Source organism: Falco biarmicus, chromosome 14, assembly GCF_023638135.1.
Source record: "Falco biarmicus isolate bFalBia1 chromosome 14, bFalBia1.pri, whole genome shotgun sequence".
Taxonomy (NCBI): Eukaryota; Metazoa; Chordata; class Aves; order Falconiformes; family Falconidae; genus Falco; species Falco biarmicus.
The window spans coordinates 21548063-21821955 of NC_079301.1; the positions used below are offsets into that span (position 1 = coordinate 21548063).

The 273893-nt window shown below is 41.5% G+C and overlaps 3 protein-coding genes across 4 annotated transcripts; all 3 read right to left on the minus strand.

Annotated features, from left to right (window-relative positions):
- Positions 1-9220: 9220 nt before the first annotated feature.
- LOC130158853 (homeobox protein CDX-4-like) lies at positions 9221-17870 on the minus strand. The gene is made up of 3 exons (XM_056359933.1): positions 17353-17870; positions 12239-12384; positions 9221-9517 (listed from the first exon to the last, which is right to left on the minus strand). Exons 1-3 carry the CDS (start codon positions 17780-17782, stop codon positions 9311-9313), a joined length of 783 nt encoding a protein of 260 aa, XP_056215908.1. The 5' UTR covers positions 17783-17870; the 3' UTR covers positions 9221-9310.
- Positions 17871-27068: 9198 nt separating this feature from the next.
- LOC130158875 (homeobox protein CDX-1-like) lies at positions 27069-41796 on the minus strand. The gene is made up of 3 exons (XM_056359975.1): positions 41216-41796; positions 31078-31223; positions 27069-27323 (listed from the first exon to the last, which is right to left on the minus strand). Exons 1-3 carry the CDS (start codon positions 41646-41648, stop codon positions 27069-27071), a joined length of 834 nt encoding a protein of 277 aa, XP_056215950.1. The 5' UTR covers positions 41649-41796.
- Positions 41797-97667: 55871 nt separating this feature from the next.
- LOC130158601 (vascular endothelial growth factor receptor kdr-like) lies at positions 97668-239644 on the minus strand. Of its 2 annotated transcripts, none has more exons than XM_056359320.1 (30): positions 238783-239644; positions 201557-201653; positions 197466-197677; positions 183285-183412; positions 178867-179026; positions 177134-177270; positions 175475-175634; positions 174775-174892; positions 172853-173028; positions 160891-161041; positions 157824-157929; positions 148698-148806; positions 141384-141677; positions 139112-139258; positions 137319-137444; positions 137101-137207; positions 135736-135871; positions 134323-134427; positions 131790-131903; positions 128382-128470; positions 126939-127104; positions 126290-126387; positions 125212-125334; positions 124992-125103; positions 119517-119616; positions 118814-118919; positions 116310-116434; positions 115973-116051; positions 112629-112723; positions 97668-103293 (listed from the first exon to the last, which is right to left on the minus strand). In XM_056359320.1, the coding sequence occupies exons 1-30, from the start codon at positions 238844-238846 to the stop codon at positions 103083-103085; spliced, it is 3951 nt and encodes a 1316-aa protein (XP_056215295.1). In that variant the 5' UTR covers positions 238847-239644; the 3' UTR covers positions 97668-103082. The 2 variants fall into 2 exon arrangements, with proteins under 2 accessions (XP_056215295.1, XP_056215294.1); XM_056359319.1 differs by having other exon boundaries at positions 131790-131906.
- Between the last annotated feature and the right edge of the window lie 34249 nt (positions 239645-273893).

Below are 273893 nucleotides of genomic sequence, written 5' to 3' on the forward strand. Positions count from 1 at the left end.
TTGGGATAGGAAGGTGACCAGAGGTGTCACACTGTCTTTTGGCAAAACTGGCTTCACGCTGCACAGAGCTGGAAAGGACGAGGAAGTTAAACCTATTTCAGTGTTGTGTGCTGATTTATGCATATTGCTCTGCATGAGACACAAGGGAGAAAGGTAAACCATGGGAACAGTTACAGGTGGCTAAGGAGCAGTCCACAGCCTGCTTCTGTGAATAACTGAGAGCAAGAATGGCAACTTGTCAGGGTTGTAGTCAGAGTTTTCACATGGTCATGACGCTGTGTCCTACTGGCGTGATCCAGCTTTCACTGGCATAAGCGTTTCTGCGCTGACTTGGGATGTGGATCAAGCCCCTTAAGATTTGTGCTAGATTTTTTTTTTTTTTTAGAGCGCATAGGACCCTGCTTGAGTGCTCTGAAGCCAAGCCTGCTTCCTGTTCCTTGCATGTGTTCAATTTTGTTCAAATAAAAAACTGTTGAAAATTTTAGAAGAATGAAACAAAATGGGAGACAAGCAGAGTGTGTACTATAAAATGAAACAAGGAAACCATGTACTTGTGTGCAAGGATTTAAAACTTTAACATTGGATATGACAATGATGAGATGCAGGTGGTAAGGAAAGGTGTGGTAAACAGTGAGAGATCCAGCAGCAGTATCATGCACGTTTAATTGAAAAGCCTACATTTCAATCAAAAAACTAATGTTACAGACATTTAAATGGACATTGTGACAGAGGTGAGCATTTGGTGGAATCAAGGCATGAATTGTCAGGTGATGAAACAGGTGGTAAAATAATTTGCAGAACTGAAGCATAAAATGAGGAAGTGCAGCGTTCTGGTGTAATACACTGTGTGACCTCTTTATAATGAGTGCCTGAGGTATTAGCGAACCAAGAAAGGAAGTCTCTCTAATTGAAAAAGATACTTTGCCATACTGGCTTCATATTTAATGCCTTATGCTTTTTAATTAATAGGTTGAAGTCAAAGTTCAGCTGAAACTTCAGTAGACTTTTTTTTTGTGTGTGTGTGTTCTTTCCTAGCAAGAATGATGACTATTTGGGTAAGAACAGACCATTTTAGAAAAACACCTTCTGTAACGCATAGCTGTATTTGAAGAGTGCTTGCTTAGTATTGAGTTCCAGATGTAAATACTGAAGGAAACTTTTTCAGTTTGATTTATCAAACTTTGTGGCTTCACAGGTAGAAGTATTTAGATGCCTCGCTTTCAATACTTTTTTCAGGATGCTGTTTATTAGATGAAACAATTATGTCCTAAAAACTGAATGATTTGTGGAGAGGTGATGGTCTCTGGCAATGTTTATGCACCCAAACCACTGCCTTTCTTGGAACAGAACGTGTTCTTATGTAGAGCTTGAAAAACAAAGAGAGTGCAGGAAAGACAGGAGCTAAACCAAAGCAGAGTATTAAATAAAAATACTACTGAGAAAACATGAAAAGGGAATGTTTATGTGGGCCTGACATATGGAGTCTTCTTCCGATACATTTTTTTCCTGCGTTGTTCCATGTAAATCTCCAGTCATTATTCAGAAGGAAGAATATGCAAGTTCAGATACATTTTTCAACAAAGGAAGATGATGTTGGATAATAGCAATATATTCTTGGAGTTTGGAGAACTTACTTTAAGGCTGGTGGACAAACCATCATGTGTCTTAACATTGGCTCAAGAAGTGGAGGGGATTCAGAACTTCAGAGCCTCACTGGAGATGTGAATGTCTGTTTTCATACAGCAGAATTATTCTCTTTTCATGAAGAGTGAACAGAATAAATGGTATTGGACTTCACCTGTAAGGGACCCCCTTCCTGATTTGGTTTATGTCAGCTGAGACTATTGATTCCTTTTCAAGACAGAGTTCAGAATAGAAGCTCTTGAGAATTTTTTTTTGTTGGTGGGGGGTGTTTGTTTTTTTGCCTGGTTAGCCTGTGCCTTCAGTTTTTAATGTGAAAAGTTCTGGAAAGATTGAATAGAAGAAATCAACTGGTAGGATGTGGTGGTTAGTAATGAGGTGTCTCTTGGTACAAATTATTTCCATTGATGTGAAATCATTGCATGATGTAAGAAGAGCAGCTTTCGTAAGAGCTGTTTCCACCTGACACATGAGTAGCTTTGGAGAATTTACATCGGTTAGAATCACAATTAACTTGACACAGGAGCAAGTTAAGCTGTGGTAATGTCAGAACATCTGTGTTTATGCTTTGTAGTGTTTTGGCGAACAACAACTTGCAGTGCTGCTTTCAAACCTGTTAAGTTTTCTGTTTGCTTGGCTGCTTTGCATGTGCTAGGCTGCTGATGACTTGCACTGCCTTCCAAACTGATTTTTGCACTTTCTCTTTCCCCAAGAGGAAGATGCAGTGAATGGGCCTGTCTGAGCACAGAACTCAGGTCACATTGGAAGAATTTGCTATGGCAGTGGGCAGTAGCTCTGTAGCAGAATGTGTACAGAACTGCATGAAGACAAAGCTTGAAAATGGTTTGCAAGTGTATTAGATATAAAGCTGGCAGTCTAGCTGTGCTTCAGCCATCGCTCTGTGGTATGAGGGACTGAATAGGATTTTTATGTGACTAAAAATAAAGGTGTGTTTTGTGTCGGATGTGAATGATGAACTAAATGTTAAGACGACTGAAGACAGTGAATACGTACAGGTTTATGACAAAAAGCCAGAGACTGTTTTGTTTTGCTGGAGGCTGTTTTGTTTTGCTCGAGGCTGAGCACCCTTAAAAGCCAAACTGAATGCTGTATGATAGTGTCGCATTGTCAGGCAGCCTTCCGGCCCTTCGAGCTGCCAGCTGCCCTGTGAGCGTATGGTCTTGTTCTTTCCTTCAGTACAAAGGATCACTACTAGAATGCTTACCCAGTGGCAGTTGTGTATTTTTCACTCCATAACACTTCTGCCTGGGTACTTAGATTATAAGTTCTGAATTGTTTTCTTGTATGTTTCAGTTTTTCCTTGCATACTCAGTTTTGAAAATGTCCTCTTTCACATCCAACATCTTTCACATCCAGCTGCTTCTAACTCTGCCAGTGCATAGTGTGTAAGCCTTACTGCAAACTACAATTTTGCTAGCTTGCCCTTCAGACCTAGGGCAGGTTTATTGCTGAACATAGTGATGTGTGCTTAACTGCTGAGGTTTTTAACATGGAAATAAGTTTACCAATAACTGACCTTAGGATGGTTCTAATTACATACATGATAGCTCATATCAGAGGTTGAATTTTTTTTCTTAATCGATTCTGAGCCTTTGCAGGAAGGGTATGATGCCATGACTTTTGCTAATGGAGTTGGGAGAGCTGTGCTTCTGAGCTGATAAAGTAATACTCATGTTGATGAACCGGCTCACCAGTACTGAAAACCTCTGCCCAGATCTCAGTGAAAATGTTTCTAGCCATTTTGGAATATTGCTGAAATATTATTTCCCACTAATACAAGCTCATTTCCCAAGTCAAGAAATTAATCTGATTGAAGTTATTCCATGAAAAACAGGCAAGGGTTTAGCAGGAAGAAACCTTGTGAAGCTGGATTGTTCCCTTTAATAGCATCTGATGCATGATGAAATTTAGGAGGCCTTCATGGCTGCATCACTCAGGTTGGAATTGTGCCTAACACTGAAAATTCAAGACTCTTGTGAGGTGTGTGTCAATTTGTTTTTGTCCCTCTCATCCTCACTATGTTCTTACTGCCTGTTAGTTCAGCCATACAGGGAGGTGGGGAAGATGTGGCTCTTGCTGCACTGGTTTCTGTAGCCAGCTTCATTAGATGCTGTGGTGTTTGACTTTCAGAGCTACAGCTGGCAGTATGGCAAATGCATGCTGCTAAATCCTGTGTGTTCTTGTCAGTGTCTTGAGACAGAACTATGCCTCATTCAGAGGAAGTTGCACCGGCTGCTTGAAAACTGGTATTGATAAGGGGGTTGAGCGAAGAATCGTGCAAGCTGTAGAAAACAACCATGTTAAATGTTGAGATTTTTACTGGCCTGTTGTTCTATATCCTGTCTCTTTTTGAGGTATCCATAGGCAATGTTCTAAGTTTTCACTAATTTTAATGTTTCGTATTTTATTTGCTCTGCTTTTGCTACCTGGGGTGATAGGAAGACTATCAGGCTCTAGGAAGTTTCAGTTAATAGATCAAAGTATTAAGCTGACAGGAGTTGGTAGACATTTCAAAAATTTTAAGCCTCAATTGCACATGGGAAGCAGCAGCTAATAATGGGTTTCAGATCCATGGTTACAACTTGGCCGTCTAGTATTTAGCCCTCTGCTGAGCCATTCACCTGTGATAGTGTTTTTTGTTCTCAGATTGAAACATTTACCCAGACGATGTGATACCATATGCTGCAGATAATTTCAGTAGACTCATTAGTTTTTAGCGCATCTATGGAATAATAAAAATTGTTCCTTCAATGTAAATAATCTTTTCTATTAAAAAGAATATTAACCACACCTTTAAATATCATTTGATCAAGTGCCTGAGGCTTTTTTGAAATAACTCCCAAAATGTTAGCGTACTAGTTTCCTCTTTGGGAAATAAAGGCACAACTTTTGACTGGGAACTGTAACCAATGTGCAGGCGATCCTCTTTAATGTGGGATTTATTATGAGGAAAAGACCCTGGTAATTTCTGTGGGTTTGGCTGTTACATTTAGCAGAATGCTTTTTCCCTTTCCAGATGCATCCAGCATCTCATTGCGGGTGCATATTCTTTTGTTTAGAAATAGAAACATATAACTCATTAGGCAAATTTGGATTTGTAAATGTGTTGAAGTGCTAAGGCAAGACGAGTGATGTGAGAAGTTTAAGGAAACTATTTTTGTGATATATATAATTTGTGATGTCTAGAAGGTTTTTGGCTCTGTGCTGCTTATACTGAAAATGCCTAGTGTAAAGGTAGATCAATTTTCAAAACTAATCTTAATTTCAGGAGGTTGTCAAGTTTCTGATCCAGGTTTTTATTTGACCTGTATTACTACTACAAGCAGCCAATTAGGGTGTTAAGTTATACACTTTTCTCTGCAAATAATGATTTATTATTTTTAAAATATCATTTAATAAGGTTCTTTCCAAGTTTTAGTCTAAACCATCTGTCATTACTGTAACTACAGATAAATCTGTAATTGTCTTTATTTTCTCCCACAGATTAAATATTTAGAAGTTGGTTGATGAAGCCACATCACTGTGCTGCTACATTGAGTCTCAGCATGAACAGTTCTGGTAAAGTGTTCGTCTTGATTAAGTATTTATATTTAGTGGGACTGAGAAATACAATTGTTCCCAGAGCTTTGGCACCTCTACAGTATTCTCATAAGAATAAAGATGATTCAAATAAATGTCAGAAAGGATTTGCTGACTCCTGGAATTAGGCAGTTGTGTGATGCAGAATATTCTTTTGATATCAGCGTGGTGTTAAAGTGGCTCACTAATTTGCAGACTTGAAATACCAATCAAACAGCTGAACTTAAACAGTGTGATGGTTTTCTCTTTACATAAAGTGAAAAAGACAGGAAACTGAGATAGTTTGTGGAAGATACCTACTGGGTGAGAATGATTGTGTTTGATTTATTATTATTTTAATTGCCTAATGATGCTAAGGGACAGTCTAATTAAAGTCCCTGGAGAAGTCTTCAGAGGAAGAAGGATAAATATTGGAAAATATTATTTATAGCCTTTAGTGTTTCCACTCACTGAAATAAATACAAAAATGAAATTGAAGGGCTGGATCACATCTTCTGAAGCTTGTCCTTTAGGTGAGCAATGTAGAAGAGTCAAACACATCTGCACAGATAATAATAGTGATGTTGGGACTTTAGTAATGACTTATGTTGCCTCCACCTAATCACAGATCCTCATCCTTGTGTTCTGATTTTGGCAGAACATAGGATGGACTCCTGTCAGGCTGTCATGTAGCCTTTAATGGCCATGAAAATATGCCAGCATATAGTTCTGAGTTGTATTTCAATTTGGGATGGCGTTTTCTGGCAAAAAAAAAAAAAAATGGCATCAGATAACAATGTCCCTACCCTCTCAGAGACAGAGTAAGAGTTTTCTTTAAGTGGCTTGCTATTTTCCCCTCTTTATGGCTTACCATCCTCCTGGTCTGGTAATGTTACTGCATAGTTAATTGCTCTGTAATCACGCAGTTAATCTAAAATAATATAATAATGGGGTTTTTCCTTAGAATATTTTGAGAAACAGCTGTGCCACTACGCTTACATTTAAAGGGACATTCTGATCTATATGGGGGGTGGTTATGCACTGTACAAGATAGGGGGCATAGCTTCTTATTTGACTTAGCTGTAGCCAGGGAAGATAATCCGATACGATTTTTAGGCTTAGAGATGATTATCTAGTGCATGAAAGAGATTGTCTCCCCCAAACATTTATTAATCTATGCTTTGAATACATTTAAAGTAGACCTGATAGAAGAAATTCAGGGAGAAGATCATGAAAAAAGAAAACACCTTTTATTGACAAGACCAATTTTAATCATGTCATAGGAGCTGCTTTGCCTCCCATTCAAACTCCCATTTGACATCTAAAGTAGTCTCATTTAAAAAGTTTTCTTTACAAACAGTGGTTGTTCTGAAGTACAGTCAAGGGCTTTGGTGGCTCTTCTGCCCAGTTGTGAAAACAGCATAGTGAGTCCTGACTGCCTGGCAATTCAAAAAAGATAAGACTGGAGCATGCTTAGAAACTGCAAGATGATGATTTTGAATGTGTTGAATGTGAACCTGGTAAATAACCCTGTTAAGATTTTTTTATTTCAATTTTGACATAAATTAGAAGGAAGGATAAATTTTAAGTTAAGCCATGCATTTCTTGTATACAAATATAGTGAATGATGTGTTGTAGCTCTTTACTTGCCATTCTTCCATGTTGCTTTGAAAACTGATCATGGGGAAAAAAACATCTGGAAACCAGAAAAAAAGGTTTCTCTTGCTCTCTATTTCTGTGTCACCAATAACCTTCACAAAAGCTGTTGCCTGCTCTTCCATAGAGGTAGGCCTTCTGATGATTTGAGATTTGGGTAGGAAGGTGAGGTCCTCTTCCCTTTTTTCTTGTATGTCTAAAGTATTATGGCTTCTTTCTTCATGAGTTTCTTGTGAAATTATTTTGTCTTCTACATCCTTTATGTATAGAAGGACAGCACAGGTAGAGGGACTGGTGGAACTGGGAAAACGTCCTCTCCCAAACCTGTCATAAGGCAAATGTATTGATTTCTCTGAATGAAAAGCAGAGCAGCATGTATGTGTCTCACTGTCTGCTAGCATGCATACTTCTATTAATATAAACAGAACTAGATCTGTTCGTGTGCATGTTTTATGACATGCTGCTCTGTCTTCCAAAATGTCCATGCAATCACATAACATTATATCAGTGAGCAGCTTATAGAAGATCTGAATGAAAGCCATGCAGATGTAGTCTCATGGCTTTCTCGTAGGGCTGAGTTTTGTAAGTATTTATGTACACAAGATTTTCTGTTTACAGTTTGCATTAAAGACACGCCCATTTCTTTTAACTATACGAATAGGAGATTGTTAGAAATATATTTTTGGAGAACCACCCACAAAATGCTTACACTCTGTAAGATCTTATTCTGTGTTACAGATTTTCTTCCTAGTTTAGCTTGGGACATTCTACAATTATATGATTTAGTATTTATTTTTGAAGAGTGTTATTCTTGTAAATCCTATTAGAATTACTTTTATGGAGCTACTGTAACAGAGCTGTTTTTAAGTAATTGGGAAACAGTGAGGCACATCTTCAAATTTGAAGTGACCTGATTTATTGAATCCAGATAATGAGTGCTTTCATAAGTTCTGTCCACATTTTTTAGTCCATTATCAAGGCTAATAGACAAGACATTAAGAAAAGCAGATTTTGATCTGCTGTTTCTGAGACCAAGAGTTTGATGTTGTTGAAATAAGTGGTGCACCATTTACTTCATATACCAGGTAATGGTGTTTTCTGTTTGTTTTCTTCTGTTTTCCCTTTTTATTCCCTTTGCTCCTGATGACATTTTCAGTAATATTAAATTTTTCCAATAGATCATTTACTTATATACTATCAAAAAGTTCATATTGTGAAATGTCAATGAGTAGTACTGCTGAAGGGTTTGGGGATTTTAGTGCTTTGGGTTTTATTTCTGCTTTTTCAGACTCCTCAGTTGTATTCTATATACCATTGCTACTTTCTCACCTGCCAACATGGACCAATAATTAAAGCTAACCACAACATGAGCATGTTTATCCTTAATTTGTGCCTTTTCAGGAGTGCAGGGGGAGTGGACACTTCTTTAATTACACACTTGCTTTGATGTCATGAATGCTAAGCTGCTTGAGAACAGTTTTGAAATATAGTGTCAGCTACTTTGGGATATTTCTTGCCTTTAGCCCAAAATAAGTGTCACATATAAAAGCAGTGGCCCAAAAAAGCTACTGTTTCACTTCAAAGGTTTAGAGAAATTAAACAAATTCTTTATTTGCTTTTTGGTGGTTTGCTGGTAGTAACAGTTCTGTTTCCATTACATTTGTGCTCATATTTTTAGGCAATATTCTGTGCGTTCATTGAAGATTGAAGTAATACTTACATCTTCCCAGCTATTTGGCACTTACTACTGTGCATGACAAATCACTGCATTTCTCACAGTTGAACAAATTTTGGCAACTTTGGGATGATAACTATGTATCTGTAAGGATTGCTTAGGAGATTGGTATGCTTGAATACAATTACATGGTGCAAAGAAGATTTGTTTTATTTAATGAAATGCAATATGTTGGTATAGCAATATTGTTATGCTTCTTGTGTTTAAAAGTGTTTTAAATGTTCTTGTTTTCAAAAAGTAGCATTCTTATCAGTACACTTAAGTGTAAAAATTTATTAACATCTACAGTTTAATTATATAAAATGTAACAAACCAAATACACCCAACATCTTAGATTTTCTGCAATAGTACTCTATTTTATAATCAGTTCACTTGGTTTTCTGCATATATATATGATCAGACTAGAACTACATTTACTTGACTTTTCAGTTGTATCATTCTTTGTGTCAGCGTCTGAAGCAAATTGCCTTCTACTCAAAGATTTTGAGCAATGAAACTTAGCAGTACAAGTTCCCTGAGATTTCTGCGATAATTAAAACATTTTGATATTAGTCCCAGATTCTGTACTTAGAAATCAGCACTCTGAAGACAGTTAAATGAGAATGGACCTTTGCAGAGTTGAGATTTTCTTGGGGGAGGAGGGGGCGGTTGCAGGGGAAATCCATTCTTGCTTTTTCTTTTTGCTCCCCCGCCCCCCATTCATTCTGAAACTATGACTTGATGAATATCATTAGGCTGTAATCCATTTATTCCATGTGGTGATTGGAAAAGAGAACTGGATATTTCATTTGGACTCAGTGAACCAGTGTCACTCTGAGCTGAGCCCCCACTGCCATCAAACTGAGATATTTTCTTCTTGATAATTTTTCTTTCTTTTGCTCGGCGATTCTGGAACCAGATTTTCACCTTCGGTGTTACAAAGGATATCTGATTAATTCAAAGTACTGCTCAAGTTTTTACAGTAATAATAACAATGAAAATATAAATATTTTTAAAAAAGCTATAAAACCCCAACCTAAGAAACCCCACAAAAAACCCACACAAAACCCGTAAAACCCAGCCCCATCCAAAAAAACCCCACAAACCAACCACTACCACCAAAACCACCCACCCACACACCCCCCAAATAAAAAAAACACAAAACAAAACACTGGATCTGTGCAGTGAAAAATTTTTGTTCTCTGTATTCTTTTTCTGCATCATAATCAATAGAAAATGGCTTTCTTTTTTTAGACCTGCTGTAAAGTGAGCTTGCTGTGTTATATTTAAGAATGTAGGAATCAACTTACTCATTCAGATTCAGGGGTCTGCCTAGTTCATCATCTAAGCTTTGACAGTGGAGTGTGTCATACTTTAGGAAGATGCAATTATGAATAATTTGAAGGTTGCAGATTAATTCAAATCCAAGTAGTGAGGGTTCTTTTTCTTAATTTATATTGTGATTAATTTTTGTGTGTACATATATATTGATGTGTTTTTAAAGTTTTGAATTTTTTTTTTTACTGGACTTTATATATGTATATTTTATTTTATATGTTTATATATATATTTATATATTTTTTCTAATACATACTTTTATATATGTATTTTACAGGTACAAATGTACTGTGTCACATGTATGAATATATCGACATTACTTAATGATAGTGAATTTTCCAGGCTAGGTATGCATATGTAAAGACTCCTATCTGTTTGAAATTTACTTTTAGTTTAACTATATTTTCTTATGTGAAAGTGTGAATAGGTAGATACACTGTTTGTTTTCCTTATCATTAAGGTTTTGTGTTCTTATTTTGCAGGTTTTGTTACATCCTTTAAGGTGTGTTGAATACGATATAGAAAGTTGTACCATTGCTTTGTATTAAAAAATCTCATTATTATTTTCTAGTTATTTTTTTTTTTACCTTTACTGGTAATAAGAGTAAGAAGTATTTAGCTTTGTCATGACTCCTGTGGAAATGCAGATAAATTATGTATTTTGTCAAGTTACACTTGAAGGAAATTTACATAGCTGTTGCTCTTAAAGCCATACCAGTCAAAAATTGGAAAAGGAAAACGTTGATTTTGTACGGTATCACTGGTTACTCCAGGCATGTCTGTGTTCTAGATCAGCCAGCTTGCATAATGTTAAGGTGGAGGTTTTTAATCTTTCATAATTGCAGTTCTCTGAAAATTTCCAATGCAGTTATATCCTAATGTATAACAAACTTCAGTCTGTTGATGACAGGCTTGTTTGTCATAATTTCTGGGGCCACTTAACAGTCTGCAGAGTGTTATCTATGTACTATTTGGGTCTGGGATTGAACATCATTACACTACAGTATGTTCAGTGCTTGATCCTAGAATACTATTGCTTATCTATGGATCCTTACACTTCCAGCCTCAATAAGTCCCTCTCTATTCCATGTTCTTGCACAGACTGAATGCAGAATCAGAAGAGGCCACTGAAAGAGGAGAGTAGTTTAGACAACTGAATGTGCTTATTCAGAAAGAACAAAAGTTTGTAAAATTCTAAAAAGAAAGATCTCTTGTTTAAATTTACCTGGGGGCAATAAATCTGGTTGCTAAGGTATGAGATGCCTTATTCGGTATCACCAAATCTTCCCTTATCCTCCAACTGTAGCAGAACCATTGTGATTCTCTTGCGTAAGGAGGCTTGGATTCAGCAGTTACTGTATTTGCAGACTGCAGAGCTGTGCTTCCTAAGTGTGCTCTCCAGCTCAGTGATTTTAGGAAATTCTTTATCCTGAATTCCTCTCATCTTTGTATGAACACAGCTAAAATACCTGGGCCCCTGCTCAGGAGACTATTCAGGACAGAGCTAAAGTATGTACTTAATATGAATGAATGCAGAACTGCTTTCCAAGAAGCAATGCATCTAAGTATGCACTTGAAAATTTCCTGAACGTATAGTCTTGGCTACATGTATGTGTACAATAGGCATAGAGATTTGGCACCAAATTTTACAGGCTAAAGTACCCAGTGTGTAATGGGTATGAACTACTGCTGTAGGTGAAGTACCTGTGAATATAATAGCAAAAAGAGATCCTGACTTGAAAAATCAAAGGGTGTAAAAAAATCCTGAAAGTGTTTTGAAAACTGAGGAAAAATGTGGCCTGTGGAAATAGTGGCAATAACTTTGTAACAAAAATACATAGCTATCTGGTTTGATTGCTCTTAGAATATTGAGTTTTTGTCTTCCTGGCTTATACCTGAAATATAGCCAATGCTTCAGATTTTTTCTGGCCACTGTTTTGTGTGATTGCAAGAAGAAATAAAATAGTGAATGTCTTGACTGTTGAGAACATAGCTGAGATAATGTTTAGCTGAACTGTTTGAATTCTGGCTGTCTAGCAAGCTATTATGCATGTAAGAATAAGTACTTTTTGTAGTATAAATGAATTCCTAATATGTAGTTACCCATAACTGCAGATTTCTGTCAGATTAGTCTATTTATTTATTTGTGTTTGCCTAGTGTATTTTCTGTGTGTTGAATATACTCGGAAACTGTGTCATGGCTGCCTTCACAGTACTCTGGGATACAGAAGGTGAATGTTGCTCATGTCCCCTGGCAGTAACAGTGTCTGGTGAATGGGTGCATATGAATGATGGATATTCTCTGTGTACCTGTCTTTCAGATAGTCCCAGGTTTGCTGCAAGTTCTGACTTTCTCCTTATTGTAATGTATCTGTTGCAGTGAAATTCCTTCTCTAATTCTAGTCTCTGATGATCTGTGTAAACAACTCGGTACTTTTCTTTTGTTCTTGTTTTACCTGTTTAGGAAAGAAATATTATTAGTATGTTGAATTTTATTTTCTATAGCATCTTTCTTTCAAACATCTCAAATATTTTAGAGACATTAATTAAACTACAGAGTACTTGTATGCGATTCTTTTCTGTGTTACAGAGAAGGAATATGAGGTGCAGGGTGAATAAGTCAGTGAGTATTGGTTATCATAACTGTCTTTCCCTCTTTATCTCACTCTGGAAACATAAATTTAAATGTAAAGCTCTTAGGTGAAAAACACCCTGAAGCATCTTAAATAATTCATAGCAGTACATAATTGGTGCTGGCTATATTTGATCTCAGAGGGGTTTCATTTCAGTGCTCATTGAAGTGACTTCCATGTATATGTGGGCATACACAGGATTTCAAGACTGAAACTCAGTCACAATTTGTTTAGTTGTACCACGTCCTAATTCTTTATCTGAGTTTTTAAAAATCACCCCTCTAACACAAAGAAATGTCCTACTAGAAATGCTTTCACTTTCTTGTGTGGCCATCGGCCATGCTTATAAGTTCCATAATAATTTGAATTATTTTTTTTGAAAGATCCAGTCTTGCAAGATGCTGAGTGCCTGTAAGGGGTATTACTGGGGGTACTCCATGCTGAGCTTTGCTTTTGATTTGAAGGCACTTGGCAATTTGTAAGATGGGGCAATAAAATACTTGTAAAAGGATTTCAGTATCATCTAATGTGTAAAAGAAATATTCCTAGATATGTTGGATAAATACTATTAAGAGAAGCATTACTTCATGTTTAGAAGATATCTCTCATTTCATAGACTTTTTTTAAAACAATTTGTCGTGTAATAATTATACTGGGAGATCACTTTTCAACTTATTTGTTCTCCTTTGCACTTTCAACAGCCAGCTAGATAGTTTTCCTTTTTCTTCTGATCTTCCCAGTTTTTTTTTGATGTGAGTTTTCTGGGACAAACTGTAGGACAAAGACTTCTTTAAAGTGGTTCCCTAAAATCCATTGAGGTGTTAAGATGAAGCACACGCCACACAAAGGAGCGACAAGGAGATCTTATCAAGAACCCCTTTCACATTCAGAAACACAAGCCAATTGGTTTGGAATTTACAAGCCCTAAACAAATGTCAGACTCTTTCATCTTAGCAGAGAAAAAAAAGGACAGAAATAGATGAAGGAATAATTTTTCCTCAGTTCTCTTTAATTTTGGACCAACACTGAGGATAGGGTGCAGTATTTTTATCATAAGCCTAGAGGCAGACACAGCTTAAGACATTTTGAAATACGCATAATTAAGGATGTTTTCCCAAATCCTATGCCACTTTGACTTCTAGTGTACAAGGTTTTCCTGCCTAAATTTGCAGGACTAAAACAGTCATCAAAGTGAGTTTACTTTTTCCCAAGGTACAAATTGTTGGCTTTGAAATATTTTCTCTAAGTGATAGTTACAATGTTAACAATAGTATAGATATTCAGGTTCCTTGTAAACTGAAGGCTTAGAAGGTAATCTTTGAAAACAAGTTAAAATTCAACAGGGTTATTCCGGCTTCACTATAATCAGCAAATATAACCATTATTTGAGGGGGTGGAGAAAAGGAGTAGTTTTCCCCATTCCCCTTGGTCATAAAATTCACAGAGCATTTCTTCTGAAGACAATAAAGCTAGGAGAAGGCCTCTTTATTTGCTGTGAAAATCATCACCCTTTCCGGCAATATAACTCCTGAAGAAAAGAGGGAGAAGGAAGAGACAAGACTGCATATCAAAGCAAAGTGAAGTGTTAAAAGGGTCTGTTGCCTCAATATGACAGATAGGCCTCAAAACCTCAGACAATGTGGGCCAGTGGAAAATAGATGTCACAACTAGTTTACAAAGAAAAATAAATTAGCATTAGAGCAGAGGCATGGCCTTTTTCCCTGCTTTTCTATTTTGCTTTCTGGCTGTGTTTCTGCTGTGATGTAATCTGAATTACTTGTACATCATTGCTTGTTTAAACAAAGGCATAAAGTGTGTTGACTATAGTTTAAAAAAAAAAAGCTGAGACTGATCTGGCAAAATATAAAAACACTGTTTTCCTGTTGTTTAGTCCCCTTAAAGTCTGTTCTCTTTCTGAGAAGGATCACTCCCAGATGAAGTTTCATACAAAGTTTTGAAAGATATAACAGCTGTTTTCTAGTCCCTTGTTTAGATGCCTTCTTTTCAATAAGTTTCGTGCTTTGAATGCTCACTCGTTCTCATAAAATACACATTTTATACTGTTGATTACACAGATTTTAGAAATTAATTGTTCTGAAGTTCTGCTCTTATGTAACTGAAGCTAATTAGGCATATTGTCATTGATTTTTAGCAAAACGGCATCAGACTGTAAGGAATTCTGTAGACCATGTTCTTATTTTGATAGCCTGGCTGGGAAGTTATCTTTACCAAGATAACCCACTCTTAATTTTTGGTTTTTAAAAATTCCTTACTGCCTCATATGTTTGCAATGTCTGTGTATTTGAAATAAGAACAGGTTTGGTTATGAATATATGGGTAGGTCTTTTAGTAAGAAGATATATGATTTCAAATAAAATTTTATCTTTGATAGTCTGTTGAAAGGACGTAGTATTTCTGTCTTTGTGATGTTGTTTCATCCTGAGAATTGACTTGGTCAGGTAAATTTCCATCTCACTTTTTCTGCAATTTATTTTTTTGTATAAAATGCTGAACACAAATATTGAATCAGAATGTAGTGTATTTAGTAGAGTCTAAATAGAGGAGAAAAAAATTCACATTAACATCCCCTCCCCAAAAATAATTCTTACTGTCTTTAGGACAGTATTTCAGTAGGCTTCCTCATTTAAATAGAGGTGTTTTGATTTCTGTTATTCCATGCTGCTCATAGACACTGACATGTGTACATGCCGCTAGTGAAGTTAAGAACATACACATATTTATGTTTATAAATACATTTGTAAAGTTTAGGGCTACGATTCTGAAATTGAAGAGCAATGAACTGTATTAAGCAGTGGTAATATTGAAGGGGAGGAGCCAACAGCTACTTTGATAGCATGAATAATATTATGGCAATAAGGAAAAGCAGCAAATCTGTTTCAAAGAGAGGTTATAATGGCATCAAGTAAGTTTTCTTGCATTGTCTTCTAGAGTAAGCACTCATAGATTAGTATGTAGCTGTTACATGCCTCATTCCAGACTTGTCATTATTTGTTTGAATTTCCTTTCATTTTTCACAACTTTTTACATCGGTATTAAAATTTTCCAGTTTTGCAGTTAATGTTGTTTTAAGAACACCAATGAAAAGCTAAATCTAGTTGGTACTTCTCTTGTTTTGCAAAATACCACATTTGTGCTCTACTCTCCCTAACCCTTTTTTAAGCTGGGTTGATGTCTTGAGCCCAATTCTGTGAATTCAGTTTTTAACACTTCAAAGGACTGGGCTGTAGGAATGTACAGCCTCAGGTCATGTATCTATTGACAGGCCCTGTTTCACCTGTCCAGCGTTGTTCATAAAGTATTTTGGCATCTGTAAGTTCTGTGTAAGTACTTTTCAGACTAGAGATAATTTAAGCACGTGACTGCTTTTCTGAATTGCATATATATTTTATGAAGTTGAGCAAGTGTGTGGGAAACCTTTCAGGGTCTTCCATGTCTGTGCAATAAGTGTAAAACTGGATTTTAGATTTTTGAGTATTCTTTAAGAATGCTAACACGTATAAAATTCAGTGATGGGACAGAGAATGGGTTGCCTCATTGACATTCAGTAGTTTCAACTGAATTTGGTCTGCACCGAAATCTTGCATCACTTTTACACTTGGAAATCCCCAATGATGTTAATGAAGTTACTGCTGATTTACATGAGTATACATAAGGGGGAAAAAACAGACTATGAATCTGCCTGGCTTTGAAGACCTTTGTAGAGGCTCCAAGTGGAAGGATGGCATTGTGATATCTTAGTGTTCACTAGGCGTTTTGTGTTTAGTAACAGTGGCAAAACTGTGTCTATCTGCTTTATAACTAAGAAACAATTACCAGACTAATCTGAAGGAGCATTGTGTCTCAAGCAGCAGTACTGATTTTCTGTCTTCTAAGATTGCTCCAATTGTAATTGCTGCTCTTGCTTTAGAGCATTTTCTTTGATGCTTTCTAACACACACTTACTACTTCTAACCTTAACAATAGATTTAGCAAACCTTGCTACACCTAATTTACACCTTGGGAATATACACAGAAGGGTTCATCTGGCGTGCAGTTTGTGACAAAACCAGGCGCATCAATGAGTGACACTTGCAAGAAAGTGATTTTTAATTGTGTAATTGTGGCAAGCTGCAAAATTCTGGCACATGAGAAAAATATGTAAAACCAATTTGAAAATAAGATTTATGGATGACATATGTCTGCAAACAAAATATGCTGATCATTTGAGTCAGATTACTTCTCTAGGAATATGTCTTCTCACCTAATATAGGGAGAAAAATAAGACCCAGGAACAACAGCAGAAAATTGCATAATCAATACCATTGGAACAAAGCACATAATTTTCTTTAAATGTATTGAAAAGTCTGTGAAGATTTTACAGATCAACCTGATTTTATATTGATATTTACCTTGTGGCACAAAATAATTCTGTAGTATTTTTGCCTGTAACTGTTAAATGTTCCTGCATTCATTGTTCCGTAACAGTCTCAAGAATATAAAGTTTTTCATCCAAAATGCTTTACAGAATGTTACAACAAAGATTCCTGCACTTGAGTGAGATGCAGCCATATCTAAGCACAACAGCCATCCCACTATAGTAACCACAGAAAGCTTTTATGGGGTGAAAGTGAAACTAGTGCAAATTTAGTTGAAACTGCATTAAACAGCAGTAGGCTAAATAAATGTCATAAATGGCCCACCAACCTATGTGCTTCAAGTAAAGTTAATTATTTATAAGATCGGTGGTAGCAGAAGATGCTTTCTCGGGCTGGAAGTTGAATTTGTGCTTACCAGTAGTGTTAGCTTGCACCGTTTTCCTCATCCATTCGTAAGAGCTGTGCCTTTGGCTGTTGGGAGAGATTTGCTGTGCATTAATGGTATCTACAGGAGGTAATCCCCCGGATCCAGCGGGATGGAGGGAGCTATAATCAGCAGAACTGTAGGAGACCTGTCCAGGAGACGAGCCATTGATCTGTGCAGCAGCAACTGTGCTGGAAGGTCCTGGGCCGTAAGCGTTCCAGTCCTCCCGCTGTGGGCCATAGTGAGATCCCCAGGTTCCCGCAGGCTGTCCATGGGTGTCCAGAGTTGGCACATGATGATATCCCATGTAATCTGAATAGGGTGGAGTAGACACAAAGTTTTGCACTGGCAGGTTGTTATTAGCCCTTGCAGATCCTGGGTACATGCTGTTCTCTTTATCCAAGAGAGAGTTCACATGCATGATTGTCACTGATTGTAAATACGTTGTCACAACATCTTGTTCTTCAGTATTCTCTTTTGCTGCTTAAAAAATAATTGTGTTTGGTTTTCTGTAATAATGCCACTGCTTGGAATCTTCTACTTCATCCTCTTTTATTATCAACTGTGTTACCAGGTGCTGGTGGTAATGGTTTACCAAGATCTTGTCTGACGTCAGCCTAACTGCCTGCCTTATAATTACATTTACATTCAAATGAAGGGCTGACCAACCCCACCTTTCTGCTGGTTCTGGTGCTTTCTTTTTTAGAGAACTTTTATCTATCCTATTACCATTCCTTGATATTCAACAGCAATTGCAGTACTGTAAGATGATGCAACAGTTGCTTATATTTGTAGCTTAATAAATAGATCTTTTATTAAAGAAAGGACAGTGGTAACTGTAACAGTGATGTTTAGCATTCCAAGTATTCTTGTGTGAAAACTTCATTTTGTGATGTGTTATCAATCAACAAGTAAATCTGTTACTCTCAATTTCTGAGATACTAAAAAAAATATCTCATTTTTACTTCTTCAGTAAAGGGACATAGTTTGAATAATTGTTAGTCAATTACCTCAGCATGCAGAGCACCTTCTAAACACCATATCTTGAATATAACTGTCTCAAAATTTTCCCCCTCATTATTGCTGTTTCTAAGTGGTTTTCTATCATGGGAGAAATCCAGGCTCTAAATATAATGCACATGTTCACATTCTCCCCATACAAAGTGATTTAAAGAGATCCCTTCATCTGGTGGCCATTGCAAGCTGATACATTTTAACAAGCTGACAATAAATCTTCCTCGCAAAGATGGTGCCAGAAGTACAAAGAATATGACTGTAAAAAGTAGCAAAAAAAGTCTTTGATTAGACCCAGTAATATTGTTGGCTTCTGTTTCAAAATGAAGACAACCTTAATCTGCCTGAAAGGCTGGGTTCCCTCCTCTGAAACTGCGGTATAGGAGTTTGTTTTCCATGGTGGCAGCTTAGGTAAGGGAATCAGCAGGGAGAAATATCTGGGTTATCAAGTTAGTGGATCAGAACTGCCTTGATGCTTTTCTCTAAAGCGCCTGACACATGGGTACTCTATAGGTCAATATAAGTGCTCCCACTGAGAAAAATTATTCTGAAAGTGGTTTTACATGTCATTATTAAGAGCTTGATATTAATATGGAAGAACTAAACCCTACCTTACGACTTGAGAATTGCCTCTGTATGGTTGTCTAGCTGCAATTTGTAGAGTGAATTTAATATATTTTTTTCATGGATGGATTTCTTTGCAATGAGCTGTTTGTCAAGGGGTATGCTTGCAAAAGAGGTGCAAATTACAATGAGTTGTTTCCCTTTACAAAGGTGTGGTTTTTCATTCAGTATCCTTTGTATTTTGACACTACTTGTATTCACACATCCCTTCTAATTCCAGCACTAAATGAGTCTAAGTGTGTACTTGAAGACAGGAAAGATATTCCTCTTCTGGGTTTTGTTCTTTTTGGTTTTTTTTTTTTAGGAAATAATTTTTACTGAGAAGTGGAGTAAAATATTTATAATTAATTTTGCTATATTTACAGGCTTTATTAATCCTTAAGATCCTGAGAATGTTGAGGAAAGTTGCATTGTGACTTAGAACATGGAAAAAGTAAGGCCCTCTGTAATTGGCGTACCCTCATAAAAATAGACATTAGAAAAAAAAAGTCAGAAGAGACTCTTGTTCCCTTCATCTTGAAAGAAAAGGGATTGTAATATAGTTCCTGAGAGCCCACAGACGACTTAGTACTGTCGTGTACTGAAAAGAACAAAGAACTCCACTGAGCATCATCCAAATTAAAATGTTTCCTATACTGGAAGTATCCTTGAACTCTTTGGCCTATTTGTGATCATTATGCCAGCAGTTAAATTCCAGTTGTGCAGTTAAATTGCTAAATGTTATGCAGAGCTGTCAGTCATAGGCAGGGCCATAGGATGGTGAAGTTCTGTCTCCATTGACTATATCAGAAATCCGTTGGCATAGTACAAGTGAACATTGATTGCTCATAGATTCCAGATCAGACATGTTTGAGTTCTACTCCTAACCATTTTCATATCTCAGTGAATGACATTTAATTTCATAGAATGCATTAGATGGTGGTAACATTTTCAGTCCCTGGTGTTTCTCTTTCTTTATGGGAAGCCTCTGCACATACCCCCCACAATTTCAGTATCACCTCATCCTATTTTTTGTATCTCAGAGCTTTATCCTTTATTCTCTGTTCTTCTTTTATCTTTTGTTTATGCTCCTCCTTTCCCTTTCTTGTTTTGCCTGTTTCATTATCTGAATTTTCTTTAGATCTATTTCGATTCTTTCCAGAACGTAATTAGATCAAGATACGCTGATGGCAAATCACTACACTGATTTGATATCTGCTAACAATAGTAAGCTTTGAATAAGGCATTTTGTTTAAAAAGATTTACATAGTAGGATAAGATTGCTGGGTAGGACTGCAGATTTTTAACACCAGTGTGAGAATAAGATAACTAAAATGGCAACATTCAAATGATCCTTCTGCACCCTGACTCTTATGCCTCCCATTTTGTGTAGCAGAACCATGTGGATGTATTGAAAAGGAACAGTACCTTTGCATGTAGTCTAGTAGTTTGAGGCTACCAGAATTTTGGGATTTGTTTTTTTTTGAGGGCTAATTGTCTATTAATCTGAGTCTGCTTTTCCAAGAATCGTTTTTTGGCCATGCATAGGACCTTACCGCTTCAGATGAAGCGAGTCAGTAGCTTCATTGCCACAGAACCACTGCATTTTCAGCATACAGCAGTAACTTACGCTGTACTTCCAGGAACTCTTTTAGTGAGCATTGCTGTCAGAAAACCAAAAAAATGATTAAAAGAAAGAAAAAAGCAAACTTCTCTTTCCTTGTCTGTATTTGCACTGTGAGGGGATGACAATGACTTGCTGGCGGTAGAGGGAGGGCTGCCTGTGCTGTGTAAAATGCTTGTGGAACTGTCGTGTTACAGCGGGCCCTATCCTGACTTTCTGGAGTGGTGGGAAAGTGAAAGCCATTCTGAGGTAATAGGCTTAGACATCTAGAAATATCATCCACGAAGGTTTGTTTGTATTTATACCATTTTCTGCAGTGGGTGGTAAAAGACAAAACAGGAAGGATCTGTGTGGTATTGGCAGCAAGAATGCTGTGCTCTTTGGCATATGTCGGAGAGATGAATTGCCAGAGTAACTGAACTCCAAGGTTATAATATTCCATTTTTTTATCTCCACCTGTTAAAATGCTATGTATAATTTACTTAGCCAGTACCCATGGGAGTTGCCTCGGTGTTTGTTGAAATGACATTGTATGTGTGTGGAATTAAATGTACTTTGAGATCTCTGGGGAAGAAAATTTTCTAGTTTTCTAACACGCTGTTGATGAAAAACTAGCAATAATAACAAGCATGGTGATAACCATTGGAACTATTACAGTTTTGTTTGTACGGGCAATGTAGAGATGGTATACTGTGGTATGTGTGCTGTTCTAAAGAGCATTTCCAAACTGGGTAATAATAATATAACCACAAACGTGCAATTCAATTTTTTAATGACAGCTATTATAACTGCAATTTCAGGGACTACTGGTAGATTAAAACTGTCTTGTACAGCAATAACTTACATTAAAGGTGTTTATATCTGTGATACTTTATTAGGAACCCTTACTCATACATTTACTCAAGATGACACACATCTGTCTGTCTTTGAAGTTTGAAAATTATATGAAATCTTTCTGGGATTTTGTTTCTGAGGCACAAAAAAGCAGGTGGGTTTAGCGTGTCGCATTCTGGCTAAGGTGATAGGAATAGATGTTTGTTTTCTTGCCTCCAGATGATCACTCGAATAAACATCAGGCTTAGGAATGCTTCTTGCCCATACCTTTATAACTGCATGCTTGGAATTTCAATGGAATGGCTAGCTAAGGACACTGTTAGTGAACTACGTATTGCTGATAGTTCTAATGCGGTATTTCAGAGGTATTACTGACCCTTTATTCAGACTGGGCTTTGCATGCACACCCATTCCTCCTAAAATTCATAGTCATCTGTATAAATCTTGAGGAAAGCTCAGTTAGTATGTGCCATGCTGTCAACTGAGGTCAGTTCTGTTGGAAATAAAATTGAGTAGTCATCAAGGAAAGCAGTTGGTTTTAAAAGACAGCTAAAGAGACTGCTCTTGCTTTTGCTGAAGCTTCTACAAACACAAAGCTTCTCAAAATTATTTACCCTTTTTAATCGGGCTGGTTTAATATGCAGCACCCTAGTTAGGTCCCATTTTCAGGGCCTGAAATGCAAGCACATGCCAAATTGTATCTGTATTGACAGATGTGGCACAGCCTAGAGAGCTGAATGGGCAATGCTAGCGGAACTATTTTCACTTGCTGAACTGAGCTTTTCTGGAGAAAAAGGGATATATTGCAAGTTTCAGTTCTGTACTGTGGTTTCTCATCCCTAATGTGTATGTAGGTTTTTCATAAGAGAACAATAGTAGAAATAAAAATGTCAGTTATCTGTGAAGCCTTCTTCAATGGTTTCATTTTTAATACCATGCCCTGAAATTTTGCTTGTTAAAAAATCCTTTTGAAAAATGATGAAAAATGACTTGTTGGGAGCATAGTGATAGTATTTACCATTCTATCTATTCCACTACTGTTTTCCTAACTGCTTCTAACAATTACTTATCTTTCATTTTTTAATGTTAAATTTTGCATTTTATTATAAGTAGTGACAACGTATTTCATGTATGATCTCTGTGTCAGTATTGCATTTGCCAGGAAAGAAACATCTGGAGCTAAAGGAGGGTCTTACTGTTCTGAAATCTAAATGATCTAAAATCTGCTACAAAATCAATACTGACAGTAATAAGAGTATATTTTACTGCTTAACAAGCATAGTATGGCAGGAGTTACGGAGCCTGCATGTGAATGCCAGGTTAAATCGATTCTTTTTAGCAGAACCATGAAAATTAACAGCACATCCTCTATTGATATTTTTTTGGTTTCCTTCCTAAATCACGTACTGTAGGGCTCCCACTTAGTGTAACTAGTTTATGCTGGCCAGAGTATAGCTAGATGGGATTGTTGAGTGCTCACTACTGAGTCATTGAGATGTTCTTTGGTGTGATCTGTCTTTCATGAGGTAACAAAGGAACTGATTGCCTTCACTGTCTGCCATTCTTGCCATAGGCATGTTTTATATTCCTGGTATACTGGCATTTCTGTTGCACAAATGTACTGTTCTTTCATACTCTCAAATAAGAGAGATTGTCTATATAAAGTCTGTCCTGCCTTGGAGTGACAATATTTTATTGTGGCTTAGAAGACCAAGAACATGCAGGGTGTACCTTAATTAAGCTTCTCCATTTATTGTGATACCTTTTGGAACAGAGTTTATTGCAAAATGAACAAGAAAGTATTTGTGCTCTTTGAGTATGAAAACAGTTGGCAAACATTTTCACCATAAAACCTGTGCCTATTCCTTTACCTAGTGGGGTCTGCACAAATTGTGTCCAACTAGTAACTGTGTCCAGTGCTGTTCCTAAAGGTGACTGGCTGTGTAAGTCATTTGCAGGGACGTGTCATTTCAGCGTATGCTCTGGGTGTAAAAGCTTAGGTTGGGGTAAGCCGGTACTGCACCAGCAAACCGAATAAGGGTGTTAAAGGTGGAGTATGCCTTTTTAATTGTTATGGTAGCATCCAAAATGAATATATTGTTAAATCTGCCCCTTGGGTAGAAGTTAGCACATACTTGATGCTGTCTCTTATGTACATTAATGATTGCATAACCCCTAAGCAATTGCAGATGCTGCGTATTTGAATTTTTTTGTTTTAGAAATGTCACTTTGAATTGTATAACTTGCTTAGTTGCATGAAGTTTTTGTAGAAAGTTCTGTTTGCTATGCTTTTCTTGATCTTTTTGTACCATATAGATCACAATTCTCACTGTGTAACAGGGTTTAAAGGTTAATGAATTCCTCTGAAAATTGGTTATACCTTGATCATTCTTTTAATCACAATTAGGATTAAGGGCTTAGATATTCTTGTGATGTAGTCTAAGGTATGCTTTTCTTCTTCAAGGCACTTTGCTAACAACCAATCCATCTTCACAGAAACTCTGCTTTAGTGTCCCTAGTTTTTAGATGTGATAAAAGTGACAGGTTATATGACATACCCAAAGTCAGGAAGAAAGTATTGTTCTGAGGACTGGCACCAGTATTTCATGACTCACAGTGCTGGGCCAAAATTATTTCAGGTGATTTGGCTCCAATTTTATGCGTCTCATTTTTAGTTATACACAATACACATCTAAGCAAACACTACACAAGCTTCTTAGAGAAAAATAGCTTTCTTTTGCTTTTGGTGGGCAACCATTTAAAGGATTAAAGCACATTGAAAATACTTAGTTGAATAGATTACTGGTAAATTATTATTTTTTTTAAATGAACTACTTAAAACAACCACTGACATAACTAGAAGGTTAATAATCTCTAAGGTATTGCCCTGGTTTATAGATACTGCTTTTGGAGCAATAAATTTTAACCTTTGAACATGTGCTTCTGCAAATAAAATCCAGCCTTATTTTGTGTACTTAACAACTTCTGATTGGAAACACATAGCAACCTGTAGAAAGCATGCTTTCAGCAAACTGGAACAGAAATGAGGCAGATCTTCAAAGTGGTCACTTATCTTCCTCAATAACTCTTCTACATGTAAACAAGATAAAACAGGTCATTTTGCCAGATCCCACTCTTTGAATGATGTTTAAATAATTTTAAAGAGAAAGAAGTTGTGTTCGGATAGATTTCTTTTCTTAAAGTTCTTTCTTGAAGGACTCTTTCCTTTTCCTTTTTGAAATTCTAATACAAAATTGAACTATGTCGTGGAAATGTGATTAAAATAAGTAGCTATGAACCTGATCCTGCAAAACCATGGGGCCAGGGTTAGCTAGAACTAGGTCCTAAATTATTGTGTATCAGTACAAAACACAAAGTTTCCCCTCTGTATTCTTACCTTTTGAAAGTCTAAATCTGGAATTCTTTATTGTTTTTTTTCTGCAATATGCAAGCGTAATTCTGTTTAGTTGGCCAATGTGAGAATACTTTTCTTGCTGAACTTTTTTCAGTCTCTTTTTAAAAATATCTGTGTGTATGAGCCATATGTAAAATCTCTCTAGCATTTTCCTCTATAGACAGAATGGCTGTTCTGTGTATTTCCAATGGATTCCTCTTTTGGGCATAGCCAATGGGTATCTCTTTTAGTAGACCAGTGTTTTGGTTTGGTTGCCATGCTCATCAATATGGATAGTTAAATCACTTTTGTTCCCACGTACTGTTTGTCAAGTTCTGCTTTTCATAATATGTGGAAATCAGTAGGAGTCTTTCTGTTGCTGAACTTTGAATTGCAGTTTCTTCATCTCATCTGTATTACCTATGCAAAGCCTCAAACTGCTGTTGCCAGTGAATGGAGCAGCATTGTGAAAGGAAAAAAGTCGGAATTTTACAATGTAGATATATGTCCATTTAAAGTTGAAATTTACTCTTATTTAGTGCTGTCCTCACAACCATAAAGTGATAAATAAAATTAAGAAATAGTAAAACCAGCCAGCTCCCTGAACCATCCTGGTCTTGCCATTCTCGTCTACTTTTTGTAAGCTTTTTTACCATCACCCTGCTTTTAAACTTGATATTATAATTCAATGAAAATCTTAATGTTCACTTGCTATAGTAGCTGATACCACATTGAAAAATTATTATGAAAAAAGTCATTTATTTTAATGATTTTTATATACAAAGTAATTTCACATTACCAACATTTTGATGATCTAATAGTACTATTTGTTATAATTAAGGAAAAAAACCCAAGAATGTAGTGCCTAAATGACTTAATGCTCCTAAGTCTTATTTGCAACAGTGACAGATTTAGGAGGACACCTTGATGAAAATTAGAGAGGATAGGCATCCTAAATTTCTAAACTGCTTTTGACAATGAGAGTATAAATTCCCAAATCACTTGCATGCTTTAAAAATTTTCCCTTTGCAGTCAAAATTATGCACGTGCAATTGGTAGTCATATTAGTAAGTATCCAGATTATTCTTAAGTACTGATTACCTACAAATTCTGCTTAGTATGGAAGAGATCAGCACTTCAGGAATTGAGACTCACTTTAAAAATGCTGAGAGCTTACATTTAAGTGAAATGTTTGTTTACTTTGTCTTCCATTAATTTGTCTTCTCAGATTTTTTTAGTGTCACAATAGCTCTGAAAACTGGACCAAATTTAAAATTAGTTGAATGCAATTATTTAATCTTTATCCATGAGCTATACTGTCTCATGAAATGCAGTCACTTTTTAAAAAAACCTACACTTTTTAAAAGGATTCCCCCCTCCTTTGCTCTTTATTTTAGGATACAAAACGAGTCTGTCATGACTTTTCTTGTATCAAAAATGAACTTGGGCCAAGATTCTCAATTCCAGAATGCTTTTGAAACATTTATGGTAAGATTGAAGAGTGCATGTTTATATCAGTGTATGGAGCATTGGTAATCATACCTGTCAAAACCCAAAAATCCCACAAAGGTCATCCCTGACGTTTGCCCTTAACATGTAGTGAGTGCAACCATCATGACCCAGGCTTTCTATCAATTAGGTCAAAACTTATAAGCCAGGTTTTCATTTATCAAGATGGATGTGTAAAGTCTGTGAAAGTGAGATTAGTACATGGAACCTGTGTGAACATCAAAGGAGAAGGAATATGCTTTTGACCTAGGGGCGAGGGACAGACAGAGCACTTGCCTACAGCTGCCGTTACTGCCTCAGCAATGTGGTATTGCCTGTGGCCCATTTTGTGCCTTTTTTTTTTTTTTTTTTTGTCTGCAGCGTACTGTAAACAAATGGACATATCTGGTCCTCAGCTCTCCTCCCTCCCAGTGTCTACCCACCTGCCGCATGGCTGGAGGGATTCTTGCCCTTGTGGCACAGACTCAGCATGGCATCCTCTTGCAGAGGGTCCCTGCAACTAGGACTCCTGGCACGCAGCAGTTCCATTGCCCTTGGGAACTTGCACTATCCTGCAGACCTGGCAAGTGGCTCTTGGTTTACTGTACTTGAAACTCATGTGCACAAAACTGTGTCATGCTGGGGACTCCTGCAAAACAGCTACAGCTGTCCTCTGTCTTTCATACTGTAGTGCTCCATGTACTGCTGCTAGTTTATAGTGTTCGTTACGCAGTAGCTCTTCAGGCAGCCTTACTGAGAGGCTACTACCTGCTGCAGGTTCCCGTTGTGCTGCAAACCATTCATGGGAAGTGGGGGTGGAGGAGGTGGAGGTGGGAATAAGGAACTGGGCATTTCTGAATGAGTCTGTTGGTCAGGAACTGGCATTGGGCTCACTGAGCCAGAGTCACTCTGCATAGAGCCAAGATTGCTGCCATCAAAATGAGTCATTTTCTTCTTCATTAATTTTCTTTCTTTGGCTCTGCGATTCTGGAACCAGATTTTCACCTGCAGAAGAGTAGAGGAAATTGTTTTTCAGTTGTTAATAGAATGCATTGTGGTCCTTTTATGTATATAGTCTAGGGTCACAGGTGAAAAAACTGCATGAGGACCAGTGAGAAAGGCAATGGCAAACTAAGGCAACAGAGCTGTTGGCTTGTTTTTCATACAGGTAATCTTTCCTATCTGGTAATAAAATATTTATTCATAGCTTGATAAAGGGCTTTATAATTTTTTTATTATTATTTTTTAGGACTTCTTTCTTTATGGAATGAGCTTTGCTTTGTATTTTTGTACAAAATCTAACAGAACAGTGTCTCATGTCGTGGTGATGGCCAAAAGAATCTAAGAGTATCTTTACATTGAAAACTATATGCCCTAGTCAGAGCAAGTCAAAACCTGTTACTGGCCTATACACTGAGGCACAAAAGCTTTCCTGTTCGGATGCTGCACATTAATTGGTTAGCTCCAATGTGTATGCCAGTGGAAATACACTGGTGCAGAATTTCACCAGTGCACTACTCTTGGTACACAACATTACTTCAAGATATTGTATAAGCAGTGCCTTAATAGCTATGTGCCTTTAAGTGCATTCATAGATGGAGCCAGAATCTGCTGTTGCCTCCCACACAGTCCACTGCTTTACACCATAGTCATTGCTCTGTCACAAATGTGCAGTCATCTTTGAGAAGAAATGAAGCAACTATTGAAGAGTATATGGTTTTTAATTAGGATGGAACCAGTGAGGACATGAAGTTGATGAGTAATGGTCAATTGAAAATACAGCACAACCTGTTGAGGTGTGAAAGGGTGAATGTTCTGTGGCACCTGAAATGTCTTTGGACGTCAATCCCCATTGTTGGATTTAAGGCAGTGCATACCAGCTATTTATCCTTGGAAGTGTCTCTGTATTATATCTAGTCAGTGTAATAATTAAGCTACCTTATTCAGATACGTTGTGTTTTCTTGTTGGTGTTCATATGGCAAAGGAAACATTTTTGTCACCATTTTCTATTATAACCCAAAGAAAAATCAGTGGTTTGCTGAGAAAAACTGATTTGTTTGGTTATCCTTTGCTAGGAGGTAGAAAAGGAAAGAGGATGATGATCAGAAAGGAGGTAAAACAGTAAGAGGTGATAACATCTGTGGCTACTAGGTTGTGTTTTAAAAGAAAACCACTGGTGAATTCCTACAAAACATCTCAAGGAGTCTATGTGACTGTCTCTGTGTACTTATCCTTGAGGCATTATTATTCCCATTTTACAACTGAAGAATTCTGATACGCGCAAAGCTTGTGGAAATTTGAACTCAGTCTCTTAAGTCCCTGAGACACTTGACAGTTCATTTTGTTGCCAGTTGGTGGAATATCGTTTCAGTACCAAATTATATGTTCCATTAAACCAGTCTCAAATACTCTCCTATCGCTTGCATTCTAGTTGTGCTGAGGTAATCTAGTTTCACCCGTGCATTTGCCAAAATGAATAAAAAGATGAAACACTAAAAACCAAACTAACATCTGTTTCAGAATTACCCTCTGGCTTTGGTGTTCTTATCTGCCTTTGAATTTAGTTTTTAGTTCTGGTTTGTTATTAAACTGGGGGTGCAGATTTGCAGCAGTGATCCAGAGAGAATTTTAGTATGCAATTCAAGGTCATATGCCAATTATCAAATAACTACAAGCAAATAAAGAACTGTAATGTTATACTAAAAGCTAATGTGGTCAATTGCATCTGTCTGACTTGTTCTTCCCCTGTTGACTGCCTTTAAATATTTTTCCCCACTGTTCAGTTGTTGTGCGAGTAACTGTTCCCCTGAAGTCTAATTTTCTCTCTTCTTTCTTGTCCTTGTCAACTTCTTTATTTCTGTATCCTTCCTATATTAGCAGTGCTTTGTTTTGCTTTTCTTTTTCTTCATTAGATCTTACATCTTTCCTTCCTTGTTTAAACCATTTTTCTTTGTCCTGTTGTCTTCAGATAATCCAGATCCAGTGTCCTGGATGGGATTTTGGCATAGCTAGGAAAAAAGCTTTTCCAGTAAATCATTTCACGTTTTAGGCTGAATGCAGTGGAACTTGGGATAGAACAGTGTGTGTTCAGATGTATTTATTCAATGGGGTTATTTAATTTGTATGAAAGGGTAGTAGTGGAAGTATAGATCAGGTATTTCTTTCTTAATCTTACATTTTCAAAAGTGTCTTCAGAGATGGAGGCTTTATGCACTAGAATTAATTTTCTTTATGACATATATTGATGATGAAGAGCAGTAAATTCTTGCCATGTTTCCCCAATATATGTCAAAGAAATTTATTGTGTCTTGCTTTGTATCACCAATTCAGATATACTAACAAAAAGGTTTACTGGGTTTTATCACTGAACAGGAAGCTGCAAGTAAATGTTGTTGGTTGTTTACAGAAGAAGAGTCATAATTTTTAATTTTTGCATAATTAAGTTATTAAGCTTTTAAGAGCCAGCAAAAAGGCACATAGTGTATTTTTTTATATACAGTTGAAATAATTCTAATTTTCAAGTGACTTGCATTCAACAGCAGATTGAGAAATATTTGCAAAATGGGTATTTGCTTCTCCGTTTCTATAAGCTCTTCCAGTGTGTGCTGTGTAAGACAAGTTCAAATTGGATGAACAATGAATCTATCAGATTAACAGCAGAACTACCCCTGCTCAGTAAGCCCATAACCCGATGGTGAATCAGGCATAATCTTCAATGAATGATACTGTATCATAACTGACTGAGAAAACAGTGCTGTGATGGTTTGCAAATGGAAAAGGCAGCAAATGAACGCATTGTCTCCTGAAATCTATTCAGGGAAATCGTTCAGTAAAGTTTTTAATTTTCTGTTTTGCTGCTTGCTTCAGAGTACTGCATGAAGAAACTCCCAAGTAAAATGGGACGGAACATATGCCCAGCCCATGTTATGAATGTCTTTGTGGGAGGTCTGGCTTGGCATCCTGTCTTGGTTTGCATGACCCGGCTGAAGTGCTTGAGAGCCAGAGGCCACGTACCTGCTTTGCTTTGGTGTAGGGGGTGGCACAGGCGTTGCAATTACATGACTGAGGAACTGAAGAACGTGGGACAGAGTGGTTCCAGAGCAAATTGTATATACCTTCTGAGCAGAAACGATTGTGTTTTGGTTTACGTTGTGGAAACAGAAGTGGAATTTGTAGAGGGTGGGGGGAAATAAGAGCAGGAGAAAGGAGTAAGAAGTATGTAGGAAATCTTTAACAAGAGGTAAAAGGCAGCCAAAGAAACAAATACCTTCAGGTGTCCTGAAAATACTTGAGCTCATCACTTTCATTCTCTGCTAAGACTGACCTTGTTGAAATTTGTTATAGAATTCCCATTGACTTCAGCAAACCAGAACTTCCACTTCAGAAATTTTGGCAAAAGCTTCTCCCTGCTACCACTACCCAAGTAAAATGGAGAGAAATCTGGGCAGGATTTTGTTGATATTTTTAAACTCTTGTTTCTCAGAACAGGACTGTAAGTAAGACTGGTGTTTGATTTTTCAACATTGGTGTGTTGTTGCACAGCTGAAGTAATGCTGATGGGATATCTAGAAGTGAACGCAAAGAAGGCTGTCAGGCCATTCAGTGGATAGTTTGAGTTCCTACGCTGCAAAGGGAACCCAGTTGCATTGTTTGGTTATTAGAGGCAGTAGCATTTCTGTGTTCTTAACCAGTATGGTTATCTCCTCATCAGCAATAATAAATTCAAAGGCAATCCTGAATGGGTGATCCATACTCTACCTGTCTCTCGGAAAGTCTTAGGTTTGCAGCAAGTTCAGACTTCCTCCTGATTGTAATGTATCTGTTGTAATGAAATTCCTTCTCTAATTCTAATCTCTGATGATCTGTGTAAACCACTCGGTACTTCTCTCTTGTTCTTGTTTTACCTGTTTTGAAAGAAGAACACATTGCTTCAAGCTAGAATTTTTTTAACTTTAGTAACACAAAATATCTGGCTTTACATTTGAAAATAAGTTTGTGGGTATTTTAGGCCTGATTCTCTATGCACTTACCCAGAGTTAACTCCCTTGACTCAGTCTTAATTTACAACACAAGAGGTTCATACCATCAGATTTTGGGTTTGCTCCTTAAAAGATAAACCACTTCTCATTATTTTTTATCACCCTTGTGTTATCATTTGGGAAAAGGAAGGTGTTCTTGTTAAGAACAAGGAGCCGGGAAACCTGGGTTGTGTTCTCAACTCTGATGCAATCTTCCTGCCTGGAGCTGAATTGCTCTTGTTCCTCTGTCCCTAAAGCTGATGCACTACTACCTGCTTCAGAGGGAAATTGTGGAGGATATCGTACTGCATAGAAAACACTGAGAGCTTTCAAGGTTCCTCACTTCTTGTTGCTAGAAAAATTAATACAATGTTGTGATTGTTACTGCAGTTTGGAGGTTGTGTTTTTCCTTCAAGTCTGGCAGTCTATCCATGACTTGACAATAGCACAGGGAATAGTAATGTGGATTCTCAGATGACAGTTAGTAAAAAAGAGAAAAAGAAAGCAATAATACTTTACAAAGGACATTGAACAACGATAGAACTAGAGCATCTGTTCTTTTGCAAGCAGTACTGATGCATCCTTTCAGCTGTGGGTACAGCTGACTGAAGCAGACATGGCTCAGCCGTATCCAGATCGTTAAAAGGTAATGGCAAATTACATGAGCCAGTGAACGCAGATGTAAGGAGCTGAAATTTAATGGATTCCATACAGGATCATTTTTGAGGACAGAATGTGTTGACAGCAGTAAAAGAGAATTGAGAATGGTAAAGGCTGCTGATGCTTCCTTTCTCACCCACCTTTCCTCTGTTAATGTTCATGTTAGGCAATCAATATATTGGAGATCAATATCTGCTTAAAACCAAGGCCCTGAGCCCTAGCCTAAGGTCTTCCTACATTTTTGAAAGATTGGATCATTTTTGTGTTGAGACCACTGTTAACATGTTTGCTAACCACAGTCTTATTTTTTTTTGTGTGCTTCCATGTCTGTCTATATTTATATGGACATTTCTTCAGTTGTATATATTTAGACTGTAAGTTTCCTAGGACAGGGAATGTATCCTTAGTTGGTTTTTTTCCCAGTGTGTTCCACTGTGGTACTATAAGCTGTGAATCTTTGTGTCCTTAGCAGTCACTATGGTAGAACAGCCCCCTTAGATTCAGGTTCTCTCAGATAATGCATAAAACTCGAGCCATATTGTGACTTGCTGCCTGTAACAGTCTGCTGTTGCTGCAGATGTAGCTAAGCTTCATAGAACAGCTCATGTTTGCTCACAGATCTTTTCCTGAGAAGATTGTGTTGATGCCTAACTCTTTGAAGAGTTTGACAACTTCATAACAGCAGTTAATTTTTAATGGAGAGGACTGAAGCAGATTTTCAGGCACTGAGTTGGTAAAATTTGTCTCAGAGTAGATCACCACAGCATACCACCCCACAGCAAGCAGCTTCCCCCTTGCAGGAGAGAATAGCGGGAGGTTTCATGTATCAGTGGTGTAAAAGGTCTGATTTCTCCTCAGCCCCTCCTTCCAGCTCCCTTTGTTTTTGAAGTTTAAGTAGTACCCAAAGATCAGAATTCAGGGTACGGAACTATAGCAGAATCTTGAAGTAATTAATCTCTTAATTCATTATTAGGTTTCACGGGTTAATATTTTTTCCCCCATCTGTGGAGGGAGATGTGATGTCTCTGTTTTAATAGCCTTCCACTTGCTGTATGCACTATATGGTAATGGTTTGACAGCCGTATCGCCTTTTTTTCTTCCAGCCTTTGACAGTCAGTACTTTGCTACGTTTAAGAATTTTTGGTTTGCTTTAGAATGTTCTTCAGGCTCTGATCCTTTTTGTGCTGTTTGTATAGATCCTAGATACAGAGTTGTTTAGTGCTGGAAGGCCTGGTCAGTGCAATGCTGTAAACAAATACTGTTACATCTTTGGTTGTGGATAGTAACTGGTTTGCCCTACGTGACAGAGTTTCTCTAGGACCGTTCCCAGGCTTGTAGAACAAGGTTTACATCAGAATTTGATCTTTCAGCTTCAGTGCTCCATGGTGTTCAACCCTGGGAAAGCACTATGCATTAATAGTGTGTTTACAATGCTAAGGGCATTTTCTAACTGTCTTGAGGCCATCAGCCTGTTTACTTAGAACATTTCAATAGGGAAGATGGGTATGTGCATGCTTGTGTTTGTTCCTTGTGCAATTCCTGTTCAATCCATGCAGCCAAACCCACTTTGACTCAAATCTGTTAGCTTTCCTGTGAATGTTGGGCTGTGCTGGGCTTGGCTGGGGTAGGTACATAGGACATGCTCATTTCAGTAGAATTTTTATCATTGTGAAACTGTAGTGAAAGCAGAATTAGCCCAATTATGTTTACACTGATAATCAAGTGAAAAGTGCTGTTAATTTTACAACATTATGGTAAGAATCTTAGAGTCTCCAAAGAACAGCAGTTATTCAGTTCAGTCCACATAAATACTAGGGCATTTGTTTTCATTCATTCAAAGTGTAAATTGTTTGTTTAACATATGGTCACCTGTGGTGCTTTAATGCCTCATTTGATATTTTTTAACTTTTGATCTCTCTAGCTGGTGGCTTGGTTAGGTTTTTCTTTCTTTTAAATGAGAATTTGGGGTCATTCTATGGGATAAAATCTTTAAAATGTCTTCTTAGTCTTCTTTGTGTTGTTAAGATGGAGCACTCAAAAGAGCAACAAGGTGATCTTATCTTGGACTCTATTCTCATTCAGAAGCCATAGACAATTTTCTATTGCCAAAACAGGGCAGTAAACGTCAAGATAAACCTTCCTGTTTCTGGTTTTAAGTGCTTAAACACTTATTATCTGAGTAGGAGAGTGCTGGGGTTTTTGCTTTTTAAACTCAAGAAGAAATTAAATGTATGTGGAAACCAGAATTTTCTTCCATAAAATCTTTTCTCTATATATGAGTAGCTTTCAGTTTATTTTTAGTAGGAATGATACTATCTGGCTTCTTTTTGAAGGAAGATTGGGAGCTTTCACATCTGATTTCTTTCTTTAAAGTAAGTTAAGAGAATAATTTAAAAAGTAGAAAAGCAGAAGGAGAACATTTCTTTCCTAAAAGTGAACAGTGATCTGAGAAAAATTCTCTTATGAATTGTCACATAAATCTTGCCTTTAATAATTTGATATTTTTGTGTAGAGTAATACCCTCTGTGAGAACCAACAGACAATGAGAGCTGAGATCTGCCAGGGTCTTCTGAGAGGATACTTGTAGTTCTGGCATAGTCATGACTTAGTCTTAGGCCTTTTCCTAGACGCTCGTTGATGTCAGTGAGAGTCTTCCTAATGCCTTTGTTGGATGCTGGCTTGGAATTAGTCTGCATATGGCATTTCCTTTCAAAGGCAAAGTACACTTTTATTTGCTAAAGTTAACAAACAGCAGCAGCAAAACTTATTGCTAAAGTTTGAGACTTTAGCCTCTAGATTCCATCTGTTAGATGGAATAGATTCACTCTACTGCATGCTGAGCCAAATCTTGCAGACCTTCTACTGGTTTTATTTACAGTGATGCATTCTATTGCAAGGAGAAGTATTACCTGAGTGAAAGTGGCAGTAGGACTAATGGATTCACCCCAGAGACTGCAGAAGGATGCTCTTCACTTCTCAGACTTCTTTAGGAGATAATGGCAGAATTTAATGAAGCACTCGTTAATATTTTAATCCAATTCTTCAGTCGAACCCTACATATTTTACTCACTTAGGTGAGTGAAATTACCAACATTTAACTTTCTACAATCTTAATTAATCTTTTGTTAGTGACAGATTATAATTTTAATCAGCAATATAGTGTCAATTTTATTGGAAATGTGTTCTGTCGTGGACAGTTATATTATGGAATTGTAAGTGGTTGGAGAGCCTATTTGTAGTTGGGTGGAAGAAAAATGAAACAAAAGAGCTTTGAAGCAACTACCTTTGCAGTATGACTGCCTTTGTGTTCAGGGAGTGGATTTCCTGGGTTTAATGAGCTCCTTAAGAACAGCAAGTTTTGTCAAAAATCTGTTTTGCAAATAGTGCCTATTGAAGACTGCCTTTGGAGTAACAAGAAATAAGACATTTCAGACTTGGAAAACTTTGCATGAGCTATAGTTTAACAATCCTGTTCCATCACTCCCACTCTAGCAATTTTTTGTGACTGGCCAAGTTTTGAGTTGGGGGAAGGGAACAGCTTTCCCATTGGTCATAAAATTCACAGAGCATTTCTTCTGAAGACAATAAAGCTAGGAGAAGGCCTCTTTATTTGCTGTGAAAATCATCACCCTTTCCGGCAATATAACTCCTGAAGAAAAGAGGGAGAAGGAAGAGACAAGACTGCATATCAAAGCAAAGTGAAGTGTTAAAAGGGTCTGTTGCCTCAATATGACAGATAGGCCTCAAAACCTCAGACAATGTAGGCCAGGAAAGCAAAAAAAAAAAACCCCACCATCGGACCTCACAACTAGTTTACAAAGCAAAATTAGCATTAGAACTAGCCCTGGCCCCTTTTTCAGTGCCTCCTGTCTTAACTTTTCAGGAATATTCTTCATCTACTGAAACTGGCATTATCCGTAAAATCGAGAAGCTACCTAATTTAGACAGAAGCTGTCATAATAGAGAACAGTGTTGGATTACTGTCGGATTACTTACAAAGCATTGTAATCTGGATTCCATGGTTTAACATTGTCTCAGAGGAAGTTAATGTCTGTACTTGATAACTGGAGATCAGCTTGAGTCAGCTCGAAGTTTAAAATGGCTTTCTGGCCTGAAGAAATGCTCAGTTCAAATTTGCATCTTTATGTTAGCTTAATATTAAGAGATTAGTGTTAATTTTAGAGTTTATAAAGATATGGACTGTCAGAGATCAGGCCCTGGAGGGTTTTTTCTTTGGCACTATCTCTAAATATTTATGCACTTTCAAAGTGTAGAAAAAGAGAGGGACAAATTCTCCCTAGTGTAATTTCACTGACTTAATTGAATTTCTGAAGCAAAAGTAATTTTAAATAAGTCTTGAAGATCAACATTGTGCTGCACATGATGTTCTGTGAAGCTAAATTAAAAAAAAAACCAAACACCAAAAAACCAAACAAACCACACACTGCCATTATATTATAAAATGTTACATGGATCCAATCCTGTATAGTCACAGTAATAATATCCCTGCCAGAGTCGTGGTGTGATGAGGAGGGCTATTCATTATTGCAAAGCTGGATGTATAAAGGTTTGTGAAACGTGGTGAAATCCTGTGTTTATATTTTCTGCTGGGTCTTGATCATTTGTTCTTGTTATACACATTCAGATGACTCGTGGAAAAGAACAGAATAGGGTCATAAAACTGGAACTTTTCAACAGACTTGAAGATTGTTCCCTTCTGTTGACTTCTATTTAAAATGCTAGTATTTTCAATTGTGAGTATCTTTCTGCTATTTTCTGCATTATTTTTATTATAATAAAGCTCATTGGCCAAATTCTGTCCTTCACTTTGCTAATGTAAACTTTTCTATTCAACTTCATCATACAGAAGTAATTGAATACAAAGCAGAGTAATTTTTATCACCTTTAAACAACGATTGGACAAGCTGCCCTGTGTGGATTTTGTTTGGCAGACGAACCCAACCTGCAGGAAATGTAGGTGGGTTTCTAAATGGCAAGATCCGGGGAAATCCCATTGCCAATTACTATATAAACTAAAAAGCAAGTGATTAACTGATTTTTTTTTTTTCCAAGTATTGTACGTTCTTTAGGCATTCAGCATTCTGCAGGAATGGCTTATTAAGAGGCTTGTTTCTCTTCCCTAGATTTGAAGGAATATAACTGCTTTCCTTCAAAGACTGGATGTTACACATTTATAGTGCATTTGTTAATGATGATATCAGCACCTATCATCATGATCAGAAAAACTGTCTTTATGTATTCAGAGTAAATTTTTATTGAACAAGAATGATAGGAGAGTTGTCATTTACAGAAAGAGTCTCTGCTTATAATTAGTTTACCTCTCGTTCAAAACTTGTTCTCTCCCTTTTTTATGTAACGTAAGTGCAGATCTTAAGATGTATTTTCAACTTTGCGAGCAGATTCTCATTGCTGCTGGAACTGCCTGGTAGTTAACTGTTCAAACTCATTGTTTTGGGCACAGTTTTACCACAGGTGAATGTTGGCAAAACATCTTCATGAAGGCAAAAAGTAAAGTCTGCTCCTGTGTGAGTGATTGCATACCTCCATAAAAATATTGAAATAATCAGGAGAAGGTTTGTAACTTGTTCTAAAGTGGTTATATTCTACTTTTCATCAAAGAATTTGCCTGTAATTATGCTTTGTGTGTGTGTGGAATGGCTGCCTCAAATCTGTAGTTTTTGTGGCATTGTTCCATTACAATTGCTAGTTGTTTTGGCTGTGCTTGCCCTTTCAAAGTGGGGGTTTAGAAGAGGGAACAGGAGCAGTACAAGGGTTAGAGAAGGAGTTTTTTCTATTGGTATTCTTGGTTGAAAATACTTAGTGTTTCCTCCTTCAAGTGTTCTAAGTCTAAACATGTTTGCTTTCTCCTGTATCCTGAACGCCCCCAAGAATGCAGTGTCTAGGCTTGGATCCTATGTGCACGGCATTTAGGATCAAGTCCCAATTCCTCCAGTTCCAAAACTGCAGGGAGAGACCTTCAGCCAGAGAGAGGATGATGGATGAAAGCTTCAGTGAGTCTTCTGTGGGAAGTACATTCCTGTAACACTAAACCAGGATGATAGTCTTGCATTAAATACTGAGATCTTCTGGTGGTTTCAAGTAGCATAACCTCATAAACTTCACAACACCAGCTGAAGACGTGATTTTATATTGGATGTTGTTTTTAAAGTTACAGAGTAACACTTGACATAATTTCTTCTTTTGTTCCAGGTTAGTTGTGCAGATAACAGTATTAAAAGACCTGTAGGGCATGACGCAGTGGCAGAAATTTCAATAAGGTGGTTTGTTTGTCATCTGTCAGGTCATGAGGCCACAAAGCACCAATAAGAAAAGCTAACCATGAAATCTCTGGAGATGGAAATGTCATTGATTCTGGGCCTTGTTTCTGTAGCTGTTACAAGTCAGACTACTCAATGTAAGTAAACCTTAGGAAAGAATCCTGATCTTAGAGCTATACGGTTACAAGAACATTTCTTACATACTTTCAAGAATAGCTTGCAAAAATCACTTGCCTTAATGTTTCCATAGTAAATAATATTATGATTGATAACTAGTATTTTGCAACGAGTAATGAACAAATAATAACATTGATTTGTCTGATTTCTGTTCCGATTTTTTTCCATCTTTTTTCTGAGGTTTTCCATCTTAAAGAATAGTGGCTCATATCTATTTCACGGGGAATAAGGAAAACTAATAAGTGTGATTAGATTACTCTTGCCTGTACAAAATATCTACTGAAATTTGTAAAGGTTTTGCAAAGAGACAAGAAGGGTAATGCTGAACGTATGCGTACAGCTTTAAGGATGTAAAAAGCAATGGATTCCATCTAAGAGAATGCTGAGGATTTTGATCATGACCCAGCAAACAGTGTTGGTGCTTGCAGTTATCCTAGTCATGCATTTGAAGCCACCTGCAACACTTCCATGCTCAGAACCAAACTCACTTAAGTGTGTTGCTAGATCTGACAGTGCTGTTAGGGCAAATTTTTTAAAGTTATTTTAATTTTAGGAAAGTGGGGAAAAACAAAAGTGCCCTTGCTTTTAAACAGAGAAAAAGATGAAAGAAGAAAAAGGAACCAAGTCCAATGAAGCAGATCTATTGGCATTGAGCGTTCCTGGCCTAGCAAAAAAAAACCCCAAAAAACCCAAACAAACATAGGAGGGGAAGAAGGAGCAGGAAAATTATTTCTTTGGATTTTTCCCTAAAGCGCAACCCAGTAACCTGTTAAGTGAATGGCTAGGCTCCCCATAACTTCAGAGGGCCTTATGCTGGCCTATGGGTATTTGGGAAGATAGGCTCCTAAGACATGCTGATTTCTTCAATTCTTCTTGAGATGAAGGTGCTCTGTACCTTGTTGCACCATTCCAGAATGGAGAGGCTCCCAGCACCTCCTATGAGTGCTCTGACCCTTGCAGGCTTGACATTTGGTAAGTTAGAAAGCCCTAAGCGTGCTTCTTAAGCAGGCAGTTAGAATGTGGTATTGTTTACTATGTATGTGTCTCTCACTGTCCCCACTATAAAAGGAACAGCCGAGACCCATCAGATCAGGTCTTTCTCTCAGAGAGACTGCAATTTAAATCCACAGGAGCTAAAGGCAGGTAGGTAAAGAAGAGAGAAGTAGTGTTTTTTTGAGCAAGTATTCTGCCATCTGTAAATCATATAGTTTGTGAGCACTTTCATTGCCCTTGTAAGGACTACTCAAAAGTAAGCTGTGGGTTTTTTCAAGACTCTCCTCTTTGTTTTTTTTTTTCTTGGATGGTATTCAGTGAAGAACAAATATTATTTTAAAAACATGAACTACTTTCCCCGCCGCCTCCCCCCCCCCCCCCTGCACCACACACACACCCCCCCTTGCCTAAAAAAAAAAATCTTATTCACCCAGTGTCAATCTACTCTGATTGTCCTATTGAATTCTATGGACTCTCTATGAATTAATGTTGTGTTTAGCAGGAGTGAGGATGACTTGGTCTGTCCATATAAATTAGGTGCATTATTTTAATACAGACAATTTTTCTATATAGCTGCTTTCACTTTCCTAAACTATGTTTTAAGTAATTACTTTTCCATCAGAGATTGATTCAGTACTTGCTTTGAAAACTATTATTTACAGGCATGTGTGGAACAGAGCTGGGCTGGGAGGAAGGGCTGAAAGGAAAGGAGTCTTCCTGGGATGCAACATTGAAATACTGTGAGCATCTCTTTAGGGGAGGTATTGAGCATCCTTAATTTCTACTGATCTCAGTGCATGTCAAAGCTGCTCAGCACCTCAGAGAATCAAATGCTTTTATATAGTGGATTAGGCCTCAGTTCTTTTCAGGTGCTTTCCCCTCTTTTTCTTCTCCTCCTCCCCTTGTTTCATAACTTCTTTTCTATTCATAAAAGGTACAGATTTTTGTTCTAGGGATGCTCAATATTTATATTTTTTCTCATAACAATCAAAAAGAACCTTTTCCTCATGCTTCGTGACTTATTTTTACTGGTTAAATACGACTGAAGAATTGTTTTGTACTCATCAACTATTATGCATCAGACTGACCTGTTGCTGTATTAACTGATGGTGTTACCGTGGAACTTTGTATTCCTGTGTATTCTGAGAGATACTACTACAAAGTGAAGCAAGCCTTTCCTTATCATTCCTGTTTTTAAAGCATTGACTCATTGTTTGATCATGCAGATCTCATTTCATTTCAGTGTTCTGAGGTTTAGAGAGGTTGTTTCTAAAACAAAGCCTTATTTCCAAGTCCCTGCTATATATACTATACTTGAACTTTTCATATGTACTCTAAAACTTGAGGAAAACAAGCAAAGTATAGGTGGTGGCGATACAATACTTTCATCATAATTTCTGCAGACTTGCCGCCTAAATCCAATCTATAGGACTTCTATTAAAAGCAACTCTGACATCACAAATTTTTTTAACATAACAGAAAAGAAAGTACTTCACTGTCAAAGGACACTGCTTTTCATTTGCCTCAGCATTAGAGGTCAAGAAAGAAGTATAAGACATAGCTGATCAAAACCAGCATCCAATAATCAAACCAATATTTAACTGCTAGCAAGAGAATCCTTCAGAACAATTGGGATCTTTCTTTGTTAAACTGCATGCTTTCCTCTAAGCAAAGAACCTGGTAAAACCCCCCCAACAATGCAAAAAAAGCAAAATCTCTTCTCAGCATAAAACCTCAGTGCCCTCCTACCTGTAGAAGTGGATTGCACCGTTTTCCTCATCCATTCATAAGAGCTGTGCCTTTGGCTGTTGGGAGAGATTTGCTGTGCATTAATGGTATCTACAGGAGGTAATCCCCCGGATCCAGCGGGATGGAGGGAGCTATAATCAGCAGAACTGTAGGAGACCTGTCCAGGAGACGAGCCATTGATCTGTGCAGCAGCAACTGTGCTGGAAGGTCCTGGGCCGTAAGCGTTCCAGTCCTCCCGCTGTGGGCCATAGTGAGATCCCCAGGTTCCCGCAGGCTGTCCATGGGTGTCCAGAGTTGGCACATGATGATATCCCATGTAATCTGAATAGGGTGGAGTAGACACAAAGTTTTGCACTGGCAGGTTGTTGCTGCTGCACCTTGCAGATCCTGGATACATGCTGCTTTCTTTATCCAAAAGATAACTCACATACATGATGCTCACAGCCTGGCTTTGTCTTGCTGGGACATCCTGCTCTTCACAGTGTTTGTTTGATCTCTCTTCCCCTCCTCTTTCTTTCTCTCTCTTTTCTAGCCCTGACTGGCTCTATAAATGACTCATGCTAGCCCTGATGTCCCTTTACTACACATGATTAACAATGGTTTTACCAGGTGCTGGTGGTAACAGTTTACTAAGGTCCTGCCTGATGTCACAGATAACTGCCTGCCCCAAAATTACATTTGCATTCAAATGAAGGGCTGATCATGCAGGCAACTCCACCTTGCTGCTAGTTCTAGTGCTTCCTTTCTCACAGATCCTTTATGTATTACTATCCCAGTTCTATACTTTTAAAATGTAGTTTGAAATCGCGTGGTCTTCAAGCAGAGTTGCATATGTAGTTAACCGGTAACTGTTCAGACAGTAGAATTAGTATTTTTCTTGAGTGAAACACATCAGAGTCATAAATTCAAGCACTAGGTTATGGTTAGCTAAAGCCTGGTATCTGCTAGTCCACTAGTTCTTTTGTTAGAATGTGCTATGTTATTTTTTTAAAGTGAGAACAAAGGATCAGTTCAGTCTTTAACTGCAGTTCTTACATAGTTTCTCAAATGAGCAGTCTTCTTGACTTCAGCTCGTAGTCCATGTGGGAGAGCACTTAGAAACCACAGCAATCCTACTGATTTTAACATTACAAAGGATATACAAGAAGTCTCATAGTCATTTTGAGCATTTGTTCATACGAATAGTCTTGTTGATGTTTGCAAGCCTATTCATGAGCTGGCTGCTTGCCATGGTGATTGAAGTTTCTCCATTCTAACTTAAAATGTTAACAGAAAGAGAATCTGTTATTGGGAGAATGCAAAATTTGGCACTTTCCCTATGCTTATGTCTTGTTTGTGATATTGAAATGAGTAGTAGTTTTCCCTAAAGGTTTTTCTGTTCTCATTGCTGTGCTTGCTCATAATAACACCTTTTCTTAGAAATATGGGAACAAATTCTAGCTTTTTAGCTCAAAAAAGCAGTTTCCTAAATTTCAGGAGCAATCTTATGTAAGTAACAAATTCCTATGAGATTATCTATATCCAGGAGCGAGGAGAGAAAGTGTTGATTTTTTTTTTTTTAATGAGATAGATACCTTAGTATTGTCTCTTAATGAGAATTTACTGTTTTCATTCCTGTTCCTTTAATGATGTGATACTTAATTGCACCTTTATTAATGAACCGATTTGTTAAAAGGATTTTTTTCTTAAACAGGTGCAAAGTATAATGAGTTTTTTCTTTGTTCAGAGGTGTATTTTTTCTTTGAGAGTCTTTTGCACTTTAACACCATTTAAACTCACAGGTTCCTCCTGGTTCTCAGGAGGAAAGAATCACTTTGCACACCTGACAACACTGTTGTTTCCTTTTGTGAGAGGATGGTGTCCTTAGGCTGCATTCACAAGATGGGTTGTGGCTGTAGTGGAAAAACCTTTCTTGTCTGTGAATTTCAGGGCTAGATGGAGAAGCACAGGCTACCTTCTCTGAGCATTTGCTAAGATTTTCCTACCGTGCACTTGGGTAAAACTTGTGCTTTTTTACTTTTTGCTTCTTGTGGGGTTTTGGAGGATATTTTGCTGGCATAATTGTTGAAAGGTATTTTAAAAACCATTAGGTGGGGGAAGTTGGCAGAAACTGTTTCTTCTGCTTGCATATGTGAGCTTATTCAGTTGCAATTTACACATCTGTGACAGCTGGCCATTCAAAATGACCAAGTATAGCTGCTGGTATAGACTCTTCAAATCTAGGGAAGTCAATAATCACGTATCTGAACAGCTTAATTTTCCCATATTAGCAAAGTAAATCATATTTGTCTACTTACAAATTAGAGACTTACTTAGAGACACCAAATTAGGTGTCTCTAGACAGCATGTGTCTAGTTACCAATGCAATGGAATTTCAATGTAGCATGTTCTATATATACTGGTTGGTTGGCTGTTTTTTTTACTAGAGTGTTTCACTCCCTTTCTCAATCATTTAGAGCAGTGTGATTGCTTGGTAGCTCTGAAGCTCAGACTGTATTGAAATAGTTACAAAGAAAGATTCTTTATGGCTTTTTGTTGTAACTTGATTTCAATTTCCTTTCCTCCTCTTCGAAATTGTTGTGGTCTTGTCCTTTTAAGCATTTCTATACCTCTCATGAATGCAGGTGTACCAATAAATCAGCCAGAGGAAGAAACAGCATTTGCTCATTTACTGTAGCATTAGTTGTAGCCCTCCAGCTGTCTGGAGAATGTTCTAATTACACTCATTCAACAAAACTTTTCCTGCAGGCCTTAGCTATCTAATATACCAACAGCACAAAATGCTGCAGAAGGGCTGGGTCTCATTGCTTGGTTTTAATCTTGATCCGCCCTTCTGCAGTGGTCAGGAATGTCGGATACACCAGGCTATAGTCATGCATTCCTTCTCTGCCCTACTGCAATGTTGTTACATGGGAAATGTTTTGAGCATTTTTTTCATAATGGTATAATTTGGCGCAGGAAGCTACTGAAAGTAGTAAAACAGTGTTTCTCCATGTTTATTAGAAAAAAGTAATTATGACATAAAAAGATCTTTTAATGCTTTCAACTAGTATGTGTATACATTGACATGGAAGGAGACTGTTCCTTATTCCGTACTGCTTAAAGAAGTTATTTTACAAGGTAAGATTGTTAAACAGACAATACTTTACTCCTCTGGCCACATGCTGTGACCACTAAGCGGGAAACTGCTTCCTTTGGATTCCCAAGCACCCTAAGTTGGTCTGATTTCAACAAGCTGTATTTTGCTTTTGGTTAGTCCAAGTTTTTTTTAATTTGTATAATTTGAATCTGACTTACCAGTTGAACCACAGTCCTTCAATGTACATGTGTTTTAACTGCCAGGGGTATGTGAATAATCACATGCTGATATAGTTAATATAAACCTAAATATTTTTGTATGTTCTCAAACACATATTAGAAAGGGACTTGGATTTGAGTTACTTTTCATACTTTCTAGCAAGAATATGTATTATTAACAGGTGTTGTATTGGGAAGATCAGTCTATATGTACACCCAATCCTTTATAAATATGCTATTCTTCAGTCAAAGCTGCTCCTGGAAAAAGAATTCAGCAGCTTCTCTAGTCAGTCACTACATCTGTGCAGTGTTTGTACACAGTACTGTATGTATACAATATTTGGAGGTACCTATTTTGGTAAATAAATCTTGAAGTCTGTTAGAATCCACTAATACAGTGTATTCATATGTGAAAAAAATACACTTCACACAGGCATTCAATAGGTAACTAGTGGCACATCAGATCCCCAACACTTTTGTGTACATTGACCATACATACAGCAAAGTTCAGAATTTGGACCTAAACTGTAGATTTCAAGCTGAAAAGAGTTTTGATTCAGGATTTTTATCCATTTTAAAGAAAATTGCTAATATATTTTGAATTCTGAGCTCTTCTTCTCCAACTGGGTGAAATTTAGAACTTACATTTTTCTTATATTTTGCTAGTAATCCTGCACTGACAATTCTGAATTTCATTTTGCTGTTCTGAATAAAACTGTCTGCAAATATTTTGGTTTGTGCATTATGCTTTGATGTGCAGGAATGGTAGTGGCCAAGTAGGAGAGGTCCCACCAGACAAGCTTGGAGTAACAAAGCAGGAGCCTGTCCGTCTTCCCTGAGTATGTTTTCCCTGTAATTGTATTTTGAAGGATACAGTAACGTCAACATTTACTACCCAACTCATCTTCATTTGATTGTAGTGTAGCAAAGAAAAAGGTTAGATTCTGATCTAAATAGCTGACTTGAGTGACAGCTGCCCTTGTATGAAGTGTTATTAGTTTCACTGGCTAGAAGGGTGTACTGGAGGCTGGGGACATTAGAAATGACATTGCCTTGTATTTGATATTTATGTGCAAGTATTATAGAGCAGGTAATGGGTCTGATTTACACAGGCTGAACAAAAAGCAATAAATAGCATCCAAATTCATAACATAAATTTTATTAAGGATATACAGTCTTTCATCATTCTTTTGTGAGTAGCAACATTAAGGCTAAAAAGAAAAGCAATTAAGGTGGAACTAATTGCTTTGTAAAATATTATTCTGCCTTCTAATAGCATCTATTATGTGATAATAAATCCCAACCATTATCAATATGAAATGAGATTTCTCCACGTTGATTTGTGAAGAGACCAAATCCAAAATCTTGTAGATCTAATGAATAAAGTGACTATTCTGGGTTCTGGGCTCACACTGAGAAGCCAAAAGATGAATGGAAATGAGAAATTCTTCTGAATTCTCAAAAGAGGAAAAAACTTTGTGGTTTTGAGATGAGCCTAAAGCACCTTCACCCTATGGCTTCTCTTGAAATACATTTTTCCAGTTCTAAATTTGAATAGTTTCTATATTCTGAGGTTAGGAAGTAGCATCCACCATAGATACTGGTTGAGAAAACATCTCTTAAGGTGATTTTATCAGATACTGCAGATGGTGATGTGATGGCTGTGGTCACAGACTAGGCAGGAACATTGGAATGCTCTAGTCCACTTTGATTATTCCTATTCTGCTACATTAATGGGTCTCCAGGGATTTCCTCTGTCGTGTCATAAAGCCATAGATCTGCTAAGATTGTACCCTAACCTTTCCATGCTGATCTGTCTCAGACTGTAGTCCCGTTGCTGTCCTGGGATGTAGGCCCTCACCTACGCATCCATTTTCTTATCTACAGACTTAAAGAACTGTAATAGCTCATTTTAATTTTTCTGAGTTTTTTTTTTTCCCCCGTAAGTGTAGCAGCAATTTTTGGAACCATGTTTCGTCCCAGTTCCAACACTGGTCTTTGCTCTTGTGAAGCAATGGGGACAGCTAGTGGTCAGCTGGCTGAATGGCAAGGAGATGTATTGGATACATTTTTCAGTGGCAATGACCTTATTCAGATTTCAAAGTTCTCGGTCTGTTCTGTTCTATGCGGAATAGAAGTGCCTCGAGTGATGTGAATCATGTCTGTCACATGCCCAGATACAGGAAGCGGCAAAGCTAGTGAAGAGTCCTGGCTTAGAATTTTGGTTATGTTGCAGAGGTTTTTGCTACACTATTTAATTGTAACATCTCTTTTATGAAACCTGAAGGCGTATGATTCCATATGGAATATGCCATGATTCTTAAAGTTCACTTTTACAAGTGATTTTCTGTTTAACAAAGTGCTTAAAGGTCTAAAATGTGCTACAATACAGAGCTGGATTACTGAGCTGCCACAAGCAGCTGGGTGTGTGAGTGTGCAGGGCTGGTCTTGCACTATACCTTTGCCTCTCATGTAATCTAATACAGCACCTAGTCAGAATGTGGGTATTTCACACCTGCTTCACACTGGTAGAAATGTCTTATGAGACAATGACAGTGAAGAAGGAAGAGCATGACTGCAGTATTTTAATCTTGTATTCTTTAAGGAGTAGCTGTGTTTTTAATATATTTTCTTTGTTAATCGCTATATACGCTTTTAAAAGAATGATGCCAACTTCCAGGATGACACTAGTTAGCTCTCGGTTGTGTAAAGAGAGAACTGACATATCTGAGTAGATAGTAAGAAGTAAAACTGAGGTAGAATGAATGCTGGGATGGATGATTCTCAGTGCCACTGGTTTGTTCAGTTACCTTGGGCTAACCAGGTAATGTGTGTTCCATATTAAGCTGTAAAATGAAATTAACACTCATGGCCTCGTGATATGATAGAATTTAATAAATACCACAAAAGAGGGTTCTGTATGAGGCGTGCAAACCACAAAGTCTTTCATCACTTGTGAAATGAATTAGCTAAAATATGTTGATGTGTTTATCCCAGGCTAAAGTAAATGGCTGTCTCATAAGAACACCGATAATGTTGCTAGTTCTGAAAAAGAATATCTATTTTCCTGACTGTTATTTTCAGGATGCTCTGTGCTTTGAATTTTTAACACCTTGCAATGGCTGGATCTCCTTGGGCTGTGTGAGTCATGCCACTTATGCAATGAGCTTGAAAGCGGTCAAATTCTTGCAGCCTAACCTGATAATTCACTACCAAACCTTGGAAGAAACCAAAGGAGTCTGCTCAATAAGCTTTCCAGAACTAAGTACAAACAGATCTGAAGCCCGTGTTCGCTGCCTCTGCTTGCACATTGCCATTGTTGCAGGACCTCAGCTCGCCATTTGACTGCCCACAGGAACAGGAGGGAAAACTTGACCCATAGGCAAGAAGTCCCTACTTTGGTCAGTTCCTACCCGACATAGCAGCAGACCTGATGCGTAACAGGAGGTTTTCATTCCCTGTCAAATACTCCACAAACTGTGAGATGAATGCTTGGTATGAACTGAGTGGCTAGCTAAGTTAAGAAAATGTAATCTGGTAGTCCAGTACTCTTGATTTTTGTGTGTTTGCATATATATGTTTAACACTCTTCCACTGGTGGAAGCTTACATGTCTGCAGGTCTTCAAAATTTAGAGGACACCTGATGGCTGCTAAATCCTGTCTGGTGAAATTGTTTTATTTTAGATAATGGTTTTGAGAGCTCTGTGAACACAGGTCTCAAAAAGAACATTCTGTTCTTTGTGCTATAGGTACTATTAGGCAGTTAGCTGTGACCACAGTCTGTACGTGGATTATTTTAATCAGATTCTTAACTAGCATCAAAGATTATTTTTTTTTATATTGCTGCTGGAACTAGTGTGCTCTTTCTCCCTCTGCCCCTCCTCCCCCAACCCCACTCCCCCTTCCTCTAGTAGGGAAGCTATCTCTGGATATGACAGAATATCTCAGGATAGGTGACTGAGTGATCCACAGCTACATTTCATATAGCTGTACAAGCACTCGTGAATTAAAAATAGTCACAGAAATAGACTCTCATTAAAGTGGTATTTTCCACTAGGTGGCACTTTCAATACATAGCATGGACAAAACCTACATGGCTGATTAAGTACCCCTATTAACTGCTATTCAAATTTGTAGTTAGTAATTGACCAAGCTAAAAAAGGATCAGAGTAGTTCTTCCTGCAGCAAGTTTCTCGGCTCCTTTTAATACTTATATTGATTAAATCCCCACTCCCAACTCGGTGTAAAAGAGAATGAGCTCAGAAATTACCTCCTCTCCAAATCTCTGCATGCAGCCTTCTCCACTGTTGTCATGTCATCGTGTCCCGCCACCCCCACCCCCACCTAATGTTTTATTTCCCTGGATATTAAATCTAATAGTGTTGTTCAAAAACAAAACCACACAAACAAATTTTATTTTAAATTGTCAGATACACCTAAAATGAAGTGTTTCCTCACTGCCAATAAACATGAGCAGGCATCAAACATCATCGCTTTGCTCCGTGCTTCTTCCTAGCCAACTCGCCAAGCTTCATTCTCATTGCTGTTCAAGGCTTTGCTCAGAGTAGTGCAGAGGGTTGGAGTATGCAGAAATAAAATAGGCCAATAAGCAAGGACATAAGTGACAGTGGAAGTAAAGGGAAAAAAAATAAGTTACTTGGAGTAAAATGGGAGTTGCAAAGGGAAAACTGCATAGAGAGGTGAGTAGTATTAGTTTTATATTTAGAGAGTAATTGTTTGAACTTCCCTAATGTTTCACTTCTGGTTTTGGAGCACTTTACAGAAAAGGATCTACCTAATGCCCTTTCTATACATGAGACACATGACTAAAAAAAAAAATTAATCATGCAGTGTAGAATTTAGTTATACGAAAGCTCCGTTCTCTAGCTCTTGCTTCCAGTACTGTTGGAACTGCCCAGGAGATTCATAATAAAAATTGAAGGAAACACAATAATTCTTGCTCTGTTTGTTTTGAGGTGAGTGAGTTGTAATCTATTCAGGATGGAAAATAGGCAAGACCTAAGAATGAGAAGATCCTTAGTAAAGTTATGTGATGTTCACTGCCCAGACTGAAAGCTGTTGGGGAATGGATAGAGGCACTGAAAAGGTTTTAAACATACATGCCCATAACATTCGTATTGACCAATATGGGCTCTCGGTGGTCATTACACAGCTTTCTACAGTAAATACACTACTCACTGTTACTGATCATGGTTATTATCCTAAATTTTTGAGTGTACAGCTGTTTGGCGAGTGCAGAAATGATAAACATACCGAACAGTAGCTGAGAAAACCTAGATGTAGTTTTCAGCTCAGATCATCAAGTTCAGTTTTGCTGTTGGCACATTATTTGATCTATTTACTTTATGGCAGCACAATGAATCGTGAACTATCCAGGGGTACAACGATGAATCCTGTTCTTCACAATAAGTTATAAACAGTTGAGCTCAAGTCACTGAAAGAACTGAACTGAATTGCATCGCTTCCAGTGGCTATTGTTAAGGACACAAGTACATTCTCACCAGTAAAACCATCTGTAAGTGTTTTTGAGTATTAAGCTTGCACATGGTCTTCTGAATGGCTTATAGGGTTCAAAATTATTCAGTAAGTTCAAAAAGAGCCTTTAAGCTATTTATGTTGACTGTGCCCTTTTGAGGAAGCTACTCTAAGTCGTAGGCTTGCAATTAGCATTGTTAAAAAGACGTTATGAACCAGAAGAGATTATTTAAAATAAATCACATACTTTTGGTTCACTTGTACTGGTTAGCTGAATGTATTTCTGCAAATCCCAGTATAAACTCATGAGTTGGAAACAATTGAGTTTAGTGTTAAAAGCAAAGCTTCCAACGTCACCCTGAAAGAAGCTCTGAAGTTTCTTACGTGGGAAGTTTGTAACTGTACAGCTGTGCTTAAAGTTCACAGCATGTGCAATGTGGAAGCAAAAGATGGGTTTAAAAATAGAAATGTGTGGGCACTGAATCTGTTTATTTGGGAAGCTACCATACCTGTTGTTGTCCAGTGAGTGACCTTTTTGATTGTAGCTGTAATGTACTAAAGAATCTGTAGCTGGGAGGCTGTTACTCAGATGTGTACCTCCAGACTGGAGGGGAGTTACACAAGCAAGCATATAATGGCAAATATTCTCTGAAAGGGAAAATGCATAATGCTCCTCTCTGCTTTTCTTCAGAAGATGCTAAGTGGGAGTGGCTCTAGCTTTTATACAAGGACAAATGGCATGTGCGATTTACTGCTTCAAGATACTATTCAGAACAAAGAGCTCAGAAGAATTTGTATGAAGATGTGATTATTACATGAGTCATAGAAAATACAGTGTTTAAAGAATCTCATTCCTTGTGCTTCAAGGTACATATTGTCAGGGCTAGTTTTCCAGAATTGTGTAGTGTGTGCTTTACCGAAGTTTTCTCTAAAGTATCTGACTTTTAAGTTCTGATTATTTGAAAGACAGTACACTTGAATAAATGCATCATTGCATTCATTTTGCATAACAATCCTTGTTCCCGCTATTACAGCTGTATAATAGTATTTAATACGTTTTACGGGGCCTTATATTTATGAAGATCAAAGTATTTTGCAGATATTTTCTATCTTTATACTTCTAGCAACCAGATAAGTATTTTTGCTCAAATCTAATCTGTTACACTGTGTCTTCTATGGCTGCTAAACTAAGCATGAGATAGTTTGGGGGTAGATGATTATCTGCATAGGTACTTCTATGAACTATTTATAAGTCACTTGGCATAGTTATATGGAGTAAGGACATTTTGAGAAGAGTAATGGGTAACATTGTTTATTTGCATGTTTGCTGAGCTTAATATCCTACATACACTCTTCCTGACTATCTGGTTATTTACATAGCTACCACTATGAAACACAGGGTTATCTCAAACCATTAACTAGGTTAGCCTCGTAATACTACCTGTAGGTACAAAAATAATATTAATTCTCTATAGATTGAGAAATGAGGCAGAGACTATTAATCTGGCAAGAAGTCAACAGTACAGCAAGAGCTGTACAGCTGGAGTATATCTCTTAAAGCACAATGCAGTGTCTAACCTAGTGTGCCATGTCTTCTTCTTTATACTTGTTAAATTACCACTGAACCTGTGACCCCATAGGAACGATGCGTTGAAGCAGTGAAACTCTGGCTATGAAGTCAGTGGCAATGTCAGAACTGGGGCAGGGAGGAAAACACGTCAGAACTCTTCCACCATTTCCCAATTTCATTTTGGAAATAATCCTTTTGAAGACACACACACACAGTTCTAGTATATGGATTCTGGAAAAATAAGTAAGGTATACTTTTCTGATTAAAAAAAATATGTTAATTACTCCTTGGATTGCACAAGTGGTGAGCCTCCAAAAGATACAGGTAGTAAAATAAGAAGCAAATCTGAAGTGGTATAAATCTTTCTTCAGGTCTGTTTAGGTCTTTCAACACCTACATGCAGACCTGTGGAGAGAAAGGCAGTATTCAATTCAGCTCACTGGACTGAACTTTGATGAAAGAGTCTCAGCTGGCATAATTTACATGTAGAAATGCTAAATGAAAGTGCAAATTGCATCAGTTTATGCTCTTATTTCAATCTCTGTAGCTGTTGACTGACACCTGAGTTTAGGTTTTGGAAGATGCTGCTTGTATATTAATGAGATAGCATAATATAACTTTGTAGTAGGTTCATTCCTTTCTAGTGTCTCTGAAGTAATTCTTCCTTGCCTCAAAAGGCTTTAAAATGAACATTACGTCTCCAGCCACGCAAGGTCCTGTGCCAAGTAAGGCACAGGAGATACCTTTCAGTTTTGAAACAGCACGACAGGGCTATTGCCAATGTGGCAGGAGGTGAAAAGGTCCTGTGTAACTATGCAGTGCTTGATGTTGCTATTGCAATTGCAGACATTTCTCAGTAGCCATCAATCATACAGAGAAAATCTCATAAATACAGAGTAAACGGGATTATTGTACCAGTACTGTTAGTTCTACGCAGGCTTTAGGACTGAAGAAATTACTGGGAGTGCTTGGCTGTCTTAGGTCTCTGGTTGTCCTTAACTGAGTCCTCTGAGCAGTTATCTGTATATGTGGGGATTCATAAAGGGATGGAATGAAAAATCCCATGGGGGTTGGAGAGGAGGGATACATCAGGGTTTAAAATTGAGGTGATGTTTAAAGGTGATTATAGCTACACTAGCAAAACTTTTCTAAAAACAAGCTTGGAGGCCACAGTGAAGACCCCTGAGTATCCCACTGACTTATTTTCCACTCATTCTTATGTGCTTCTTGTTCTTAGCTTTGGCTGACTGACAGAAAGAGGAAGATGCATGCATCTAGTTGTTGTATGGTTGCTACACAAATTCATAGATCCTTTTTCATGTTTTTCTAGTATGAGGCATTGGTAGTCTGCCTACCAAAGAATATGTACTACCTTTGGAGATTAAAAAAACCTATTGACGCAGTTAATAATTCTGTTAACTGATTTAGAGAACTGCTGAAGTAGCAATGTAAGTCCAAGTACTTCTCACCCCTTCATGGATACATAAAGGGTGATATTTATCTCCAAAGTCTTAAACACACACTGCATTGTATCCAAGAGCTTCTAAAGAACTTTTGAATAAGCATCGTAAGTCTAATATGACATAAGTGTTAGCTTCATTTTTCATATGAGAAAATGGGATGCTCAGATTTGCCTGTGGTCACACCATGGCTCTGGAATAGAACCAAGAATTTTCCCAGGAGTTTTAACTCTGCTCTGTAGTCTGACTATATTTTTTTCCAGTATCATTTGCCTTCTGCAGTTTTTCAGATTCACACAATTCTCGAATGTTCACCCATCTCCCTCTGAGTCATGTCCTAGTTGTTCTTGTTAGAATTTCTCAGGACCCAGCTGTGAATATCACTGAGTAGCCTTATTTTGCATTTCTCAGAAAGCTAGTAGCTAGAATGGTTTTAGTTGTATATGATGTGTCAAAATGTTATTCTCATTCTTGCAGCAGCACTCTGAATCTTCACAGCTAGTCAGACTGGTGTAGGGTCCTACTTAGCGCGTGTTTTATGACTTAAATAGCCTGGATAGATTGACCCTGTGGCACAGGTCATGCTTACAAAATTCTTTTTCCTTTCACATTATAAATAACCATATGGAGTTTTTTATTTTCTTTATATCTCAGGGTACAGGTAATAAAGAATAGCAGTATTAGTGTTCTCATGTTCTCATCTTTTGCAAGCAATCTGTGTGTTTTCAGTTACTGTAAAGATTTGAGGGGGAGATTGTGGTTATTGAAAAAAAAGTTATTTTTTTTCCTATGGGGATGAGAATTTCTTCCAGTCCCACATAAACCCTTGCAGCAGGTGGTTGCTTAGAAGAATATTAGAACAAATGGATAATGATTATCCTAACTTTGTGCTGAAGTTCAGCTGGTCTCTTTTATTTACATGTCTTTTTTTTTAATTGGCTAAATTTAAAAACCTCTTTCATTAACATCAAGGGTTCTGTCATGCATTCTTAATTCCCATATTCTCATATACTGCGTGTTCTTGAATTTTTAAGCTGTAAACCTAATGTGACTAGCAACTTTTTTAAAAGAGTGAGGTATTAAGGTGCAGCCTTAGCAATTATAATGCATTGATTTGATTAAATCTAATAATAGAAGCTCCAGTTCATAGAATTCTATAATAATGCTGATTGTTTCAGTGACAATAATTTTTATCTTGTCTCTGTTTTTGATGTGTGAATATCTCTTCCTAACTGTCATGTCCTGTCCCCCTTTTGACCTCAAGCTTTGGGAGCAGAAATTGCCTCCTGTTTTATACAGTTTTACTTAGCACTTAATATTTGTGGACTCCTAAGTCTGACCAGGAAACTGTTGTAATGTAATTTCCATTCTGAAAAACAGAGATAAATTCTGATACTTAAGTTGTGATGAGCCCAGCTGTGGCAGATTAAGATACAGCTGCAGTTGCCTTCTGCCCACCTGCTCTATCCCAGTAAAGGAGATTTCTGCCTTCCTTGGTTAGCTGACTGGAACTGGGAGTGTACTGAAAAGGGAACGAACCATCCCCTTTAAATGGCATTAAGGAGCAGGGAGTGTATTTTCTTTTCTTGGCTGTCCAGAGTCCCTGCAGTAGTGTACGGAGTGTGTTGTGGTTTGCCAGAGTGAGATGTTATGACCGAAAGCTGGGAGTGTGTGCTTCATGCTCTGTATGTGACGTGAGTGCATATGGAGTGACCCGAAGGTACAGCACCTGCTGGGACAGTGTGGCAGACTTGGGCAGTGTGGAGGCAGCTAAACTTGACCTAGTCTCATCCCTACAGCCCACAGAAGGAATATACTGAACTGTCCTTAGAGCCACATTAGGATGCGTTTCAGAGTGACCAGATTGGTTCACTCCAAAGAAGCTTGGGATGAACTAACATCTATAGAAGGTGGTGTGTAATCAGGGTACAAAACACACGGGGTGAAGCAGGAAACAAAAACAAATACCTGATGCTGTAGATGTACCCTTAAGGCTATCCAAAAGAACTTTATGGGGCTGGCAGACAGGACACAATCTACAAAAGGCCACCTTCCTCAAGAATTGTAGCTGGAGGCTGAAGAGGGTTCCCCACAGTGTCAGAGATGGCAGTAGAGGCACATGTTCAGGCAGCTGGGTGTCACTCATAAAGACACAAGCAAAACCTCACAATTTCATTGTTACTGTCATTATTTTTTCTGTCCATTACCATCTTGCTATGTAAGGCTAATGCAGAAATTGACTGTTAAAAGCATGGAAAAATACTACTGGAATAAAAATAAAGAACGCTGTGTAGGAGATGACTATACAGAGGGCTATCTGGAGCAAGCCCACTTACATTTAATGAAGATTCAAAAATTTTATAGCTGCTTTAGCAAAAGGGCCCTCTGTTTGTTCTGCTTCTGCTAAAGAGCAATACAGTAGAGTCCATGAATGGGGCTCATATGTGTTCCTGTCAAACTGTTTTACTCCAAGTTTACAATATTGAAAGGGGGCTTTACATGCAGTATGTAGGAACTTCCATGAAGAAATAATGATTTATGTAATTATAATTATTTCTGTTCTATTTATTCCTCAAGTATTGCTCTGACTGTACTCCCAAGTGTTTTTTCCTGCTGTTTTTTTTTTTTCTTTTTTTTACTAGAACTATTTCTTTATTTCTTTTAAGGTACAGGAAGGAGTACTTGAGGTCCCAGGCTCAGTATGTTCTTTCTTTTTTTCTCAAAGCCTTCCAACCGGATATCCCATTTTCAAAATAAATACAGCATTTTGTTTTTGGAAAACAGGAAGGGCAGGCCATGGAATGGATAGCAATAAAGATTGTTGCAGAAGGTGTACAGAACAAAAACACAAACCTTCCTCTTCAAGGTTTTTAAGGAAAAGAAATTTTTGCAGGAAATACTAGATGGAATCTGTTTTCAGTCTTTTGTATGCAGATATATCTTACCCCCAAACAATGTCCCTTTAAATAGAGACTAGCTTGTAAACATGAGGAGAATTCTTTCGTAAACTAGGTTTAGATATTAAATCTTCTGATCTGTACATGAATAAAACCTAACATTTTTTGTTACACAGCAAGCAGCCAATGCATCTTATTCCTATGTTTGTGGTATGGGTTTTTATTTTTTTTTCTTCTCCTACTACAACCATGGTGCAAAAATTTAATGAGCCATCTGCTGAAATACAGTTTTCCTCTGTAAATCAACAGGGAAAAATTGCAGCCTCTTTCTCAGAAGAGCTATTCCTTAAACATGTTCAAAGTGATAACTTCTCATTTTAGTGACAAACCTTTTCTTTTTTAAATTCCTTTTAGATTTGTAGAGTCCAAGAAACAGCTCTTGAAAGATCTATATTCTTTACAAATGAAACTGTTAGGCATCCTTTTACACAGACAAATTTTGTCTTCAGCCATACCTGTGAGAAACCCTGTCAAGATTATGTATCTGGCCAGCTCCCATGCGGAACAGCCTAGTGCTCTGCAGATTTCTCAGAGGAAATTTGTGGTAGTGGCAGTGCTCCAATGTTAATGGTGATTTTGTTTAATGACATTTTAATAACATCACTTGTTATAATGCAGCAACTGTTTTAACATTTAAAAGCAATTGAAAATATCAGTCTAGGTTAAGCCCTTGTTTGATTATAGGAGTTTTTCTACAACAGAATACTAGGTGTGGCATTACAGGGACATATTTTCAAAGTCTTTTATGAGATTTGAGAAATTTCTTTGTGGCTGAATGTTTCCAGTCTGATCAAATCAGAGGCAAAGGATGACATTTGATAAGTTAGTTGCTTTTTCATTAACATAGATATATTATGCTTATGCCATACCTGCAGGCTGCATTAGAAACATCCTTTCCTTGCAGTCTGCACAGAAATATATCTCAGTATAGCTATATGGATCTTGGTACATCCTCAGTTGTATATGCTTGGGTGTTTCCTTGCCTTGCAGTAATGATAGTCTTTACCAGCAGCCTTGTTTCTCAGGAATTTATGAGGATATTGCTACTTATCACAGTGCCTCCATTTGGGTTATCGTTTGTAATCCCAAACCTCATCTTGTGAACAAATCTTGCATGTAAAAAATTTTAAAAGTTTACTACAACTAGGATTTTCTCCTATCTCAGCCAAAATGTTTCATTTTTTAAAATCTGGGCTTAGATAAAAAAAAAACAACCAACAAACAAACCCAAACCAACCACAAAACCAAACAAACAGGGTCTGATATGGAAATACCTCTACAAGCCTGCCTGTGCTTGTGATTACCCTTTTGTTTGTTTGTTTGTTTTTTGTTACTTTTAGATATATGTGTTTCTTAAAGTAGGTTTCAGGGAAAACCTGCAAGTTTTGTTTGCTGGACAGAATTCCTTAAGTCCAGTATGGTGAGGTCTTCCTTGCTCCAGAAATTGTTGGGAAACAAACAGTAGAGGTGTTTGATAGGTTTAGGTGGTCCTGAGAAAGACGAATGAAGAACTGCAGCTTCTACTTCTGAATCAGTGTAATGAATACTGCTAATTATATTACTGATATTACTATTGTAAAGGAGAAAAGAATTGCTTCTTTCTCCTGTTTGTAACTGCTAACTGATTTATGAACACATTAACTATTTGGGGATGTAATTTGGTTTCAAGGCATGTCAAAATGATATTCTAGATCCACTGAATGCATCTGATTTTGCCTAATGAATAAATGACAACAAAAAAATGCTCCAGCTGGTGATCAATGCTGCTTTTTCAGCAACTGCTCCTGTTGCAATGAGACAGCAGGGAATCTCAGCTAGCTGCTGTGGCGTGGTTTGATCCAAACCCAGTGCAGGAGGTTTGTTCATGTCAGATGATGCAGTCTGAGTGAGTCTGAGTATCTACAGAACCTGCTGAAGACTTGTTAATATTATATTTCTTCTATTGAGATGTCACCAGAAATAGAAAGAACCAGACTTGTGATGTGGATTTACAAAGAATAATGGCAAATTAAGGATTGCCTTTAAAAGGAAAAGATTACAGATGGGAGAGAATCCCTGAGGTTTTGCATATCCTGAGTGCCTCATGCATCAGGGAAGAGAACCTTGTGCACAAAGATCTAGTGAAACATCAAAGGGAGAGGCTTTTATTTATAAATTTGTCTATAAAATATCTTATGCAATAGGAGGAGATCAAGGCGATGCTCTGTTTGCATCCATGCGTAGGCATTAGGCCAGAAAATACTATAAGAGGTCTAGGAGTCTTTGAGCCCAGTGTACCCTGAATCTCTGGGTAGCACTAAATGCTTTGAAGATAATTATAAAACCGGCATATATATCAAGCTATGATGTCTTTAAATGAGGAAGTTGGAAATGTATTGTAGTTTTGTTAGCTTCATTAGAACTAGAGTATTTCTTCCTGCTGTTTCCAGTTCCATCAACTGAAGATCTAAGCAAACACTGTTTTGTGATATGAGCTTTGAGCTTGTAATAAAGAATTTTGGAGCTGTTGCATCTTTATTCTAGAGTACTCAGCATGAGCTTCTTCATGTGCATCTTTGGCCATGACTTTGTGTGCTGAAATCATAAAACAAAGTTGTGTATAAATGTGATGAGAGGTATTCTGCACAAACAGTTACTGGGTGGTATTCATGTCAAATGAAGATATTTTATAGCTTTGAAACACAACTTCAGTGCACAAGTCAGGAAATGGCTCTCTTGTGCTTCTCTATTGTTGAACTGAAATTTGAATGTAGAAAAGGTTGATTTAATATAATTATTTTCAGCCTATACATCTATAGGTTTTACAGTATCAACAGAAATGCTATTGTAAATAAGTCTGTGACAGAGAGCTTTCTAAAAAGATGTGACTGTTATCCTCATTCTCTCCGTAGTATCTCTAGCCCAAAATCACCTGCACATTGCAACTGCTGCAGAAACAGACTGGGAATGTGGGAGGAAGAACTATTTCAAGATGCTGCTTAGGGTATATGAGAGAGAAAAGGAAACCTTTGCAGACTGCTTTTTTGTTTGGTGATTGTTGGTTTTTATTTGTGTGTGGTTTTTTTTTTTTCTTCCTTTTTCTTTCTACTCTGTCCTTTTCTTTCAGGGATGGTTTGAATATTAACAAAGAAAAAAAGGCACATTATTTTGAACTGATCTTTATTTGACAGTAATTAGCAATGTCTTTAGCAAACTCTAATGCCCTTTTGGAAAAAAACCCAACCCAATACCTTTCCATTCTGTGTGATTAGAGGAGCTGAATAGCAGTATGAAGAGAGAACAGAATTGTTTTCCTTTCACATTTGCTATATCATGGAGGAGAGGGGAGCTATTTTTTCTCCTTTCTGGTGACACTGTGAAGAAACTAACAGAAGAAAGTGGCTCTTGCTGGTCCCATAAATGCAACAGAATATATAGAAAATACAGCTTCTAGCTCAGAGTTTAGTAATCCTTAAAAGGTCAGTCAAGATTGCTATAGTCTATACTAAGCTACCAGTAGCCTACTGGAAATTCAGCTTATAGAGAGTGTTATATTTTGGTATAATGTAAACCAGTGCTCAAAATAGTCCTGCTGTACTGGCAAAAAATGATTTGCTATTATATTTCAACTCATGCTATGTTTGTGGGGTTTTTTTTGGGGTCACTTTCCTGAAAATTAGGTAGTTCAGAAAAATCTTAAGTGTAAGCCTAAGCCTCAGAGATTTTTATTGCAGCTCCCATTGCACTGCTATTGAGATCAGGTCCTGTTTTGTAGCACCATGTGATGGGAGGGAGTGTGCTAATTTCACATGATTGCTTTGCAGTAACACGGCAGTCAGTATGAAATGTGTACAAGGAGATCTGGTACCTTTCCAGGTCAGAGGATGGCTGGTTATTTGGTCCGAGTCATGACATCTTCCAAGTCAGTAATGAGGGCTGCAGTTCACAGCAGTGTGTGGGAAGGCCTGATGGAAAGGAGTAGAGTAGCCAGCAAAGCCCAAGAAATGGGGTTAGGACCGGTGTTATCTGTAACAAATATTTGCCAAAGCAAGTCTCCTGGGTTGTAGTTTCACATCATGGGAACAGTCCCTTAAAAAACACGGTGACTGTTCCAAGCTCAGTAGGATTTCAGCCTCAGCTGAGCTACTTGCTCTTCTCAGCTGAGTCACCTCCACATCCACCCCCTCCTTTTGCTGCAACTAGAGGGCAGATGGTTGTTGCTGGAATTAGCTAGGCACTGTACCACCTGCTGCAAGCTTCTGTATGTTCATTATCTTTGCAGCCATCTTTTCACAAATGAGGGGGAGGAAGGGCTAGAGACTTCTTTCATGCTGTGTTGCACTATGTAGTATCTCTGAAGAATGGGGTTCCCTCCCCTGGTCTCAACAGGTATCATGCTGCTTCGCCCACTGAAGAATGGACCAGAAAGCAACAATGTGAGAACAGAGGGCTGCCTTTAACCCCATATAGGAACACGATGGAACAGAATTCCACAGTAGCATCAATTTAGTGGAAAATAAAAGTGCTCCAGACCATCAGGCATTGCTGTGACATCAGCTCCTTTTGCAGCATCACTTTCTGTTACTAACTGGCAGTTTTAGGGGACTCACTGTGTGGAAGCATGGTGTCCCATTCTTGTCATTAAATGTTATGTAGCGAGCAGAGATCCTGGTGATCATCAGACAGAAGTGGCAGCAATACTTACCTAATATCTGGAAGTTTTATGCTTGTGTAACACCATGACATTTTAATCCTTATCCTCCTGGACTTGCAGGAGTAGTTTCTAGATGGTTGTTTATAGAGCAAATATATTAAGCTAACTTGTTTTTTTAATGTACTGAGTTGTTGTTTGCCACTCTTTACAGCAAACTCAGCTTTTCTGATCTTCACATGTTCCTTATCATTTACATTTTATTCCCATTTTTCAAATAGAAATTTAGGCACAGAAAAGCCAGTTGCCTTTTTGGGAATTTAGGAACTACAGTCTTGCAGGTCAGCTCTGAATCCACAAGATTTCATTGCCTGATTACAGAGCTAGATGGGAGCAGTGCTAATTGTAGGCGAGGTTTCCTTGAAATGAAAGTATTAAGATGTTGCAGTTCCTTCCCTCCCTCATTGCACCTTTATGGATGGTATGTGTCTTAGCTGAAAGCAATTGCTACTTTATCAAACTGTACAGATTTATCTTTGAGCAACTGCCATCACTATTCCAAAAACATACTTGACTTTCTAATTGCAGATTGTTAAGGAATAATGTACAAACTATGTTACGACCAGTAGCCCCTGCTTCTGATCCCTGGACTGAGCTCAGAAAAGTAATAGTTAATCTGTATTATTATTCTCATCTTCTGTTCTGGTGACTTGTTTGGGACACGCAAAAAAGAATGAAACTGCCTACCATCTGAATCTCTGCAGCAATTTCTTGGTAGTCAAATGTCTTATTCTGTATTAGCGGTGTGCAGAAATGCTTAGTAACATGCTTACACTGACAGACAGCAGGAGACACAGCTTGTATTATATATATTGTAGCTTTTAATATTTTATCCAGTGCTCCTGTGTAACTGGAACTCTTACATTTGTGGTTTGTGGCTTTGGAGTTACAAATTACATGGCTTAAGCTTGCTATAGGTTGCCAAGAAGTGTTTGTAGCTTTGGTTGTATGGAGTAGAGGTTCTGCTAAACATTCATTATGTAATTATGGAGGTTTATTGGCTACAATGATTCAAGTGAAACATCTCAGTTGCACCTTTGTGTCTCTCAGCCTTTCCACAGAGCAACCAGCTTTTCTCACAGTCCTTAGCCCTTACAGTGAGAGGTTAACAAATTTACAGTTGCAGCTCAAACAGTTGGCAGTTTCAAGTAAGGTCCCTGGTAATTCAGTGGGGGTTTTATAGTATGTCTGACAAAAGAAGAATTCAAAGCTGGGACAGGTTTAGTAATCCCTGATTTCTGTGTTTTCTGCCTTAACATTAATTGATCTTTGTAGCTATCACAAGCTTTTTTTTTCTCTTTTTATATCTCGGAATGCTGCTTACTGCACAGGCAGATGGTAACTTTCATTCCTCTTGCCAAAGAGCTTATAGTCTAATAGATAATGCAGCCAAAAGGTGTGAGAAAAAGCAAAGGGTAAGAACATTATTTACGGAGTATCACTTATCAGGATAGCAGCAGAGCTAGAACAGAAGCACTACCTAAGAGCTGGGTGGGAAGGGCATCACCAGCTTCGGGATATACAGAGAATGTGCCAGCCCAGGGCAGAACTCGGGCCTTCAAAGCTTTCAAATTAAATCCTCTCATATCTCCAAAGAAAATCAAAGGAAAAACAATAATTTGCTGAAGGTTAAGGATACTCAGCCTTTTCAACAGAAAATCAAATACAACCAGCCTCCCTTTGGAATAAGGTGGACTGCTGAGTTCCTGACCTCTTGTGGTCAGTTATGACACTGGTATTTTAATTTATGGGTGGATATTGCTATCTTAAAATTTGAATTCCTGGCCCAAATTCAAGAGTAGATAACATAGGCTTTTATTTACCTGTATTCGATCTCAAGAGGGAAAGTTATTCTTAAAAAGTTTTTGAGTGCTGTGAGCTGTTTTATGTGGTTTCCCTCCGCTGTTGCCTACCTGTGCCATAAACCTTGTAAAATACTGGAACCACTCCTATAAATGCTTATACCTAACCTTCCTTTGGATTAAAAGTTTTCTTTTTCCACCGAGACAGTAGATAATAGCCCCACTGAGTTCTCTTAAGTTTGTATGTGATGAGATGGGTGTTCGTCTACATGAGGAATATTATGTTTTATTCCCAGAGAGTATGGGAACATAGTTGCAGTCATCTTCTTTCTAGCAGGATAGATGTGGTCATGAACTATTTTCAGTTTCTAGTAAAACAAATTCTGGTTGCAATACAAGGAACCTTCTGTTTTGCACAGTCTTCTGCAGTTTGATACGTTCTTCCTATGGTCTGAACTTGGTGAACGTAAGGAGGCACTGATCCCAAAGTGTTGCAATCAGGAGGAATCACTGAATCTGAACAGTCTTTAGACTGATACTCACCTACATCAGGCTGTCTTGGAGTTCAGGTAAAGAGAAATCAAACTGTAGAAAGGACTGCCTGAACATTGATTTCCAGTACAAAGTAAGTTTATTTGGAGACTTTATAAACATACAACTAAAACTGAAGGTCTGACTAAGTACTTTTAAATTTTACTTTTATTGGATAATTTTAATAGTTGAGATGATCTCTAACAAAGAAACAATGATTAAGCAAAGTCCGTTACTACTTTTGATGAATATCTTCTTTTTTTCTAGAGCAAGATGCTTTCTTCTTGCATACTGAAACACCTTCCCACTTTGCATCTGTTATTCTTAACACCAGTACTGTTGATATAAAAAATAATGTGAAAATAATCATAAGATTAAAAAAAATCCCTAGATTTTCAGACTTGAAATAATTAAAAATCCTTGGTTTAAAATCTTTAAGTATTTGAATAAATTGGTACAAATTAATAAAGAACATCCATGAAAAACAAATTTTCATGCAAAATTGTTCCGATCAATTCTGAGTCTTCAGGGCAAAAAGAAAAGTTTTCTACTAGATGCTTCATGTTTGTTACCTTCTGGCACCATTACCCACCAAAGATCTGATGTCATTCCCCAAAACCATCTGCTGTCATACATCTCCCCTTAGCCTGGAAAGCTCTGCAGAGAACAGCAAGAAATGGTGTAGTATAGCCGCATGATATCTACTCAGCGTACAGATATGTTTGTACTATTCAGTGTAGAGATCTGTTCATCTGAAATGATGGAGATGGAAATAAAGAGGATCAGGAAACAAGACCTGCAGCTGTTTTTTCCATTAAGACAAGTGGAAACAATACCAATTTTCCTGCATTGCTCATAGGACTTGTCTGCTATGCAGAACAGCCTCAGTATTCAGCTGTTCACAGAGGCGGACAATGAGCTACATCTTGTGTTGAACTCAGGAACGGGGCTCCAGGACAGACATTCAGTAGGAGCAGCAAAGGCAATCACTATACCTAGTCTTAAATGAAAGCTTGATTAACTTGTTAACAGGATTATGTACAGGGGACTGCACTCAGTGAACCAATGACGTCCTTTTCAATCCTGTGTCCCCAAATCATGGAGCATGTGTCACCAGTAATTGCCAAGTGCTTACAGAGGTCACAAAAATGCTTGTTAAAAATAAACTTGTGATGGCACACAGATTACATAATGACTATGTCCATGTCAGGGGCTGTAAAGACCTGTGTCACTCATGACTCTGCCACTTCAAATCAGATGCCATAGCAGTATAACAGCACTTAGAGAGTCTCTGGGAGAGATGAAACAGGAATTGCCAAGAATATTGTGCTTGAAGAATTCATGGTTTGTATCTTTACACAGTTTGACAAGGCCCAGACTCCCTTTTTTGGGTGTTTCCCCAGTGAGTTGCCTTTCTTCTCCCTTGTGTAGTATTGAAAGCAAGGACCTGCTTTCCCACAGCCACTCGCCACGTTCACAAGGTACTTCATTTCAAGTTTAGGAAGATGTTTTGAGGGGAGTGAATGGGGGAATTCTGGCTGTGCTGCAGCTATTTTCTGGCAGTGGAGCTGACCTAATGTGGCAGCAAAGCTGCTGAAAAGTTCCCAAGGGGAATACTGTGGCTTGAGGAACATCATAGTGGGTGTATGTCAGATTGATGTCTGCAGGAGACATGCCGATGGCACATCGTACACGGAAAAGCACATTAGACATTGTCATACCTGATTTGTTCCCCAGTACTACAGTGGTGTATAGGATCAGCTGTAAACTCAGTGCTCATCTCCCAATAGGCTGCTTGATGGAAAAGCTTGGTTTACACAGTGATATTTACTTAATTTTGATACCTTTGGAAATGAAATGAAGGTGTTAGGAAACAAAGGTAAAGTCCTCCAACAAGGATTGGGCCTTATTGTGTGTGTAGATTTCATAGTGCTACAGAAGCGCCAGAGGCTTTCCAGGACTGGCACACTGTATTGCCTCATACTTGCAAAGCAATATGCAAACGCTAGAACTGTTAAAAAGCCACTTGACTCACAGCTGCTCCTCCACTTGACATTTCAGTTGAAGACCAAGATTAGGAGCAGCATATCAGAATACCTGTATTTAAAATCAGGTGACGCTCTACTGGTGCCACTTACAGATGGCTGAATAACTGTCAGCTGAGTAGAGAAGTCTGACCATCAAAATCTGTTTTCAGCAGAGGTACATAGAAGTACCTTCATGAAACTATTCCTTGCAGTCATATTCACAGTGGATCTATGTGACATTGCTGTGGCTTATGCATGTTGACCGAGTTCTGTGACAGGAGAAAGGCTTTATGGTTGTGAGGAATTCCAATAGCTCTATGGAAGAAACTTCTTTACTACTTCCTCGGTCAAAAAAAACCAAACAAACCCAACCAACCACTAACCAACCAACAAAAAATGCCACAAAAAACCCCACACAAACCCATCTAGCTTCTGGGAATATGAAAGTACATCAGAGTACATTTTGAGTAATTCTTCTCTATTCTAGCTAGATATTAAGGAACAGGGAGAAAATAAGTTACAGATTTTCAAAATTACATTATTTTGCATTATTTAGCTTATGGCTTGCCTCATTTTGTTGGCACTGTTTGTGGAGGGAGATAGCAAATTAAAATCATAGAACAGTGACATTAGACAGATTCTGTCCTCTGAAGAACATGGACAGCCCAAGACAAACATACAGGAATCATTGACTTGCCAGTGTTTTGGTTTGAACCCCTATCAATAAACAGTGTAGTAATTAAATTACAGTGGAGACTTCTGAGATTTTTACTAGTTTTTTGGTTCATTGTTCATCTTACGTAAGTGCATGTCAGCTGACAGTTACAGCGTAGACTCCTGTGGTATTCCCCTCTACTCTGATCGTCCGATCCATCTTCTCAGCATAATTTTATTCCATGTAATCATCCTTCCATGCTTTTCACTGCAGAACTCTTTGAGTCATACTCCTTCTAAAGACTTCTGCTTCCACATAGTTTGCCAGCTCTAAGCCATCTTGGCCAGCAAGCCTTTGTGCTTCTTCCAATCTCTAACTATGCTGCTGTAGAGATGAGACAGCATACTAGATTTGAGACATTGTGTTCCTCCCAGGGAAGCTCTTTTTCATATTCCTTGTTTCTTAGTTTTTCTTGACCATTCAAAAGACAGAGCTGCTCTTTGTACACAGCACAGAGAACAGCCACCTACTTGCTTCTGTTCTGTGTTTGGCTTCAGTAGATGAGGAACCCCAGTGACTGACAGTGCAGAAGTCCATGCATTCAAGTCCTTTGGTAAAACCACCTGTTCCCTTTCTGCTCTTCAAAGTCCTAATGTGGTAATTCCAGTTATTAAATTGTTTGGTCTTTACAGAGTTCAGAACTCATTCACAGCCTGAACCATGCTTAAACATTCTGAGGAGGTCTCACTAAAGACAACCACAACTCTGAAAGTCACAGCTAACATCTGAGACAAAAAGGAAGGTGTTTTATTTCAGTACGTTCAATGCATTTTTAAAGCAAGCCCAAAATTTCATCTATTTTTAGCTGAAAAACATCAGTACTGCAGAAGCATCAGAACTGCTCATGCCACGTCTAACACCAGGTACATCTTAATTACAAGACTAAATCATACACTTTACATCTGGAGAAGTTTTTCTTATGGTGACTGACAGGTAGTATTTTTCATTCAGGTCTGTACCCGTTTGCTTCCCTGAGCTGAATGCATCTGGCAGATGGACCTAATGATTGTATGAGAAATAGCAGATCTATTGTGGGAAGTACAGGACAAAAATATTGCTAGATGTATCTGTGCACACAACAAAAGCTCTGAGCTAGTTTATTTTCCAGTGTTTACTTATTCCTAGTAAAATGAGTTGCTTAAGGTTATTTTGAACTAGGTCTGATCAAATGCTGACCCTGCTTGCAAGAAATATTTTTCTCTGTCAGCTACCTGAGCATTTTTAACCTAATTTTGGTCACTAATTTATGCATCTCTATGCACGATGATATACACATAATGACTTCTGGAGAAACGTTTGTTAAGGCTGACACTAGTAACTGCCAGATATGCTGTAGGTGGAGTTGTTTGGAGTGTTTGACATCCTCTGTAGGGAAAATAAATTATGTACTTCTCCAGACTAAGAACTTCATTAATGACTTTCATTTAGAAGCTACATAGCAGGGACAGGAATACAGCAGAGAACAGAATTCCCAAGGCACAAAATCCTAATCCATTGGCCCAGCCAGCAAATCGCCTTAGCAGAACGGGGTCAGTAGAGGTCTAGAACAGTGCTTACTCTTCTGAGTAGAAAAGTAAACAAAAACACTAGGCAGTACGCTGGATCATTTTAGAGGTGAGAGGACTGAATATTTGCATGACTCTTTTATCTGCTTCCTGAGTAAATTCTGTTAAATTTTGACATTTCATCCTCTCTTCCATCCTCAGTTCTTGCATTTTGTTTATCAACCTTGCCATGGTGAAATTTGTGTCCACGGATCTAATACTTTCCCTTGCCTGTCACAGAATGCCAAGATTTTTTTCTGTATTAAAAATATAAACTTTTCCTTTAGAGCAGTTTACAAACTTGGTACCTGGATATTGCTTGTTTATTAGGACATTAATTTGATAACTACTTTCCTTTTGCTTTGACAGAATGCACAATGATGGGTAGTTTTATAAGGTGGCCTGTCTGTTTCAGCAGGCAAGGGCCCCTGCCTCACCTCTATTTTATCAGCTGCCTTCTGGTTGAGGCTAATCAGGCAATACAAAAGCCAGCAGGCTGCTCTGATTGAGAGAGAAATGCCAGGAAAACTCTGAATCAAAGACTCTCAGAAACAAGTGATTACCCACAGTTGGCACTGCAGCAAGGCACAGACCTTTCAAGACAGGTTAGCAGAAAAGGCTGTAATAAGGATCACTTGTTTACCTTTTTCTGTGTTTAAGTAAGAAATGAAGTCCTGAGGTTAAAGGACTTAAAGTCAGCCTTTCCTGGGGCAGAGGTCCTGGCAGCTGTACTCCTATGATTTGAAGACCTAGCCTCAAAACCACTGGCTTACTTTATACAGGCTGAACTGCCACCCCCACTTTTGACTTAGTCACTACTGAGCTGAGGGTGCACTGCTCCAGTGAAACAAGCTGTTGGCCAAAAAGCTGCTGAAGACAGTTTGGACTCCTGGATGAGGGAGTTTTATGTTGGAGATTAAGAAAAATTTCATCACCAAAAGCATTGTTAAGCACTGAAACAGGCTGCCCGGGGACGTAGTGGAGCCACCATCCTGTGAGGTATTAAAAAGCCATGTAGATGTGGTGCTTAGGGACATGGTTAGTGGTGGCCTTGGCAGTGCTGGGTTAACGGTTGAACTTGGTGATCTTAAAGGTCTAACAACCTAAATGATTCTATAGGAAGTAAGGGGCTGCAGGCATTTTTTAAATTCCTGTTCCACTCTTCAGCTTCAAATCCTTTATCATTCCTCTGTAGCTGAATGAGGAATGAAGCTGAACCCAGCCCTGTTTACAAATACCAAAGGAAGGGTGCAGAGGCAAAGCTTATCTGACTGTTAGACATACCACATAGGTAACATGCATCCGCATGTGTGACCAAATGACGTCAACTTGCACTAAATATAGTGCTTCAGGAGCTGGTCTCCTGTACTAGTGATGCTGAGTGAACAAAGGAAAAGATTGTAATATCTCCCAGGGTTATCTAAACTGCTGTGTCTAATTTTGGCCTCCCCAGGTTTCTGAAGGTTGCTGTTAGCACAAGGCAGCAGCACAGTGGCGGGTGGAGCAGTTCCCTGCTCGGCAGGTCGGCCAGCACAGCCTGCTCCAGTGCACATCATCCCCCACAGCTAGGGCTGCCCTGCAGGTGAGCAGGTGAACCAGCTGGATGCCATTCAGGAGGAAATTCCCGCAACTTTTGCTAGAGAGAACCTTTAAATAACTTTCCCTTTTCCTGTTATGCCTTCAGTGTTTAGATAAGGCAAGGACAAATCCTACTAATCCTGAGGGTCTTCAGGTGCCATTTGGAAATCTCTCAGCAGCCTTATCCCCAGATGACCTTTACCTTGCACAGCACTGTGCACTTGCTGAGTGGTAAGAGAGAAGTGAAGCTTCAACTATTCCATATCTGGCCCTGCAAGGGAAATGTGAACCATCGAGCCTGCTTAGCCCTAAGAAGTTCATCTCTATGTCCTCTCATTTTCTTCCCTCCTAGCTTGTGGAGGCAGGGAAAATGGGTAGGAGGGCAGAACTATTAGAGCTGGAGAGAGAAGGGGGTCATGCTTAAAGGGGTAGGTACATACAGGTCTGTGTTGATGCACTTTAAGAGTTTATTGTATCCATTGAACTGGTTTAATAGTAAATGTGATTTTGGTCTCAAAGGCTGTCAACTTCATACATTTTTAAAGTTGTTTCTTACTTCCAAAAGTTTCATCATCCAGATAAACAGATTCTCCCCTTTTGTTTCAAAGGGGAAGCCAAGGGCTGCCTTAGAATTGTCAAGTAAGTGGTGATTTCTGGTAATTTAAGATCCAGAATAGTTTTAAAAGTTCATAAAACACTTTTTTTTTTTTTTAATGTTACAAACTTTAAAGAACTGTTGCCAATCTTGTCGAGTATTAAAATGGTAGTACTGTGCTGGGACTGTCAGAAAGACTATGAAAATAAGAATGACATCAAATAGTATTCCTTTAAAATCAGTTTACTTTTTACATCTTACACTGTGGTCACACAGGATTTAGTTGTGTTAAAGTTGTGTTGTTAATAAACATGATTGTAATGACTTAGCATATGTCTTAAGTTTAAACTGATGCAGTTAGTTCCATGGATAATATTTTAAATGATTTAAAATTATTTAAAAACACATTTTCCCTTTCTTCAGGGAAAGTAATCCCTTTTAGGAAACTGAAGTTGGAGCAGTAGGAGGATAAGCACATACATAGTCACAGAGTTTCTTTATGTCCTGATACAGAACAACAATATATTTCGAAACCTCAAAAGGGATTTGTGAATCAGGTTACTGTTCAAGCAGCTCTGTCATGGTCCTTTGGTCAGTATTATTTGTAAAGACTCTTATTTTCACGGGGCATCCCTTCAACCGTGTACTGGAATATCAATGGGGCCAAACTAGAGTGATTTAAATCTCTATTTTGGTAGAAATTACCCATGTCCTCTGCTTTAGTATCTCCTAGAACCTTTCTGGGTATCTGCACTTGAGAAGATTGGTTTTGTCCTTCCATCTCTCTTTGAGACCTGAATCAAAAATTCATAGAGCACAATTCAGAGACTTGATAAACAATCATTCTTGCTTATCAGCTTAGCAACATGAGGCACAAACAAAGCACCCCAAAGATGTTTTCATAGCCCAGCATGACTCAGTGCATTGCTAAATTCTCTACTACGTCAGACCCTCAAGCTAACCCATGAAAAACAAACTATATCTTAGAAGGAGGTTCATTTCAGAAGCTGATGGGAGTCTGGGAGCATTCCAGAATTGCTTTAGTTTGCCTCTGGGAAGGCTTGAGTACCAGCAGCTAGGGAACAATTCAGTGACAGCAACAGCTTGTTTCTCAAAGATTTAACTCTGTATTTGTGGTGCTTGCAGGGATAAGGAAATAGCTTCTCCTGATCACTTTGAATAAATGTTTCATGAACACATAAATAGCTAATGTAAGAGGAATTTGAATGTGTTATCCAGAAACAATTCACTCTTACTGAGTCTGAAACAGTAAGTGAGAAGGCACCAAAGCCACCCTACAGTTAAAAGCAAGCAATGCTGTGCCTCTTTGCACAGAACCTACTACAGGTGATGGCCCTGGCCAAGCACAAACATCCACGCATTAACTTTTTGTGCCATGAGCTGGCATTGGCTAATCAAAGTTAAGTTTCCTTTTAAAATTACACTGTTAATATTGGACTTCTGATTTATTCTCTCCTATTCACATTTTTCAGCTTCAGATAAATGATACTGCTCATGATTTAGGCCTCTTTCTCTCCAGGATTCAAAGTACCACACCTGCTTAGGCCAGTAATACAGAGGGAAGAAACCCAAGATAAATACACTGATAATCTGTTAGTATATGAAGGGTGGGGCTTTTTGAGAAGGCATTTAGGACTTAAACTTAGTAATTGTGTAAGCAGGTGAAATAACCACTGTTGCTTGCTGTCTCCAAGGAGGAATTTGATCTCTTACCTGGCACTGCATCTTCTAATGGAGACTTTAAGCATATTCAGTGGAGAAGAGGACCTTTTTGATTTCTATTAAATTTTATTATATATGCCAGCATGTATTTAATTTTGAACTATATGGTAGGGTCAGGACCCCTTCGCACTTACAAAGACAGTCACTATTCTGAAGTGCTGATAACTAAGAGGATAGTGGACAGAAGGGGGCTCAAAATTAACAGTACAGCTAAGTGATGCTAGTCCAGTCAATTAGTTTATTCTGTGATCTTGGGTAGAAATTGACACCCCAAATGTAAGTCTTGTAACAGAAGACCATTCTTTCTTTGTGAACATAACCAAGAAAAGAACAGTATCTGTACCCAGTATATAACAACTGCTTTTGCACCTTGCTGAATCTGAACTAAAAATGATCTGAAGTAAAAACGGGTAGGATGTTAAATCTGCCAGGTCACTTAAAATACACAGCTTTTTAACTGGGGAAGTAATTCAGATCGTTAATGGGAGTAATAGTAAAAACCCTTCAGATAAAGAAACTTTTCTCAGGAACACATTTATCTTGAAATAGGGAAGCTGTAGAATTGGATGCATTATAACATTCACAAAGACCTTGTTGAACTCCATGCCTGGAAACGTTTGGGAATTACACAAGTGACCTAATTTGATTTCACCAGAGGATGAAGTAGCTACCTGGTCAGTTACCTTTGTACAGAGGTTATCTTGATTAACAGACATCACAATGAGAGCAGCTGGAACTACCACTAAACTTACTGCATACTAGTGGAACTTCTTTTTCAATGGCAGCATTTGCATTTAAATGATGAAGTCAGACACATTTAAGTGCAGCAGCGGCTGCAAAGTACAAAGACAGCATAAATCACTGAAAAAAGAAAACATCAATGCCTACCCAATTCCACAGCCACATCTAGAATATTAACCTGTAAGAGATACACCATCTTATTACTTGAACTGTAACCCATAGATCCTTAAAATACAACTCAATTCCTATACAAGAGACCTTGCCTGCCTACTCAAGCAACAAAATTTTAAGCTACCCTTCCTAATTTTGTTGATTTTTAAATGACAGGAGGCCCATTTCAGAGAGAAAATCTTCAACATCCCAAAGCTTTCATGAAACTAATTTGTTCAGAGCCACAGAGGGTTTAAGCACAGGCAATCATCCTCCATTTTCACCAAAAGACATTGAAATAGTCTGAGGTATTTTGATGAAAGACGTGATTTCTTCTTAATTTCATCCCTGCTTTGTTGAAAGATTGTAATTGTTCTAATGGCAGTTACAAATTGTAAAGAAAAAGCAAACGAAGAAAAAGCTTTCCAAAACACTACTCAGTTACTCAGTACTGAAAGATACAGTGCTTGATGTTATTTTTTCGGGTTTTGCCAGCCAATGAATCCAATTTGAATTCTCACAGCCAAGTTGCAATTTTTCATGAACTACCAAGGTACCAAAAAATGCTTTGTGGACCGGTTTGTATGCATTGGTAAATGCATTTCTACTTTTTACCAAAAGAGATCAGAATCAATGTTTTCAGGTTCTATACAGCTAAGTTCATGAAAGTCCTTGTTTATCTTATCTATTTGGAGTGAGATTACATCAAGTTCTGGGAGGGCACAGTGTGAAGCAGTGACAAACATGATGTCCCAATTAGGGAACGAGTTACAACATGGCCAGAAGGCAAAATTTTCCCAGAAAGGCAACTTAAAAAACCCCATCCAGATTATTTTTAAAAAATAAATAAGCAAGTGCTCATAAGTAATCAAGTAATCAAACAGTAACCATTTAAACTGGATATACCAGAGCATTTCCAAGTTTACCATCTGACACATAAGGTCTGTGGGAGCGCTAGTGTCTCTTGGTCTGTTTATTTGCGTGCCTTCACCACGTGGAGATTGCTTGACTTTAAATGTTCCGAAGAGCTCAGCATCAAGGTATTAAAGCACCGGTGCCACACATGCTATTTATGCATACTTAAACCCTTTGACTTCTCCCTTAGGGACAAATGATGCGTAATATACTTGCATACTTAGAGATGAAAGGCTAACCAGTGATTTATTTAACAGTCCAGATAGTACAATGAACCCAACTGTTGGGGTTTTTTTACCTCTAAGAATTTGGCTCTGATCTAACTCCACATCACAGTAATAGAAGTTACTCTAAGGTAATCCACAGCAGCTTTTCTAAGTAGATTAGGGATAAACTTGACAAGCATTCTCTAGTTTGTGATCAAGAAAGCTAAATTACAAAGCCAGGAATATTATTTAATCTACGTTTGCACCTAGATACAGTATTATCTATAAAGTATTTTTGAACTCTAAGGGGGGAGTGGGGGGGAGGGGGGAGGAGGCTCTGAAGGGAAGAGGGCTGAGATGGCACCCATCCATTTCCCGTGACTTCACGTATGTGCTCTTAACACTAAGTCCACGTTCTCCAGCTGTTTTAAGGACTCTTTTTTTTTTCTAATGGCTTGTGGTATTCCATATAAATTCTGTCTTTGAAGAGCATCAAATCTGGGTTCTGCTGCAGAAGTAGTACACTCAATACTAAAATAGCACCTGCCATCTGGATGGTGCAGGTATATGCAATACAAGGTTTGGATGAAAATTACAGTGTTCGATTCTATGCCAAAGTAAAAACTGTGCTCAATCAGCAGGCAGGCATGTCTGAAGGAACACAGGCTAAAAACTATAGTGTTCAAATCTAAACCCAGAGGAAATCAGATAGCATCAGCTTTCATGTATTCAATGGGGCTTCATGTAATTAACTGTTCCAGAAAGGAATGGAAAAACTGATTGTTTGCAGAAGTAATTTAACACATCTTGGACTGCATTGATTTGTCCCAGAGATTAAAAGAAATCTCTGCAACTTCAGTAAGGAGTCACTCCGGGCAGATATCTTTAACACTAAGTCAGGAATAGCTGAGGCTACAATACGCATTGTCCTCTCTAGAGTGAGGAAGTTAACTTCCAGCCTCTGAGGCCCATCAGAACACAAACTTCCAGATGGCCTGTATTTATCTCAGTCAACTTCAGCTTCCCTGCTTTGCTCAAAAACTATTTTAAGTCATTCCGTCTTTGAGGAAAAATTTCCTCTGGAGTTTCACAAAGATTAGACCCAATGAACTTCCATTAGAACAAACCTACCTGTGCATGACTGGATTCCCTAGGATTTTAAAATCTTGTAACTTGTTACAAGGACACAAAATACAAAGAGATATCATACATACTACCAATACAGATCTTATCTAGGCTAGGTGGTGATGACTGGAGAAAATATTAGAATAACAGCTAAAAGAAATCAACAACTCTTCCATAAAGAGAGGCACTGATTATTAGTCATATCCTGCAGGCCATTTTAGTCGAATTACATTTCATTTTACTGTCTAACATCTTGAGAAAGTAAATTTAGAGACTTTTAAAATGTTTTTTCAAAACCCCTAGAACTCAATTAACAGGCTTTGTCAAGACTCGGACTCAAAGTCCTGGACAGAGTAGTTCAGAAACTTAAAGAAGCCCATTGTAAACTATAGAAAGCTGCAGTTTCCACCTGAAGTTTAACTCAGCCAGTTTAGCTGCTGTTAGGATGTGATTTTCATTGCTTGGACTATGCTTGTATTAAATTGTATTAGTTTAAGTTAAGAGTGCTGTTTTAAATCCCATCACAGAACACGAAAATAAAATTATACGTCAGTTTTCCTCAATTCGGAAAGCAGTTTTGAAAAAAAGACCCAATAAAACTCACCAAATTTACGTCCCCTGTGAATTCAGGGCCTGAATAATTATTTATTTGTCATTTCAGGTAAGTTTTTGCATTCAGCCCATTTTTGACCTCACAGTTCACAGTGGTGATGCAGCTCCAAGAGCTATCGCATCAACTTATCATTTCTCTTTGAAGCTGCAGATTTCTTTTAATTTGACCTAACATTTTAAATTTAACTAATAAAAATTATTTCCTCAATTATTAGATATCAAAGTAGGTCCCAGATCACAGTCACCTGGTTTTCATAAAATATAGTCACTATTTCAAGAGTTAAGCATTTTATAATACTTTACAACAAAAAACAGACTTCCAAACACAAAGACCTTCCAAATCAAAAAATTATTTCTTACAAGCTTGAACTTTTCCTTCCACTCTAATGCCTCCACAGTGAAGTCTTAGAGGTTAACAAAAGTTCAGGGATGAGCTTGCCTTTTAAAATTTTTTGTCCATAGTAACATAAGCACCTGCAATCTTGAAGAAGGGCATCTAGTCATAGATAGAAAGGAATGATTAAAGTTACTGACCTGGGTAACACAGTGTTTTGTCACACCCAAAGGCTAGCTCTGTAGGAGAAAGGGAAAGCAAGGCCCCTGGCCCTGGGGAAACGGGGTTGTTGGCTTTCCCCTCCTAAAGCCATTGTCCCGGAGCATGCTCATGAAGCAAGGGAGCTGGGCTTTCTAACTAATTCACCAAGAAATGACAAAGGTGGTATTTCTAAACCTATAATTTCATTCCTACTTGCTTTCACAAAAGTTTTAAAAGAAACAGGCACAAAGCTCCTTCAGCAATTAAATCTCCAGTGCCAGTTTGTGCTGCCCAGAGCTGTGGGAGGAGCAGGCTATAAAGTTTCTGTACCAGGTGGGTGGAATTTGTTTGAATGAGGGCTAAGGAACTGAAGGGACAGGGCTCAAGCTTGGGCTGCTTCATATCAGGCTAAAATTCCTAATTCTACTTTTCCTTTTTTAAATTTTATTTTTACTTTTTCCATTTAGAAATAGGTATCATAAATAGGTCAGTACTAGTAGGGAAAGTAGAATGAGTAACCTGTTAGGTTTCTTGTCTTTCTCCGGTTTCTCAGCTTTTTTTCTTTGCTTATTTAAAACATTTCTGTCTATCAAGAAGGGCTATCATCTGTCACCTCTTTCTTTTGAACTGCCAGACACTAATCTCAAGTCTGGATCACAATGACTCACGAAGAGAGATAAAATTATCACCTTTGAATCAGTTGACTGAGTAGTGACCTAGTGGAATGGGAATACAACTCTAAAAGGGTGCTGAAGTACCAGTTGTTAGGAAGACTACATGGGGTGATGCAAACCGTGTAAGTTAAATTAAACATGCCAATCTAGCCCCAACATTTGGACAGTAGTAATTCTGGTGGGTATGGGACATTCCTGGGTGTTTGTTCAGGCTGTGCAAAACACCTGGAAATCTATTAGAGAAAATGCTTCTGTGCTTTTAATTTTGTTTTTTTTGGCCCATGTGATGCTCCCATAAACTGTACCGGTTTGCAGTACTCGGACTGCCATGTCAAACCTGCAAAGCGAGTCCTAGTCCTGTATCTGAAGATCCCCGCTCTGACACTCTCCTCCTTTTATCTTCAAGTGAGAGCTCTGCCAAGGATGCAGAAATACTTTCACTTCACTAATTTCACCATTAGATGTCTCTGACCGATCATCATTACTCCAGCCAGGCTGGTGTCAGGATGGCAGCTCTGGAGAGCCTCAGGGAGGTTTGGTGGGGCTTTGGGAGGCAGCAAGGCAAAGAGGAGTGCTGATTGCCTTCCCTGCTGGGCAGGTGGGAAGCAAGGGGGCAGTTCAGGAAAGCAGCAAACTTGTTTGCCAGTCCCAAATGTTACCAAAATATTATCCGAGGTGTATAGCATTTGGTCCTCTCTTTAATAAATGCTTCTTTGCTTAATGTTTGTCTACTTTGTGCCCTGAACATAAGAAGTGCTAGGTCTGATTATTTTTAAAATAGTACCCAACCACCTTTTGCATATGAGGTTGAGTATACCTGGATTAAGTGTATTGCGTATAGTGATTGCCCTGAGTGCAGGAGGAAGCAGAATTTGCTTATCAGGGAGGAAAGAAAAACGGGTTGTGGGCAGGATTACAGATTACGGTTTGCAGTTTTTTTGCTTTGTTATCTAGAGATGGGAGCTAATGTGGGGCTGCTTCTTCCATGTCTTGTGCCTCTGTGGGGGGCAACACTGTGTTGCTGGGGGACAAGGCCTCTGGTTGTTCTTGCTGTTTGTGAGTTGAAGGCTGCTGGATGCCATTCTGGATGACTGTACGTGCAAAGGACTTTTCAGAAAATTAGATATTCCCTTTAAACTTGTAAACACATGAACCTTTACCTTTCACTGTTGAGACTGTGGCTTCTCAAAATTGCTGAAGCCCTAACAGAGTCCTGTCAGGTAAATACTGTTACTGCAGTGGCAGATTTTGCAATACAGCTTCGCATCCCTGAATTGCATTCATTAAATCTGGTTTAACTGTTTATGTTATGAATCTGTCTGCATTTGTTTCTGTAATGATCTGTTAGCTGTGTAGTGGTATGCCATTAATATGCTTAATAATAAGCCATTGGTTGCAGGTCAGTGTTCATTTCAATAATGACATCAGTTATTTTCTAGAGGGCTAACAGGGTGAGTGACAATTCCGACAAATTTTTATTCTATGAGCAAACAGAGAAAAAATTAAAATTCAGCTTTTTAAATGAAAGAAAAGTGTGTGCGTGGGGAATACCTATTAAAAAGAGTTAATATAAATGGACATTCTGAGTGAATGTTGCCCTTATGGTAATGTTGCTGTTTGTAATCAGGACTATTTTTATACAACCCACTTAATTTCCTTGCTTTTTGGTTTTTCAATATTGTTCTCCCTGTTTAAATTTGTATATATGAGACTATGTATATGGCTACATACATAGTAATGTGGAATAAAGAATAGAAAGATCTGCTGTCCAGAAGATAAGAGTTTTGCTATTATTCATCTGTTAAAGTAAGATGATAAAATAGTCCTAAAGAAGGCAAATTCATTTTATTTCATATGCCTGTGTGCCATTCACCTTGGGGAAAATGAAATAGAATGCTTCTGTGATTATAAAAATAGCACAGAAGTAGGATTACTGGGTAGAACTTAAATTTACGTCACTGTAATTCGAACCTATTCTTTCCCTTTTTTATCTAGTATTTCTAATTTACAGTCCAAGTAGGCTATGAATACTTGGAATTGTTTATCAGTGAAGTTATCACCGGGCTGACCACCTCATGGAATTAGTTCCTAATGAGATTATTAGGCCTATGTTTATTTTGTGGGCTCTGAATAGCCGACATAAACTTAGACGTTGTTATTTTGCTGTCAAGATTGTGTCTGAAGCCCATTTTCTTTTCCAAGACTTTAAATCTAATATAGCAGAGCTCCCAGAAAGTAACAGGACTGTTTGTGTTGTAGAAATCTTTGTTGTGCACCATGGAAAAAAATGATCTTGACCAAGTTGTCAGCCAACTGCTTTATGCTAATCAGACAAATAAAATGCAACACAACATTCAAGAAGAGAAGTGGGTTTTCTCACTTTTGATGCATTTTCATACAACCTTGTTCTAAATGTGCTGATTTTACCTAGAAGAATAACTTTTCATCAGTGAAGTCTTCTATGTAATGAACAGTGTTATGCAAGAATTGTGCATTATGATGACAATGGTAAAGTGGAGCACGGTCATGTTTGAAAATATCACAATGACACTATTCAGCAGTTTGGATGAGGAAGTGATGAAAGATTCCATCTCCATATAAAATGACATGGGAAATTTTGCAAAAGCAGTGTATAATTATGCTAGTAACAATTTTCAGTGCTGTTTCTCTTTAATACGTTTGGCTTGTCTATGGATTTTTTTTTAAATGCAGTTGATCAGAACACTGTTTAGGCTACTCTGAAAGCTTGTACACAGCACTGTGTTATACGACACTGGGACATTGCAGTCTGGCTGCAATAGGAATTGCCCGGCTGCATGAGACCTCTGGGTCTCACTACCATTAAAGTGTCTCTGACAGATCGGAACTAGATACCTCAGAAAACTATGCAAGAAGTTCTTTGAACTACAAAATCATAATTGAACAGAGAGGTCATTTTATCAAATCAACCACCAACTGTCTCTGATTATGTTCCAGAGATTGAATATTTAGTTATCTTTTATCTTTATCCTTATTAATACAATAGTTCTTGATTCCTAAGAAAGTTTGGCCCTTGATATTGTTGCGAGACATGGAGTTCTGCAGGCTTCAGTGTGAAGCTTTTTCTTGGAGCTAAATTTACTTTGTGCAGCTCCACTGAATTGTAGAAGAGCAAGTAAATATTGATGCCAGTTCTTTTACATACTTGCTACCCCGTTCCTATCTCATACACCTCCTTAAATCATGCAGTGCACTTTAATAAAATATTCTGGTAACGAACCATGCTTCAGATTGTGCTAATTTTTGGAGGATGCTGTTCCAGAATTATTTCAGTTCCTATCAGCACTGTTGTGTGCTGGGTCATAGCAGATGCATGGTATCATCCTTACACTCAGGTGGAGCTTTAACCAGGGTTGATGTGGTCCATCAGGTTTTCATTTGGTTTGCAGAGCATTTCCTTTAGCAAGGTGTCTTTGAAGGAGGTCTCACTGACAATGCAGGATAAGCAGAGATTTTTGCTTAACCAAAAATTCCCATCGTTATTTTGTTCTGTTTTGAGGTGTGAAAGCTCTTTGAACTTGAACTTTTTCACAGTAGAGCTGAGTTACTGGAGAATCAAATTCACATCAACAGAAAGCCATAGATTACTTATGTTCCAGGTTTTCTAGGATCTATTCCACTTACCTTGGCCTTGGGTATACAAAGAGCAAAGTGTGTGATTGTCAAGTAATTTACTCAAAATGGGATTACATCTCTTTCCAGATACAGGTTAATGTTTAGACTTTGTAACGCCACATCCTCCAGTGAGTTTATATTGTTGTAAAATGAGCACCTTGTTTTCAGAAGCATGCTCTTGCTACCACTTGTTGATTGGCTTTGTATCATTTTGTATTCTTGTTTCCTTTAAGAATGAAATTGGGAATAATTATTGCCTTTCAGCATGGAGTTTCCTAGTAGCCTTTTTTTTTTTTTTTTAGAAAAAGAAGCATTTAGTTTAATTGTCATGAGATTAATAGGCAGGAAAAGGAGATACAATGAGAGATAACATGTTCATATTTATAAAATCTTTAGCCAAGCCTGAGTGAGTTATCTAATTAACCACAGGAAGACTATATGTCTGTTGAATAAATCAGCAGAAAAAATAGAAACTATAGTTGATTAGAATGCCTAAAACCAGTTAATAATATATAGTTGGTCTTGCAAAAAGTGTTCATATTGGACAAATGGTCAGGAGGACCTAAAATGAAGGTCTGATTCCTTTTTCCTTGTGTAAACATACTATCAGGTTGAGTTACGCTGTGATTTACAGTGATGTAAGAGGAAATCAGGTCTACACATTTTGCAGACTTAAGACAGTCCATTAACTCTGTTTTAGCTCAGTAAATTTGTTCTATTTAATGGTATTTTAAGTCAGTTTTATAAATAAAAAAAAACCAACAGGGAGTCACTTTTTGATGAAGGCAGCATGAAAATTTTTGGTGACTGAATTACCATACTGTGTGTGCTATGTAAACAGAACACTATCTGAAAAGCAACCATATTCCCATTAAACAGAACACTATCTGAAAAGCAACCATATTCCCATTTATGGTATAGAGATTCGTTGAATGACATTTATTCACCCCTTCCTCAAAGTGCAGCGTACAAGACATTATAGATAAAGCAGTTTCTTTAACGGCTTCTTTTCCCCTGGAAAAAAAATTAAAACTTGAAACCCATCAAGAAGTTGATTTGTAGTGGAGTTCGTGAGCATCAGTATATTGCAGTTTTATCATGCACAATTGTGGTAATTACTGCATCAAGTGTTCCTGGAAAGCTGCCAGAATGAATTCTCAGCTTCTTGGAAGAACTTACAAAATGGCTGCTTTAGACAAATGTCTCAAGAGACCGGTGGCCTTTGGATGCAGAAAACAACTTGTACTAAGCAAATCCCTCATGAGGAAGCCCCAGTTTCTAGGACAGGCACGCACATATTGAAAGAGCAGGACTGTCTGTCTGCATTGCCTACCTGTAGTTTGAGAGCAAATCTGACCTGTACAGTAGAGGAATACTCCTGATTTGGAACTAAGCCTGAGAAATGCCACAGAGTAGATGATATTAAAATGGCTTTGTGAAGCTGAGTCTTTTACTGTGTAGATGAGATTTTTCTCATCACAGCATAACTCTTCCATTTGTATGCTTGATTTCAACAGAAGGGAAGAAAGAAGTGAACCACAGAAACATACTGTCATTACAGGTGGGATACATATCATCAAGGATGCCTATCATCATACCCTGTGCTCTGCTTCTTCCACAATCAATAAAGTGGCCACCAGTTTTAAGAACTGTTTGTGAAGGGACTTTGAGGCATCACGCTTAAGAAACTGTGTGTGTCTCTGTGCAGTAACAGGGAAAATGGAGTACATAAAGCTGGACTTCTGAAAATGCACTTTCAGCATTACAGATTAGTGGGACTGGGATGTATCTGGATTATTACATGCTTTACAGAAACTTCCCAGATACTGTACCAAGTGGAGCGCTCAGAGTTGGTCCGGATAAAGTTATTTCTTTGCAATCAGTATGTATAGATGAGGATCTCTTCGTTCTTTTCTCACAATGAATGTTTCTGAAATTGCTTGTTACATGAGAACACAGGGTGCCATCTCATACCCAGCTGCTGCTAGTACCAGAGGCTTCTGAGAAAGGTGAGAAATGTTTCAGAGAGTATAAAAATGTAATAAGCAACTTTTGGGAAAGTTTCTTTCATGTATTCTGACTCTGAATCCCAAGGGGTTTCTATTTCTCCTCTAATATTTTATTTCTTTGACCCCTTCTAAATATGGATGTTCTAATTATCCACACAAACATTCAGTTCTTTTTTGGCTCTTACTGAATTCCTGCAGGTCACCAGCTCTGGCTCATAATTTCATGAGTCATTGCTGAATATGCACGAATGTTGGTAGTTAGGGCAGCCTGACCCTTAGCTTCCAGCACAACAATATTCCACTCACTCTTCTAAGAGATTACTTCAAAAAAACCCTTTCTGTTGGATATCTCATGCAGTTTTGTCATTATTTGAAATTATAAATGTATTTACCTTTCAAAAATGGTTTGGTGAAGCAGGGGGTTTACTCTTGGAGCAATAGGAAGTGCAATTCACTGAACAGGCTTGCTCAGTAGCAACAGCAACAAGCGATGCATCTGTATCACTTATTGCCCTGCCAGTTTTCCTTTCCCCAGAGGAGCGCCTGTAAAGCTGCAGGTGTAGCTAATGCACAGTCATTACCTTCCACAGGATCTCTGAAAAGGAGGGGTTGGCTTCAAATTACTCTTTAAACACGATCAGACTGTTCTGCTCAGGTGTGTAGTAAAATTATTAATATGTATTAACATTATTGATACTATTCGTGATGGGGCAGCAAGAAGCTTATAATTTTATCTATATCATGTAGGGTTGTAGATAGAGGATGTAAAGCTTGCTGAATGACCATTTACACTCCTTGATCATTCTTAGCTTCCACTAGAATCTTCTCACTTAATTTCAAAACATCTAAAACACTGATTAAGAGATGCTCTTGGTTATTTAGGGACACAGAGTTTTATTTGGACAGGTTTGGATCCTGTGCCCTAATCAAAGGGCTGTCTGACCTCAGACTCTTTTAATTTATCTTTCTTTTGTTTATGACAACCAATTCCCAAAGGCAAAGCCATTCTTTATATTATTTTGCTGAGTAGTTCTGGGAGACATGTAACCAAGCTGATATACCAGAAGCAGCTGTATATATTTCGTGTTTTGCTAAAAGGTTTCAGCCAAATTGGACTCACTTGCTGAGCAGCAATTGGGAGTGTTTCTAGCCTGTGATCTTGTAGGTGTTGGAGGTATGTGGAATGAAGGTGACAGTGAATCAGGTATTGCCCTTCCAGAGTAGTTTCAATTAAATCTTTGAAAAAAAAAATATCTATTTTTCCAGTGCTTTTCAGACTGAAGCACTCTTCTCTACAAAACTCCTTATAGAAAAATGAGTAATTTGCAGTGCTCTGGAATGAAACCTCTTCTAGAGTGCAATGTGGCTTGAATTACTACATGGCAGTTGTTAGAGGAGAGCAAGTTTTAACTAGAAATACAGGAGGAAGGAAGGCGAAATAATCCCTTATGATATAATCCTGCAAAGGGCAAAAGGAAGTTCTTTGAAGTCACTCAAGGCCTACTTGCTTATTTGCAGGTCTACAAGGCCAGGAGGGACCATTAGATCATCTAGACTGACTTGGTGTATTACAGACCCTACAATATGCAGGTGCAGTGATTTGCCATGTGGAGTTAATTGGACAAGCTGGGCTTTAGCGAGAAATGGCCAGGACTCAAGATGAGTTATGATATTTAGGTAAGCAGTGTGCAAAGCAACGGCCTGAGGCAGATCCAGTCACTGTTGTTCCTCAGCAGAAGATTTGCTGTGTGAAACTGAACACCTATCTTTCCTTCTTAGTCCCAGTCAGTGATAATGAACTTTGTTGAGAACATGCTGCCATTCTCTGTAGTCACTGTGAATCTTGGTAAAAGCAAATGCACCTGGGTACGGATGGTTTGGTGGAGCATTTTAATCCCCTCCTGTATTGTGATGGGAATGCAGCTGGGAGGACTGTTTTGAAATTCAGTAGAGAGCTCGTTTTACTCTGCATTTTATGAGCTTATAACCTTACAAATCCATAGGAGCCATTTACTGTCAGAAAGAGATAAAATTACCATTCACAGACTTAATAGTTCAAAAAAGTGCTGGTTTTGGTCCCCTTTGCTACCTTTTTATAGCTCATAAAGAATGATTTGGTTTTCCTCCTTTGTTTCTGTTGTAGTTTATGAACCTGCCAGCTAATAAAATTTCAGGAAAATCTGATTCTATTGAAAAGTTCAAATCTTTTTTTTTAATAGGAATTTTATTTGAACACCTTTGTTTTAACATAGCTGCCAGCAACATGAGCAGTTTTAGGGTTTGCTGGAGAACACATTTCATTTCTCATCCAAAAGATGTGCTGGATTTTAATAATTTCCAAGGGCAGGAGTTGATACTAAAATGACATACCGCTGTTGCCTGCACAAAAGCCTCTAGGCACCTTAACAAAAGCATTGCCAGCAATAAGACTGCAAGCAAGGACGTTGTGCTTTTGAGTCCATGGAAGTGAAGAAAAAGAATGGAATTCCCTTAAACCCGTTCCTGCTCAGTGTACACCAGCCTTCTGAGTTTTTGAATAACAAGTATTTTTCCATTGCACAAAGACCCTTATAAAAACCAAGAATCCCCCAACACTGACTCATGTCAACATCTACTGTCATTTTGGGTGTACTGAGGAAGCCCAAAATGCATTGCCTGTTTCATGCCAGCCATTCTTGGGGATTATCTACTGCTGGCCTCTGTGTTCAGAGTGAAGTTGCAAGAACCCTGTGACTGCTGGCCCCAAGTAAATCTTCTGTCACTGATTTGCCTGAACTGATGGGCAGTGCAAAGGTGGATTACAGTTATTTTTGCCTTCCCTTTCCCCATTTTAACTGCAATCTTGAACTGATGGGTGCTTTTTGTCAAAGTTTTTCAGAGAATACTCAGCTGAACGTTTTACAAAAATATTTTTGGTTTGGTATTTATGTGCTGTGGGTGGTATCCTAAGACACCTGGCAGAGTATTGCACATTTCAACAGAGGATCAGAAATGATGATATAATTAACAAAATACTGCAAATTTTCACTCAAGTGCCTCCTATTTCCAAATGCTTAAAAGAAATCAATAGTTTTAAAATACTTTGCACTTTTAGAATGTTACCCATATATAGACTAATTAGGGTTTTTTTACTCTTTTACCCTAGCAGTCTCTACCTCCAGTTTCTTTTACACATATCTCTTGGCTTTCTAGAGTAGTCTGAATGGCTAGACAAGCTGATTACTCAATGCTTTAATACCAAAGTTTGCATTTTGCATAAAACTTTTTGTTGTTATAGTTGATGGGTAACAAAATTTGCCTTGTCCAGGGGTTGGTGGAAAAATAAACATATATCATGTGTCACTGATGATTTCTACAGCATCAGTGTAAGAAGTTCAGAGAGTACTTTCTTGTCAGACACTGGGGAGTCGAGGTGTGCAGATTCTTGTGTGGAAAGGTTATGGAAAAGGTTAATCTTTTTGGATTAACCTCTGCCTTAGGAATAAAGCACAGTCAAATGGTGCTTTCTCTAGTGTTGGGTGAAAAAAAGAGTTCTTTTTACCCCCTACCCTCAATAAACATAGAAGCCCCAAAACCCTGCAGGCTGTCCCCCAGAATCCTGTCTGGTTCTTGTGTTCACTCTTGTGCGTAAGCTGTGCCCGAGTTGTTAGTGACTGTTGTTTGTGTTCCCGGCCACTGTATATGGCTGGTATAATTTGTGCTGTTCCTTGCAGGGCCACAGTGCTGCAGGCATGCATACCAACCTGGTGTCATGCGTTGTTTTGTACAGCACCCTGTGCACATGAAGTAGGAAAGGGAAATTTCTTGTTTCTCTTTTAGCATCCTGATCACCTTTTTCCACCTCATAAATCACTGAAGCTTTCAACAATCACTCCTGTATTGACTCCTGGCACAATGTCAGCGTGTTCCCACAGCTGGCTGTATTGCTTTCTGGTTTCCTTAACAGTTGTGCTAGATGTGCAGACATCAATCTGTGGGGGCTTCTTGGAGGGGGACTGAAATGAACCTTAGCATTGACTGCCTTGTATCCTGGAGAATGTTACAGCATCTTAACGCCACATCAATGAGATGCTGCCTCTTAGCTGTTGCTGCCAATACTTTCACATCTGGGATCAGGGAATTAAGAGCTGTCAGTGAACCACTGAACCTGTGCTATCTGCCAAGGTCCTTGTTCTATGCAGTCCCACAATTTGAGGCTGACGTTGCACTTTCTAGGCTGCAGTGTCTGCTGTGCTGTCTTGCAATCTTAAACAGTATTTAACGCCCTTTAAATAAATCTCTCCAAAAGCTTTGGATCAGCTCCTCCTTTGTGGTCTGTGTCACTTGCGTGTTCACAGTATAAGATCTGAAAGTATGTTCTTTGTCTTGGTATGTCACAGATTACTGGAAGCTCCTTAAATTCAAGCCCCAAACTACAGTGCAGCATGTATTTCTGAGCAGTATTACCTGTGTTTGTACAACAGGGATACAGTGCAGCACTGGTCAAACTTCCAGCATCCTGTTTTAATAGTGTCAAAGCTAGGAATAATTTGTTGGAGGGTGAATTTCTTCTTTGGCTTTTGCATGTTGTATATAAGGGGATGAATTTTGGCATGTCTACTTATGGATACTTATGATACTCCATCTCATTTTCTTAAGGAGTGACAATGAGAACAATGTGTTTCTTTTATTCCTCAAGTGTGTGGTTTTTTGGTTTCTTTGTGTGTGTGCGTGGTTGATTTTTTTTAAATAATAATACATTGAGAATCAGCCTGGGCAAATATCCTGATCAGTGCAGCAGCTTACATATGTGCCCCAAAAAATATTTTGGGGCACAGATGTAAGCTGCATAATTTTCTGAATAAAACCCCTTGCCATAGAGTCAGCTGGGAGTGACAGTGTTGTGCCAGCAAACATGCTTCCTCTTCGCAGGAGTGTCCCATATTTTTGTTCAATTTTCTATATGACTAGTGAAGCAGCAGCAGTAGATTCAGGCCATGAAAGGTGTGTAGGTTCAGTCAAGCCAACTGTTGAAATTATGGCTGTTTCTCAAAATACCTGTTCAACACACCTTGTACATGCTATCAGGAAATTCTTGGAGCTGAACAAATTTATGCTGAGAACCTGACCTAATGCCACCTTTCCCTGTTTTGGCAACAAACCCGATGGGGTTCAGCTGCTGAGCTACACTCTTCTGTAGTCTCATGTTAGCAGGGTTTGTATGTCAGATCTTCACATCACATGTAGGGAAGTGAATGGAATCCAATGTAAAATCTATAGCTCCTTGTGTGTAGGAACTAGAAAGATATATTCACTTGAGAATAAATTTGTAATGTTTTTAAGAGAAAAAAAAGAATATCCGTTTTGTTTTGTTTCCTGGTTATATAAACATTCAGCAATCTTTGCCTAAAAGAATAGAAGTAAAAGTTACATGGGATGAATGTCCCATGCTGCTTCATTATGGGAACAAGTATTACTAGTGAAATGTCTGAAACTACAGTGACACGTAGTTCTTTGCTATAATTAATACAAAATAATTGTAATCAGAATGTTATGGTGATGGTTTATTGGAGTTTTGAAACATTCTTTTACATTGTGATTGGCTCTTGGATTCCTCTTTGCCGTGACCTTGTTGCAAAGCTCAGTCAGCAATAAGTGTTTATAAATTACCTAAGTCTGTTCAAATACTAAAAATCCAAGATAATAGATCTGAGGAAAATCTGTTTTAAGGAAGCAACTTCCAGAATGGTGGCATGTCCTGAATCAATAGCATTATATAGAGAGTCGAATGAATTTACCCCAGTCTGAATTGACTTCTTTAGTTCCAACTGTAAATCCGGGGAGTAATTGTCAACATCTGTGGCAGAAGCTGTGGGCAAGAAGACTAATACAAGATCACAGAGTTCTTTAATGCCTTAAAATCTTTACATCAACACTCAAATGAGTCTAACAGAAACGGAATTGTATTTCAGCATTTCTCATGGTTTACATCTCTGTTAGTATAGCTTCTCAGCTGTTTTAAATGAAGTGGTCCAAACTACTGTGTGGCAGATTTTTGAGTCTGTCTTGTCAGAAACGAGATAGTTTGACTGAAGTGTATACAAAGGGACTATTTTTCCCTTTAGATGTGCATTGAAGTGGTTGAGATGAAACCTTACACATATTTAAAAAAAAATAATCGGTTATTTAAGTTCTCCTTATGGATTTACAGTCCTAAAGCCTTCAAGATTCTAACATCTTTTTCTCAAAAAATTCAGCATATTTTTATTTGTCTTCTGCAAATCTTTTTTGAAGGACTTTCTCTTTTACAGACATCAGCTAACACAAAAAACAAACTGTCCCATCCACAGACTCTAAAAAGTCATAGCAAACTCAACAACGAAAGTCTTAGCAATGTAATAAATCCATAACCAAAAAAATTTTCCACTAAAGAACTATGGTCATTTTTCTGTCTTGTGGAGATGAGTGCCTCATCTTTACAAGTAGTGTCTACTCTAAATTGATGAAACTTGATGTTTTACTAGTTTTCATGGTTTCAACAAATTTTCTCAGCTCTGTAAAATGCATGAGCCAGTGATGATAGATTGAAATGATTTTGCAAATTTATCCACTTTTTTATCTGTGTGGCAATATGTAAATGTAAAATATTGAAATATGAAGTGTCATTATTACATTTTCAGTCTTTCTGCAAGAAAATTATGTTCACCAGTGAATGTAAATATTGAAGCTGTTTTAAAATTTCATTGACAAGCTTTGCAATCCCTTTCATCCCTCATTAAAATAGCGTCGTAATAAGCATTCTTTGCAGGCATGTGTGACAAACTTTTTAGATGTTTTTCTTTCAATTTTGTCCTAGAAATATTTCATATGATGCTTCATGTAACTTTTTGGGACTTAGATTTAAAAAAAAAGGTACAATACTAAGGAGTTCTTCTTTTTATGGGAGTTTTTCTTTATCTGGAATGTATCTTATGCTTATTTTCTCCTAAGTAGGTAACCATGCTGGAATAAGAACACTTTCCTTTATGGCTCTGTCATCTCTCGTCAAAATTATAGTTTAGAGCATTTACTTTCTATATATAAGAAATTAGTTTTGTCAACCTGTTTCCAATTGTCTTCTTGCAATATTATTTTCATAATTTTGTTCTGGTATGACTTCATAACGACATCTTGATGATGGTGAAAAGAATTAACCAGCTGGAAAAATGCCCAAGACTTTGCTAGAAGCCTGCTAATAGCCTATTGTGGCTTCAGAAAAAAACATGGAGGGAGATGAGAACCTGGATGGCTCTGCTATGGCTCTTTGTCCTGCTTGTCTTGCTTTGAAACAGTAGCACTGCTCAAGTGTGATTTCACCTTCTGTCTCTTCAACTTGGGGCTCTTTTAGACTAAAAGGTTTTTTTGGTGGTTCATTGCTTTTGTGGTAGCCCTCAGGCATTTTAACTTCCTTGCACATCAGAAGTGACAGTATTTTGAAAGCTTAGTTTGTACCTGTTCCAAAGGCCACCTGTGCCGTGGATGGACTGTCCTTGGTCTATGCCTTCCCTAACTTCCTAAACTTTTCTGTGCTGTTTTGTTTTTTTTTTGGTGAATACAGATTATGTATTAAACATAGTCTACTTGCTTGAAATTTAAGCACAGTTTGGGAGAGAATCTTTTAGCTATTAGTTATAACCAAAAATACGCCTGATGCCTCCAGAGCAACAGCTAAGACCTAACCCAGCCCAAATGGAGAAACTGGGAATAGTGAGATGGTATTTGAAGTGTGGGAATATAAACTCCAGTAAAGACACTCCCATGAAATGCAGCCTATGCAGTATTTCTGCCCAGATTTCAGGCTCCCATTAAAGAGTCTTCAAAAACAAAGGGAGGGTCTTGAATCCATCCTGGGATTTACGCTGTCCTTTGCTGGACATTTTTCACATACTTTGGCATAACTTTTACTGTGCCTACAAATGATTTGCAGCCTTTGTCTGCCTTTAAAGCAAATAAAGTATGCTCCCTATGTAGTCATTCGGTTTGAATTTCCTAACTCCCCCAAAACATGGCAGGGAAGTAGTGTCATGAAATGGTATAATGATCTGCTTTGTTTTGATGTCTTTAGTCTTCCTCCAGTTGTGATCTTTGCCATATACTTTAGAGAAAGTGGTAACCTCCCCAGAACCAGTAACAACACTAGCAAGAAATCTAGGAACTGATTTACAGACTGGCCTCAGCTTGCATTTTCCATGTTTATGCTGGCAGTTTCAAAGACAAAAATAAATGCAGAGATAGTTTTGTATTCACTTTTTGGAGGTAGAGATCAGCTTAATGGGTGCTGATCAGATATTTGCCATCAGGTACTTGGTCTTCCATTATCTGAATTTACAAAATATAGAGAGGCAGAGATGGAGTTCAAGTTTCTTTTTTATTAAGTATTATGCTGCATAACAGGGATACTATTTACTTTGGGGATAATAGGGTCCATCCCTACCAAAGCTTTATAAATCTCACATAAACCTTTCTTTGTTGTTTTGTCTTAGTAGTGGCATGCTCTGCTGGTATAATTCAGTTTTTGGGAGAACAATATTCTATACAACAAAACAAAATGTAGTGATTCATTATCAAGACAAGAATAAGTGTTAGATGTTGGAAAACAGAAAAAATAGTAATTACCTTGTAAAGGACTCTGTAATCTTCCCCTATGTGTCTCCCGTTACACTCAGTCTGCATTGGCACATGCCTGAGAACACTGTCAAGTGTTTAGATGTTGTTTAAAGACATGAGCAACAAAATCTTATGGAAACCCGATACAGTCCACGACAAACTGCAGTGCGGAATGATGCACCAGCAAGTATCACTTAGCAGGGATTTCACCGACCATCCCTAAGCTTATGGAGATGGGACTGGGAGGACTTGGATTGAGAATGGAACAGGGACTCTAGAGAAAATTACAAGGCCATTTATGAGCTAATAGGATTTTTTTCTTGTTTTCTGATGTTATGACAGGCTAAATATTCTCATCTTGTTAATGTCTCGATATTGAATACTCTATACTGTTCTGGTTTTGTACAGTGTACCTTAAACCTCTATCGTGCTACACATTCACAGACACGCACAAGTCTACCAGAGTTTTCCATAGAGATCCCCCCAAACTAAAAAGCTTTAGTCACCACTTGCTCATAAATTTTTTCCCATGAATGTGTTTTTTGTTTTTTTGGCTTGTTTTTTTTTGTTTATTTCTTTTGGAGTTTAGTTGTTGGTCTTTTACTTTCCACAGTCCAACAGAAATGTTACTCTGGTTCCATTTATGCCTTATCTCTTCTGAACCACTTTTTAAGTACTGTTCACTGTCCTTGGCAAGCACTGAGAAACTTCGGCCATCAGTTTAAGTTGAAGCCCTTGCTATTGGAAAAGGAGGACCAAACCATAAAGGAATACTCAGCTGAGTAAAGAGTTGGGATATGTTTCTGGTTTTCACTTTAGATGACATCTCTTCTGTAACATCATTGCTGAGCTCTTTGCATGGAAACAGAAAAGCGGTGAATGTTCTGAAGGGCAAATTGTGGACTCTGAGACAATCAAGTGGTCTGACTATACACTAATCCAGATATCAGTGCAGCTTGGGCTGTTAGGTGTCAGGGGAACTTAACTAAATCCTTGATGCAAACAAGATTTATTAGTGTCACAGTACCAAGATTCTTCTGCCTTTGCATAGATTTTCAAGCTACTTACTTCCCCTTTTCAGATCTTTTCCCACTATATTAGATTGGAATAGGGCAGCATGAACAGAGCTTGCATATGCTGTTCCATTTCTTTTTACGTACAGACTACTCTGTTAGTAGTTAGTATTTAAGCCTATTAAAAATATTGCTCTTTACCGAGTGGGACTGAAACAGAAAAAAAGATGGGTGTTAGAAAAAAAGAAAGGCACTACTCCCTTACACCTAAATACTGACTGAAGTCTTAGAAAATAGATTATTGTTAATTGTACCACTCTTGAGATAATGTTAGGAGAGAGCTACTTATCATGATTTAGGGCAGCGTTACATCACTTTTTTTGCTTAAAGAGCTGTGGCTTGCTCAAGTCCAGACAAAATTTCTGACTGTACTTTGAATAAGTAGAATTTGTTCTTGGGTACATCTGGAATCTAATTTTCTGTCTTTATCAACCAGGGATATTCTTTCTTCTCTGGACTGAAATGTATATAGGCTCACAGAGCAGAGGACTGCAAAGTCAGTGCTTCTCTGTGTTTGAGTGGAAGTTCCCTTAAGGAAGTTTGATGCAGCAGTGCAGGACCTGGCACCAGTAAGAAGCAGGTACTTTACTCACAAAATGGAGAGAAGCAATGCATCATGGCCAGCTCCAAACCTGTCCTTTAGCACCATTTGAAGAAGAGCCTGTATTTTCTTCTCAGTTCCTAGCTTTTCCTTTCTGTAAGGAAATCATGGTACAAAGGGAAGGAATGAAGATGAAGACAACTTCAGTGTTTCTTTACAGTCTGTTGGCATGTCCCATTTATTACTAAATCCTGAAGGCATCTGGGATCTCACAAATTCAGAGATTAGCGTCAAGGCAAAACAGTGTCGCATCAGCACAGACAAAATTACCATTCATCAGTGGTGGGATGCTGGGTCAATAGGTGTCAATGGAATGGTCTTATCCATTTATGAATCATGACAAAAGGAGGAATTATTGATGTAATCTCCAGTTCAGCTTGGACTTCAGAAACAATCCATTAGATATACAAGAAGTCATTTGTGATGTTCAGATTTTGATCTAACTATTTTAATGCTTGGAGAGGTAATGTTTTGTCGTCAGTCCACCATCCTTTCGTTTCATGGGGTTGTAAAGTCACGTTATACTGCTGTCTTGACATCATATCATGAGAGTTGCTTGTTGCTTGTTTCAGAAGCTTTGGGGAAAGAGATGAAAGTAATTCTGTACATCCCAGATGTTTCAGTAGGTGTATTTAAGGAAGCCCACTACCTTGATCCACCACATTCATGATTCTCACCCCCTTCCACCTGCTCTCCTTGCCTTACCCCTGCTTGTCTTTGTAGTTCTGCTCTGTGCTAAGATGGCTTGTGACATTCTAGCTTGGGGCATAAACAGTGGAAGACAGGATTTGAAAAATATACATGAATAAAAGGTCAAAACTCTCCCAGGAAAGAATGAAGTTCTTGGGTTTTTTTTTGTTTGCTTTCGTGTTTTTTTTTGTTTTTTTGTGTTTTTTTTTTAAATTGCATAGTTATGAAAAGCAGATTAACCTTTGGATTTTTGAGGAATTCACTGTGACAATGGTCCAGCTTAAAAATACACAACTGCTACTTGAAGTAGAGTGTCCAGAGATGCCCAGGTTTATTCTGTTGGCCCTGAGGATCATCTAGCGTGTAGTCCTAGTTTTAAAAAGTCATGCTAATATTGCTCATCCACAGCAGGCTGGAAGGGCAGAAGGCACAGGCCTACATGTAGGAGTTGCAAGGCCAATTTTTTTTAGTTCAACAGCAAAACAAAGACTTCATTATGCTGTTGGTCTCTTTGATCTTACCTGCTGTCAGGTTTGAATTTTTCTTTAGCAATGCTACAGTGAAGGAAAGAAACACAAAAGAGAAAAGCTACAAATCACAGAGTTCTCACTGTAACAACTGTGAAAAGAAAAGTTTGTGAAAAAAGGAGAAACGCTCTTCTTGTATCTGACTCAGTCAAACAACAGTGTATTATTGACAGATGCATGATCCTCTTTCCCCCACATGACTTGGAGGAAATAAAATTCCTGCTTCATTTGCAAATGAGAAGGCTGTCTCCTTAGGTTTTTAAAAACTTTCTATAATGATTTTAGAAATTTGATTTGATTGTGGACACTTGTCCTTCCAGATGATTATGGTAAGAATGTGACCCTGAAAGAAGTTCAGGGAAATGGGGAATTCACAATTAATATAGTGGACATGATTAGCTAATGACTAGTATCACTATTTAGGTGTGATAAACGGATAAATTATGGTCTGAGTAAAGAGTGAGTACTATTTCTTATCTGACAAGTGAAGTAAAGTAGCATTAAGAAAAAACAAAAGGCAGAAGTGTATATTTGAAGCCATAGGATAAAATTGCCTGTAAGTTTTCTTAGAGTAGCCAACCTAAACGTACTTTTACGCAAGAACAATGTCATTTGTTCCACTTCTGTATATGGTATCAGTGTTACCTCATCTTCTGTTTTGATGCAGACAAAAAAGTTATTAATTATTTGCAGATGCCACTTTACACGTGATTCTCAGAACTCTGCTGAGGCTTAAGGTGAGTCACTAATTAATCACTGATATTTTGAAAGACTAAACCTGTGTGACATGGGGGTTTTATGCTGGTAATTTGACTGCACAGACAAACATTAGGATGAAACAATGAGTCAGACTTCATTGTAGGATAATTCAGGTTGGAAGGGACCTCAAGAGGTCTGCGGTCAACTCTCCTGCACAGGGCAGGGCTTGGACCTCTCTGAGCAACCTGCTCCACACATCTTGACTGTTGTCATGGAGAAAAAAGTTCCTCTGTATGTCCACATCTGCACCTCTCTTGTTGCAATTTGTCTCTCATTTCTCTTTCTCCTGCCGTGTACCACAGTGAAGAGTCTGGCTTCTCCTTCTTGACAGCCTCATCATAGGCATGTGGGGGCTGCTGTTAGGTCCTTTCTCCAGGTTGGACAAGCCCAGCTTCCTCAGTCCCTACTCACAGAGCAAGTACTCTGAGTCCTCACTGTCTTGGTGGCCTTCTGCTGAACTCAGTCCAGTTATCAGTGTCTTGCTTGTGCTGGTGGGGGATGCGGTATTCTGGATGTTGTGTAATAAGTGCTAAGTAGAAAGGGATAATCACTTCCTCTGGCCGTGCTCCCATTACTGCAGCCCAGGATGCTGCTGGCCGCCTGTGCTGCCAGAGCACATGGCTGGCTCGTGCTCAGCTCATGTCTACCAAGACCCACAGGGCCCTTTCAAGCAGAGCTGTTACCCAGCCAGACAGTCCCCAGCATGTATTACTTCAAGGGTTTAGTCCTTCCCCAGTACAGGCTTTGTCCTTATTGAAATTCATAAGGTTCCTAATGTTGCTCTTCATATGTGAAATAGTTTGGGTTTTCTTCCCTTTGTTTGGATGGGTCATATCCTCCTCTGAGTGAAATCACTGAACTGAGTAAACCACCTGCATAGCTACAGTTTGCCCTAGAATGTATGCAAGGGATAGATTTAATCCTTTGGTATCATTACCATGTATTTAAAGAAGAGCACCCAGTAGACATATATTCCTACCGTTTCCAGAACAGGTAGAATCATGCTTTAATCGCCTGCCATTAAAGGAAGACAAACAGCTGAGTTTGCCTGCGTTGGGTTACATGCATTGCTTATTTTTCACAGCATGTTTTAAGTTCTCATTTCAACTAAAGCTACTTACATATGCTCACTGGCCAGTGAAAGGCTGACAGACTAACTCCACCTCTTTCTCCTCTGAGGTCAACCCACACTGAAGAAAGATCTCTGGACCTAGATGGTGCACAGCTTAAACCAGAGAGGAAGTATTTCTTCTTTACTGGGTATTACTTCTTCTCCGTGAAGTATAGCCTAGATTCAGACCCAAAGGATTCTGTGTAGATCACGTACTCAGACTAAGTATCATCAGTGACAAACGCACAGGAAGAGTATGGGAGGCTCTCCTCATTAATTTTGTTACCTTGACATTTAGCATTTGATATTATGACAGCTTATATTTTGAAATACCTTTCAGTCTCATTACTACCTGGGAGCAACAGCTCTGTCTTAAAGGCCACTTAAAGAAATACAGAATAGGAATATTTAGGAGCCATATTACTCTGCCCTTGTCGTTTGTGCAGATACGGAGCAAGTATTCACTGACTGCAGTGAGTGAAGGAACAGACAGGTCTCACTTTGTGCATCAGTGCGGATGAGGAAAGATGAAGTGAACTGTCAGAACTAGGATTTCCTGCATTCTGTTTCCTAAGTCCCTGGAGAAGGAAGTAGTTCAAAAAGAATAGCTTCACCTCGCTAAGTTTTAATGAGGTCCTGTGAAAGTCAGGGACGGCTTCATAGGTTTTGAGACAAAATTATTATCTGCTGCTTATGGGCCTCACTGTGTACAAAGCATATAAAATTAACAGTATTTTCCTTCAAAGCCTTTGCTTTTTGCAAACCATCGTAAGTCTCATTATGGGAGGAAGGAAAAATGGCCTGACTGGAAATCAGTTGGATTCTCTTCTCAGCTCTCTAATATGACGACCACAAAATCTGTTTATCTTACTCCTTAATTTTCTCTTGCTAGTCCCTATTTTCTTCTTGGATTTTTTATGACCTCAAACCACCAAGTTTCAATACTTTAGACAGAGATTTTCTGCACTTGCATCTCTACATGCTGCTGCTGTAAAAACAAAAATCTCTTACGTCATATATGTCAAAAGTAAGGGTCAGAGGAATTACATACCTTGGCCAAGACCTAAGAGAAAAGCTTAAGTTTCTTGATCTCTAGTGTTGTACTTTTTTCCCCAAATTTCATTTCCAAGGCATGCCATAGCTGAGTACCTTCCACAAGTGAACTCAAGCTGTATGTGATTAATAATTCACATTTTGTGCTAAAAGCAAATCAGAGTTAATTTTGTATATTTTCCTTCCACCATTTAATACATTAGTTTCCCCATAAAGGAGACTCTATATTGCTTCGCATGCCATGACTCATGCGTTATATAAGTAACTAAAATATTTTACAGTTTACAGAGAAGAGTGTTCTTACTCATTATGTGGATGAAAGGAGATTGCTGCATTTCAAATGACATGTATAATTTAGACACTTATTTCTAGGACTGTTTGGAACAGGGAATGAAGAGAAACTAAAATGTTTGAAGTGACTTGAGTGCTTCATAGTTTTTAATATGACTAGCAAAATACACAACCAGTAACTTTTAAGACTGTACTAATGGAAAAATGGCTCTGAAACTCTAACATACCTTTTCCCCCCTAATAACAGTATTTATTTTAAGACATGAGGAGAAACTAGTATTTCTCAGTCTGTAAGAATCTGCAAAAGTCTCATTTTTTCTGCCAGTAGTTACCTGCTGTTCCACCAAAATGCAAAGAGGAATGGGAAATAGTATTTCAGAAAGATTAGCCAGCTGGTAAGGAAAATGGTATGCCTGCTGTACTTGACTATTGTTGGGAGATATTCTTCCTCAGCTTTCTAAATGTTAGATCTTGAATACAGAATAAAAGCATGGAATATTCTATATTTCAGCAATGCAGAGTTTATTCAGCTGAGAATTCAATAGCATCATTGTGGCTATGTATTGGGAAATATTAATTTAATTGTGTTCTTTTTAGAATATTCTATGAGCTAAATGAAACACAACCTCTGAAATTTTGAATCTGAAGAACCCCCAAATGCTACCATGATCTGCAGATTATCTTCACAGACTTACGTACTCACATGCTTTGATGAACATGGGTCTTATTTAGAATGCAGAACTCTGATTCTATCTTCTGTCTTGGTCCCACGTATTTATTTATTTTACATTTAACAAGACAGCAGTCTCTGTGTTTCATGGGCTGTTCTTGGCAGCATCTAGATCTGTGTATTTCTCCAGTGAATTGGCCCACCATTTTCAGAGATCTGTGAATCTTTTAAGCAAAAGTAGTGGTTAGATACCTCTGAGCAGTGACAGTGTGGCAGGCTTATGTCCTAAGCTTTGAACCCTCTGCAGAAATTAATATGAGACCTGTGCTTGTAAAAATCTCTCAAAACTGTTGCATTATTTATTTATATTCTGCTTCAAGGACAACACTTTTCAAGCCAAGAGATGACACGAAGGAGCCCTGGGCTGTATAAATATAGAATCTTTTTATTTTTTTGGTTAATAGATACAGTACAATTTTGACTACATAAGAAAGCATTGTTTTCAGTGCATACATTCTTCAGACAGACAGGAACATGGCAGACAAACATTCCTTAGTTTATTTTCTTTAAGTCCCAAGTTACTGGGTTTGCCCAGTTATTAGCTGCTTTGACAACTCAAGGTCTAAGGAAAAATGAATTGAGTAATAAGGATGTGCTGGCTCTTGTGGCACAGGATTATTAGGCAGGACAATGGGACACTGCTCAGTGCATACCACGCTAGTCTTCCTGTAACCACAGCCCTTATGCCATTGTATGTCCTTGGGGTCCCAAATCCAGTCCAGCAAGTTTTCTTTTCTATGTTAATGTAATATGGAAACAACACATGTGTCAAACATGCTTGAGCTCAACACTTATACAGTGACTATATATAAGTGAACAAACCATACAGTGACTGACTCTTTACAGGGTCAAATCCAGAAGTCCTGCCTGAATTTTACTTGCATAAGATTGTGCTGGTGTCATTACTTTGGCAAAATTCTTTCTGGTTTTTTTTTTTTTTGTGATGCAGTATAATAACAAGGAAGTGAATCCCAGGGTTTGGCCATTACTATTGGCAGGGAGGGACAAAAGAATTATTGCTACCTTCTGTATTTTCCATTCACCTTATGGTAAGAAAAAACCCTATAGGCTGATCTCTGAGTATGATACTGATCCTGGCTAACTCCTGAGCTCAGGAAAATCCGATGCTGCTTTATTTTGTTATGTAGCTATTTGCTAGTGATGTTTCCCTGCAAACATTTCCTGGTGTTGTCCAGTTGGTGCTGATGGGAGCTAGAGACATTGACCCAAGACCACACCCTTACAGCTGGAAGAGGGCCAGATCAAATTTGTAAAGCAAGATAAGACACGACAAGGCAGTGCCGACGCTCAGCCTGAAGGATTGTTGGGAAGGTAAGTCATAAACTGTTGACTGGCCAGTTACAGGTTTACATGCCGTCTAATGTTCCTGCAGTATACAAGAGAGTAAATACAAAGAGAGAAGTGCGAGGACACGCTAGGTTATCCTAGGTGTTTGCCAAGCAGGCTAACTGGAGCGTAGTTTGTATTAGGGGGATGTCTTAAGCAGAGCAGTTGATGCCTGCAGGCAGCCCTAAATGCATACGTTGTTAGTGTTCGGTGGGTTCAGATTTCAGTGGTTGTGTTTGAGTCTGTTACGCAGACTTTAGGTTTTTATCTGACCTTCCTTGATATCCTGAGTAGATGGTGTGGGCCCAGCATCCTTGTTAGGACCCCCCTTCTTGTGAGGATAACTTGGAAGAACCGAAGAGAAACTACATTGTCTGAGGAAAGGACTAGGAGAAAGATGAGATTCACATAGATAGTTGCCAACCTTCATTTTGCTCCAGATACCAATATTGAAAAATCAATAGAATAAAAAGCTTGTGTCATTCAGGGAAGGATACAGAGTGGCTTCCAGACAATATAAACTAGTTTTCCTTGTCTATATTGGAAAAAAATTTAATGTGGAAAAAACTTGCTTTAGATGATCTAGTTCATCCTCTGCAAGCACAGAATATACAGGAAATAGTAGAGTGGAATGAGTCCTATACCTGATCTTATTCAAACAGCAATGGAAAGCAATCCAAAGGGACTGTGAAGAACAAATATCAAGAAATAGATGAAAAGTAGAGAAAAGAGGAGATAGGAAACCAGACTGTTAAAAACACCAGCCTGAATAATAACATGCAGGTGAAGGCACTTATCCTTGGACTCCTACATGGCGGGGGATTGCTGGAGAGAACACAACACATTTCTGTGGTGATCTCTCAGTTCCTTTGCCCTAATTCTCTGGGATTACAAGAGGACAAAAATGGTAGGAGTAAGCACCATTCAAGAAAACAAAGGTATGTGTTAATACCAGATACCATTGAGCTCAGTCCGGTTAGATAAAGCAGGTGGTTACAGGAGTCGAGTAAGAATCCCTGAGAAGTCTGAAAAAATAATAAAACATCACATCATTTAAACAATTTGCCCCCTTCTGATCCTCTAGCCAATAGACCAACCTTCAATTAAAATGGAGGCAGTGGAAATTCCTCCCCTTTACCATGAGCTGCATGGTGACACTTCCAGGAATGAAATAAACCTGCCAGATTCCTCCAGATCCCTGTTTCCTAACTGAAACTAAATAACATGGAGAATAAGTGAGAGCTAGAGATACTCGCAGCCAAGAGGAGGACTGCTATGAAAATGGCACTAGTAGGGTACTGTAAACTGGAGCCTGGCCTGCAAGCATTAGTGAAATGTTTAGTAACAATACTTAACTCTGTTATGTCTGGGTATCTCTCTTTTGACTAAAATGTTACAAATTTTATCATATAAATGAATCACTATATTTGTTTCTACTGAGTAAACTATATACATCATTGTAAGAAGAGAACAATAATTAAATTAAGGGAGGAGAGAAAAGGACAAACAAAATATTAGTAAATAAAATAGAAGACAGATGTTCAATAATACTTTTCAGGCAATACTTTTGCTTGTTACATTTACTATAAGGAGGAAAATATCTTCCACTCAAAATAAACACTGGAAACAGCTGCCCAAACATCTGTCACTTGCCATTTCCAGAATCCTCGGAGGCCGTTATCAGGGTTCGGAGGGTAGCTCTGCTCTCTCAAGAAGTGGCCATTGATACTGCTCGAGATGGCTGTTGACTTTGTCACTGCAGAGGACCTCGCAGTTTTCAGGGGGCTATCAATGCAACCAGCATTTTCCAACGTGTCCTGAGCACTTGAGCCTGCCCTCTGTTTTCACATCATCTCATGCGATGCAGAAAGGCTGATAGATGTCACTGAGAGCGAGGAAGGGACCTGCCTACCCACGCTCTGTTAGAGTGTCCGCGTGGGTCCCACTCGGGAAATGTGCTTCATGTTCCTCTGGTCTCAGAAACCTCTCCTGTTCATCCTTGATAAAGTGGAAAGATTATATACTCGGTTCTCTTAGAGCAGACAGTCCACCCAGCAGTGTTCCCCCTTCTTTTTCAATATAGAGAGCATACTTGCAGGTTTTTTCCCTATAGGTACTTATTTTAAAGTTTATAAGCAAAGTTTTTTAAACATTGTCATTTTCTGACCCTGCAGAACAAGGCACAATAACAAACCATCTCACACTGATGCCATTGACAGTAGAGCCAGACTAACTGTCTGCAGCTTTTTTTCTTTTTGCCACATGAATAAGTTACTTCCAAAAGAAGTGCTTGATTTTTTGATCAGACCTATAGATAGTTAATTTACTGTTTGATGAAAAAAAAAAGATCCAATGAGCTTTCTGGGGCTCATCAGATAAATTCTTTCCCAGTAGTTTTTTCTGTTATATGACCAGTTCTACTTAATACATAGGTACTAAAATACAAAGAAGTGCAAAAATGACACAAAGCAACTACAGACCACACCTATCTAGCAGGTCCACTATGAACAAGAGACTCATCAGTTACTGCAGGTGATTTCCTTAATACGTTGAATCTGAAGTCAAGGAGAAGGAGAAGTGCAGTTCATACTTCAGATGCTTTAGCATTCACAGTTAACATTGCATGGGGTCTGGAGACTTGTTTCCCCCTTTGATAATACCTGAGGCTTGTTTGTGTTTACTTCAATGTAACCAGCTGTAACTGATCATCCAGAAAGGTTTTCTTCACTGCTGTGAGGGTGTTTAGGCTGCCTTCAACAAGGTAATGTAATTGGCTTGCAAGTGTTGGATTTTTTTTTTTCTGTTAGTTTATAATCATGAAGAAAAATGCTTTGAAGAAATCAAATCAGTGTCAAGCTGAAGAAGGAGGTTGTGCAGACTTGGAAGAAACTGCACAGAGTCACTTACAGATCTCGGTTATAACTTTGAAGGCTATAGCCTAGACTGCCAGTGAACATCTTTTCCATCCTTGCTTTTCTACTTGCAACTTAGATCCTTTTTCCCTTCTTAGATTTCTGAAGGCAATTCTGATGGTTACATAGCACATTAAATTAGAAGGATCATTTGCTTATTTTTGAAGTTGTTGTGTGTATGGGGTATGTGTGGGACCTGGGCATACATACTTGCAGACCAACAGTCCCTGACACACACAGCTTTTGGGCAGGGGGCAACACACTGTGAATTTTTCAAAAGTGAGAACTTGTGGTCTGCTCAGTCCTGCAGGCTTAGGCTGCAAAAAAAGCTTTGAATTACCATGAACCCATGAAGGGTTTAGATGCAGAGGGCATTGCATATCATACCAATATTTACCTTGGCAAGACAGTCAGAGATAAATGTGTCACATATGCTTACAGTTTAGCATGGACTAGCATTCCCAGGATCAGACTGTTTGGCATCTGCCACAGAATGCAAAATAAATGCTATTTTTCTTTTTTGTTTTTAGGAAATAGCTTGTGTACAGAAGGGAAACATAAAAATGCTGCTACCCTGATGGTGCCTCAAGGGTGTATGTGCATTTATGTGTAACTCTCATGCTGTTAATATGATTCTATGCACATTCACACAAACATGTACATGCGTGCTGGGAAATTCTGTCTATTTAAGCTTAAGGTTCTTATTTAAGGCAGTGATTTTGCCTTGCAATCATTACAGATGCATCTCCATCAAAGTTCTCTATTGCCTGTATGCTAAATAAATTGCTGTTTGAACAAGGAGAGAACACGGGGAAATAATTTAACCACATTGTGTGCCCTGATGACCCAAAAGACCAGCCTGCCTCTTGATACATGAGTACTATCTGCTTTCTCTGTGCCATATAATTTTTAGAACTGTATCCTATAGGCAGTAGAAATTATTAAATCACAGATTGTAACCAAAATATTTTGGATTTCAAAATATTTCTGAAATATTTAGTTAAGAATGATGTTTCAATTTTGGATTTTCTTCCAAGTGTCAGTATGTATGGCTGTTGTTTTCAGCTGATCCTGTACAGCATCATCCTAAACAATCCTTGCAGCATGCATGCAGAACCAGTAGCATGAATCTTGTTTTCACAACTAGCTTGACGTGACTTTTGGTGACTCTTATAGAGGAAGATATGAATGAAGGAACTTGTAAATCTGCAAATGCCAATGAACAGTCCCAGCTAGGGGAGGAAGGAGTGGAAGCAGTTCCAGGTTACAGCTTCTACTTAGGATTCTGATAGACAGAGTTTTAATTTACTGCATACGTTGCAATAGGCCTTTAAAGGTAGCAAAGAAGATGCTCTTAAAATATTTCTGTTCACATCAGAGATGTGCCAGAAGAAACACAGGAACCATTGCCCTGTCAGATTTCCCTTCTGTTGTTAGCCAGCCTCTTTATCCAGGTATGGAGACATGTAAGAATCTAGCATGGCTGAGAGGTGCCAGATGCCCTGCGTCAGGCTGGGCTGATTACACTGGAGGGGCCGAGTAGTGAATGACGGAGTTGTAGTCTGGAGGTGGGCTGTGGCATTCCAGGTTTGGATCCATAGGAAGGAGAACAGAGTCTTCCAGTGTGAAGTCCATAGTGTCCTCTTCTACCTGTACTGCTGGCTGGTACTTGACAGCCTCACGCTCGTGATCAGATAATATGGATTCTTTGCTCTTGCTAACAGCTCTGCGCCTGTTGAGAACAAACAATATAATATATTGACCCTGTCTCCATAACGTTTTGTTTCTATGTGTAATTAATGGTAGAATGATTTTGTAAAAAAATAAATATATAAGGCATTTTGATTAACTTTTGAAGCATCTGGTAAAACAGTGACATTTTACAGATTGGATAAGGAACTGAATTAGATATTTCAAACAACTCAGTGTTTTAAAAGTAGATTTAGGAGTAAATCCAGGAGTCCTGTTGCCCTGTCTTTTTAGTTTACCACATTTCAGTGCACACTATATAGATATATGTGTATATATATATATATCTTGGTTATAAACGCACCTGTCCTATATGTACAATAATATTCTCTCTCATTGTTCTGACACAGGTCAGTAAAAATTTGACTTTTCTGAAAGCAGAACTGAAGGCTATGGCTTTTCTTGAAGTATAATAAAGGATGAAGTAATGAGTAATCTATGACAGACTGTAATTTAAAATGATGCTGAAATCAAGAGTCTGTGTTGAACACACTCTTGCAGTGTAAGGCAAAATCTCTCATGTATTCTCTAGCCCTTTAAAATGACTGAGCAGTACGCTAGTGAAGGGCAGCGCTTTTCAACGTTACAACTGCTGGCCTGTAACTGATGCTATTAAAGAGAGCCAGCTTTCATTTTCTGCTGTCTTCCCTTATTATAGGTGATGAAGGTGGTGAGAGAGAAGCAACTTATATCACATGGAGCAACCTCAACGTTAAAAGTAGGAGAACCCTGGAGAGGATTTATATTACAAGGTGACCTTCAGGAACAGCAAGTGTGGAGAAAAAAAAAAGGTATTTTCTGTCATAGGCTGCCTTAAAAATAATGTTCTGTTAAGCTTGGTTTCTTCCCTTTGAGGAATTCATTGGAAGAGATCCGAGTAGTTTAGGTTTGGTTCTCAAAACGATCCCAATGTGAGAATGGCTTTTGAGCTTCTCCACTTTGCTTAGGACCCTTTAACATGCATCTCTTTGGAATAAACTTCACTGACAACTGATTATGGTGTTGCTCATGTCTCAGTGCAGAATGACTTATCAATGTGCTTGGCAGAATATAAAATCAGGCAGTACTCAAGCACTTTGTGTCTATATTTCGTATATGTTTAAAGTAGCATAAAGCTACATTCTAATGACCCTAAACCAAATCTGAATAATCAACAGTTCATCAGATAATTGTGTAATTCATTATACACTTATTTTATTTGTACTGCTGCAGTGCTTACAGTCCCCAACAGTTGATCATGGATTCAGAGCGTGGTGCTTTAAAAAGAAAGCAAAGCATGCTCGTGCTCCAGGAAACAAAATAATAACTAAGAGACAGATACAGTAATTGGAGGAAGGGGAACAAAAATCATGAGTGGGAAAAGCAGCAGATCCAAGACACCAGCTGTGTGCTCTGTCCTGTTTTTGTGATGGTACAGCAGAGAGAACCACTGCAGGCTTAAGAGCAGGTTGATGCTCGGCATGACAGAATTGTAACATACAGTAGGTCCAGCTTCTTTCAGTGTGAAAGGCTAAATATGTCCTGCTAGGTTATGCTACTATGACTTTAGAAGTTATATTATCTTGCTTCTGAATATGGAACCTGTCAAAAGCTTCAGTTTTCCCCCAAGCGGCAGATATTCTCACACTGGCTGACAGAACTAGTGTCAGTATCTTCACTTAAAAGTTTTGCTAATTCTGGAAAGGTCACAAGTGTGCAGTGCATTGGCTAGAGCAGAACGCTGGTTTGTGATCTGTGCACAACCACACTCAACAGCCTGTAAGGTCCATCTGCAAATTACCTATTCCAGTAGCTCTCTTCTTGTGGGAGTGTGTGGAGTAGGTGGTATTCTGGGTATTATGGTCTGTGAAGCCAGTCATTCTAAGCCAGCAGCTGATTACGTTCAGACATAACAAACAGCTGCAGCTCTAATCAGTTGCAATGGGAAACCGGCTGCTGCATAGTGGGCCTGATTTTAGCATGCTGTGGTGGCTTTCAACAGCACTTTTGGCTCTCCAGCTTTGTCTCTAGGAAGTGAACCCAGGACCCCTGAGTTGTTAGAACCAGCCCAATGCGTCTTGCACATCTAGAATAAATGGGTTGTGTGACTTCTAAAATGCAAAGGCAGAGATTACAGATTAAAGCTAATGTTACTGTGCTTTTAGACCTGCACAAGGCATCAAAACCAAACCTGTTGAGTGGCAAAGCAGAAATCCTAAAATAAACAGTAACCCTGAGAACTTCAACAAAAATGTAGCACACACTGCTTTCAGAATCCAAGTTTTTCGTCTTTGTCCAGAGAAAAATGTGAGTGGAAACTTCTTCTGTATACTATGCATTTGGCAGCTCTCCCTTTCCATACACACACACTTTCTTGGGTAGATAAATTCTTCCCTGGCACAAGCAATAGAACCACAACTCCGCTTCACTGTTTATTTATGTGTTTTTCTTTTTGTTGCTCAGTTCTACTGACTCGTGTCAGACAATTCCATGGATGCTCTGGCTTCTAATTTGCCAGGTATTAAAGTTGTCAGTGGAGACAGAGAGAAGCTTGAAAGTATCTGTATAACTTGGCCCCCAGCCTGCATATCTCAGAGTGCTGGAGAAAAAGAAATGTTATTAGGGTTTAGTTTGGCCACACAATGGGAAATTTTCAGACCCATGTAGACTCCCAGCAAGTGTTCTCGTTAGGTTTCTGCCCCTGTAGGTCAAGAGACTGGATATCTGGGAGTAACTCTGCCTAGCGCTGAAATCAGGCTGGTGTTTGAAGAAGGGCTCTTAAATGCTGACATCGAATGTTTGTTCCAAAGACAGAAAGCTGATGAGTTAGGTCAGAAGCAAGTTTTGTCATTAGCTGTCTTATGGCAGACCAAAATGCAATTAACTTTCAAGACTACTCCTTTCATCTAAATGCATTTCCTAAATTAAAGCAACCCAAGGGTCTTTGCATTTTTCCCTTTAATGCTCTGTATTACTGACACTTTAATCTACTCTGTTCATGCTCAGCAACAGAGAAATGTACATATGCTAGGACTGTATATTTGAAAACAAGACTGCAGCATCCCTTTTCTGCCTGTCCTTGAAATCTCATTTGCTACATAGAAACTGCCACAGTGAATCAGACATCAGCCTTGCCTCCGGCAGTGGTCAGCACTTGATGCTTCAGAGAAAAGCAAAAACCCCTTTATGCTCTGAACCGATTGTACTACCCTGTATGAGACAGGAAAATTCTCCCTGAGCCCCACCGATAAACATTTTCTGACTGAAGGCATTAGATTTGATTAATCACACAATTATGCAGCTATGGAAGTTAATAATGGTTATGTAATTAAATAATTTCATTAAAAGCTAGCCATCACTTGCTTCAGTGCTTCTCCTGGGTTGGCATTACACTGCCCCAAAAGGTATTTCCTTACTGATTTTGCCTCTGCCTGACTTCTGAGCGCTGCAGCTGCAGGAGGCGATAAAAGAGTTGTTTGGTTTTGATAAATCTGCTCATAACTGTGAATGTCTCAGCGCGGTCCCACCTGACTGTTGGTATTCTCACCATGGCACAGCACTGAAGATTAGGCGTGTGAATTCCATGACATTCAACTGAAATGCATTTGCTCACTGACCCAAGCTAGTCACATTTTACACAATGACCAACCTGAAAACTTGTTTGTCCTTGCAAGAATGTGTGCTGTTTGGGGCAGGGTAAGGGGAAAGATGAGAATCTGAACACTGACGTTTCCTGACCTCAGGCAGATTTTGTAACCTAAAGGACCCTCTTTCATGATGTGCACATTTCTGTGGAGTGCTGGTCAAGGAAACATGTTTTGCAGAATGTGGTGATGTGGCTTCGTCCCTGTTTCATAGGCTGACTCGAGTTAGCCAAGGCACAGCACTGGACTCCTCTTTCAGAAAGATGTCTACAAGCTGGGGAGGTTTATGAAGGGAAGTACAAAAGTGGTGAAAGCACTGGAGGAACAAATACTAGATGGTTCAAAGAATGTGAATCGGTAGCAATGAATCAGCCAAGAGTGGCATTCATAATTAACAGCAAATCCTGCTACTCTTCAGGCTGTATTGCTATAGTGTCCCTGGGCCTGGTGCCAGTTTCAAGTCTGTTAGATGTAAACCCAAATGAGGTGGAGGAACCTACTGGTGTGGGTGCACTGCTGGTAATGGAAAGCCTGCCAGGTCTGTAAATAGGACTGTATCAAGGAGCCTGATTATCACAGAGCCTGGGCTCTGTGCTATTGCTTGCATGTGTTGTGTCTGCGTGGAACCACAAGATAGTGAGTAGGTCTGATGACCCAGACACCAGCTTGGACAAGTGCATTTTAGTGTGGTGCTGTGGGTAATGAGAGCTGTTAACAGTTCCCATTTTTACTGTGCTGTGTCAGATTTCCTGGTACAGATGAAGCTGAAAAGTCTAGGAATTAAACTAGATGAAGAAAAAGTTAGCCTGAATATTAAGTAATCTTTCTTAAGTTTTCTAGAGAGGTGTCAAAGTTGTTTAGAAGATACCCCAGAGGATAATCCTGTAATAGCTAGAAAGCCTAAATGACCTATGGGACTTTTCATCCTACTATGGTAAACCAGAGATTTTGGTTAGAGGTAGAAAAATACTGAAATCCTCAAAGAGCTGGGGAATCATTACCAGAGCTGTTTATTTTATGTGAGAGGGAGCCAGCTTCTATTAGCCTAAATCTCAGGGTCAATGACTTGAAGAGGAATGTGGAGGAAGAGAGATGACTATAAGAAAATCGCTGTATGCAGTGAAGGACTGCAGTGCCAAGTGTAGCACTTATTCCCAGTGCTGTGGAGCAGCTCTTATTGCTTTGCAGTAAGGTGCCCAAGTATCTTGCCCTCAGTAGGAAAAACTAAAAGACTATTGTGTCCACATAGAAATCCTGGCCTTGTTCAGGAGCTGTGTTTAGGGACAGATGAGAAATTGAGCTGAGCGTTGCCAAGTAGAGCAGTTTGTCTCATGACCACATCTCATAATAACATGTAGGAGCTTCAGGGCTTTATAACAGCTTTCATAGGTGTTTAATGAGGCACAGAGTAAGAGTGATTAATTTTTTTTAATTTTTCTGCAATGAAAGAAATAAAAAGGTTATTTTTCTTCTGATAGTTATGACTGATTCACAGTTTGCTTTAATACATTTTAGATGGGGTGCTGTGCAGTAAGAATTTAATCCTGGGTTCCCCTCTGGCAGTATCAGTGCATCACTAGTCTACTGGCATGGAGAACTCAAGGGGTTAGGATCAAGAATTCATTGTTTTGAAACACTTCTAAATACAAAGTGCAGTGAACATAGAGTTTTAACAGGCCAAAACCACCCACTCCTTAAGTACGCATCCCCTTGCATGTGTGGCAGAGTTGGTCAGCTGTCCCTGACTCTAGCTCCAGCACTCAAGATGCAGTGAGATGAAAAGCACTGCAGTCAAAATCAAGCTGGTGACTACAGCCTTTCAAAATTCTCTTTTAGTGCTTGCCACTGTAAGCATGTAGTATAATCCTAGAAAAAAGTGGCTTGTGTAACTCCTGAGTAGCTACTCATTCAAAGTTACTTACATTTTGGAGAGCTCGAGTCAGGTCATAGTGCGAGGTGCTGCATGACACAACAGTAAGTACATTTGCTATCTCAGCATGCTTGTCACAGAAGAAAAATCTTCTGAAACTAAGTTCTGCTATGGAGCAAACACATTTCCGTGCCTCATTTTTCTGAGATGGTGCAAAATGATTCTAGCTCTATCAGCTGGGATGTGTTTTTGTTGGGCACCTTGCATTTGGACATGAATGCCTGATGTTCCTGGTCAAAATCAGTTTGTTTCAATATTATTGACTTGCCTTAGGCCCAGTTTGGCTTTGGCAAAGGCAAAGCCCTCAGTGATGTGATCTGGATGCAGCATACAGAGCCCAGAGCATATCAGCTGAGCCTCAGTCAGCTGGTGTCATGGGACTTGGCCAGAACCAGATAAGTCATTTCAGAGCAACTGAGGATAATTGGGTTGGGGCAGGGGGAGAAGGGAAAGGGATGCAGGGAGGACAGACAACAGAGGAGATATCAAACCTATTATAATTTTAAACAATAACTTGATTATAAAGTCTCTGGGAGAATTTTAAAGCAGTGCTTGGCAGTAGCTTGTTAATATTATGAGATGAAACCTGACACCAGAGTCATCCCATTATTAAATCCCCTCTATGTTGAATGTGCTTCCTTGAATGCTAACTCCAGCGTCATTATCCCGGTCAATCCTTCTGTCTCTCACTACAGCTACTGATGTGACTTTATACTTTAGCACTATAAAATGCTTAGAGCTCAGGGATTGTTAGTCCAGCCCAGCAGTCCCAGGCCCAGAGTATCAGATTCATCTTCAATAAACTCTTGACACTGACACTCCATGGTGAGTAGTGTTGGCAGATTTGAAACTTGACAGAGAAATGAATACAAGATAAATAAACAGCAAGATTTTGGCAAAAATACTGAATGCAGCCACCCTGGTTTAGAAAACATGCTAAGCCTCTGAACAGTTTTGTTTTAGAAAAGAAAGACTGTTTGAAAAGAGTCCAGGGTAAATGTTTTTGATAGAGAGAGAAACACAATTAACAAGGGTGACTTTATCTCTCCTATTGAACCAGCTCTCTCTTCTGACCTCTCCTAGACTATTCTATATGCTTTTGAGGCTTGTTTTTCAAACTGGCAGTGCAGGAATGCCAAGGGGTGTCATGTCCTCAAACAAAAGGGCATCAGGATGCTCTGCAACCATGTTAAAAATGTTATTTGTGCCAATGATAATCTGCAAGATTAAAAAAAAAAAAAAGCTGACAAAATAGCTTTCTCAGCTGGACTTCAGACACTCAGTGCAAGGATGTGGCCAAGAAAAAACACACCTCTGTCCATTCAATGGTAGTTAGGGTCCTGGGAATAAGGAGACAACAAACACAGCTTGCTGCAGGGTTTGCTTTTATAGCAGACCTCTGTTGAGATGGTCTTTCATGGTCTGACTGGCACAGAAAGTATCAGGTATCTTGCAGTGGAATCCCTATGGAAGCTGACTGTAAATGGGGAGAGCCCCAGATGGTGTGGGGAAGGCAGAGATTCACGGAGCCCAGCAGAGCCGTGTTACTTCACATTCACTCCCAGTGGGCCTGATAACAGTTCAGGTTTTCCTGGAAATCTCTAAAGAGCGGGCTGTTATGGAATTTTTGAGTTTCAACATCTGGCTGGATGTTGATTTTTTCTGATTTTCAATCAGAAAGCCTGTAAGCAGGAGAGAGAGAACCTTCCTCTGCCAATTGTTCATCCAAACAGGAGAAATGCAGTGGGGGAAACAGTAGAGGCGACTGACAGAAATCTTTAGAAGGATAAATCCTATCAGGAAGGCTGTTTGTGTGTATGTTATGTGTTGGACTTGTGTCAACATGACATCGTGCAGAAAAGAGAGGTAAATCAGCCCAGGTAAAGCATCACAGCAGTGATGCACATTTGAGCTCCTTTTTTTAGATCTGGTGCCATTTGGTCTCCATAGCAATGCACTGTGCTGTGCAGAAATCCTCTCGGCATGTGCATAGGATAAAAACATGGAACCGTATCTAGATGTCTGCTAATCTCCCAACAGGCGCAACACTGGGACAGTACTACAGGGCAAATACTGTTGAACAACACTATTCCTGAAGTCACACTCCTGTCCAGCAGAATCTGTAGCATTTGAATGCTCCTTGTTAGCGCTGCAAGGCTCTCTAGCCTTCCTTATGTAACCTTTTTCCCTCTTCCTCTTTCTCCTTCTCTCCTGCCTTCAAACATCTAGGAATTTATGGTTTTAAGCCCTGAAAAGATAAAGCAAGCTCCTTCCATCTTGCTTTTCTCTCTGAGTGAGGAGTTAGCACCTCTGAATTGCTGTTAGATTCTGACTGTGCACTCTCATGTGAACTTTCCTACACTATGCAGAAATCACACTAGTTTTTTCTCATCTATAATTGCTCTTTAATGCAGAAAAATGGTGACTTGATGTTGAACAAGCAATTTCTCTGGTGGGAAAGATCATTGAGTTTAATACAGAAGAAACTAATAGAAATCTCATCAATAGATTTCAGAGAAATCTCTAGGCAATTCAGTAGAAGTCTAATTAGCTTAATTAACTGAATAGACTTGGAATTCCTTGCTACAGAATTGTTTGGTTGGTTTTTTTATATAAATTTTGGGTAGCTAATCTTTGAAATTTCTGCAGTTGGCATTTGAATCAGTAAAATGGGTTACTATTGTTATACTTTTCTAGGAAGGTGGAGAAGACATATTTCACTACTAGGTAAATTCTCTGCCTGTGCCTTATTGTTACAGAAATATAAAGAATGATGAGCTAACTGTTAGCTAAAAGCTAAAGATCTGCTTTTATTCTTCTGTGATTGTACTATGAATGGATAAACATATAGCAAACAGCGTCACAGCCTCTATTTGTAAACCAATTATGAACAATATAATTCATAGGATCATGAAGGTGGTAGGATTAAGGGACTTCTCTGTAGGACTGTCCTCATAGCTGTGATAAAGCAAATGTAGAAATCATCATTCTGGTAAATGTACATGTTTTGCAGTGCTTGTACTGGTTTTTACTATACAGGCCACCTTAACTTTTCTCACATCCCATCAATTGCAAAGGTGCCAGTCCTTCCGTATGTCTAAAGTTAAACATAGTTTTGTTAGCCACTGGTATAATTATAAATGATATTTTCTGGATTAATGAATCAAGCTCTTCAAACTTTGTTCCATCAGTAAAGGAAAACACTGGAGAGACAGTCAAGAAACAGCTGAAGTAGATATGAATATTCTCAGCTCTTTTGCTCCCATTATTTGCCACGTGCAGGAGATCAGATCATGAACAAGATCTAGCTGCACTAGAGAGCACTCTTGGGGTTTTTGAATGTGATTCAGAATCACAGGGCAACTTGGAATTTTGGAAGAAGAGTTAAACTGATTTTTGAGACATTGTGTGCTCAAAGCTGATGAAATGAGTTTTCATTTTTATCACATGAATCAACATTTTTCATGTTAATTAACCTTTCTGTAACTGAAATGCAACAGTGCAGTATTCCTGTCAGAGACTTGGAACTCTGTTTTATGTTCAACTTCTTTTTGGAAGCAATGTTTACAGTATAACCTTCTTGATCTTAAAATACATTAACCATGGTCTTTCAGTTATAGGACTGAAATCTAGAGTTGCTTCTCCTTCTGGCTTGGTTAGATAGTTTAACAGTTTTCCTCTTGGAATCAGAAACAAAATTGCAGATTTCAGAAGCATTTTTCTGAGTGAGACACTGTCGTAAAAAAAATAACAAAAAGTACTCACGCTAGAGCCATGATCCCATAAGGCCAAGAACGGATTTCCAGCCTCTTCGGGCTTTTTATCTCATCTGACGTCAACACCATCCCACTGTCTGACTCCTGAGTAGCAAAAGGAAGAGGACATCAGCAGAGTGCCAAATGATCATGACAGCATGTAGCGCTTTTAAATTAGAAATGGCTTCCATGGGGAGAGTGTGGAGAGGAGTCAGACTAAACCAGTATGAAAGTCAGTAGAGACAGAAAGCCAAGGAGCTAGTTAGAATACCAAATTCCAGCTATCTTATCTTATGATATTGCTTTTAGGCAAGTTAATAGGATTTCACCTTATAAAACTGTCTCCAGCCACAGAGCAGCCAAAGCAAGGGCAGGAGAAAGCAACTTCTCCTTCACTGTGGCATGTAGAGGTTGGGGATCCCCGTCAGTGCAGTTATCATGGAGAGACTGCCAACAAGGTGGCCATCAGTAGATGTTCTGTTGTAGTGTCATATACTGATACTTGTGTACTGGAACTAACGTAGGAGCTACCAAGATATTCTATGTAATCCCAAGATTCCAACCAACAACCTGGAGGGCAAATGTTTGCATATAAACTCTCAGTTGTGTGCTATTATTAAAGTGATTAACACATAGATATGTCCAGTTGGTGTATGACATTAAGCCCATTCTTCAGAATATTCTCTTATTAGGGTCTATATTATCAGTTTTTATCCAACTGTTCCTCATAATGCTGCTATGTAGCCTGAGAATATTTGCCTTAGTTTTGTGATGATAAAGGTTTTTGATTAGTATTTTGAAAGAGTGCACTTAAATGAACATATCAAAAAACAATTTGATGTTTTCAAACTTGAAACTGGTATTAAGCATGACATATGGATACCATCTAGGTAGGGTATCTAAGATATGAACAGACAGAAATTCATAAAAATATATCCATTAATACTGGCTAGGCTCCTCAGAGGAAAAAATATCTGAAATACCTACTAGAAATACACTATTAGAAACACTGAAATTTTAAGGAAGTGGAAGTTCAGTATCATTTTGGGAAATCCCAGTGCTTTGCAAAGATACATAGCCTAAAAGGCTCATTGTACTTTGGTTATGGATTTTTTAACGAACTGTCCAACAAAGCTGTCTTGATTAGTTTTAAAGTTGAAGTTGTGATTCTGCTGCACTTGAAGTGCAGTCTCAAGGTTGCAATTAAGATTAAGCTGTTATTGTGCTAAGTGTCACACAAGTTCACACATATGCACAGTCCTTGTTTTAAGTAATTTTAAAAATATTAAATGTTCTGGGTGTTCCTTTGCATTTGAAATATTTTGGATGCTGGAAGACTGCATGTCTGTCTGCCTGTCAAAACCAAGAAGGCAAGACTTCAACATGGGAGGTGAAACTCTAGTTAGTCTTATTTTACCAGTCAAACAAACAGAAAAAATAATCCCAACAAACAATAAGTAAAAAGAAAAAGCCGTTTTATAAATGCTTTGGTAATATATCAGTTGTTAGTAAGATCAGTCTAGAAACTGATTTTCAAAGTATAAAGTAAAATCCTAAATTAATTAGGTCTGTCAAAACCTCAGTAGAACCCAGATTTTCTCTCTGGTTTTTAACTTGACTATTTCCCCTTAAAATGTGTGGTCTAGAAACAATTTATCTGAGTGCTGCTGTGGGTTTGGTTACAGAAGAACTGTTGAAAGAATATCAACAGAGAGTACAGATAAGTACCACAATTGCAGGAGGTGTGGTAGAGCACTTTTTGGAGTTCCTAGGCAACTATTTGAAATAATGACCTAATCAGTATTAATGTCTTGATATTTAAGATAATTTTAACAACACAAGTGCACTTACTTTGTCCAACAGTAGATCACACCATAATTTTGCTTTAAAAGATCCCCAACGAAATATCACTTTTATTTCTGCTCTGGTAATGTATTATTACCCTTTTTTGAAACTCCTCCCCTGTCATGTAAGGACTTATTTTAAAATGCCACGAACAGGGAGCATTTAGGAAAGTAGTGCTCATGCTGGCAGCAGTAATCTCTTACTGATACCAGATATATCTAGTAAATGTCTTTGTGTGATTCAGGAACAGATTTTTTTCTTGTAAGAGGAAAGATGCAAGAGCCAGAGAAAATTCTAAGCCTTCTAATCCCTAAGATGCACTGATAAAGGCACAGAAATTACATCTGGCCAAATACTTGGGAGTAGTGGGCTTCCATTTGTGCTAATAGATAGATATCCGAGAGATAGATGAGAAATATGCTATATTTGTCGAGGACACAAAGTATGTCAAGGACAAAGTGTAGCTAGAGACTTGACCTTTCTTAAGAGAGTGGGTCTGAGGAAACGCTGTCTGTCCAAAAGGGGGTCTTAGCTGGAGCTAAAAGTAGACAGGCTGGCTTGTTTCTATAGGCATCTTTCCTTACTTTTGCTGCTCCTAGCCATCTGATGCTTGCCCTCTTCCTCTGTTAGAAGGTTTCCAGAGGGCTTCAAGCTTCCTTCCTAAACTTCAGTCTGCTTGAGATGTGTGTGCATTGCTAAGATCCCTCTTTAGTGGCACAGAATCTGTCATTGAGGCAAGTGGTGTGGACTGCACATGGCACTGCAGCCAGTGAGTACCTGAACCATAGAGGATATTTATGAGTTGGGGTGGGGATGGAGTTGTTTGGATTTGTTTGTTTTTTAAATAAGGCAGAAAATATAGGAAAAAAACCCAAACCACCTCCACCCTTGGAACCTTTAATTTCAGAGGAAGCCAATGAGCAGAACCATCATTCTGTAACAAAACAAGCCTTTGTTTTCCACTGAAGTGAAAATGCAACCTTTCAACACTCTCCCACCCTGCAGTGTCATTGAAGCAGCAATAAATATGTTCACTCAGGGTGAAGGAAATCCAGGGTTAAAGCCCTTTGTGTGGATCAAGTAGAGCAGGAACTTGAATCTTGGTCTTGTCTTTCCAGAACCGAACACCCTCGCCACCACCAAGTTATCGGCTGTATCAGCCAGCCAGAATGTGTTCTGGACACATTTCCTTCAAAAGGCTCTGTTTCAATGAGCTGCCATTTTCTTATGGTGGAAAAAACGTATTGAAATATGTAATACAAAGCCCATTAGCCTGATCAAAGCCAGGATAATCATGCATGAGCTTCTCTCTAAACTATTTGTTAAGCTAAATGCAGGTCCCTCTTTGTTGTCACACAGACCTATGTGTGGGATGCTAGGGCCAAATATTCTACTTGATTTAAGGCTTTTTCTTACTAAACAGATTTCAAAAGCTCTAATAAGTGTTTCTGGTGCTGGTGACAAGTGATCTGTGAACGTGGTGGAGAGGGATGCAATCACCTCACTTACCTCATGCATCACTTTCTCCTTTTCCACTGGCACCTCATCAAATGTCTTCACACTCAGTGGTCGCTTCTTGCTGTTGTTACTGAAAGCAAGAAAGTTGAGGGGTCAGCATAAAACCCAAGCAGATGCTGCACCAGTTGGTGGCTCAGTTAACATCCCTGATACAGCTCAGTTTCCTGGACCAGTTTTCTTTTTCATCTCTTGTAACTCATAAACAATACCCTGACAAATGTGGCTGTCCAACTCCCTTAAAACAGCCATGTTGAGAGAGGACAACAAAGACTGCCCAGCTATATGAAATCTTTCTTTCCCTTTCACCTCCTGTATATAATTTTCTTACCCGGTTTCCACTGCACTCCAGCGATTAACACAGTTGTTCAAGTTTTCTTCCACAGGGCAAGTTTTGGAGTTAGATTCTCCATCAGGACACAAGGTGATGTTCAGTGGAATATAGTCTTTACCATCCTATATAATTCATAACATAAAAGAACACAAAGGTGGTAAAGCATCAATTTTTTTTTGTATTTGTATTTTTTGATTTTGTATGTTCTCTCAGATGTAAAAGGTTATTTTATTCTACAGAGCTTTACATTGAGAAAAGACTAGATTTTATTTTAACTTTACTTATGATGTTTCTTCAAAGTGATGATGTTGTTTTTCACAACATGGGGAAGTTAGAATGTGTAGCTTTATCCAACATTTACTGTGTAGGAGGCTTTGTATTAGGAAAACAGTACACTTTGTGAAACCTGTGATGTGGAATGGCTGAAAACGGTCTCTCATGTTCCAGTACTCATCTGCAGTTAGCGTGTTTTCTCTTCCAGGCCTCTCAGCCCAAGGTATTGCTTCACTGGTCTTTATAGCAGTTACCAGACTTCTAAATGTCCCTCACATAGCAATGTGACAGTTGTATTGAGGATGTCAGTATATGTGCAACCCATTTAAAAGTAGCTGGCTTTGCTGGCTTTCACAGCAGCATCTTTGATGTGTTTGCAGCAATTTCTTTGTGATCGTTACCACATTCCAGATGTGTGGCTGTTCAGCCTTAGTGAAGGTGAACAGAATTTCACTGATCTGCACTTCAGGAAAGCAGTCCTCTATTGTCATCGCATTGGCCTTTTGGGGAATTCCAAGGCACCAGTCCCAGGGACACCTAAATCCAACTTTAAGACTTAAGTTTGGGAGAAGGGAGGGAGCAGCATGAAGTCACGAAACCCCTATGGCTGATATGACTTTAACAGATTTTGGAATTGGTAAAAGAATGTTGCCTATGCATAGACTTTTTGCTTATATTCAACTTAAGGAGTTGCAGCTTAGGAAGAGATGGTCTTTAAAATGGTAGCCCTAAAGGATTTTATTATTTGTCCTTACAAGAAATTGATGCTGCACATCTTATTAAGCTCTACATTGTCATTACACCCCTGCAGTAATCTTCAGAAATGAGTCTTCCTTTAAGTCCTGAAACTATTTATCCAAATTTCCCTGTGCTTTTTTTTTTTTTTTTTTAATTTTGAGAAGCTGTTAAGTGCCCTATTCCCTTATCATGGTTTTTATGTCTCCTTAATTTACTTTGGTTATAGCATAAAACTCACTAGCTTTTCATATTGCAAGCTGGGCCCTCTTCAACTTAGCTTCACTAAATTTGTTTACAAACAGAATGGAGCTGGAGGAGAGTGTTTGGTTTCTTCTTAAATTAAATTGACAGTTACATAACTGGTCTAGTTGTTTTTACTGACAAAGAAAACAACTGATTTAACTACTATGAAATGAATAATTGTCCAATTGACTTTCTGAGCTTTAAACTGCATCATTTGAAAGCTCCTAAGAGCACTGATAAGCATAAGGTCAGAAAACGAGAAAGTTCAGACCAACTACCGGCAGTTGTATCGGGTTTGTGTGGCAAGGTTTTGGTAGCAGTGGGGGGGGCTACAAAGGGTGGCTTCCGTGAGAAGCTGCCAGAAGCTTCCCCCGTGTCTGGTCTGGAGCAGTCTGTTCCTGAAGCACTGCACCCTGTGCGAGGGACCCAGGCTGGGGCAGCGTGGGGAGAACTGCAGCCCATAGGAAGGACTCAAGTTGGAGAAGTTCATGGACGGCTGTCTCCCATGGGGGGACCCATGCTGGAGTGGGGGCAGAGTGTGAGGAGGAAGGAGCAGCAGAGACAGTGTGATGGACTGACCACAGCCCCCTTCCCTGTGCCCCTGCGCCACTCGAAGGGGAGGAGGGAAAGAAATCAGGAGTGAAGTTGAGCCCAGGAAGAAGGGAGGAGTGGGGAGAAGGTGTTTTAAGATTTGATTTTATTTCTCATTACCCTACTCTGATTTGATTGGCAATAAATTAAATTAATTTTCCCCAAGTCGAGTCTGTTTTGCCCATGACGGTAGTTGCTGAGTGATCTCCCTGACCTTATCTCAACCCAGGAGCCTTTTGTTATATTGTCTCTCCCCTGCCCAGCTGAGGAGGGGTGACAGAGCAGCTTGGTGGGTGCCAGGCACCCAGCCAGGGTCAGCCCACTACAGCAGTTTACTATGTTGGAATCTAATTAAAATTGGTTGTGAGATAAAGCACTATTGTTCCTCTAAGGGGCAACTGAGCCTTTTTTTAATTAATGTAAGTTTCTGCTTATTATGGATGGATAAACATCTGGTTTTGAAATATAATCCCCTTTGAATAGTTCACATTTTCTTTACTCATTCCAGTAGCCATTTTCCTTGTGACCTCTGTTATGAACTCAAATCTAATACTACTGCTCAACATAGTCTTTACTTGTGTACACACCTACACATATCCACATATATATACATCTATATGTGCACATTTGTTGAAGAAATGTTTGTATTGCTGTACCTGCTGTACGTTGGCTTGAAGAAGATCTCCTAAGCGCTCCACAAGCTCAGTGAAAGTAGGCCTCTCTGTGGGGACTCCATGCCAACAATCCAGCATCGTCTGGTAGCTAGATATAAACCACAGGTATTAAGAAAGGAAAAGGATAGGAGCTTTGTTTTCTAACTGTTTCTTTCTGCTGCTCCTTGTTTTGGTCATTGTTTGGATAGTTTTGAATTAAGACAAGTTCAAATCTCCATGTACTGAAATTCTATTCCAGTTTCCACATGGAATGCTTTTTCCTTCTATATTCCTGCCTCAGCTGAATCTGTAGGCTTCTTATTTTCACCTAACTTAAAACTTGACTGCTGGGCCCCACTGATATCGCTGAAATAAATCATAGTTATGGATGCTTAGTTCCTGTCACAGAACTGGAAATCAAGGCAGACACAGTAATCTCCTGAACTGAGATTCATGAACTACAACTGACTGGCGGCAGGGGGGGCGGGATCTGTTAATCTTGTTGTTGGCAAAGGTCAAGCTGACTTGGTCCGTGGTATCAGGACACCCAAGATATGCACAACTACAACATTTACTGAAAACAAAATATAAAATAAATAGCTGTCATCTGATGAGGTCTCCTTCCCTCTCCGCACTTAAATACAATCTCTTTAGTAATACTTAAATTAAATGTATCAGCTCTCAATAGAAAACCAGGAGCTCTTACACTTCTGGAGTAGAGTACTCTGGAGATCTCATCCGAGTTCCTTCTTTGAGCCGTCGGCAAAAGTCTTCATCTATCTGCACTCCAGGGTATGGTGAAGCACCTGATAGGAGAAATAAGGAGGAGGCTCCAGAACGGCACAATCTCTGTTTCCCAGTCCAGTGAATTAAACACGTATCAGTTATTTCTGCTGAGCATTTGAGATTACCTACAGTCTGACAGTAAAAGAAGCTAGAGCAAAGAAGAGGCTGTGATCACTTACTATCTACACATTTTGTTTGGAAATCTGTTACAGATTCGCTCTGTCTCTTTAGAGATTTCAATCATGCTGTCCCATAAATCCATGCATTTATGATACAACCAGGACCACTCCAAGGTGAAATATGGCAGAAGAGAAATAAAATTGTCTTAGTTTGAGACTTCAAATGACCTCTTGGTCAGTAGTAGAAAAGTTCCAGCTCATTCAATTTGTTACATACTGTTTGCCGAATTGTTCATCTGCTAGTATCCTGTGCTATGTGACTACACATGAAGGAAGCCCTGCTCATCATTCACTGCCTTAGAATCTCTGGCCTCACTGGCCCCTGTGAGTAAGTGCAGAGAAGCTGTAAGCCTCTGGCTCCTGTGGAAAGCCCTGAGAACCCTGCAGTTCAAGCTCAGGTGTGGAATTATAGTCCTCCCCTCCTGGTTCACCGATGTAGTATTGTATATGTATTATGCAGTCCTGTAGGTAAAATTTCCTTGAAAAATGATCTTCCAAGTTTTTAGCTTTGTTTTCTTTTCTTCGTGTGTGTTCACTGCTGCTTATTTGCAGGGCCACTCTAGTTGGTGTGAAACCTGGGAGGACAGTTCATGGCAACTGTAATCGCTTTTGAGAGGTAGAGTTCTGTAAAAGGACTGGAACTAATACATTGCACAGAAGTTGGCCTAGCAGTTTTCAAAATGAAGGAGTGAGACTTGTTTCACTTTCCTATGTAAATGGTTATCTTCAGAGAAATGACTAGTATAAATATATATATATATATATATATAATATGCTCTTCAACTAATGAGCAAGTGGGGGCTTTTCAGAGGTTATGATCTTAATTGTATGGGATCTGCACTTTGTGATGCACCATAAATAAGGAGAGCAAATATATAATATGAGAAAGTGCTCTGACATCTGAGTAATCCAGGCCTCATAGGTAAAAAATTCAAGAGCTGTCTACAATGAAGTTTGAAAGGTTACTGAACCTGTTGTGGATAGACCTAAAAGATCCGTACGCTTTCCTCCCCTCTCAGCAAAGGCTTCACATGCAGTGCAACCCTTGTCTTTCACATTTTAGCATCCTAGAGGCTGGATGGTGAATTTGGAAAAAAATTTAATCAAGTCTTAACATAGGGGATTGAATGGAATCTGCATCTGTATCCAGCCCTCAAGGAATATTATGATTTACTGCCTAAAACATTCCTGCCTATTTCCTGCATTTTTTTTCCCCCATTTGGAAATGCCATCATGTGCTGTGCACTTGGGGGCACAACAAGCACAGCAGAAATCTTTTGGATAAAAGCAGTGAAGAAGGTGCCAAAATATGGCTGTTTCCAGAATTATTCTATACTGAGAATCTGACCCCTTAATCTGCAAAACTATGCACTGGGGAGCAAAGATCCTGGCAGCTTCCTAAGAGGGCATCTCAACACAGCAGATAGGCTCTGATGACATTTAGAGCTCAGGGGTGCTTAGCCACAGCACATTTGAATTCCCTTGACGTGCAAGTATCAGATCATAGTATTAAGAGTGTTTCCTGGAGTTATATAGCTTGGAAATAGCCAGTAGCATCATTTCTGCTTTATATCTTGATTTTCCTCCCATGTCTTTGGCCTGCCATTGTGATCATAATAACCCGGTAATTAAATGCTCAGCTCACGTGGCAACACCCAACAGCCAAAGATCTCAAAATAGGCCTCTCTCAGCTCACAAGATCTCTCTGAATAAACAGATGGATAGAAACTATAGTGTCACTTTCCCACAGTTACACTGTGACAAAAGGGTAAGGCTAGGAGCAGGCTCTGGGGGCACTGACTGCTGTCCAAGCTTCTTAACGGCTGTCTGTGTAGATCTCCTGAACTCTCACTAGCTTGTCTTTTCATCTGTGGGGTTTTATCTGTGCAAACCTTTACAAGGTACTGAGGCATCATAAGTACATCTGTGTATTGCCCAGCTGATCCCATAACTATTTAACAGTGGCGCGGCCTCTCAAGAGGAGTGAGCATAAACCCCACCTGATCTAGTTAGCTCTAGGTGGTCAATGTACTGGGGCAACACTGAAAACACCACCCCTCACTAGAGAAGAGATGGACTGCATGGCTTTTTCATTCATTTCTGACTGCATTCTGTGATTGTTGTGCCACCGTGGCCAACGGATCTCCATAAGGAGGAGCTGAATGGAGTCATGCCATTGATGAGCTGCTGTTTTACACTGACCATCCTGATGCGCAAAAGAAACCCCTCAGTTTGCTGAGTATCACTGGCTAGATCTGGCTCATGAGCACAGCAGAGGTTATTGGTAAAAATCAGTCTTGCAAGTAATACTGATTGTGACTGAGGCCTTGAAGGCAGCATGGTACAATTGAGTGAGGAGGGATGGAGAATTCCACTTGAGCTCATAATCTGAGTTACCTTTCTTTGATTACATCATTGATCATATCAGCTGTAATATGTTGGTGAGAGCAAGTACAGGGAGGGCAAAGAAGAATAATTTTTGGCAAGATCTTTTGGTAGTTTGTATTTTGACCAGTGCAGGCCTCCTACCAGCTGGAGGCAGCTCAGACCATAAAAGCCCAGAACTCTTCCTTTTCCACCTCCACTCAGCATTGTACTTCATCTGGACTATGTGATAAGCCTAATAACTTGGACTGGGATGCTGGGACAGCTCAGGAGAAATGTAGGCTGAAACATATGGCGTAAGGTCTACACATGATGTTTTCCTTAGGGGAAATCTCTTCCAAAATGCTCAAAGATGTGGCATGCATTGGGTAAGGTAGCACTCTTTTGATCTTGGTTTTATTTTAGTAGGATAATAAGATGCTGATGTTATACTACCAGGCAGTTCTTGTTTACATAATTATCTTTGATTGCTTTTTGAACAGTGCACATTTAAATTCCAGGAGACACCGACATTCTGTGATGCGGCATGTAAGTGATTTCAAGATTTATTAAACATTGCTGGCATTACCTGACACGAGGTGTGCTTACTCCATTTAAATAATGCAATGCTCAATGCAAATTCAGCCCCAAATGAAAATTAACAAGTCCCGATTTCCTTGTGTATCACCAAAATGGATCCAGCTGTCAGCCTTTCTGGGGGAAGCCTATCATTCAGCTTCTGACCCTGAAAGGACCCATGTCCAGACTAAACTGTGCATTTTACTAATCAGTGTTTTTTCCTTTTTTAAAGAGGGTGCTAAGTCTGTGGGACCCAGTAAAAAGCAGCAGTTGTAAATGGGAGCCAAAACATACCCTGTAGCAGCGACAAATAACTTCCATCCCTTGGCTCTCAATGATCTGTAAAACTTTTATATAAGAGAATTCAATCAGTGACACAAATCCTTAATTAAATATTTATCGTGTGAGCTGTAGATGTGAGTAGTGCCAAACCACAGACATGCCTGGATGATCTGTATGAAAAACCCTCTTAGAGAAAATGACTGCTTTTGAATCTGTGCCACAGATTGAAGAAAGTAGTTTGTGATCTACGTCATAACGAGGGCAGAGGCTGCTCTACAGATGGCAGCCCTTGCAGTAATTCAGTAGATTCCTCTGAATTCAGAAGAGGACAGTCTATTGTTCCAAGTAAGCACCTTCATTAAGAAAAGAGGCTATCTAAAATTAAAAGAAATCAGGTAAATTATTTTTTAAAATAGTTAAAAATAGAGATGAATTTCAGTGACTATATTTTAAATTTTATTAATCTTCAGTATTAGAGGCCAAATGACCTGAAGTTCACATCTGTTAAACTCTGTCAGGACCTTTGGGAATGATATAAACACTTTGCCATCTGCAGTGGTCCTGGCCATTCATCAGTATTCAGTTCATTTGGTTCCTTGGAGATGCCCAGTGGAGACACTGTCCCCTCTGAGTGCGTCTCTGCATGCTAATGGGAATACATCTGCTTGACTAATCTATTAGAACTGGGGCATTGCGGGTCTTTCTGTGGCATTTCAAAACACATGCAGCAGGTGAGGCTGTTACAGAGCTATGAAAGTATTACACCAAAATAACAAAACTCTAAATAAATAAGGCTGAACTCTGGAGAAAGCAATAACTGCCATTTGTTTTAACCATCTGAGTGTGAACTTTCTGTTTTGTGTGCTGATATGAACAAGAGAAATCAGGCTGTGACCTTTGCAGCCAGCCCTAAACAAAGATTAGGATAGAAGCAGCTCCAGACTTTGCATCCAGATCTGGACTTGGCATCTTCAGCCTGATTGTTAATTTCAACTGATCCACGAACCAAAGATAGTAGGAGATTACAGAGTTTACTTTAAAATTCAGCAGCTTAAGTTGACAATGGTTCTTGTACTCTTTTGTCTGCAAATGCTGATTAAAAAGCCAGAGCTGACATTCCTAAATTCCCTCAGGAAAACAAAACTTGCGACTCTGCAAGGAGAATTTGAGGCGGCAAAGTCTAACTGTCTGTAAGACTGCTTGTCTAGATTTCAGGGGTTTATCTGCTGGACAGTAACCAGATCTCAGTGAGGCTGAGGTTTCTAGCAGCACCGTAAGATGAAATCTATAGTACTTAAGGAAAACCATTACTAGTCTTTCAAAAATGTTGTGGCTTGCAAATGATATGGCCAGAAGAGTAAGCATTCTACCTGTTTGCTGCTGAAATTACTTACACAGCCTAGCACTGGTTCTCCTATCAACGTGGTGGCAGCTGCTGCCAAGACATTTTCCTTACTTAGAAAATCTTACTTAGATTTTGTGGGGAAGATAACCAAGCTGGGGTAAAATGTCATGTGGGCAAGCTCCCTGGTGTTCCATGGGCTGCCACTAGCAACATCAGACCACTGTGTCAACAGCAGTGAAAACCTCTGTGACCTTTGAGCTCTGTGGTTTCCTGAAGCAGACTGCTGAGCGGAAAATATGGTTTGACAAGGAAACTTCTTTATTGCTCTCAAAGAAATATTTCACTGACGAGCAGCAGAGGCTTGCATTATCTCTGTGCTCTGTTGGTTTTGGTTATTACAAATGTTAGGCCCATGGTTCTGGATTTTATTTTGTTCCCCCCTCTTCAATGTTCAGTGTTTTCATGTATTTTGCCAGGTTGAGTTCTCTTTGACTTCACTCCAGTGACTATTTTATACCTGATCTGCACTGTGCACTTTTACTAACTGAAACAGAAAGATGGCACCATGTTATCACTTTTTGTTAAAAGATTTTCTTAGCAATAGAGCCATAAATTAGGGGAAAAAAGGCTTGTAAACCTTTCTTACCTAGGGAAAATATTTCCCATAGCAGCACTCCGAAAGACCATACGTCACTCTGTGTTGTGTAAATTTTGTCGAAAATAGCTTCTGGAGCCATCCATTTGAGTGGAAGTCTTGCCTAAGAATGCAAAAGACACAAGATGTTGACAGAACTGTTGTTACTGACTTGCCGAAGCCCTAGGGGAATAAAAACTGGAGATCAGCATTTCAAGTTTCTTCCACTTACATCTCCTTTCCGTACATAGTCAGGGTCTTTATAAATATCCCTGGCTAGTCCAAAGTCACAGATCTTAACCACGTTGTTCTCTGAAAGAAGGATGTTCCTTGCTGCCAAATCCCGATGAATGCACTGTGAAGGAATGAGGAGAAGCAAGATTATAGGGTTCGCCTGGACAACAAGCCCCTGCTAGAGCTGAAATCATGAGACCTTCTTTGGAAATGGAAAGATCAATGAACTTCTGTTTAGAGCAGGTTAGAAAGGGAAACTGTGTGTGGGAATCTGCCGCAAATGTACTGTCATATGCAAAAGAGAAAATAGCTCAGGGAACAAGCCAAGTATTACAGTTTTCTGATTTTTCTATGTGAAATAACGGTCACAGTTATGTTGAAATGAAGGGAGTGCCATTTTCCAGGCAATTGTTCCTGGGAAATTTGGGAGACGTCAAAAATCAGCAGCTGTTACAATTGCAAATGCAGTCGAGTGTGCGTGTGAGACGGGAGTAACAGTGCTCATGGTTTTTGTGTGTGCTACCATGGTAGCTATGTGGTAAGTGCAAGCTCTGTTCTGGGTATACTCTGGCATGTGTATTACATTCAATTTACTTGAAAAGTGGACGTTCCACAGGCTACAAACATACGGTTTTTTTAATCCAAAAGAGGTGCTAACTTTGCTGATAGTCTTCAACCTTGCTGACAAGCCAAATAAATAGCTGGATACTCCCTCTTTATTTTTCAGTAGTACTTTTGTTGACTGTACCAGAAGGATCTTTCTCTATGAGAAGTCTTTTCTACATTTAGTTATGAGACAGTTCTGTGAATTGTCTTAGAATTGGACTGTATTCACTCCTTCTATCTATCATCTTACAGATGCCAGTCCTTGTAGCCAATAACATGATGGATGATATTTCTTCACAACTCCTTCAGTGCTACTTATTGCTTAACCACCAGAGCTAATGGAGCTCTGACACTTTAATATAAGAGCACAAAGCAGATTACTCAGGCTCAAAAGTGTATTTGGATTTCTTCATATCAGATACTCATGATTCTGTGAAAGAAATTCAGCCCTGAGGTTTTAATGAGCTCACTTTTCGGGAGGCGAGAAACTCCATGCCTTTTGCCACTTGGAAGCTATAGCAAATCAGATCCTCCAAAGTCAGGGGCCGCTTGTACAGGTCCTCAGCATCTAGGAGAGATCAGAGACATGGCAAAACACTAGAGCAGCAGCTCCAAACTTTTTTGGCACTGGTGCCACTTGCACAGTGATGATCCCAGCCCTGCATCTGAGTTTTGTTACATGAGTTCTCTACTAGGATTACATCTTTGGTTTAGGAACCATTGACCTAGAAGCAGAAGATGAGGTGATTAAAGAAGTTCCATCCAACATTAATCATGTCAGTTAGCTACGGGGAAAACAACATCTGGGGAGAAAAGTGAGGGAAACTATTTTAGTGAGCGAGTGACTAGACTGGGAACAGACTGACCCCGCAAATCTCCAGGTAAAATATTGCTATTACCCCTCTTCTACAACAGGAGCAGCTTTTATATGCATACGTTATTACAAATCTCTTTTTGTGTAAAATTGGAGTGAGGCACAGGCAAGAGAAAGAATTTGCAATTTCAAGAGCAAGTCAAGCTATGTAAGGGCTTGTAAAGTATGTGACAGCGTGTGTGGCATTAGCCAAGTAACGGAAATCTTTACAATAAAAGATCTGGGATTAGGTAGGTTTCTTTTACCTTCTTCATCATCTTCTGAATCACTGTAACTCTTATCTTCAATAAATCCTGAGCTGGCAGAGCTTCCTGTGCTGGCTACACTCTCAAGTCGCCTCTTGATGAGTTCGGTCAAATCACTGTTGGACTCATCCAGACTTTTCTCTGCTTGGTCAGAGTTTTCCTGGGACTAGAAATGGTATAAAACTGATTTTTAGCTTTGGATGATGCAATTCCTGGGGATTCAAAATACGTAACAAGTATCATATGGAGAAAGCATCCTCTGAAGATGAGCTGAAAACATGTTGGAACATGATGTTCCCTGAGTAGCGGAACTAATGAAGCCTGTTTTCCTACTTATTAATACAGAACCTTCCATTTTACTGATAAGAAAATTCCACCATAAAAGTTAGCTGGAAGCTGGCTGGGTGAGACTGAGAGATGAGCAGAGATACTGTAATTCTGTACCTCTTGCTTTCCTAGGAAACCATGCTAAAATCACTGTTCAAGGTATGTGCAGTCACCCTGTCCTGGGGAGTGAGACATAACCAGTCCCTGCAATTCACGGAAACAAGGGTGAGAAAAGAAACGCTGAGTGACTGTACCAGGAAAATCTCCTTCTCTTACACAAAGTACCTTATTTACTTTTGTGTCTGTACACAATAGTACTAGTAGTAGTAGTAGCAGTAGTGGTAGTAGTAGTAATAATAATGATAACAAAAATACACCCCACCCCACCCCGAATTATCTGGGGAAGTTAGATCAGAGAGCCCTTTCAATGCTGTATTTTCGCAATGAGGGATAGTTCTGCCCTCTCCTCATCGCTGCTTCTGGCCTCCTGTGTCTTCCCCCATATGCTAGCCCAGTCTGTGCTAGCACAAATGTTTGTGTGGATGCAGACAACTGTTTGGAAACCAAACCCATTTGGTTAGGTTTAATGCAGACCGTGCTCATGATCCAGTTCGCTGCATACAGCACAGACTTTTAGGTTGGCAGAGGGGAAAGGAAAACACGGAAGATGGGGTTGAGCAGATGACGGAAGGGTGGGCTGCTTTCGGTAGCTGGGGAGGGTGGGCCTAGAAACAAAAGTCCCCAAACTGGGTTTGTATTTTGCAAGGGTTCACCTTCTCCTAGTTCAATTAATACCATTTTTTTACTACTGCTTTGTTACCCCCCTTGAGCTGCGTAGTATATCGCAAGTAATTCCCTCTCTCTCTCAAACGCTCTCGAGCACTTGGGTATCTGCAACTAATTCTTTAGTAGGTGGTAGAAAAGAAGAGGTTGAGAGTGAGATCCTGCAGGGGAAAAAGTTTCCGTTTCTTGCTCATACAAATCGAAATGCGGTGAGAAAATACAGCGCCTATATAAATACCAAACTGTCTCAGTGCCAATGCAGAAAAAAATCCAACTTGTGGTCAGTGGCTAATTCTCCACCTTGCAACTATGAGAAGCCTGTCATTTTTTTACCTTGTATGCAATGAAATCTCCTCGTTTTCCTCTTAGATAGTTGGACAAATTTCCATATTTGCAATATTCTACTATGACCATTAAAGGACCTAAAAAGACAGTGAAAGTCAAATGAGTTTTGAAGCACTGCAAAGCACTTAATACTAACTTATCTTCACAAATCCTCTTCAAAATAAATAAATGCTGTCATTCCTCTTACACAGATAAGGAAACTGGGAAACAGAGAAGTGACATTCCAGAAGCACACAATCAGTAGTGGTTATGGAGAGAAGGGAATACTGATTCTTAGTTTTCCCCATTAGATGGCAAAGGTATTTATTCCTTATTTATAAACAAAAGAAAATCGAGAATGATAAATAAGGATATAAAATCCGATATGCTGTTAAGGTTATTTTACCCTATAATAGATCAATAGCATGGAACAGTCTTCATTTTTCTTTGCTGCCTTCAGAACTGTTTTTTTTTTAGGTGGAGCTGATGCCACCAGAGGTCATAAAAGTATGCAGAACCATAGACAGATCTAAATCAAAAGTTTCAGAAATACTTAGTGTGAAGTTTTTGAAAGCCTGGAAAGTCCTATCAATTTCTTCCTTTCTTATTTCTGTGCAAACTACTGTAGAGTTCAGTGCAGTAATAGCATAATACAATTATGCATATTTTTAAGATCTGCTTGAAAATGCTTTTATGTTTCAGTGTGAGCTATTAGGAAAATGAAGAGCTACATCCTCTTTACCTTTAGTGTAATCACTGCTTTTTGTAACCATCAAAAGTAAGATAAAGTGAAATCACGGGACTAGAATGCATATAAACATGTATTATTAGCAATCCTAAGCAACCAGACTTTCATGTCCAGAAACCTTTCTCTGTCTAGAAGGTGCATAGTTGAGACTTAGGAGTCTGAACTTCAAAGGAAAAGTGCTGAGAGCTGCACTTGGCTGTTCGGGGAGGAGGCAGCTCTAAGCAGCGCTTCTAGCTGGTGTATCAGAAGCGGGGACACAGACCTGTCCTGCAGTCTGTCCCCAGGGTGCACTCTGATGCGTACAGTATTGACTGACAATTGGCCCATTAAAAGGGAGATGGTGAATTCTAGCAATAATAACCAACAGCTTGATAATAACAACATTGCATATTTCTGCCAGGCTCTTTATTTGTACAAGCCCTACAGCACTGCTAGATTGACCTTTGGGCTGTTCAGGACTTCCAGTCCTTGTTGACTGCAGCTGTACCATGTTCAGCACCTGAGAACACTGTGCCAGTGATGGCAAAAACACAACCGGCCCCAGATCAGAGCTGTCAGTGGTGCGCCGAGCACACAACATTGCTCTTGGGCTTAAAGGCAGCAGTGCTGGGACCGGCAGTGAGCAAGAGAGCTCTGGGGTCCATTGTTCTGAAGAACCTCCAGTGGAATGTCCCTCATGGATGCCCTGAGGAAATGCAGGTTGCAGTACAGCTTTAAAGCTCCAGTTAGTGATTTATTCACAGTTTTGAAATGCTTCCTAGACATGGCCTCTCCGTATTTCATTTTCTTATTGTAAAGCATATACTATGCATTAGTTCTAACTGCTTAACATCAGACACTCAGTCAAGGTGTAAAATTTGTTGTTTGTTATATTGTTAAAATAATATATGTGCATATTTAATATCAGTCTTCATCAGGAGTACCGTTTCATGGTTACATAAAACCTAACAAGGAAGGAGAAAGCACTGTGTACTGGAATGGCATTTTAATAGCAACTTTTATCCTGGTGTCTGTCTTGAGAGCTCAAGGCTATTTTTCTTTAGTCTGCAGTTGCATTGCTCAAAGGTAAACAAACTGGCGCCTGCCCAGAGGCTCCTCAGTGCCCTGCAAAGCCATGCTGCACCGCTCTGCTCAGGCCACTGCTCCCCGGAGTCATCAGTGGTTTTCCTAGGTGGCTAGAATGTAAGAGGGCTACCTCTTCACCCAGGAGGGCAATCAGGATGAAGGAGGCTGGAGAACAGGAAACTGAGGGACTCCCAAGAGAAAAATTTCCTCAGAAACTGGACACTCACAGTATTTGATCAGTTACTGAGATGTGTCTTAGTATGCAGCTGGAACTCTGTGGCTGAATTAGTGCTTTGGTTAAAGACTATTGACATCTTGGCAATGCTGCTGTTTTAAGCACCTGTTTGTATTAAGCACCCTTACTGACTTGACAGGAGAGGAGAATCACCAGCGTTCATAATGTTACTTCCCCTGTGCTCACAGCACCAAGCAAAGGCTACTCACTTACACATCTGAATCTTAAAACCCTCCAGCTAAAACTGGTCATCCTGGTCATCCTGCCATGCAAGCTTTTGGGGTCTGCAGTGCTACAACAATTCCTGCAAGTTCCCCGTTCAAGGCTCCCAGATTACAGCAGTATCTGTGGTTGCTGGTTGCAGACTGCTCCTTGAGGAACTGGGACTGTCTTGCTGGAGGGAAGATTTCTTTCCTGGCATCCTACCAAATCTACCTCACTGAAGTTTTCTTTTTTCCCCTATGACTGGACAACTACAAGTTACTTGGGAAAACAATAGCTTTGAAGTCTCAGATGACAACAGATGTGTGCACGATCTCTCTTGCTTTTTCCCCTTGTTTAATTTTACTTTGGTGTTTTTGTCCTCAGCTTTCCTAAATCTGTCCTTTGGGGATTGTTTTAAAGGTTCACTGTAAGCATTAAGGAGACATCTTCGAGAGTTGTTACCCTGAAGTTAAAGCACAGTGTAGGAAGAGACAAGGATGCTTTGTATGGCAGTAAGGGAAGGGATGTTTTAGTGACAAAGGTCTAAGATTTATGGAGTCCTTTGTTTAAGTCTGCACTTTGCAGCAGATTCTTTGTGTGACGTACAGGCAGTAGTGTCAGCTCAGCTCCTTGAAGGTCCATGCTGTTGCTCCGTTCAGCTTTGGAGTGCCTCAGGCTTCCTGTGTGCTACCCAAAAAATGCCTGCACTTGCCCAGCAAGAGTGAGGTGCTGGGGAAAGAAGGAGGCCTCAAGAAGCTAAGTGCTCAGCATGGTGCATTATTCTGATAAGGCAGGGAAGAAAAGGGAGGTGCACCTTTGAAATGATCAGTAGTGCCTCTGTGGAGGAACTGGGCACCTAATTGCAGTTAAGGATCCTGCCTCCCTTCAGTCCATAATCCCTTTTCTAAACAAGCTGACAAAGGCTAGAGAAAAAGAAAATAGAGAAGTGACACTACTGGCTGGGAGAAGACGGTTCAGAAACCGTTGACGAGATGTGGCCATATTCTGCAGTAGCAGAGGCTCTCCTGTGACCAGAGAGGTAGAAATATTTGTGCTTGCATTAACTGCACGTGCATGAGACTTGGGCTCCGCCACAGATACATCCAAGCACATTGTATCTGAAAAGTGTTTCTTCTTTGCTCCTTATTTACTGAGGACTTCTCACCTCCAGCTTTGGTGCAGGCTCCCAGCAGGTTGACCACATTCAGATGATGTCCTATATGGATGAGGATCTTCAGTTCAGACATTAAAGCCTTGCATTCATTAGTAGTTGCACATTCTGCTTAAGATAAACAGGAAAAGAATCATCTTTACACAACAGGATATTTTTAACAAGACACAGCAAGATCCTGTTTATACTTGGAAACAAAACCAACCCAGGTTACTTGCAGTATCTTTGCTTTTCAGACTCTTAAACAGATAATAATTCATCTGTTTCATTGTCTGTTGACCTTTATGAAGTGGAATAGCACTTTATCTTTTGGGTGACTCTTCCTTTCTCTAGCATGGGTTATGGAGGGTTACTGTCCTGCAGCAGAACCCTCCCCCCAAATCAGATACCAGAGAGCCGTTGCAAGGAATGAATTTTGCAAGCTTGGCAAAGGAACAACCAACCACTCCAAGCAACAACAGCACACACAAGAGCGTGTTCCTCCATCTAGAATGATGATGTGCAGTTTAGTAGTACTTCTTTACTATACCTCAGAATATATTTTTTCACAACTCTCCACTGCAGGCGATGGAGGAATCCAACACATCTGTAGGTTGGGTCCCAAAATGTACTGGAGAAGGTACAGCATTACTAAATATCAGCCCTGTGAGATCTCATTGACCCAAGAAATACATTTCCCACCAAAGCAAAAGGGGCCATATTTGTGTGTGAACCATGAACTTGACACTTGCTGAAGCAGCGGCTAGCCAGTTATACTGTAGTTTCATTCTCTTTTGCTGCCAAAGCTAAGGAAGGCACTCTCAGACCATAACAATGTTCAGATGCTGGCATGTTTCTTCTGCCTTCTTTCCAAAACTTTCATGATGTATTTTAACAAAAGAGACTTTGTCCTGTTTCCCCTCTTTCCTTTTGCATCATGTAAGATTTAAATATAAATAAATGGTTATGAAACAGATCGTTTGGTTTGACAAATGTAACCTCTTTATCTGTTTGTAGACTTCTCCATAAACAAATCTTTCACCAAATTGTGTTATAAAGAAGGAGTTGTTACAACTCCAAGATTTCTTCAGTCAACAGTGTTTGCAGACGGGTGTGTACATGAGTGGTATTACCCCTGATTTAGGCAAGCATGAGCTGGAACACATGCCTGGCAAAATCTAAACAGAACAGCCTCAGAAGTGTTTCAGATAATCTTGCACACTAAGTTTTAGACTTGAACCCAGAACTGATACCAGCCTGCTTCATGGAAATGACAGATAATGCTAGAATTACAGAAATGCAGACATCTCCAGAGCCTTTTTTTGTTTGTTTGTTTGTTTGTTTTGTTTTTTTCCTGAATGGATTGACTCATACTAGAGAATCTGCTTTATTCAGGAAAGTGATGAATTATGGGCACATTAGTTGGGGAGGGACAGGTTAGAGCAGGAGGCTGTTGCCTCCACTGAGGGAGGAGGATGTAAAATGATGGAGGAACTGTCAAATAGTTGGCTGAATATGTGCAGGCAAGGTAGAGCTGACATGAGGATCAGTTGGGAAGCACAGCGTGGAAGTGAATGAAAACCCAGAGCTATCCAGGGTAATAAGTTTTGGATGGAGAAGGGAGCATGTCTGGATCAGGGGCTCCTAGGATATTTCAGGGATCTGGAGACGGGCATGGAACAGAAGAAACAACAGCAAGAGAGATGATCTGAAGAGATACTGACTAATGCAGAGAAGGGAGACCAGATTTGGAGGAGGTCCAGACAGGTGATAAACTGATGTTCTTGAAATTTCAGAGAGATGGGAAGCAGCAGAGCATCAAGAGAGGCAGCTAGCAACAGAAGCCAAATGCTGTGATAGAAGTTCCTGAATCATGGCATTGCAGAGGTTAATACTGTCATGCAGCAGCAATGCAAAGCAATGTGGGCTATGAAAAGCCATCCAGTGAGCATGATTGCACCTTTGCAAAAATCCTAAGTGAACAGTCAAAAACCTCCAACCCAAGTAGTCAATGTACTGGCTGTTGCCTTTGCTCACAAGCTGTCTGCAGAGGCTTTGTATGTAAATATAATATGAAAGAATAGTCTCCAAGTTCCCCCCTTCCCCACCACTGAATGGTAAAAGCTTTCCTTAATTTCAATAATTGCAAGCAAGTTGTCTCTAATTCACTCCCTTGGCATTGCTTTTTTTTTCAGCCCCTTGAACTGTTCTACATCTGGAAGGGCTGTGATCGAAGGCTTATATCCAATTTCAGACTATCTAATGTAATTACATTCTGTAATCTGTTTCCCTCCTAACCCCACAGACCTGGAAGCTGCTGTTTTCCTCCTCTAGGAATACAAGACTTAATCAGCAGCACAGCATGGAGCCCGCTTGTCATTTCCTACACGTTAACATCCACTGTATAATGACTAATTGCTCCCATATGACAAACCCACTCCCTTCTGAACACAATGAACTTGGGACTTGTTTGGAGCTGAGAACTGGAAACCTCATTGCCCACAGGTTCCCTGAGGAGTCTTGTTGAGAATCTCAGAGGGATATGTACCTTTAAGCATTTTTACGGCAACTGTTTTGCAGGTTGAAGATTTATCAATGCCAAAAGCAGACGCCTCCACCACCTTCCCAAAAGCACCATGACCCAGTGTTTTACCTAGAGAAGCAAGAGTCAAGAATGAGCCAAAAGGGGACTTACGACAGTCTGCATCAGACAGGAGGGAAACATGCGTTCTCAGCTGTGCAAGGAATACAAGACTCCAGTGCTCAGGCACAACGTAGACGTAGACCGATAGTCAATAGAAGCCTGTATCACATATTTGCAGCATAGGGATATAAACAGTGTGATTTATATCCATATGACTTTAATGCAATACAGTATGTGACAGAACAGAGTAGAATAAATAAATCTGCATTCAGCTGAAGGCAGGGCTGAATACATATATATGGCTTAAGGGTAAAAAAATTACGTATAGTTGTCCTGAAGCCCAGGAAAGTCAGAGTTTGACTTAAACATAGACTTGTGGAACCCTGATCTCTCATGAATCACAGTCATGGAGATAGCCAGCAAAGGCACTCAGGCACTCAGAACCCCTTAACCCTTCAGTTATTGACATTTATTTGATGTAAAAGCTATACTAAATGGAATTTAAGATGATAATTTTCCCTTTCATTTGAATTTTCATGCCTGTGTGCTCTGAGGGCTCAGACCTACAGTGCAGCAGAGTACGCTAGGCATCATGGTCCGGCTTTTTGGTTCTGCTAGTTTGACCCTATGTCCCACTATCATCTCATTTTTTATTATTTTTGTCTGTTTTCCTCCTTCTTCCATGTTTTCCAGCTAAAGCACCAAGAGCACACACAGATATATTCCCTACACTCATTATTGAACACGGATGTTACTGTTTCTTTATACAAACACAACCTGTTTTTTACTTTTTCTTGCTCCATCATCCAGTGAGCTGAGCTGTTGAATGAAATTTGGTTCATTCTTTCATGATAGCTCTTTACAACTTAAACCCAAGTTCAAGTGATTGATAAGGAATTGATTATTTGATGAATTGATAGATGTCTTCAAAATAAAATTCACTGAGACTGTCACCTTTCAGATTGTCTTCTCTTTCTCTTTTCCTCTATGGGTATGAAACCATACTTCTGGCAGGGACAGTACCTGGAGGTGCCTTTCTTCCCTGTTGAGAGTTTGGCTTCACTTCTCCAAGAAGGAAAAAGAGACGATAGCTATTTTAGAGAGAGACAACGTCTTTGCTTTTCTTACCAAATCCCTTGTTTCACCCCTTGTTAAGGATGATCCTGAATTCTGTGACTCACTGCCAGCTCTCCCCAAGCGTGGTAGTACACTGGCACTACCTGGTAGGCTGCTTCTTGGGTTATACAACAGATCTAGTGAAACTGAGGAGCATTAGAAATTACCATTCTTTACAGTACTAATACCCAAACCACTCACCCAGCCGCAGTCTGTCTCTTGGGAACTCCCATTTACTGCTGTCATAGGGGAGACGGTCACACTGCTCATCAAGAGGCATTTCCTCTGGATCCATTATAATTGACAGGTATCCTGTTTTAATATCTGTGGCATCGGGCTAAAAACAGGGTGTGGAGAAATTATTCACAATATTTACCCTGCAATTCTAATGGGAAAGAGCTGTCATCTGCAAGACTGAGTGCTGCCTGGGGAGTTCCCTGAATTCCAGACTTAGCTCTGAAATTTATTCTGCACCATGAATGCATCACTTCAGCTTCCTGCCTCTCTTTTTTTTTTTATATCTGAGAAATAAATGTTTTTGTATGCCTGCCACTCATGGGTGTTGGGAAGTGTCACTGATTAATGTTGGTAAACACTCTGAGGACACAAAATCAATCACTGCCCACTACCTGTATCTGCTAAAGGAAATCAGTGCTTTTCTAGGGGAACTCCATGACCTGCACTTCCCGGGGCGCTATGGATTGTTTTGGCATTTTCATAGTGTTTTGTTTTGCAGTCTTGATTCTCCATAGTTATTTACTTCACGGCTATTGCTTATTACAATTTAAAATTGATTGAAGGCTGGTCAAAACTGCTATTTCTAATGCTGCTAACTGAGAAATTGTGATTTGGTGGGTCCTGTGAGCAGACTTGCATGGGTGTAAAATGTAATAGGAAATTCACTGTTGTCCACAACTCTTAAATTGAGGCCAAGTACGAAAACATGCATTTAATCACTGTATTTGCAGGATGAGGGGAAATTTTACTCAAGTTTTGGGGTTCAGCACTGGGACTGTAGTTTGGTGAGCAGGGAGCTGTGGTTGCCTTTCTGTTTGCTGTTTGTTGTAGGAAAACGAGTCCTAAATTCCTTGGAACTTTACTGAAACTTTGCTTAAAAAGTCACACAAAGGAGGTGAAAGAATAGTAAGACTTGGAGACAAAATAAGCTGTGTGGTTTGAGCTTATTTCTAGAGCAAACATCCTAGGATCTTTCTTAAAACAGGGCCCCCCTTTTAATACCTATATTTCAGAGAAAAATGCTGAAATCAAGCCCTCATTTTAGAGGGGTTTAGGATTTTTCAGTTTCCTAATCTTGCAAGCCAGTTTGACTCATAAAGAGGGGGGAGCCTGATTTTATTGTACTATGGAAGCGGGTAGAAATCTCACAAGTGCAAGTGATCTCCTAAGAAGTCAGGGTACTATCACTAGAAAACTTGGACTGAATTTTTATAGGAACATTTTGCATTTTTTCTACCATCTGCCCCAAACATTCAGCCCTAAACTCTGATGCAATGGATGAGCTGGGCCCATTTCCGTACCCTCCGTGCGATATGGAAGCTTTCTTACTTTTCTCAGTTTCCGAATGAACAGGGTCAGAAGAAGCCAGAAGAGAGTAGCAGCTAGGCCAGTGCAGACCAAAATGATAACTTCAATGTTGGATTTCTCCTCAGAACCTGTAGGTTAAATGTACAACCAAATTTTATATGTAGCCAAAGTCCATGACTGAAGAATAGCTCTCCTCAGTCCAACACAATATATGCATTTCGCCTTAGCTTGGACCTCACCTTGGATTTTAATGAAGGCTGACGTGCTGTCTTGGCCCATGTCGTTGGACGCCTTGCATTCATAGAGCCCTTCATCATCCTTTTTCACTCGCTCAATGACCAGGGTATTATTTTCCATGGAAATTCCTGTTGTAAGGCATTTTGGTTAGTGTTATCACAGTAACCTACCTGGCTACAAATACTTTTAGGAGACAGAGAACTGAAAGTCAGCTCCCATCCATGCAGGTTTGGTACACGCTGTTGTTGGGAGGCTTTTTAAAACGCTGCTCTTCATTGTGGTCTGGCAACAGCCTTTCTCTGACTTTTTTTTTTTCTTCAATACCTGTGTAAATTGCTTGGGGATCTTTTAAGCAACAGCAAATGTGGCTATTAATTTATTATGAGCAGGCAGCGCCTGAGAAAACTATGGAAGTTGGTGAAGTGATGGGAAGATAAGTTTTCTGTTAGCAATAAGGTACACTGGAAAAACAGGGAACTCAGTGAAATTATTGGAGAAAGCTGATGTCTCAGAGGCTGTGGGAAGTGATGGGAGTTCTAACATGTGGAACATGCAAATCATGCTATGCACATCCCTGTAAAAATCACTGCATGGAGCAACCCTGGATTCACAGGCACCACTAGTGGTGGAGTGGGAAGAGAGGTTGCTTAGATGTGACCTATGTGAGGCTTTTCTGCATTTCATTTTCCTGATTAATTTTCCGCAATTAATTTTTCCTCATTTTTGTGGCACAAAACTGAGATCTCCTCTGTTTCACTAAGGAAATGTTGGGGCAGAAATAGGGAAACAGGTCAGGCTTTGAATCCAAAAGGGAAGGACATTGTGAGTTTCTGGGTGTTCTGCCTATGAATCGTATTATTGTTAACAAGAGTACTGCACAGAACTTGCCATGCACTGTGCTGAAATATTTACCCTGAGGTGTTTTTTCCAAATATTTTATTTATGTTTCCATTGGTTGGATGAGTTATATGCTTGTCCCTCTAGAATTATTTATAGAATTTCAGTAGCTATAAAGGGTTTCTCTCAGAACAGTCTGATCTGAATTATGGATGATCCTAGATTTCCTACCTAGTCCAAGATGCAAAATTAAAGTCACAGGACCAGCTACTGACATGGGATTCTGCATGGTTTACAGGAGATGTCAGGATAGAGTGCTGAGAAGGAATTCCAGGCTCAGGAAAGGGAGCCCATGCTCCCTGCCTGTGGTAGCACTGCACCCGTACTGCTCTGTACCAGCGCTGAGAGCACGTTCTCATTACTGTGTTGTGGGGGATAAAAGAAGGATGTGTGATATGCCATGGCATGCCCTGGACCTGACTGGGAGGTGACTGCCCACAATTTGCTGCAGTATTTTCTGACCTGGCCCCAAGGATATCTGGCACTCCAGGCCTGTGTTTTCAGACACAGCGAATAAGCAGGTACACTCGCTGTCTCAGCTCTGTACACAGCCGCTGTCTCCCCCAAGCAGAGGGACCAGCAGCATGCTGTACCCCGTCATTTGCTGACGCGGTGCTAATGCTGACTCTGCAGACACCAACGCTGCACCTGTGGAAGGCAATCTGCGTGGGTTGCAACCACTTGGCAGCTTTGACCTCCAAGTCCAAGCTGGAGATTACTGCAGTGGTCTAATATATTTGGGGATTTGTGTGTGTGTTCCCTGGGGTAGCGTCTACCATCCTGGCTCAGCCGTGCTTGCAGTAGCCGTGGAGCTGTAGGTCCTACACGTGAAGCTGCCAGTCTGTCATCCTGCATCTCGGACAATACCGCCGCGCGCTTGGGAAGCAAGTGCACTCACCTGACGCTGCTGAAATGGGGTAGCCATTCTTCCTCCACGTAATCTGAGGTTCTGGTGTTCCATTGACCTTGCACTCCAGAATGATCTTGCCACTGATGTTAACCTCCAGATCGGTGAGGTTTTGTATCACATACGGTGCTGCCTTTGCTACAGTCACAAAAGAAAACAGTAAACATTAAAATTTCAGAAGGTACCTCCCTCGGCTCTGCCATCTCCTCTCCTTTGGCCTCTCCGGGCTGGAAGTGGTAAAGATTTGGTTGGTGAGTGGTAGCAAAAATCCCCTAAAAGATTATGGGAGGAGTGGGTGAGTTTATTTGGTTTATTTTCAAACTGACTCAGCTTAGATTTGGGTTCAGCTTGAACCTCCTTGAGTTTCTCAACCGCTGAAGAAAACAGAGGACTGTGAGTAGGTAGAGCAAATACCAAATGAATACAAAAAAAGAAAGAAGGAGGGAAAGAGGAACCAGTTCTAAGGATTTTGTGTCCTCTATCATGAGTGCAGTTACCTACCTCCTTCAAAGCATGTTAACCTCCACTTTCTGTTCATTTTTCAGGAAAGCAATGAATAAAATCACAAAGCATAGCTTAAAAAATACATAAAACCTGCAATGAGGACAGTAGCTGATGGGTGTCAGTACATTTAAAAGACCTTGTCTGCATAGGGGAAGGAGGGCTGGTTTGGAGGGGCATTTCCATGCATGTTCTCCAGAAGAATTGCATTGCTGACATGTGCCAGACAAATAACAGACCCCAGTAATTCTAGAAGAATGGGATCAAGGTTCCAGTTCTCCCATGGATGTATTCCCAGTTTAGCTGTGTTTTTCCCATAGCCATCATGTGTAGGTGTCTGTGTAGGTGGAAATTTGACTAAGTGAATAAAAATATCTGCCAGGGGAGAGAAAAGTGAATTGCCTGAATGCAGAGGGAGCCCAGTGCAGATGATGCTGACAGGTGGCTCCGGTGCCGCTGTGGGGACAAGCCAAACCACTAGAACTCTCTAATACCAGGGTGAGATTTTTTCGCATCCTCCGCACTTCAGGAAGAGGCAGGTGCTCATGCCATTTCTTAAAATAAATCACCTCCCACTCAGGTATCAGAGCGGTGCTAGCCACAGCTGTGGCGTGGGCGAGCATTTTCTCCTTGTGTGCGTGCCTGCATGGCTTGGGAAGGGACTGTGCGAGTGGTGTGGGCTGCACGGGGTAGGAGGCTGCATGGGCAGTGTGCTCATTCACTTAAAACAAGGATGAAGCCAGCACTGCACAGCCTGGTTTGTACCTAAGTGACAAGTGCTGGTGGCAGCATAGCTGTCCCTTCAGCGTTTCATTAGCCATTAATGTAAGTGAAGAAGCCAATTTGAAAATCACTGTCTAGTTCAGCTTCTGAACGACTCTGCCTTCTGCACCCCGGCTTGTGCCTCTTTATTTCAGTTCTGCTCCAGTTCTGTGCTTTGGGTATTTGCTCACCATAGGAAGGTAGCTAATAACTTTGCCTGTTCCAGCAGCACTTTTTCTTCTGAGAAGGCTTAGAGCCGATCACTCTTCTTTGCTCTGAAGCAGAAGAAACTTCACTGATTTTCAGTGAGTTTCTGCCAGAAGAAGTGTCCTGGCCTTTATATTTATATAGTCAAAGAAACCAGGCTTCAGGATCTGTAGTGTTATGATTTTTACAAAAATAAAAGAACTGGGGGGTTGGGTATAAGTAAGGAAATACTGTATTACAATGAAGTGCATCCCACTTACCCAGAATAAATGGTACATGTCACTCGATTATACACTTGACCAGTGACATTTGTGATTACATCTGCTGGGTGCAAATCTATTTAGGTATCCGTATCATCCTGGCAGCTGTAAGCGCGTGGAATCTTCTACCAAAGTCACACAGATCTGAGGTGACAGTCCCAAATGATGGAGTTGTGCTGTTAGTAACATGGTGGGTGATGCCTTTTCTCCTCAGTCAGCACCATATCTGCACCCAGCATCGAGTTAGGAAGGTAAAATGCATCTGAAATCACTTTTATGTGTAAGGCAAATATTTTATACAAAACCAGCAGTGGCGGAATGAGTAATACGTATGGCTAGGTGTCAATCCACATAAAGTAATGCAATAAAAAACCCAAAGCAGAGCACACAGTCTGTATTAGGACAGCCCCTAAGAAATGCTGGGCACCTTCTGCTTTGAAGAGTTTCAAAGGGAGCAGCCGATGTGCAGCATTTCTGCTCCTGCAGCAGAATGATAGCACGTCCCACTGCCATTTTCTGTTGGCAGGACCTACCTCTGACGAGGAGCTGAGTGTGCTGTTCTAGCATGTCGGTGCTGTTGTGCCTGTTCTGGGCTCTGCACTTGTAGAGGCCACTCTGTTCCTTTGAGACGCTAGTGATGACCAGTGTCAGAGAAACAGAGTAGGTGTCAGTTTTCTCGATCACGTAGTCACTGAGAGCCACCTCTGAGGAGGGGTAGTGCCAGGCCAGGTGGCTGTAGATGTACTTGGAGGCCCGGCAGGTCAGCCGGACATCATTCCCCACAATGGCTGTGACTTGTGGGTCTGTCTGCAACCCAAAAGGCACGTCTAGGGGGAAGAGAAAACATGTTTACGATTAAGTACACTGTGAAGATCTTTGGCTGCCTTGATGCAACTTGATGGTCAAATTTCACAGCCCAGCTATAAAGGAACGAGCCAATTTTAATGAGACCCGCATCTGCATGTGCAAACAGGCATTGGTGCTTGTGGATTAGGGGAATGAATGTACCTCTCGCATCCCAGTGCTCACCTGTGGTAGTCTAGCCCCCAGTATTCTAATCATTACATTGTCAAGTAATGAATTGAAAGTTTATAAATAGAAGTAGTTAATAGACTAAGAGACTTTAATCAAGAGAGATTTCTATCCAGGTAGACAAATGGGTTCGTGAGCTCTTCTTTTTCTATCTGCAATCAGTGCTTAAAAGTATAATTGCATAAGAATAAAGAAATGTATTCCCATTTCTCAGAAGTAACCCTCCCTTTCTTCACCACTGAACAACCTTCCCAATTCTCTCTTATTTCAACAATGCTAATATTTATTTTCATCACATGTACCTTGGTGGGTATTTATTTGATCACTGAATGGATTAACTGATCTAATGATGTATAAGTCCTTGAGGGCTTTATATTTAGCAGATAAATACTTTGAAGCATAAGTCCAATCTATCCACAAAAGAGTAAGCTGTTTCTTGCCATATTTTCAGTAACTTTTCATTCCAGAAAAAAAAAATAAACCAATTTTACTGAAGTGGCAAAGTGAATCCATTTGAAGACAAGAAAAAATGGTTCTAAGTAGAACACCAGAGTGTGGCCTACAGACACATTCCTATTACTGCATTAGCTGCCAGACACCTACAATTAAATTGTGTCTGAAAGACATTCTTTCCCCTTTTTATTCTGTTATTTTCAGTGATCTGTCCACCCAGCAGACCTGAATGTAGGTGCATCAATAACTGCAGTGACCTGGAGCTATTCTTCTGTCTGTTAGGTCAGGTTTTTCAAGCAGCTGAGAGTTATGAGGAACCTCTTACAAATTTTACCAGAAGGAGTACGGGTTTGGGACACTTTGGGAGGACTTGCTCTGGATTACCTTCTGAACATGACCAGTGTTTGCAATAAATCTGACAGATCATTGTTTCAATTCCAAGCTGTTAGGAAGATGCTTTCTCAAGCTAGGATGAAATGGATGGTACTTTGAGAAGGACAGAAGTTAAAGGGGAACAAGTATTCATTGCATTTGCAATCTGACAAATTCCATATGGGAGCTGGAATTTGGCTGGGGCTCATACTGCAAACTCTTGCAAAAAAGTTCTGCTGAAGCTATAGTTGAGCATAAATAGTGAGGCTGTTGAAATAACCAATCTGCCTTATAATAAACCATATATTATATAAAATACAAAGCCCTGAAGGAGCTTTCAGATATGATTAAAAGTCTCTGTTCTTCACAAGTCATCTGGAATAGAACCAATAAGCTTTGCTCCACCGTTTTTAAAGGCTGGCACCAGAAATGTTTTAGAAAAGATCCAAAAAGAGAAGAGACCCCTCAGGCCACAGCTGTGTAAATTATTATTTTTCTTTTCTTTCCTTTTCATGAAATTTCAGTTTACTTTATGCAGTGTTTTGCTAGACTCAGTTGCTATCTTTCTTGCTTAGTGCTAGCTGTATGCTGAAACGGACTTGTTTAATGCATTCATTCTTCACATCTGATGTCCTATGGTTTGAACATGTCAAGATGATGCTTAGCAAAAAGGGGCAAAAGTCTGAGGCCAGCACAGCTTCTCTAAACAGGAAGAATTAAGGTCTAGTGAGACACTGGGATGTGGCATGAGCAGCATCTCTCCTGAATCTGTCAAACCAAGACAGGGAAAATGTGCCCTCTTATCTTGTCTTTCAGTTTCTCTTCTAAGCATTTGCTATTTGTTCCAGCAATAGTCATAGTACTAGGGTAGATGGGTTTTCATCAGAGTCGTTAGACTCAGTTCTTTATTAAGCTCAATAGTCTGGGAGACCTCCTGAGGTCCCCACCACCCTGAATTATCCTGTGATCCTTAGTGCTGGCTCTCAGTGAAAGTACAAAGGCGTTTCAGGTAAAGTGATGAGGTAGGAATTTGATCCCATTACCTGGGGTAAAAAGAGTGAACCACTGTGGATTTGCAGGGCGGGCCAAGCCTTGGCCTTAAGTGGTTAGGCTGGCAGCCCCGTTTGCCCTTGCTTCTGCCTCTCAGGAAGCCTTTTCTTCAGGAGAATTTCTTCCTACAACTTGCAGCCCTGTTTGTTTTGCAGGGTGAGTTTTCCTGCATGGCCCTGGGAGGAAACCCACCCTGGGAGAAGGCATTGGCCTGTGTGTGGCAGTGGCAGCATGGGCTGGCGTGGCCAGAGAACTCTGACACTGTGGTGCAAATTCCCCATGGATTTGATGTGTTAATTTCCAAGCCCTCAATTGCAAAGGATGTTTGATAGTTTTGCCTTGCTGCTGGACTTCACTGGTGCAGGGTTTTTCCTACCAGTTTAACATTCTGGGAGCAGAGGGCTGGCTTGTTTTTCTTACAATTTCTTCTACTGACATTTTTTATTTAGCATTTTGAATATTTTTAGCTGGAACCTGTGCTATTCTCTTCCATCTTGTTAGTCTTTCAAGAAGCTCTTTCAGCTCCAATAGAATATTCATTGATTTCATTACAGTGGAAGGAAAAAGAGAGGAAAAAAAAAAGTCTCTCTTGCTCTCCTCTCTCTTTTCTCTTCCTACCTGGATTATCTGGGGAGCAACTGCAGCTTTGGGAGCACATTATAAGTCAGTTCATATCTTAGACTACTTTGCTTACACAATCCTGAACCTGAGCAGTGATTAACTTCCTCTCTCTGAACAGATACAGTGTCTTATAAGACTCCTAATAAGTTGGCTAAAAGAATGCACCATGGGGCCTTTTCTCTTTTATCAGCAGTCACCAAACATTTGTCTTTCATATTGTATTACAGTGTGGTAGCCGTGAATTTCACTCTTGACTGTGCGGGATTCCATGGCAAAATAGGGAAATAAGCCATTGGGGGAAGGTAAAAAGTCAGCATAAATCAAAAGAAAGTCTGGCTCCATTTGTATTTACAAGGAATTAATTGTTTTTAATTTCCTGTACTTTGCACAATAATCTGTGTAATTCAAAACTCCTGCTCTTTCCCAGATTCCATCCCTGTGCCTGTCAGGGTCGGGGGGGTTGCCATCAGGCATATGCATGTAGGGAGAGTGAGAAAAAGAAAGGGTGAGCCCTACTATCTGAAACAGCACAGAGCTTTTCATAAATCCTGTAAACATGTCAGAAATAAGCAAATTGAGAGTGGCGAGCAGTTGCAGAACAGCCCAGTTCATACATTGTTCTAGTATCTGATAGCAGATTTTTATCTCATGTCTGAAATATAATATTTTCTTTCTGGTAGAAATCTTTAACTCCATTTTTATGAGTTGTTTTTGCAATTGGATAAGCCCTTGAAAAAGGGCTTTTGTTATTATTTGTTATCATAATTCATTTATATTCCAAGAACATTCAGTGGTTTCATATGGGTGGGAACCCATTTTGTTGTATGTGGTATGATCATACAAAGGCTAGAATTTGATTTACTGTGGACCCACGGTAATATATAGTTGCCCTTTCCAAGGTGCAGACCAGAGATTAGAAGGTAAATACTTGCTCATGGCAGAGAATACCTCCAGGAGACATCAGGTCAGCTTTTCACAGCACTAGGAAGGTTGCAGTCTGCCTTGAGTGTACTTCGGTGTGTAACTGGTGCTGGGCAATGACATGAGGCAATTCTGAGCATCTGATGGCTCGCCCACATTGCTTCTGCCCATAACAAAATAGTCATCTGACTTAAATGGGAACACTGGTGTCAAAACTGCAGTAGGCAAGATAGGCAGGAGACAGATTTTTTCCCCGCAAGAAACAGTAAAAAAAGCTTTACTCAAACAAAAATACTGTTACAAGAGTTAGGCCAGGGCATGATGGATAACACTGCTACTGCATTGCTAGGGGAGTTTCTGCTGCCGTGGACAGCTTTAGGAGAGCTTCAGTGGGACACCGACAGTCAGTACATCTGCAGAAGGAGCTCGGGGAGGCTTCAGGGCTGTCACTGAATGGTAAGATTTCTCATCATGTTGTACCCCTTATATGGTTTGGTTTCAGTGTGATCTGCAAACCCTGTTGACCCTTCACCAAAATGAATTCTGCTGGCAAAGAAATGATTTAAAAATAGATACCAGTGCTATTTCTAGTGTCCGTGGGAGTTTTTGTGGGGGCTCTGCAGTGGAAGAACAAAATGGCTGTTGACATTATTCCATTGGGATAAATACATTTTTCTGAAATGAATGTGGTGGTGATGAAAACACCAGACTGAAGTAAGACACATCCCCAGAAAGCAGGTGCAGCCTGGACAACACCTGAAGTTTCCCTGTAACACTCTGCCATGTTCTAACAAAATTTTCCAACCCTGACCTAGTAGAACAGGTTTTTGAGGGAAGAAGAGAGTTTAACCTCCACATCATCTTTGAATTTCTTACCAGGGAGAAGTTAATTAAGGCTCAGTTCAGCCAATATGTTTGAAAGCAGCTCAGGATCCACCAGCTTGTTTGATGGTAGGAGACAATGAGAGATTAGGTTTTTAAAATCAACAAATTGCTGAATTAATTGTGGAGTCCCACAACTGGCAGCTGTGGTGCAGAGAACAGGGCGCTGAGAAGTGCTATGAACATCTACTAGACGTTGTCCTAAAGGCCCGCACATTGCTTGTGTGCTCTCGGACTCTAACTCACCCTTTATCTCAGCTTTTAGGTTCGATCTGCATAAAATTAATCAGCCTAGCGATTGTAAAGTGTCCTGCTTAGAGGCTTATGATTTTGGACTTACCCCATTTGGTAGCTCACAAACTGTCCCTGAATGACCCCCCCAACACTGAGACTGGGGCAACTCCTGGTGAGAGTGACCCGGCAGTCACTTAGCCTCCTCCCAGTGCACCCAGTAGAAGACAGGTTTTTTTTTTTTTTCATCTGTGAGGCAGACCTTCAGCAGCAGCTCTCACAGCAGGCTAGCCACTTGTTAGAGGAATATGCGTTAGTCAGCAGAGGACCACCATGGAAAGAAACTGAGCAGCAGGTCACTCTGCTGCTATTTTACTACTGCAACATGACCTACTTTAGGGTCAGGATGGCCACATTTACAAAGATTTTATTGCTTTCTAATGCATAAACATCACTATTTTTAAACACAGTGCTTACAAAAGTCAGTCATGCTCATTCAGCATCTGCCTCTTCCCCAGAATGGCACAGACTCATAGGCAAGAATAGATCTGTCTTGCCAAGCCCTTCTCACCACCCAGTCTGTTTTGGTGGAAACGCTTCCACCATAACCAATGTCAGTAATTTTGCCTGGTGATTCATTTCCTTCATAATTGAAATTGCATGATTAAAACATTTGTGTCTCAAAACATTGCTAGATTGATCTTAATATAAAAAATCTGAAATATTAGCTCACTGGGGGGGCGGGGGGAAACACCTACATAATTTAATTATTAAAATAAAACATAGTTATAAAACATAGTTGTAAAAGGTGCATGCAACCCTTTCAATCTGACCTTATGCTGGTTGCTTATTTGGTGGCTGCAGCACTGCTTTTAGCCACCAAGTATTACAAAGGACTGTGAACAGCTTGGGAACATACGGCTTCAAGTAACCCATCCAAACATAACAGCTGGCAGAATTCAGAGCAGAAACAAACCCATGTAAAGACTTCACACTTGGAAGTGGAGAAGTGTGAAATTAATAGCTGGTCTTCAGCCTGCCTTGGACATCTCAAGGACCTGTTATGTCTGAGCTGTATCTCCCAGAAGTGTACCTCGCAGGGCTTTTTCCTAAGTAAATAAGAGTTAAAGCTTTGGAAAATAGAGGCTTAAACCCTCTTCTGTCTCCTAAGGCATTGGGGTAGTACAGAGAAGCTGTAAATAGAGGTGAAATCTTTCCCCCATATGGCACCAGCTTCATCATTGTTGGATCACATTTTTTGTATCAGCACTTCTGTGTAATATGATCGGTAACAATGTTTAGTGAGCCCTATTTTGGTTAGCCCGATTTGAAACATGCTGAATTGCTCTAGAGTAATGGAGTTAAACACAGGAGACGAGAGGCAGAGGAGTCCAGAGCACTGCCACCAGCTAGCTTCGCCCTCGGAACTTGTTTCATGGGGAAGAAACCAAGTAGTGAGAGTCAGACATTTACCTTCAAGGACACTTCTGTACTCTTTGTTCTAAAAATTGTTATTTTGATGCAAATTCTACCAGCCACTTACCCAGAAAGTGAGCGCAGAAACGATTCAGTTTGTTCTGGTTAAGCACTTGAACAAGGCTGTCCCTGGACTCTTCTCTTTTTTTAACCTCCCATCTCTCCTAAAAGCATTATGTAGGTCTTGATCTCACTACTAAAGAATTTCTGTGTTGAAAGGTTAAGCAGATATTTGTTTGGATTTGTGTTCTTTGAAGAAATAGTGTGTCCACCTCCTCCCTCCTTAAAGGGCACTGGAAAGGCTAATTGCTCAGGCAGGGATCCAATGTCACAACTCCCAGTGATATCAGCCCCGGATTAGGTCTGAATATTGGCCTTGCTCACCTTTGCTGTATTTGCTGATTTAATTGGAGACTAACCATTCTCCTGAGTCAGGGAGAAGCTTCAGGCCTTTGGAAGACTACAAAGAACTTAGTTTTTGCTAGAGGTTTCATGAGGACAGCGCTCAAATGTCATGAGTGTTGCTTTAAGACACAGGCAGCTAGACTCAGGGTCTGCAACTGCAGCTTGAAAAGGGCAGAAGGGGCAGCAGGTCTGATGCTGGACATGTCAAACCCAGCTGCACACTGACACAGGACCCAAACTCGCATGTGGTGAAGAGCCTGGGACCGTGATTAGGAGTGCTCTGAAAACACAACATGCAGGGGTTCCTAGAAGTTTTAATGAGCACTCACCAGCCGTATAAAACTCTTCAGGTAAGTCAAATCATCAGCATCTAGTTTTTGCGTAGCGTCTCTTGTGTTGTTTACCTGAGACGTAGAACTTAATGCTCCTCTCTTCTTCGCCAACCTTGTTTGAAGCCACACAATAATAGATTCCTGAGGCACTGCTGTTTTCCGTAGTTAACGTGCTCACAATCTGCCAAGCAAAGAGAGAAAAATTAAAGGCTTTGAGCATAGTGTAGGCTTAGCAGACAGAATAGTGGGTAAGTATTATGGTAGAAAAACAGTTAACAATGGAGTTTCGAGCAGAGTGAAGCTCACAGACAGAAAAGTGCTTTATTAGCTGTTTGGTCTCTCATCTTATATCACCTCAGCCCAGTTAATTCTCTTCCCTCCTCATTCCTAAACCTTCCCTTCTTTTCTCTCTGTCTCGCCAGTGAAAAACAGGGCCTCTCTTTGACACACTGTCAGGGTCTTTGTGTGACAACATCAGCAAAAAGCTAAAGTGAAGGACCTGGAAGATTCATCTAAGACACTGGAAATGCAGTCCTACATCCATCTATTTTCTTTTCTTCTTTTCAGTTATGGTTTCTGTGGGTAACAGGACGCCCACGTTTGCAGGGGAAGCAGGTCATTCATAGGGATGTGGTATAAAGAATAGCGCAGGACTTTGCTTTGCTTTGCTACAACCCCAGAGAAGAGAGGGAGGGATGTGGCCCCTTTGGGCCACAGCTCACTTACAAATTGTGCTTAGAAGCCTCTTGATTCCATAACCCTTCCTCAGAGCCTTACCAGAACTCGTGCATAGGTAAGGAAGCTCTGGAGAAGCTGCCTGTGCTAAGGCACTTGGCAAATGCAGAAAGAAAGGGCGGATCATGAAGGAGAAGCAAGGAACGCTTGTCCTGAGCTGCATCACACAGAAAAAGGAAGTGGTTCAGTTACTCGTGGGGCTGAACTCAAATGCATCCTTAAGAACTTGTTCCTTGAACACCCTAATCCCCTGCTCCTCCATAGGGCCTTCTTAGTGAGGAGCCAGCTATATGGCACTCCCCTGTCCCTGTCATGATGCAACATCACAGGTTCCTGGAGGGCTATCCATAGGTCATGGCTTTAATTAGTTCAAGTACTTCCTTTGGTCTCCTAGCAAGAAAGCAGAGTCTAACCCACCAAGACAGAGATGTTCGTGCAAGATTACTTTGCTTCCCCTGCAGCCATTCACCTGAGGAACCCTGAGCCCTCACATTTGGAACAAATATCACTTTCTTTGCTATCCTCTCTAAGGACTTTGAGAATCAAAACTTATAACACCCTCTGGCCCTTTGTGCTTATCTCCAGAGAGTGCTTTGAAGTGCACAAAAGCATCTCTGGACTTTCTTTTTAATATCCTAAACTAAACTGACACAAGACTTTCCTTTACTCCTCATAAAGCTGTACCATGAATGTGTCTATAGCTGTGCGGGATGTATTTTCAGAGAGTTATTTAAGATTCTCTGAGCTTTGGCACTTTAAATCCTGTAGGGAAATGAGTTTCAAAGGTTTTGATCCGGTGTGCATTTTACACTCTAATGGGGAACATTTTCAGCAGAATAACGAGTAACTGGAAAAGTATCTACTTTTCATGGGCACCAAACACAGAAATTAACCAAGAATAGGGACAAACCAAATTTAGGGGTGAAAACAGGAGACCAGTAAACCCAGCTCCCTCTGGTGTCCACCAGAGAAAGAGCTGTGGAGTTCTGGTTTATTTCTGATGCGAAACTAGCTCTAACTTGGATACCCACCCAGCGCAGCAATCTGCTCCTCCTCCTTTTTCTATTCCTGTAGCAGTGGGCCTAATGCCACAGGTTATTAACAAACACATGTTCAGAGCGCTACCCCTGACTTTAAGCAGTAGACACTGCCTTGTGAATTACTGCTGAATCAGGACCAAGATCTTTCTTCTCGTGATTACTGGGTCTTAGAATTTTATATTTGGCAATAGAGAAAGCCAGTATAAATGTATGTGCTGAGAACAGAAGGGGATAAATTTGGACGGCTATTTAACAGCTATTAGTCTTGCTAAGTGACAACTCTAGATGGGAAGTTGCGGATAATACTGTAAAAGCTGGTTATAATTGTAAAGGGGAGTGTAATTATCCATCTTGGAACATGTCCAAAGTGTTAGGGGTGACACTGTGATTCTTCTAAAAACCGATGCAATGCGTCAAGCTGGATTTGGTGTCCTAGAGGTAAATGCACACATACACTCGTGAACACACACAGATGCTAATGTCTCTACCTACGTAACTCAAGAAAAGTCTGACATGGTAGTGGGAAAAAAAAGAGCAAACAGCTATACCAAGACCTCATCTTAGCTAATCTCAATTGTGTCTAGATGTGAAGGTGAAAAAGATGTTAAAATGATGGTGGGAAACAATATGGGGACAAATTCTTGGGAAAAATTTACTGAGGAGAGAAAGTAATTTTCTTGTTTGTATGCTTAAAATCACTGTTAGGCACTTGGATACCAGTTTGCTAGCCACCTGAGCACAAGAGATAATGCACTTTACTGTTTTGTCTTAGAACTAGCACCTCCCAGAGTCCTCCAAAATGTGACTTTTAAACCAGCAGCATCCAGCAGAGAAATATGTATTATTTCAGAGCCAGAAATGAAGGATTTTGAGTGATTTTCTTATAATAAGATTAATCTCTTGAAATCATTATGCCTCAGCTTTTCACTCCAGCAGTGTGCTCCCAGATAAATCCCTGGGATGGGGTGTCCAATTATCTTTCCAGCATCTTAAATAAAGTTCTCAGCTGGCAGACTAGCCAAATCCTGGTTTAGTCCTCAACAGAGTGATGCTTTGGAACACTAATGTGCTGTACCAAAAGGCACCTAAATCTTCCTTCCCTCTATGAGACCACACAGTTTTGTCTTTTACCAAAAGGACCCTGAAAGAAACCAGGAAGCCAGCAGTGGTATGTGCTTTTTGACCTATCTGTAGATCAAAGATATCCCACTGAGATCAATCAAGGACATCTCATTGAAAAGTAACATAATATTCACAGTGCTGGTATTTTGGCAGTTGTTCGCCACCTGTTACTATAGGCGGCCCAAGTTGAACAAACTTGAAAATTTGAAATTTGTCTGTACTTGGTCATAGTGGCAGGTAGGGGGAGGGATATTGTTCTTCCAAATGCCAACCCTATACTTTCGGTGCAACCATTTCAAGGAAAGTCTGCAAAAAGGAGTTGAATGAGAAAATGGTTTGAACTCGAGCAGTCTCGAGGAGTAGGAATTTTTTCCCATGTTTGACAGTGAGAACTGTTAGCAGACTTCTCTCTCAGTGGAGTGGCACAATCCCAGCACCTGGGGACCTTTAGTATAGAGTGGAAAAAATTCTGAGGGAATAATCTACTTTGTGTGCTTAGTCCATGCACCTGGCAAAGTATTTTCCATTCCTGGAGTCAGAGCCAGGATAGAAACCTTTGAGACACATCGGCATTTGCCGCTTCTAGACTCATGAAATCACAGAAGGACCTTAACTGCACGGGACCGCTGGTGGCCTCCTGTCTGACAGAGCACAGCACTTTCTGCTAAGCCTAAATAATGATGCTGATGTGAAACCTACAATTGCCTTGGGACATGGTATGTCGTCAGTGAAATTGCTATTCCTGAACTATTCACAGCCTGGGAGTTAGCACTTTCAGTTTACCTTCCACTCCTCTAGTCAAAAGCGGTTCAGACTAAATGACACGTTGACCCTTGCCAAAATACTCCGGCCACAAGTGGTAGCACAGACTATGTGGCTGTTCAGTCCTTAGCTTCTGTGCAGACTACGCTGGAACCAATGGTAATTAATAACAAATTATTGGCATGTGATGTCTAGACATCTTCCTAGTGGGAGCTGGACTGAGATGCTGTGAGTTCACTGCATACCAAACTCCAGCCACCCTCCCGACCAGATTCGATTGCCTGTGTTGAATTTGGAAGTAAAGGGCTCCATTTCCTACTACTTAACCTAAAGGCCACCCAATACCCTGAGCCCAAAGAAGGGATTATTAGCTAATAAATAATTACTATAAAAGAATAAATGAAGTTTAAAACTCGGTAAGAAAAGAAATAAAATGACTGATCTCTGAAGAACAGCTATGACAAGTAAATAGACATTGCTGCTGGGAAAACTCATAATGGAATAGTTCAATAAAGTCCATATGTCTTGCACTGTAATGTTCCCGAACTGATAAAACCAAGCTATTTTAGAAGCAGCCAAATAACATTCCACAGCCATATACCATGAGTGTTTTAAGACATCTTGTAGTAAGGACAGAGCAGCAAGACCTTTTTTTAAGCTGGAGCCAGCATGAATTAATATATCTTGTTACTCCTTGCTTTCTCTTTCCTTTGTCTAAGCCCTCCCTCCAACAGCTTTAGTTAACGATTCTTCTCTCTTTCACTTCGTTAGCTGTATGTGGGCGAGGATGAGGACTAGAAACGTGGGTGGAAAACTTCTCAGCTGTCTAACTCTGGCAGAGCTGGGATGGAGGTGGCTAGAGGAAGATGAAATTATAGGAACTTCACCAGAGACCCTGCAAAGAAAATACTCAACTACCTCCCAATCCATCTACTTGAATGGCACAGAATAACACTTATTTTTATAGCCTGACAATTCTGATCCATGATCTTATTTCATTCATTCAAAACATGCTAAAGGATGGACTGAGGACAAGTGATAACAGAAGTCTGTGAATTCACTGAGAGCTTCTAGGGTTTGCTCTCATCTCTGGCAGTGGGTGTTTCTCTCCCTGGAAAATGCAAACAGTCCTTGCCTTCCTCACAGAGTATGGCGGAGGTGATGTAGTGCTGCGTGATCCGGAGAGGTGCCGGATGGGGCAGGAAATGGGGGAAGACCAGAGGTTTGAGGTGCCTCTGGAGGAACTGGGACACATTTCTAGTACGGAGGGACTGATTGCTCTCCGACACTAGGTCTGGTGGGTAGGTGCTGGCTAGTCACGAGCAATTACCATCCCCATGCTTCTTGCTCGCACCCACTGATTGCAGCTAATGAATTCAAGAGAGCAGGGAAGACAGAGGGCCATTTCTTATGTCCCTGCTGCTAGCCAGGCTCTCTCAAGAAGACTTGCCAAGGACAACGGAGTAGTCCATGTGCTCCTGTGCTTGACTAGTGCCTGAAACATCTGGGCTAGTCTCCAAAGGGAATTGACGCTTTGTTCCAAAACCCAGTTGTGTGCCTGTTCACCTTCCCCTGCCAGCGACTAATGTGACAAGGCTTGTGGGAGCTCATTGAGACGGGCACACACACAGGATGATGGATTTAAATAGCCCGACTGAGCTGCTCACATACTTTTCACCAAATGCATCCCACTGCTCTAATGTAGTCTTTTTGTTCCTTCAAGAGGTTTAAACCTGGCATTTTTGGGTCAGTTTTCTTGAATGGTTATGAATTTCACCAGCAAAAGAGATATATGAGTTCCACTGCAGAAACTGCCACGTGGCCAGGCCACTCTCTCGTATATACATGAAAGGGAGAAAGGAGATGAAAAGAAACCCCAACGAGGACTCAGTTATGTATGGATCTTGCTGTTCCTTTCTGCTGTGCCCTGTTCTCCCAAGCTCAGACCAGTATGTTCAGTTCACTAACTGGAAAGTAAATAAAATAGCAACCTAGCTCCTTGCAACTTGAAGAGGAAATTCAGGCAATTTGTGCAATCGAGGGTGTTTCACCTGGTGTTAAAAAGCAGTCTTCAGAGATAGCTACACAGTAGTCTAAATCATGAAGTGAAAAGTTCAATATTGACTCAAAACCGCCAGGAAAATTAAACTAGCACGATGCAATTGCCTCAACCACTGTTTGACCAAAACTTCAGTGAAGTACATCATAACATTAACAATAACCACATGCTTTTCTATAGGAATGAGACTCAGCCTTTAGAAGAGAGGAGGGGATGAAATTCACCTCTGTCTGTGGAATAATAGTGGAATAATCATTATGATGAAGATGGCAAGACACCTCAATTTTACATGCTACTTATGTCAAATAGATGTCTAAAGATCTTAGCAGTCTGCTGAAAAAATCCTTGCTTGCTGCCCTGCAAGCTACCTTTTGAGCAAGATACTGCATCTGGTAATTTCTGGGGTTTGTTCCCATATTCTTAGCAGCTCTAGAAAGTGAATGCAGTTTTTCATCTGTTGCTGAACCAGCATGTATTGTCACAGTTCTTCAAGGGTGAACTCTAGGGATGCTGAGAAATCTTAGAGACAAGGTAAATTCTACCTTCTGCTTGGAGACTCCAGCTATCATTGGACAGGCTCAATTCACACAGGAAAAATAACCAATCTCCGCTAATCCCGGCTTCATAACACAGTCAATAAAAGCCACACTCGGTCAGACTCCAACATCTTTATTATTTCATCTGGCTAGTCAATGCAGATGAATTACTTGCTAGGACATGGTGGGAATGGATTGGGCTGTTTCCTGTCTATTCCATTTCTGGTGGGAATAATGACTGATAAAACACAAGGAAAAGCTTGAAGACTCTGAGTTTTCATCAGTGTCTTCTTTTGAATTATATTCTATTATCTAAAGACGCCACATAACACAGATAGCCTTGGACTTTAGGAGGGGGGAAGGAGAGGAATTGTCTGCTAATGTAAGCAGGGAGACAAAGTGCTGAAACCTGAGATTCATAAAATCTACTTTTATTAATTTGAATAAATCTTAATCAGGACATAAAAATCATTAGGAAACGCCTCAGCATGCATTTTCAACCAGTGGATCAGCAGGAGATTAAAATAATGAATATACTATAAACTGTAAAATTATGTGGCTTGTAAAAAAGTATTTTTATGAAACTTTAATACCAAAATATGTAAAAGCTTAACTTAAAGGGTTGTAGGCTGAGCTTTTGAATATGTCTAAAAAATGAACACTTCAGGGTGCCTGGAGTCTATAGGCAGAGCAGAGATGTCTGTGCAGGACAGAGCAGAGGTGGCTGTGCAGGGCACAGTGACGGGGCAGCCTCAGAGTCGTTTCTGGTACTAATGTGTGAGCAGCAGCAAAGCTCTTAGGGAGCAAGAGGAGTCCTGAGGGCTGCGCGGGGGCCTTGTACTGAGGTTCCCTCATGGTCCTCATTTCCACTAAGCAGTTGCACCCCCCTTCTCCTAGCCCTCTAGTGCCCACCACGTCTTACAGGCAGGAAACTCAGGCACATGGTGGTGTCCGGACTGACCTGTGGGTAGGTGCTGGGGAGTTCTCTGTGGGAGTGGAGCACTATTTCTCCTCTGACTCCTGTACCTGGAGATCACTGCACCTTTTCTTTCTAGGGGAATTAAGTGATAGGGGAAAGCTGGGAAGTCCAGTCCCTAATCCTGCATCAACATAGACTGAGGATGAGTTTGGACTGCCCCGCTGCATCCCGGAGCTCTGTGGCGCTCCTGAACCACCACATTCAGAGGCTGCAGCCAGATCCCTTCCTAAGCCCACTAGCAGGCTAAAATTTCACCCAGTTACATATTTGCCTCAGCAAAACTCTTAAAAGAAGAAATGGGAGTGGTGTACATATGCATAAAACAAAGAAAAAGGGTTACAATGTTATGTTGTTGAGGTGCATCATTATCCTATATGTGGGACAATTCAGCAATTAACAGGTATTTTTTGTCACAGCAATTGTGAAACCCTTCACTTTTGTATGGGGGACTAACATAACTTTAAGACCGATTATCAGGTGTAAACTAAGGTCTTGGACGCCAGATTGTATATTTAGACAGACTGTCTACAATGGAGAGAAACAGTAGCCATGAGAGCTGCAAAAATCTTGTCAGTCCATGCAGCAACTGAAAATCCTTAGAAAAGGAAGAAACTTGTAAGTACATGTCACCAACCCCAGTTTTTTACAAGTAATTAGCACCTTGTAGGTAGTTGCTTTTACCCAAGCTCTAAAATTATTAGAGAATACATTAAAAGCAGAGCTTAAGGGGCACTATGCCATCTAAATAAACCCAATTTATAAATATCTTCCAGCAAGGGGAAAACTCAGGAATGAGATGTGAACACTGATTTTCTCCTTCCCAGCCCAACCTCCATGTTTTCGGAGCTCTGCTTTAGATTATGTTTAGAGCTGGAAAGTCTCCATGAGAAAGAGCAGATGGCTAAGGCAGCAATCCTGCCAGATGCTGATTTAGTCTGGACCCTATCCAGAAGGGCACTTTAGCTTCGTGCTTAACTTTAAGCATGGGAGTAGCCCAAGAATCATCGTATGCTTAAAGGTGTGCCATGATACAAACTGCAGCATTCAGCACCTTGCAGGATTAGGCACTAAACTATCTGGAGCATCCACCTCAAAACTTGTAGCAGTAAAACCACTCCTAAAGCCACAAACCTCTACAAGTCCAAGAGGGGCAAAAAAACTGCCTGAGCCAGACCACAGCATCTTCTCCAAGGCAGAGCCAGAAGTCTGGGAATCTACCGCAGAACAGCTGCAGCAGTTTCTCAAGGATTAGCATGGATGCGTGTAAACAGTATCAGTCAGTACCACCACAGGTACCTGGGAGGCATTTAACAGATAATTCATGGCTGGGATCTTTGCAGTTCACTCAGGAAGCAGCTCCCAGTGCTGTTTGGAAGTGGAAGCAGGCAGGGAAGTGTAGAAGGAAGGAGGTCTTCACATCTTCATTGTCGTGCTAACAAGGTTGGCAACCCAAATGGGTAAAGAAATGTTGACAACTCCAGCTGAAACAGGCAGGTACTGCAGGCACGTACACATGGAAAATCAGGCCAGCTATCTCTGGCCACCGTAGGCCTCTTAAATTACAGAGTTGTTTAACCTGGCAAGGTTGGCCAGTACGAAGTGCTCTCTAAGTATTAAGCATTTTAATGAACTCAGAGTCCTTATCAGTTGTGAGCACTTCACAGGACCCCTCTTGCACTGAACCAGTCTTACACTTTCTCAAGGCTGAGTGAGACAGAGAGGTTTTTGACCCACGAGTCTTTGGAGAGTTTTAAACAGGCTATGTGACATCATTGCCAGGATCCCGGCTTTTATAAACAGCAGCGATCTGAAAATGATCCCAGGGCTGTGGAATTTAAAGCATGCTAACAACCCAGAGCAGCTTGGGAACTGCCTGGAGAGAGCTCCGTGTGAGCACAACATCCCCTCCATAAAGCCCACTGCTATTCCATGACATCATTGCTCAGATTTTCATCAGACACATACCTTTGTTTTATTGCCCTGCTTCCTGGTTATGTTTTCAATGCTTCTGATCTTGTTGCCTATGACCGTGTTCTCCTGAACCACCATTTTTGGCCCACTGGGGTTGCACCTGGAGGTAGAAAAGCAAAGGTGTTCAAAAACCCAACTCACTGCAGATAACCCAGAGAGGCATTATTGAAGAGAGAGAATGTCATTCTTAGATAGTAGCCTTAGGTCTTAAAAGCTCCTAAAAGCTATTGCTCCTGGAGATTGTTACCTCTTGATGAAACTACTGTATTTCTTCATTGCAACATTTCAAAATTATTTGTGAAGCACCTTGACAGAGGTAGACAAAGATCAGTATATGACCAGCAAGGAAACCCCCCAACTTTCTGAAGACTGAAAATAGAAAATACTGGACAGCCAACTAAATCATGTGAGTTTAATCTGGCTAATATGAGTTATACTCCAACTCAATGTAGTTTTGGCTTTTCCAGTGCTCTTTTAGCACTTGCAGTACATTTCAAAATTCAAAATACGAGTCATTCCAAACTGGGGAGGTGGATGTTGCTGAGCGTGTCTGCCTATCTGCTCAGCTTTCCAATATGAAGTGCAGGCTGAGGGATTAGAATGGATAAATACTGGGATAATGGTAGTGGAAGGCTCTTTAATATTACCTATTCCCCAGAAGACAGCCATATCTTAGTCAGTTATCAATCTTTACTTTTGAATTATGGGCAAAGAGCAGTGTATGTAGCAGAAACGTCTATCTGCACATCCAAGGCAAATGGCTTTTCTATCTTCTTTAACTGCAACGCTTGGAATAAATGAGCAGAGACACTGGCCTTCTCATGCTTAGGAGCACAAAGGCTTCAGCGAGGCTGGAGCTGCAGGCATCCTGGCTGAGGGCGCTGCCAGCTGTGCAACTCAAGGAAGCCTTTCATTTTAACGCTGCCAGTTCAGCCCCAGCCCAGTATGGCTAGGTGTTAGAAACTGGGACTCCATTAAGGCAAGTTAGTGAAGTCAGTTCAGTTCCCCAGCTGGCTGCAATTGCACCTTGCACAAGTCATCACAGTGCACAACAGGGAAGTGTCCTTATTGCCTGTTGTGCCTCAGCAGAGGCACCGCGCTCCCCACGGCTGGTCCCAATGGCCTCCAAGCCCACTGTACCAGATTAGGGTTATAGGAGCTAAAATTAATATGGACTGCTATAGGTGATGACCCAAGGGCTGATTCTGCAGAAAACTGATCGTAATCGAGGCATGCCTTTACCAAATCTGCACAAGCTGCACGGGTAACACCCTGGGTCAAGGGAGGGTTTATAGCTCTCAAAAGAGCCTAATTAGAAGATGTCTTGAGTGACTTCCTGCAAGGCACAATTCTGTCTTGAGGATGAAGGGAAAAAAATTCAAAGGAAGCAAATCACATCACAGCTATAAGGAACAATGGCAGCATTCGGGGATTCAAAGTGCACTAGTGAGGAGGGGGGAGAGAAAGAGAGAGAGAGAGGAAGTGAGACAACAGAAGGAAATAGGGTCTGTGTCATTTCCCACAGGAATCCTCCTCCAGCTTCTGCTGGAAAAAGATAAGGCTGCCCCGGAGGCCAGAAGAGGTAGACGCCACTCTGCAATTGTATTTAAATTGATAAGATCAGAGAGTCAGAGCTGGAACAAGGGTTATATGAGGTCTTTTGCCACCAGGTCACTGGTTCGAATCTGGCTCGATTTGGCATTCATGACCAATTCTCTCTCCCTAGACAGAAAGGTCTGGAAAAGTTTTCAAGTCATCTCTGTGGCTTTCCTACAGAATGCATAACCTATTTCCTTATGGTGTTTGCATTCTGCTCTTGTGGACGCCTCAGAAGAGGCAGGTTATGTGCCTTCTGCCAACCTGCAATGCCAACAGCCCTACCTAAGACTACAAATCTCTGATGTTTTATTCCCGCAGAAGCAATGTAACTACCTAAATGAGATAATGGGCTACGTCCCTTGTGGAGGGACACAAGGTGACTTTTTAGACCCACCTGGGACTAGCTCACCTAACATCACTGCAACTGCTGCAGCAGAGAACCTGAGAAAGGAGCTTCGTTCTCTCTCGTTTTTCCCTGACTCATGGCTTGCCATTCACAGTGTTTGGAAAAGCATTGAAATCGTGAGAAAGTAAGGAGCCATCCAGCAATTTTCTCTTGCTCCCTAGACCTGCCTTCATTTTTTATGGATGGAAAACCTGACTTCATCCCTCTCACTGCAGAGAAGAGTTGAAGTGCAGTCAGAATTGTTATACATGGCTCCTGTATGTCCCTGGGGCTACTGGGGGAAGCGTTCAGACCTCAGCCGTGACCTCTTTCTATAGATTACTCAGCTCATATAACAGCAGGAGCAAAGTAAATATCTACTTGTATAAGGTAAATCTCAAAAGGCATTTTGTATTTTAACTTCTCTCATTCCTCTCTGGCAGTTTTGACCCAGTGACTTGCTCCTGTGTCTTCACAGCTCAGGCTACCTCCAGACTTCAGCAAAGGAGGGCACTCAGTAAGGTGTGAAGGCTTGGGTACCTCTTCCAGCTTCTGCAACACAGATGCTGCCGCAGAAGCCCATGCTCAGCATGCACTAGTGAAGGCAGCCCTTATGCAGTGGCATAAATTCCATATGCCAACCAAATGGAGACAAGCCTTTAGCAGGTCTGTCTGACAATAGGTCTTACAGGGGGAAAAAGTGTGTTACCTCTACACAGAAAACACCTATCTGTTTTTCCTCTGTCAGCCATGTAGGCTGCATCCAAGAGGTATGAGAAAAGATCTTGGTAAGTCAGAGGGGCATTGCTGGTCAAGGTAAAGAAAATTCAAGTCTGATGTTTAGTCACTTCAGACTTACTTGACACACACATTCCTGATAACATAGAAGGTGCTTATAACTCCGAGAAGATCATAGACAATTATGTGTCTGCAGGGTTCATGACCCTTGAGATCTGAAGTGGGGAATCACTGCTTGTGATTTTTAACTAAGATAAATAAGAGATACTGGAAAGAAAAACTGACTTGAAACTGCCAAACCATTTTGCAACCTGTTCACCTGTAGGAATGCCCACTTACAGCACGTCTGTGAGGTTGCAGGGCTGCCACTTCCACGTGATCTTTGGGTCAGGATTCCCAGTTACAGTGCACTGGATTTTGTGCTGGCTTCTTAATTCCACCTGCTCAATCTTACCAAAATCAGTTTCCTTTTCATAGATTTTGGGTCTCTCTAAAGAAAAAGAAAACAACAACAACAAAAAGCAAATGAGCAAATTTACATCCATGGTCTTGGCCCTGGTCCTGTTTCTGTCAAAGCGTTTGAGACTTTTTGCTGTGAACACTAAGTGATGATTTAGTGAGGCTGCTGAACTCGTGGGGAAATTACCAGCAGTACTGAAAGTATACATTTGCAGGAACATGGGTATTAGTTGTGGTGTTTCAGAAAATACACTAAAATGCTACCACATTCATCCTAATTGCTTTCAAATGTTGCCGTGGGCCTGCTGTACTTCTGGCAGATTTATACCATGAAATGTCTATTGGTCAGGGACTGCCGGATCAGGCTGTTAGTCTATGCACTGTGGCCAAAATCGCATTTGACTTCTGATGTCACCTCCTGAGAGGAACCTTATCAAACAGCTGCTGTTCTGCAAGATTGTTACGATTGTGCAGGTTCTCTCCAAGGTTTTGGAAAAGAAGTCTATTTGATCTGAAACCTTTGCTTTCCTTTTCTGTTTATGTGTAACATGCACTGCACGAAGGGGCGAAGCAAGCAAGGAAGAAGTGGCAGGGAGAAAACACTTGCAGAGTGGCGCCAAGAAATTCTCACCAACAGCAAAACCATTAAGAATGTCACTGAATTATTCACATCTGGAGGGGTTGCAAGATCACACCCTTGGACTGGAAATCTCTCAAGAACAAACTTTTGTGTGACACTCTCAGGGCTGCTTGTTGCCAGCAGGAAAGAAATGCTTTGTCCCATCTACTTCCAGCTCCCACGGGAACATGCAAAAATGAGAAATAATGCTAAAAAATCCCCAAAGTGAACTGAACTTTTCCTAACCTCAGAGAGGGTGGGTTTGAGTTTGGGGTGAAAACACAGGCTCTTCCCTTATGTAGACAGCTCTGCCCATCCCTAGCCATATCTCTTTGTCTACTTCTCATAACAGGAAATCAAACAGATTTATTGGTCGGGGTCCCTCTGTGGAACACCTCTGTGCAGCCAAGTGTGGCTGCTTTACACTGAGGGCTTTTGACAAGTTGGGAAGTGAATGTAGATTAGATTTCTATTTTTCGGGTTAACTTATTTTTTCTGCTGTCAAGGAGGCCCCAGATATGTAAATATGAGCTACTGCCCACCTCATCAATCTTGAGCCCTTTCCCTCTTTTTTTTAATAGCTTTTTTTCCCTTCCAGCCCTCTACTCTTACAAAAGGACTGACCAGACTGAGCCGTGTCTTGGTGAGCCCTTGCTTTCCATTTCTCATGGCTGCCATGTCAGACTCTGAAAGATCTTCTGACCTCATCATTGCCTGAAAGTACATGAGCATTTCCTTCTCCATCATGTGAAATGAGGTTTGACTGTAGTTGGTTCAACTATAGCTCCCATGCTATTGTAAAGAATCAGCTGCTTTAAATAACCTTCATTAGGTCCTGATTGATGTTTCACTTGAAAAACCCAAATAACAGTCCTTGTTTGGTTTTACTCTTTGTTCCCTTTTGCTTTTTTGGTCCCCTTTGGTTGAGTCTTCTTTCCCTGTCTGCCTGCAGATGATGTTCTACCAGGCTCCAAAAGTCCACTCCTCACTCCATTTCCCTTCAGACAGGGAGAGCGTTTGCCTTTTTGTGAAGGAGAAGATGGAGAAGGGAGCAGACGGGAGAGTACTTCAGACTCTGGTTAGGGTCTGTCAGACTCAGGTCCTCACCTGTAGCATGGACACAGGGTTTCCTGCACCACATCGCTCTGGGTGATGCAATGTGCTGCTGATCAAATGCTTTGAGATTTGTGAACAAGTCACAGGACAAATTATTGGGACTAATGTTGAATTTCCTTGTACCTGGCATCTCATTTCCCATCAGTACATTATTTCTGATCATAAAAAATAATTTTATAAAACTCCTCAGAGAGAGAAGCACGTTTTTCATTATCTCAGACATTTTTCTTTTCAGTCTCAAATCCTGTGTGCAGCATGTCTGGACTGACCTCAAAAGTGTTATTTTCCACTTGGAGAAAAAGTCTCGTAAGTTCAGTGTGAAAGGTCACTCAAGTGTTATGTGAAAGGCTATTCAAGTGTTATGTTTTCTGGGCTGTAAGAGCAAAGCTTTACACACTTTGGGGGGAGACAGTATGTTTGTGTGGTTTTTTTGTGTGAAAGAGTATGGGGGGACAAGGTTTGATTACAATCTTTTAATATTAGGAGATTTTTCTATACTCTGGTGAAATGATGAACATGTTGATTGTCGTTTGAATAATCCTTCTAAAAAAGAAATAATAATTTTAACTTGATCTAACTCAAATAAGAATATACATAAGTGATGAATGAATTCTTAATTCCACAATTACTTTACTGCATGGAACTGTTAAATACTACTTGAGACCTAAAATGAGCCAAAATGATTCATCAATTGAAATAATTATTATTTATGAGGCTTAAGCAATTATTTCCTTAAAATTTGAGGGGCTGGCTGAAAATGCCTCCCCATCATTTCTTTCACAGTGCCTTATAACGTAGTTAGTGTGGGGTCATAGCTAATTATAGCCATGACACTCAGAAATTGAAGTAATTTTATAAGCGTCTCTTTTCCCTGCAAAGGTTGTAAAGGTGCTAAGTGTCATTCTGGAAATGACTGTGTGGGGACGAGGCCCTTCCACAATTTGATTGCTGCTGGGTCACATCCTATTTACAGATGTTGCCTCTATCAGTGATGGAAACAAGTTAACTGGGTTCTGTGGTGGGTACTGGCCTTTGACATTTGCTCAGGCTATAGCTAGCTGGCTCAGTGGGCTGGCATCCTGCGAAAAGGCTCTCCGCATTAGCATGGTGAGGAGTTTTTAGCCTAAAGCCAGTGTTTATCTAAGGTACACCTAGAAGAGTATTTCTCAGATAACTCTCTCCCTCCTCCAAACACTGCTTTGCTTTCTCTTTCATGTTTGCTTACTAAGCAGCACGGTGGATTATGCGCAAACTCCTCGTTTATCTTCACTCCTGCTTAGGTGTGGGGGAAGGCTTGGGGTGCAAATCCATGTGTAAGCACTGCCAAAATCCAAGTACATTTCTGGTTGCTCCTTAAATTAAACATCTACACTGTGAATTTCATCAATGCACACACATTTTTATATGTATTGCTGTTTTTTAAACATGCAATTAAAAAAAAAAAAAAAGCTGTTGGGAATGGGGAGCTTTTGCAGGTGTTGGGCTACTGGCAGTACAGAAGTTGAGCAAACAAGCAAGCTGCCTCTGCACAGACCCTGCAGTGCACCTTGCCTCCTCCAGCAAGTGCAGCACAGAGTCCTCCTTTCTCCTTGAAACTCTGCAACAGCACCCTATGCTACCCTCACTGAACACCTTCCTATGGAGCCTTGCCCCCCAGCCAGCAGTCCTGCCTACCCCACCGTAGTGCTGGACTGCTAGAGCAGATCTTTAAATGCACTTCATTCCTGACCAGAAGTATCCTTCGCTATCCCGCTTCTTCCTTCCCACTACCCTCCCGCCCCAGATCTACCTGCTTACGTTCAGCCTCTGCCTCCCATCCCTTGGCCATTGCCCTCCCCAGGCTGAGTTTCCTCAAGCAGAAGCCAAACAAACCTTAAAAGCTTTCTCGTCTCTGGCTGCATGTGGAACACGCAGTGTTCAGATGGCTTTAAATGTATTGAAATAAATGGGTTTTCGTCCTCTCTGGCTTGAAGTGTGATTGTATCCCCAACTCGCTTTGCAGAGGTGCAATTGCTGGTGTGAGAGCTGACCTGAATAACTAAAGACTTTGCTGTTGCTGCACTGTGAAATGCAATCAAAAAGCAGTTCTGCTTACTGTAAGTTTCAAATTGATCAGCATTATGTAAATCTCACCTTACTTACTAGTGTTATCTTTAGTTTGTGGCATTAGGAGCAAATGATACGTACAAGTATTAGGACATTAACCCTCTGGTGTTATACCTTCTGCAAGGGACAATTCTAGCTGTAAATTCATTGCAGATGTTATTACGGGGTTGCACACTTGTCAGCCAAAGGAGCATCCAAATATAAAGGGCAGCAGATAGAAATTTTCTGTTCTGATTTCAGCTGATACAGAGTTATTTTTTATTCTCAGTAGCTGGTACAATGCTGTGTCTTGGATTTAGTATGAGAATAATGTTGATAACACACCGATGTCTTTAGTTGTTGCTAAAGTAAATTTTATACTAAATCAAGGGCTTTTCAGTTTCTCAGGCTCTTCCAGCCAGAAGGCTGGAGGGACACAAGAAACTGGGAAGGGACAGAGCCAGGACAGCTGACCCAAACTAGGCATGGGATATTCCATACCATAGAACACCACATAAACCAGGGGGAGCTGGCCAGGGCCGATCACTGAGCGGGGACTGGCTGGGCATTGGTCAGCGGGTGGTGAACAGCTGTATTGTGCATCGCTTGTTGGGTTTTTTTCCATTCCCTGTGGATTTTATTCCTCTCCCCTTCTCTCTCCTTTTCATTACTATCATTATTATTTTTATTTCTATTATTAAATTGTTCTTATCTCAACCCTAGAGTTTTACGATTTTCCTGACTCTCATCCCCATCCCACTGGTGGAGGCGGAGTGAGCAAGTGGCTGCCTGGTACTTAGCTGCTAGCTGGGGTTAAACCACTACAGTTTCCCTGCCTTTTTCAGAGAAACTTTGCTTCGCTTTCAGTGACCTCTACCTGAACTGCTGTTTATGTACCTTCCCCACTACCATTTAAACTGGGTTTCAAAAAATCTTTTCACATTAAGCACATCATTAAAATAACAGAGTGGTCCAGTAAAGCATTTCCTCAATCTTATGTACTTTGCTGGACATGGGGCTTCATTAGAACTATTGATAGAGCGGCAACTTGTTTTTTATTTATCCATTCTGTTTCCAAAAATAATTTGCACTTTAGAGTCTTTCATCTGATGTTTGTGCAGTTCTTAATGGAAATGTAAGATCTGCAAGTTGAGCTGGGTGAATATTCCGCAGCTTGAGCTAGATGATTACTCTCTAAGGTACATAGGAAACTCATTAATGCAAGTTTGGACTAGTCAAACAGTATGGGAAAAAGAGGATGACTTTTGCCCCAAAGTAAAACCAGTTTGTCTGTGTTTGGCTTACAAGTGATCTCTGTGATTTGGGGTGGGGGGTGTGGGGGTGTCTTCTTCTTTTTTTGTTAAAAGAAAGGAAAAAATGAGTTAAATGACCTGAAAACAAAACTTTTGTTTCAAGCTGAACAGAACATTGTGTTTGACCCTAGCTGATTTTGTCTGGGTGGTTTTCTTTGTTTCGTTGTGTTTGCTTTTTTGTTTTATTTTGTGCACATTGCACACAAGGCTGCTGTGAAGGGGGTGCATGGCATTGTCCCCACAGTACCTCTGAGGAAGCAGATGCCAAGATGAAATGAGTGGCCAAAATCACTCCGTGAGTCAATACCAGAGCCAGGAATAGAAGTAGGGTCACCGATTATTGGTTGCCTGCCTAATCTCTAGCGCACACACCCTGCTGCTCCATTGTAACCCACTGTTATGGGGTGGGAATGCCAGCAGGGTGGGAGCAAAGAGAAGAGAAACTGTGCAAATGGATACTGCATGAACAGATATTAAGAAAAATCAGAAGGCACTTGACGTACCCTACAGGGAATTTTGTTGTTAAAATGGCAGTGCAGCTTGGTTTTGTCTTTTCTGACCTTGTACTGTCACTTTTGGACATATCTATCTTCACCTTGTAGGAGGAAAGCTGTCTTTTCCCGTCTTATACCACCTTTCCCAGATCTGTCATTCAACCCCGAAGCAGCCAAACTTTGGGAAAACAAAAGGGTTTTCTCTTGTCTGTCTCTCCCCATCTTATTCTTTTGTAGCAAAACAGAGTTCAAAAGCAAACATGTAATGATGAACTGCTTAATTTTTAGCAGAGCAGGCAATTTTCTTGGATTTTTGTTGCTGCCCCCTTTGCCTGCTTTTCAAAAGAGAAAAACAACAGTTAATATACCTGCAGGCTTGGCTGAGAGACAGCATGGAAACCACATGCTGCCACTTTCTGACTTCCCCCCACCGCTCTGGTTTTTAAGGGCTGTCAGAGAGAGATTGCTGCTGCAAAGACGTGAGTTGAATGCTTCAGATTTTTCTGGCAAACTCCAGCAGGCCCCCACCTTCCTCTTCCTAAAATTGCTTTGGCTACTTCCAACAAAATGAAAATAGCTCATCTGACTTTTTCATTAGGGGCTCTCCTGGGAGTGCAGAGAGGCTGAGTAGAAGCTGGACTGCAGAGCTGCAAGAGTGTAGGGTTTGCATAATGTCAGTGAGAAAATTCTTCATAATTTGCTAATAATTAGTGTGCCGGAAAGACCCACTGCAGTCTGTTTGTGCCACCACATTTTTTCTTTTCTTTCGTATATCTCCCAGAAAAAGCAGTTGTTTCTCTTCTGCCTGTGTCTGATAAATGAGACCTGAAGGGTAGACTGGAGCGCTGTATCTCTTCGCCCTTGCTCTTCCCAGCTGTGTGTCCTGCCCACCCAACACACTGGCCACAGCTGTTGCTGCCAGCACCCAGGAGGAAAACGAAGCAACAGGCCTGGGGAGGAACACATTGGAACAGGGGCTGGATGGAGACAAGCTGTGTTTTATTTTGGTGTTTCTGGTTTGCTTGGCTGGCCCAAGAGGTGGAAAATTAGATTTTCTATTCTGACTTTCCCTGAATGGGTCATCCTCCAAGGAGCTACGCAGGAGATGGATCTGATACACAAAGGAAAAGCAGTCCTGGCAGGATACTGAAGCATGCAGAAAAGGTGAAGGTAGATTGTTTTACGTAGCCCTGCTTCGTGTATCTGGCTCAGTCCTTTAACCAAAACATCAGTTGGGTTGAGCTAACAATCCAAAGAAATTGCTGTTTCTCACAATGCAGCTGTGTCCAACTCGGAGATTTCAGTGGCCCTTCCATGCACAAAAGACTGCGAGAGTCTCCCCCTCTGTCTTCACATGGCTTTAACTGGGATCCATCACTCTAAGAGCTCTTTTTCTCTGAACTGGCATAGCCCACATGTATTAACTTCATCCTGAAGGCTCATTTCCCTCTTCAGACTATTTCTGGGTCTGGTTGAGGTGATGGTGTATTGTTCACATGGATCACCACATATTTATTAACTTTTATGGAGCTCACTGGGGACTCCTTTGATGTCAACTCATCCCTTGCAAGCCAAAGTAGGTCAGGCACAGAACTCCCTTTGCCTTTGATTTTAAACCAAATATGAAGAGCTGGCCTGACTACAGAGTAGGGCAACACATGTATCGTTAAGTGCTCTGGAGCTAATTCTTCCTAGTAACATCGAGATACAGCCAGTCACCTTGCTGACATAACAAGGAGCACATGGCAATGCACACGTGAATTCTCCATGCACCCCTTTTATTCCAATCCTTGCCCAGGAGAGAGGGAATTCATAAGGAGCCTGTGAATTACTGCTGCTTATGGTAGAGGCTATTTCTAGCACTTAATCCTGCATTTCTTATAGATACAACACAAGAGCTTGGGGGATCAAGGACTGTACGAGGGAATGTAATTTCAATTGACTAGAGCAGCTGGAACCCAAAGCAATATTTGCTGGAAGAGCCTTGAGGGAGCACAGGAGAGAAACTTTGGGACAAAGAAGAAAGGCAAAGTGGTGAAGGAGGTTATTCATGCCAGTTTTGAATTAACTTATGCTTCAATACAATTTTCACTCACAATGTAGTGGTCAGAGCATGCTGACTGCTCCATAAGGGCTCAGCAAGAACCCTGATACATGCAGATGACTTGTACAAGGGTGAGAATGAAATCCAGCCTGTTTGCCCATAAATAGATTTGAGGTTTTGTGTTTATGTTTTGTTCTGAAACTGCTTTGCACTCCAGCCCAGAATAACTTTTCTCCCACATTTCTCCTTCTTGGCTGGCTCAGATGTGCAGCCACCAGCTGTTTGCTAGGATTGTTCCTTCTCCTTGCTCCCTCCCCTCCAAATTCTTCAGGACATTATTTTCTTGAAGCTTTTCTCAATAAGAATTTAATCAAACAAAACAAAAACACAGCAACCTGCTGCTTCTTGGACAGTGTTTGATGTGTAAATATGTAAAGAAGGAGTGTTTTGAAAATGCAATCAGCTACCTCCTGGGGACTTGAGTCCTACAATGAGCCAAGGTGACTACACAAGGGAGATATGTGCTCCTGCAAGATTAAATTCCAGCTGCAGTGGGAGCACGGGTGACCAGAGGCACAGCTAAGCCACTGCTTAAAGAAACATTTTTTGAATAGCAGCATGATTCTCCTCCAGGCCAGGCAGCATGCTCCTTCCTGCATATTGTCACCAGGTCCTCGCCTCGGGCCGGCATTGCTATCAGTTCCCACCCTGCAGCTCTGGGAGTTGTTTGCCAGTTTTGCTCCTTCTTGCCTCTGTGAAGCTGAGACAGTTGCTACCTCTGCACGCTGCAGATACTCACCGGTGTTACGGCCATATCAAACTTTGGGGGGAAACAGTTCCTAATATTTTGCTCATTTCTACGGACTGAAATACTTTGCACATGCAGCATATGTTTTATGTCAGAGCTACTGTGATTGCTACCAATTAATTGCACAGGAGGTGACTCCAAGGAAAGGCTGCAGCAGTGCTGGTCTTCTAGCAGGCAGGACATACACTGCGTATCAGCTCCTGTCCTGCAGGGCTCAAGCAGATGACTTCTTATCTTGTTCTCATCCTGCTTAAAGGATTCTCTTCTGCTGCCATTACTAATGAATAAAACACGCTGCAAAAATTAATATAGTGCAGTTTGATGAATGAGTCCTGCTGCTGTTTATACTTTGTTTGTGAACAACAATTCACAACACCATTAACTTTAAACTTCCTCTACACCTAGTTCAAATTTGCAGTCGATGGGTTTTTCACAGCATGCTGCCTGCTGGTTGTACGGTGATGCTCAGGAACATTAATGATGTATTGTTTTGAAGAGACTCACAGGAGAGGGGGCTGTGTGCTTACTTGTAATTTCTTCAACGCAGTGTCCCCTTGCAGCATTTTCAAATGCCATTTATCTTCTCATTCAAAAGTCTATTTAAATAATTTTCCATCTTTAATAGTATAGATCAGAACTCACTTTCACAGATGCAGCTCTGATATTTGAAAGACTGGCCCTGGCTTTTGGGAAGCAATGCTGTTACTCAAAAAGAAATGTTACTGCTCCGTAATAGGGAGCTGGTACATGGTTATGTACTCAGCACGAGGCTTATCAGGTGCTGAATTGCTGCAGGCTCCGCTTTCAGACATGATGCAAAACTGATGCTCCTGCCACTGTGTTCACTTGCAAGCCCAAGAGGATTTTTCCATCAAGTCTGCTAATCCCAGTGTTCAGATTCCAGCTTCAGTAATTGCAGACTGCCTGTGGTTCTAAGCAGAGACATTAATCATACCTCCCAGCTCAGAGGTGGTTGTGTTTCAGTGGTGGGCATGGTAATCCCTGCATAAAACAGCTAGAAAATGTTTTGGTCTCCTTCTCCATGTCTTAAGTGTCTGCTGAAACTCCAAGCAATTTATCTATTCAGGTGTGATACCAGGATATCAGTCATGATGACTGGAAAGAAAGTGTCAGGTTATTTGTTGAGGAGTTAAGGGAAAAATTCAAATCTGCATTCAGTTTGGAGCTTCAGATTTTTTTCTGAAAGTAAAGCAAATGATGCCCAGATCTGAAAAAGCAGTCCCTTTAACTGAAAGCACAAGAAAAAAGGCAATTTGCTGCTGCCGGATAAGCCTCAGGAGCAAAATTTGCCTTTTTTGGTCTCTACCCACATGCATCTCAACAAAATGACCCTTTCCTTGGGCTGAGTGCTTCACATACAGCGCATCGGGTCAGTGCTGCAGAGAAGAGCCTGGCAAAAGCAAGAAAGATTTCCTAGGTGTTTTGTTCAGTCCTGTCTACAATCAAGGCAAAAATACCCTCATTCTCTGCAGCCATTAGCTTACAAACATTGGTGCTCTTTGCCAGGTATTTTCCTTTGCTTGCTGTCATTTCTGGGGTGACTTGCTTTTACCAGAAAAGAAACGCTTGCTGTTCAATTTTCCTGCGGTTCACCATGCACCACCTCCAGTCAGTAACATTCCTGCAGCCGCTGGACTTTGCAGACTCTTGAGAAATGGTGGTTTTGCAATTAAATAATTATTCCTGATTGAAGTCTTTGTTGGGCTGATGTCTCCAAATGGCTAACAATGAGCACCATGCTAGGCATGCACTGTGTGTGAGACAGAATACCACACACTTGAACATACAATAAAGATGAAAGGCTTGTACTGTAGTCAAGAGCATGGGATGGTTTAATCCTGAAATAGCATCTTGCTGATACAAACAAGGTCTGTTTGTTTTTTATATGCCTATTTGGGGAACGGCTGCTCTTCAAGTAAACATTCTCTTTTGCATGCAAACACCAGTATTTACCTTGACAAGATAGTTTATTATCGTTCTTAATTTTCTCTTCCTTTGAATATTTCCGTTCTTTTAACAAGACAGCAAAACCATTGTATGGATAAACAATCTCAAGTGAACAAATTACTGCAGTTTAACACATTTCTCCTCATCAGCTGAGCTGCAGTACCTGACCATAAGCATGTTCTTAGCTCTCTCCACTCCTAAATCACACATTAGGTTATGTAATGTTTAAGGTGCTTTAAGCTACCATGTCTTATTTAGCATTTTTAATAGGCCAAATAGGGACAAGTTCTCCATTTGTTAGGCATTATTCCTTTCTGAAATGTGAGAGGTGAAATGAGAAAAACACAAATGCTGGAAGTTACATGGTGCAACAGCACATTAGTATACAAAACAGGACAACTGAGAATATTTTTTCATGTAAAGAGGGTAAGCAGAAAAGAATTCAGCACAGAAAAGAGAGCAAGCCTATCAATAACTTTCTCTCTCTCACTGCCTGAGTGGACCTTGGGAAATACAAAGAGAAGCAGAGCTAACTTTTGCTGAACTCCTGCTCGGCCTCGTGATTCAACCTCTGTTGCCAAATTCAATGGATTAAAAGAGGCAGCGGATGTATAAAGAGACAATGTGGCTCTGTCTTCCGTTATTCCAGCAAGGGAGATGAATAAATGTGATTCCAGTATCTATTTTCCCTCTATGTCAAGTGAACCTGCTTCAGTGCACACCACAGTTTACTTCAGTTTTCTCCAGATTACCCTGAAAAAGAACCTGGCTCTCAAGTGCTCCCAGCAGATAAATGGCAATATATAAAGTACAGACTTAGAAAGTATTTCCGTAGCAGGATGATGGAGAGACATAAAAGACAGGGTAGCTCTTCTAGTTCCTTCTGTCAGCCCTATTGAGACTTTTCCTGTCCCAGCAGATGTCCTCCAGTGCTTTACCCAAGCTAGTTTTTAACCTCAAGGGATCAAGCTTTCATGACTTCTCTTGGGAAACTGCCCCTAGATCTACAACTTCACTGCTACATACCCTCCCAAACTCCTATTAAAATTAAAGTCCTGCTAAGTTTGCTCACTTTCAGGCCATCTCTGCCTCCCTCCGTGGAGACACTGTCCCGACACAGAGGTGCTGCAGGTATTTCTGAGGTGCCATACCTCCCTGGAAAGTGACTTCAGTGACCTTGTTTCAGACCAGCTCCTCATAGCAGCTCCTTCTGTTGCTTTGATTTAACAAGTGGTGAAATGAGATGGATCTTCAGTGGTTCCTAAGTAAGGTGATAATCTATGCACAATGTTGTATCGGCTCGTATCAGCTAAACACAGGGAAATGTCACCCATTCCTGCTGACTGGTAAAGGATTGCACAAAAAATGAGAACATTATCAACACCAAGTCCTTACCTCTCACTACCAGCTGCATGGTGAGGTTCTTATAGAGGCCGTATTTCGCGTTGCTCAAGACGATGGTGTAGTTTCCAGCATGCTTTGGTCTCACATCTCTTATGCCCAGTCTGTACTTCATTGGATCCGGCTCGTAGCAGGTGTGGTTATCCTTGATCAGTTTGCCATCTTTGTACCTGTTTTGAAAGTCCCGTGAAGGCTCATCATGTGCATACACACATGTTAGCCCTCAGAAAGCCTGTTACCCGAATTAGGGTGGGTAAGGGGTCCTTCTTCAGAAACAGCAAAGGAAACGCAGATCTATAATCACTGCTTGAATTGGACAACTATTCCTTTTATCCTCCCATACTAAAACCGAGCATCTGCAGCGCTATGGGATGGCTTCACCCAGCAAACGGAGAAAAGATATTTTAATGGAATGGAATGAACCGTGCCTCTTACATGCTCAGCTATGATCAGGAATGGACTCTAGGTGCCCCCAAATTATGCTGGATATGCGATACTAAGTGCAGGAAGTCGTGGGTGAGCCAAAATTTCTGTCGTCAGTTTTAAACCAAGATATTAATTAAGCAGAATTGTCTTTCAATATGTATGTATGACCCTTTACTGTTTCTGAAAAAGCTAAAGTCTGTGACCCAGAGAATTTACAGGAAGGTCAGTGAAGAATTCACAATCTTGAATCTTCAGTAAGAGTAGGATAGCAGAGTCTGCGTGAGCAGACTCCACTGCTGATCCAATATGCAGATTTGGGTTATGATTATGAAATAGGCTAGACTTTGCCACACACAGAGCTTTAGGCTTGGTGGAAGAAGCTGAGGCCTGAGTCCTACTGCCTGAGAATGCTGGAAACCTTCTTTACAGTCGTTTAAACAACTGGACTGAGAGACCTCCAACATGAACAGCTGTAGCTCCGAACACACGGGGAAGGCAGCTGTGGTGGTCCCAGGCAGCTACCACACAGCTCCATGCTGAGCCCCAAGAACAAAGCCTTGGCAGAGAAGAGGGGGATGGTCCCCACTTCAACTCACAAAAACATTTCAATCTCCTAAATAACAGCAACAATTAAACATACCTCCTGGCAGCGCCGATTTCACTGATTTGACTGAGTATTAGAGAGTTTCATGTTATTTCACTGCTAAAAAAATGTAGCAAACCCATCCCTGACTGAGACCTTTTGTTGTCAAGTGTACTGTGCAGGTGCTAACTCACCCAAGCCACCTTCTCTGCCAGGACAGGGAAACCCACATCAGCTGTTGTATGGGATTTCATACAGTTAAAGATGTATAAGGTGTTGGATGGGGTTGTTAAAGACCCCCTGCAGAATGAAGCATAGAAAAAGTAGCAAAAGAGGACAAATGGTGAAAGGATAAAGGGAGATGAATGTCCCCTGGAGTTGCTGACATGTTGCCCCTCCTAATAAGCTGATCCATTACAGTTCTGATGGAGCCTTTAGTTTGCTCAGCAGGGTTCACTGCATTGTCTGCAAGGATCTGACATTGCTGGTGGTACAGGATTGGAGGAAATTATTTAAAAGTTATGAAGAGAAACAATTTCTTATGTTGAGAATGCATCCTGCAGCTTTCTGTTACGCACTGCCTCCTGGCAGACTGACCACACTAATGGTGGTAATATGGCAGCCCTTCCCCAGTAGGTTTCTACTTGAGTCTTCCAAACAGTTCTGTGTCCCAGGTAAAGGAACCCCCCATTTTTCTGCATGACTAGGAGAGAAGAATAGCATGGGAAAGAAGTATGGCTTGACCAGCTTCACAGAGCATCTCCTTAGCTGACCTGGGACCCCAGCGGTGAGCATTCCCAGCTCTCATCTTTTACCTGTGTGGTAAGGAACAGTGAAAATCTATTCTAGACAGGAGCCCAAAAGAAGGTTGCGTATTCCTGATTTTGCTCAAGATGATTGTACTCACCAGGTGACACTTGGACGAGGAAAGGCATCCACCTTTGCAGCCAGTTTCAGTGACTTGTGTCCCGCTGTAATCTCGTAATAAGGCCCTTTCTTATGGGAAATCGTAATGAAAGCTTTGTCTGGAAAGAGAAGTGAACAGGAAGACAAGTAATGTCAGATCTGCCACAGCACAGCGCTCACATCTTTGAATTGCGTTGTGTCTACCCTGGATTTTTTGCAATGCAGATCTGCAGAAGCTGCAGACAACCAAACGGAATGACAAGCTGTAATCACAGTTCCCCTGCAAAGCTCAGCCACAGCCAGGACCGTTTCTCTCCAAATGAAGGACTTTTTATTTAAAGCAGAGAATATGCATCTGCACGGCCCCTGGAGCAGCGTGTAGAAATGGCTGAGGTGGCTCTTGTCCATGTTATTGACAGCAGGCCACATTTCCCAGAGCAGCAGCAACCACACTTGATGCCAGCTTGTTCAAAACAGTTCAGCTCCCCGTTAATCCATGTCCTCAGACATGTCTCAGTCTTGAACTTTTCCTTTGAAAACATAGTGCTGGGTGCTGACTCTCCCATAGATCCATTAGAAATTTACCTAGTTGGCATTCTTCCTAATGCCATTTCTATGTCAACAGATTTAATAATGTGGCATTATCCTTTAAACTGAACAGTCTTGGTTCTTGGGTGTTCTGGTTAAGCTGCAGAACTCACCATACACTGTAACGGTGACATTGGCCTCCAGCCTTGTTATGTTGAATGTTTTGCATACGTACAGGCCTCCGTCTTGCATGGTGACATTTTCAATTGTCAGGCTACTGCCAACTTTATACACTATGTCTGTCTGATCCATCGTTCTTTTAGGATAAGGGTGCTGGAAGTCAGAAAAAAGGTGGTCAAAAAGCAGCATAAACTGGATTATTTTGTTCATCCTTTCAAAGTCTGCCAGTAAAGACAAGCAGTGATTCATATCAAAATGATCATACCTCCCCATCGCTAAGATAAATAGTATAAAAGACAAATCAGCGGGAAGAGCTCTTGTGTGAGATTTCATTATCAAATCTAATGAGAGAGAGAAAGAGTGGACCTGTGGCGCTTCTCTACTGAAATCTGGGCAGGCAGGTAGGTAAGGGGATGGATTCGTCACAGATCAGCCCTTCTCAGGGACCAGATCCCAGGGATCTCAGTGCAAACCTGCCATTGACATCTGTAGGGTCAGAGTTGTGCTTTGTTTTTTTTGATGGTGGTTTTTGGTTTTGGTTTTGGTTTTTTTTGTTACAGTCAGTATTTTTCTGTCTTTAAAAACTCCTACTTTCTAAAAGAAAAGTATTATGACAGAAATATAATCTACTATGACAGCCAAGTGCCAATGCAAATTCCTGGAGAATTTTAGAAAGCATTACCGCTTCTGATGGGATTTTTGAACCCAGAGATTTGGCCAGGAAATTTTACGTTTATAATGTTAGAAGTCTAAGGAGGGTTCACAGAAAGCCAACTCTCTTCCATCATATGGGGTTCACAAAACAAAATTCAGTAATAGCATATTGCTTGTGCTTCTATAAATTCTGTTATAATTTTTTCAGTTTCTTCACCAAAACAAAATCAGACATTCTTTTTTTAAGTAAACAGGAGAATCAGTTTTTAGGAATCACATTTTACACTTTTCCAAGAGGCTTAGATGATTCTTTGAAATGTATATTTTCCTGAACTAAAAACAACAAAAAAGCAGTCATCTTCATTCTGAGCATCAAATAGAACCATGAGTAGTATCTCAGATAAATGAACTAATTTGGAAAATACCCCTTCTTCCCTCTGTTTTTCCTTGGGAGAACTGAAAGGTTTTAGTACATCAAAGCAAATGCTCAGTCTCCTACATGTTTCTACTTCAAGTCCAGCATTTTTGTGTTGCATTCCACAGAAAACTCAAGAACCTACACTCAAAATTTAAATGTCATTCTTTGGTGGAGATTTCAGCAGATACAATTGGCTTTTGTTTCACTTTTTCCTACTTAATAAATGCCAAGATTGATGAGCAGATTGCCAACATGCAACTTCCATGGCTGCCTTGGGACTTGCCACTGTGAGCCAGGATCAAGAAACAAGCCCAGAAGAAATGAGACAGCTATTCATCCCAACAAGAAACACACTCCTGGCTTTTAGCCTGAGATTTGCAGTTTAAGTTGCAGGTTCAAGATGGTCAGACAAGTTTTAGATTCATTCAGACTGAAAATACAATTGATTGTAGGCTTACAAATGGTTGGATATATTTCAGAATAAGTGGTAGTTAGGGTTTACTCAGGCCTGTGGACAGTTCTTTCTTTTGGGTAGGGGGAGACTGCATGAAAGCAGAATGCAGAATTTTCATCAACTCACAGTCCCACGGGGGCACGTCCATACGAACTCAATGCGCCCGTTGATGAAGGTTTCAGCTTTGCATTCCAAAGAGAGAGTTTCTCCAACCAGCAGTTTTTTGGGAGTTGCTTTTAGAGTCAGGTTCTGTATTCTGCTCTCTGAAATGAAAAAAGCAAAGGTATAACCACACAGTGCTCTCTGCATCAAGCGTGTTTAAGATGGCATCCGCACTCTGATTGCCCCCCAACATCTGCTCCTCTCCAAAACGCCTGACCTTCTTCTGTCATTTATGCGGAAATTGTTGGAAATGTCCACAAGATGGAAATATTAGGGCAGTTGTATAAATGCCTGAATATCAGCTGATCAAACTAACTGATCCCATGGGCACAGTAATTTATAAATTACTTTTCTTGCATTTGCTGTGGTGGCACCAACCCTCACTCAGCAGGTTCACAGCTGTTCTCAGAAAAAGTTCTCAGAAGTGACATCCTTCTGAGTGCCTCAGCAGGGTGCTCAAGCATGGGCACAGGCTGCCTAGGGAGGTGGTGGGATCACCATCCCAGAAGTGTTCAAAAAACATGTAGATGTCTAACTTAGAGGCACAGTTTAGTGGTGGACTTGGCAGTCCACAGGTTGGACTTGATGATCTCAAAGGACTTTTCCAACCTAAGTGATTCTATGACTACGATTTGTATATCTGCAAGAGGATTAATTTCTGTAAAACATGAAACATATTTCTCCTCCCCTCTGATGACCAGCTACCTTTCTTTCCTGAATGAGATCCACAAATCTTGGTCTTACATATTTATTGATGCCTTAAACACATCAGCTCAGAAATAAGCCTGCATCATGTTTACGGTGCCCCATACAAAATGTGTCTGACCACGGTACATTCAGCGAGTAAGGTATTCCCCGCGTCCTTTGGGCTACAAAGAGATGACCTAACGGGGGTTTTAGCTTTGCATTCATGATCCTAGTAAAAAATAATTGCTTCAACAATGAAGAAAGAGGGAGAGAGAGGGATTTACAGGACTTTTATTTGGCTGCTGTACAAATTTACAGGCCTGTTGTTTAAAGCTCAGTGCTAATTCTATAGAAGGATGCCATGATCTTACGGGAATGAAGTCACAATAAACTCTCCTCTTTCAAAAATATATGACCATACATTGAAAACAAAAGAAAAATAAATTCTAATTGGCTTCACGTAAATGCCCGGCACTCAAAAATTGAATGTTTAGTTGCTTCAAATTCAGATTTTAATTTTGATCTGAAGCTCAACTGTAAATACAAGAGAAAGGGTACAGTAAATCACCAAGACAAACTATATAAAAAAGCAAAGATATGAATTAGCAGTTTAATGAGATTTTTATACCATGATCTTGTGTGTTTAGTGACCAGAAGCAAAAAGAAAGCTACTGTTTAGTTTATCCTAAACCAGCAGTTGCTTTAATGTAAATGTAGCTTGATCCAAGCAAACAAAGCCTTGGTGGGGTTTGAATAAAATACTCATATTTTGTACCACCTTAACACTTGGTAATTTCTCAAAAACAGGAGTGGATCAAATCCAGGTTCTATTGAATAGGAAAAAAGGGGAAGACTGCATTTGCTTTTAGTGTTCCAGCTTGGACTTGCTACAGATACGTGCCAATTAGATATATCAAATATAATTGAGGCTAACCAAGAAATAATACCCAGGGGCTTAGCCATGAAATAGAAACATTGTGGTCATTCCTTGGCCCACAGTCGTCACTCACCCAGTCTCTGGGCTACGTAATAGGAGGTGAACACATTTCCACTGACATTCGCAGTGCATGTGAATACTCCAGAGTAAACAGAAGCATGAGAGGGGATGATAAATCCTCTTCTGGGGTCCCACATTATCCTCTTGAGTTTCATCTCTACGGAATGAGGATACTGAAAGAGAACAGACAGATAGGAGGCTTGTGAGACATTCCCTTTCCCCTCAGACCATAGAGGCAACCAGCCAAGGCTGTTCTGCTTTAGAGGCAGGGTAGATATTTGACCTTTCAGAGTGGTTGGTGGTCTCATTCCACACATATCTTAAGCAACATCAACATAAGCAAATAGAAAAGCCCTCCCTAAGGTCTGACTGTCTTTGAAATCCAAAACTTGGACATCATAACTGGGGCTTTTGATTCAGGAGTGCCGGTCCTCTCAGATCTTAGGCAAGATGCCATGCTACCCATTATAGGTCCCATTTCTCTCATCTATTTGCTGGAAATAATTATGCCTATCTTACATTAATTCTGTAGGGTTATCTTTTTGGAACTGTTTAAGAACAAAATTTGCTTTTCCTAACACTACATGTAGCTACCATATACTTTCCTAGGATCTCACAGTACTTTAAAAACATGTGTGAAGTTAGACCCGTAAAAATCAGAATATTCATGTCACTAGCTCACCTGGTGTAGCCATCTATAAGCTATGGTCTGTGGCTAGCCATCAGATTCTCTGTACACAGAGAGGGATGAGACACTTTCAGAGCAGCCTATTGATTCCCACTATGCATGGAAGCGGCCTGGATGACTTAAGATGGTGAATCATAGTGGCAGAAAGAAGGGGACTTAGTAACATAGGCATTTTTTGTCCTAAATTCATAAATACTTGTAATGTTCTGAGATTCTTGAAAAAATCTGTAAGTATCTGTAAGTTCTACTTATGGGGAAAAAATGAGGATATGAAAGGCAAATGTGGAAAATAAACTAGAGCAAAAATTCATTTAATAAGAATGAACCCTCCATACACCCTTGGACAGCACCAATGTCAAGCAGGTTAGCTTTTATTGGTGGGAATAATTAGTTTATTATCACTATTAACACATGGAGAAATCTTCAATTTGCTAGAGAAAAAGCAATTTACTTTCCAATCGTTTTGAAAATCCTGGATTGTAATGTAGAATAGAAATATGTGAAATGAAATGCAGAGAAATAGCTTCGGAGTCTGTAAAGCAGGTCACTGAAATTCAGCCTATCTGCAGGAAGGTGGATGGAAGCACAGGCTGTAGGTCTGACTTTTCCAGAAGGATATAGGAACTATCTTTAGGACTAAGGATGCGCTGTAGGAGTGTTAAGGTCAATTTTGGTTGAAAAATGAAGGGTTTGGGGAAACCTCCGTGTGCCTACAGCTGCCACGTGTTAGCAATTTTATTTGCACAGTGGTTCTCCCTCGTTCCTATCACACACTGGCTTCTCAAAGGTGAGGGAAGTTATTTATTCCTTTTCAGAGCTACTTCTTTTTAGCTTTTGGAGCTAACCAAGAACTGCAGTAGGGACTGCAGGTGGGAATTTCCCCAGTGATATAATAGTTTTGCTCTTACTCTTGTTGTTATGCAGGATGCAATTTATTTTTCTGTCTGCAAACAAACAGTAGTCTTGTATGGCAGTGCAGTTTAAATAGGATTCAGTTTCAATAATACTCCTGTTCCAACAAAATTTCAGCTTCAGGCTTTGAGAGCTGATGCTTATACCTCTCATATGAATACACAATTGATCAGGTTGGCACTGGTTTAGGTCACTTGTTATTACATTTTCAGCACAGACCAAAGAGGAAGAATTATGACTGTGGGGCAGGGACTGGTGATGTTGCTGTGGGGAAGGAGACACAGCAAAACAGTTGCTTTCTTTTGGAACAGCAGTTCTCTTCTGCCAGCAGTAGGAAACATGGATTTCGTGTAAATACTTTTGATGTAATCAAGCTGTGGCATCTCTATTCAGAACCATTAGGAAAATTCAGGAAAATTACAGAAGGAGATCTGAGACCTGAGGCTTAATCATGCCTTAACACCCATGAAGGTCAAAGCTGTAAGTGGCAAATGCACACTGAACCAGATCATTGACTAAACAGATCTGACAAGACTGAAAATGCTTCTTTTTTGCCCAGAATTAAAATCATGTTAGGCAAAATTAAAAGTTTGAATTGTGTGTCTTAGCATGGGTTTGTTAATAACGAAGGTGATATGTTGAGTTAGCTGGGATCTGTTCAGTATTAGCAAGAGGTACCTTTCCCCATACATATTTAAAGGCCAGAGAGCGCAATGATTTTAAAGTATAATGGTAACATAAGGAACCTAATTTACGGTGGAAAAAAGTACATTTTCTACAAGAATAATAAAATGTGATAAAGCTGAACTTCACAATTTGGCAGCTCTGCTCCCTGATGGCTAGGGGAAGGGGAAAGAAAAAATAACCCCGCACAGGAGGCCCTTTTCAACTCTATACACATATTAAACATTTTCATAAACCATTCAAAAATATATATTTAAACAATCAAACAAAAAGCGTCAATGCTGCTTGAAGGAAATCACAGTGGCTTTCCTCCCTTTGATGTTCGTTGTCTACTGGAGATTAAATTTGGAAGAAGAGGATGTTCTAAATTTGTCCGATGGCCTTATGCACCTCTCCTCCCCCACCTTTACCTCCACCCCTCTCCCGCCCTGCTTCCTCCCCGCACGGGAAGCCGCCACCTTGGCTCCACGCGGCACCACGAAATTCCCAGACAGGGCAAAGCAAGTGGTGACTTTCCGCAGTCAGAGCCTGGGGCTGGTGGCTTCCGAAGCCAACGCGTGGCTCCCAGAGCGCGTCCCCCCGGTAGCCATGTGTGTCCAGCCCCCGCCTTGGGAGGGTTCCTCGGGGGAGCCGTGCTCAGCACCCATATCCCTGCCCTGCAGCCCAGCTGCTCTCCCTCGAAGGGGAAAAATCTCCTGGGGACAATTTTCTTTGCAATTCAAAAGGGAGCTTTCAGTGGAGATTTTATTCCAGCAGCCGCTTGCAGCAAGGTAAAGGACTTTGTTTGTGTTTGAAGAAATTACCGGGACAGAATTTAGATGGCAAGCAGGGAGAGCAGGGCTGCCTCTAAATAAAGGAATAAATAAAGAGGTCAGCATGGTTGAGTTTCCAAGCTCAGCTGACTGTGCCGGTCATTCATTGTACTCCGGCAATGAATTTGGTTGAAGCAGGCTAAAATAAGATGGGGATGTTTCATTTTTATAGCCAAGGAGGAGAAGGTGATAACACTTATTCAGTGTTATGGAAGCGATAAGCTAGAGCAGGAGAGGAGCCTTATTCCCCCACCCCACCCCCTTTTAATCCCTACTGACAACATTTTAAAATAGAGATCTGCTAAAGCAATAAGGCCGGTGCTGTCCCTCTGCACGTCTACTGGAAATTTGCCATTGGTCTCAGCAGGGGCCGGAGCACTGCCTCAGACCTCCAGGACTTCATGTGCTGCCTCCTGGGAGGAGGAGACACCTAAAAACTAAGACATTGAACTGCTAAAAGGAGCAGAGGTCTTCAGTCCCCTCTACCAGCAGAACATCAGCCCATCTGCCTGCGCTGCACTATCCCCCTGTATCCAGCAGAACACCCCCACCTCTCACAGCCCCTCCGGACCAGGCTGCGGAGAAAGGGCAGGGCAGGCGCTGAGCTCTTGGTCCCATTAGGGCAGCTCCAGCAGTCAGCCTGGCAGGGGAATGGAAAGGCACAGAACCTATTAGGTAAAAGGCAGGATTAGAGCCAGGAAACCTATGTTCTGCTCCTCGCTCCATGACAGGCTTCTCTACAAAGCAATTCTAAAGCCCTTTAAATGAGTGACTAGACCTCCATCAACTGAGGAAGCCCCAGACCTTAAATTTCCATTTTTATTATACACAATGGCCTTGGCCTCCACAGACCACTCTGTAACCTTGACATTCAGATGTAACTTCTGTCAAAGGGGTGGACGGTGTAGCCATTTATTCCCAAAGCTGAAACTTGGTTTAAATTTATGAAATCAAGCAAAAATGGGCAATTGTTCTGACAAGGTTCAAGGTATGAAAGAGATGAGATTTCATGAGGATAGCTAACAGCCAGGTGTTTTACAAAGAATTTTAAAGAAAAACAGCGCCCTGTCATCTGTCTTTGCCAGTTTATGGAGGAACATCAAGTCACAAGATGAGAAATATACGTGATAAACTCAGGCTAATCCCCAAACAGCCTTGTACACAGTTCAGTAGGAATACACTGCAAGAGCAGGACGGTGCTGCTGGAATTTCAGTGTCTTTGCTATTTTTATCTGAAACTTACCTAGCTTCATACATTTTATTTTGTGTTTTTACCAATTTTATTGGCAGCCCAGACCCCTGAACTGATTGAGTTTCTCTGAAACAGTCACTTACCTGGCTAAGCTTAGGTTTGATATCTGGCGAGGTAACTCGGCAAGGGACAACAACCGTTTTCTTAGCATCTAAAATGTAGATTATTTCAGGATGTTCCGGGTGAATCTCCACAAATGGACTTCTGTAGTCTGCAGGGAAAAGAACATTGGTTTGCAAAAGTGCTCCTTTACTGCTCAATGACCAGAAGGGCACTGGAGTCTGAGCAGCTAACTGCCCACAGAAGGCTCCCTGTAGTGTGTAACAAGACATCCAGTCACATCTTGCTCATTTGCAAATGCCAGTGTCATCTAGGGATTATAGCCCATGACCAAGAACTGGAATAGCCCATTTCTAACCCTATTTTACCAGTTTGCAGTGTAATCTTGTAAAAATTCCTTTTCTAATCTATTCTCCATCTGTAAAAATGAAGTTAATGGATCGGCTCCAAAGGTCTTCATGGCACTGGAGTTAGTTCTTTCCCCAGTCCTCTGAATTTCTTTCATAGGTGATATTATACTGCAGCAGTCCCAAACTCCACAGCAGTTAGGTGATACAATAGGTTTAAAGCTGTTAAGATAAATCTACTGAAACAAAAAAGCAGCTTTCTGTAAATAAGAATCTCCAGAATAGTGCAGAAAGAATGCAAAAAGGGAATGTAGACCCACGATATTCAAAGCTAGGCAGGAATAATCTGTTCCAGCCAACAGCAAAGTAACTTGGTCAGACTCTTTGGGAGCTGAGGATGCCCACCTGGGAATCAGACTGGATATAGAAATCAGACTGGATATAGAAATAACTAAAAATCTGAGGTAGTTTAAGTTAATAAAGCTTCAGAGTGTTATTTACCGATTTTTCCTTGTATGAATACAGTGATAGTCATCAGAAAATTAAATAATGTTTGTGAAATCCTAAAACCTTCAATATCTCTCTAGAAAGCATTCTTTGTCTTGATATTCTCATGGTATAAAGTTTAAAATACCGTTCAGCTAATGCAATACCAACTACACCTCCCAGTGTAGGCAGTCAACCACTTTTGGTTTGGATTATACTGTTGACAGGGAAGGATGTGCACCCTGTGCGATAACCTCAGCCTCCTTATCCTTGGCTGGGGACCTGCCTCCACACACTTACTATATTTTGGAAATGGTTTCACATAAAGCATGGGAAATGGATGACATGAAAGGTTTGTGAACAATCTAGGTTGCAAAAATGCGCTCTGAAGTATTCTGACAGTACTTTAAAAAAGGATGTGCTATGAGGAAATTACAGTCAGTTTTCAAAAGGATGTTTAACTACTCCCAAATGGGCTAAATTGGTAATGAATGCAGGTAATGTCCTCCAGGACTGACACATCCATCACGCTGGATCAGTAGGAGGCCTTCAGCAATGTCCAAACACTTTATGTGTTCATAGAATCACAGACTGGTTTGGGTTGGAAGGGACTGAAAGCCCGTCTAGTTCCAGCCCCCTGCAGTGGCCAGGGACACCTCCCCCCAGACCAGGTTGCTCCCAGCCCCCTCCAGCCTGGCCTTGGGCACTGCCGGGGATGGGGCACCCACAGCTGCTCTGGGCAGCCTGGGCCAGTGTCTCACCACCCCCACAGTTAAGAATTTCTGCCTTGCATCTAATCCAAACTGACCCTCTTTCAGTTTAAGGCCGTTGCCCCTTGTCCTGTCACTACAGGCCCTTGTAAAAAGTCCCTCCCCAGCTTTCTTGTCAGCCCCAGCAGGTACTGGGAGGCTGCTCTATGGTCTGCCTGGAGCCTTCTCCTCTCCAGGCTGAACCACCCCAGCTCCCTCAGCCTGTCTTCCTGGGAGAGGTGCTCCAGCACTCTGATCACCTTCATGGCCCCCTCTGGACTCGCTCTGACAGGTCCATGTTCTCCTGATGTTGGGGGCCCCAGAGCAGAGGAGGAGAATCACCTCCTCACCCTGCTGGCCACGCTGCTTTTGATGCAGCCCAGATCTGGCTGGCTTTCTGGGCTGCATGTGCATGTTGCTGGGTCACATTGAGCTTCTCATCCACCAGCATCCCCAAGCCCTTCTCCTCAGTCCATTCTCCGCCCAGCCTGTGTTTGTGCTTGGGATTGCCCCAGCCCATGTGCAGGACCTTGCACTTGGCCTTGTTGAACTTCATGAGGTTCACATGGGCCCGCCTCCAGCGAGTCAAGGTCCCTCTGGATGCCATCCCTGCCCTCCAGCGGGTTGACTGCACCGCCAGCTTGGTGTCGTTGGCAAACTTGCTGAGGGTGCGCTCAACCCCACTGTCCATGTAGCCGACAAAGCTGTTAAATAGCACTGGTGCCAGTGCTGACCCCTGAGGAGCACCACTTGTCATTGGTTTCCACTTGGACATCGAGCTGTTGACTGCAACCCTTTGAGTGTGACCTTTGAAAAAAGGAAACCCCTATAGTGTTCCCTGTTGCTGTATAATAAGGAAAAGCGTCATTCTTGACGAAGGATGTACCTTCTGAACTACCCTTGTATATCATGTCGTGTTTCCTCTCAAATTTCTGATGTAATATTAAGGGATTTTTTATAAAGAAAACAATCCATTTCTTATTGCTGGGTGGATCTAGCCCCTCTGTTCATCTGAAAATTGCCCAGAACGGCACATTTCTGTGCAAATACATGAACAAGTCCACACGCTACCAAATCAAGACCACGGCGCTAGTCCTAGATCTTGGGGAGCCCTCCCGCCCCCCACAGCTGAGAGGCTGGTGGTGGAGCTGGGTGAAGAGAGAGGGGCTGTTTCGGGTGGGCTGAGCTGGGCAGGTGCCCGGAGGGGCAGCACCGGGGGCACAGCCTGACCCCTGTGGCTGCCGGGGCAAACCTGCCGCAGCAGGGCAAACAGTCCTTTGCTTCATATTAGTGGGGAACCAGTTTTGAATTTAAAAGGAATGTTCACTCTTTGGACACTAGCAGGGATCTGTGTATTCCGTGCTGGAGGATCTGTAGTTAAACAGTAGGTGAAGTGCATATTTATGTTGCATTTTTCTGGGTAACAAGCGTTCTACATGTAAGTGATATAACTGCTTATTGGTGACCCACAGACAGTTTGAACATGGAGTGTGAGATTTGGATTTGCTCCTCTAGAACTCCACTGACAAAGGCAAACTCAGAGTTGGTTCATCTCCCTTCCTTTGTCTTTATTTCCCCGTGACTGGTAAATCACCTGGACACAGGTCATTCATCTGGGGATATTAATGTTCATTTCTTGGCTAATGACAACAGTCTTTGCTTAAGGAACGTCATGGAAATATGTAAGTGCTGTCACTTGGAATTAATCTATACAGAATTAGCGTGGTTTGCACCACAACCCAGAACAGTTTCACTCACAGAAACATGAAGGGTGACAGGCAGAGTGACTGGGGAGTCAGACAGGAGAGTGGGACTGTTGCCTCGTGCAGTTTTGATAGCTTAATTTTAGCTCTGAGAACTGGAAACAGGATTCCTAGCAGACAAAATGTACTGTGTGCTTCATCACCACGAGAGCAAATGTTGGTTGGAGCTCCCCGCATGTCTCAGAAAGGCCACACGTGTTATGGGGACGTTTTACAAAGGCACTTGGGTCACTGTGCAAGTACGAGATGTGTCATTAATGTGGGAGCTGTGACAAGGACCTGCACTGTGGCACTGAACACGAGGCACTAAAACAGAAGATGAAGACCAAAAATCTGGATGTCGATCATTTCTAGTAGTGCCTTTTCATGTCAGCTTTTATTCCGTGCCATTGATCTATTCTGACTGCACTGGTCTATAAAAAACCATGTCCTTTGGATTAAGGGCATTGCAAGAAACGTTATGTGAGAGAGATTAGTTAGAATTAAAAAATTAGACTCCCCCCATTTAGGAAGTCTCAGATAGACCTCTGAACTTTCTGGTTAGGCAGGCACTGGTTCTAATCAAGCCTTGAGCTGAGAAACCTAATCTCCAGACCACAACTTTGTAGCTTTTTCCAGTCCCTAAAACAAATAGGAAATATTTATACACAATCCAGTGTCTTAGGCACTTTCCCAAACAGGTCTGCTAAATTCTTCTATTGAGTCACATCAGGAAAATGTGCTCAGTGTTTGTCCCTGGGCATTTGTGCTGCTTAATACCTCTGGAGTCTTGCTCTCCAGCTAAACCATACTTGGAGGTATCAAGTGTGATGGTATTTTTATAACCAATTTGAAAGCTTGTGCAAATGATGAAAGGCATTTCTACTGAAAAGAAGATTTTTAAAAGAACATCCTTGGATTATTTGCTATAGGAAAAAGCAGAGAAAACAGATTTTTGTATATTTGGAACAAATACTGGGAATGCAAAAATGTGTCAGGGGAAGCCTATTTCTGGCCCTACAGAGAAAAAGAGAGAACCACTAATGTGCCACATGACAGGGGGACAGGACAAGAGTATCAGCCAAGGGGAAATCTGCTGTGAAAAAAGGAGCTTCTTAATACCAAACTATTCACAAATTTGGATCAGATTTTGACTATTTGTTTTGACTGAAAAGATGGGAACACTGAATTTAAAAATATTTGTGCCCCTATTTTTAGAGGGAATTTCAGAATAGTACTGTTTATTTAAAAAGTAATATAACTCAAAAGAGGCAGCTAAGGAAATGTTAAATAATCCTAAAATGTCAGAAAATATTGAACTAAGCAATGATTGAAATATCTTCGTCAAAACAGACTAATATTTCTGAGAAATATTTCCTGTTCAGGGAAAAAAAATAATCATTCAACCCCCATTCTCCATCATCTCTTCCTACCTCCAAGACTGACCCCTACTAAATTTTCAGATTCACGACAGACTTAAAAATTATCTACTTTTTAAATTTGTAAATAGGACAGGTACTGATCATGCGAGTACTAAACTACTGAAGAACACCTAAATGGGAAGCATGAATTTACAGTGTATGTAACAGAAATATATTTCATTCCTAGTTGATATTTAATAACAGTCTGCACCTTGCCGTATGTCAGTTGCCATATGTCTAGCCGGTAGCTAGAATTACACTACCCCAGATCATAAGCTACAACCTGAATTGAAGGCCACAGTATATAAATCCAGCCTTCTGCCAACAGTATTTGCATCTAGAGCATTTTAAAATCACTGTGGAATTAACAACAGCAAAAGGCAGTGTCTGGGTTACAAACATTGGGTTGGGAAGGGAAGGGACGGCTTGAGCAATAATTGTTAATCACTGGTGGATGTCAGGTCTCATGGGCATTATTCTCACTCTGCTTTAAAAAAAAAAAAAAAAAAAGGTTTAATATTTGATGGGTCATTCTCTTTCCTACAGAGAGTTTTCCTAGAGTCCTGTGCAGAAAGCAGACGGCTGCAATTTGTGCTTTACCTAGTTTATAGCCTTAGCCTAAGGAGCTCTCCGTCTGCCAAAGGCCTCCTTTCCTCCCCATTTCAGTTGCCATACTGGAACCCTTCACCACCGTGGGATCCCTGTGTGTTAGTGGAGCAACTCCTAAAGTGAAGACACTGATGTGGCCACTGCTTGCAGGACTAAACCACTACAGCTTTGACATGAGAGCTTAAACATGAGGTTAGGGCCACTCTTTGGTCATCACTGGGAAGTGACCCTAGGATGAAAGGAAAAAGTGGTTGCAGGTGAAGGTCAGGTCCTCACTATATAACCCAGGGTATGTCAGTGAGGCTAGGGAGGCTTTTTTTGTCTCCTGGTGAAACTCTGTGCAGAAATAAAAATATAAAGCACCAAACAGCACGCAGAGCCAATCTCTGTGGTCCCGCAGACTGCCCGTGCTTCGCTCCAGCTGCTCTAAACCCCCACGCCAGCAGGAGCAAGCTGACCCCACTTGCACCAGGATGGAGACGCTCTGAGCAAGAGCGCTTTCCAGGCAGCTGGACTGTTCACTTAACAGATAAGCAACTATGAAGTGGCTCAGCTTTGGATCTTAGCAAAATGACAAAGAATAAATACTGAATATGGAACTAATCAGCTGCCAGCTGATACCTTTGTTATGGCTTGTGCAGATGAAAAACTGAATTCTTCATGAAACTCCTAAGTAGTTCAGGCTGACTGTGGCACGGAAAAATGATCTGCCGGAACATCGGGAGTGTCACTGCCAGCTTTACAAACACATTCACCACCTTAAGTTAATCAGCAATCAGTTAACTCCTTGTAAAAAAGTCTCTCAGAGACAGAACTTCTTGAAACAAAAGGGACAGGGTCACTTTTCTTTAAAAATGATAACCATAGCCTCAGGGAAGATCTCTGATTCCAGATGGTGTAAATCAATTGCACTCAGCTGTTGCAATTTGGAGGGCTGTGCCAATGGGAATGCAGGTGTCGTCCTCTCTGCAGTTACCGGCACTGAACTTCACCGGGAAGAATTCTCAGCCAAGGAACAGTTTATGGCAATAGGGTATTTCCCTGTGGCTTACTGTGCCTGTTTCTCCTGAGTTGGGAAGGTAATATGCCCTGTGAGCCTTACCCATAAAGAAACACCCATCAATTCCCATAGGATAATTAAAAAGGATAATTTCCCATGGGCTGCAAAGCTCCTTATATGTGAAGAAAGATGAGCTGTAGCACGTTAGGGACTCAATCAGCTGCAGCACCAGCTCGGCGGCGAGGGAAAGGCCCCTTCCCTTTGGTCTCAGACTGGCTGTCTAGCTCTCCAGGTCAGTGGAAGTTTGCAGGAAACTGCAGCCAGGCCAGGGTGTCACCGCTTACCCAGCAGCGCCCAGCGAAGCGAAGGAAGCAGAGGCAGCAGGACGGTGGAGGGAAGGGGGCCAGCTGTCCGGCCACAGGGACAGCCAGGCAGCAAAATCAAGCAAGCCACACACAAAAGCGACTCAAAGGTCAAGTGCCTACAAGAACATTGTTTACCTTCATGCAGTGAAGCCCTTCATGTTTAAATTCTCCTTCTGTCTAGGAGGAGATTAATTGCTGCTTGGGATGAGCTTAGGGAGGGTCCCTTTTAACTCAGCGGTGTAATCCCGGCTCCCCGGGGAAGGTGTGCACTTCTCTCTTCAAGTCTCCGCAGTGGCAGCGTGTGAACACAAACACCAGACCCCTTGCCTCGCAGGGACAGCTGTGCTTTTGTTTAGTGTGATCTGTAATATAGGTGGTGACTGTCCACCAGGAAGCGGTGAGAGCTGTAACTGTGTCGGGCTCACTTGCCTTTTGAATCCCACTGTCCAGTGGGCTGGTGGCCCCATGCTACCAGCTGATGAAGCTGAGGGACCTCAAAGCCCTCAGCATGGCACCCCAGGAGCTCAGCACGTTGTAGGCTCGGGCGCTTTGCTACAGCTCTTTACTTTGCAGCACTGTATCACCTGCCTGTGCATTTGAAACATCCTCCTGAGACACGTGCACAGGATTTTATACAGGATTCTGGGTGTTTTTCACTTCTGCTTTTGTTACATATACTGTGACAGCCATTTGTCTTATGATATTTATATCATATCTAAAGCTGTGGAGATAACATCACCTCTCCCTTCAGATACTATCCATCAGCCCACAGAGAAGATAAGCACTAAATGGCCTTTGAGGACAGTCAGCCACGGCTGTTCATGCCCATGAAATTGCTGAACATTCTCATTTTGCTTCTCACTTTGTTCCTGCTAAAGATAATTCTCTCACCCTCAGTCTTTATTTTCTTCATTCAGTCATACCTTAGCTGGGAAGGCTGGGCAGAGTTTCACAGGTTCTTTAAGTTCATGGTTTGAAATAATCCCCATGAAGTTTGTCTTCATCAAGTCAGAAACACTTGAGAGGAGGTTATAGTCTGTTCTTTTTTTTAAATTATTTTTTACATTTTACATTAACAGGATCATTAGCAATTAAGTGACACTTTGGTCAGAGTATTTTGGAATGCTGTGCAAGGAACTTGCCTAGTCTGTTGTATTCCTCCTGATAACCCATCAAAGCTTCTAGGTACAGGAGTAACTTCTATAAAGTCAGTTGTTTTGAAAATGAATCTTTGAAAATAAAGGTCTTTTCAGTTTGGCAGGCCAATGAAAAGAATTGGTGGTGGAATGTTTAGATTAAACAGAAAGCAGAATATTTTCTCTTCAGGCAAAACAAAAATGACTGCAAAACCCCCAGAAGCCGTTCTGAGTCAACATGAAGCATTCTGTTTTGGTCAAATGAAATACATTCTTCCCCTGGAGATTACTGTTAGAAACACAGGAATATTTGTAGAGAAAAATATTACTTTAAAAAGTGTTACTTCAAAAACTGTGAAAGCGAAATGCTTCTCACAGCCAAACAAATAAAACCCACATGGAAGGATTTATTTTTATTTTTTTTTAAGAAACAAGTCTCCAAACTTTGGTTGGAATTATGTTTCAAGCATCAGATGGATTCATAAATTCTGACTCCCTGTGACACTAGATTTTAGAAAGGCATAGACTTTGTAGAAAATATTCACCAGCTTTACCTGAAGTCCCATCATTAAGAACAGGTCTCCTACATTAGCTGCTCCCAGCTGCAGACCTTGGGTAAGGCTCAGCAATTAGCAGGTAGTGAGTGGAAGGAAGAAGTTGGGGAAATGTGTGATTTGGGCTGTCAGGCTTTCATGTAGAAATTCTTTATCAATGAGGAGGGGATTGTTACCTCTTCTTGCTGGGCTGCCAAGTGCTGTCACTGAATTAGTGCTAGGAACTCACACTGCTCACTCAATATTACATCTTATGAGGCTCTTCCACTTAAAAGTGACCCTTTAGGATATGATTTGAAGACACTGAATGTGTTCAGAACTGAGTGCATAGAATTGAGTGCATCTTACTTTTCCCTTGGATCCAGCCCTTAATACTTGAGGAACAACAGAGAGGGTCTTACACAGTGACAAAGCCTATATTCCCATGTCATGTGGCCCTAAACACTGTTAACTAGGATATGGTGCCAAACCCTTCCACCGGTCTGAGTGAGACAGTCAGCTTATCTGCTGGGCTCCATGCTGAGCAGACAGGACAGCGTTTGCCTATCTCAGCTTGCTGAGTGTCTGGCAGCAAGTGTAGCTGTCTTGGTGTCTCCAGCATGAAAGAAAAAAGAAATGCAGCTCCAGCTTTGTTTGCACTGGTCATATCTTCTGGAAAGCAAGCCAAAGCCCAAGTCAGGGCTGTCACCCTGGCCCTGCATTTCTGCTTCTCACATTCAGATTATCTTTGTGAACTGTCAAGAGAATTAAGGAGGTAGAAATCAGCTTCAAAGAACATCAGAACCAAAGTATGATCTCATGTGAGTGGTACTTGCATGCACTTCCATTTTCTATAGATTTCTCTTGGTGGGGAAGGGATGCAGAAGATGGGGCTTCACATCTCTGGTCTGTACTGTGTGATAAAGAGACTGTGGTTGATTGACACTGTACCCCGATACCACACTTGTGCCACCTCTCCTCCTCATTCCCTGCAATAGCAAGGGAGGGCTCATACCCTTGCTGGGGATGCCTTGCTGCTGGAGCTGACAAGCAGTGAGATGCATGCTCTGACAGGTCAAGCTGCTTGGATGCATCCCCCTTCTTCCTTCAGCAGGCCCTCAACAGGACTTGTGCTCCTCTATAAAAGTCTGTTTTGCTTCACATTCAATTTCCAGTTCTTGTGCTTGGGACTCCTGGCAGGACTGCACTACAGCAGTGCTGATGCTTCATGGTGTCCACACGAACTTTAGAAGGAGCCAGAACTTAAATTCTCTGCAGGGCTATCTTCTAGTTACACTGTGTTTCTGCGAACATCAGTGCTGAAAACCAAATGTAGGGAAACAAATTACTCCCTCAGTCCTGCCATGTTTGTAACTCACGGTAACACTGAGACGGTGAAACACCAGCAGCCCTGGGTGGGAAGACACTTAAAATATTCACCAAGCTCTGTGTTCAAAGAGTGAACCACACCAGGCACAAACAAGAACTGGTGATTCTACCCCAGTGTACTTGGAACCTTGTGCAGCAGCCAACACTGACGTGTTGGGCTCACATACATAATTTTGTGCCAATTACAGTGTCTTGGTCAGAGGAGATGGACTTGTGTTTCTGAAGTAGTTATTTAAGAACAAGCCCTATCATGGCCATAATTATTTCAAGAAACAGAGTAACAGCCCTGCTTTGCATAAAAAATAATGGGGATATCTGTTGCTGGCGTGCTCGCCCCATGTCTGCGGTGGGAAGGTTGCCTCCTTGAGCCCCACAGTTCCAGCAAAGCAGTGCTATTGGGTGTGTGGGCAGGAGTCAAAGCACAGTTTGGAAACTTGGGTGAACTTTTCTAGACACTATTTGGCAAGATGTGACCGGTTCCAGTCACCAGTAATAATGTCAGACAAGTTGCTGATGGAGGGAGCAAACCAGAACTGAGTCATGCTCCTTCCCAGAGCTGCGCTGGGCGGCACACAAAGGTGTACCCGATCCCTTCCTGCTGCACAGGGCTGCGCACAGCGAGGGGGAATCACTGCAAAAGCTGAGGCAGTATTTCAGCTGATACAGGGAGCTTGTCCAGCTGACGGCCTGAGGACTGTCTTACTCTGAGACAGTTGCTTTGCTGACAGTAACAGTATTTCAAATAGCTGAGAGCTGCAAGTCCTGACTCTGGTCTAGGCTGGGGCCTGGGATAGCCCTTTGGGAAGGTGGAGTGAATCTTTGCTTGATTTGTCTGTTTTTAATCCCTCTCTAAGCCATGTTAAATTTTATATGTGCCCTAGGAAACATTGTGGAAAGGGCTGTCTATATTTTAACACAAAATACACAGCCTGCCCTTTCCTTTGGCACAGGGGTCCCCACGGTTGAAATAAATGAATATGTTCCTCACAGGGAAGTATCCATTTGGTCGGGAAGGGTAATTGCAGAAGATAGACAGAAGCAAATGACACTGGCTTGCTGGCTTTGGCAGCTTTTGCAGTGGAAATGCCATCCACGTGAGGCTTCTGGCGTGGGCTCCTACGTGGGCAGCTGGTTTGCAGTGCAGACTTGTCTGTACTGCTGCTGGTCGAGAGCTGGCTCAGCAGACGGCATATTCTGTGGAGTGGGGGTGGGTTTGCCCCGTTCACCCTGTTCTCTGGCTGCAACCATGGCAGAGTTGCTTGGCTGCTCTTCCCGTTCAGCACTGCAGCACCATGTTTGGCCAGACACTGCATTTCGCTGCAGATTATCCTTCCGAGTTGCAATGAAGTTAAACAACGCAGTTAAAAACCACGCAACTCTTTCTGTTCCAGCCTGGACCTACTTTGTGTTTTCAACAAGGAGATGGGCAACAGAAGTGGGTTGTCTTGCTTTTTAATTACAATCCTTGGGATTGCAGCTGCAGTGGGAAGTAGAAAAGGCCTCGGGAGCAATTATTCAGGATGAAGATCCTGAGTTCTCCCTGCCTCCAGACTGCTGGTGCACAGCCGAGGCATGGTGGCTGACCCTGCCGCCTTCACGTCCCTTATGATCTGACTGATGTGCAGGGCTCACAGCTCAATGGCACCGGGGGGGAGAGCTGCTGAATGCCAGATTCTGACAGAGCTTAGAAACTGCACCAGGGAGGCTGTAAAAACAGAAGCAAGCACAGGAAATAATAGCCAATAAGCCGGGCTTCCGATACAATCATGTTCTCATTTCAATGTCAAGCAGCAGGCCAGGAACGAAGGGAAAAAATACGGTTCCCCTTCCTTTTTTGGCAATAACGGCTTGTAACCTCAGAGGAATCTCCAGCCTTCAGGGTCTGGCTCAACATTTTCTCACTCCACCTGGCTCAGTCTCATAAACGCCCTGCTGAGCACTTGCTCTCAAAATGTCCAAGAGATGTTTTTGGGACCTCACCCTTGTCTGGCACTCGCAGGACACTGTGGGGTTCTTCAGCTGGAGACAACTGATGGGTTTCTCAGTGACACTGTCAGACCAATTTCCACAGAAAAGCATGTTTAAATATTGAAGAAATTCATAAGTGGTTTCTGAATGCCTTGCTTAACTCCAAGTTCATAGAGCCCTCACTGAAGAACAGCTTCCTCATCCCCAGTAGAGCCTGCTGGCTTTCAACAAGTATCCATAGGGACTGAACGGCAGGAAGAGCATGCCGTGAGGACAGCGTCCATGCTGAGGTATAAATAACTTCATTTTACTGGGGCCAAGCAGCTTCCTCAGGCTGGCAGGCCAGACCCCAGCAGGCACGTGCAAGCTTATGGACTGAAGTGCTGTGGCAGAGCTCTGCTCTGGGGGGTGAGCAGCTGGCTCACTAGGACGCGGGCCAGAGGGGTCCCCGCTGACTTGCCTTTCTCACTGCTTCACTCACCGAGTGCCACAGGACAAGCTGGTTCATTTTCTACACACTTTTCCTTCAAGAACTTTTAAAGCAGAGGAGTCATGAGGAAGAGCTTTTAGAGCAGGGAGGGCGTATGACACAGTGAAATTGCACCTGTGAGAGGACAGTCTTGGAGGGTGATTTAGAGAAAAGAGCCATCCAGTGCTGTTTTTCAGGGGAACCTTGGCACAGCAGTCTCAGGCAAGCAAGAGGACATCCTGCGATATTTTTTTTTTTAGATGAGCACTGTTCCAAGTGCATCACCAGCAAGCATTTCATAACTTGAGATATTTTCTTAAGGAAAATGCTCAGGCAGTCCCCAAAGATCCGTAACATTTCCTGCACGTGCTCCCACCATAGAGCAATGAAGGCCTGGGTAGCCAGCCAGGGCAGTGAATCAGGATAGAGAACTGAGTTTTCAATGCGCTGTTTCCTGAAGCGTAGGCACTGGGCTGGGCTAACAATATTAGAAGCGGGGCATCGGAGCAGTGTGTAATGAGAAAAGGAAACAGCTCAGCACGAGAACTAGGGTGGATAAAGCAATGGGCTTAGAGTAACAAGAAAAAATCAGAAAAAGGAGATAGAAAGGGAGAAAAAATAACTGCAGGAACTAACAAATAACACCAAAAAGCTACTTTCCGATAAGAGGAGGACTTGCTGGAAAAGCAGGATAAGGGTAGAAAGGGACTATTTTCAACAGACATAAAGAGACAGGAAAATCATCCACATGAATCAAACAGGTGTGTTCACCTAGTAGTGCCAAAGTTGAATTTAGCTGTGTGGGCATATCACAGTCCCCTTGGGATGGAAGTCACACCTCATGATGGTTTCGCTGTCCTTAGCAATACCATGAGACTGCCAGGGCTGCCCAGCAAATACATGTGTTTTCTGAGAGGGTAAGTTTGCTGAACTATTCAAATAATATCAGAAAAACTGATCATCCCTCTAGCATTTGTTTTACTAAAAGGACTCAAAGAAGCACACCATAGCATTTACTAGAAAAATGAAATTAATTCATTTTCATGAGTATCTGTGGGGAAGTGAATAGTAAGCCTATTCAGCACCAATGGAGTTTATGTCATCCCCTATTCAAGACACTAAAAGTCAGCTCCTTCATCAGACTACTCACAATCTCAGCTTGGAAGACCCGAGATGATTCAGTCGTTTAGTAATGCATTTGTCAAGCAGAATTGAAAAACTATCAGTGTTTTGGGGGAATATTCTTCTACCAAATATACGTATTATTGAAATCGTTGTTCAGTATGTTATATACACTTAATCACAGAGGACCACGCTCCTTTGAAGTTTCTGCTTCCATTTATAATTGGATCTGGACTCAATGATTCTGACACATGGGGGAGAGGTAGCTCAAAGAGAAAAAAATTAAGCAATGGGCCATTTTTTACGATAAAATGTGTGTAATGCAGTCATCCAGCTTTGGTGAGTATGTGTCACAGATGTGAAGGACAAAGCAGTACAGAAATGTGTAGGAGAGAGGAATTACAAAAAATGTTGTTGGGGCATTTCACGCCTGGGGAGGAAGGGAGAGAGAGAGTACTTGGGTACTCAGGGTGACTCTCAGGAAAAGCACTGCGATAGCAAAATCCTTTAGGATAAAAATATTTAGTCTTAAAAGGAAAGGAAAAGGAGAAGAGATTTAAAGAAATCTCAGTTTATCAGTTATTTGTAACACAAAACTAGATGGCACAATCTAGTTTTCAAGTCAGGAAAATGAATAAGATAGGTAATTTCTGGTTCTCACATCTGTGTCCCTGTGAATTCAGTTGGCATGAAAATCCAAATATATCCGGCCTCTTCAAAATGTCAAAGCTGGTGCTTGCTCCGGTGCGAGGTGGGATTTGTGAAAGCATCTGACTTGGATTACTTGTTCTGCCTAGCACATATCCCACAGCTGAATACAGCTGCTGTTACAAAAAGCCATAACAAAAATCCAAAGTGAAACTCTTACCTTTAACAAACACATAAATCTTGGCCATGAGATCCTCGTTAGATGGGAAGTCATCATGAACGCAGGTGAAGTAACCGGTGTCATTAGCTATGACTTTCTTGATGACAAGCATGCTGCAGCTTTGCCTTGTGGTGTTGTGGCAATTACTTATGTGCACCCGGGGGTCTTCCTTCTGGCTCTCCCTCAGAAGCCAGGTTACAGTCGGTGCTCCCCTGTCAACACAACACACCAAAATTAGAGTCATGGCTTCAGAAAAAATTTGGGCTTCCTTCTGGTCAACTGGTACCAGCGTTCCCAGTGTTCCTACTCTTGTCATTTGCAAATGAATAATAGAGGGTGCTGGGTGTTTGTGTTTCCACCCATAAGAAATCAAGGTGGCTCACTCCACACTCTTCCCCAGAGCAGGGGAGATTCCTGAAGTAGTCTGTGGGAACTGTAGCAAGCTAGCTCCTGGAGCTTTAATTTTTCTTTTAACAGACTTCCTGAACGTGAGTTTCTTTGTATAACACTATATTTTAGCCACTTCAAACATTAGAAAGGAGCAGATAAAATTATATGTTTCTTCAAGCTGAGGACTTCGCGTATTTCAACAGCTTAATTAACTTATATTTTTGTATACTAGGGCTGCATGGAGAGAGAAGAACGTTTATGTAACTTTGCATCACCTTTCTTGCTTAATCAGCAGTGACTTGGTCTTTATTTTTGTAAAGGATCTGGAACTAATCACATTACAAATCTTAGAATATCTGCTCAAGACACTTTTTTTTTTGTCAGTTCACCTTGCCATGGCAGTCGGAACATAAAGCTAGCAGGGCAGCTCTCACACAGCATTTCACACACCAGAACTGTTCGTTGTCTTATCTACAATCACAGCTAACATCAAATGCAATTCTGCATAGTTCAATGACAAGAAGTCCTGGTGCTGAAGGACTCGGAGACTGCTCTCAACTGATCTGAGTTAGCTCGGTGGCAGGCACTGGCTGTGCTAGTCCCGTTGTGCTGGAAACATCGGGCCACAGCATGGCAGCAGGAGCTCATGGAGCTCTCTTCTGCCGGGGCTGCACTTTGAGGGCTCTGGTGATGTACTAGCTCATGCTGCACATGCTTATGAGATGAAGATTGTGGTGTTTTTGTAGCAGACAAAAAGACCATTTTGGTGGTCAATGTGAAAACGCATGGGGTATGGGGGTCATCATCCATGGACTTCTCTGGGGAGGGACAGGGGGCTGACTCACCCCTTCTCGCCCAGGGGATTCCCACTGACACGATGGCATTTGCTGAGCTGAGGAAGGAGTATGAACCTCTGCATTTCCCCAGCCGAGTGCTGGCCAGGGAGAAATCCGGTCTAGACACATGGACTCAGTATGGAGACGCTAATACCAAACGTATTCAAGAAGCAAGCTGTGTGAGGTTTCCAGATAGCTGGTAACTCTGAACTACTCTTTCTGTGCCGCTGGCTTTGTAGCGGTGCAGTAGGTGCAATAAGGGGACATGTTTGCCAGCAAACTCAGTGACAAACAAACATCCTCTTGGCCCGCGCTTCAGCCCGTCCTTTTGTCGCCTTCCTGAAGATGATGTGGACATGGGGCTGAACTCTTGAGGTTATTCCCAGCACATAGCTGAATGAGAGCACTGGGAAAAGTGTGAATATCCTCTCTGGTGGACAGCCTCGCCCTCAGTTTTGGATGAACTGTTGACTTGAACAACCCCACCTCATCCGCCATATCAGCTTCCTGTCCTTCAGAGCACTGACTTATTTTTTGACGCAGAGGTCCCTACTCAGCGCTCGTTCCCTACCTTACTAACGTCATTAATGACATAATGACCACCTCTGTCAAGAAATGGAACAATGCCACTTCACATTCAGACTCTTGACTCTCACCATGTCATCATGTCTCTGCACTTCTACTGTCACCCAGTCTGGTCTCCATCAGGCTGGAAATTCCAGCAATGGCTCTGCAGAGCAGGTCGGGGGTGTCACATGCCTGTGCTTCCTTACATGTACCCACTTTTTCCTCCTGTATATTTTATCCCGGTGGAAGATGGAGAGTTTGGCTATTGCTTTGGGATGTTCACACATCTGGCAGAGGGGAGTTGCAGCAGTAGCTTTGGCCAGGCTGCCAAAAATCAGGGAATCCTGGCCAGGAACCTCAAATGTGTGGAGTTTAAGGAAGAAGGGATGTTCACACAGTTACCACAGTCTTCAGCAGCTATCTGCATGGTCTGCGGTCTTGTGCTGTGCTCCGCTCAGCCCCAATGCTGCCTGGAAGCAGAAAGGACTTCAGAGCTCCCTTTGGGCCAGGACGGTGCTAATCTGTGAGTGTGAGATGCTGTGTCAGAGCAGGCAGGATGACAGACATCAGCAGAGGACCTGAGACAGGGAGTCTTGCACTCCAAGTGCAGAAATCATTCTAGCTTCTATTCCCAGCTCTTGTGTGACCCGAGTCGAGGAGCTGAAGTGCTCTGGGCCTCTGTGCCTCTGTTCCCATGCTAGCACGGCAGCGTGCTAGCATACTTGTACTGTTTCTCAGACCTGTCGTGTGGATTTATTGCTTTACATCCATAAAGCAATTTGGAACTGAAGTGCTAATACTTTCTTCATCTATTTATTAATCTGGTGATATGAGAAAAATAGGATGTTCTTACAGATTAAAAAGGCAGTGGTTGGAGAACTGCTGAAAAGTATTGATTTAATTGGCCTGGAGCATTACACCAAACTCATGTCCACATAATGTGTTTTATGAAGCACTGCGTCTAGTTTTTAAAGGACTCTTTAAACTTTATTGCCATCATGCTTGCTTCTTGCCAAGCTAAAAATACCACTGTAAAGTTGTTCTGACCTCATAAGCCACACGGCTAGCTGGACATATTTGGAAAAAAACCTGCCTTACATTCCAGAAGACATCACAAATTTACACAGTGTGAGTCAATTTGCCTTTCACTCTAACAAAATAGACAGGACAAAAATCAGAAGGGACATATGTGTCAGCATAAACTACCTCTTAGCATCACCTCCTAGCTGCTTTGTCTTACTGTTTCCAGTGACTTCTGTTGCAGGAAACCATCCATGCAGTGGTTACAGTCAAGGGGTCTTTGCAAGAAGATGTAAAAATGTGTGTGTGAGAAAGAGAAGCTGTGATAGTCTGTATTACCGTAAGCCTTCTCTCCTACAACACGCTCAGAAGGAATTAAAACCCAACCTCTCACAGTAGTTTAGTGTGTAAGTCACACTCAGAACAAGTGACGCCTACGTACGTCTCAGTCTGAGGCCTTTTGTGTGTCCGAGCACGCTAACGTATGTTCTGACACAGCAGAAAGTGCTCTTGACTCTCTGTATTTGCTACTTAGTCATGTGCCAGTCAGCTGTGACCAAATGCTGTATTCCCCCATTTCCAGACCGTCTCCTGTAAACACACGTCATTACCAACATTTTGCTTGTTTCTTGCCTAGCTAGTTTTTACACACTGTGCCAAGAAATGAAGAGCTGCCATAATTTACAATATCAGCAGTCAGTTTTTTTATGAGTCCTGGTTATCTCTGATTTAAAGAATATTATATGTTTAAACAGGTCAGGTCTTTGAATATACACATACTAACTGCTGTTTATTTAACTGTCATCTTAGAGTCTAGCTGGTATTTGAGGTTAGGAAGTTTAAGCTTATATGTAAAGAGCTAATGACATGCCCTGGTGATCTTGTTGGTCTTTTACTTATGGACAGGGAGTGAAAGAGTGATTTTAGCTGCAGAGAAGCTGAATCTGAACCTATTTTCAAATGAGGACTTTCCAGCCATGTCCTTAAGCATGGTACATCCCCCTCCGATAAGCTTTCCCATGGGCTGACTCAGGATTTTGCCTGGGCCCCTTTACAGCATAAAGAATCTGGCCAAGCTGAATGCTGACCTGAGACTTCCCTCCCTGGGCTATTACAGCCCATCCAATTCTCTTCCATGCAGAAATGCATGTGGGGGTAAACAGCACGGCTTCCCAGCTGGCTGTGCAGCAGTCCTTGCTCCATTCTACCCAGAATCTGTACTGTGCCAAAGTAATCAATACAACGAAGGAAATCCAGCATTGCTGGAGCAATCCTTACCTGCATTTTATTTTTAGGGTGTCTCCTGGTAAGATGACAATGTGTTCTTTTGCAATGCTTAGCGTTGGTTTCTCAAACAATTTTTCCTCAGCAAGACCTGACCCAAATAAAGAAGAAATGATCGTTAGACAGGCTATTCAGTATGGTTAGAACAGGCACAATACAGCTGAGGCAAGCTTTTTGTTGTGTAAATAGTTCCTAATTTGGGGGCCCACACAGTGCTTGCATTTATACTGATGCAATTCAATTGAGTGTGGAGTTAGTTGCGAGATCCCCTTAGTTTGTTTTTAGTTTCCTTTATTCATCTCTTTCTTTTCTAACATTGAGCACCTGCATTTCTGCTAATAGTCTTTCTCTCCGTTTATGTGGAGCTAGCTTTATTACTGAATTGTTGCAGATTTAGAACAGGTTTGTTTCAAAAGGATTTTACACACATATAAAAGTGGAAGGAGTCAGGTCTTTGGGAAATAATTTGATGTGTGAACTCATACATTACATTTTAATCAACGGAAGAAGAGAAAACAATAATTCTGGGGACAAATCTTTGATTCACAACTGTGAAGCATGTACTATATTAAGAGCAAATCAAAAGCCTGCCATTTTACAAAGCAACGTTCACAAATACTGCATTTGAACTTCATAGCGAGCTGCTTGCTTTGTGGGCATTGTGGCTGTGTACTGGTGTCACGCTCCAAGGCAAATTTGCCATGCTATCTGGGACACCATCATCAGTGCTAGTGTAACAAGGTTTGTCAGGTCTCTGGTGACAACGGTCTTTAATGACAGTGGTGATAAAGGTCTCTCTCATCATTATCTCCCAGCCCAGGAAATGTCTTCTGAATGTGAAACTGTCCTCAGTGAGATGCACATCTGAGTGTACCTTCTATGATGATATAATTTTCAGAAAGCGAAACTGAGAAGAAACAGAAGTGAGGTTGGCCGGGCTCGTTTCCTTGTCCAAATTCAAAGCAACATAATCAAGGAAAGGAGAAAACAGACTTAGATAAGTATCTCAATTTCCAAAGCTCTGACATTAAAGCTGTATGTTTTCTTTCCCCTTCTGCTCTTCAAATCCATATCTTCTCCTTTGCCTTGAACTTGATAAACCAGAAATCTTTAGCTGGGCTTATAACAGAGGCATTATTCTCAGCAGAATAGTGAAGATAACATATCTAGCAAAAAGAGAAATATTAGGGTTTAACTTTTCAACTGGATGAAACAGTGGTTTTCCTGCCTCCCAACTCTCATTTCTTTTTTTGTTGGATTTGAGTAAAATGCTCTTAGCCTGGCACTTTCCCTCAGTGCGGAGAGTGAATCACTCCCACTTCAGGGAGTCTGGCTTCATCCATGAGCCATTCAAATCCCCATCAGTACCTCGGCGTAGGCTGGCTAACCAAGCTCATGGCACCACAGAATCCTTCCCAAAGGGGATGCTACCCAGACAGCACGTTGCTGGACTCCCTTGGAAGGCGTACTGACCCTTCCCATGGACCTCTGGCCATTGCTTCAGCACCAGAGATATCCCTGCACACCGCCACCCCCACCCCAGTTTTGCATAACTGATGACACTGTAGCTCTATCTCCAAAGTCCTTTGCAGAATAAAACGTTGGAGTCTGGCCAACCCAAACTCTCTCCAGTGGATCTGTGTGACAGTATTTACCATGGCGCTACCTAAACTCTGCGATTAACGTGTAACGCTGTGGAAGCAAAGTAGCCAGTGGGTTCCGGCCCTGCAGTTCCCCTGTTCCTTTTAAGAAGTATCGTTATTCCTAAACACATTCAGGATAAAACATGCAGGGTGCAGCATCACATTCACCAAAGAATCTACAGAAAAAAGCCCCAAACAGTGCAGGAGGGAACACTATCAGGCAAATATGCCCTTGCCCTTGCCTCTGAGTCCCCTCCAGTTTCTAGAAACAACCAGTTCACCCCGAGCATGGGCTGAGCTTTTGGCGTGTGTTATTTCATGGTGCTGAGGTATTTCAGTCTCTTAAGACCGTGTGCTGAGCTTTGCAAAAACAATCCAAAAAACGGCCAACAGCTTTGAATATGTTTGTCAAGTGTCATTTAACTTGCTGGCTGAGGGCTGTTTGGATCCTGTGTAGCTCTCCCAGGACACAGCTTCTACCGCGGTCTGCTCTGGGCTGTTTGTGCTGTGACTTCAGCCAGGTGCTGCTTTGACTTAGAAAATCCTGGGGTTTGAAATAATCCTTTATTTCTTTCCTCTTGTGCCTTCAGTTGTTCTTAGGGCTTAGGGAGGCTTAGCTGATGTCTCGAGCTGGCCTTTTGAACAGGCTTGAATTTTACCTCTCATGAGCAAGTGTGACACGGTTGGAGGGGTCTGGAGTGCAGTGCCAGGCGTCTGGCAACAGACCTGAGCTGCTGTTGTGACCAGAGATCGATGCAGTCCTTGGGCTTTTATAATATTTGAGACTGGTTTTGCTAAAAGAAAGAAAAGTATTTTTCAATTATTCTGTTTATCCTGAGCTACTTCTTTCCCAAAGTTTATTTTGGCTTTGGGAGCTGAAGAAAAGAATAAGCAAAGTGTAATTTCAGTGCTTTTCTACCCCATGGAGGACAGGAGGAGAAATTCCTCTGCCACATACACATTTGATCGCTGCTGGCAGGTGACAGAGGGTTTATATAAACACAGCGTGTGCCCTTACTAGCACACCAGACCAAAGCTGAGTGGACTCACTCAGGAAAAAAAAAAAAAAAAAAAGTTTGAGGGCAAACCTGAGAGAATAGTGGGAGGAAAGGTTAGGCTGTGCTACATCAGGACGCCTAAATGCCAAAACTGGCAGGATGATGCCTCACAGAATTTTTAACCTTCCATGGTCCCTTCAAAGCTAGACACTCATTTTTTGGAGGCAAAGCTGGGGACAGCCCCAGGGCATGTTGGATGGGAAGAAAGCAATCTACTCCACTTTCATATTTGTTTTATGTATTTGAGGAGACTCGTGGCTTTAAGAAGGCGTTAGGATGCTGCAAGCAACCTCCTGCAGAAAGAAGCAGGCACGTAGGCTGCTAGGCTGCGTGCTCAGCAGCGCACACCCTCCTTTTCCACATCCTGCACCCCAGCGTTTGTTTAGTTTCGGATTGTCATTCACAGCAGCCAGCAGTGCCAGGGCAGCCTGGGTTGCAGGTGGATAATGTTTAGCTTGTACAAAGACTGAGTCTTCAGGGACATTGTGTGCAGGCGTCTTACTTGCTGGTAAGCTTTTGATTGCAGGTGTTGTGAAACACAGGCAGGTGCGATTTAGTACTGGGAAGGGCAAAGTTAACCCAGTGTTGGCATCCTATGGAAAACCATAGTTTAAACATGCCATGTAGCTCAATTACAGTGCTTTTCCTTCTTCTTAGCATGAACGCGAGTGCTCACCATTTTAATGTATTTCTTTTCAGCCTTATGGCTTTAATCAATAAATGTCTCACACTTTTCCAAAAGTTTTTCCCAGTTGCTCTGCACTTTATAGAAAAACTCTCAGACTTGAAGAACTCTCTGGGGTCATACTCTGTGGTACGCCATAAACCCAGGACCCAACCTGCCCAGCGTGGGGTGGGAGACGCATGCTGCTGGACCGAGTCCTGCTGAAGCTAACGTGCTCTGATTGCACAGCTCAAATGACGATGTCCATTCCTAAAATAACATTCTCCTCTTCTCTGCTAAATAATTTTGGTCCTGCCCTAGGGCTACAAGGGTCATAAAATTAAAAACAAGTACTCGCGCCAGCCATGTCATTACCATAGCAAAGCTGTGCGGAGAACAAACTGCCAGGCAGTCTCTGTCTGCAGACTGATGTCCAAAGGCCCAGGAAGCAGCATCTGTACCACAGCTGTCCCTGCCCTTTTCCTGGGGAAGCCAACACTGCTGCCTGGCTTGGGTGAGCAGCCTGGTGCAGCATTCTGCCTTAGGTCCTCTGGCATGGTTTGGGATAAGATGCTAGGTCGGTAATACTGCAGAATTAGCAGAGAACCTGTCGCCTCCTTCAGGGCTACAAACAGGTCTTAGCACAACATCTGCTTTGTAAACCAAGGGAGAAAGACAGGCTGCTCCTAGGAAGTGATGTGTTACATCTGATGTTAGGTTCCTGTGCTTAATCACTTGTTGCCAATGCAAGTTGAGCAAAGCAAGACTGAAGAGCATAGCGTCACCAGGCTGAAGAGAGCCCCTAGAAAGAGCCCCAAGCCAGGACAGACCTTCTGTCCAGGGCCTTACTGTACCATTTATAATTCTGAGACTTTATTCTTACTTCAGTTTAGACTTTACCATTCTGCTCTTGACAGTGAAAACCCCAAACGTAGCACAACCGCACAAATCCTTGGGAGTGCAATGTGAAAGGTTGACTGATACATTATCCAGGGATGAAAAGTATATTGAAAACTGTTTTCCCTGGATAATCTGATTTTGCAGCACAGCCAACATTATATACGGGAGGATCTCCAGGCAGAGGGTAATGTGTGACATCCCTCAACTATCTGTCAGATGATTTCTAACTCTATCTCACTTGGCTGAGAGAGATCCCTCCCACGCTAAGCAAATGCCTGATTGTTCATGCTGGGACCATCAGTGAGCATGGATAAAAACTATTTTTAATCTCTGCCTGTTACTGTAAGAGCCTTCCTTCAAGCATCTTCTAGGCACTGTAACTACCTGGTAGCTAGCCCCAAAGCAGCACTCACAAATGCTTGTGAGATTGAACGTATCTAGGTATCGTACATAGTGACAGCTAACGTCAATATGATATCTGATTAAGACATCCACGTATCCCTTTTGGGCACTGCAGCACACAGACGAGGGGAAAGCTGAAAGAACAGTATCGAAGAGCACCTAACCTCTGCATCAGATGACAAAAGAAATAATTGCTAGGCAAACTGGAGTCTACTGTGGTGACAGCTAAATGAAGCAGGTTAGACTAAGGCCCAGATTCCACAATGACTCGGGCACACAAATAGCTTTTTGCACATGGTTGAACTCCAGGGACTATTCATGTGTGTAAAGTCACTCTTGTGCGTAGATCTGGGCCCTAGGACACATCAGGTCCCATTAGAAAGGACTGGAAGTCGGAGTTCTAAAGCTGATTTTAGTGGGGGAAGGGGAGAAGCATATACACAGCATTTCAAAACTGTTGTGTTCATTGCTGGCAATAGATTGGAGACACTTTTGTGAGCCATGCTTACTTTAAAGCATTTCTGAGTCCGAGCCTGGCTTGGGAGCATAATCTGTGCTCTGAAACCACTGTGGAACCAATGGGGGCTGTACGAACAGTGCGCGTGGCCCTGGTCACCAGTAATCTCCAGTAACATGGATCATGCAGATGAGGAGCTGTTACCTATGCTGCCTGCCACAGAAAACTGGTGAGCTCAGTGAGCTCAGTCTCCCAATGACTTTGTGTCCGCAGCAGTAAATGGCATGAAGGACAGACACCGCGCTGTCCTCTGAGGTGCCAGGCTGCCTCATCACAAACACAGTGTGAGCACATCTGAAAAATGAACAGGTACCTGTTTCAAAGGGTATTTTCATTACTATATCCCCAAGGAAATCCTATTTTCACTGGAATTAGAAAGTTCAAGGATTCATTGAAAAGCTGTGTGTGTTTAAACCAATGGCTTGTAGTCATTTTAGGATTTATTTTAAGGTTACCCCCTATGAAAAGAGAAGACATGACAGTACTACCAGCATTATTGTATCACACGCCTTGCAATATTTGGTGCGTTTATTAAATTTTCAGCTCCTGGAATCAGCTCTCACTTGTTAGAATTGAGTAATTTTCTATTATTTTAAAGGCTTAAAAATACAGTTGCAAATAACTAAAAAACCTCCCCTCCCCTTCTTTTCATTGTGAATTTGGACATACAATTTTTGATTCTACTAGACTCATGCATTGACATTAATAAACTGTCTTATATTCTCTATTAAAAATTTTAAATTTTCTAGATGAAATATTAATCCTAGCATTGTCTTTACCAGCAAAGAAGAAGGGATGCTATTATGGTGAATATCTTGACTGTAAGTCAGGAACAAACCTCTCAATTTTCTTCTTTTCTGCCAGCTAGTGAGCTCTGTCTCAAGCCACCTGATGGGTACCCAGTCAGCATAGAGGTCAAAGGCCCCCGTGATGGGCTGCAGCTGGGGAATGTGTAGGTCAGAAAGGGCTGTTTGAGAGTAACTTACCCTCTAGACCTAATGTGGTTTGATTGCCTCTCTCCCATTTCATTTCTCTCCTGATTTGCTCAGGGAGTTGGTTTTGATCAGGTTATTTGCTCTCTTAAGCCTCAATACTCCATGTGTGTATCAAGGATAATAATTTAACTTGTCTGTAAAGATATAAAACCTTCATCTTTTCCTACACACCTCTACAGCACTTAACGTAGGGGGGCTGTGACTTCCTCATCAGGCTGAACCCCTGTAGGTTACTGCTTTATTCCCTGCTGAACTGCTTTTCCAAGAGGAGGACATGAAGTTTACACCCTGTCTCAGTCCTAGTCTCACACGAGGCAGCAATGTCACTTTCACAAATGCTCCATGTGCTGGAGGCTGGTGGCCAAGCTATTCTCTGTGTGCTCAGACTGGGTATCTAAGTTACATGAAACTTCCAAGGTAATTGCAAGATCAAGAATTATTTCCCCAAAACAGCGGGCAAAGTAAAATAAGACAGTTCCACCACCTTTGCTGAGGAATCCAAAACATAGACATGTGGCAGCTCTCCCAACTGGAGGGTGAAAGACAAAGAGAACAGATGATTAAGATACCCAAGATCTCCCTGAAAAGCCTGTCTCTGGGAAGTGCAGAGGAAATGGGCTGCGGATCCACCAGGAAAGCACAGCTCATGATCTGTATGCAGCTTGCTTCTCCAGGCACTGCCCTGGGACCAGGACCTCAATGGCACTTGGCCATTGACCAACCCACCGTCTTCTCCTGCCAGCTGGGAAGCCCACCCGTGGGACTGCTGGATGCTGTGAGTGCTCCCCGCCTCACCCAGCCTCAGCGACAGGGGCATGAGTAGAGCGCAGGGTTCACCTGGAAACTGGTCTCAGCATGCTAAAGGGTGCTCCTCTGCTGGCTCTTGCAAACCCAACACATCATCTAGGTGAGAAAAGCAAAGAGTGAAGAGCCCACATGCAGTGGGCCCCAGGGTGCCTTGAATACCGATCACTATCTTTTGCCAAAATTGTCTCCCTTGCCTACGCTGCTGCTATTCAAGCAGAATGATTTTCATGGAAAATGGTTCAGTAACTTTTAAAGATTTTTGAATTTTTTTGTTTGAGGGGAGTGGTTACAAGAAGCTTCCATTCCTGTTGTTTTCCACCTAGAAATAACCAGGAATCCTCCAGAGTGGTCCTGCAACAGAAATGCTGTGTGTGGGCACAGAACTAGCAACCTGCAGGCCAGAGCCAGAGCTTCCATTCCTACAGAAGCTGAAGAGGTTCATCCAAACTTAAATTAATAATCGCAAACTCATTGGGAGAGATGGCTAAGATTCTTTCAGGATATTTGAATGCTAGTGTTAACTCGAGAGCATCTGCTGGCAAAGCAACAGGCTTCGTTCGTGTTTTCCTTAATTTTCCAAGCCAGAGAAGCCAGTATTTGTTTAGCTGACTCACGAGCAAGGGGAGTAGTTCACACCCATTCTCCTTCTCTGCCTGCTGCAAATAGAAGTTTGATGTAGTTCAGCCAGAGACAGTAGTTCGGGAGTAAATGATCCTAGTGACAACAACAAAAAACTCAATCATTAGTCTCAAGCTGAGGGGACATCAACAACAGCACAGTAAAAACAACTGCTAAGTAGAGCAAGTGTTTAAAGATAAGATAAGACATTGGCCTGGCCTTTGGGATTTGTTCCTCCCAGGCTTTTCCTCACCCACAGATGCATCAGCATTTCCTGGTGAAGCGGCACAGGGTCACTCTGGTTTCCTCCTGTAATCAGCAAAAACTCTTCAGCAAGGCCACCTTCTTGCTTTGTGTGCTGAAGCTTCAAAACCCCTGTGTCAATTCACAGGAACTTTTCCCTGTTTTTCTGTAATCAAAACATAACCTTTGGAGTTCCACTACACCTGCTCAAAGGCAACTCCCTGAACGTGCAATGCCATGTGCTTTCTTGGCGGCCCATGATATGGATCACTGTATCAGCTGCAGATTTATGGGAAGAGGTCACAGAAAGCAGCTCTAGGTCAAAATTGTTTGGTCTCTGGCGGCAGCAGCTCATTAATCAGAGCCATTGTTTCCCCTCTGACACTGCAGAGTGTGGAGTCCTAAAGAATGACAGAGATATCACCACCCTGTGCTTATGTTGAGTTATGTAGTGAGGGGACATGTCCTTTCTTTGTAACTGGGTGACAAGTTGAGAACTTAGATCTACAGCCATAAAATAAACATGAAATCTGGGAAAAGAGGTGGCAACATCTGCAATCATCTGCCATGCACTCAAGCACAGTTTGAAGTATTTAGGAAACGCAGTAATCTCATGTCAATGGAAAAAAGGCTGGGAATGTTGTCATTTCTTGATCCAAACTATGGCAATTCCTCTGGGAAAGAGAAGACCTGGCGTATCTCCATGATTAGCAAATATGCAGACCCAGTGGGAACGAGACACACACAAAAAAGAGAACACACTATGTGCTAAAGACTTGCGGGGGGGGGGGGAAGGGAATAAAAAAAAATGTGAGGTATGAAACTGTCTTTGCCTCTCCTCCAATGTGGCCTCCTGAGAAAAGCTTTAGGGCTGCAGATGCAAGTGTTTCCAATGATTCCCAGACAGGATTACTTCATAGGCGCTCCAGACATAGCTTTCATTCTTCCTTGACTTGACCATCCTGAGGAGAGGGCACATTCTTCAGAAAAGGCTGCGAGTGAGAAGAGGAAGAAGGGCACACAGTGGTCTCCAGATGAACCACCACGGGGAGCAGCCCCTGCAAGAGCCTGACATTCCCCTCTGGGGGTGGCTCTGGCCCCGGGGTTCACCGTCTGTTCTCACTGCAGCCCACCACAGCACACCGCCTGCCTGCCCTTCACCCCTCCCGGAGGACTCAACTGCCACTCAGTCTTCAGATATAATATTGCATTTATCTGGAAGTGAGTCTTGCCAAGATTTCTGCCCTTTCTGCAGAGCACCGGGTGGGAAAATGGGAAGGCAGGAGGCCAGCTGGGTCTGCCTCCGCTGGGTCCTTTCCAGGCTCCCCTGTGTCCCTGCGTCAACTCAGAATTGTCACCACAGGTGAACTCCTGGGAGCGTATTTCTGTCTTGACGGACAGATAGCTGGGTATTTTTATTGCATGTCAGCCCAGCAGTTCCTCATAGCTACAGACAGTAAACCATGGATCGAGTCATGATTCCAGCTTGTCAAACCCCTACGTTCAGTTCCCTTTAATCTAACCAGAATTGCTCTATGCAGGGTCATTTGTATGCGGTGAGTAGTTACTTAGAAAGTTTCGGATGCTAAGGAAGGAATGTTTTAAAACTCTTAAAACTAAATTACTTTATTATTTTAAGTAGCTATCAGCAGATTCTCTCATTTATCGAAGGTGACATATAAGGCTGAAAAGTCAACAGCAGTAATTCAGACTTCATGTGTGTCACAGCGCAGCACTAAACACCGTGTTCGCTCACACATCAATGGGATTGAATTTGGCACCTCTATATTTCTTTCAAACTTACATGTTCTGTACAGCTGCAAATAATGAAAGCGATTGTTGTGCAAACTCTATTCCAAGAACTATTCCCCAACCTGCTCATGTGCACAGAAAGAATCAGCCACTATTGAAATCCATCTTGATATGAGCCAGGACCTCTCATGAAAAAAACAAGTAGTAAATCTCTATTGATGCAAGAGTGATTTCTCTCTTGTTCCTACCCAGTTCTAACATTTATACTGGACTTTTAACCTGGGATAAAGGGGCTGCCTGTACTCAGAATGAGAGTAAAGCTGCTTCAGTCTGGATATTTCGTTAAGGAGAATGGACTTTTTTCTTAAGTTAGAGCAGTAGTAGAGACTTTTTCAACAGGTCTTCTCTTCCATACAGTTTTATACTTTTCTTATCTTTTCCTGTTGAAGTGACAAGAGCCATAAGATCAAAAAAAACCCCATCATTTTCTTTTCTGTGTGGATATGATACGGTGATTTTTTAACTTGGTAATCACACCACAATTGCACACTTCTTGGCAGGCTGGAAATACATAGAGTGTGTCCTACACCACCCTGGCACTTCTTGTAGAGGGAACATGGTGCACCGAGGCGATGTTAAAGTGGCACGCAGGTCAGTCTGGTCACAAGGCAGGAGACAGGGAGAATGCAGTGAGGTTTATTTTTCTGTAGGCGAGAAGTTGCCCTTAGTTCAGTGGTTAGAAAGCAATGCATAGCCCGTACATACATCAGCCTATACTTCGTCCCAGCTGCCAGTAGAGGTCAGACTTAAAGCTGGCAACACAAAATATTAAGGCGAGATTTCCCTCAGGTTTCCATAAAAGTTCGTATCAGGAATGACCGTCAGTGGTAAAATGAAATTTTTGCCAGAATTCGATAAAATAATGCTAGTTTCACACGTGTGGAAAATCTGTTCTGGTTATCTGGTTGTACAGGCACCCAGACTGTACTGCTAGAACCACAAATCTCATCATCTTTAAAGTATAATTATGAAAAAATTTTCAATAATAATTTAAAGCAGACAGACTTGTTTCTGAGCAACAGCTTTGGTACCATGAGGGCTTGGAAAATAACACTCGCATGAATTAAAAGCAAGCAGATGAAAATGAAAGTTCCTCAAGTTAAAGAGGTTGGGAAATTAAGTTTCACTTGGCCATACCACACAAATTAAAGCACTGACCAGTATTAACCCAAAATACAATTCCACTTGCCATATATACATAAATTTACATAGCTGTTGAGGGATGATAACTTTGAAATTCACCTAGCCTGGCTATTTAAGTTCTTAGCCAGAACATGCATTAGCAGAGAAGTTTTGCACGTAACATAAGGTAACATTAACAAGTGACACAGTATTTCAAACTACTAAGTCAATTAAATTACTCTTCTGTATGTCAGACTACTCCTTTGACTCTAAAATATGATGAGAATTCATCCTAAGTAAAAGACATTGGAAAAAAGTAAGATGGATACCCTTGAGACACAGACATTAAAATGACCGGTGAAGAAGAGAAGTTATGAAATCCCTGAAACTCTGGTTTGGCAAAAAGCATGTTTCTTTGAAAGCGTCATACGGTCTCTGCCAGCATTCAGCCTCTGCCTGTGTGTATCAAATGAGAGGAAGATGCTCACTCACATCCCTCCTCTACCATCCGCAGACTAAATTGGTGACTCCCCAGTCTCTCTTCTTGCTTCATTAGCCACTTGTCCGTGAGGCTGTTGGGAAAACCCCCAAACTAGCTGTATGATGTCCTTAAGCACTGAACAGTACAGAATGACCTTTATAAGATCTTATAAAAGATGTTTTAAGCCCAACTGGTGGGAATTATCAGCATATGCCATGTGGATCCGCTCTGAGTCCTGTCTTTCCTCCCGGAAATCTTTGTTCACGGAAATGATTTGTTTGCAGTGATTTGAGTCGGTAGAGCTGGAGGAGGCTTAAGAGGGAAACTAACGCAGCCCTTCATTTGTTTTGGTTTGGTGAAAACTGTCTAGATGAGACCAACATGTTCCTAAACACACTGGCGTGGGCCTTCAGTGCATCCAGAGCTCAGGAAGGAAGGAAGCCTCTCCAGTGGCTCGCAAGCCAAAGAACAAGGCAGCTTGTCCCTACATCGAAGCTGGTGTCTCAGCTCCACTTAAGACAAAAATACTTCAACGCCACAGAGCTGTTTGTGTTTAAGAAAGCATGAGTTTACTTGCATGTTGCTGCTCATTATCTTAGAGTATCGTTTTTTCTGTGTTCTTTGATACTCAGCCAACAATCAGTAGCCCAGATCTCAGGAAGGGAACAGTTAAGATACTAAATATATGCAACCAGGTCTTGGTTTTGTAGCTCGGCTCTGACATCTCAGGTGTCAAGGATGCTTGCATAGACAGTTTTGCCTCACTGTCATATGAGTGGTCTGCCAGTTTTCCATATCTCAAGTGGAATGTCAGTGTGGTTTAAAACTACATCCCTTTTGCTGCTAATCTGGTTATTTGCCACACTGTTTAACCTGAAGACCAGAGCCCTTTTGATAGATTTGATTCTACTTTCTTGCATAGCACACTGTAACGGGGCCTTTAGATGCACCATAATTAATTTTTGTAAATTGGAGTGCTTGACAGGAGAGGTTGGAATCATGGGAGATCTGATACCAAGGGCAGCTTTTTCTGTTGTAACTGGTAGGAGTCTAGGGAGAGAAAAGAAAATCTTCCCAAGGTTGAGTTATATCAGCCTGTGTAATTCATCTCCCAAAGGAAGCAATGATGCCAGCCCTATCTTTAGGGATATTTAAAATTAGACGAGATGAAGCGCTAGGAGATGTCCTTCAGAAAACATTTGCCGGTGACCTACATGAAATAATCTCTAAGAGCTTCAGCTACCACATTCAGGCAGAATTAGGGTCGTGATGCTGCACTGAAGTGGCCTACCAGGGCCTGACCTGGGTACTGGTCTCTTCCCTTTCCAAACTTCTTTGGCGCTACCTCCTCACTGCTGAGATTCAAAGGCAGAGTGGGAATTCTCGCTTTGGAATCAAAAGCGTCCACGAACCAGACCTCAGAAGAGGACCATGGCTGTTTTCCAAGAAATGCAAGGGCTGACAGAGGAATTTGGATGAGGTTCTACTGAATGGTAAGAGGGCAGCTTGCAAAACAACCTCTGCGTGCTTCATAGCTAAATCCTAGTACAGCCATCAAGCACAATGACTGGCTGCGGACCACCAAATCCATATGGATCAGCTGCTCAGGGAGACTGCCTCTTTTCTCAGGCCACATGCCCCAAGGTTTCCTACTCGGAGCCTCGCGGGTGTGAATCCGGCAGTCAGCCCTGCTCCCTAGGGCTGCTGGTGTGTCGTACAGGCACCATCATACAAACTCTACTGGAAACTGGGCAATACACACTCTCAGGCCTTTTGAGGTAGTAAATTCTTCCTCCCCATCTCATTCCTCATCCCCAGCCCTCTTTTCTAGGAAAAATATCAGCTTGCATGGAAACACTTCTTTGTAAAGAACATCTGTGTCCTCCTGTGTGATGAATCACTGACCTGCAGAAGGAGCAGGCCAAGGGAAGGCCACGAGAGGGATGGAGATGAAGTCAGAACAGGGAAGGTGGATGGTCGGAGTGAAGCGGAACAAAAGCCCACCCCAGTTAGCATTGTTTTATCATTTTTCCTTGAGCTGTAAATCTAGAAGCAAATGAGCCAAAGCCTCCCAAGATCAACTCAATTGATGTGCCGCACTAAACAGAGATGGATTTGATCAAATTGCAGGAATTGTGTGTGTCAGAAATGTGTAGAGGCTTAGTGTCAGTAAAATCTGATGGGTGGGTAATTACTTTGCTTTCTCAGTTTCTTAACTTTACCCATTAAGAAGAAATGGGCTGAAACCAGCTTTGGACTTGACGCTGGAATCTGTTTTCGATCAGATTTGTGTTCCACTTCTGTCGGCTTTGTCTGTGTGCCTGTCTCAAGAGGTTTTTGCTTTTTTTTTGGTTTGTTTTGAAGGATGGGAGGTTGCTATTTTGGGAGACAAGATAAAAGCTGTTTGCTGGAGATGGGGAGAGAGAACCTAATGATCTCCTTACAAACCAATCCCAGTTTCAGTTGCATTTCCGCAGCCCCGGGCGATGTTATGTTGTCTCTTGCCTGCAACCTCCCTGGGTAGTTTGGCCTAACTAGGTCTGGAAGCTGGTTTCCTCACTGGTTTGCATTAAGCTGGAAAGTACCAATCGGACCCAGGGAATTGGCTGCAAATCACTTGTGAAATCCTTCTTAATGACAAACCCCATCAGGCCATGGAACAGGGCTTCAATCACTTCCTTACAGCCTCCACCGCACTGTTACCCTGACATGACCCCAACTTCTCCTGTGTTTGTTAGGCTTCTCCGCAGCTGTGACATAATGTTTTTGATGGCAGGGTTTGGAGGAATTCTGCTTGTGGCAAAGCAGGAATCTGCTTCGAATTAGCACTGCACATATTTATCAAGTCTACATAGCATGGCTGCCTGTTGACAAAAGTCGCTTCTTCGATCCCCTGCAGGTTTCCCCATTAGCTCGCTTGACCTGCGAAGGTTCAGAGGAAAAGCAGTCGCTGGTGTCTGGGCGCAGCCTCCCATAAGCCCAGAGAAGGGGCAGCAGGTGGGTGACATACCAGGTGTATGCACAGAGCTAAGCTTGCTACTTTAGTGCCAGATCCTGACTTCTGGATTTACTCTGAGGAGCTTTGCAGGGCATCAGACACTTAGAGGCCACCTTCACCTTGCTGCCCTGCTGCTGGCTGTATCCTCCATGATGCTGCAGCCCCTGAGCTAGATGCTTTCTCTTAGAGGTTGGTTAGGCTGCAGCAAATCAGTTCATCTGGAAAAACTATGGCGTGGGGGAGATGATTGCACAGTGACCTTGGAAACAGCAGATCTGCTTTGTGGGGTCCTGCTTTTAAAAGTGCTTTACCACAGTCATTTCCAAGAAAAGAAAACATTGCTGGGTACCCAGGAGCAGACCCAGTTTGCATTAAAGCCACGTACGCTGCTTAGCAAAAGCTGGGCAGGAAATTCTTCTCTCTTCATGTCTAAATATTTCAAATCTATTTATTTATTTTAATTCCTGTTGTGCATAGGGATAAAACACAAATCCTTCAAAGGTTTTTCTTATTATGAAAAGCAGCCACAGAAAGAGACTCATCTAAAAATAGCCAGATATTTAGGGCAGCCCCCGGTAGTGGGAGACACAGATTCAGAGGCTTTATTCCACCAAGGAACGTAGTGTCTCCAGCATCCTACGCATGCGTCTCAATGACAAGGTCATGGCATCATTGGGTTGTGACCAGAAACACCATCCTGGCTGGAGAACCTTTCCTGGAAAACTGCATCTAACCCAGCCACTTTCTACACAGAATTTTGCCACAGTGTAATTTTCTAATGCAAAGCTGTTTTGTTATAAAACCCCTAACTGCTTCTCTTTTTACTATTGATTTCAAACAGAGCAGAAAGAGGCACACCACTCTTCCCTTTTCCTAAGAGTCTCACCTCTTCAGCCCAAGAGCTTATTGCAGTTCCTATAGACAGACAAAACTTGTGGTTGCCCTTTGAACAATAAAATTAGTTCTTGTGCTGGATAGTTAACAAAATCCACAAACTAAAAGTAATTGAGGAAAGCAGCTCCTGGGTTTGGAGCTCTCTCCTGACTACCTCCTGTGGAGGTAAGAAGCCTTGGTAAGAAATAGAGAACTATATGAAAATGACTAAGAGAAAAGAGAATCACCAAAGTTAAGTAAGCACTGAATGAAAGCAAAGTGAAAACTTTATGTGACCAGGAAAGAAAAATGTCACCATTTGGATTCAGGAGGAGAAAAGTACCAAGGTGGGAGATGAAAGAATAATGCAAATGCATGCAGGCAATTAATAACGTTCCTTCCCATCCTGAATCCACACATACAGACTTGATTTGCTGCACTAAGATTTCAGGGAACTAACCCCAGTAATGAAATCCAGATCTGAGACGCTGCAGCATAAGCAAGCAGCTTATCGAGGTAGAGCAAGCATTTGCTGGGGTCCTTGCTTGCTTCTTTCAGAGGTCTGTTCCCTCTTGTCTTGATTAGTCAGTAAATTTTTAGTACAGCATATGAATTTTGGTCTGGCAGATGTGAGCTATGTTACTGAGGGATTTCTCTGCATGCTGAAGAAAACCAACAGGTTCCTAGCATCTCTTGCAGAATATGGGGGTATTTGTGCATGACGTGTGTCAGGGGAAGAGGGGGGACCCATGCCCACTACAGAGAAACAATATTGCACAGTCAAGTAAAGGTGTTTTTTTAATTTTTTTTTTCTGGATGTGCCATAAGGTTACGCAGATGCCTGGATCTGCACAACCAAGCCAAGATGAGACCAGCTGCTAGTCTAGCCAACAACATGCAATACTTTGACTCAAAGAAACATGCTTGTTTTCCAGCTGGAAAGGGAGACTGACCATTTTTTGCACTCTTAAGCTATCGAAATGTTTATATCAATTTAAAACAGACTCTTGGGGAGACTAGAAAAACAAAGATGAATTTTCAGGCTGAGACCTCAGATGCCAAATTGTAAACCCTTGGCTAAAAGGTCTTAGGGTAGAAACAACTGCACAGCATTAACTGCATAGCAGTGGTTCATACAGGAGCCATATGAATAAAGATAGTATTTAGGAAAATTGTGAGGCATTTCATTTGGGCTTTAGTGCAAGGTCATAGCATGTAAGCAGCTTTGGGAGAAAAAAAAATATTGTTTGACAGTAAAAAGAGCTGTATGCCAAGTACCAATCCTGCAAACCGTATTCACAAGAGCTGTTGTGTTGATATGAATGTCTGTCGAGGGGAACAGTCCTCCTAGCCCAGGCTGACTCCACCTCCCAGTCCAAGATAAAGAGATGGTGACACTGGGCAATGGGCTGTAGTTAAGGGGCAGTTTCCACTGTGACGAAAAAGAAACTCTCCTGTCCTCACACCACCACTGGGAAGAAGGACAACCGATCTGTTTTGGTATTCTTAATTTATTTGAGCTATTTTAAAATTACAAGTCCTAAACCAAGTATTAGATCTGTTTAGCTTCTTAAAAATCCTTCTAAAAGGGCTCTCTGTGTTCATTTTTCAGTGAGTTTTGTTTGCTTGGCTTTTGGCCATGAAAATACAGTTCATCTTAAGAGATTTAATGTGATTTACCAGGATATCAAAAAAGCATGATTCAGTGTTCTATTATGGGGTTCAGAAAACAAGATCCAATACACACAAGTGTGACGGTGCTCTCCTGACATGTGGCTGCCGTACAGCCCACACCCATGCAGCAGAAGTGCTGATGTCTGGGTGCAATCCCAGGGCCTGATCCAGATCAGTTTTACTGCTCTGCACCAACTGATTTTCTCCTGATCTCCCCAAATACACGTGAGCAGCAATGTGGGCTGTACAGCCTGGCATGCTTGTGAGTTAACAGGGCTAAGCATGACCTGTTTACTCTCTGAAAACGCGTGTGCATGAGTAGATCTCTGTGTGATTCATTTGGCTACCTGTCCTTGTTGTTCCTTAGACCAGCCATACAGTTACTGTAGAAGATGTGCTGTTTTGTTGTGCCAATGAACAAGGGAACTTTCTCTTTTCCCCAGTTCTCAGAAAAATGCACCACCTTAGGAAGCAGTCAAGGACAAAGAGGGAAAATTTGTCATTTTTCCCTTGAAGTGTCCTGTTCCAAACTTGGTTAGAATCTTCCATGTGTCCTGTATGGACTTAGATCCTCTTGACACAATCTCTTAAGCCAATGGGTTGCAGTAAGGACTGGATGCAGCTACGACTTCAATCCTTCTAGCCCTTCCTGGGCATCTTACTTACTTGTGGAAACAAGATCCTCTGCAGGAGATCCAAACTGGCTCTTGCACTGGAAGCAGCAGTTCAGCCTCTTAGATGTTCCTACTTTGCATGAAGTTTACAAGCTGGATTTTACAATTTTGTCATGTGCCTTCCTATACTGACATGAGATCTCATTGTAGTTTAAAGGGAAAATAAATCTGCAGGTGTGTTAACACAGCAGAAGGATTTTAGGGTTGTAATTCAGATGTCTAGCAATAAAATAGAAGGCGATAAGAAGGCTCGTGTAGGAGCATTCCATTTGCAAGTTTCTGCAAGATGTTAATTTATCTGTTCCACTGATGATTCCTTAAATGAACATTTATTATTGAAGACCTCAGTCCCGAGGATATGGAGAATAGTAATATGCAAATCTTCTTTCCCCTTCTCATTAAGCCCTGTGTGAGGTTAGGATCTGCAGTCTTTGCTGACCCTCCAGGACAGCCACAGGAAGAGGGAGGAAAGGAAATCTTTTTGTATTCAGATCCAAATATAAAGTCAGCTTGATGTTCTTTTCTCCCTCATCAAGCGATTCACGTTACTCCCCCATTCCAGCTTCCCTCGACACTGCAAAATCAGTGCACTTTGGTGAGTCCTTAATGCAAAGTCCAACAGAAAAAGTAATCCAAGTACAAAGTTGAATGGTTTTTTTATTTAAAATGAAAACAGGATAAAATCTGCAGCTTTAGCTCTTCTGTTTTCTTAGAAGAAAAGGCTGCTCATCCCAACCCTGTGCAGGATTCAGCAAAAGAGAGGAAGGTACTTTCAGCTACAAAAGACCTTGATTGGTCCTTGTTCCAAAACACAGTGAGGTTCCTCCTGAAGCTCCCAGCTATGGTGTCCCACCTTCGCACCCTGTCTGTTCCCATACCAGCCCGGGACGGGCAGTCAGTGTTCCACAGTGCACAGCGAGAGGCCATCTGGCTTGGAGAGCGGGCAGGAAACATCAAAAGTCACCCCAAGATGAACCTGTTTCCCCACAAGTTCCATCCATCTCCCACAGATCTAGGAGGAACAAGGAAGGTGCTGACAAGCCCCTGGATTTTGGCTCCATCTTAAGAGTTAAATCTATTTCGAAGTGACATGAGCTATACTTCCCAAAGCAGAGATCAGCTGGTAGCACCTCTAAACCATGGGGTCTTTGAGGTGGTGCTTTGGAGGGGAGTGAATCTGCACCCCTCACCCCCGTTCACAGGGCTTCATTGCGCACATGTACCCAGTCCATCTTTCTTCTCACAATGTGCTTTCATCTCTCCTTGTTTTAAAGAAACCAGTGATCACCCCACCCTGTTGTACAACTGTAGGGCTATTTACCACTTTGAAAGGAAATCCTATGTCACAACCCCTAGGAGCACAAGGAATAATGTCCGGAATTCCTTTATCTGTGACTAGGCCCGGCGCACAGTCTCTTTCCCGTCTCTTAAGTATACACAAATATATTCTTTTCTTTTGTCAAGGCAATGGGCCCAGATTTTAATGGTGGTTTATTAAGAAAAAAGCAAAAAAAAAAAAAAAGCAACCACCTTTGGCAAGACTCAAGAACAAACATTCACTGACTTTAGGCCCTTTTGTTCTTCAAGGTGAAAAGTGACTATAAAGAATAAGGAAAAGTGAATCACTGGTCTTTGCCCTCCATAGTAAATTTGACCTCCACTGTTTTTACAGTACCTAAAATTGGTGTCCTGGGCTAATCAGGGAAGTAATCTGATAAGTCTTTCTCCATGGTTGCTCTCCATGATGATTTTGTTTAAAGTGATCAAAATTGCTCTTCGGGCACTGCAATTTTTTTAACCCTTAGCTCCAAGGCTTCTGTTCATGTCTCCGTGCCAAATTTTGCCCACCTAAAGGTTGTACTTCTCAGTTTGCAGATCAATGGAGTAGAAGGCACTAATGGACACTGAATTCAGAAAGCCGTGCTCCCCTTGGATGGGAGGATGGAAAGGAATGAGATGCAGCATGTACTTAAACGCCCCACTTGCACATGGGTCAAGAGCTCTGGCTGTTCCCTGTACCCACCAGGCCTTGCAGCACTGAAATGTGTTCTGCTCACACTGTAAAGGAGAAGATCAGGGGTTCACGTGGCTATCTGGGACATCCTCCTGGGGCTGGCAGATACACAGCATCTCTGCGATGCTTGTGCCTTTCCATAGTATGAGCTAGAAGCCTACAGGGTTACACACCAACATCCTTAGCAGCACTGGGTGCCTCTGCGTAGGCAGCTGAATCAGGCACTGACATTTGCCTCCTTCCAGGCCAGCAGAACAATGCAGGGTGCAACCTGGACCATCAGCTCCAGGAGAGAGGCGAGGGAAATCTATAGTAGGAAATGGCTGGAAGCAAGGAAGTTGCAACAGAAATATTGGCACCAGCAGTCTGGGGGAGGTGGGGGAGGCAGGCAGGAGAAGGAATCTTTCCAGGAAAAGAACATTTGTATCAGATACTTCCAAATATAAAATATCATCGTGTTGAAGAAATGGTCTAAATATTGGCAGCACTGCTGGCTTGGCCCGACACTCTTTTCGGCACTCTTGCAAATAATTAAAAAAAAAAAAGTTTATGATCCTTTGCTTTTGAGTCCTCTCATGCAAAACGAAAGACGCATGCCAACGGGGGACCACAGAGCAGCCCCAAGTGATTCATGGCACCCTCTTCTCACTGGGTGGTGATATTAGAAAGCTGACAGCTTTGTTGCAGTACAAATAACTCACCAGCTGGAGTTTACTAGCTCTTTTATTTATATTCCTACAGCACACAGGCAATGCCAGATGTGCTGTCCATGATTCATGTATATTGTGTTTGATGTCTCTCATCAGAATCAACCATGGGCTAAATCCAGAAACTAAACCTTTTTTAGCAGAGATAAATATTTAGGCAAGCCTGTGATTGGCAAGAACCTGTCCCTCCCTTTACATCCCCTTCAAAACTGAAATAAAGGTGGCAGCTCAAAAGCACGAGTACATCAAAGATCTTGTCTACACAGGAGGAACGTTATGTGCTCTCGCTGGTGACTGAGCAACTGCCATTTAAAGTTTCCAAAAGAGGGGAGAATTTGGCAAGAGAGGACCTTCCAGGGGCTGAAACTGGAGCATTTGCACAGCATTGTGTCTGTGTGCTGGACCACAGCATCAAATTAGCACCTGCTCTTATCTGTGTACTGTCAGGCTTTCTCCTGTCTCTAGGGCATGACAGACAGTTGTTGATAGTAGACACCGTCATGGACTCTGACGACAGTGGGGGGGTAGGGAATAAATTACACTGTTTGCCCTGCCTTTTGTCAGGTGTGGATGTGCATATAATAAGCTGAATTTGGATGCCTGTTTAGTTGTAAACCTTGATTTTCCTTTGCCCTCTGTGTTCTGGCCCACAAAGCGTGCATGTAGCACAAAGGGACAGTGTGTAGAGAGGCTGGATACGTGGGTTTTTCATTGCTTGTTAACAAGCTCACTTATTTCCCCACTTACTGAGTGATCTGCACTATGTGAATAAATCCAGCACGCCTCTCTGAGCTTTGTTGCAAGGTCTTCTGATAATGGCCTCTCTTTCCTATGTGGGGATCTTCCACAATTCCCACAGTTCTGGCTTGCCTGTCCTGCCCACACCACAGCAACTGCCTTGATGAGAAGCCTTTCCAGGGCAGGAAGTATGGTCTGGCTCTGCAAGGCTCAAGTGAAGGGGCTGAAGGAGAAGTTCAGGGTGGCTCTTCTCTTGTTCAAGTCAGCTATTTCACTGTGGCACAGCCCATATGCCAGCTAACATCTAGTACTAGCCTGCCTACAACAGAAGTACATGATACTCTGCACTCCTAAGGGAAACGCCTAGCTGCGTGAATTCAGTTCATGCAAATCAAAATAAACCCGTCCATTCCATTTCCCTGTGCTGTTACTTTGCAGTCAATTACAGTGATTTAAGGCCACCTTACTCATGACTGACCAGGCTTTTATTTCACAGATTTATTTCTTGCCCTTAGTTTTCCAGACTGTCCGACGGCTAATGTTGACTGTAGTGGATCACAAATCTTCCTACCCCCCATGTCAAAAAGACTCAGGACTTCGCCAGTGTTGTCCCAGAAGGGGAAACCCACTCCCATGCGGACAAGTTCTAATTATAAAGTTGCTGTATCACTCTGACTCTTTAAAGGAGATGAGACTGTTGTGCAACAAACCTAGAAGGCAGTTCTTAGTTTCACCAAGCCAGTGTTTCTGACTGCATGCATGTCTATTCGGAGAAATGCTGATTTTGGATGCAGGTACTATGGGCAGTACACAACCTGATGGTGTTGATACCACTTTTAAAGGCAGGCAAGCATCACAAACTTGGTACAAAGTGCCTGAAGTCCTGGGTAGGGGGGTTCAGGAATACCTCCCTATTTTGTATCCTGTTCAATATCTGCTTTTGAACAAGGTCAGAAGAGAATGTTATTCCCATCAGAGTGTTGCTGTGTTGAATGTGGAATTTTTCAGGAATTTTTCATTAATGTTGGCTCTGGCAGATAAAATATTGGCCATGCCAAAGACAACATGCTTGGGAATATGTTGCGCTTGAGCACAAAGATACCGTACCCTTAGCACTGCAGTTCACACAGCAAATGGATTGACCCAGCTGAAAAACAGAGTAGTAGCCATGAAAACTGATAATGCCCAGGTATTTTGTTTTACCTATATATATTCATCTTAATTAAAATGCCAGGGTAGCATATTCCAGTGAAAACTCATTTATGTTGTTCCCTTTCAAGTGAGAGAAACCGCTTGGTGAGAGATTAGGCAATTGTAATTCTAGCTGAGCCTGGATGTAAAGATCAATTTTCTAACTCTTCAATAATTTGATCTTTTTTAGATGGCTTAACTGCACATGAAGAGAGACAGATTATTGGTCACGTATACCCAAAGCAGTGGCTGAATGAGTGGTAAGCGTTCAGGAGCCCTTCCGGGCTGGCTTCACAAACATACTTTGCTACAGGGTAAGTGCGGAATTCATGATGACCACCATCAATAAACCCATCCGGCCCCTGGTCTTTCAACACTGAGAGGTGTCTGTGACAGTCCTTCTGTGAGGCAGAATTCTCCCTCATGCTAGGCATGGCCAGCACACCCGGGTACCCCCCTCACCCTCCAGAAACCACCACACAGAGCTTCAGTGAGACATTGTGGTTCCTGGGCCATCCTCCTGCACTATAGACTCCTGTCTCTGCTGTGTCCTGCTCACTTCATTCCCAGAGACTCACAGCCCCCTTCTTCCTTTGGCAGCCCCTTCACAACTCCACTCACACTCGGGCTGTGAACTCTCTCCTAACGCCAATCCTGACCCTAATCCTAACCCTACACAGGTCCAACACCGACCCCACCTGGGCTCCTTTTGTCCTGTTGGCTTCTGCCCTACCAAGATGCCCCAGCAGAGATGTCCTTGTACCTGCTGGAGACAGAGATGTGTACTTACGGTAAATACTTAAAAGATCTGGCTGGTCAGCTGCTTGGAAAAAAACAAAACACTTTCCAAAGAGGAACAGCGTTTCTTTTTGCCCCCTTCCCACCCTTCCTCAGGACAAATTCTTAACAAATATTAAAGTAAGCACTAGAGGTTTGGTATCCAGGTATGAGAAGGTGCCTGAAGTGGGTTGTCTTGTTTGTGTGTGTGTCTCCCATTCATCCATTGTTTTCTGCATGGCCATGCCCACCCTCTGAGGGCCTTTGCAGGTGAAGATTCAGTCTCTTGTGCCCCAAAATGAGAAAATCTTTTGTGGAAAGTGATACTTAAACCTTAGCTGTAGGTTTGGGTGGGTGCAGATATCATAGCAAAACATCCATGGTTGAGAAAGGACAGCGCCAGAATGGCAATAATAATAATCATCAGAGTCTGCATTTCTAAGATTAGTTGCAAGGTGGCTTACAAAGGGATTTAACCTTGCAATGTGTTTGTGAAGTTGGTAAGTAATTGCTATTATATACGGCTGGTAACTGAAGACAGATAAGTATCTTAAGGTCATACAGGAAGCCTGCAGCACGGCAGGAATTAGAGCTCAAGTAAATTGGCTCCGAGTTCTGTGCTGAGCTGGAGGATCATCCAGGGAAAGGCTGTCTTTGGTTTCTACAGGAGCTAGAAGGAGCTGGCACTAGTAAATGTCTGGTGTGGAAGGCAGTGTCCTCTCCTTTGTGGGTGGCCAGTGGGGCAAGCAGGCAGGGCAAGGAGGAAATAGAGCACAACAGTGTATTTTGAACCCTGGCTGAATGCTGCTCGACTGCAGCTCTTTCCTCCTCCCTAAAAGCACACAAGTACCAGTACAAGTGAGCTCCTAGTGAGAGGGATTTTTCCTTTTGCTTCTCAACTTTGATAAATCAAATATTCCCTTGTGCAGTCTGATACCTATAATAACCTTATTTCTACTGGGGTGAAAGCAGTAAGAAAACAAATGGCCTATAAGAGTGTGAGGGCTACCTTCCTCCAAGGAGGAGGGGAAATTCCTCCTGAACATCAGCACAAACACTTGCTCACACTCCAGGCTCATTAACCAGCTCTCCAAGAAGCACCTCCAACATAGATGTGCACAGGGGAGACAAGAACAAACTCTCAATCTGGAATCCTTAAACTGCAACAGACACTCAGCAGGGGAATCCATTAGACAGGGGCTGAAAATTAGCTTTGCAAATTTCTGTGTGCCAGAAGACACAGTCAGAATGAAAACCAAGAGGCTTTTTGGAATGTAGTTGCAATTGCAGTGACACTGCGTCCATTTGCACCTATGCATGTGTGCATGTGCATCTGTGTGTGTGTGCACACGTACACTTCATTATTCCTCCAAGGAAACTAGCAACCTACTGCATATGTGTGGGCCCAAGAGACTTAAAAAGAAACTGCGTTAAAAGAAATTCAAAGAAAACTGTAGCCCTGCAAGCCCTGCGCGTCACTGCCATGCCCATGGTGGTACCCAGGAGGTGGAAGCAGGCTCTGCAAGCCAGCATTAGCAGGGAGTGGTGTGTCAGACACACCTTTTGGATAGGACAGGCAGCATTTCAGAAGCAGGTGTCACATTCTTCAGACTGTGCAAAGCTGTTTACAGAAGGCAGGGTAACAATGACTGATCTAGTCTCTAATCTTTTGCATCTGCTTGGCTCTGTTCCCATGCAAAGTAAGTGAGAATATGACACATCAGCACGAAAGAGCAACAGCCAAACCCAACTGCTATAGAAGTCTGTCTGGAGGACAGGAGAGAGATTCTTTTCTGATAGTTCAGGCCAAGCCTATCACAGTATCCCAGTCCTAATCCTTACAGCCTTCAATGCCTCAATATCCTTGTGGCTTCGAATGGCTTTTTCTCTGGGGATGGAAGTGAAAGGTGAAGCAAATCTACTGCAGTTCCTGAACTGCCTTTTCTCTTCAAAACTTCTATCGCCCCATCCCTCCAGGGAGGAAGCAAAGTGCTGATCTCCCTGATTTACAGAAGAGCAGAGGCACAAAGGCAGGAAACATACCTGTGCTGCAGAGAGGAATGCACTGCCAAGAGCTTTGAGTGCGTATCTACAAACCAAAGAGTGCCATTCACGCAGCAACTGAGCCGTGATCCCGAGCAAAGCCTCCACACTAATTAGTGCAGTGAACCAGCTGTAATGGCTTCAGCCATTTGCCATCCAGAGATTCTGTATCATACCCTGCTGCAGCCCCTGTTCTGGGTTAGTGCTGCCAAAGCCATTGCAGATGTGCTTGTCAAAGGACATGGAACTGGAGCTGAGTTACTCAAACATCATGGCGTATGTCCAACGCACCCGACATCCCTGTTGGTTCGGAGCATGGCATCTGGCCAGCAGCTGCCCTGGCATCCCCCAGCCGCTGAGCTGAAGCCCTGCAGTCCTGGCTGGGTCTCCTCTGCTCCTGGCCCTCCCACTCACTCCAAAACCATCCCTCAGTGCACCACCACTTCTGCCTGAAGCGCTTCCACTTCAGGCCTCTGCTGCAGAGAGGCTGCTTGACGTGCACTATGTCTAACAAGACAGCAGTTCAAGGCAGAGGAAGACAACAAACCAAATTATGCCTGAATGCATGTTCCTAAGATTGTGAAGGAAATGCAGTCAAAATGAACTATACAACCACAGAAAGTTAATGTATGCTCGTTTGTATATCAGACCATTGTCCAGGGGAACTCTCAGTTTCCTCTCAGGATCTATAATGAATAGACCTATAAGAGAATGTTATGGTGGCAGAGATTTCTCTTTTCCTACTATTTAACTTAGAACAATATAGAATCAAAACAAAAAGGCAGCCTTTCAAGGGCTAGCAGTACAATACATACTAAAGAACATCACTCTGACCATTAAATCAACATTAAATGAAAAAGCACAAGAGGCAGACCTTTGCCCTATGTATGCTGAGAATTCCTCTCAACTCCTTTATCACACACGCTGCAAGAAGATCAGCATATGAGATACCCTCCTTACATCCCGCCACGCCCAAGTGTCACTGCTTCGCTTTCACTACCAGCGGATGCCAAGACCAGAACAGAGATAAGCAGAAAGACTTTTTAAAACAGGAAAGATGACTAACGGAATTAGGCTCTTCTGGGCCCTCCTAATGATGCTCTTTAACCGCTTTTACTGTCTCTTTTTAAGTCTACTTAGTCTAGCTCTAAATTTGAGGAGACTGCGTATGGTGACAGCAGACAAGACCAGATATATTGGTCAGTCTGGGAATTAAAGAATCAGCAGCTCAAAACAATGGCTCTGCAAAGGGTTAGCTACCTGATTCATCAAGGTGAAATGTTTATCCTGAACCATAATGGTGATGGCTCTAATGATGTCAGTATTAACTGTCATCGCTGCTCCAAGGATGCAAAAGAAATGCATAGAAAGAGTGTGACCACTATATCAGAAATGTCCAGAATCTGTAAACAACAATCTCAGAGTCATAGAATGAAGCCTTCAGTACTTCCTTCATACAGATGGTCCAGCACTGAACTCAGGTTTAAAGTTTATACTTGGCCTTTTGTTCAGGAAAAGGACTAGTTCATCGGTACGGTGATTTCCACCTTCTCAATTACAAAGTGTGGTCGCACTAGGTGTGAACCAGGAAAGAAGAAGCCACCTGAGGAGCCGAGGTAGTGACAGCACTGTAGCTATTTGAATGCACATCCCTCTATCTCCTGTCTGCACAAGGAGAAAAGCTTTAGTAGCTTTTTAATGCAGCAAACCAGCCCCTAAAGGACATTCTGCAGTACTGCACAGCAGTGCGAGCTGCCCAGGGCACTTGCAGACCTTGGACCAACTCGTTGTATTTACAAATGGATCTGATTTATGCTGGTGAGAGATTCATGCTGTCAGCTTTGTGCCTCCTATTTCTGGCCAAACCGATTATACCCAGTCATTTATCTTAGGATGATTACTCCTGTCTTCCCAAGCAATAGCTGCCTGTTTCCTTTATCTTTTTAATGTAAACTAACTTGAAAACAAGATTTTTATATAAAAATTTCAGTTAAATGAGGAGGATGTGGAGACCAAAATTCTTAGGTCAAGTGGTCAGACTAAGGGACATCCCAGGCAAAGGTAGACAGAAAGGCAGAACGTCAAAGCTGCGTTGCTCAATGCTGGACCACAAATCCACGTAGTATTTAGAAATCTACAGTAATGTTTTAAAGTACAGTGATACTGTGATATTGTACAGTGCAAGAGCATATGGCCTAGAACGGCAGCTATACAAACTCTGCTCCATGGAAATCAAAACTAACTCAGTTTTAGCTTTTCCACTAATCCCACTCCAAGCACAGAATTTTCAGCTTTACTGCTTCGATTTTCTCAAAATTACAGGACAGGTTTGACAAATGAAAACTGAGATTTATACCCAGACAAAACTGTCTCCTTTCCTCTTCTTTTGTCCTTCTGCCAGAAACTCTCCAGAAGGCTGAAAATACTGTCATGAGGAATGCTAAAACAAATTGTGCACGTATTCTTGGGATGGGAAAAGGAGAGCCTTTCTCTTGGGAGCATTAGTCTGCGCTTGTAGAATTGTGGGATGTCATAGTGCCTGTCTGTGGATGCCCGCCCTAGATGATATTGTATACCAGCTCTGACATGCTGGAGGGTACATTAGGAAAATAAGGTTAGTAATTTATTTTTAATAACAACATAACAACCATAGCTATGCACAAAATTCAATAGAGATCAACTTCAGTAACCAGAAGAAGGCACATTACTTCATGATTTATTAAATTAATAATGGCATTTCACTATGTAGGTTTGAACATTACCTTTAAAATGCAAAGTAAGACAACAATAAAAAAGGCGAAGTAAATGGCTAATTTATACTAATGATTTTTATCCTTGATATAAAGGTCAAAATCAGTTAATATATTGTGAAGCCCCAAATTTCTTTTCAGGGTCTCTCTAGCTCCTCTTTCTAGTCTAAGAGTGTTCTTCTGATACAAGCCATAGCATATAAACTACCAACTCTGCCGGTCTTTCTGTTTGAAAAGTCTATAGATCAGAATAATCCCATGTCTCCGTAATACTAAGAAGAAGTCGGCCTTGTATACGTCCTCCTTCAAATGTAATGACAAAATATCCTGGTGGGGATTGCAGCGTACAATACTGTCTGGAGCCAGATGGAGAGAACCTTTGACATACCCTGCTCAGCAGCCTGCTGTCTTCCTGAATTCACCTTGCCCAGCCAGTTCCTTCACCCCAGGAGGCGTGCCATACCCAGCCTTTGGGTTTGACCTGCACTTCTCTTTCATTAAGGGCAGGGTAATGTTGCCCAGATTGACCCAGAGAATGAAGCTCCCCATGTTTATTTGGCTTGGTGGGAAAGCCATGGGAAACCAGTCCAAATGCGAGCGCAGCCTAGAAACCCCACAACAATTCCAAACCCCTACATACATTGAACTGAAGACTTGGTTTATCTCTTTTCTGGAAAGTCAGAACCTGATATATCAGTGGATTAAGTAATAAAACTGTTAGCAGGATCATTAGCGGCTTCATGGTAACAACTGGGCCCTTGCTTTCCCAGAGACCCATGGTATCATTATGTTTGGAAAAGTCATCACTGAGTGGGATGATGAGCTGTGAGAAACACACGGCTCTTTCAAAGTGAGATGGGCCAACTGCATGGAGATCACAGCCAGAGGAGGCTCTGCCCCAGGGAATCCCTCCCCATTGCATGCTCCACTCCGTTCATGCTGACGTAGGATTCTGGGGATTAATTATTCTCTGGTAATTCCTATTGGGCCAAACCCCGTTCTCTTGCCTTAGCTGTTGCTCTGTCCTTACTCAATAGAAAATTTGCCAAGACTGAAGGAGAGTTGTTTTAAGCATGAGAGCCTCCAGGAGGTCTAGCAGAACGGGATCTGTAAAGCCAAAATAAATGTGAAGCGAGAGCGTACACTGGAGCATTCAGGAGTAGCAGTAGGGGCTGTTGTGCTGCCTCAACAACTGAATGTTGCTGCAGTCTCGGTGTGGGGGCCACACACTGGCTTTCCTTCATCACAGGAAAGTAGGCAGGTTACTTTGTTTTCTGAGAGTGAATTTTCACTTCCGAAACAAATTAGGATTTTCCAGCAAGATCAGTAAAATCTCTGCCTTTACAAAGCATGCCGTGCGAGAGCAGCTTCCAGCCAGTTCTTTCCTCACTCAGATTCTACCACAATATGTATAAGTGACCATAATAAAATAAATGTTCTCAGTCACACAAAGGAATATTCAAAGACAGACTATTGTCTTCAGCCAGGCTACAGCTTTAAACCTGTGTAACGGAGAGGAAAGCTTGTCCCAAGTGCATGAATATGAAATGAAAATAATCCAGACACCATCCTTTTGTAGAGAAAAAAATGCGACAGGCCAAAAGGTTAGCCGATTCTCTCTGCTTCACACCATGTAATAGCTTAAATTGTGTTTAAAAGGTTCTCAGGGTGACATCATTGTTTACATTCACTTGAATCATCCTTTAATTGTAACAGTACAAAACCCTTTTAACTAGCCAAACTCGCTGTTTAGCTCTGTCCTGCTGTGTCATGCATCAAGAGCTGGTACAACTTCCTTGCCTCATATGCATCCAGAAGGAGATCTGGGGAAAGCATTTCTCCCCACACCTGGGCACTGCGTTACTATTTCTTCTGATATACCTCATGGGTTAAGGAACAAAGTAGCACCCCCGCTTTAAGGTAGCGGAGGCTCACAAAGTCCTTTCCCTTATCTTTGCAAATTAGCAATGATAGTATTAATTCAGGAGTGAGCAGTGAATCGAGTGGGTACCCGTCCTTAAGCGGAGGTGGGGGATGCACCTAGTGACCCAGTACTGGACAACACGGCACCTGTGGGATCTATTTTTCTGCAAGGAAAGACAAAGACCTTGAGGTTTGCAACTGATAATCCACAGTGCTTTACTTCCCTCCTTTCAAACACAGTCACATGCGTCTTCCTGTTCAGAGTTCTGGGCAATCTCTCCCAACAGCCATTTCCTGTATGAAGGCGTATTGTAATTAGCATTGCCCACAAGAAGGACTTCCAAGTGCTACCGTGTAGGCATGTGTTACGGCCCCTCGGGGAGCCAGCTTTGGGCAGCTGGAAGAACAAGTGAAGCAGCAGAGGGGGAAAACACGTTCTATAACTCCTGGAGGACACACTGTAGTAGGCATCTGCACATTAAAGGTCTGAAACACCAACCCCTACGCAACCCAACCCAAAAGCTGGGGAAGTCCAGGCTCACTATCAGCTTTCAGGGATGATCCCTACGGCTACAAAGGGCCAAAGCAAGCCCTTCTCAGTAGCTGTGAGGGAAATGGGGATGAGAACCTGGGTTCTGGGAGGCTCCATGCTCATATCACCTGCTGCAGGCTTCTGGGAGCATGGAGGAAATCGCTTTAACTCCTGAATTATTGTGTTCAGCACTGATTTCAGTTAATGAGATATAAGTTAACAGCAAACAGGATGAGTGCCTTACAGAATAGCTGCTTCTGTGTATTTGTGTGGAGGAGTATCCCTATGAGCAGTCCCATTTTACTCATAGCTATAGAGGAACAGGCAAAGTAGCCCCATGGTGGCTGGTGCTTTTCCTGCAAACTGACCTTACTGTATCTGTAAGGAAGAATTCAAGGTGTGCAATTTCTGAACTGTGGGCTCTAAAGGAACAAAGATTTTGGCTGAGGTGTTTTAGATTCATGGCAATTTTGTAAAAAATGGAACAGGTAATGACTAGGTCAAGCTTCCTTGACCCTCAAATCAAGAACAATCCCAGCAGGGCTGAAAGCTCCCCTCTCTACTTCCTTGGCAATCATGTTCCCACAGTTCAGAAAAACACAGGAAGATCTAAGGAAACCTATGTGGAAATGCAGAAGACAAAGGCAAGTGATCTGAAAATAGAAGGCTGGTCCATATATTTCCTTTACATTCTGGGCCTGAGTTTAGTTTTTGGCTGAATTTTGAAATCTTGAGGGCCATATGCTTTTGCCATTCACTGCAGGGCACAAAGGAAAATGGCTCATTCAGTTTTTCATCATTCGAAGGGTTAGATGAGGTCCTTTCCTTCTTGCTCAGTATTGTCAAGGATTCCTCAGTGCTAAAAGCTTTACTGCTTAGAGCCACAACAAAAGCCCTGAGAACCATGGTTATACACACACCACACACTAGCTGTGACTCCTTCTGTATTTCTAGATATTGGCGAGGAAGGCTCGCAAACATGGCTTCTTGTAAAATTCAGTACAGCAGGAACACTTAGTGCATCTGCTCCCAGAAAATGAGGTTCACCTGCAGGTTTCAGGCAAGCCCACTTTGGCTTGCCAAAGCCTCTGCACCAGGCACAAGTTTAAAGGCAAATTCATTTTGGTATAGGGAAGAGAGACTGTGCAGACCCATGTTGTGGAAGGGCTGAGAAATTCCTATTGGCTTTTTCTAATGTAAAAATTTGAGGAATCCTGAGCCCTGAGGCGAGTTCAGGAGACATCCAGGAAAGGGGAGGGTGGGTGGGGGGTGGAGAGCAGGAGAGGGATGTTAAGATGTAGTGGTGGCAAAAAGTATGTGCTATAAAGACAGACTAATCCAGGGACTTGGGGATGAGGGTATTGGACTGACTCATAAAGCAGTCCACAGGCTTACTTTCTCTCCATCATAAAACAGTTCACAGACTTACTCACTACCCATCAGAGTGCATAGCTGTGTAACGCTGTTAGTGACAGCCTAATACGAAAGTTAACAACATTGGCACAGGGCAGCAGCTCAGCTCCCTCAGTGTGTGAATTCACCACTTAACATTTCCAAAGCCTTTGAAAGCACGGAGCTGAGACAGTCATTCGGGTACATGCAGTGTAACACCACTGATGGCTGCCCGTGCTGCAAGCCCTGTCTTAGCTACGGCAAAGACAAGCACCATCACACCAGATTCAGCTCTGTGAAGTGGGCACCGGACTCGGTCCAAGAGTCTTGTTTTGTATTCTCGTTATTGGCAAATGCTGGAGGTATGATCAGCTTCTAAAAGCAGTCACAAGATTTGACTAGTTCATTTCCACATTTATGTCACTACCTGGTTTCAGGTGAGCTGGGGTTCCCCACACAAGTGTGTTCAGCACTTGGGCAGTGATGAATTTGCACAAAATGGGCAACCATCAGTTTTGCCCATCACAGCCTCGTGAGATCAGACTCCCGACCTTCTCTGAACCTTCCTCCTTCCCCACTTAAGGAAGCGGCTTGTGGACAAGTCTCTAAGGTCGCACCTCCCATAGAGAAAATCTTGCTTCAAGTGATTTGTTCTAATCTTGCCCGCTCTCTGCTGCTGAAGTTCTGCTCCCTGGGGCAAGCTTCAAGCATGTGCTTATATTAAATGCCATTTCCAGATAGTAACCTTGGGTGGCTGATTTTGGCAGCTCCTATTATTTTCTCTGTGGCCTTAATAAGAAAAATTAAAGAAGTGCCTGATGTGGTGAGGAGATCAGTTCTCTCTTACACATATTTTATGCCAGCTTATTTAGGTAACCAGTTTTTTTGTGGTCATTGTGGCTGAGTACAGTTGGATGCTCTGCCAGAAGGTGAGGACCGGAGGAACAGGAATGTCTTGATCAGCATTCAGAAGCCTTCATGTCCTGTCAGTCATCTGAGCTGGATTCTGAAGGAAAACACTAGGGACAGATTTATTTTGTTCCTAGCTGTTGTGTAGATATTCCAAATGCCTTTTAATGACTTCCACTCTTAATTCCCAATCCAGTGACATCAGGCTGGTTTCGAGAAAAAAGGAAAGGTGGAGCAGGGCTGGTCAGAGGAAATATCAAACTAAGCATGTGAAATTTGGTAGGGCTGAGCTTCAGTGTCCTTCTCATACTCTGAAAGTAAAATGCTGCCTCCTGAAAATTTCTTGCGTAGTTTTAAAAAATGCAGGTTGCTGTTGCTGCCCCAAAACCTGTTTTGCAAAGTAGACTGAAAGCAGCTTCTTTGTTCACCCTGTCCTTTGCTGATGATCAAGTGACCCTTGCTGCATATACTTCGCAAATGTCTTTGGAAGCAAAAGATGTGTTTCATCTCTGAATGTATACGACATAGGGCAGATTTTCACCCCCTTTCAAACTGTGCTGGCAATTTGGCAGACAAACTTAGGGAAAACAGAGCTCACCTACCACTGACTGTACCTGAGAAATCTCCCGCTGTGGTTGGAAACCTTTTGCCCTTGTGCATAAACCTACTAGAAACATAAATATTATATATTCAGCCCAGCTTGATATATTGCTTCAAACTGAAGTAGACTGAGCCATTGCTTTGTACAAACACTTCATCATAAAATGAACAATTCAGAGACTGTATGAAAGGACAAAGATAACTCAAATGTACCCTGTTGCTCTTATTCAGATTGATACATAGTAGCAGGCCAGGGGAAATGTATGCAGATAAGGTGAGTTTTTTTAAATTTTTAAAGAGAATATTATAAGATCTTATAACAGAAACCTTCAACAAACAATCTGGTTTGTATTCTCAGTATTCTTTTGGGTATGATGCTGGTTTTCAGAAGTTCATGGAGTATTCAGAAATACTTTACATTTTTTTCCTTGCCTTAAATGGATAAATTGGTGTAAAGAGATTTCCAGTTGGTTTTGAATGTGGCAGCTTCAGACAGGAGGCTCGTATATCACAATCTAAAAAAAAGGCTACTCTGCTTTTTATAACATTTTCCCACAGTAAAGCAAATGTTTAGGAATAACACCAATTAAAAGACACATTTTTGGTTTACTAGAACTGATCAACAACCCATATTGTAAGCTATCCAGTCCTCAACCTTCCAGCACTGGCTGCCTCAGAGAAAGGCAAAAGCATACCCTTAATGCCTCTGACTTTGCAACAGTGCAGCGCGGAGCCCGCAGCCTTCCCGGCTACACGCAGTGAGCATCCCAGTTGGCAAACCAGAAGGAGTCTGCGCTCCTGAAGCTTTTGGCTTAGCTACGTGGTATAATTGAAATGCATATGTTAACAAGCTCAATTACCCATCCTAGTATATTCTATTTGTAAAAGAGGTTGCAAAATGAAACAAACAAAAAATCAATTTCAGACTTTGCTTTAAGTTCAAAGGGATCAGGCAGGACCTAATTTTTATCCTTGAAACTTGTTTTCCAGTATTAAATCGCTGAAATTGCTGAGTTTATTCTAGTGCCTGAAAAGTTATTTGGATTGCTCATATATTAAAAACTTTTTGATGATCACGTCAGGGTAAAAGATGCTAAATTTTTCATGCAAGATGTAAGGTGTTGCAGGGTGTAAGTTTGTAAAAAATTCTTTGCAGATTGTTTTGTAATGGGCTGGTTAATATTTAAAATGTGTGGCAGCTGTTTGCATCTGCACAATAATTACTACATCAAACGTTCTGAGCAGAAAGACCTGAACTAGTACTCTAAGGACTTGAACATAAGCTGTGTAATAAGCAAAAGGAAAGTGGAAATGTAATGATACTTGTAGGACTGTATTAGGAAATTTAAGATGCATAAAATATTTTGAAGCTGTTTTCTAATAAGGCAAGAAATTACTGGGATGATGTTTGCATGGTTTCTTCCCCCTGCTAAACACCCACAGGGACTGAAAGGGCGAAATAAGGTAGGAGTCCTCTAAAGGAGACCAGCCTTTGATCTGGATGAATTTAATGGCTATGGTTAACTTCTGTCTGCTGGCACCCATGGCACACTTAGGCAGCCTTGGCCAGCTGCTGAGCAGGATGCAGAAATAGGACACAGCAGCTGCAACCAGCTACCAATACAGAAGGAGGGGGCACTTGGACTCCTCTGCGAAGGTTTGGTACAAGCTGAGAGTTTTCACTGAGGCACCTGCAAAGCCCTGGCTGGGGAGTTATCCCTGGCTGGGCAGTTGCGCTACCCTCACTCTGCACCTCAGCTACTGAAAGTCTTTCATAGCTTTAAAATCTTCTGTCTGCATTGCAGAGGAAACGAGTTGAATCAGAGTCAGCCTCTTCAACACAACTCAGCCCAATTTTGACAGCAAAGATCCCAGAGAAGGTTTAACCTACAGCCTGCAGAATAGATCTACGTTTCTGATGCCTCAGGAGGGCAAACAAAGTTTCACTGAATTCATGGCTGGAGACAAACTTTGAGGGAAAGGTAGCTGAGGAGTTAATACCTCAACAACATCAGTGCTATCCAGAATCGTCCAACTTCCTGGCCCTATTTCTGTTTGGCTTCCAGCCTAATTAGGGCACACAGAGACTTTGCTAACATATTATCTTTTCCTAATGATGGACAAAGGTCTGACATCCATAATGCTGCTTCCAAATCCATCATCAGTCTTTGCCCACAGGGACAGTTAGCGATGTGCCTGCCTTCCTTTCTTTTCACAGGATGCAGACATCGCCTTCTCTCTGCCTTCTCTGTGCCTGGTACTGATGGGAGAATGAATCTGGACCAAGTTCCAAGGTTACTAGGGCCAAAATTATTAGGAAAGTAACCTGGTAAGGACAGCCCAAAGTCAGCCCTGAAATGCAGGTAGCAATCTGGTCAGGCTTTTCACACACCTCCTCAATAAGAACTGCACTATCTCCACTTCATTCCGGAGCCTCAGGAACACTTGTGGCATTGCGCATTTTCTCCCACCTCCCAAATACTTACTATCTCTTCCTGATCCATGGAAGTCTGGGGTGATTTATGCCTTTGTGAAATTCACACTGGATTTCTGGTAATATGCCTTCTATGGGCAACTTTTCCAGGCTATTCAGACATTAAAACTAACGTAGCATGCAGCTGGCTGCTCGTGCACGTGTCAGCCAGATGGAGCACATTAGGGGAATTCTCCGAGGGCTGCGGGAGCTTCCTATGCTGCGCCAGGTGCAACTCAAAGTGTGGGTACCGGTGTCCAGCGTGCTGCGGGGCTGCCTTCCCCGGGGTTAACTTGGGCACTGCTACCGCCGGTAGCTAGGCTTTCTGTGGTGGAGGGGCTCCTTTTTACCTGCAAGGTTTGCTGCTTCAGGATTGTTTGGGTTTTTTCTAATGAGGGAAAGCTGGACAAGCCCTTTGGAGCACAGTCTCAGGCTTAGTTGTTTATTCTGTAGGTAACTGTGGGGAAGGTGCTGTAGGGGATATGCAAGATGCACTGGGGCTAGTGCTTACCAATCAATTCCTTTCTGCAGAAGGAATAAATTAAATCCCTGAATGAATCCAAGAAAATCAAGGACAGTGATGCTTCACAGTGTTTCCAGAAGCTATTGTTTGGATATTAAATTACAAAAAGATTATAATATGCTAAAGAAGCAACAGTCTTGTGCTGTGAAATACATTCATCATAAGAAAACCCCAAAACATTATTGCTGTCAGAAAGCATTCCCCGGTAAATAACAGCCCATCTCCTTTACACAATTTGCAGTGTCATGAATGAATAGCATGGTAATGCAGTGAAATCCTTACACTTAATGAGATAATGAAAAGTCATACGGCAGATGGAAAAGCTCTTCTAAATCTCATTAACCTGCCTCTTGGCTTTTCTGGGATTGGCGAAAAGTGGGAGTAACTCCAGTGGGGACAACGCATTTGCAGCGGGGTAAAAGGAGCGCTGGAGAACAGGGAACATAATCTAGTGCCTGGGCTAAGGGGAGTCCAGCAAAGAAACACCACATGAATAAGAATTGAAATATCAAAGAGAAGGCGGGCATTTGCCCGCAATGGCTGTACCCACACAGCCCATCAGCACTCCTGCCTTCTGAAGAAAGCGGGCTAGCCCACGCGTTCCCTGTCATGCCACGGAAGCCTTTTCCTCCTCAGGCCTGCTTTGAGCCATCAACCGCGAGTTAAAACACGGGGAGGGAGACGCAAGGGCCCGCTGCTTTTAACCGAGGTGCTGAGGAGGGGGAAAGAAAAATAATAAATGTCCTTTAAGTGCAACACACTTCAAGGAGATTTCTTCCCTTGAGATACGGCTGCTTGGATTCCTAAATCTCTCTTCATGAAGCCTCCCTCAGAGGCCTAAAACCTGAGGTGCCTGAAAGGTGGCACCTGCCCACCGGGCTGAGGTGGGGAGAGCTCCCCGTCCACGCCGCCCTGTCAGCACCGCGGAGGACACCCGGGCGTTGCCCCTCGCGGGCGGGCGGGAAGCGCGCGCCCCCGCCGCCCCTTGGCGCCACCTAGCGCCCTCGCCTGAGGTAACGGCGGAGAGCTCGGTCGCGCCGGTGGCTGCCGCACGCCCCGCTATAGCCCCCTCGCTCGCCCCCCGCGACACGGCAGGAGCCGGGCACGGCAGAGTCCCGTGGGCGAACGGGGAGAGAAGGAGAAAGCCAGGTGTGAGGCGAGTCTTACCGTGCAGCAGGAGCAGCCCCTGAAGGGCACAGAGGGCCAGGGCGGCGGTGGGCCTGGGGGCCATGGCCGGTGCCGGTGTGGGTGGCTGCTATATCCCTTGTGAGTCGCAGGGGGAGAGGTCCGCGAACGGGGACAAGTTTTCTTTCCAGCAAGGAGTTTCTGAAAGCCTGCGGGGCTGGAGCGGGAAGGGAGGGGAAGAGCGGGGCGTGCAGAAGTTCCCACTTGTTGATTCCAGTTAAATTGTTCTCTCCATTCACCGCTTCATCCTTGGGCTGCAGATTTTGTTTTCCTTCCTTTCTTCTCCAGGTGCACGTTTTGAGGCTTTTTTCCCCCACCCCACAATAACTTTATTCCTCGCTTCCCCCTGCTTTGCTAATTGATGGGGTGCCTGGAGGGGCGCGTTACTCTGCCTGAGAAGAGTCGGCTCCTCAGTCCGCCTGGGTGGCGCAAAGTATCTCCAGGGGTTAAAAAGCAGAGAGCAAAGCACCAGAAAAAGTTTGGCAAAAAGTTTCCTCCAGTCAGTGAGTCGCTGTTCTGAGCAGTCCTTTGCCTGGAGTTTGGGATGAGGTGGCTGAACTGAAAAGCCTCCTCTTAGATGTATTTATCCAGGGAGGTGCAGGTGCTGCGGAGATCAGGAGGAAGAATAAATCCCTCAACTTCAGCTGGAGTTTGCAAGGCAGGAGGAGAGGGAGCTTCCAGGTCCCCCAGCCCGGCTACCTGCCGGGGGGCACCCCGCAGCGCCCGGGGCAGGCAGCCGGCAGGCAGCGGGGCTCGGGCATGGCCAGATCCCGCCTTAGGTGATTCTCTCTTTCTCTCCCTCCCTTTCCCCCCACCCCTCTGGGTTTGGTTTGCTTTCGCTGGGAAGTTTGATGCGAGCCCGAGATTCTTTATAGGGACAGGAAAAAAAAAAAAGGAGGAAGGAGAGACGTCACCAGCCGAGGCAAGGGGACTTCACTCTCCCTCCCTGTCATTTCACAGAGCTCCTGGATTTCCTGTTGCTGCTGCTGCTGCCTGAGATGGGGCAAAGAAACGAACCGAGTTGCCTCCCACTGCTTGCCAGCATCGCCTGTCCCTGCAAAGCTGGAGCTGCGTGAGCATCAGGTGGCAACATCTTCCCCCAGTCCTGCCCCCGCTTCCCTCAAAGGCAGAAAGATGGCCAGTGTCAGCAGCTCCCTCCAGGCTTTGGGGCTCTCAGGGCTCCGGGGCATGGGGAAGGGGAGTGCAGAGGGGCACCAACTGAGAAACAGGCTTTCTTGCAGGAACGCTGTCTTTGCCCCCGTCCCCTGGTAGTTTAGCAGTTTGGGGTTCTCTGTGCCACTCAGTGTGTCCTGCTGGAATGCCACTGCCCTGCTGCTTCCCTTCTCACAGCAGCCACCACTGTGCATCCCTTGCTCTTGGGGCACGTAGAAAGTTTCTTCTTTGAATAGGATATTTCAGGCAACCCTAATGGTGTTATTATTTATATAGCACAGCTGCCTCCCTGATCTCTCATGGGTTTCTTGGAGCAGCTGCTCGTGTGTCACCTGAGCATTATCTCCAGGCACTGGGGTGTAGACAGATCCACCCACGCACTGAGGCTTCCAGCCTGTCCACGTGCCTTTGCTCTTGCCATGGCAGACAGGATTGCAGCAGGGGCGAGCACTCCTGCGGTGGTGGGGAACAGCGTGGTTTTAGCAGGGGACACGGAGATGCTTCTTCCCCTTTTGCCTCTGCCCCGGGAGAGCACAGTCTTTTCCTCATTCAGGGCTGCTCCTTCAGCCGCAGGTGCCTCGTGGGCCAGTGCAGCCTCAGCTGCAAGGGTCAGAAACTGTGTTTTGCTAGTGCCAGACATCCTGGGAGATGTCCCAGTGCACTTAAAGGGCACTTCTAGAAATGCAGCCAGCACTCAGGTGACGGGGAGGGAGCTATTCTGTGCTACTGCAACATATGTACCAGTTATATGGCTTTTAATGTACACAACCCACTACACTATACTGATAATGAGAGAGTGGTAGCAGCTCTACAGCTGCCCACACACATTGTCATTCCCAATAATGCCACAAATGAGGCACTGGGGTTAAATGACCTGTTACAGCCTTACAGTAAAGCACTGTCAGTCCCCATGGCTGAATGATGGGGTTTGTGTGCATTTTTTTTTGTTACTCTTGCTCAGTTAATTTTCAAAAGCAGAAAGGTAGCAGGTGCATTAGACCTTATACTGTGTGTGTATCAAGGGGTTTAGTGAAACTGAATTATAGTCAGGGTATTTTGAAGTTTTCCATGCCTCTTTTTAGCATACTTCTAAATTCTTAATGAACACAAAAAGTAGTTGTGCTACATTAAAATGCACTAGACCAAAGTGAGACATAGATATGGTTCTGTGAGTGACAAATCCATATGTTATTCTGCAAGAAAAAGCAGGCATTTCAGAAGATCAGAATTGATACTTGGTGTAGAAATGTCCCAAATTCAAACAACAAACAACACAGAATAGCCTCAGATATTTTCAGTGTTATGAATAAGAAACATCATTTCTCATGCACAGTGTTAAATCAGGAACACTTTTCTCAACATCACATGATGTCATCAGTTAGTTCTAATTTTCATATAAATGCCTAGGTCATTCTTAAGATGACAAATGCCTCTAATTAATTTTTAGAACATGGAACTTCCCCCAGATCTGTGTTACAGTAATGGGCTTCTGAATAGTTATGGGTAATAGTAAAGACCAATCTTACAGGAAGCTTAACTGAAGAATGAAAAGTCTAGCTTAATTATGGAACTGTAGTTAAATTTTCATTTAAGGTGTTTAAGAATTCATTGGAGATTACTGACCAGCTGCTAGCAAATCATGTTGTATTTGTGTAATGCCCCAGATAATCTTTTATCTGTTGATAATTGATCTTTTAATTGAGATTAAATGCCTCTAGTGTATAGTTTGACAAGGAATTCAGTGTGAGAATGTAGCTAAATGCTCCTGGGAGCTATATTTAATCTTTATTTGCTCCCTTGAAATATGCAAAATCAAAAATACGGCTGTAAGAATGGCATGGTTTGTTTCTGAGCATCTTCACCTTCCTGTAGCAACCTGTTAGAGCTTTTCCAAAGCATAGCAGATTTCCCTAACACAGCAGCATGTTCTGTTTGTACAGATGGCAAAAGCGATTTGCTAACTGGACTAGAACCTCTTCATAATAATACAACTCCTTTTGCCATGACAGTTATTCCATTTGAGGAGCTCAGAGCTCTTTGCTAATATTAACAAATACCTTTGCCTCACAATACCTGTGGGAATTGAACTAGGGCTAGAAAAGGTCATTTCACTCCCTAATGAAATGCTTTTAGCTTTGCAAAGGCGCCTGGCAGTTGTAACAGTATGACCATAACTAAACAGAATAATAACAACAAGTAAGTGGAGGTTGCTGGGTCTGGTGGAAATACTAGACAATGGGGATGGAAAGCCATAACCTGTAAGAATTTGGCCAGAGTATCGGGGCTATGGACTGGTGCACCATGAAGCATTGTGTTCTTTAGGACCAAGGCAGTGTAGTCTGTGAGACCTGCACTAACAAGAGACTTGCTTGGCCATCCCTTGGAGTACCTTCCATCCTTTCTGGCACTGGCCTGACACAGAGGGTTACATGCATTACTCCCTTGTGTCTACTCGGCAGGGGATGATACCAGAGCTGGGAAGCCCTTCACTTTGTGTTGCCTCTCTGTTGGTGTTCACCATAAGCAGTCACGCATCTAGGAAGCACAGCAGAGGGAATGGCTGTCGATCAGAGCAGGGCCTATCCTAATTGCACCTTCCACTGTGTGCTGTGTTTAGCCGTAGCCAAAGGTAAGGTATATCTAACCTAAATGTAGCAGTCTGAGTATCAGGTGTCTAATCTGGGCTCATTATCTAGGCTGCTCTGCTTAGTGACTACAGAGATAGGCTCTTCTGACTCATCCCATCTGTGCAAACCTCTGTTTTACAAACCTTTGGCAGGTGCCTGTTTGCCTCCCTCAACAGTAAAGGGAAGAGACAAGTCTGGCCTATAAGCCTAAATTTTAGATGGGTAGTTCTGCCCTGTGACTTCAGGTAGAGGCACTTAGACGCAAAGACAGCCTTTCCTATCAGCTTGATGGAAACAGTCCTGACCAGAGGCATGTTCTGCAAAATGGAGTTATTCTCCAAAGCAGCTTTTGCCCTTTTAGTTGGAGGGAGCCGATACTCACAGCTGTGGGCTATGACAGTGAGTACTGGCTTGGGCTTCCAAAGCGGAGCTGTGCCGACAGAAAGAGAAGCAAGCAAGCATGGCAATGGATTTGAAAGACACTGTTCTGTGTTAGTGATCTTTGGTAGGAGAAGGGTTGTGACTACTTTTGAGGACAGTGAGTCGGCAGGCAATAGATTTTCATTGCAGTGTGCTGTATCAAGTTCTTTATCATTTTCCTGAGAGGACCTAGAGTGCTTTTTGGTTGGACAGCTTTCCGTGTCGGGTAAATTCAAGCCCTCAGAAGAGGTGGGGGAAGCAGGCAGAACATTGCACAGTGTGCATTGCAGTTTACTGCATTGTTCTGGGATGAAGCAGCACATGTCCCATGAATTCAGCTGTTATTTATTTAATGTATAGGGTGCCTTGGAGGCATATGCTAGCCTCCAAGACAGGCAAGGTACTGGCTACATATGGGTCCCTAAACCCTAAACAAGCAAAGCCATCACTTCCTAGGGTACATAGTCCATCCCCTCACACAGACAGTTGCATTGCCAAGGATAGCTGCCTTAATCCTGAGGAGAGCTGCAAAGCCATCGCTGGGTGTGCCTCTCTCCACAATCTGGTTAGGCTCTTTTATGCACACACATCCTCTAGTCCCTTGAGGATCAAAAGACAAGTTAACATTGGCAGTCTGTGAGAAAGCAGGGTAGGGAACTTTTTGATGAAAGTGTTTTTCATTGGAAAATGGCATGTTATCAAAACAGAAACCTTCTGTGGGAAGTCTCAGTTTGGAATAACTTCTGCTAGGGATGCAGTGTCTAGGGAAGGAAAGCCCCATCCCGTCTTGCCTGCAACTTGTTGATCTGTGTATGCAAGGTCTGGTTTCAAGATGCCAATCTGAATTAAGTCAGAAAACTGTACTCTTACGGCTTGCAGGAGTCCTCTGTTCAACAAGTCCATTGGCTGTCCTTTGGCTGTTTCATTAAGCTTCTTGCGGACATGTTTGCTTACTTACTCCTTTGCTTTGAAAAAAACAGAAAAAAAGGCCTCAAGAAAACCTCATTTGGCTCAAACACAGAATGGAAACAAAATGTTTCTCTAGTTGGGAAAAACATTTCCTGCACACCTTTGTTCAAATACACAGTAGTACACAGGAATGGCTGTGTATTAGAAACCTAACAGTAAAAGATATGAGGCCAGCAGAGCCATGGGGATGTTTCTGATGACTTGCTGCTCCTCCATGGGATGGCAGCTTCAGAGGGAGGGCAGGAAGCACACACAGTCATTAAGAGTCTCTGTGAAACTTTCTTGTTTGTACAAGAAGGGAAAAAAAGGCAAAGAAGGGTTTAATGAATCATCCAAAGCCACAAAGCAAAGCTGGAAGAGGCCTGTCAGTCACTTTTAACAACAACAACAAAGCAAAAGCAAAATCATAAGTAATATACTGCAAGAAATTTCATTTTTGTTTAAAAACTGTCAAGAATGCAGAGTTTTCCTGAGGTGTGACCTTTTCTCCATCCCTTCCTAGCATCCTGGCAGGCTTTCCAATTTAGGCTCGTCACTTCTTGCATCCACGGCTGTCCAAACCCCAGTCTCCAGCTGCCCTGTGGCTTTTCCCTCACACAATTCATTCACACATTTGCACTGGTGCAAAAATGTGGGGACCTGCCTGAGAAACGTCTTAAGCACATGTGTTCTGACACCAGAGGAAAACAGAACATTTCATCCTTTTGCTGGAAACATGGCAGATTAAAGGATAAAGATTACTTACCTCCCATTATATGGCACTTTGAACTGTAGTCTGGTATTTTTTTTTTAAACTTTAACATGGGGGAAATGTGTGATGTTCCATCTCTTTGTGTTTCCTCTCTGAGGTTGTTTTTGAGCATCTCTTTGTAGCTGTTTAACTCAAATCCTTTATAAGTGAGTCTGCCTGGGGAGATCCTTACAGCTTATAAATATAATCTAGGCCTTGGGCCCATACAGCTCTTAGGAAGAATTAACCGGTTTGGAGCAGTAGACAGACTTCTGAGCCAAGAGTACAAAACAAGAGAAAAGCTAAGGAAAAAAAAAATAGCCATCAACAAAAGGAGACAGGCACGGGGTTTCATCACCATTTTGTTCTGCTAGAGTCTGTGGCTGAAAGACAAAGATATCCACCTAGTGAGGAAGGAATTAATGAGCCAGGTTTCGTCCATATGCAGCATTTCAGGTAAGAAAAATATTCCATCCCTTCATCCAGATCTTCTCGCTGCAGTGACCTTCCTCAGACAGGGGCCAGATTTCATGGGAAAGGTTTTCCTTTGCCAGAATATGAACTTCAAAGTGTGATAAAATTGGGTTTCATCCAGCTGTAGGTCTCAGAGTGAGCAACCAAGAATGCTCATTTTTTTTATTTTTCTTTGGATTCTAATTCCCTCTTACTCTTTCTCTCCTTTTGGGGATAAAGCAGGATTTCCTTCCCGCTAAGTCTGAGAATGAGAAACATGGTTCACACCCATGGTACTCTGCAGACGTTCCCTTTACACTGAAGGTTTCTGCTCACGTCTCCAAAGCACGACCACCAATTAGATCTGTCTGATTCAAATAACGGGAGCAGAGGGAGTGAAGACTTAGATGAAAAAAAGGCACAGATACTCCTTGACAGTGGCAAAACAGAAAAACACTAGTGGTTCCAGAGCACTCACATTAATTAAGACGGTAGCCATATCGATCATGGAAGTGTTAGGGTTAAATCAACTGATGGCACAAGGCTGGAATCCTATACTGTGAGCTTTTAAAGTTGGTACCAGGGGGCACTGTGCCCCAGTTTAGCACTTAATGTGCACCGGTGCTTAGTCCAAAAATTTTTAGAAGCTGTGTTACAAATGCTACACTCTGCTCCAGCCTTCCCCTCCTCGTGCTGCTTAGTGGGAGTTTTGGATCAGCCTGTACTGGCCTATTTTCTCACCCCTTTTGGTACCTCTTAGTGTTTGCAGTAACCATAGAGCAGCATCTGGAGCAAGGTAAGATGTTCCCTTCAGCACGGACCTGGAAGGCCAGTGGGGAGAGGCCAGGACAGCCCCAGATGTCCCACTCGCCAGGAAGGCCATCCAGCAAAGCTACACAATCCAGCCATCAGCCGGAGAGCATGAGATCATCTTGCAGTGATGTGAATGTCATTAATCATGACGCTATTTTCTTTCTGTTGCATATGCTACAAGAATATGCTCAGCATGCCTTTCATTGAGCTGCCATCTTTCTGTTAGATTTCACAAGTAAATGCTTCCTGTCTCCTTAGGACGAGCACTGAGATTACCGCTGGTTACACTAGCTCCAAAGTAAACCAGAGAGAGATACATGACTCAATGCAGCCAAGCCTGTGAGGCAAAAATAGCAGGCTGGTGTGCTGAGATGATGTAGGGCATCAAAGACACACTGTCTACCAAAATTAAAATGTCTGCAAATGAGCTTTCAGCCAGTGCAGAGCCAAAAGAAATGTTTCTTCCATGGACTTACTTATTTTTGAAATGTGAAAGGAAGCAGTTGCTAAAACAAATGGACATTGTTCTGAAGGTTTTAGAAACGAGACATGGTAGCACAAAGACACTGATAGTGAAACTGCCATCACTGATCTTCATTGTCCAGGCCAAGAGGGACTGAATAAAAGCTTGGGCTAAAGCCAACAGAAGTGAATAGACGTGAATGGGAAGATTCCCACTGCCTTTAATGAGTTTTGGCTCTGAACATAGATGAAGAAACGTAGCTATCAATGAATAAACTAGATTCTAAAAATCCTTTCACCTTTAACAGAACAGAAGTGGTATTAGTAAAATGACAAAGGGAATCCATTTACAAAGCAGTTTTTTTCAAAAGGTGGCTATGTCCCACTTTGAATAGAAAAATCTAAGCTTCACCCATTGTCCTTGCATAGGTCAGCAGCAGCAGGCATCAGGCTGGAATCTTACAGCAGAAAACACAATCCTGTCCTGGCTCCCCTAGCTGAAAGCCTCTCTTCCACCAGCCCATGTGCTAGCAGCTTTGGCATCCTCCCGCCAAGGCTGACCACTACTACCTGGAAAGGATGAGGTGTCATGCTGAAGAGGATCGAGGCCAACTATGAACAGCTGTGAAAATAAACAGAAAGTGCTTCAAGAAAATAAGCACCTGCCTCAAGACTGCGCTGTGTCCTTCTTATGATAGAAGGACTTGGAGCAGCCCTGGGGTGCTGCAAAACCAAGACTCATTGGCACAGTTAATTGTAAAATTAAGGACGGAGGTGGAGAGAGAGCTTATAGGAGGATAGTTTCATTTATCTGTCTAGTTCCTGCTTACCCCAGCAGAAGAAATATTTCATGTTTGTTCATCATCTATGCTTCGAATAGAATCCAATCATAGGAGACCATGATGGCTTTTACAGGCAGGCAGACTTGGATGTGAGAGTCTTTCTCAGCAAGGTCACTGAATGAGTCAGTGCAAGGCCAGGAATAGTGCTCAGGACCAGCACGTCTGAGCGGCTGTGTGGAGCTGGAGACAACAGACTCTCCTTTGTCTCCCGGGAGTCACCACCCAGGCCAGGGAGCCCTGCTCAGGCCCTTGTTTCAGCACAGTCCATGCCATGCATTTCAGAGATAAAGTATACATTTCTTGGATGCTGTTTCCTGTTAAAAAAAGCTAGCAAGACCTCAGCAACTGCGTTTTGCTATTTTGCCTGTAAATGAGGTCAGGTATGTTCTTCCTGTTTGGTGCTAGTCCTTCTCCAAGCTTCTCCATTAGCGGTCTTTTAAACCCAGTGGGAGGTCAGACATTAGATGGGAGGAGTGATCTAGTTGTCAGGGTGTTAGCCTCCAGTTCAGTAGCATGATTCAAACTGTTCGTCCCCCAAAGTCCACCTGTATGTTCCTGGAAGGGTCACTTGATCTCTCTGTCCTTCCGTTCCTCATCTGTAAAGCTGGATTAAGTATATATCCAAAAGACACAGGGTTCTCATAAAAGTGCTCCAGATTCTTCAGTAACACCAGCTGTCGAGTACTGTAGTCATCCTTAACAAGGAGTCTCAGCCTGGCAAGATACTACATTTACTAGCAAGACGAGAACGTGCTTCAGAGTTAAATGGGAGAAGGATATCACTACAGCCTCCCATGGTACCACGGCATGGGGGTGAGATTTGGCAAGCTGAATTGAAACTGCAGTACAGTAAAGCCTCTATCCCACAGCAGATGAGTTCTGCTTGTTTCTGCCCATAATGTTCAGTGATGGGTGAAGCTCACAAGTGAAAAAAAATAAATAATGCTGTTCCTATTTTTCAAAAATACCAAAACTTTTGTGTTTTCTGGAAGCCAGGCACCTGCCATCTCACAGCCTGTTTACTAACATTTAAAGAACAAAGCAGTTATTTTTTAAAAGACTTAATATCCCTAGCAATGCCAGAAGGCTCTTTTATACAGAGGTTCTTTGTCTTCATGGCATCAGGAAGAATGAAAAATACTGCAGGGATTTTGCACACTGAATGACAGAGGTGGGAGTAGCAGAGGCTTTCAGTAGGGAAAACAAGGTTTAAATAATCGGCAAGGTGGGCTCTGAAGACTGACTTGTGCATTTCTCATCTCTGCTTCTCTCTCTTATAATTTCTTTGTATAAGTATTTGTCTTAGTCTCTTGGCTGGTGTGTTTGGCAATTAGGATTGAGATCTCTAATCACAGTAACCTTTTTAGTTGTAAGGAAGTACTTTCTTCAGATGAGGGTTAAACTCACAGTCTGTTTTAAAAATGAAACCAAAACATGAAACTACTGCTTAATCTTTTTTCTCTTCTCTTTAAGCTCCTTAAGCCAGACTTGCTGCATTTCTCCATGCAGCACAGAGTCCACACTGCCTGCCAGAAAGGATGTCATCTGCAGCTAACTGTGCATTTGCTCTGAAGCTGTGTGTGTCTTGTTACTCATAGGTTTGTGGCAACTGTTAGTAGGTCACAGAAAACTTTCTCTTCTTCTCCAGAGTCCAGGGACTTCCTCAGATTTATTGCTCCTTGCTACGTGCTTAATCCAAGATGGGAGCACTTGGTGTGAAGGCAGGTTGTGCTGCTGCAGCAGCAGCGATGCTGTGTGGAGGGGCTCATCTGGGAGGCTTTGGCCGTTTTGCAGGAAGGGACCAAAGGAGAGCTCCACTGGGATTGCTTTGGGTTTGCCTCAGTCCAGACCCAGATTTCAGAAAAAAAGTACCAAATCCCTCAAAAAAAGTTGGGAAGGGGAGGAATTGCACTTCTCTCCATCCACACAGTGTGTCACCCTTACTCCATGCCATTGTCCACTCATATAACATTCCTACAGGATCATAAATGACTTTTAAAGGAACAAACTTCACTGACTTACAGTCCATAAACTGACACTGTGCAGGTGACACGGGGATTTTACAGGTGACATCTTCAGCCTGCAGAAGGATTAAACTAGCAGCTTCTTTTGAAGGAAGAGGCAGCGTTGGGTAATGAGCCATTGAGGTATCCTACCAGCACCACTGGGTTGATGGGGGTGTTGCAAGGCCAAGAGCTGCCTCTTCCTTCCCAGCATTATCCCAGAGCACTAAGGAAAGCAGTTGTCTTTTCAGTCTTTCCTTCAGGATTAAACCAAGCTTCCTATTTCCACTGGCTGAATGCTGCTTGCTGGAGCCAACAGACGTGAACGCCAACACTGACAGCAGAGCCTTCTGAGAAAGATTTGACGGTTGCTTTCACATCAGCCAAAGGCAAGAAGACTTTCTAACTCTCGTTTCTCCTGCAGCTCCCCATAGCCTCATCCCGTGTTTTCAGGTCCTCCCCTCAACTCTCCTACATCTCTTCCAGCCATACCATTTTGTCTTCCTTCATTCACATTTGCATACTGAAATCCTTCGTGTCCTCCGAGCTCTTTTTGAGTCATGAACAGCCTCTCACAGTGATCCTTCTGCTCCCCCTTTGTCACCAGCCTGTGCACAGCCCCACCCCACCAGCTTCCCTGCTGCTTTCCTGCTTCAGCATGGGCCTGACCTGTCTTCACAGCCTGCCCTACCCTGTCAGCCTTTCTCGTGGTGTTACTGGTAGTGCTTTCACCCTGCTTGCTTTTTTGGACAGTTATGCTGCATGTCCACGCCTAGCTACCATGCTGTCCCAAACCCTGTGTCCCCACACAGTGCCACTATTGCTCTGCACTCCTTGAGTTTCACCAAAAGCAAGCCATTATGTTATTTGGTGTTTGACAGGTACTGCAGCACCCTGCTCCAGGGGGTAGCAGGTTTGACCTGGGGCAAACTGGAGGGAATGTGCTTCTTTTGGTAATAATATCTCTTCCACTTTCCTTGATGAAGTAGTGATGATAGTTTGTGTGGAAAGAGGCAAGGTGCAGGATTTGAAAGTTGCAACGTGTCTTCTTTCTAAGGAGACATGTAATTGTATTGGAAGTGTACCTGTGGGGGTACGATTCAGCACATCTTTCTATTCCCCAGCTATGTTGTCTTTATTGCTCCATTTCAGTGGGGTTTTGTTACTCTATTATACACACATAGCAATGGTCTGAGAAAATCCATCACTTTCAGTGGGACTATTTCAGGACAAAGGTACTATTCAAAATGCATAAAGGTAGCAGAATCTGGCAGATGGAACCCGATACAGAGATGTAACAAAGAGTGTTTCAGAAGGTACTTTTTGCCAATTTTATGCACTGTATTAAAATTTAATAAGCATGAAACCACCAAGGTTCTGTAGAAATCGAACATTGTTTTATATAAATTGTTTAAAAATATGTAAGATTCATCTTCTATTAGTGTATATTGGCAAAACCAGTAGAGCAATGCTGCTATACACAGTCTGTCTTTCTGGGCCATATAATTGAGTAACAAATGAGTTGTCTGCCATAGATTGTTAGAGTATGGTCATGAATTGGAGACTGAAATTATTAGCCTGTGTTAAAGCATATAGTATTCTAGAAGAGTTTTTCTTTTAGTCCCATGAACATGAAGATAATGCTACAGCTTGATGGCTGAATAATAGCATCCTTCAAATCCCTTCTCCTAGCCCCGGAAACCCGAGCTGATGTCCCTTTGACAAGTAATGTCATGACATTCTTACAGCTCTGATATTAACTCAGTCTGTGTGATTTGACTGTTCTTTGTCCTCTTCCTTGAGTCAGGAAAGCAATGCCTCTGAATGACAAGGGAAATATTCCAGGGTCAGCTGCTAATACTTGCTTTTTGCTATCCTGTTTGGCAGTAGGTTATTACAAGTGTTGGCCTGGACAGCAGAAGAAATTTTGCAATGGTTTGCAATGTTATGGTGATAAAGAATTATTTACTTCTTCAATCTCATAGCAGTGTTGATGTCACTTCTCCACTCCCTCCAAACAAAAAGCCAGATTGGGAAAATGATCTAGAAAAGGAGAGAAAGCATGGTTCTTATTTTAATACTAAGTATCCACTGAACACTTCCCTTCCCCTGAATGAGTATCTTGGCTTCTTCCTTTCCACGGGCCACAACCCTCTGGCAACTGTGGTAGTTGCTTACAATGTAAAGTCATGTTATCTAGTTACAGTCCTAGCTTCTTTTAATGCAATTTACCAGCTGGAAATCAGGAGGAGAGCCAACAGCATGGGAGCAGCCACCTCCCTCTGTGCCTCCAGCAGCCAGCCCGTGCACCGTAGCATGGGGCTGCTTCCATGGCTGCAAAGACTATGCTGCACTGAGCAGAAAGGCAGCAAGTCTTTTCTTTGGCCTCTGTCATTCCTTCTGCTTTTTGCACAGGAGGGGGAAGAGAGGCAGGGTGAAGACCTGCGGGATGCTTGCCTGCAGATGCTTGCAGAGAGGCAGTGCATATATAAGGTTGCTAGTGAAAACCAAGTCTCAGCTGGGAACAGCATGAAGGAATAGGTGAGGGAGAAGCAGCTTCCTGTAATGTTCCCATTTAGCACAAAACCTGTCAAGAATGTAAGATCATCCATAGTATATCATATCAAAGATTCATCTACTCCATCATCCTGTCTGACAGTGGCTCAAATTGGAGGCATTTAAGAAGGCAGCGAGGAATTAGTCTTTTCTAGGATTAGTTTCCCAGCCTGCAACCATCTGGGCACATGCTGACTGAGAGGTGGTGTCTTTTTGCTTAATAACTCTTGGTGTCTTTGTCTGCTATGACCTTAACCACTCTCTTTTTGAGGGCATGTATGCTTTTAATATCCACAGCAAGGTTTTCCACAGCCTGTCTGCAAGGTGCATGCAGAAACATCTCCTTTGGCTTCTTTTCAGCATGCTAGTTTCTTTTACTACTCCCTAGGTTTCTCAGCGCAGCTTTTGTTGCCTCTTCACCCCCCTTGTGCCACTCCCATGATTTTATAGACCTACATCATTCCCTCCCTCCCTCCCTCAGTTACCTGGTTTTCAGACTGGAAACTCCCAGTTTGCTTATCTAGTCATGGCACTGAAGCTGTTCCGTATCACTTTTTTTTTTTTAACCTTTCCCAGTGGAGATCGGTCTCTGACTTGATATTAATAAAAGAAGCAATAACTTCCTCTACACCTATGGAACAAAAAGCCCCAAGGAATAATGGAGCAGGGCAGGTCTGCATAAGCAGGAGTCAGCTGAGGTGGGGAAGGTGTTGATCCTCATAAACCCATAATATATTCTAGGAGAGCTGTGGAGAGTTTCCCATCAGCTAAGATAAAGGAGAAACAAAGCAGAAAGTGTTCTTGAAACTCTTTGCGAGGTGTAGGGACCCTTTCTGAGGCAAACTTCCCAAGTGTCTGAGTCTGTTTCTGTGCTTAGTTCAGATTTTCTTTTCATCCACATTCACATTTTGTGCTGGGTTCTCACCAGAATGCAGTAAGAAGGCACCTGTGCATGACACCCCCAAACAAAGACCATAAACCCCTCGTTCAGAAAACCCTATCTCTCCCCTAGCAGCCACAGCCCTGCAGAATGTCATTCTCCCTTTCCTTTCCCTTCTTACAACGGACCTGTGCAACTTTCCCCCATTGATTTTAGGGTCCCTCCATGCTCAGAAGCTTAACCTGAGGTGACTTAGAGGAGAGTTAATCATAAAGATGTTTATCTCTTTCTCATTCTTTTAAAATGTCTCAAGATGAGCATGTAAATTCACACAGGTGAGTCCTAGCCACAGACTGGGATGAGCCCACAATCTTGATATGGAAATCATGATGGCATCTCATACTGCACTCGGCTTTGCATTTACTCTGATTCATCCTGGACAGACCACTGTTACCAAGGGCTACCTTGCCCTCTGTTCGTGCATGATACGACAGTTAAAAGCAATGCTACAGATGATTTGCTCATTTCTCTTTTCAGTTGCCTGTGGTCTATTGCCACGTGTTGTCTCTGATGTGACAGAGGCCCTGAGAGCCATTTTATGGGAAACTCCAGGGAAAATGGGAAAGCTGCTTATTTTTCTTGGCATAAGAATGATTGTACTGGCCAAACTGAGTCCAGTTTTATGTGTGTTTATGTCACACTTTATTATTTGCATGGGTAGTCCTATTACGGGTTTCAGGAGCTGGTGGTTTTGTAATTTGTACAACCCTTGGTCTGTCTGCCTTTGCTGTCCTCCGCAGTAGTTGTGGCAGTTTCCGTTTTTACTATGACTTCCTCCTGAGGGAGCAGTAATTTATGGTCATAGGTTAACCTCATTTGCTGAAGCATCCAAGTTCTATGCCAGTAGATCTATAAAAATGGAGAACAGGGATGAAGAGATGGGAAATAAATAAAATAGATATTCTTCAAGTGATGTACACTGCCATTCTTGTTGAGACACAGAAACAAAGGAATTCTGTAATGACTAAGATCAATATCACATCCAGTGTTCTGCCTTTGTCAGTATGTTGTACCAATACTTTGGAGGAAAAGGACAACTCTGTTAAATAAAAATTGTGGAGCAATCTGCCTGTAATGGGCTTTGCTCTCTAAGGCAGTTTGCTTCTGGACCCAAATCCTAATTGTTGGACACCTTACAGCATAACATTCCCTTTTTGCTATGGGTTTTTACATAGTTCTGTGCAGCCATGGGTCCTCCCTTTGCGCGTACAGCACTGCTAAGCTCTTGACTTGGATGACATTTTGTGGTAATGAGTTCCGCAGACTAGCCAGGCATAAAGACATTTCTTTCCTTTGCATAGTGATGGCAAGTGGTTGGAACTCAAACTTTCACGTTGTGCGCTCTGCCTACAGCTTTAGAAGGAGCTGTAAAAAATGCATTGCATGACAGAAGCTGCTGTGAGGCTTCATACCAGCATGAGGGAAAGGACAGGCTTGGATGTGTTTGTGTGATGAGACCTCGAGTATCCTAGATCTGTCTGGTCAACTCACACCAGTGTGAGAGAGCTGAAGTTCAGGCATTGGTCACTCTGGCAACTATAGTGCGTTTCCCTTAAAGGCCAAGCTCTTGGGATTAAGTGGGTGTGCCAGATGTTGATGCCAGATTTTTGGTGTTTTTTTCAAGGTAGATTCTAGCCTTTGTATGTATGTGTGTGTCTGTATGTCTGTGTGGGACTATGGAGTGCAAAACCAGATGGCAAGTAAGGAGATCTGGGGAATGTGATTCCTTTTCCTTCAAAAACATACTAGAACTATATCACTGATGCAGAAGAAGAAGAAAAAAATAAACACTTAATTCTCAAGCTGTGATAGCAGCCACAGACTTTCTGGCCTTCCTTACAATGAGATTTTGCTCTGTTGTACACAATACTCTGTCTCCTAGTTGCAAGAGAGACTGCTTCAAAGTATGGCCTCTGTGCAATGTCTTTATTATTAAAGGTGAACAGAGAGACCCATTAGTGCTGTACCAGCCATAGGATTGGTCCTGCAAAACTCCAGCACATCTCTTGAGACCATAGGGTGGTACTTTACCTATTTGGTATGAAGTATTTAGTATTTTTATATATTTCTGTGTTACGTTACTATTACATTTAGACAGTATTTCTTTTTTTCCTGTTTGAATGTAGACATGGAATATGTCTGTAATGCTCACTCAGTGCACACTTGAATTTCAAGGCCTGTATCGAGTTAAAGATAAGGCAGGATTAATTTCCACTTACGTGGTCCATCCTCCCCTTCCCGCCCCACATTTTTTTTTCATGGCGTTCCACATTTATCATAAACGTGCAGTGTTGGTGATCAAGCAGTTATCCAAGTAATCATCAAGCTCTGTTCTAGGGTGCTGGTTCTAGGGCAGGGTCTGTGGCTTGATTGACAGCTGTCAGGAGTGGTCTGTTGCTAAAGATCACTCACACCTCACCCACCAACCCGCTCTTCTGTTTGACCACCCACTGAGATCTGTTTTCTACTGTCCATCTGGCAGTGTCCTCTCAGCTAACATCTTCTGGTCTTTTTCTGTAGTGGCCACCAAGAACAAATGATCACCATCTCTGTTGTTGGCCATCGCTTATGGATTAGTAGATCAGTTCCTGGAATTAATGATGGCTCAGAGGCACTAAACTATTAGAAGGCTGTTCAGGCAGTGTGAGCAGAGCATTAATGATCCAGCTCCTTTGCAGCACTGCAGGACTTCTATTTCTCACTGAACCTCCTTCCATTTTCCCATGGGGTGGGGGTTAATAGGACAAGCTCTCTGGTTCATGGCAGTGGGTGGGCATCCTGTGTGTCTCAGGCAGCCTCAGGCTTCAGCTCCCCAGGGGGTAATGAAGCTACTTCTGTTTCCTTGGTAGTAGAGCTCTGTCCTAATTTTGGCTTCAGCATAGCTGATTCTGTTAGTGCTTCCTGGACGAGCAACTTCTCAGCCTGGGCTGATAGCGGGCTAGCTCTGCCGTGTATAAATTAGTTGATATGTTCCTAAATTGGTCACCCACAAATGGGCTGAATGTGACAAGGCAATAATTTTAGGTTGTGGGAGTCATGTTTGGCTAAGATGAGTTGGCAGTTTCTCTGAGACTGAAAGGAAATATTCTAAATACAATAAAAAGCACTATAAAGCATAGCTTTAAATAAATGTTAGGCTTTGACACTAACTAGAAGAAGCCAAATTTCCAACTGCCAATAGGATGCCCAGCTCCCAGGAATGTAATCTGAGATTCTTGGCTCACTTTGTCTCAACAATTTAATAATCATTTGGGCTGAAAAATCCCCAGAGTGTTGTCCATCAAAGTGATTTTGAACGTAAGTTAAAATTGTCATGGGAACTCCTCCTGTTAGCTACAGCCTGACATGGGGTCTATTACTTGCTGCAGAGTCTGCAAATGCCCTCATCCAACCACCTTAGTTATTCCCCGTCCTGCTGCAAACATGGCCCTGCCCTGTTTCAAACAGGCTCACCAGAACTTCTAATGGAGAGGTAACACCAGACCATGAACTCCAGTCCTCTGCAAAATGCCCATGAAAAACATATTTTGAGTTTACTCATACCTGTGGTTACTTTTTGGCAGGTCCTGTTTGGTGAACTGCCTGTGTTCCATATTTACTGATGGGAACAGGGTGGGGATTGCTCTTGCACTGAGCAATTATAAATATATGCTTCATCTTTTCAGCAACAGATAAAGCAACTCCCCTGGTCCGAACCAAGTGACTCCAACTGAACTTCCAGAGCACCCAAACTGCATGATCCACAGTCTGCAAGACTCCCTGGTGACAGACAGAACATCCTGGAAAAAAATATCAAAGTCTAAACAAAACAGCCTCCTGTGAACTAAATACAGGGATGCACAGGAAAAGCTTTTAATCTTGGATAGACAGTCATAATTGTCCTGTCTTCCTCTCCCCTAAAGAAAAAAGAGAATCCTATAAAACATGTTTTACTACCCAAGACTTTGTTTGATAAATGAGAATGGGACAGGGGGAGTTGGAGAGGAGAGAGCAGCTTGTGAAGGCATGAAATCCTAGGCTCGGATCTAGGACATGAATACAAAACACACCTCATGCTCACAGAATAAATAAGCACAATTTCTCCAGGAAAAATGTAGATGAGCAGCATCAATGCTGCATTTGATTTTCTTTCCTCTGTTCTGGACGGTTTTTTTCCTGGGGATTAATGAACACTTTCACTTCTCGAAATCCCACCTCTGACAGAAGAACAATGAGCAGTATTAAAAATGTAAATCCCACTGCACTAAAGGCACCTAGAAACACTAGTTCAGCTCGACAGAGGCCAGAGGGTGAAGGTTTGGGGCCCGTGTCCATGTGGAAGTTGTGCTCAGGCTATATGTTATCTCTGGGGCATTCAGAAGAGGAGGTTTGGTCCTTTTGCATCTCTATTCAGACCCCATGCTGAGCAAAGCTTGGCCAACTCTGCGCCCTCAAGAGAGGTATCCGGGATCCCACTGCATTCAATCGTATGTCCCAAATTTTCCTGTCATCCTCATGCACCTAGGCTTGTCTTGAGTCTCTTTCTTTGACCACTTGGTTCAAGTCAGCTTATGGAAATAAGTAAAACTCTTTTTATCCTGAATCCATCACTGCATAAGAAACAAGCAGGGGATTTAGTGGGGAGCGGGGAGGGATTGAGCAGAGGGGAGCAGTGAGAAGACACACCCCAAATAAAAGCCTGTTACCATATTACTCTGCTGTGTTATAAAAGAGTGTGAGCGTACTACTGACAGGAGCCCTGCACCACTGACAGGAGCCCTGCATCCTGAGAGACCCCCCAGGAAAAGTCAGGGCTGTTGTAGGAACATGTGCAAGGGCACATCCTAATCTGCTGCCTTGCGTGAGGAAGCCTTCTTAGCAGCTGTGTCTGGGGAACTGAAACCGCCAGTCAGTGGCTGAGTTTGCCAGGCAGGTTGGTTTGTGCCAGATGCAAGGTGTGGTACCAGGATGGCCAGGGTTGAATATTAGGTGTATTTAAAGAGTCAACAAAAAATGTCCTGTAAACTTCCTTCTGGCTGGCATTCCTCTCCATGCTGATGGTATGTGTTGGACTCTGAGCTACAGGTCTGACTCGTGTGTCAGAACTGTAGTTCCTATGTGCAATAACAGTGAAATCCCCACTGATGTCTACAGGAACAAACTCCGTATCTTTGGATTGGCTTTTTCCCCTGTGAAGTGCTTCCAGAGCAGTTTCACCAAGTCCCCGTGCATAGCATTCCTTTTCAGGGCTTGCAGTACATATCTGTGTGCCTCTAATCTTGAATTTCAGGGTCTTTTTTTGAAGACACAAGATCTTAATTTAATTCTTAGGTGAAAATCTGGCTATTGATGTTGCTTCTCTCAGCTTCCTTCAGTTACAAATTCCTACCAGCTCTTCCACGGGTGTTTCATGCACACAAGGGAATGATCTAGTGTCACACGCAGACCCTGATCCTAGTAGCACTCACATATCCCTAAATTAATGCCTCATTCTAAGATAAATGGAGGCAGATGTGGCTGAACCTGAAGGAGTGCCCATTTCCTCAGCATGGCTGTGGTGCCTGTATGATGGAGCAGCCAACCCACGCTGTAAAGGAAATGCATGTGAACTCTGCTCTGACGTCCAAAAGCTGAATTACATCCTCTGTGCCTCAAGACTGCTTTTTCATCACCACCCCTTCCCTCTTGAGGTATTAATACCTTTATGGTTAAACAGTTTCAGTTGTAACAGGAGAAGGAAAAAGTAGAACAAAGACTTGAGCCAGATCCTCACCTGCCGTAGCCTTCATAAAAGGAACCAAAGCTACATATATCCCACTGTGTGTGTGCGTTTATCACTAAGGCAAAAGCTGTCATCACAGTGTTAAAACTTCTACAAGCAAAGAGATAGGGAACTGCTTTTTTGTCATCTCAATTGCTTCTTCATCCTAAATATGTGTAACATGTTCAGGACAGTTCTCGCATCTGTACCTGAAGGCAGAGCATTAACCTTTATACACTTCAGGAGGGTTTAAGTTTTCCCTTGATTTCATATTTTACCTCTTGTTATGTGTTACATAGCAGTGTGGCAGGAACAATGTATTGCCTTTTTGTAATGCCTTTTATTTAATTACTTCAAAATGCTTTGAAACCGTTCAATATTTGAAATAAGAACTGGGTCAGTTCAGCCTTCCTTATTTTAGAGATGAGGACAAACAGATAGGTTAAATGATTTGCCCTGAAAAAAGGAAATGTATGTATAGTGCAATTCAGAACAGTACCTAAAACTTTTGGCTCTGTTACCTCTGTACTTACCACAGGAATGAATTTCCTCCTTCTGTGAAAATTGCTTCCTCAATGATCATTGACAGTGAGGCTGCCAGCCAGAAAATTATAATTAAAGAGACCTCAAAGAAGATCAGCAGCCCAAAGCTGAGCTTTCTCTCTCTACAACAAAGTGGAAGGGTGATTTAGAAGGAGCTTTTAGAAGAGAATGGGACTGATTCATGTGTGTTCAGCTGGGGAGTGAAGTAACTGTAAAAAGTGTCAGGGCCTCCCAAACCAGCCTTGCACCTGCTGCCAATAGCCCAGCCCAGCACCCTGTGAATGCGGGGCAGAACTGGAGTGAGAATGGAATTGCAGGGTATTTGCCCAATCACATGCTTCTAGGAAACTGCAGAGCACCAGTGAATACACCTGGCTAGCCAACAGATTTCTTCTCTTCGTTTCTGTTTGCTTTCATTGCTAATCAAACCCTGAATGTGGAATTCACTGGGAAGTGCATTGCTTTTGATGATATCTTTTATTGTGGGGACTCATGGTAATTTGTGTTTTTCTGGCAGTGACAGTTTCTGCAGATAGGAGGTTACGTGAGAGTCTCAGTTTTCATTTAATGGTAGAATGAAGCTTCCAGCCATCGTAGTTGCAGACAAGAGCCTAGGTGACCGCTCAAAGAATACACAAGCTTGAAATGCTGCATGCCAGACCATCTACATCAAATCACCCTGAAACAAAATTAACACGGATTGTAGTGTGTTGTTTATCACCTCACAGAGGGATTGCAGGCTTAGAAAGCAGAAGGTTTTCTGAAGCATTTAAAGTATGTCAGATTTATTCCCAAATTATGTGACAATACAGTGACAGTAGGTCAAATGAAACTGAATAGCACTTCAACAAAGTCTCAACGAAGTATCTCAGGAACCTTAAAAAGAGAAAGCCAAATGCATGATTGTGCTACATCTTAGAATTACAAAAGGAATAATATACATTTATACCTGCTTCCTATCCAAGGATGATGCACTCCCACGCAAACTGTAATGCACTTTGCAACCCCTATTTTCAGTCACAAAGTACCTGAGGATTTCCTGAGTGGAAAACTTCCTTACTAAAAACAACTCCATGGAAGTTCCTTCAGTGACCTTTACCTTTGGATTGAAATCTGCCCATATTTGACCTTCACCTTTGGCTTAAAATCTGCCTTCCAGTATTTACTTCCAGTTGTGTCTGTATCACATTTGCTTTTAATAATCAGGTTTTGACTTCTGAAGGCAAGTTTCTCAATCTAGTGATTCCTGTGGGACCATCTCAGTGCTACTGCAATCAGCATGAAGTGCTTTTGACTGTGATATAAAATGTGCCATATAGGCCTTCGAGGAGAGTCCTCTGACAGCTAAAGAGCTCTTAGACTGAAGATGATCAAATCCACCACCCAAATATACTGATTCTGTTTTTGCAGTTTTCCTCATTGCATATTTAAATACTGCCAAAGTACCAAGTGTGATGACATGATCTTGTCAAACACATGGTGTAAGGCAAGGGATACATGAGCAGGAGCAGTTTAGTCAGCACTGCTGGTCCTGGGGACCCCGCAGTTTTCTTAGATGGTAGCCAAGTTTCATCTTGTTACCAGATGCGACCTACAGTGAGGGGATGTCCCCTGCTCTGATTGCATCTGTGCATCTTGATGCAGCCCAGCTGGGTTATGTGCACCTGGTGCTCCTCAAAGTGGTCCCACTATTCATTTTGGTAGGAAACATCCATGTCGTTGTCTTTGTTCTGTGGCATAGCACAAAAACCTCAGCAGATCTGGCTCAAGGCTGTTGTCTGAATTTTAAAGTATAGCCCCCACATGAACAAAAACCTGATTTCATTATCCTAACAACTTTTCCTTCCTTCTTGGTGGATCATTGGAGAGGAAGGGAGAAGACAAGGTCTCCAAAGACATGACAGGATTTCCAGCAGGAAGGGCAGCATGTTCTTATCTAAGATTTACTGGAAGAGGAAGGATGGGAAATGTTGATTCATCATTAACTGTTGTGGAACAAATATTTTAAAAATGGCTACATTTGTGTGTTGTTTATAAATAATCATATTTTTAAATGCCATGTTAGATTATGCTGGGAATTACTGATGTGATCCTGGACAATCTGGCGGTTTTGTGTGAAAACCACCACCTTTTTTTTTTTTACAGAAGTAAAGAGGGTGTGGGAGTCACTGGAGCCAAATGGGTGAGGGACCAAGGTGTTATTTAGAGAAACAGACTGGAACATTTGGGCTTGAACAGGGACCATGAGGTCTACAGGGGCTAGAAGAGCTAGCATGACCAGTGGAAAGCAACAACAGCCCCTTCTCTTTCACTTGGAATATGGCAGGAGCTGATAGCAACTGCAGGAATGATTGTTTTAGACACAAATTGATTTTCACAAGATTGCCAGTAGAGAAAAAGAGTGTATTGGCATTAGCAGAGCACGTACAAAATCCAGTGTTTGCTTCCACCCCTCCAAATGGACAAAACATCAAGAATTTTTTGACAGTGAAGGACCTGACCCTCTGAAAAGTAATTTTCAGTGGACCTGCAGATTCTCTTCCTGCAGGCTGAAGGACAAAAAGAAGTATTCTTTCCCATGTGACAGTTTACTGCAGCCTACTTGCCGTTTTGGCCCATGAACACAGCATGTCTGAGCTGGCTAGGCTTGGGCAGCAGGTAGATAAGTGCCTGGCCAGCAGCTAGGAATGAATGCAAATCTCTCTGTGTTCAATCTCTAAATGTCCCCTGCACTGTTCTATAGCTTTGTTTTGTGCCAGGCATAAAGAAGAAGACAGTGATTATTTAAGGGAAATAACAATATTTATTTAAAACTATTGTATCTGAAACAGCAGCAAAAAACAGATTATACCTTTAAATTCCAATGTGAACAATAATATTGTTGAATTAGCTCAATATGTGTCAGCAAGACATCGTTCATTGCACCTTCCCCTTCTTTTCCTGGTATCAGCCACACCGGTGATGGCAGAGGACACTTTGCCTTTGCTCCTTGAGGCATTTCCTTACGCAGCATTGCTTTTAAGCTGTTGATGATTTTCATGTCAGAAGCAACCAGACTTCAGGAGTCAAGCAGGGTTTGTCAGATGGTTTTGGATCCTGGATACTGAGAGACTGAATGCAAAATAATCATTCAGTTTGGGGAAGGTGGAAGGTAATGGGGAATAAGACAGAGCCTGAAATGATGTATTTCCCTGTTGACATGTGCATCTGAGAGAGACCTGAAATCTCAAAATCATAGAGAATTGTCCCAGAAGCTTTTAAAATGATGGTGAGTATTACAGCAAAGCACCCTGTGATGCTTAAGCACCATGTAATCAATGAGTGGAGCTAGGCAGGATGCAGCCAGCACCAAGGCATGTGGTGTGTCCCATGGAGACATGGGCTTTTTGGGGTGGGACTGATCATTGAATTACAGCGTAATTTAGGCTGGAAGGGAGTTCAGGCCTGGAGGTCATCTGGTTCAACCACCACTTAGGGCCAGGCGAGCTCCATCTGAAATGTAATCATTTCTCTTATAGGAAATTTGACGAGTCCTCTTCTGGCAGCTAGCTGAAATCTCTTCTGCTGCACGTCACCAGAGCATGATCTGGTTAGGGTTGGTTGGTTTGTTTGAAAAATATTTTCTCCCTCCTTTTTTTAAATAAATGAGAAATATTTCCTGGTTCAAAATGTGCAGGTAGGTGTGGGGAGAGGAACATGGGGAGGAGGAGGAAACTAGAAGCATGGAGAGCAGGAAATATTCTCCCCATCTGTGGAGAGAAGAGAGAGAAGGTGGGGAGGCCACCAACACACAAGTTATTAACAGGGCTGAGGATGTGTTATTTCACTTGCAATAACAAATGAAACTAGCTAATAAAAGGAAAATCATAATTTTTAAGGTAGATGAAAGGTAGTCAAGGAAACCCATCTACCGTCTAGCCTCAGGAAACCACACTCTGTGATACTGATGCCATCATGATAAAATCACATTTGAGAAATATCTAAATCTGTGCTTCTAGTAGTGCTAGATTATTAAAATGATGAGAACTGTTCCCATTTGTCTGGCAATTTCCATCACTGTGCCACCATTAACTAGTGCATCCCTGTCCGCCGCTGGGAAGAAACATCCAGGGACAGCCTTGTCTGAGTGAATTGCATGCTTAAGGATCATGGGTTTCATTTAACAGATGAGGAAATGTTTTGAAGAGCCATCAGAGATGGGAATAAATGGCAATGTTTGTGCTGCTTTCGGAGGGGGCTCCTGAGTCTCTGCTGAGGTTCAGCTCTTGTTGTGAGAGAGGAGAGGTAGGGCTGGTAGCAGGAGCCTGGTGTGGGCCTTCACCGTTGGTACCCCTCACTGTGTCTTTTCACAGCAGCGATATGGGCTCCATCCCAGATGAATCTGGCATTACCTGCTGGGAGGTGTGATGGTGGCTACAGCTGGCTAAGCTACGGCCAAGAGCTGCCAGCAAAAAACTTCCCATCCCTTTGTGCACAGGCTCTGGGTATGAATTTAAGATCTAGCTCATCTTTGTTTCACCAACCAACATTTTCCCTGTTTCTTCATGGCTGGAGAAAGTAACTAGGCAGAGGTGCTTTGTTAGTCTTGTGCCTTACACTCACAGTTTTGGCTTGTTAGGGAAAGTGCCCCTTTGGGCAGCTTATGGACCCCAAATCACCTCTGGGTTGACTTAGAGAAGGAGAGTGAGGCAAAGTGCTCCCAAGCAGCGTGGTGTGGGAACTGACATCAGGTCACATTTTATGAGAAATATTTACATGTCCGGGTCTGATAAAGCTTCATTGTGAAGCTGCCAGCTTACTTCCAAGGGCTGCAAGGACGGCTCCGTCGTGGCTCTGAAGGAAACGAGGACAGGGTGGAGACTCACCCAAAAAATGCATGAAATATTTTACAGATGAACTATGGGGAATCTGGAGGGAAGCAAGGGCAGGACAGGGTGGGAAGGGGAGTCTGCTGCGTGCAGACAGCGGGCTACAGTCTTGGCTGACACTACGGGGCATTTGGCGCTCCTAGAAAGGGTAAATGCAGAGATAACTGGGCAGGGATGTGGGTGTATAGCGCTTGGCTCTAAAAGGCCAAGTTTCCTGTGGCCTTTAACGCTCCTGCTATGCAGTTCTTGAACTCTTAAATAGGAACAGAAAGGTCATCGCTGCCTTCCTCTGACTTGGGTCAGCTCTTTGATGCTTTGCTGCCTCGGGCTGCTGTAACTCACCCCATGCCTGTGGTGAGCTGCTGGGCTCTGCCAGCACCATCTCCTGAAACAGCACCTCCTCCCACAGCCAGGGCAGTCAGAAGAAGCTAAGGGGCAGGGTGTGTTCCCTTTATCCCATGGGAATCTTGAGGGTTACAGGAGCTGCAGCATGGTCATGTTTCCACTGATAATGCACTTCGGTAGAACCAGAGGCTTCAATGCAGTTTTGTGCTTTTTCATCACATTTATTAATGATTTTCCTCTGATTGAAAAGTAGTGTGGATTTCCACCCAGATGATGACAACAATAATGTGGGAACTTGGCATAAGATAGCAATAATAAGTAATTATAAGTAATAATCAATTAGTCACGCTGAGCTCTCTGGACAGCGCTTTCATTCCAAGTGATTCCTGTACACTTGCACGCCGCTGGCTGAGATTGCCCCCATTAATTTGCCACAGAAGCTGGGGCTGAGCACTGCCAGGCAGTAGCAGAATTGATCACTTCACTGTACTTGCATCTTAGTCTTACACAGGTATTCTTTGCTACGGAGGACACAGATCGTTAGGAAACTGCTTTTAGCTCATCACTTAATCCTCAGCATCTGCCCTGCTTTCTCTGAACTGATGTTGGTAATTGATGTTGCCTCAAAAGAGATCCAGAGAGTAAGGCATGGTGCATGGATAGCACAGCCTGAGGAGCTGTGAGATCCTGCATGATTTAAGCCTCCTGTGCCTCAGTTATCTCACCCATGGGGGTAGAATGCTGTGAAGTACCCTGGCACGGGAAATGCTGCAGGGAAGCTAAGGTTTGCTGAGCACCAACTAAAAATGTGTTCTCCCACCAGTGGGACTCAGCACTCTGGGGTGGAGTTGAGCAGCTGGTGAATAAATCCCAGCACCTTCCTGTGCCGTGTGGTTCCTTGAACCATCTGGTCCTGCCTGCAAACCAAGCCCTGCTCGAGAGGAGCAAATCAGACTAGAAATAATTGCTCTCTCTGAGTGAGTAATGTGAGATTGCTGGCCTGTCCCCTAGCATTTCATGTTAATGATCTCTCCCGAGGAGCAGAAAGGAGAGGGGGAAGAAAAACTGCAGTGCGAAAATGAATTGCTGGAGGCAGGTCCCTGGCATTATTCTTTGGTTAATTTTTCCAACTTAGATAAACAGATGTGAAAAAAAGAGATAAATAGAGAAAATGGTTTTTTTTGCCATCCTTTAAAAAAAATTAAAAATTTATAGCATTGATCAAATCAGGCTTGATCATAAGCCATGTGGCACTGAATGAATGACACTGAAGTGGTACTCACAGTAATTCCAGGTGGGCAGTTTACAGTGTTTAAAATAATTTTAATAATTTAATAGGAATTTTACTGGGGAATGCATTTATATGTGTGTGTATATATATACACATATATATATAAAAGAGACATTATCCACAGGACCACTAGTCCTACCAGTGCACAAGTAGATGCTGTGTTTTTCCAGTTACTGGAAATGCAAGCCTGACTTGAGGGCTTTGAAGCCAGGTTAATATCAATTAATGTAGGAGCAGCAGTTTCCCATCCTTCAATAAATCAGTGTATTGTTGCTAAGTGTGACACCTCATACAGACACTCAGCATGCATCTGATTTGGGTACCAGCCCTTTGGCACCTACACACTGAAGATAAATACATTTTGATGGCATCCATGGATACTGACAAAAAACATCAACCATTTTTTTCTCTGCACTCAATGATTTTTTTCAGGGGAGAAATGTTTCAGATGGTGTTGCTTGACTGAAAAAAAATCAAGTAAATAAAAAACTTCAGGACTGGTTTCTGACAACAGTTAGAAGAGTGGGATGAACTTTCAGCATTCCAATAAGATAAAGAGGAATAGAAAATTGATGTGATAAAAGAAGAGATTGGTGAAATAGACATTTTTGATGTGCGACCCCGAAATATACTGTATTTCATTAAATTATTCCTTCAGTTGGAGGAATAACATTTAAGCACAATAAGATTAGGAATTTAAAAGACTTAAAGAGAGCTTCATTTCTCAGAGAGTACATTCAGGGACATTCTGACATTTAATTTCTCAGCAAAATGTAAAGTGAAGCTAGAAAATGGGACACAATTAACATTTACTTAAAACTTGGATACAGTTTTGCATTGGTTCAAACAATGCAATCAGGATTGAGTGAATAATTTGCTCAGTGACTGCCTCTTTATTTCTACTTGCAAATGTTTTGTGAACAGCTTGCAGTTTTCTCAAATACACCCATTCTTTTCTGGGAGGTACTAGTTATTCATCAGATAAGTTTTATGAGTAATTCTCAGTCTTTCCTTGCTCGGTTCTATATTTAGATTTTCTGCTGCGGTAGCTAATATTGAGTGGAGGCTTAGGTCACCCATTACTATTTCTATTCTCTGACTGAGTGCAAATACATACAGTTCTGAGCACCAGACTTCAAATGTCCTCTAATTTCTGTTAATATACTCATCTTCTCCAACACTGGTCAGAAATGAATTTAAAAGGAAAGTGTACAAGTATTAATTGACCTCAGTACCATTTTTAGCTGCTGTAGCAGATATTTGACACACTACTTTCTCAGCTGTCGTTTTAGAAACACTGAATACAAACATCTGAAGCAACATTTAGCAGAGGTGGTTGGAAACTGCCTCTCAGCCTATGACTTTTCTTTGCCATTGACCTCTAGAGAGCAAACTTAGATGACCAGTCTAGACTGAAAACCTCATTTGTAGATACCCAAATCTACGTGAAATGAATTCTGTTTGAACAACAACAAGAAAAAACAACACACACCTAAAAATCTGAGACAGCATTTTGTTGAATAAACAGCTTCCTATCAGGAAAAAAAAAAATTAGCACATACATTTCAGTCATCTATTTTTGTGTACCTGCAAAGGCATGCTGACCCTCTGTATTATATCTGTGCTCAAATTTACAATTTTGATTAACTTTGCTACAATTTCTCCTCTTTCAGCACAAGTCCGACTGATAGGCACTAATACCGTTTATGTTCTGATGAATCCAAATTAGAACCCCAGCGCATCATTGCCTTTCTGTGGGCTACTACTAAAGAGCAACACTGCTGTATCTCCATGCTGCTACCCCCTACCATCTAAAGCCATTTTTTGCTATTAACTGTCAGAGGATGAACAATGGATGATTTGAAATGGAGATATTACTGCTCAGGAGGCTTCCTGATATTATTCAGGGCTCCATGTGGAATTCCAGATCCATTCACATTGCCAGCTGCTGCACTGGAAATGTCAGGTGCTGCGCGCACTTGCTGTACGCCTCCACGGGGGTTTCTCTGAATATACGCTTTCTGTTACCCAATTCAGATGCTGAACATTGAAGTCTTAAGCGTTTGATTCAAAATTCAACAAATAACGAGCACTAAGGGTACATTTCTACATTGCATTAAAAAAGAAAATCTCCTTTGAGCTGTGAAAAACAAAGTATTCTACAATTTTACCTTGAATTCTCCACTTGAAGGAAGTTTTCGGGGAAGGAGCTGGGCTGATGTGGTGCAATGGCACCTGCCTAAGTGACAAGAAGGGCTGAGGTCTGCTCCTGCTTCTGCTCCATTGTAGGCTGCCCAATGTCTGTGAGGGGTTTCAGAAGCCCAGACATCACAGACACTACAAAGGAGGTGTGTGGGTCAGCAGGTGTTGGCTTGAGTCTTGGAGGAATCATGGCTGTCCTGTGTGCCCTGAGGGTTTTCCCTCTGAGCCTTGTTTCCTCACCTCCAAAACAGAGCTACGTGGCTGACCCTGCCTTGGGAGGGTGCAGTGGGCTGGTGCACACTGAAGCAGTGAGGCATTTTGGTACGTGACGATGTGAGTGTAGACAATCTATCTGGATATAATCCAACTAGCTCCAGGGTTGGTAGCTCTATCTCTGCTGCAACAGGCCAGGCTGGTATAGTAATTCTGTAATTCCTGCAGGAATGACTTTTATGACCTATGGCTATTTTTTCTGCAAGATGATTGTGAGCAGGCATCTTTTTTTAACTATACTTGGCAGCTGGTTGTTTTACTAAGGTCCAGATTCCTCCTATCTAGGTTTACGCACCTGAGAGAGATGCACACCTGCAAAGGGGATTCAGATAATTGATGGACTAAGGCTCTGGTTGCTGATGTCCCTCTCATCACTGACAGCAGGGGGGGTGGAGGGCACCTACATTCATAATTTTGGTGATTGTTTTAGTAGCTTGCAGCATGTATTTTCATCTGGCTCCTGCCAGATTTTTCTATACAACTTAAAAGAGCTGATACTCGTGGCTACCTGTGTGCTAAAGAATTGTACTCAAAATCCCAGTGAAGGTTGTTTCCAGCTCACTGGAGAGCAATTCATCTGCGACCTGCTTATTGGCATGCTTTCCTTGTATTTTTTCCTCCTTCACATGGCTTCTTCTTGTAGACCAAACTGTTCTAAAATGGCAGTGGTGTTCAGTGACTGTCAGAAGACCTATGCAGATGTTCCCATAAAAACAGCATTTCTAGCTTGATGGACTGCCTGGCTGCTACATCTGTCATTGGGTTTTAAGTTGTTCACTGTTCTCAAGGAAGTTTTGTAGAAAAGACTAGAAAAAAAAGTGGAAATGGGAACAAATATCAGAGCATATCACAAAACATGTTAGTAATCAGTAGGTTGAATTGCTCTGGACCACCTACTTTTATCATGTTTATATATATGCTGGAAACTTGCAGAACAGACCATGGTTCTATTTAAGATTTTTTCTAAGTAGTCTAGTAAAGACTGGGTGAGGTGAGTTCAAGAAACAACTAACGTCTCTGAGATTAACAGACAGGTTTGAAGGATGTACAGGATGGTCATGACTCACTGGCCAGGCCTGCTGTTCAAGTATTGCTAAATCCAACATGTGCTGTAGAGGAGTGAAGTCAGTGGGTTGGTTAACACTGGTAACATGCAGCTGTGGCCTTGCCTCAGAGGCAGCGGGTTGATTGACGTGGATGATGTGCAGCTGTAGCTCTTCCTGCTAAGTGGTTAAATAGCCCTGCAGATGGGGGATGAGTGGGTGGGTGTGTGTGCTGCACCAACGGTAAAGCCTTGTTGCAGTCTACTAGTTTGATTGTGCTGCAATGATGTGCAAGCTCAAGGAACCTGATAAACAGATGTGACCTGTGAGCCATGCTATGAAAAGCAGAAGCATTAGAATCCCCATAGCAATCTCAGGAATGCTCCTGATCTCAACAGGAGAATTGAACCTCACTGCTGCTTTCAGGTTCTTTTGCTCAAGTCAGATGCAAATCCAGAACTTGGTCCATCTTTGTTTTCCAAGCTTTTCAGAAAAGAATGGCTGATGATGAAAAAACACAGTGGCACAGAATGGAGTGCCCTTTGTCAGTGGTGGATCAGAGAAGAAAGCATTTTCTTTGCCATGCCTCTCGTTGAACAGCGACGTCAAGAGAGGTGCTGTTGAAGTGAGAAAGCTGTGATGTTTCAGAGGAAGGGAAGTTGCAGCTAGCAGTCATAATCTAAAATGACCATTACCATACAACTGTAACCATAGCTACCCCTCTTTGAAAAGAAGTGCAGTGAGATGTGTAAAACCATCTTTATTAATGAAAGTTGAATGACTGCCATATCCACTTGGAGCAAAACAAACCATCCTTTAGTATAGCTTTTGGTAAAGCTTTGTTCCTGGTATGTTTTGCTGAGAAAATAGAAGAGAGAAGGGGAGGGCTTAATAAAAATGAAAAGACCTGCCATGATTATAAGTTATATTTTAAGTTAATTTGCATAAGAGGGATATATTTTAAGAAAATGTGACTAATAGCAAAAAAAAAATAGTCCATTGCTACACTAGGTAAACTGCAGAATAGACTGTGTATAAACACACACAGGCAGCACGTGACCAGAAAACGTCTCTATTAGTAAATGAGATTGTGTGACAGTCCACTTAGGTGTTGCTAGAAGAATGCAGTATTACTGTTTTAAATCAGCTGGTTTCCGCTCATAATTAAAACACTGTAGATCAGAAGCAATCCCACTAACTGCTAGTGGTTGCTTTTCAGAAGGTTAGCTCAGCACTGATTTTCATGCAGGAGTAGGAGGGAGCACAGTTTTTATTCATGTAAAAAGACCAACAGGAGTAAAAAATCTGAGAAGAATTTATTTCAGCCAGCAATGGTTTAAAATTTTTGGATCAAAATTAAATTCTTTCAAATTCAGCCAAAAGACAGCAGACCAAGTGTTTATCAGTCACCTCTGGAAATAAAAGAAAGAAAAAAAAAAAATCTGTTTACCAGTCTGTGAGTAAGTCTGAAAAAAACCTCATGTCCTGTTCTGGAAAATAAAGTATGCTGAGAGTCTGAGAATTCCCAATGCAATAGGCAGTATATGCTTATAGAAAGGCGGGTATTGCAGTAAGAGAGGTAAACCATTGTAACTGCAAATAGATGTGGGTAAAACAAAAAGGATTAGGTAGAAAGAAGGGATTTTGTTAGGAGCACAATTAAATATTTATCTTTTGTGCTATGTCCTTAAGGAACTGTAGGGCAAACCCAGCTTAACATTTTTCAGAGGACATGCATAAAGAGATCTTTTCCCCCACTGCTTTTGAGTCCTATATATATGTTTGCTACAGGAGAGTCCTTGTTTCAAAGACTGATCTGTAGAATCATAGAATCATACAATGGTTTGGGTTGGAAGGGACCTTAAAGATTATCTAGTTCCAACACCCCTGCCATGGGCAGGGACACCTTTCACTACACCAGGTTGCTCAAATCTAGCTGTTATGGTACAACCATACCAAGGACAAAAAAGAATAATTAATAGTGCTTGTTGTTTTAATAGAGAGTAGAGATTGGTGGTGCCCATCAGGGCGCTGATGTTTTTAACAACATTTGGTTTTTAATGCAGTATTGACCACCCCAGGCTTTCCAAGACCAGCTGTTTCACTACGTGCTCCTCTCCAAAAATCATGTTGGCTTAAAAAAAATAGAGTGATATCTTCACTACAGGGCAATGAGCTGAAGGGCTCTGTGCTTGGTAGTTGATGCTCGAAGGGAAGCTGTCTGCCTCAAATGCGTGTGAAGCGCTGGAGACCAAAACCTGGCTTTACATCCACCTCCCTACAAATATGTGCCCCTTGCAGGGACAGGAAAGGACAGCCCCTCTGTCTTGGGGGCCACTGCTCTCTGCTGCAGACAGCAGGTAATGCCCAGTAAGGGCCCAAGCAGACTGTACTGCCTGGTATGGGACCTACCAGGGACTGCCCTTCACAGGCATTGCCACCTCTTTTTATACAACTTCATGCATCATTTCTTCATGCTTTGGCCCTCAAATTCAGGTGTCCCCACATCCAGATTGCTGTGATAAATCCTATGAGCTACTAGGTGACCATTCAGGCAGCTTGTGTACAGTACAGCTTTCCTCAGAAACTGTCCAGGGCCAGTCTTCAGGCAAGGTTCAACATTTCAGGAGAGGTCAGAACACCACCTTAATTTTTTCTTTTTTCTTTCTTTTCCCTCCCTGTGGAAGTGATTGAATCTGGGTTATATATCAGGTAGCTGAAAGCCAGTCTGCGCCACCAAATTGAATCCTTGTTCAGTTTTTCTCCTTTGCCATGTGCACATTTCAGCACTCGCGTAAGTGATCAAAAACCTGTCACTCTGGGTTGCTTTTTTGTGTATGGCTTTTCTTGCAATCCATGTCTTGTGCTACATTTTGGTGTAATCTATATGGCACAGCTCTTCTTTCAAGGTTCAGCAACTTTTTTTGATAGCTTGGAAGGATTGGAGCTCCCTACCTTCTCCCCTTCTGTCATCCTTACTGCAATTAGATGCCGCAACTGCAAATAGTCACCCCCCCCTGTGGTGGTCTTCAGGGGTCTGGGAAACCTCTTGTATCTTTTCTTTCCACAGAAGGGCACAGAAGTAGCAGCCAGGTGGGACCCTGCCATCTAGTTTCCCCCAAACCAAAGGGTGACCAGCTGCTGGTGAGTATGTCCTGCGCAAACCCTGTCCCCCTGGAGGAGCTTAATTTGAAGCTTGGCTGGTGCTTGCAGTTCCACACTCAGGGACCTCATGGAGTTAATGCATCATTCCTTTCAGCTGTGCACCACCAGCCACTTACTGAAAACACTTTGCCTTTTCCATGGTTTGAGGCGGTGGTGACCACAGAGAAGAAGTTGTTCTTTCAACCACATCTGTAATTTACTGTGCTGAAAGAAAAGTAAGTAAATTATTTGTAATGCATTAACCTTTGTCCTGATTATTGGTATCACTTTAGTTGTGTCGTGGTTTAACCCCAGCCAGCAACCAGGTACCATGCAGAGTGGTACGCAGACTAGGGGAATGATATCTGTGTATTATATCAAAGGAGGGGAAGGGTGATGGTGGTTAATGAGGTTGTATTGGAAAGTGTGGTGTAACGTAAATGGTATGGAATGAGGGGTGGATACTGTCCTGGTTTCAGCTGGGATAGAGTTAATTTTCTTCTTAGTAGCTGGTGCAGTGCTGTGCTTTAGATTTGGTGTGAGAACAGTGTTGGTAGCACACCGGTGTTTTTAGTTGTTGCTGGGTGATATTTATACTAAATCAAGGACTTTTTGGTTTCTTGGGCTCTGCTAACCAGAGCGCTGGAGTGGCACAGGGAACTGGGAGGGGACACAGCCAGGACAGGTGACCCAAGCTAGCCAAAGAGTGTGGCGTCATGCTGAGTATATAAATGGGGGGAAGAAGAAGGAAGGGGGGGACACTTGGCATGATGGCGTTTGTCTTCCCATGTAACCATTACGCGTGATGAAGCCTGGCTGCCTTGGGGATGGCTGAGCACCCACCTGCCCGTGGGAAGTGGGGAATGAATTCCTTGCTTTGCTTTGCTTGTGTGCGCAGCTTTTGCTTTACCTATTAAATTGTTTTTATCTCAACCTTTGAGTTTTACATTCCTTTCCGATCCTCCTCCCCATCCCTCTGGTGAGGGGCAGTGAGCAAGCTGCTGCGTGGGGCTGGGTTGCCGGCCGGGGTTAAACCACAACAAGTTGTCACTGATTCTTGGAAAACAGTGCTATTACATTACAAAATTATTTTAGTATCTTTTGTTTTCACAGTTGAGTGTCTTTTGCTTGTGTTATGTTACAGTTACTTCCTCTAGTAGATACATTGTCATTTTTTGTATTTTCTCAGTACTTAATAGTGAAAAAATTGAAGATCTTTCTTCAGAAAAGTTATGCTAGAAATACCCCTGTGAGCCACACTGTTTGGTGTTTTATGTCTGACATGCGCTATGAGTAATTGAGGAAATTCTTCAGTGCCAATGACAGTAAATACTGGTGTCTGTTTTCTTCCACAGAATATTATTTCTGTGCTTGTTCCAGAAACTGAAATTACTCTTATTTCTTTGAAAGAAGGTGTCTCAAATTGTTGATCTATTTCCATCACTGCTTTCAGGATCACATTCAAGGACAGGATGTGGTTTTTTTTTTTTTTTTTCTTTAACAACTTAAATATACAGAATGATCTGGATTCAACCTGCCAAAAAAATTGTGTGAACTGTTCTGCAGTGCATTTGATCACAAATAAGATGGTTTGGGGAAGCTAAACAGTCTTCAGCAAATTTAGTTCATTTGCAGCCACTTTAAATCCTTCTCCCA

What these genes read in the sequence shown, in the direction of transcription:
- LOC130158853 (XM_056359933.1), bottom strand. Translation starts at nt 17,782, where the DNA reads ATGCATGTGAACTCTCTCTTGGATAAAGAGAACAGCATGTACCCAGGA. An exon ending in GGTGCAAGCTAACACTACTG is followed by an intron (nt 12,385 to 17,352) that starts GTAAGCACAAAT and finishes TTTCCTAAACAG; the next exon opens with GTAAAACAAGAACAAAAGAA. An exon ending in TGGGACTATCTGAAAGACAG is followed by an intron (nt 9,518 to 12,238) that starts GTACACAGAGAA and finishes GTAACACCGAAG; the next exon opens with GTGAAAATCTGGTTCCAGAA.
- LOC130158875 (XM_056359975.1), bottom strand. Translation starts at nt 41,648, where the DNA reads ATGTATGTGAGTTATCTTTTGGATAAAGAAAGCAGCATGTATCCAGGA. An exon ending in GGTGCAATCCACTTCTACAG is followed by an intron (nt 31,224 to 41,215) that starts GTAGGAGGGCAC and finishes CTTTCAAAACAG; the next exon opens with GTAAAACAAGAACAAGAGAG. An exon ending in TAAGACTTTCCGAGAGACAG is followed by an intron (nt 27,324 to 31,077) that starts GTAGAGTATGGA and finishes ACTCTTCTGCAG; the next exon opens with GTGAAAATCTGGTTCCAGAA.
- LOC130158601 (XM_056359319.1), bottom strand. Translation starts at nt 238,846, where the DNA reads ATGGCCCCCAGGCCCACCGCCGCCCTGGCCCTCTGTGCCCTTCAGGGG. An exon ending in TGTCACCGTTACAGTGTATG is followed by an intron (nt 174,893 to 175,474) that starts GTGAGTTCTGCA and finishes TTCTCTTTCCAG; the next exon opens with ACAAAGCTTTCATTACGATT. An exon ending in ATGGGAAATATTTTCCCTAG is followed by an intron (nt 119,617 to 124,991) that starts GTAAGAAAGGTT and finishes TTCTCCTATCAG; the next exon opens with GTGCTTCACCATACCCTGGA.